At 40.5% G+C, this 288,358-nt stretch overlaps 2 protein-coding genes across 8 annotated transcripts; one reads left to right on the top strand and one right to left on the bottom strand.

Moving 5' to 3' along the window:
* Positions 1-112,575: 112,575 nt before the first annotated feature.
* Positions 112,576-243,371, bottom strand: ARHGAP12 (Rho GTPase activating protein 12). Of its 7 annotated transcripts, none has more exons than XM_032143953.2 (20): positions 243,166-243,314; positions 223,070-223,108; positions 220,762-221,516; positions 173,746-174,009; positions 166,479-166,619; positions 164,937-165,017; positions 155,846-155,971; positions 147,426-147,500; positions 147,094-147,108; positions 139,217-139,278; positions 133,487-133,568; positions 127,538-127,639; positions 124,908-125,006; positions 121,378-121,480; positions 119,826-119,942; positions 117,825-117,923; positions 116,416-116,493; positions 116,180-116,314; positions 115,835-115,937; positions 112,576-115,023 (listed from the first exon to the last, which is right to left on the bottom strand). In XM_032143953.2, the coding sequence occupies exons 3-20, from the start codon at positions 221,443-221,445 to the stop codon at positions 114,849-114,851; spliced, it is 2,541 nt and encodes an 846-aa protein (XP_031999844.1). In that variant the 5' UTR covers positions 221,446-221,516; positions 223,070-223,108; positions 243,166-243,314; the 3' UTR covers positions 112,576-114,848. The 7 variants fall into 7 exon arrangements, with proteins under 7 accessions (XP_031999844.1, XP_031999864.1, XP_031999880.1 ...); XM_032143964.2 differs by having other exon boundaries at positions 112,614-115,023; positions 243,161-243,288; XM_032143973.2 differs by lacking the exon at positions 147,094-147,108 and having other exon boundaries at positions 243,166-243,371.
* LOC116810415 (sodium/hydrogen exchanger 6) lies at positions 151,293-154,316 on the top strand. The gene has a single exon (XM_032754883.2). It carries the CDS (start codon positions 151,297-151,299, stop codon positions 153,397-153,399), a length of 2,103 nt encoding a protein of 700 aa, XP_032610774.1. The 5' UTR covers positions 151,293-151,296; the 3' UTR covers positions 153,400-154,316.
* Positions 243,372-288,358: the final 44,987 nt, after the last annotated feature.

Genomic DNA, 288,358 nt, shown 5'->3' with positions numbered 1-288,358 from the left:
TCTCCATATCAGCAATAAGGCTGTTTCTGTTTCTTATCACCTGTGTGTTCACTGGAGTAACAGTTTCAATTTCCTTCAAGAACTTTTCCTTTGCATCCATAATTTGGCTGTTTGGTGCAAGAAGCCTAGCTTTCAGACTGTCTCAGCTTTTGACATGCCTTCCTCAATAAGCTTAATTTTTTTTTTTTTTTTTTTTTTTGAGATGGAGTCTCACTCTGTCGCCCAGGCTGGAGTGCAGTGGCGCAAACTCGGCTCACTGCAAGCTTCGCCTCCTGGGTTCGCGCCATTCTCCTGCCTCAGCCTCTCTGAGTAGCTGGGACTACAGGTGCCCGCCACCACGCCCGGCTAATTTTTTGTATTTTTTTAGTAGAGACGGGGTTTCACCGTGGTCTCGATCTCCTGACCTCGTGATCCACCCGCCTCGGCCTCCCAAAGTGCTGGGATTACAAGCGTGAGCCACCACGCCCGGACACTAAACTTAATTATTTCTAGCTTTTGATTTAAAGCAAGAGATGTGTGGCCAAGGCCTTAGGAGCCCACCACTTGCATCAGCGTGGACTGGATGTGAGACACGGAGTCAAAGGAGATAATTGTGGAGCTTTAAGATTTAATGACTGCCTTGCTGAGTTTTGGCTTGCATGGAGCCTGTAGCCCCTTTTTTTTGGCCAATTTCTCTCTTTTGGAATGGGAGTATTTACCCAATGTCTATACTCCCATTGTATCTTGGAAGTAACTAACTTGTTTTGTTTTTATAGGCTCATAGGCAGAAGAGACTAGCCTTGTCTCAGATGAGACTTTGGGCTGTGGACTTTTGAGTTAACACTAGCTAAGACTTTGGGGGACTATTGGTAAAGTATGATTATATTTTGAAATGTGAGAAGGACATGAGATTTGGGAGGGGCCAGAGCAGAATGATATGGTTTGGGTCTGTGTCCCTGCCCAAATCTCACATCAAATTATAATCCCCAATGTTGACACTTAGGCTTAGTGGGAGGTGATTGGATCATGGGGTCAGTTTCTAATGGTTTAGTACCCTACCTCTAGTGCTGTCTGTGAGGTAGGAGATAGCATCTCCCTGCTGCTCCTGGTCCACCATGTGAAGATGTGCCTGCTTTCCCTTCACCTTCCACAGTGATCGTAAGTTTCCTGAGGCCTCCCTAGCCATGCTTCCTGTATAACCTGCAGAACTGTGAGTCAATTAAACCTTCTTTCTTTATAAATTACCTAGTCTCAGGTAGTTCTTTATAGCAATGTGAGAATGGATTAATACAATGTGTAGCTCTCCCTTTCACTTGAACACGTAGAGGCCATTGTAGGGTTATTAATTGGCCTAATTTCAATAATGTTGTGTCTCAGGGAATAGAGAGGCCTTAGGAGAAAGAGAGAGATGGGGGAACAGCTGGTAAGTGGAGCAGTCAGAACGCGTTATCAATTAAGTTCACCACCTTATACGGATGCCATTCATGAAACCACAAAACAATTATAGTAGTAACACTAAAGATCGCTGATCACAGATCACCATAACAAATATAATAGTAATTAGAAATTTTAAAGTATTCCCTAATTAGCATAATGTGACACAGAGATGCAAAGTGAGCACATGCTGTTGGAAAAATGGTACAGATAGACTTGTTCTACACAGGATTGCCACAAATCTTCAATTTGCAAAATAAATAAATAAATAAATAACATCTGCGAAACACAAGAAAGCAAAGTACAATCAAATGAAATACACCTATATTTACTTAAGAGAAAAGAAAGCCACTTCCATGCAAAGATGCGTACATTTATGTTCATTGCAGCTTTATTTGTAGCAGCCAAACGAGAAACAAGAAAAAGTCTTTTGGGGAAAGCATTGGCTTTCCCCAAATAAAACCATTGGAACACTTATTTTGATACTTATTTTGGCAAGATTTTGTTGCCAGGAAGAAAAAAAGTCTGATTTTTTTAATGCATTCTTCACTGAGCATGCTGGTGAAGGATTTGAGTGATCTTCTCGCTGAGTGCTAGCGGCTTTCTCCTCCACCAAGCTTCTCTTTGCTCCTCTGGAGGAATAAAGGAGTAAAAAAGTTAGAATGGGAAGGAGGGGAAATGGAGCTGGTCTTTCACTTCAAGCGTGATTGGTTTTCCCCTGAGGTATGTGAAACCAAACACAATCCACCACCGGAAGGAGTATTGCCTTTCTAAAAATCAACCCACTTAATCTGTACAAGAAAAGTGTGTTCTTTATATTAACATGAAGGAGCTGTTTTTTTGCAAAATAACCACACTGTCCTTGCCATTCCCGTGCTAAGGGCTGCTATGCTCCTTCCTGCTCCAGTGACTTCCAGAGCTTCCTCATTTTACACAACAGTGAATAGTGGCAGTCAATCTGGCTTCTCTCCACTGCACGGGGCTTTTCTCATGACCACATTGAGGATTAGGTTGAGGCAGATGGTAGGATTGGGGTGGGAGTGTGCAGAAAGAAGTTTCAGTTCACTCTGTCACAAATGTACTATTTCCTCACATAGACCGAATCCCAGCACACCACACATTAGCTGTGTGACCTCGGGCAAACTCCTTAACTACTCTGAGTCTCAGTTTCTCCATCAATAAAATAAATGTAATAATGTTGGCCCCAGTAAGGCCAACACTATTTATAACCCTTTGAACAGAGTTGTTGGAAGGGTTCTAAGTAATCTGTCGATCACTCCTTCTATGGGATCCGGAGCTTATTTAGTGATAGATACTATCATTATTGTTACTACTCTTACATTGATGCATGCACCATACAAATGCATATATTTACATTACAAATCAACCTGGTTAATGAATACAAAGCTGCAATCGTACTTTCTTTTTAATTAACTTGCTGTGCCAGAGAGGTAATAAAAGGAATGAAATCAGCATTTTTTTCTCAATGTGCCTATCATCAATTAAGCATCTCGGTAAGTGCCTCTTTCCAAGGCTACAAATATTCCTGTCCCAATGCTTGTGGGTGAGCAGGGCCAGATGGAGAGGATAGTGTGTCACTTCTCTGCTGTTCTGCCCTTATGCCCTTTGCAGAGAGAAGCCTGCTCAGGGCGTTTGCTTGTGAGTTGTGTGATTATGACTCCAACCTTGCAGAACCTTGACAGGGAGCAAAGAGTCCTGGGTTTTCATCAGGTGCTGCCAGTGGGTCTTTTCCATCTGACATATTAATTCCTGCCTCTTCCTGTAAAGATAATTCACGCTTCTTGGCGGCATTGTGCAGGGCACAATGCCGGGTGCCAGGAATCTCCTGCAAACTTCAGCAGGGCTGCATTGTAATGTGCCACTAGATTAATCCAGCCATCTAAAATGCATTTTTAAAAAGCCAAAGGTCCTTCCCATGAATAACCTGGTGAGTATTTGTGCTTCATTATAATTTCCCTCTAATGGAGTTTGGGGAAATGAAATGGGAGTTATTAGCCAGATTTATAAGGCTGTCTACTGAGAAAATAGGGATGAAGAGAGGCTGACTTAGCAGACAAGGTGCATTGGTTATCTACCTAGCCAAGGAGAAAGAGCTGGCCCACAGTTTGCAAAGATGGAAAATATCCTCACCCGGCAAACACTTTTCCTGTGCTTCCAACAGAAGGCTGGCTGTGCTTTCATAATCTGAGGAAGCATTGCACATACATCCTCCAGCAGCCCCCTTTCAATTCCTGAGTCTTGGATCCAACACCCCACTCTCAGAGCACGTCATGTCAGTGATTCAAATGGACTATGCATGAAAACTCTCCCACTGGTCTTTGGAGGGTGGAAAACCACTTCATTCAAGTGCAGACACACGTGTTGTATTGGAAATGACTAGCCAAGGTTCCTGAAGGAGGAGGAAGCACTTGCCCTCCAAATGAAGCCAAGAAAGGCCCTGTTGCCTGGAAGAGACAGACCTGGCAAGGAAAGAGCCTGGAGGCTCTGCGCAGCCAGAGGACATCCTGCAGCCACCAGGTACCCTGCAAAGGCAAGGGGGCTCTCCTTGAGGGGAGGCTGGTGGGCAGGAACTGCCCGGCCCGCAGTCGGGCTGTTTTCCACTTGTCTAGGGTATACCAGCTGCCTCTGCACTGCGCTTAGATGAGCAACTATGACACTGATGCTCTTGTTAAGGAACTGCATTGTTTTGCTAGGGCTTCCATAACAAAGTACCACAGACTGCGTGGCTTACCCAACGGAAGTCTGTTTTCCCACCGTTCTGGAAGCTGAAAGTCCAAGATCAACCTGTGGGCAGATTTGGTTTCTCCTGGGGCCTCTCTCCTTGGGTGGGAGGCAGCCGCCTTCTTGCTGTGTCCTCACATGGCCTTTCCCCTGTGCAAGCGCATCCCTGGTGTCTCTGCATCTTCTTCTTATGACAGAGTGGTATTGGGTTAGGGCCCACCCCAGTGACCTCGTTTTAACTTAATTACGATTGTAAGGATGCTGTCTCCAAAACAGTCACATTCTGAGGTGCTGAGGGTTGAACTTCAACAGATGTATTTGTAGGGACCAAATTCAGCTCATAGCAGGGACTTTTAAACGTTTTATTTATTTATTTTTCATTTTATTTTTATTTTTTGAGGTGCAGTTTCACTCTTATTGCCCAGGCTGGAGTGCAGTGGCACGATCTCAGCTCACTGCAACCTCTGCCTCCTGGGTTCAAGTGATTCTCCTACCTCAGCCTCCTGAGTAGCTGGGATTACAGGCACCAGCCACCATGCCTGGCTAAATTTTTGTATTTTTAGTAGACGAGATTTCATCATGTTGGCCAGCCTGGTCTCGAACTCCTGACCTCAGGTGATCCACCTGCCTTGGCCTCCCAAAGTTTTGGGATTACAGGTATGAGCCACTGTGCCGCCCAGACATTTTATGATCACAATGTTCATATAAAGCCATAATTGTCACTGAGTATTGGGTATTTACTGGACTTCACCCGCGTCTTCAAAACTTACACGTGAGGCAGGTAGCGTTATTGCTCACACTTTACAGATGAAGAAACTGAGGCACACTGCCATTAAGCACCTCATCTGGTTAGTGGCAGGATTGCACCCATACTACAGGTTGCCCAAGCCCGCGCTTCTGATCACCACATTATCCTGTCTCTTCTCCTGTGTTTGTGACAGAAAAATGTGCACACTCTAGAGGAGAAGAAAGAAAAGAAAAGCCGCCCACAACTTCACCCATCTGGGCTTTGTATGTAGATGTGGATTGTGTGACATACTCCGTTTTCCTGTCCTCGTTCCTCCTTCACACCGGCTAACGTCTTTGACAAAGCATTGTCGGTGGCAAGGCCAAAGGAGAGCTGTAGGGACTTAAAAACTATGCCTGCGGCCTGGCCCAGTGGCTCACACCGGTAATCCCAGAACTTTGGGAGGCTGAGGCAGGAGGATCACTTGAGGTCAGGAGCTCGAGACCAGCCTGGCCAACATGGTAAAACCCCATCTTCTACCAAAAATACAAAAATTAGCCGAGTGTGGTGGTGTGCACCTGTAATCCCAGCTACTTGGGAGCCTGAGGCAGGAGAACTGCTTAAACCTGGGGGGCGGAGGTTGCAGTGAGCAGAGATCAGGCCACTGCACTCTACCCTGGGCAACAGAGTGAGACTCTGTCAAAAAAACAAAAACAAAACAAAAAACAAAACAAAAAACTGTGTCTGCAAAAAATAAAAGAGCATGAGACAGTGTTAAGGATACAGGGTTGGGTGGAAGCAGCAGGTTCCTTAGCAATGTGTGCTGTGTGAGCCCAATTTAAAACAAAACAAAACAAAAATTATCACTGGAATTCTAGGTAGATCTCTGGCTACTGGGCCTATGGGTGATATTCATTTTCCTCCTATATCCTATATGTGTTTCCCATATTTTTCAAATATGCTATAATGAGCATGTAGACACAATGACCTCTGAAAGCAGAAATAAAAACAATAAATGTCGTAAGAGAAAAATTAAACCGTGCTGGCTCACAGCACCGCAGGTCCCATTCACGGATGTAGTCTTCATTCTGGAAGATTTCTCTGTTTGAGCCCAGAAGGGAAAACAAAGGCAGCAGACGGAGTCTGTGAGGAAATCTACTGGAAACAACATCCTGAGTGAGGAAAGCGACAAAAGAGCCACCTCCCTAAAAGCAGCCCAAAGTGGCCATTCAAATAGTAAAAATGACGCAGGGATTTGGAAACAAAGTCCCAGCTTGCAGTCAGAGCTTCCTGAGCCAGTGAAAACAGCAAGTGCGGAAGAGGAAGCCCAGGCTGCCCTGTGTCCCCAGGGCCCACGGCTGCCACCTTTGCCAGGACCCCTGGGGGCTCAGAGAGAGCTCCTTTCTTCTCCTCCCAGGTGGAGGGTCAGCCCCATGCCCCAGGTGCCCAGAAGTCTAGGGGGCATGCCAAGTTTTCCCTGTGGGGAGCAAGGCTGCCCTTGGGCAGGAACCCAGAAGTGGCCTGAGCCGGGCTGGGCATGTGTTTCACCTCAGGCCACCTGCTTCCTGCTGGGCTGCACAGCCGGGAGCCAGCGAGGCGGACACAATGGGCAAAACCCACGTCACTTTCTTAGGGAAAGAAAATTACTCTTTGTGGACCAAGAGATCAAGACAGGATATCTATAAGTGTTTAAAGAAAAGCCCAGTCTGCAGTCTCCTCCCTCCCCAAGCACTTCCGAAATGTCCCTCAACACACCCGGCTCTTTAAATATCCAAACCCAGAATAAATGTGCACACAGCATTTCGCCCAGCAACGGGGTCCACGCGGCTGCCAGCTGAGTCACAGATGTTAGAGCTGGGCCAGGCCTCTGAGATCACCAAGTTCAGGCTAAGAGCAGAATGACCGGCTCTTGGGTGCTTCTTCCCTGTGCAGACACTTGCTGGCTGTGTCACTGCTGGGCACCTCTCCTCTCTCAGTGGCTCCCTGGGCTGTGCTGGTGCCACTCAGGTCTCCCTGTGCCCTTAATAACCACTGAGCCACCCAGTCTAGGCTGCTAGGGCCACGCTTTTAAATGAGATGCCGAGTCTAGAGAGGAAAAAGGACTCGCTGCATTGCACAACTTGTTCCTGGCGTAACTGGAGCTAAAACCTGGCGTGACTCGCCTCCTCCAGCTCTTTCCTGGACTCTTATGGATGTCTTGGGTCTGATGATTGTTTTGTGGGGCCATCCTGTGATGGTGTGGGTGACTGCTATAGATTAGAAGCTGTTGAATGTACTTTCTTTAAGATCTCTCCAGATAGGTTTAGACAGGCATTTTCTTAAGTTTTGGATTTTTATCAACTTGGACTGTATCTATGGTTTGGTTTTGTTTTTCATAAAAATTCTTTTTGGCCTCTGGTAAAGATAACTTCCACCAGACCTCAAAATGTGAAACAGATACAAGCAGACCTGATCTGGTTGGAGCAGGAGCAAAATCCCACAGCTCCCTCTCCCGCAGCCTCCCTCTGAGACACACCTTCCCATGTCCTGGGACTCGGAGCTCTGAGCAATCTGTTGCAAAACACCGGGCCGTCAGTATCTGATGGGCTTGCTCATATCTGAGAATCTGTGATTCATGATTATGTGACTGTAGATAATGAAGGAAACGTCCCCAGGTTCCTGCCCTATCCTCCACCTAACTTGGCAGCATAGAGTAACAAATAAGGATGAGGAGAGACCTGACAGGTGTGCCAAATTTAAATGCACCCAGGGGTCATCAGTGAAATGTACATGCCCAAGCCCAAAATAAATCATTCATTCTTTCATTCCTCCAACAAAAATCAACTGCCAGGCACAGCAGATTATATGCAGGAAAGTAATTCTCAGCCTTTATTCTTAAGGAGGTTTGGGTTTCATGTAAGAAAATCTGACATCTAAATACAAAGAAAATTATAAGCACTTCCAATATAATGTTTTTCAGATTTTCATGATCAAGAGCCACCCTTTCCAGCAAGAATCACCATCAATGGCTTCATGGAAGAAGTGGCATTTTAAGAATAGTGTGATTTTGACAGGTGGAGCTGGGAAAGGAGGGCACTTCAGAATGAGGAAGCAGCATGTTCAAAGGCCCAGGGGCCATTTGGTCGTTAAGGGCTGAACCATATTCACCTCTAGGAAGCACATTCAGGTAATAGTGAAGGGAAGGGCAGCCATGGAATCAGCTACTTGGCAGCCCTGCTGGAAAGCACAGGTGTGTTCAGGAAATCCTGAGCTTGGGCACACCATGGGAGGGATCCGAATGGGGAAGCAGAGAGATCAAGCAGGGACCAGGGCACGGAGGGCCTGGAAAGCCAGGCAAAGGCACCGTGGCTCCACTCTGCACACAGTGGGAAGTTGCTAGGCATTTCTGAGCAGGTAAGTGACAACAGGGTCAAGCTTTCGGAAGCTGGGTCTAGCCATGGTATGAGGGTGAAATGGGAGGAGAGGGATGGAAGGCCAGGATGTGGTTGAAATTACCGCTGTAGTAAAGGGGACAGGGAAGGGGCCAACTGTCGGGGGGACAGGTGGTGTGGCTGGAAAAGAAGGGATAGGTGCAAGATAATTTTTTAAAGTCCTGGGAAAATCAGCCGGGCTTGACAAATAACTGACTTTGGAGGTCAGAGGAGTGAAACAGTCAGAGGGACCAGCTGGCCTGTTCTGGGAACCTGGGGAAGGAGTGGGGGTCTTTCGCACTTTTATGGGAGACCACAGGTCTTTCTGCAACTGGATAGGCAAACGAGAAGTTCGATTTTAGGCCTGGGATGTCTGAGATGTTGGAGAGAGAGCCAGTTCAAAGCACCAGCTCTACCCCAAGCAAGGCTTTCTTTATGTCACCACACACATGTGCACAAAATCTCCTCTTAGTGTTGATAGTAAAACAGCCTGACTTGGAAGGAGGGTTATCAATTCCAATAGGCCCCATACTGCATTTTCTCCATCTGATTTTCTCCCCTTCTTCTCTCCTTCCCAGGGAACGTGGGGCTCAACGTGAAAGAAAGTCAAAAATGCAGCTTCCTTATGGCAAATATGGGCAACAATTAGAAGAGCAAGGAAGGGGAATTCCCCCCGGCCCCATATTTTCCAGCTGAGCTGTGCTTGTCAGGGTAAACAGCGACAAAAATAATCACAGTTGCTTGCCACTTGGAATATTATTATCCGAACAGTTGGTGGATATGAACTGTTTTTAAAACAGGCTATCAAAACAAACCGGAGGAGAACATCTGTGGGGCCACAGGCCTGCGAGCCAGCTGAGGAAGGAAGCCATAACCCAGCAGCCTCTCCATCAAGTGTCCTTGCTGGGCAGGCGAGGGGGCGTCCCAAAGATCACGAGGGTGGGGTGGGGTGGCCCAGGGTGGGAGGAGGCAAAAACAGGAAAGCAAGGGTCCGGCATGCAAACCAGTTCTGAGCAACATACAGAAATGCAACTTCTAGAAACAATGAGGCGTAGCTAATGCGGGACCTCAAGCAGCGATGGGAGGACGGGGTGGCTGCAGGTTCCACTGAAATAGCTTTAGGGCCTGGGGAAATCTGCAGTGAAAACATCGCATGTTATTTATAGCCATAAGTTGAAATCCGTGTTACTTAGTATGATGTTTATAAAAAATAAATGGTAGGCAGCCTTTCCTTCTTAGCTTCTCTGGCTGTCGAAGAAAGATTTTTAGGTGCATAATTCTCTGCTTTGTTTATTATTTTGCTTTTTAAAAAATGTAACGAATGAGGGCAAGAATAACAACTGTTTATTATTTAAAAGCTCAAATGAGGCCCAGGCTGAGGCACCTGAACTTCCTGGAGAGAAAAGACAGGGAACCAGAGAGTGGGCGCCACAGTGGGAGAGCCGTGTCCCACAAAGTCCGGATCCCTTCTTTCCTTCTCTTTGACCTGGGGCAGGGAACAGCTTTCAAAACAAAATTCTGACAGGGGGTTTTGTTTGTGGTCTTTGTGTGTGGTGAGATTTTTTTTAAGTAGAGAAGGATTTTCACCGGCAGAATTGTTTCCTCCCCTCTATTCTGGTCCCCTAATCCCCTCAATAAACCTTATAAACATTCCCCGACTCTCTCTCATGGGTCTCCCCATTGTGTGGGGTGCTTGTGTAAAAACTAATTGTACCCTATGGTTGAAGAATAAGGGGGCGGGTTTGATGTTTTGGGGGACAAGTTCAATTAAAGGAGGGAATGGAGATTATTTGAATGCCCTCTGGGCTGCAGATCTAAGGCCAGTTTTATTAGTAATTCTCCACTCAGTTTTATTAGTCGTAAATGTGATATTTTGATCTTAAAAACAAAAGCAACTGATGGCCCATGGGTTCGTGTGCCAACTGCAGCCTGGAGGTATAACAAGGGGAACAGTGATTGGAGATATGGCAAGAAGCCTGTAATCTTTGATGCAGAGGCTCTAGAACTGTCTTCCTCTTCTGCCCTGCCTGTGTGGGGTCCGGCACAGAGAGCCCTGCCAGCCTCCCTGAGCCACGTTCTCTATCTCTCCTCCCAGCTGTGAGAAACCTTGGCTTTGGGGATCCCATGGCCCAAACAAGGATGGAGAGCTCTCTAGCCAGAGCTGAAGGGATGGTCTTGGAGAGCTGCGATGCCAGACAGCATCTCCCGGGGGCCTGGGAGGCAGGAGGGCCAGGAGGATTCCCTCTCTAAAGAGCTTGTCACTGTTCAGGGCTTTCCTTGCCCAGCATAAGGAAAACCTCATCTTTCAGCAATCACAGGCTCTCCAGATGAGTCCTTGAGAAGAGCAGAGTGGAAGCAGCTTTGGAACTGGGTAATGGGTAGATGCTGGAACTGTTTTGAAGTGACTGCTGGAAAAAGCCTGTAATGCTTTGAATGCATTAAGGATGATTCTGGCAAGGGCTCAAAACAAGAGAATAGGTGCAGAGAAAGACTAAAATTTCTTAGAGATTACCTATCTGGTTGTGAGGGACCTGGTGGGAGGTGATTAGATCATGGAGGCGGACTTCCCCCTTGCTGTTCTTGTGATAGTGAGTGAGTGTTCTCATGAGATCTGATTGTTTAAAAGTATGTAGCACTTCCCCTTTCACTCGTTCTCCCCCGCTCCACCATGTGAAGAAGGTGCTTGCTTCCTCTTCACCCTCTGCCACGATTGTAAGTTTCCCCAGGTCTCCCCAGCCATGCCTCCTGTACAGCCTGTGAAACTGGGTTGATTAAACCTCTTTTCTTTATAAATTATCCAGTCTCAGGTAGTTCTTTATAGCAGTGTGAGAATAGACTAATACAGAAAATTGATACCAGAGAAGTGGGGCATTGATATAAAGATACCTGAAAATGTGGAAGCGACTTTGGAACTGGGAAATAGGCAGAGGTTGGAACAGTTTGGAGGGCTCAGAAGAAGACAGGAAGATGAGAGAAAGTTTGGAACTTCCTAGAGACTTGTTGAATGGTTGTGACCAAGATGCTGAAAATGATATGAACAGTGAAATCCAGGCTGCGGTGGTCTCAGATAGAGGAACTTATTAGGAAGTGGAGTAAAGGTCACTCTTGCTATACTTTAGCAAAGAGACTGGCAGGCACTGTGCCCCTGCTCTAAAGATTTGTGGAACTTTGAACTTGAGAGAGATGATTTAGGGTATCTGGCAGAAGAAATTTCTAAGCAGCAAAGTATTCAGGATATGGCCTGGCTGCCTCTAAAAACCTACATTTATTTGCATAAACAAAGAAGTGACCTGAAACTAGAACTTATATTTAAAAGGGAAGCAGAGCATAAACATTTAAAAAATTTTTGGCCTAAACATGCAATAGTAAAGAAAAACCTATGTTCTGAGGAGGAATTCAAGGCTACAGAAATTTGCATAAGTACAGAAGAGCCAAATGTTAATAGCCAAGACAAAGGGAAAATGCCTCCAGGGCATTTCAGAGACCTTAGTGGCAGCCCCTCCCATCACAGGCCTGGAGGCCTAGGAGGGAAAAATGGTTTCATGGGCCAGGCCCAGGACCCTACTTCTCTGTGCAGCCTTGAGACATGGTGCCCTGCATTCCAGCCGCTCCAGCTCCAGCCATGGCTAAAAGGATCCAAGGTAAGCTTGGGCCACTGCTTCAGAGGGTAAAAGCCCCAAGTCTTGGTGGCTTTCATGTGGTGTTGGGCCTGTGGGTACACAGAGGCAAGAGTTGGGGTTTGGGAGCGTCTGCCTAGATTTCAGAGGATGTATAGAAATGCCTGGATGTGCAGGCAGAAGTCTGCTGCAGAAGCAGGGCCCTCATGGAGAACTTCTACTAAGGTAGTGCAGAGGGGAAATGTGGGGTTGTATCCCTCACATGGAGTCCCCATTGGGATACTGCCTAGTGGAGCTGTAAGAAAAGGGCCACTGCCCTCCAGATCCCAGAATGGTAGATCCACCAACAGCTTGCACCATGTGCCTGGAAAAGCCACAGACACTCAATGCCAGCCTGTGAAAGCAGCTGTGAAAACACATGGGGTCATGTAGACTGGGGCAGTGTGGAGTGCCCTACCCTGCAGAGCCACAGGGGTAAAGCTGCCTAAGACCTAGTGATCCCACCCCTTGCATCAGTGTGACCTGGATGTGAGACACAGAGTTAAAGGAGATTATTTTGGAGCTTTAAGATGTAATGACTACCCTGCTGGGTTTTGGACTTGCAAGGGGCCTGTAGTCCCTTTGTTTTGGCCAATTTCTTCCTTTTGGGTTGGGGGCATTTACCCAATGCCTGTTCCCCCATTGTATCTTGGAAGTAACTAACTTGTTTTTAATTTTATAGGCTCATAGGAAGAAAGGACTTGTCTCAGATGAGACTTTGAACGTCAACTTTTGAGTTAATGCTGGAACGAGTTAAGACTTTGGGGGACTATCGGAAAGGCTTTATTATGTTTTGAAATGTAAAAGGGACATGAGATTTGGGAGGGGCCGGGGTGGATTGATATGGTTTGGCTCTGTGTCCCTATGCAAATCTCATGTCAAATTAGAATTCCCAATGTTGGAGGAGGGACCTGGTGGGAGGTGGTTGGAATTATGGAGGCAGATTTCTCCCTTGTTGTTCTTCTGATAGTGATCAGAAGATCTGGTTGTTCTCTAGAAGAGATCAGTGCCTAGGGCGCAGCAGGAAAACAGGTGGCCAACCATAGAGCTGGAATGGGGAGCAGAGGGATGGGAGAGCCTGTGGTCTGCAGCAGTGAGAGGTGAGCACAGATCCAGCCTGGGGGGTGAATGGCACAGGACACTAGAGAGGCAGGACAGGCCTCACGACTATTGCCACACATCCCTTCTGCTTCTTGGCTTGGGTTTGGAGAGACAAACCCAAGCCAAGATCTCACAAGATCTGGTTGTTTAAAAGTGTGTAGCACTTCCCCCTTTACTCTCTCTCCCGCTCTGCCATGTGAAGAAGGTGCTTGCTTCCCCTTCACCTTCTGCCATGATTTTAAGTTTCCTGAGGCCTCCCCAGCCATGCTTCCTGTACAGCCTGAAGAACTGTGAGCCATTTCAACCTATTTTCTTTGTAAATTACCCAGTCTCAGGTATTTTTTATAGCAGTGTGAGAACAGACTAATACAAAGGCAGAACTTAAAGGCAAAGAACTAGAATATCTAGTGGAAGAAATATCTAAGCAGCAAAGCATTCACGGTGCTGTGTGGCTTCTTTGAATTGCATATAGTAAAAGTCAAGAGAAGATAAATGATGTAAAGATGAAATTTATTATTAAAAGGGAAGCAGAAACGAAATATTTGGAAAACTCTCAGACTGGTCATATAAAGAATAAAAAGTGTGTTTGTGAGAGAATACTAAGAGTGTGACCAAGCCACTGTTTTCTCCTCTTTTTATAAAAGTGAGAGTGAGAGAAGATGAGAGGTGAGTTGGGAAGGCTGAGGAGGAAGGCAGTAAAAATGAGACCAAGATGACAGAAAGGTGTGAGGTAAAGGGAAGGAAATGGGGCTGAAAAAAATAAGGAAGAAAGGAAATGCACATTTATTCCACTTTTCCTGAGTGCCAGAAGAATACTAGGCATCTGCTGGGGCAGAGGGCCCCACACAAAGGTAATTTCATGAATGAGGGAGGCTCCATTCATTCATTTGTTCATCAGATATGTTTCGAGGTATTTCCTATGCATCAGACACTGTTGTAACCATTGGTCACGTGACAGAATGATACCAAGGACAATGCCTGCCCTCACGGGGTCATGTGGACTGGGGCAGTGTGGAGTGCCATGGATGTTAGCTCACTCACTCACAGCAACTCCAAGAGGCTTGGAGAAGGTTATTGAGTTGCTCAAGGTCCTGTGGCCAGTAAGTGGTCAAGAGGGCCTTTCAATGAGGATTTCCTTGGCTTTAAGTCAAAACCCACTGAAAAAAGGAAAGCCCTGCGCTTTGAGAGGGTCACAGCAGGAAGTACCCAACATTCTTATGGGAATGGTACCAAGAAAATGCAGGCATCTCTGACGAAGCTGCCCTAGAACGGCCTCAGCAGGTACCTGGACATACTGGCATTGAGAACATTAATTCCTCCTGAATTCACGAGCTGAAGCTCAGGCATAGGCTGTGCAGCTGGCCTTGGGGTTTGAGTTTGGGTGAGGATGTCAGGGAATCCATGTCTCTCTCCTCATCCCAGTCTGGTCCCCAAGCCTCTGCCTTCCACACCGCCAACCTCCACCAGCTCTTGAGTCTTGTCTCTCCAAATCCAAGCCAAGAGGCAGAAGGAATGTGTGGCAATAGTCGTGAGGCCTGTCCTGCCTCTCTAGTGTCCTGTGCCATTCACCCCCCAGGCTGACTCTGTGCCCACCTCTCACTGCTGCAGACCCCAGGCTCCCCTGTCCCTCTGCTCCCAATTCTTGCTCTCTGGTTGGCCACCTGTTTTCCTGCTGGGCCCTAGGCACTGATCTCTTCCATCTCCGCTTCCTTCCTGGCCTTCCTCTAGTTCATGCAGGACGTTTCCCTGTCTCGGGGGTTCTATGTGCCTATCTGTGGCTTTGCAAAGCCTGACAGCCCTGCAGGATGGGCTTGGTCCTGCTGTCCCTCTGGAAGCCCAAATTCGCAACAACGAACTCACTTTCTTTCCCTGGATGAGCTGCTCCCAAGCTCAGCACCTCAGTAAGTGCTCCAATATAGTTCCTGCCACTCCAGCAGGGGCCTCCTCCCCTTCCCCACGCCACCCGCAAGCACGAAGGGGGTGTCCCCATCTCCACTACTCCTACTTAGTCCTTAGCCTCCTGCCCACTGCCCCCTCCCAACCCCTTCCCCAGATGTTATCCAGGATGAGCACTTGAAGATACAAGCCTGATTATCTCATTCTAACCAACCAACTCTCGTAGATCTTGAGATGTTTAAAGCTTCTCTTTGGGCTTCCCTTTGCTAACAGACTTTTCTCAGTCTGATTCTAGCATGTCTTTTCAAGCCTCTGGTCCTATACCCCTTCACAGGCCTCCTGCTACATGCATACACACACATGTACACACACACACACACGCACATACATACACACCATACTCTGACCACACCCATCTAGTTATTCACACATGCAGTCTCTGACAGAGTGCCGACGTTTGCACTTGAGACATGAGAATGATGCTTGTTACATTTATTAAACATACCACATGTATATGTCTTCCATGCTTTTCCTCCTATTATTCCCCATGTTAGGAATGCCGTCCTCCCTTTCAGCCTAACATATTCCTATCCCTTCTCTTCAGGACCTGGCCCAACAGCACCTCCTCCATGAAACATGCTTCCCTGATGTGTCTGTTACATTCCCACCATCCAAACACTGACAGCTCTTGCAGGAGGGAGCCATGACGCGCTCATCTTCTACATCTGCAGCTGGTGCTGGGGACCGGTACGTTTGCTGCATGAGTGAATGAACCAACGTCCCAGCAATTCCTGAGCATTCTTAAGGCTGGTCTGTCTCCCCCAGGAAGCCTGGGCCCCCAGCGTCACCGAGCTGTGCACACAGAGAGATAATCATCTTGGTGTCCCTCTGGACCCGGAAGCTGGATGGTGTCGCTAAGAAAGCCAGAGCTGCTTTGCCTCCTATATTGCTACTGAAATTTGCAACTCAAGTGTTGCATAACCAAGGGAATCTGGCTTCCCTCTGAACATCCCTCCCACTTAGTATGAGAAATAGAGAAAGAGCCAAAGTTAGGTCAAGACTCACCTGAGGAGGCCCCTGGCCCACCATCGAGGTCATGCCTGTCACTCCCCAGGCTGCCCCTCCCGGGGAACAGGGTCATGCGGGGTTAGGGGGTAGCTCACTCCTAGTGGGTAACTGGATTTCCCTGCGGAGGGGGACAAAGAATCAGAGCGTAGGCCATTCTCACTTCAGACCAGGGAGATTGCACACTCTCCCTCCTTCCCTGTTGGAGGGAACATCTGCAATTCAGGGACTTCTGCAAAAATTTCACACTCAGGGCTAAGAGCAATTCTATTTCTTAGAGGATTCTAACTTGGCTTAGAGGAGGTTTTTACCCTCCTCCAGTTAAATGGACCAAGTATTTGGAAAATTACCTCACAGAGTCATGCCACCAACACCAAATGAGAGCCATCTGTACAGATGAAACAGTTAGGAGCTTTTGTGTCACTGCGGGCCGAAATGTGTAGCCCATTCATTGTGAGAGGAGGCACTTTATTCCTGAGTTTCTTTTTTTTTTTTCTAACACAGAAGATGCCTCAGTCAGCGCGTAGGAAACAGGAAGGAACCCGTTGTTTTAAATAGCAGACAGCAGAGAATTGACTCATTATGGTCTGCTTGCTCCGAGAGTGTCAGCCAGAAGGCAGCCAGCCCAGCCCCCACAGCCCCAAGACAAGGGTCAGGGGGCATGGCTGGGATTTTCTCACAGAGAGTCTGAGAGAATCCAGTTCAAACCCTTTCCAGAGGGAACTGGTGAAGCCCTAGGTTTCTATCTTACTAGAGACTTCACCACACAGGGCTGTCTTAAAAAAATATAAGAATAAGAAAGGACAAAAACAAAAGCCCCCATAAAAACCTACAAGAATACCTGGAAGTCAGACATCCTGCATTTCCCTTTCCTACCCCGAATGACTCGGAGTAGGACAAACACAGTTGCAAGCCTCCTTTCTTATCTTGGCAATTGCTTCTTTTCACTCTTCTGGGGTTTACAACAGTTGGCCCAGAGGTGTGAGGGAACAGATGGTAGCAGCATCTGCTGGGACAGAGGGCCCTACACAAAGGTAATTTCATGCAGGGAAAATGCGCCCCCCTCCCCCCCAATCCCGGGCTGCTGGGCCCAGGAGCCCAAGGGTTAATCTGTCTCAAATCCATCACTGTGACAGCCAAGCACACAAATTAGTCCTGCCCAAGCTGTCCCGACCTCTGAATTTAATTTTTTAAAAGTGCTTTGTATTGTTTCTGATGTTCAGATTGGAGTCCAGGTGTCGTGATGGACCCCGGGGGAGATGAGAGGGTAAGACCCTCGAGTACTGCATCTCACATCACCCTCCAATGTCCTGTGTCTTCTTTGTCAAGGCAGACTAAGGGTGACTTAATTTCCAACACGCAGGCCCAGGAACCTTGAAACTGACCAGCTCGAGCCTCCTTGCAAGCCTCTCCAGCTGTGAAAATCCCCTGGCTCATAGTCCTATGTTGTCCACACGATGCTTTTCCTGCATTTTGCAGACAACTGCTGATCCCAAGGGCGGGCCATGCGTGGCTGTATCTCCCATCCAGCGAACATCTACAAAGCTCACGCAGCCATGGGGGCTCATAGTTTGACCTGAAACTGATGGTGACTCCTGTCACCAACAGGAGTGGTCAAAACATCCTTTCTGGAGTATTAAGTGTTTGTAGAACCCTGGACATTTATGGCGGCAGAGTGTGTAGCAGCCTCAAGGAGAAATCATCCCCCGCCATTGCCCCTTTCTAGAATCACACCAAGTAATTGGGGTTCTCAGTAGAGTCTGGAGGCAATCCTGGAGACTGACGAAGGGGAGAGCCTTCCACTTTTCCATTTCTCCCAAGCCATTTTGCATGCCTACAGGTGTCAGTATAAACCAAAGAATGTGCCTTGTCTCAGATGAAAAGTTAGAGTAACCATATAATTTACTGTCTAAACCTGGACACGGATGAGAGTGAAAAGGAGAGCTATTAATAATGATGTCAGAACGACAGGTGTAGATGGTGACTGTCCCAGGCAAACTGGGACATATGGTCATGCTATGACTGCGAGCTCTAAATTGGTGCAGGCTCCAGTGCTGGCCGTCTATTAGGTTTATTTATAATATAATACCCAAGTGACCCTAGGTCCACAGGGTAGAGGGGGTTGAGGAGGGTAAGGAAGGTCAGCAACCATGCCTGTCTGAAGGCCATGTGGAGGTAGGGAATGGGGAGAAAGGGGATCAATTTAATCCAGAAAAAGCTGACTCCGCTACAGACTTGAGGAAATCCAGGTCCTTTTTCTTGTCTGAGCTGTTACTTGCTCTCAGCAAAGAAACTGAGTTCTGCCAACTCCCACTCCAGCTGCAAAATGCAGCAGAGTCCTGAGGTTGGAATTCCAGGCCCACTATCCCCACTAGCTTCTGTAAGTCCATCAGAAGATAGGACCTCAGGTCTGCAACATTTACCTTGGATTTCTGTCAAAAAGTCCAAGCAGATGGTATTCTCCTTTATCCCTTCTTACAGACAGTGACAGATCCACTGCTCAAAATCCTTTCCCCACCCTAAGCAAGGCTATAGCAGAAACCGTCTTCTTCTAGGCCTTGCCTGTTTAACCTAGCCAGCCAGAGGTTTATAAAAGACAACTTCCTCTATTTCCAGAGGCGAAAAAAATCTAAAGTAGTCTATTTAAAATTTTCTCTCCTCAGACCCCAAAGAATAAAAAAAGTTTTTAACTATTGGATGGAAATTCTTTTTTGTTCACTTAAAACAGATGATCCCCTTCTAGAGTAGAAATAGTTAATTGGTCTACAAAATAGTATTCTATAACATGTCTTATCCTTATCCTCAATTTGTAAGCAAAAATTATATTGAACTCCAATTGAAATGATCCAAAGTGGCTACAAAGATAAAATTATTCTTCCAGAAACATGGTACTGTGGATAGAGAATTCAAGAAAACTCCCTTCGATATCATATATACCACAACATATCACTTGAAAAAGAAAAAAAATCCTTTATGTAACCATAAAAAATAAGAAATTCATATTTTGCATTCTTATATAAATTCAATTGAATAATAGATTAGAACTTAAAATCAGTTTTTGTCAGTCAGTTCTCTCATTATCACGCTTTCCTTTTCCCTGAATAAAGCTATTATTAGTGGACTCATAATTTACTAGACTATCTCTCAAAAGACAAAGACTTTTACTTTGTTCGTGTTTTTGCTTTAAGAAAAGTATACAATAAATATTTGATATGTAAATAAAAAGTCATACTAAGCATCAAATTATAGCAATAAATATAAATGGCCTATATTTCTCCAAAGCCTCAGATTGAACTGAAAAAGCAAACTTCAATTTTCTGCTTACAAGAGTTATATCTAAAACAAGCCAAGTGTGGTAGCTCACACCTGTATTCCCACCACTTTGGGAGGCTGAGGTGGGCAGATCACTTGAGGTCAGGAGTTCAAGACCAGCCTGGCCAACATGGAGAAATCCCGTCACTACTAAAAATACAAAAATAGCTGGGCATGGTGACATGTGTCTGTAATCCCAGCTATTTGGGAGACTGAGGCAGGAGAATCAGAATCCCTTGAACCTGGGGGGTGGAGGTTGCAGGGAGCCAAGATCATGCCACTGCTCTCCAGCCTGGGCAACAGAGTGAGACTCCGTCTAAAAAAAAATAATAATAAAAAAATAAAAAAAAAACAAAAAGAGTTATATCTAACACAAAATGGCCCAAACATACTAAATATAAAAGGATTGCAGTAGCCAAAAATAAGAAGAAACATAAGCAAAGAGAAAAGAAAATTGGCAATATTAATATAGCAGAAGTAGAATTTAAAGCAAATCAGTACATCAAAAAATCAAAACAACATTTTTACATTCACAAAGGTCAAATTAACTGGGTTTGCATGTAATTATTTATTTTTGTATGTTTTTGTTTGTTTGTTTAGGGGTATGCCAAAAAGCCATTTGGGGATTTATGTATTCAATCTATTGTTTTGTGAGCAAAATAATCTGAAATATTCACCAGATATAATAACAATATACATAAAGTAAAAAACTAGAAATACATAAATTATTGACAAAAAAAAATGCCATGAGATGCTTTAATGGATCTGTGATGTACCATGGCAGATACAGTAAATTAAAAGATATAAGATTTGGGTGGTGATGATAATGAATTATTTTATGTTGAGTTTTGCTTCTTGTTAGGATATAAAAAATTCCAAGAAATCCTCACTGTCATCCTGACAGCCAAAACAACCTGGATAAACTAAACAATAGTTTTTCTGAACCCCAAAGAGACCTGAGGATGCAAAGTAACCTAAATGAATTCAACTCCCAAAAATGACAAACTATTTGTAGGAGACAAGATTCCTACAGCTGCTCTTCCCCTGCACTGCTAAAGTGTGAGGAGGAGGAAGAATCTTTGATAATTGAGGACAAGGAGAAACCAGATGAATCTCCAAAAACTTTTAACAACTATGTATGGACTGGCATTCTATAGATTGGTGTCCCAAGCACAGAATTAGGCTGTTCCCCTCCAGTAATGCCTTCCACAGATTTCAACAGGTTCTCAGGAGCAGTGTGCCAAAGGCTGGGAGACAAAGCAGGAGAAGTGAGAGAGATACTGCCTGAGATGTGTGAGTTCTCCACCAAGTTCAAGGCAGCTAAGCTATGAAGGTAGGGGAGTGGAGTAGGAAAGTCAAGAAAAATCAGCATGAGGCACTGTGGACTTTTGGCTGCCAAGAGAAGAAGGCAGGGAAAGACAGCTGAGAGAAATTGCTCCAGAAATTTCAGGCATATAGAGATCTTCCCAGGTACAAAAAGCCTGGGGAAAGACCAGAAAGCAAAGAGAATGCGTACAACTCAAAATGCTGGTAATAAGGTGGTCAAACTGTAAAGCTCAGAAAGCTGGAAGCACAGCTATAAAGAACTAAGAATTATCCAGAACTTTACCAGTACTCACACTGCCAAGGCCCAGAGAAGGGAAAGTCTCGATTACGCTCTTAAAATATTTGCATCTATTCGTGAACCAAATCAAAATAAAGCTGCAATAAAATCCATACCCAACCACACAAATTTTAACCCAGTCCTCCACTCTAGTAACCCTTCCTGGAGGTAACTATTATTTACTTCACTCTTTATTGTTCTTTTATGCAAAATAGCTGGCATCAATCAAAAATTACGAGACACATGAAGAGTGATGAAAATGTAAATTAAGATCAAGAGTAGAAATAGTCAATAGAAGTAGACAGATTGTCTCTGATTCAGATTTTGGAATTGCCAAAGATTTTTAAACAGCTATGGTAGGAATGCTAAAGAATCTAGTAGGAACACGGAAAACATACATGAAGAGACAGGAAATTTATAGAGACATAGAAGCTATAAAAGAATCAAATGGAAATGTAGAAATTTTTTAATGCAATATTAGAAATGAACTCAACCGATAAACTTAGTGGGACACTGGACTTGCAAAGGAAGTAATCGGTAAACCCTCAGACAGGTCAATAGAATTTTTTTCAATTTGAAATAAAGAGAAAAAACAAATGAAAACAACAGAACAAAGAACTCAAGATCTGTGAGACAATATCAAATATTAAGCAGTTCCACATATGTGTGACTGGAGTCCCAGGAGAGGGCAGAAAGAAGAGGAAAGAAAAATACTTGAAGAGATGATGGCCAATATTTCCTCCAAATCAATTCAAGGAACTCAGAAAATCCTAAGCAAGATGAATGAGAAGAAAATCACACCAAGGCACATCATGACCAACTACTGAAAATCAATATAAAGAGCAAATCTTCAGAGCAACCACCTGGAATCCCAGCCCTCTGGGGGGCCAAGGCAAGTGAATCACTTGAGCCCAGGAGTTGAGGACCAGCCTGGCAACATGAAAAAACCCCATCTCTACAAAAAATACAAAAATTAGCTAGGCATGGTGGCACACACTTGTAGTCCCAGCTACTAGCGGGGGTAAGGTGGGAAGACCACCTGAGCCCAGGAGGTTGAGGCTGTAGTGAGCCATAACTGCACCACTGCATTCCAGCCTGGGCAATGGAGTGAGATACTGTCTCAAGAAAAAAAAAAAAAAAGAGCAACCAGAGAAAAAGTACAGAGGCAAAGGACAATGGAATGATACTCTTTTTTTTTAACTATTTGATTTTTAATTTTAATTACTGTGGGTACATAGTAGTTGTATATACTTATGGGGTACATGAGTTTTTTTTAATACAGGCATGCAATGTGTAATAATCACATCATGTAAAATGGAGTACCCATCAGCTGAAGCATTTATTCTTTGTGTTACCAACAATCCAATATATTATTTTAGTTATTTTTAAATGTACAGTTAAATTGTTATTGGCAATAGTCACCCTGTTGTGCTGTCAAATACTAGGTCTTATTCATTGTTTCTTTTTTTTATTATTATACCTTAATTTTTGGGTACATGTGCATAACGTGCAGGTTTGTTACATATGTATACATGTGCCTTGTTGGTGTGCTGCACCCATTAACTCATCATTTACATTAGGTATATCTCCTAATGCTATCCCTCCCCCCTCCCCCCTACCCCATGACAGGCCCCGGTGTGTGATGTTCCCGTTCCTGTGTCCAAGTGCTCTCATTGTTCAATTCCCACCTATGAGTGAGAACATGTGGTGTTAAGTTTTTTGTTCTTGTGATAGTTTGCTGAGAATGATGGTATCCAGCTTCATCCATGTCCCTACAAAGGACATGAACTCATCCTTTTTTATGGCTGCATAGTATTCCATGGTGTATATGTGCCACATTTTCTTAATCCAGTCAATCATTATGGACATTTGGGTTGGTTCCAAGTCTTTGCTATTGTGAATAGTGCCGCAATAAACATATGTGTGCATGTGTCTTTATAGCAGCATGATTTATAATCCTTTGGGTATATACCCAGTAATGGGACAGCTGGGTCAAATGGTATTTCTAGTTCTAGATCCCTGAGGAATCGCCACACTGACTTCCACAATGGTTGAACTAGTTTACAGTCCCACCAACAGTGTAAAAGTGTTCCTATTTCTCCACATCCTCTCCAGCACCTGTTGTTTCCTGACTTTCTAATGATCACCATTCTAACTGGTGTGAGATGGTATCTCATTGTGGTTTTGATTTGCATTTCTCTGATGGCCAGTGATGATGAGCATTTTTGCATGTGTCTGTTGGCTGCATAAATGTCTTGATAAGTGTCTGTTCCTATCCTCCACCCACTTTTTGATGGGGTTGTTTGTTTTTTTCTTGTAAATTTGTTTGAGTTCTTTGTAGATTCTGGATATTAGCCCTTTGTCAGGTGAGTATGTTACGAAAATTCTTTCCCATTCTGTAGGTTGCCTGTTCACTCTAATCGTAGTTTCTTTTGCTGTGCAGAAGCTCCTTAGTTTAATTAGATCCCATTTGTCAATTTTGGCTTTTGTTGTCATTGCTTTTGGTGTTTTAGTCATGAAGTCCTTGCCCATGCCTATGTCCTGAATAGTATTGCCTAGGTTTTCTTCTAGGTTTTTTATGGGTTTAGGTCTGATATTTAAGTCTTTAATCCATCTTGAATTAATTTTTGTATAAGGTGTAAGGAAGGGATCCAGTTGCAGCTTTCTACATATGGCTAGCCAGTTTTCCCAGCACCATTTATTAAATAGGGAATCCTTTCCCCATTTCTTGTTTTTGTCAGGTTTTTCAAAGATCAGATGGTTGCAGATGTGTGGTATTATTTCTGAGGGCTCTGTTCTGTTCCATTGGTCTATATATCTATTTTGGTACCAGTACCATGCTGTTTTGGTTATGGTAGCTTTGTAGTATAGTTTGAAGTCAGGTAGCATGATGCCTCCAGCTTTGTTCTTTTGGCTTACGATTGACTTGGCAATGCGGGCTTTTTTTTGGTTCCATATGAACTTTAAAGTAGTTTTCTCCAATTCTGTGAAGAAAGTCATTGGTAGCTTGATGGGGATGGCATTGAATCTATAAATTACCTGGAGCAGTATGGCCATTTTCACAATATTGATTCTTCCTATCCGTGAGCATGGAATGTTCTTCCATTTGTTTGTATCCTCTTTTATTTCGTTGAGCAGTGGTCTGTAGTTCTCCTTGAAGAGGTCCTTCACATCCCTTGTAAGTTGGATTCCTAGGTATTTTATTCTCTTTGAAGCAATTGTGAATGAGAGTTCAATCATGATTTGACTCTCCGTTTGTCTGTTATTGGTGTATAGGAATGCTTGTGATTTTTGCACATTGATTTTGTATCCTGAGGCTTTGCTGAAGTTGCTTATCAGCTTAAGGAGATTTGGGGCTGAGACAATGGGGTTTTCTAGATATACAATCATGTCATCTGCAAACAGGGACAATTTGACTTCCTCTTTTTCTAATTGAATACCCTTTATTTCCTTCTCCTGCCTGATTGCCCTGGCCAGAACTTCCAAAACTATGTTGAATAGGAGTGGTGAGAGAGGGCATCCCTGTCTTGTGCCAGTTTTCAAAGGGAACGCTTCCAGTTTTTGCCCATTCAATATGATATTGGCTGTGGTTTTGTCACAAATAGCTCTTATTATTTTGAGATACATCCCATCAATACCTAATTTATTGAGAGTTTTTAGCATGAAGGGCTGTTGAATTTTGTCAAAGGCCTTTTCTGCATCTATTGAGATAATCATGTGGGTTTTGTCATTGGTTCTGTTTATATGCTGGATTACATTTATTGATTTGCTTATGTTGAACCAGCCTTGCATCCCAGGGATGAAGCCCACTTGATCATGGTGGATAAGACTTTTGATGTGCTGCTGGATTCGGTTTGCCAGTATTTTATTGAGGATTTTTGCATCGATGTGCATCAGGGATATTGGTCTAAAATTCTCTTTTATTGTTGTGTCTCTGCCAGGCTTTGGTATCAGGATGATGGTGGCCCCATAAAATGAGTTAGGGAGGATTCCCTCTTTTTCTATTGATTGGAATAGTTGCAGAAGGAAAGGTACCAACTCCTCCTCGCACCTCTGGTAGAATTCGGCTGTGAATCCATCTGGTCCTGGACTTTTTTTGGTTGGTAAGCTATTAATTATTGCCTGAATTTCAGAGCCTGTTATTGGTCTATTCAGAGATTCAATTTCTTCCTGGTTTAGTCTTGGGAGGATGTATGTGTCGAGGAATTTATCCATTTCTTCTAGATTTTCTAGTTTATTTGCATAGAGGTGTTTATAGTATTCTGCGATGGTAGTTTGTATTTCTGTGGGATCAGTGGTGATATTCCCTTTATCATTTTTTATTGCATCTATTTCATTCTTCTTTCTTTTCTTCTTTATTAGTCTTGCTAGTGGTCTACCAATTTTGTTGATCTTTTCAAAAAACCAGCTCCTGGATTCATTGATTTTTTGAAGGGTTTTTTGTGTTTCTATCTCCTTCAGTTCTGCTCTGATCTTAGTTATTTCTTGCCTTCTGCTAGCTTTTGAATGTATTTGCTCTTGCTTCTCTAGTTCTTTTAATTGTGATGTTAGGGTGTCAATTTTACATCTTTCCTGCTTTCTCTTGTTGGCATTTAGTGCTATAAATTTCCCTATACACACTGCTTTAAATGTGTCCCAGAGATTCTGGTATGTTGTGTCTTTGTTCTCGTTGGTTTCAAAGAACATCTTTATTTCTGCCTTCATTTCGTTATGTACCCAGCAGTCATTCTGGAGCAGGTTGTTCAGTTTCCATGTAGTTGGGTGGTTTTGAGTGAGTTTCTTAATCCTGAGTTCTAGTTTGATTGCACTGTGGTCTGAGAGACAGTTTGTTATAATTTCTGTTCTTTTACATTTGCTGAGGAGTATTTTACTTCCAACTATGTGGTCAATTTTGGAATAAGTGTGATGTGGTGCTGAGAAGAATGTGTATTCTGTTGATTTGGGGTGGAGAGTTCTGTAGATGTCTATTAGGTCTGCTTGGTGCAGAGCTGAGTTCAATTCCTGGATATCCTTGTTAACTTTCTGTCTTGTGGATCCATCTAATGTTGACAGTGAGGTGTTAAAGTCTCCCATTATTATTGTGTGGGAGTTTAAGTCTCTTTGTGGGTCTCTAAGGACTTGCTTTATGAATCTGGGTGCTCCTGTATTGGGTGCATATATATTTAGGATAGTTAACTCTTCTTGTTGAATTGATACCTTTACCATTATGTAATGGCCTTCTTTGTCTCTTTTGATCTTTGTTGGTTTAAAGTCTATTTTATCAGAGACTAGGATTGCAACCCCTGCCTTTTTTTGTTTTCCATTTGCTTGGTAGATCATCCTCCATCCCTTTATTTTGAGCCTATGTGTGTCTCTGCACATGAGTTGGGTCTCCTGAGTACAGCACACTGATGGGTCTTGACTCTTTATCCAATTTACCAGTCTGTGTCTTTTAATTGGAGCATTTAGCCCATTTACATTTAACGTTAATATTGTTATGTGTGAATTTGATCCTGTCATTATGATGTTAGCTGGTTATTTTGCTCGTTAGTTGATGCAGTTTCTTCCTAGCCTCGATGGTCTTTACAATTTGGCATGTTTTTGCAGTGGCTGGTACCGGTTGTTCCTTTCCATGTTTAGTGCTTCCTTCAGGAGCTCCTTCAGGCCTGGTGGTGACAAAATCTCTCAGCATTTGCTTGTCTGTAAAGGATTTTATTTCTCCTTCACTTATGAAGCTTAGTTTGGCTGGATATGAGATTCTGGGTTGAAAATTGTTTTCTTTAAGAATGTTGAATATTGGCCCCCACTCTCTTCTGGCTTGTAGAGTTTGTGCCAAGAGATCAGCTGTTAATCTGATGGGCTTTCCTTTGTGGGTAACCCGACCTTTCTCTCTGGCTGTACTTAACATTTTTTCCTTCATTTCAACTTTGGTGAATCTGACAATTATGTGTCTTGGAGTTGCTCTTCTCGAGGAGTATCTTTGTGGCATTCTCTGTATTTCCTGAGTTTGAATGTTGGCCTGCCTTGCTAGATTAGGGAAGTTCTCCTGGATAATATCCTGCAGAATGTTTTCCAACTTGGTTCCATTCTCCCCATCACTTTCAGGTACACCAATCAGACGTAGATTTGGTCTTTTCACATAGTCCCATATTTCTTGGAGGCTTTGTTCATTTCTTTTTATTCTTTTTTCTCTAAACTTCTCTTCTCGCTTCATTTCATTCATTTGATCTTCCATCACTGATACTCTTTCTTCCAGTTGATTGAATCGGCTACTGAAGCTTGTGCATTCATCATATAGTTCTCGTGCCGTGGTTTTCAGCTCCATCAGGTCCTTTAAGGACTTCTCTGCATTGGTTATTCTAGTTAGCCCTTCGTTTAATCTTTTTTCAAGGTTTTTAACTTCTTTGCCATGGGTTCGAACTTCCTCCTTTAGCTCGAAGAAGTTTGATCGTCTGAAGCCTTCTTCTCTCAGCTCATCAAAGTCATTCTCCATCCAGCTTTGTTCCACTGCTGGTGAGGAGCTGTGTTCCTTTGGAGGGGGGGAGGTGCTCTGATTTTTAGAATTTTCATTTTTTCAGCTCTGTTTTTTCCCCATCTTTGTGGTTTTATCTACCTTTGGTCTTTGATGATGGTGACATACAGATGGGGTTTTGGTGTGGATGTCCTTTCTGTTTATTAGTTTTCCTTCTAACAGTCAGGACCCTCAGCTGCAGGTCTGTTGGAGTTTACTGGAGATCCACTCCAGACCCTGTTTTCCTGGGTATCAGCAGCAGAGGCTGCAGAACAGCAAATATTGGTGAACAGCAAATGTGGCTTCCTGATCGTTCCTCTGGAAACTTCATCTCAGCGGGGTATCCAGCCATGTGAGGTGTCAGTCTGCCCCTACTGGGGTGTGCCTCCCAGTTAGGCTACTCAGGGGTCAGCAACCCACTGAAGGAGGCAGTCTGTCCATTCTCCGATCTCAAGCTCCGTGCTGGGAGAACCACTATTGTCTTCCAATCTATCAGACAGGGACATTTAAGTCTGCAGAGGTTTCTGCTGCTGCCTTTTGTTTGGCTATGTCCTGCCCCCAGAGGTGGAGTCTACAGAGGCAGGGAGGCCTCCTTGAGCTGCGGTGGGCTCCACCCAGTTTGAGCTTCCCGGCCACTTTGTTTACCTGCTCAAGCCTCAGCAATGGTGGGTACCCCTCCCCAAGCCTCGTTGCTGCCTGGCAGTTTGATCTCAGACTGCTGTGCTAGCAGTGAGCAAGGCTCCATGGGCATAGGATCCTCTGAGCCAGGCGCAGGATATAATCTCCTGGTGTGCCATTTGCTAAGACCATCAGAAAAGTGCAGTATTAGGGTGAGAGTGACCCAATTTTCCAGGTGCCATCTGTCACCCCTTTCCTTGGCTAGGAAAGGGAATTCCCTGACCCCTTGAGCTTCCCAGGTGAGGCAATGCCTCGCTCTGCTTTGGCTCAGGCTCGGTGCACCTCACTCACTGTCCTGCACCCACTGTCTGACAATCCCCAGTGAGATGAACCCAGTACCTCAGTTGGAAATGCAGAAATTAATCATCTTCTGCATCACACACGCTGGGAGCTGTAGACCGGAGCTATTCCTATTCGGCCATCTTGGAGGATCAGAATGATACCTTTTTTTAAAGTACTGAAAGAAAAAATGTTAATATGGAATTCTATATCCAACACAAATTTGCTTGGAAAATGAAGGCAAAATGAAGATCTTTCCAACACAAAAACTTAAGTAATTTATTTCTAGAATACATAAGAAATGCCAAAAGATTTTTCAGGCTGAAAGAGTTGTATCTTTCTTGGGGGAAATAGCATACCAGATAGACTAGATAGGCCCCAAGATCTGCAGGAAAGAATGAAGAACAGGGAAGCTAAACATAAGGGCAATAGTTATTATGAAAGACCTCATCTTTGTAGTAGTAATGTGTGTGTCTGTGTGTGTGTGTGTGTGTGTGTGTGTGTGTGTGTGTGTCTGTGTTCCTATGCACAATTTTATAAAAGATTATTGACAGTTTAAAGTAATATCTTAAGCCAGTTGCAGTGGCTCACACCTGTAATCCCAGCATTTTGGGAAACTGAGGTGGGTAGAACACTTGAGGCCAGAAGTTCAAGACCAACCTGGCCAACATGGTGAAACCCATCTCTACTAAAAATACAATAATTAGCAGGGTGCAGTGGTGCACGCCTGTAATCCCAGTTACTCGGGAGACTGAGACATGAGAATCACTTGAACCCAGGAGGTGGAGATTGCAGTAAGCCAAGATTGCACTGCTGCACTCCAGCCTGGGCGACAAAGTGAGACTCCATCTCAAAATAAATAAATAAATAATAAAGTAATAAGTAATATTTTAAAAACAGTTTTTAAAAATATTATTGACAATTTAAACCAAAAATAATGACAATATGTTGTGGGCTTTATAGCATAAGACAACAAGATTTCAAAACATGGGAGGGAATAAATGGAATGCTTATATAGTGTGCAATTTCTAGATGTCATTTAAAAAAAGAGACAGTCCGCTTCTTCCTCTTTTGTCCTTCCTGTTGACTGGAATGCAGACACAATGGCTGAAGCTGAAGCAGCCATCCTGTACCATGAAGTTAACGTGGGAAATAGAGCCTAACACAGTGGAGCAATAAGAGCAAGAAGCTCAAGGAGCTGACTAAACTTAAGCACAGCTCTTCCAAAGACTGTGCAAATCTGAGGCACCCAAGAGGAGAAGAGGCTGGAAAGTGAAGACCTAGCACCACCACTGGCCTCCTCAGAGGGGGGGAGAGCTTAGCAGCCCAGAGGTATTCGGGCTTCTCTTTGCTAAGGTTTCTCCCAGCAAAGGCTGGGATGAGACACTGACTCCTCTAAGGTAGCAACGTCCACTGTCATCTGCTCTGCATCACCAAATGCCATTCTGCTTTGTGTCATCTGGAGCTCCCACCCACTTTCAACTATGTAGAAAGATGCCAGAGTAATTAGGTTGGTGTTAAGCCAGGTAGAATTAACACTCGTTCTTGCCTTTATCCTGGATTAGTTTAATAACTGTCTGTATCGGTCTTATTCAGAGCTTCTCACAGTTGCTAGCAAATGATTCCTTTGGCCCTACATGCAAGAAAATAAATACAGTTAATCCCAGGGGTCCCTGTGGGAATTGCCAGTATAGTCCAGATGTGCCATAAAATTCCATTCAGACAAGGAACCCTGTACATAAAATCGCCAGTGTAGGGACCCCCATCTGACATGCTCAGGAGTGCATCCTCCCAGCCTTAAAGCCCTAACTCCTGGCCTCCACCCTCTCTCTCCAGGATCCCTCTAAGCAGAACCTCCTACTGTCCTTTACAGGGCTGGGAAAGGAGAACAGGACTGCACACCTTGTCCTCACACTGTGGCTGGCTGGTTTGGGGAAGACTCTGCAGCTGCACAGACCTCACCTTAACCTTGATGGGTTCCTGGAAGCAGAAGCAAGAAGAGTCCAGGGCAAGTGAAGAGATTGGAAGGAGCCAGGCCAATTTTACCATATACCTTGGAGACCCTCAGAGTCTTCTCTGGGAATTCCCCTGACCCTGTATTTCCTATTAATGTTAAGTAGACAGCATAGTGTAGTTATAACCTCCATGTCAGCTAAATATTCTGGACACTCAAAATCTAGGTAAGGTTGGCCCAGACTTCTTTTCCATGACCTTTGTACATCCGAAGCATTCCTGGAGATCATCCATTTTCATTTGAGGGGTTAAGGTGTTGTGGGCATCCCTGCCTCTACCCATGATATCTTGGATTCCTATTATGCTGATTGAGACATGAAAGTCACACCATCCTTGATCTGCACACGCCCAGGGTCATATTAGAAATGCTCACCTATCCTTGGCCAGGTGCAGTGGCTCACGCCTGTAATCCCAACAATTTGGGAGACCGAGGCAGATGGATCACTTGAAGTCAAGAGCTCAAGACTAGCCTATCCAACATGGTAAAACCCATCTCTACCAAAAATACAAAAAAAATAAATAAATTAGCTGGACATGGTGGCATGCACCTGTAATCCCAGCTACTTGGGGTGCTGAGGTGAAAGGATCATTTAGACTCTGGAGGCAGAGGTTGCAGTGAACCAAGATCACACCACTGCACTCCAGCTTGGGCAACAGAGTGAGACTCCGTCTCAACAAAAAAAAAAAAAAAAAAGAGAGAAAGAAAAAAAGAAAAAGAAATGCTCACCTATCCTGGTACAAGCACTGATGATCAGAACAGATACACAATGGGAGTGAGCCTGCCCCAGGGCACCAGATTGATAGGAGCTCTGCACACTAACCCACACAGACACATGTACACACTGTCAGTGAGGATGGTCCACTAGACAAATTGCTGAAGGCCAAGAGGAGAGGTCATTTGTGTGCGATACATATTATTATACTGTCATTGGACATTCTCACTCTGAAAGTTATTTTGGCTGTGCTGCCATCAAAGGCTCCTCCTCACTTGGTCCTCACTCATGCCGGACACCATGAGTACCTAAGAGCCAACTCCTGTTTTTTCCTTGCTATTGAAGTCTCATTTTTATCCAAACACAGGGTCTGTGCTTTCCAAAGATGAGCTTTCCCACAGAGATCAGGGGGTGAGCCATGAGGGACCCAAGCAACTCAGACAATTCCATTGCCCTTTTGCCAGGGAGGGGATAAGAGGTAGGCACAGACATTAGAGAAATCAGATCCAGCCAGTGGTCTGAAGGAAAGTCTCCTAGATGCTTCTGGAAAATATTTTCCTTCTTGGTAAAAATTAAAAGATACAAAGGAAAAGCCTCTCTCAGCCAGACACGGTGGCTCATGCCTGTAATCCCAATACTTTGTGAGGCCAAGGTGGGAGGACCACTTGAGGCCAGGATTTCAAGACCAGCCTAGGCAACATAAGACCTCGTTTCTACCAAAATTTTTTTTCTTTAATTAGCCAGGTGTAGTGGTGCATGCTTGTGGTCCCAGCTACTTGGGAGGCTGAGATGGAAGGATTGTTTGAGCCCAGGAGTTCAAGGCTGCAGTGAGTCATGATCATGCCACTGAACTCCAGCCTGGGCAAGAGTGAAATCTTGTCTCTAAAAAAGGAAAGAAAAACCTCTCTCCTCCTCTGCTTTCAGCCCTAGCTTTGGTGCAGGTGAATGAGGACATGTCATCCAGAGTTGCACAGACTTTGCTCAACCAGGAGAGGAGACTAAACAAGCTGAGGACAGCAGGCAGAAATGTAGAAGGAGCCTGGGTGCCCACTTGGGGACTTCTCCTTATAAATGAGAAACTTTGATTTCCTATTGGTTCTGCCACTTTTAGAGAGATATTCCGCTTCTTGTAGTCAAAAACTTGATGACACACAGGCTCCCCTCTCTTCTCTCTCTGTTCCTCTCAAGCTGAGATAAAATCCTCCTCAAATTCTCATGCAGGGCAGTTTCAACAGCTCTTTCTATTTGCTTGCCTTTCTGCCAAAACCATGCCTTTCATAGTCTCATCTTGTATCCCAAAGAGGTTTTTCAAGATATTTTCCCAAACAACAAGAAAAAAAATCCCTTCCCTAAGAAGAATTGTGGTGCTGACCGTAAGCACATTTTAGGTTAAAAAAAAAAAAAAAAACAGATTCAGGGCAGATTCTATTCAGGGATCTCCAAGAGATAACAATGTCTGTAAATCGTGGGATGCCCTGTCTGTCCTCTGTTGATTTCACTGTAGGCTTCTCATCTTAATCATCATAGAACTCCAGAGAAACATCCCTGATGGTTTAATCTCAGGAACCAACACCCCCCGCGCCCCCTCCCCCACTGCCACCTCTGCCTCCACCCCTAGGATGGCCTCTTCTGAACCTTGGTTCCTGGAAGACTTTGGCCTTGAATTGGAGGCTTCTCCACTCTGATCCCAGCCTTTCTTTCCAGTTGGGGCCTCCCACAGACATACTCTCTAATCCAAGAAAACCACCAAACTTACATCCCCCCTACTCCCACGACACTTATCTTTCTCACTCTGTCAATAATGCCCTCTCTCCTTTTCTCTTGCTCGTTTTTCTCTAATTCCTTAATATCCAACATAGACCTGTCTTTGTCCATCCCCATCCCAATAACCTGTCTGACATGCAGTGAACACTACTGTGTGCCAGCTGCTGGACCAGGCTGGAGATTCTAGGGAGACTGGGTGTTTAAGCTCATGAAGCTAATATTCTGGCAGGGAAAACAAACGTGTAGCAGATGATTACACGAATAACAGCTCAACTGAGACAAGTGCATTTCCGTGTTCATATTGTGGGGGGGGTGCGGAAAATGGCCCTCCTCTTCCCAACCCTTTGTCATGGAGAAGTGGGTGCAGTGTGATACAGGAAGGAACACATGCACAGAAGGAACTTGGCTTCAAACTGGCTCTGGATCTTTCATTTGTGGAGCCAAGAGCAAGTCATGAAATCTCTCAAAGCTTCAGTTTCTTCATCTGTAAATTGGGGATAATAACACTTAGCTTCGCAGAATGGCTGTGGAGACTAAGATACCTCAAACACCTAGCATAGCACATTGTTAGGACTATTATCATAACACAATGTTAAATTGGAAGTTTCACCATGCTACAATAAATGTCATATTATATAAAGGAGACCTTAGATCTTTTGCAGAATTTCAAAGCAGATAGCTGAAAATTACACAACCTTGAATCCCTCATTCACATCAAGGAAATAAGAGTTGAGAGAGAGTAAAGATAAAGAGAGAATTTTGTAAGGCCAGGTGCAGTGGCTCACACCTGTAATTCCAGCACTTTGGGAGGCCAAGGCAGGTGGATCACCTGAGGGTGGGAGTTCAAGACCAGCCTGACCAACATGGAGAAACCCCATCTCTACTAAAAATACAAAATTAGCCGGGGTGGTGGCACATGCCTGTAATCCCAACTACTCGGGAGGCTGAGGCAGGAGAATTGCTTGAACACGGAAGGCGGAGGTTGTGGTGAGCCGAGATCATGCCATTGCACTCCAGCCTGGGCAACCGGAGCAAAATTCCGTCTTGAAAAAAAAAAAAAGAATTTTGTAAGGAGGATTTTTGAGAGTTATCAGGAGCTGTGCATCCCACCTTCATCCCAAGGGTAGTTGTGTTGGGGAGGGAAGATCTATGCCTTTCGTCTTGGGCCTAGTGGGAGGGGCTTTGGCAGAACCTTTCAGAAAGCTTGGTGTGTGTTCCTTACAGTTAGGGGCCCAAGACTGGTGCCCAAATCCTGACTGAGCAAGCCCAAGCAGCCTGTGTCACTGGGTTGGAGGGCGCCATTGACGTAATAACTTGAAATGCCCATGAAATTCATCTTGGAAGTTCCCACCCAGGGAAGGAAGGGGAAACATTCATCCACCGGCTCCTCATGGCCTGCAGGTCACAGTTGCTCTGCAGGCGTTAACACTCCCACACTTTCAGATTGGGAGTAGCTTCTTGCAGCTGGCTCATGGCAGGGCTTCAGAAAAGCCGCACGGCAGGAATCTAGCTGCCGAGGGGAACCTGGAGGCCAAGGAGCACCTGCACTTAGCTGGTCAAAGCAATGACTGGAAGAAGAAGTAGGGCCAAGGGGACCGAAGAGGTGCCAGAGATGCAATGCAGAAGCACCGAGCCTACCTCCAGAATCATCCTTCAAAGCATCCAACTATGGCATGGTATGTGTGCTTAACTATACCTAAGAAAGAGACAGAAAGGAAGAGATGGGGCGGGAAAAGGGAGGGAATGGGAAGGAAAGAAAAATGTCTTTGTTTACTCTATTAATCTTTCTTAGCCAAGTACATTTTCTTCACTGCCCCAAGGAAAGAGGTCACGGGTAAATGCAAAGAGAAAATACAAGTAGTTAATTCTCAGCATTTGAGCTTCCAGTGGCCTTGATGGATTGACTGCTTAATGGAACTGCTTTAGGTATTTCTTTTTCAAAATTAATTTTAGGCCAGACATGGTAGTCCATGTCTTTAATCCCAACAGTTTGGGAGGCCGAGGCAGGAGGATCACTTGAGGACAGGGGTTCAAGACTAGCCCGGGCAACATAGCGAGATGCCGACTCTACAAAAAATAAAAAATTTAGCCAAGTGTGGTGACATGCATGTGTAGCCCTAGCTACTGCAGAGGCTGAGGCAGGAGGATTGCATGAGCCTAGGCTATGAGCATGCCACTGCACTCTAGCCTGGGTGATAGAACAAGACCCTGTCTCAAGAAAAAAATTATTTTAACTATATTCAATTTTTGCTTTATACTTTGATTTTAAAGCCCAGCCCCAGTATAAGATGCAATTCCACCTCACAAAGATTTATGTACCAAGATATTAATTGAAACAGCATACTTAATGGTAAAAAAAAAAAAAAAAAATTAGAAAAAAGTCTACCATAGTTGTCCAAAAATGAATGTCTTGATTAAGTAAATGGTGGAACATTCTTACAAGGGGTCATTACACAGCCATAAAAAATGATGTTTACAAAGAGTTTTTAATGACTTGGAAAAATGCTCACAATATAATGTTGAAAGAAAAAAGCAAGATACAAAATTACATATACGGTGCAATCTAAATCATGTAAAAATATGTAAGAAAAAAAGCTGAAGCGAAACATGTTAAAATCTGCCTGAAGTATAGGAATTTCCTCCCTCATAATGGTCTATATTTTCAGTTTCCAAAAATGAGTAAATAATCAGGGAAAGAAAAGCACTGGAGGTGTTGTTGGGGGGCAGTGGGAAACCTTCTTTAGATTCCAGTCTTGAGGATGGTGTAGACGCTACCCTCCTATGCATGTTTTGATCCAAAGGCTCTGCTGCACCTACGTGGTTGCTGGGACTGTCCTGACTGTCATTCCTTGAAGCTTTGGTTCTCTACCACTTTCTACAGTGCTTCAATGTGATAATCATAGGAAGCCAGGATGTACAGGCCATGGCATCTGCATGCTTTCCAACCATGGTGTGTAAGAACAGCATCACACCATTCAGGGTAAAAGCATTCGCAAGCCTCGTTCCTTTCTCTGTGTTAAATTAAGACCAGTGTCTCACTCAACATTTGTTCAATAATTTTTATGAAATTCAGACCAGCCCCTCTCTTGATAAATTAGACAGTGTAGAAGACTATAACTAGGGAGGAAGAAGACACTCCGAGGTTATCGGGCATTTCCCTGGGTCATTATCCTTGAGGGTGCAGCACTGGGGGTGGTGGGCTTTGGAATCAGATGGGCACTCATTGGTTTCATAACTGTGATAGGTGGTATAAAGGCCCCCAACTATGTTCATATCCTAATCCCAGAATCTGTGAATATGTTACCTTACATGGCAAAAGGGACTTTGCATGATTCAGTTAAGGATCTTGAGATGGGGAGGTAATCCTGGGTTATTTGGGTGAACCCAACTGTTCCTTTTTTGTTTGTTTTTTGAGACAGAGTCTAGCTCTGTCACCCAGGCTGGAGTACAGTGGCACAATCTTGGCTCACTGCAGCCTCTACCTCCCAGGTTCAAGTGATTCTCCTGCCTCAGCCTCTGGAACAGCTGGGATTACAGGTGCCCGCCACCATGCCCAGCTAATTTTTGTATTTTTAGTAAAGATGGAGTTTCACCATGTTGACCAGGCTGGTCTTGAACTCCTGACCTCAAGTGATCCTCCTGCCTGGCCTCCCAAAGTGCTGGGATCACAGACATCAGCCACCATGTCTGGCCCCAAGTGTTCTTCTAAAGGGAAGGCAGAAAGGCCATGGAACTGCCTTTGCAAAGATGATGACAGTGACAGAAGTCTAGCGTGGCTGACTTCATCTTGCTTCTAGCCTCACAGGCTGGCTGTCCTTGCTCATTCCTGGGCATAGGCCAACCTTAACATGGGAGGAGTTTGTAGTTTCTACCTTGAAGGAAAGATGAAAAGAGTCCCTCCCTAAAACTAAGCCCCTCTTTGCTCAGGGACTGAAGCAATCTTTGCAAAACTAACAAAAGGCCATGAGATTAGGATTACAGAAGGAGCCTAAATTCTGCTAAAATGTAAGTATAGTTTTTATAAGCCCTTATTGCTCATGCGTTATGTGGCCAGAAGTCACAAGATTTGTGACTTCCCAATTGCTCCTGTAGATAACATCCCTATTATAGAACTTAAGATTGGTCTTTTGAGACGTTTTTCAGACTTTTGGATTCTGGCAACTGACCAACCTCACCCAGACTCATGGCTCAACCAGTACTGTGGCCCTTACCCAGACAGACTGACTCAGGTCATGAGGACCATTTTCTACACCACTGTGATTTTATCCTCAATCAATCAGCATCACTCATTCCCTAGCCCCCTGCTCACTAAATTACCCATAAAAACCCCAGCCTCTAAGTCCTCGGGGAGGCTGATTTAAATAATAAACTCCTGTTCTTCCATTTGGCTAGCTCTGCATTAATTAAACCCTTTCTCTGCTGCAATACTGCAATCTCAGTGAACTGTTTTATCTGTGCAATGGGTAAAAAGAACCTGTTGGGCAATTACAGTCAGAATCAGGGGAGGTGATGCAACCACAGAAGCAAAAGTCAGAGAGAGAAAGAGATTTGAAGATGCTACACTGCTGGCTTTGAAGATGGACGAAGAAGTCCTAGCCAAAGATGCCAGGAGTCTCTAGAAGCTAGAAATATCAAGGAAATGGAGCCTCCAGAAGGAACACAGCCCTGTTGACACCTTTATTTTTTAAGCCCCATAATGTGATTATGGGGCTTGAGTCATGTGACAGACAGCTATAACCTAGACAGCTATAAGTTTTGTTTCTATGATTATAGACTAGCTTTCTTCCCTACCTACATTGTTTTGTAAAATGTTGCAAATGACTAAAGGGCACCAGGGAAGATCCCTTCCCCCTTCCCTGTTGATCTTAATTGCAAATTAACTTCCCTCTTAGCTTTCTCACACAAAGACCTCATAGCTATCACATTGTCTGAAGATGGAAGGTTAAATACACTCTTTTAAATTGGACAGAAAATGAAAACCAGCTGTAAAGAAAAGAAAACAAGTCATCAGAAAACAAATTGTAACTAATTAAATTGTTGTAACTCATAAGCCAGCCTCATATAGAAGGTGTTGTAATCCTGTGAAATGTCTCTGTTTTCTGCACGTATAAGCAAGAACTTAACTTTTAACTTTGGAGCACTGATTCCATTTCTCTGCAGTCTTTTTCTCCCAGATGGCCATTCCCAACTTTTTGCTTGAATACTCATTAAACTGGATTCTGATGCTTTCAATTATTTCGGAAGGACAGTGGTCATTTGTTATAGCAGTAATAGGAAACTACTGCAACAACCATGGACAAGTGCATTTCCCCATCTGTAGAGAAAGGGTACTCATGTATATCTCACAGCACCGTTGTAAGCATCAAACCCAATATTGTATACGCAATGCTCATTAGAGTATTCAATAATTGGTAGCTATTCTCTCTCATTGTTTAGCACATCACCTTATACCCGTGTAGCACTTTGCAGAGCACTTAGAAAACTGTAACTGTGGAGCAACATACTATATTGCTATAGTGGGCAACTGTAACTGGGCAACATAGCAAGACCCTGTCTCTACAAAAAATTTAAAAAACAAAAAACCAAGCTGGGAATAGTGGTGCATACCTTTAGCCCCAACTACTCAGGAGGCTGTGGCAGGAGGATCCCTTGAGTCCAGGCATTCAAGGCTGCAGGGAGCTACGATTGCACCACTGCACTGCAGCCTGGGCAACAGAAAGAGACCCTGTCTCTAATAAATAAATAAATAGAAACATGTAATGTGAAATTAAACCTACCACTGAGGTAGGGAAGTTGGCTTTATGAAATGTCATTCCTTTACATAAAACACCATGGAGGCTCTCAGAAGTTAAGTAAATTGTCCAAGGTCACACAGCTATTTAGTGGCAAACAGAATCAAATTGTTTCACTGTTGACCCTTAGCTGTGTGGATAGCTTACTACAACTATGATTCTCACCAAAAGAATCTGTTAAATATGTAGATGCCTGTACCTTACCCACAAGAAAATCTGCTGCGAGGGGGCCCTGGTGGTGCTCAGGAATCTGCATCCTGTTGAGCTTCCTAGTAATTTTGACATGGGCTGGTCTAGCGATCCCACTTGGAGAAGAGCACACCACCTAACAGGTGCTGAGCTGTTGGATGTTCCCATCAGCTTCTACTTCTTTAAGGAAATGAGAAACTACAGCTCCCTTATCATGTTTTTAACTGTTTATTCCAAAAAATTTCAAACAGACAGGAAAAGACTACATCAATAATCATCCATATACTTAGTGCTTAGATTTTAAAACTGCTAGCTTTTTGTCTAGTATTTGTTGTGTCTGTCTATCTCTGTATATTTTCCTTCTTAGCTGACCATTTTAAAGTGTATTACAGACACCATGACATTTTAAAAACCGTATCTATAAAATAAGGACATTTTCCTACCGTCCACAATAAATTATCAGACTTCACAAAACCAACAACAATTTTTGGACATCATGTATGTTCATATTCAAATTTCCCTCATTTCCCACCTAAATGTCTTTCATAGGTGGTTAAAAAAAAACCCAGGAACTGTGCTCTATCAATTTTGATGTAACTTCTTGAGACAGATCTTGAGGATTTCCAGGGTGATGTGTGGTGGGAGTCCCCTAGGTTTTTGATACCCTGATGAGCACACGGATCACAGGTTGGTTTTCCCCTGGAGCCCAGGCCAGATGACCCTGCAACCTCTCCCTGGTCAGAAAGTCCCTCTTGCTGTCAGTGGTGAGGATCAGCGGGACCATGGCCTCATGGTCACCTGTCACTATGTCACCTGTCACTATGATGCCCTGGAACGCTGAGAACTCAGTAACCAGTAGGCGCTAGGGTTTGGCAGAACAAACATTCAAACTATAGCAACAGGTATTTATTTCAGGGAGTCATGTCATCTACCAAATGCTCAAGCTGCAAACTTTGGAACCATCCTCGGCTGCCCATTCCTTTTTCCTCACATCCGAGTGATTATTTAGACCTGCCCATTTTACTCCTTGAATAATTCTATGTTCCACCCTGTTTTCTCCACTCCCAGTGCCACTGCCCTAGTTTAGACCATGCTCATCCTCAACCATGCTCAGGCTATAATCAAGGCATCAGTCTCCCAGCTGGTCCTCCTGCCTCTAGTACTGATTCCTTCCATCCAATCTCCACACAGCAAATCATAGAGGTCTTTCCAAACTGCAAATTTGACCATGTCTTTTCCTGTATTCCCACACACATATGCCTCTTAAGTTGCTTCAGCATGCTCCCAGCTGCTCTCAGAATAATATCCACAACCTTAACATGGTTGCTCCCACCTGTCTCTCCAGGCTCACGGCTCTCACCTCCCCCTTTCCATCCCTAGGCCCTCTTCCTCTATCTCCCCTCTCTTTCTCAGTTCTTAGAAGAAGCCCTGGAACACTCTTCAGTTCTCAACTTGCTGCTCCAGGTCATTTTTTTCACCGTAGGAAACAATGTACCCCACACACTCCCTAGGCACTGACAGAACCACACATATCAAGGAGCAACTTCAGATAGGGACCAACTCTCCCAGGCATTCCAGAGCATAAAGAAATTGTTGTTAGCCCAAAGAAGAAAAATGTAAAAATCAACCCAAAACTTGAAGATAGTTATCTCTAAACATTTTCCATCAATACCAAAATGTAGCAGGAGCTCTGGGAGAGCTTGGGGCATCTTTTCACATGGCACAAATCGGTAGTGTCCTCTTTGCTGGCAACATGATATGACACTACTCATCACTTCTCGGCCTTTTGGCTAAGATCAAGTGTGATATGACACTACTCATTCTGCATGGTCAGCACTGAAAATCACAGGCTCCCTAGCTAATGGTCCAAGTGCCCAGAAATCAAAGTATGGGATATTGATTTATTTTTATGCACCTATTTGGAGTAGGATAATGTATACTGTAAATGGAAAATAAATCTCAGGACCCCAAAATCACTAAGCCACAGGGAAAAATCAAGCTGGGAACTGTGTCAGGCAAACTTTCCTCCTATTTTATTCCTAAATAAGATAACAACAAAGATAAAAAATAAAAATAAAAAATAAAACAAAGCTACGTACCTCCCTCAAAATTTGCCCACAAAGAAATTCCTTGTGGACCTCAAGATCTTTACCCTAAAACAGTTCTGTTGAATTTCACCTTGGTGATGTAAATTGATAGCTTACCTTCACAGGTGCAGGACAAAGGACAGAACTCAAAGTCATCCTTCTGGTCACAAATGCATATCTGATTGCTTCCTCTGCCCTACTGTTTATGTAAAAATGCAGCTTCACTGAGCGAGACTAAGGCATACATGACTATTCCTCTACCTCCCCTCACATGTTAATTGTGTATTCCGGGAAAGGCTAATCAAAGACTCAAAAGAATGCAATCGTTTGTCTCTTATCCACCTATGACTGGAAGACCCTGCTTTGAGTTGTCCCACCTTTCCATGCTGAACCAATGTACATCTTACACATATTGATTGATGTCTCATGTCTCTCTAAAATGTATAAAACCAAGCTGTGCCCTGACCACCTTGGGCACATATCATCAGGACCTCCTGAGGCTATGTGACGGGTGTGTCCTTAGCTTTGGCAAAATAGACTTTCTAAATTGATTGAGACTAGTCTCAGTTACTTCTGGGTTCACAAAATACATCTGTATTTTGTCTATTTCTTAAGCACTGCCACACTGGGGGATGCCAAAGAGCTATACAATCATTACTTACATTCTTACTGGCCTTGACTTCAGACACTGATTTTTTTTTTCAGAGTTTTCCCAGAAAGATCGAGAGTCATATGGTTCAACTCTATTATCATTTTCTGAAAACAATCCATGTCCTATTCTTGGAGAAAACCATTTCATTGGTCCCTTTTACAACTCTCCTTCCACTCTTCAGATAATAGTGCACCCTCAAGTTCAAAATTCTTGGGTTTTAATTTGTGGAGCATATGGGAAACAAAGAAGAGAAGTTAGTGGCATTTGGCTCTATCTGGCCTCCATCATCTTCTGGTAAACTTCAGAACAAAGATCATGAAGGAGTGGGATAACTGGTGTCTCTGTTCTCAAATGCTACCTCCAGTACAGGACTGCTACTTTTAAATCTTGGCTATCTCAAAGCATCCCATAGGACGCTGACTGTGGACAAACCTTGGTGGCAAGGATTTATCATCTCACTAACCCCCCATAGGCCCTCAGGAAAGTTTAGTCTAATAATTACACAGCCATCTGTAACATGAAACTGAACTGATGTTCTCTCTTGCCCTGGTATTGATGAGTACGACCCAAGCTTAAAACAGAGATATTAAGTACTCAGTCTTCTAAAGGGAGCTATGAGCTTTATACCTGCCCCACAGAGGACCTCTTTGCCAATCTGAGCAATGGGAGATGTTGTGGACATCATCAGACTTGAGTACAGGATCACTTACAGAGTCACTATCCTCTACCACTGAGCTCTAGTCACTTCTGTCTTTGTTGCTCCCTCCTGTCTGTTCCCTGCCAGTTTTAGTAGAAGGACCAAGCTAATGGCTTGGAATGAATCTGTTCTGGTGGGAGCCAGGCTTGAGTCACATTCAGGGTCCTTTGATATCTCTTAATCTTCTCTTAGTGAGCTTCAACTTCTAGGATTATCTTCCTCATCAGAATTTCTCTGCATGCACTGCAATCCACCATGATAGCAGATTAAAATGAATGTCTTATTTGTCAGAGAAATTAGTTGCTGTATTAGTCTGTTTTCATGCTGCTGATAAAGATGTACCCAAGACTGGGCAATTTGCAAAAGAAAGAGGTTTAATCAACTTACAGTTACACGTGGCTAAGGAGGCCTCACAATCATGGTGGAAGGTGAAAGGCATATCTCACATGGTGGCAGACAAGAGAAGAGAGCTTGTGCAGATAAACTCCCCTTTTCAAAACCATCAGATCTCATGAGACTTATTCACTATCATGAGAACAGCACAGGAAAGACTTGCCCCCATGATTCCATTACCTCTCACTGGGTCCCTCCCACAACCGTGAGAATTCAAGATGAGATTTGGGTGGGGAGATAGCCAAACCATATCATTCCACCCCTGGTCCCTCCCAAATCTCATGTCCTCGCATTTCAAAACCAATCATACCTTTCCAACAATCCCCCAGAGTCTTATTTTAGCATTAACTCAAAAGTCCACAGACCAAAGTCTCATCCAAGACAAGGCAAGTCCCTTCCACCTATGAACCTGTAAAATCAAAAGCAAGTTAGTTACTTCGTAGATACAATGGGGGTATAGGCATCGGGTAGATACAGCCATTCCAAACCTGAGAAATTGGCCAAAACAAAGAGGCTACAGGCCCCATGCAAGTCCGAAATCCAGCGGGACAGCCAAATCTTAAAGCTCCAAAATCACCTCCTTTGACTCCATGTCTCACATCCAGGTCATGCTGATGTAAGAGGTGGGTTCATGGTCTGGGCAGCTCTGCCCCTGTGGTTTTGCAGGGTACAGCCTCCCTCCTGGCTGCTTTCACAGGCTGGTATTGAGTGTCTGCACCTTTTCCAGGTGCATGGTGCATGCTCTCAGTGAATCTACCATTCTGGTGTCTGGAGGATGGCGGCCCTCTTCTCACAGCTCCACTAGGCAATGCCCCAGTAGGGACTCTGTGTGGGGGCTCTAACCCCACATTTCCCTCCTGCACTGCCCTAGCAGAGGTTCTCCATGAGAGCCCTACCCCTGCAGCAAACTTTTGCCTGGACATCCAAGCATTTCTATACATCCTCTGAAATCAAGGTGGAGGCTCCAAACCTCAATTCTTGACTTCTGTGCACTCTCTGGCTCAACACCACATGGAAGCTGCCAAGGCTAGAGGCTTGCACCCTCTGAAGCCATAGCCAGAGCTCCACACTGGCCCCTTTTAGCCACAGCTGGAGTGGCTGGGACACAGGGCACTAAGTCACTAGGCTGCACACAGTATGGGGACCCTGGGCCTGGCCCATGAAACCACTTTTTCCTCCTAGGCCTCTGGACCTGTGATGGGAGAGACTGCCTTGAAGACCTCTGACATGCCCTGGAGACATTTTCCCCATTGCCTTGGGTATTAATATTCAGTTCCTCATTACTTATGCAAATTTCTGCAGCTGGCTTGAATTTCTCCTCAGAAATTGGGATTTTCTTTTCTGTTGCACTGTCAGGCTGCAAATTTTCTAAACTTTTATGCTTTGCTTCCCTTATAAAACTGAATGCCTTTAACAGCACCCAAGTCACCTCTTGAGTGCTTTGCTGATTAGAAGCTTGGTCTGCCAGATATCCTAAATCATCTCTCTCAAGTTCAAAGTTCCACAGATCTCTAGGGCAGGCGCAAAATGCCACCAATCTCTTTGCTAAAACATAATAAGAGTCACCTTTGCTCCAGTTCCCAACAAGCTCCTCATTCCCATCTGAGACCACCTGAGCCTGGACTTTATTGTCCATATCGCTATGAGCATTTTGGGCAAAGTCATTTAACAAGTCTCTAGGCAGTTTTAAACTTTCCCACATTTTACTGTCTTCTTCTGAGCCCTCCAAACTGTTCCAACCTGTTAGTTTTCATGCTGCTGATAAAGACATACCTGAGATGGGGCAATTTACAAAGGAAGGAGGTTTAATTGATTTACAGTTCCACATGGCTGGGGAGGCTTCACAATAATGGTGGAAAGTGAAAGGCACCTCCCACATAGTGGCAGACAAGAGAAGAGAATTTGTGCAGAGAAACTCCTCTTTTGAAAACCATCAAATCTTGTGAGACTTATTCACTATCATGAGAACAGCACAGGAAAGACTTGCTCCCATGATTCCATTACCTCCCAGGGGGTCCCTCCCACAACACATGAGAATTCAAGATGAGATTTGGGTGGGGACACAGTAAAAGCATATCAATTCCCTTACCTCAGCAGCAGTTTTCAGGGAGCCTAAAGAGGACCCCGCTCCCCAATAGCCTTACAACAACAGGATTTTTAATTATTGGGATATTTTTTCATCTATACGAGCCCTCAAGACCTTGGCTGAAACCACTGCAATAACTGTTTCTGAGCAATGTTTCTCTTTCTCAGGGAGGTGAAAGACTGTTGCCTTTTCCTATCCTAACTTAAGTAACTTTGGTACCTAGAGAAAGTTGAAAGATTGGGTGTTGTGCTGAATATTCCCCATCAGTTCCTCAAGATCCATTCTGGATGATACAGGAGACTGACTCTTTCAGACTGTATCAACAGTCCCTTGTCCTGTTGCTTCTGGTTAAATTCAACCACTGGGACTCACTGACAGGCAACTGAAAGGTAGAAAAAGGGTGAGGCTAGGGGTATTCATTTGCCCTAAAGAGCTGAGGATTTGCCCTGTAGAGCTGAAGATTGGCAGTAACAGCATTCCCCTTCCCAAGGACAGAGATTCCCTTCTCTGGCCCTCTTCCTACAGCTATAGCTCTCTCTTCAGGCTCTGGTAACCACTCAGACCTACATAAGAAAGCAACCCAGCTCTTTCCAGCCCAAGGGTGCTGTGCCATACCCTACTGATTTCCCTTAAGTCTGCTCACAACTAGGAAATATCTGTTAAACCCTCTTTAATTATGCTAATTCAATGTGCCATCCCATTCCCACTGGAACCATGACTGACAAAGTAATTGGGACCAGGAATAGCCCCAGAAGAAAATAACCCTCAAATGAAATTCTAGGATGGGATTGCTTACATACCAGAGGGACATAGAATGCAGATAATTTATAAAATATAGTTGCACCATAGTTACTCAAATTATCACCAGTAGTGGCATTGGAAAAATGTAGATGGATAGCAAGATGTTGGCAGAACAAGTGGCTTGGCCATGCTGGTAATGGATAATACTGACCTACGGTGTGGAATGGCTTTTCTGACAGCCCTAGAGACCATATGCAAACACACTGAAGGTCCTGCATGCCTAACTCAGAACATGGGTGGAGAGCTCAATGGTAGATTTACAGAAATTTCTTATCTCCTGTAGGACAGATATGACTAAGGTTCAAGCCCAGGGACTGATTATAAAGGTGACAGACATGCAGCACCAATTAAATTTTCAACACCACCAGATTTCTTATGCTTTCCTCTGGTGGAGAATGGTAAGTTGATGAAAAGAGTCAAACTCTGTAAAATATTTTAAGACATTTATTCTGAGCCAAGTATGAGTGACCAATTCCTATGACAGAGCCCTCAGAAGATCCTGAGAACATGTGCCCAACCAAGATGGTAGAGCTACAGCTTTGTTTTATACATTTTAGGAAGACATAAGACATCAATCAACACATGTAAGATGTACATTGGTTCAGTCTGAAAAAGCAGGATAACTCAAAGCGGGAGCTTCCAGGTCATAGGTAGATTCAAAGAATTTCTGACTGGCAATTGGTTGAAAGATTTAGGCTATTGTTTAAAGACCTAGAATCAATAGAAGAGAATTTTTTTTTTAAATCAGACTTTAAGTCTATTCTGTCTGTCTTAAGGTATCTGTTTTAATATTAATGCTGGTCAGCTGTGCCTGAATTCCAAAGGGCGGAGGGTATAATCAGACATGCCCTACCCCCACTTTGTATCATGGCCTGAATTAGTTTTTCAAGTTAACTTTGGAATGCCCTTGGTCTAGACGAGGGGTCCATTGAGATGGTCAGGCAGTCTGAAATTTTATTTTTGGTTTACATGTAGGATGCTGATTCCCAGATCAAGACATTTAAGCAGACACAGATGTGACTCCCAAGTAACCACAGGACCCACTTCCACACCCCTCATTGCCTCCAGGCCCATAATGAGAGCTACATCCCAGAATATCCTAAATGGAGAAGGACAAAGCTGGGTCTGTACATCAGAAGAGTTGCAGGAAAATTGGCAGAAGTGTGCAGAGCATGTATGGAAGGGGGTCCGAAGGGTATTACATGGAGAAAGGATGAAATGCAAAACTTGATCAAGGAGAATGTAATGATATGGGTGGATTCACTCAAGACTCAGGATTTACTGTGCTGGCTTGAGCACCTGGAAGTGGCCTTCATAGCTATGTTGCCTAGCAGAAGTCTCATTCAACAATGGCTGGCAGTTAATGAGGACTTTTCTAGCATTCTGAAGAAAAGGAAACTGAAGGCTTAGGAAGTCGGGAATGTTGGAGAGGATCTATTCTGTGCAGCATTCCTAACCGCGCCTTAACCACACTCCCCAGGAGGGCCAGAGGACACTCCCTTCTTCAAAGGCCATAAGAATTCCATTAGTGAAATGTTCACAGGCATCCTGGAAAAGCACTTCTTGGCTGTTTTCTGTAAGCAGGAAATGACACTGGGAGAGGCTGCAATGGAATTAGGCTTCTTGATCATAATGGGAAAAAAAAATGGAATCCCAGAGTAGTAGAGGCCAGATGTCTCAAAGGCACATGGGACACAATTACCCTAATGAGCTGCAGGACTGATGTGGTAATTGGAGCATTTTATCCTATAGGGATCTTGGGCACTGGCTAACTAATCATAGGGTCCCTAGGATTGCAATAGATATGTAGACCATTAAGGTGCTGCTTGACGTATGTTAGCAGAAAAATTCTGAGTCCGGTGGGCAGAATCAGAGTGGGAATTTACCCAGTGTTCAGACTCTAAAACCCAGAGACCCAGAATCCCTTGACTTTGGGAGAGAGAGGAACAGTGTCTTTGGACAAGTGCCCTGCAATGTGGCCATAGGTATATACTGTGAATCTTTCTCCAGTCTTCCAGAGAGACTGGAGGTCATTTAGCAGAGTGAGAAGGGAAAATATCTAGACCTTCCAGGAACTATTATATGCTATTTCTGAACTCATGCTAACCACCAGAGTCTCAAATTGCCACTGTAGTCCACAAGTCACAGTGAGCTCATGGAGACCAGGTGATAAATGGAATAGTGGCCAAGTCTGTCTTACAATGGGTCCGATAGGACTGATGATGTATACTGCAGCTACGTTTCTATGCCCATTTGATGATAGTAATAGATATATTAAGCAGAATTTTATCTGGAATCCTAGGAGAGGCCAAGTAGGGGCTGCTCACTTCCAAGTGGAACTGTCCCCTCCCACACTGCGAAGACAGTAAATCCAAAGAAATACCATAATCATAGTGGAATTACAGAGATTTGTGCAGTCATCAAATGCTTAAAAGATGCAGGAGTGGTGATTCTTACCACATTAATATTTAACTCATATGTTTGGCTGGCACAAAAGCCAGACGGATCATAGAGAATTACTGTAGATTATAGAAAATTTAGTCACATTGGTGATGCCAATTTTAATTGCAGTTTCAAATGAGTATTTTTACTAGAGCAAATCAAAAATGCCCCTGGCACCTGGTAAACAGCTGTAGTCCTAGAAAATGCTTTTTTTCCAATTCCACCAGTGAAGCTGGTTGTCTTCACATGGCAAGGACAAGAGTACACATTCACCCTAGTCTTTATATCAGGGCTGTATCAATGATCTGCTCTCTGTTGTGATATAGTCCACAAGAACTTGACATCTTGATCTCTTACAGAACATCACTATTTCACTGGTGACGTTGCGTTAATTGGACCTGATGAACAAGAAGTAGCAAGTATTTTAGATGGCCTAGTAATATACATACATGCAGGAGATGGGAGATAAACCCCATGAAAGTGGAGGGGTTTCCATATTGTGAAGTTTCTAGGGATTCTGGAGCCTGGCAGATGTTAAGAGTGAGTGACGAATTGTTACATCTTATTCTTCCTACCACAAAAAAGAGATACAACCTTTGGTAGACCTGTAGGTTTTAGAGATAATATATGCCATTCTTGGGTATGCTGCTCTGAGCATTTAAGCTGCCAGTTATGAGGGACGTGATACCAAAATATTCTCTGGTTATGGTGCAAGCTTCTCTGCCTCTTGATGTCTATGAATAAGCAGACCCAGTGGCAGAGGAAGCATTTTTATGTAGCCTATTGATATGATTTGGCTCTGTGTCCCCACCTAAATCTCATGTCAATTTATAATTCTCAGTTGTGAGAGGGACCTGCTAGGAGGTGATTAGATCATGGGGATGGATTTTTCCCTTGCTGTTCTCATGATAGTGAGTGAGCTTTCATGATATCTGGTTGATTAAAAGTATGTGGCACTTTTCCCTGGGCTCTTTCTCTTGCCTGCCACCATGTGAAGAAGGCGCTTGCTTCCCCTTCACCCTTCTGCCAGGATTGTAAGTTTCCTGAGGCTTCCCCAACCATGCCTCTTGTACAGCCTGTAGAACTGTGAGTCAATTAAACCTCTTTTCCTCACAAATTACCCAGTCTCAGATATGTCTCTACAGCAGTGTAAGAACTGACTAATACACCTATATAAAATGTAATCAATATCCCCTGGAGGACTCTAGCAAAATTACATGCAGGTCCCAAGGCTTTGGGTGTAAGGCCTCTTTTGCTGATATTTGCAAAGCAGCTTCTTGCTTGCCAGTAGGCTCTGGCAGACAGTGAATTCCTCCCTGGTCACAGGACAGCAAGCGACTATGTGACCAGGGCCACCCATCATGACCTGAACATTATCTCACCTACAAAATCAGCCCCAAGTAAATTGCATAAGCAGTATGCTGACTAATTTTATATGTCAACTTGACTGGGCCACAGTGCCTAGATATTTAGTCAAATATTATTCCAGATGTTTATGTGAGGGTGTTTTTGGATCAGAATTAAGTTTGAATCCACGGATTTAGTAAAGTAGATTGCCCTCTATAATGTGGGTGGGCCTCATCCATCAGTTGAAGGCCTGAATAGAACAAAAGGCTGACCTTTCCCAAGCAAGTGGAGATTCACCAGCAGACTGTCTTTGGACTCAAACTGCAACCTTTTCCTGAGTCCGCTGACCTACCACCATCATGTTTTGGACTCACCAAGCCTTCACAATTGAGTGAGCAAGTTCCTTACAATAGATCCTTCTATATATATGCATATCCTGTTGGTTTCATTTCTTGGAAAACCTAATTCAAGCAGATAGCTCAGACTCTTGGAACCTGCCCTTATTGCTTACTTGCCTCTCCCACAACTTACATTTTCGGCTTTGTAGGAATCCCCTATGACTAATTAATGAAGAGAAACCCCAGGCCTGGTTTAAAGACACACATCATCAGCCAGGAGCAGATGGCCAGTGTCATTGTATCCCTATTCAGCAGTGGCTGTGAAAGTGAGTAGTGAAGGAAAATCATCCCAGTAGGCAGCATTTTGGGAAGGATATCAGATTATTCACTTCAAATGGAATGAGAAATGGTCTGGAGTACAGATTTACACAGATTCATGAGCAGACGCTAATGGGATGGCCAACAGGTCAAGGACTGAAGAACAAGACTGGAATAGTGGTGACAAGAAGGTCTGGGGAAGGGTATGTGGGTAGACTTCACTATCTAGACGCAGATTGTGAAGACATTTGTGTCCTACATGAGTGCCTACCAGAGGGCATCCCTGGACTTAATCATTGAGACCATGTACGAGGTGGCTTGTTCCACCTCTTCTCTGGGATGAAGGCTGTGTTTGTCTTAACAATGTGCAGCCAATAACAGAAGTCAGTGCTGAGTTCCCCATATGGCATCAATGCTCCTAGACATACGACCTGGTTGTGTCCCCATAAGCCCATTGCAAGTTGAAAGTATCGTAAGTTGAAAATGTATTTAATACACCCAACCTACCAAATATCATAGTATAGCCTAGCCCACCTTGACCATGCTCAGAACACTTACATTGGCTTGTCATTGGGCAAAGCCATCTGGCCATACAGTGCACTGTAGAGTGTTGGTTGTTGACCCTTGTGATCACCTGGCTGACCAGGAGCTGCTGCTGCTGCCTCTGCCCAACATCACAAGAGGGTATTGTACCACATATTGCTAGCCCAGGAAAAGATCAAAATTCAAAAATTGAAGTACAGATCCTACTGAATGCGTGTCACTTTTGCACCATTGTAAAAGTCGGTAAATTGAACCATCCTAAGTCAGGGTTGGTCTGTATTATTCACTGAGCTGAAGTCACCATCAGTCTGGTGGCAGATTGCTAATAGTAAATCCCTTCCAACATGGTATGGCAGTGATGGGTCCTTATATGAATAGATCTATATTCTACATGTTTTTGGTTTCCCTGTTCATAACACTCTACCAACACTATCCCTATAGAATGCCTTATTCATCACTATAGATCACATTGCCTATGATCAGGAAACTCATCTTAAGATTAAAAAAAAAGGTGCAGCACAGGGTTTATTTTTATTTTTTATTTTTTGAGACAGGGTCTCACTCTGTCACCCAGACTGGAATGCAGTGGTGCAGTGGCACGATCACAGCTCATTGCAGTCTCAACTTCCCAGGCTCAGGTGATCCTCCCACCTCAGCCTCCCAGGTACCTGGGACTACAGGCACACACCACCATGCCCAACTAATTTTCTGTATGTTTTGTAGAGATGGGGGATCTCGCCACATTGCCCTGGCTGGTCTCAAACTCCTGGCATCAAGTGATCCTCCTGCCTCAGCCTCCCAAAATGCTGGGATTACAGGCATAAGCCACCATGCCAAACCTGTTGCATCCTCTTAGGAGGTGTTTGCTTCTGATTCTTGCAAACTTGAGCTCAGTGGGTTTGCAGGTCTTTGTGCCCAAGGGAAGAACAAGGGAACACAACCAACGTTCTGTTAAATGGGAAGCTGAGACTGCCTTCTAACCATTTCAGGCTCTCTTTCTACCGAACCAACAGGCAGAAATGGGGCTCACACTGCTGACCAAGGTATCTGATAGGATTACAAAGGAGGAATTTGCTTGCCACTCACTATACAATGAGGGCAGGGAAGACTTTATGCAGAATCCAGGGATTTACAGGCCAGTGCTTAGCATTCTCTTAATTCACTGTTCAGTGGAAAATCGAGGCAACCTAATAACAACAGGACCACCAAGGATGCTGATCGTGAAGGAATAAAGATAACATACCCTGATCAGTTGAGGCACTGTCAGAGAATAGGGAAATAGGTAATAGGCAGCAAGGGGAGGAAGCCACTATTATTAACTTGGGCCTCAGAAGCAGGTATAGCATGTAGCAGCTTCTATGTTAATTACTTGATGTTCTTTCTTCACTTTCACCCCAAAACCTCACATGAAGAGCATCATGGCTAACACTTTAGATTTGAGATGACAGCATGATATAAGCGACCTGCCATCATTCTGTAGATGGTGAAGTGCAGGGTGGTCTCTTTTTTCCACTCTCTACTCTATGTCCCACAGGCAGGCCTTTGCGGACTGCACCAATGGGTGCCATGGTCTTCAGCAGCTACGTGGGTTTAGCCAGAGGAAGGCACTGGCAGGAGACTGGAAGCAGGAGGAGAGCGAGTTGTAGCATTTTTTCCACCTGCTCCTTCCCACTGGATTGGAGGTTGCCAGTGGCCTCAACACTGTACCAAAGATTACAGCTCCCACCTCACAGAGTTTCTTTCCCCAGGTTCTGATACCTGCTCCCTCCCCTCGCTCCTTCTCTTCAAGCCTAGAGGGAATAATGGCTCCCTCCTCCTGTGGTGTTTCCTTAACTATTTTTGACTTTTCTTAACTCTGTAAACTCTTGTCAATAATTTCTTTATTAAACTCTGCTGGGCCTGGCATGGTGGCTCATGCCTGTAATCCCAGCACTTTGGGAGGCTGAGCTAGGTGGATCACTTGAGGTAAGGAGTTCAAGACCAGCCTGGGCAATGCAGCGAGACCCCTTCTCCACCAAAAAACTTAAAAATTAGCTGGGCATGGTCATACACACCTGGAGTCCCAGCTACTTGGGAGGCTGAGGCAGGAGGATCGCTTGAGTCCAGGAGTTTGAGGGTAAAATGAGCTATGATCACACCACTGCACTCCAGCCTGAGCAACAGAGCAAGACCCTGTCTCTAAAAAACAGAATTAAATGTTTTAAAAACTCTTCTCAGTTGCTCCATTTGAATTGCCTATGACAAACCTCTCTGATACAGCCTGACGTGGTCCAGCTGAATTTAGAATGAAACTCTTCTCTCAGACTACTGCCAATCCTCATGGGTTCTCAGCAGGCCTGATTCATATTTCCTGGATCTCTGAGTCACCTTTCTGCATCCTGTGTAAATGTCTTCAGCCCCAAACACATGCAGACACCTTTTCACCAGCCTTCTGACTATATAATCAGGAAGTCATCCAACAAAGCTCTCCTAGTCTCAACTGGCTCACACATGAGCTTGCTTCATGGAAGGTTCTAGAGCATTTGGTCTCAGTCACTAAAGCATCTTAGGAGCAAAGTTTTGAATGGTGAGCAAACTAGAAAGCTGCAAATGAGTTGCAGGCATGCCATGCAAGATGATCCCCTCATCCTTCAGGGCAGCTGAGCAGGGCCTGGAGCAGCTGGGGGAGCCTCACTTAATGCTCCTGGGAGGGCAGCCAGGGAGCATGGGGTCTGCAGGCATGGTCCAGGGTCCTGCAGGCGGCATGCACAATGTGCAGTCGCCCCCACCTGTTGCTCTGCCTCCGCCACCTGGCCATGGGCTTCAGCAGCCAGCCACAAAGTCTGCAGCTGCTGTACATGGACAAGAAGCCCACAAGCAGCTAGAGGACCTTGTGTTCCACGTGTCCAGGGAGCATGGCCCACAGCCCAAAGACCAGTCAGGAGCAGGCAGGGGCTCCTGGCAGGCCCAGCTCTACCTCTGTCTTCACACAGATGGGAGATTTCTGTTGTGATTTTGAGTGATGTGCCCTTTGGTGACATCCAAGATAGTTGATGAAGCACCGCTCTAACAATGTGTGTGTATTCTGAAAATGAGAACTTCTTTATTCTGAAATAATTGATGCAAAATAAATTAGTTTGGATTTGAAATTCTATTCACGTAGGCATGCACACAAAAGTCCAACATTGCATATGACACAAAGAAAAGAAAAAGCTTGTATTCCTTAAATACAAGTATCTATTAACTATATTCACAAATATATTTAAATATACGTCTATTATGTTATATATAATATCTATCTATATGTGAATACATAAATATAAAGATTTGAGTAGTTATAGAACGTTGTCTTATGTGTTATCAGCATCTTATGTGTTATCAGCTACTACTACAAAAATATCTCTTCTACTTATGCCAGTTTGCCATATAAATATGATCATGTTTTACAGTGGCACTTATGGAAAAGGTCAGGAAACACTGCTCTGAGGCATTGCACACACATAATTCCCCTGCATCTGAGACCTGCCACTCCTATAACGTATTGGCACCAACCACAACTAGGGATTAAATGCTGAATTGAACACCTGAAATAAAGACTTCCCTAACATAACCACAACAATCAACAATCATTTCCCTCATAATAGCAGAAATAATTTCCCATGGGGCTAAAGCAGTCTCTCTCTCTCTCTCTCACACACACACACACACACACACACACACACACACACAAACACACATGCTCTTCTAAGGTTACCCTGATATGAGAATATGAATTGACCTGGGATGGAGATAGTTGATTTCAAAGGGTGAAAGGAACAACATAACCAGTAAATGGTTCAGGTAAAATTCTAATTCGGAGATCTGGCATGTCACAGGGACGGTGCTACTTAGCCATAGCCAAAACAGATGGGTCTGGAGTTGAAACACCTTGGTTCTCAGGCCCCTAGATCCTTCTAGGCCTGCTTATGAAAAGGCTTAATATAAGAAAAGAAAGTAGAAATGAATGGCAATGTGAATGAACCAGACACTAAATAATACACACTATGTGACTGAATTATTATAAAGAAGAAAAACATGCAAAATTAATCTATGGTGTTAGCAATCGGGATAGTGGTTAACCTCGGCAGGGTGGGGCAAGGATGGTAAAGGGGGACAGCAGAGGGGCTTCTGGGCTATTGATAATATCAAGTTGCTTAATCTGAATGGTGGTTACACAGACATTTTCTGCTTGTGAAGATGTATCAAGTTGTATACTGATGTGTTATCTTATATACATGTTTATTATGCTTCAATTACAAAGTTCTAAATGAAATGGCAGGGAGCCCATACTAATATCAAGATACTTGATAGTCAGGCACTGGCATAGAAAACAGAAAACAAAAACAAAAATTCAGGGGCCCTGGCTGACCACAACCTCAATATGAAATAGCAAGTTAGTGTTGTTAGAAGCAAAGAAACAAAGTGAGCTGATAACTGGACTGTAACAAAGTATACTTGTATACTTGTGTGACTTACAGAGATTGGAAAGTAATTCTTCTCTGATACAATGTAGCAACTCAAACCCTGATTAGAATAATGGGTCGTTTTGCTTAACGTCTTTTTTTTTTTTTTTGAGACGGAGTTTCCCTTTTGTTGCCCAGGCTGGCGCAATCCCGGCTCACTGCAACCTCTGCATCCCAGGTTCAAGTGATTCTCCTGCCTCAGCCTCCCAACTAGCTGGGACTACAGGCATGCACCACCATGCCCGGCTAATTTTGTATTTTTAGTAGAGACGGGATTTCTCCATGTTGGTTAGGCTGGTCTCAAACTCCTGATCTCAGGTCATCCACCTGCCTTGGCCTCCCAAAGTGCTGGGATTACAGGCATGACCCACTGTGCCCAGCCACGTCCTTTTTAAAAACATTGAAAACTGGAAGGGATTCAGAGATGGGCAATAGAGATGATTAAAGAGATTAAAAAATAGCTCTCAAAAAATAAAAACCATTAAAAGTAACACATTTTTTAAAAAACTAGGTGCTGGTCCTCTCATCTTGATAAATGGTCATATGACTTTCGTACCCTTTCCTCAAATTCTTTGCTCCTTTTCCCTTTTCTTTATTGGTAAGTGGACTTCTAAGAGCAGAGTAAGTTGGTTGAAGTTAATGTATTGAGCAGATATACCAAGGTCGTTAAAATACAAAATAAAAAGATGTTTGGTCATTAAAAAGCACTAGCTAGGCCGGGCATGGTGGCTCACGCCTGTAATCCCAGCACTTTGGGAGGCCAAGACAGGCAGATCACCTGAGGTCAGGAGTTTGAGACCAGCCTGGCCAATATGGTAAAACCCCATCTCTACTAAAAATACAAAAATTAGCCGGGCATGGTGGTGTGCACCTGTAATTCCAGCTACTTGGGAGGCTGAGACAGGAGAATCGCTTGAACCCGAGAAGAGGAGGTGCAGTGAGCGGAGATCACACCACTGCACTCCAGCCTGGGCAACAAAGAGCAAAACTCTGTCTCAGAAGAAAAAAAAAAAAAAGCACTAGCTAAAGTAATTGAAGTTTCTGTAGCTTAAAGAAGAGAAGGCTTAATTCGCCTTAAAATAGCTGAAGATTTTTGAGGAGCAAGGTTATTGGTCATCCTGCACCTCAGAGAAATGGAAGTAAATAATCTTAAAACAGATTTCAGCAAGATATCAGAAAGACTGGATAAAGGTGTGAATCACAAGGTCTGGGGACATTCAAGTGGAGAATTAGGATATTTTGACTAGGTTAGGTTTTTTCTAACATCATAATTTTTATTATCTCATGAGTAATGAGTTCGATTTTATTTATAATGACAATAGTTTAAGTCTGTAATGCCTTAGAGCTCTCCTGGAGGGGCACTTTGACAGCATTTGCCTCCGCTTGGAGCCCTGCTTTTGAACTGGTACTGCCAGGGGGAGATCGATGCTCACAGGATGCCCCGAGGCAGCCGGTGGGCAGGCTGTGACCTGCAGCCCCTCTGCTCCCCGGGGCCCTGCCAGGCCAGGCCTGAGGATGCCGGCTGTCACCAGTCACCATGGTGACCTCATAGCCAGCAGCTGCTGTCCCCACTGCTGTGAAGGTGTCTGAATGGCTTCTGACGCAGGTCCGTGGGTGGTGGGCAGTCCCAGATGAGGCCTGAAGCGGGGGAAGGTCCTGGCCACTTATTCAGCTGAACCCATCACCTCTCCTGGGGCTCCCGGCAGAAGTCGGGGCTCGCTTCAGATGAGGTTTTGCCAGAATAGTCTGAGAAATGTCTCCTGGCATTTATGCTCCTCTGCTGACGTCCCCTTGCCCTGGGAAAGTCTGTGATGCCTGGAAAAGAGACGGCAGTGGGAGACCATTTTTCCAAGGGAAAACTGAATTATGTGAATCCCTGGTTCAGGGCAAGACTCTATCCCATCAGCCTGATGTTTTGTTCATTTTTGATCTGCCAATAGGAAACCTGGACCCTCCAGACCTGAATCTAGAAGCGGCTTCTGCTCTTTGTCCCAAAAACCTGCAGCCCCTTGAGCAGCCCCTTTTCCCTAACACCCCTGGCACCCAGCCCTGCACATCCAGCCCCTCCACCACAAGCTCCAGGGTCGGCACCCCCTGCCTGGTACCTGGCACCTGGCACACACACAGCAGGGCCGGGCCAGTGCCCGCGGGAGCCTAACAGCTGGCAGGCCACCTCTCAGCCCGTCTGGGCTTCAGGGGAGAGGGGAGGCCTGTCTGGGGAGGGGAGTCTCAATGGAGACTCCAGCAAGACATCTGCTGCCCTGGCCACGAGATCTGAAGGGCGGATGCAAGAAGAGACAGAGCGGGGGTGGCAGGACAGCCCCTGCCCTGCAGCTTTGCCAAGCACAGGCTCCCACTCTCAGAGGTGGCCACAGCCTGTCCCTTTCAAAGCCTGTCTCCTCTCCCCTCCCCCTGTCAGCTGGCGTCTCAGGAAAGAAGTATCACAAGCAAACTGCCACGGAAAAACAAAGCTGTCTGCTGGCCGCCAGCCAGGCTTGCACTGCCGCCCCTGCAGCAGGTCCAGGCTCCCCTGCTGAACCCCACTCTGGGCCTAGAGGCCCTTTCCTGACATGTTGATCCCCGGCCCTGGGCAGCTGCTGGGCCCTGGCCAGCTCAGGGGAGAACACCTCCCTGCTTCTCCAGCCTCCTCTGACGCCCCCATCCAATGCTGGGAGGATGGAAGGGTTGAAGCTCTGTAGGCCCAGTGCCCACCTCGGGGAGGGAAGTACTGATGAGCGAGGGGACTTGCCTTCTCACTGAATCAGGAGCCTGGAGCCTCCCAGGCGGCTCCTGTAGAAGCAGCCCTTCAGCCCCATCTGCTTTTCTCTTCTCTGGGCCTTTGCTCCTTTCAATCCTGTGAGCTAAGGAAATTGGTGTTAGGGTGATGGGCTGTCTCAAGGATCCAACACTATTTCTGGGAGCCTGGTTAGAATAAAGAAAGAAAGAAAGAAACTGTAAGGCCAGGTGCAGGTGCAGGTTCAGTGGCTCATGCCTGTAATCCCAGCACTTTGGGAGGCTAAGGTGGGAGGACTTGAGGCCAGGAGCTAGGGACAAGCCTGGACAACGTAGGGGGACTCTATCTCTATTAAAAAAAAAATTAGCCAGATGTGGTGGTGCACACCTGTAGTCCCAGCTCAGGAGGCTGAGGTGGCAGGATCCCTTGAGCCCAAGAGTTCCAAGATGCAGTGAGCAGTGATTGCACCACTGCACTCCAGCCTGGATGGCAGAGCAACACCTTGTCTCTAGAATGAAAAGAAAAAAAGAAACTGTCATCACCCTATGATTAGCATAAGGATTTAAAAATAAACTAGCAGTTCTGGCTCTTGGCCTTGCAGAAGAACAGTTTATAAGCTGACTGAGGGGGTCCAAACATTGATGTCACTCACAACTCTCAGGCAGTCTGGGATTTTCTTTTCTCCAGGAACGCTGCTGATTGTGTCCAGGATATGAAAGCAGTGATCTTAGGGAAGCTGGGCAGAGAGACAGGCAGCACCAAAAGTGGCCTCTAGGCCCAGTAATGGAGGGGACTTTATCCCTGATGACTAGAGGACCCGCGTCACATCTATAAGAACGTACTGTCCTGCTGGCCTAAGCAGTCCAAGGGTGCTCCTTTGGGAAGTCCCCAAGTCAGAGTACAATCACAGGGTGACAAGAGGGTCATTGGCCCTGACTTACATCCTTCCCACTGTCAGCAGCACGGGCTGTCTTCCTGCGGTTTGTACTCACTGCCTGCCCACTTGCTTCCCGTTTCTGGTTTTTTTGCAGACTAGGCTTTAACCTTCCTTCCCACTCTTCCTGAGATCTAGAGACTCACCGGGAGAACTCCTAGGCAGTTGAGCTTGTCTCATAGGTGGTCACCGAACAGCCTTCCCTCAGGGCGGCAGCCTCTCTCCCTCGCATCTTCTCCCACTGGTCATCAACCACTTGCAGCATGCAGGCCCCTGAGAACTGCCAGTCCTGGCTGCAAATTCTGTGAATCTCACAGAGCTTCCACCTGCATGGCTCGGGCTCCAAGGAACACAGAGAATGCAGACCGGGACAGGTGCTGTGCGTCACAAGAGCTAGTGCGTGCTTGTGCATGCTCATGTGTGCTCATGCATGTTTGTGCATGCACACACACACACAGGTGTGACCTAGCTAGGTGCGACCATTACTCTCCAGCTCCACTCTTTCCTTAGACCTCGACTCCCTCCTCTCCTCCCTGTCTCCTGGCCCCTTTATAGGGCCGTTATTGAGGACCTCAATGTACATCTCTCCATTTCTTGCCTTTCTACACCATCATGTCATCACCCATTTATTTGACTGTCTCCCTCTCAGGTTCCAGGAAGTGGCAGCAGAGCTGCATCTTGTTTGCGGGCTAGGACAGTGAGCACTTGTTAAGTGTGTGTGGAGTGCGTGGGATCCTCCAGATCTTCTGCTAATTATCAGCTCAGCCATCAGCCTCTGGGGCTCCAGGGGCACAGCCTGACATGACTAGCCTGGTCTCCTTGGCTCTCCCATCTTCTCACCCTCTGCATCAAAGCAAATGGAACATGTATTTTTAATGACTTAGGCAAGCCCCATGCTTTTAATAGGGAGAAAAAGGAGAAACACTTAGCTAAATACACAAAATGGGCTTTATTCTCCCAGGAGTTCCATTTCAGGATAGAATGTGAGAGATCATTTTTTTAAAAAGCAATGGAATCTCTTTGTAACACCCCTTGTCACCCCCTCGGCAGCTCTCACTTGGACCTCTTAGCCCTCCTGGGATACTGCACCCCCAGTCGCTGGAAGCCAAGGAAAAGCACATCTTATGTGTAGCAGGTGCTCAGTGTAGCCATGGAAAGAACACTGTTCTGGGGTCATGAAACCTGGTGCCACCCATGGTGTTCTCAGATGTGCTGCTCACTTCTTTACACTCTTGTTTTTCCACAAAATAACACTAGATCCCTGCCCTGCACTGCTGGCCTGCCTTATATGATGGTTGTAAAGAATAAGTAAAGTAAGAACTGGGAAAGGGCTTTGGAAAATCGCATTCCATCTTCCAAGTGCGGTGGTGGCGGTGAGCCCTCAGAGGCTGGTGCAGAGCAGAGGCCAGGCCGGCCTGGGAAAGGTCTGGAGCAGAAGGAGCAGGTGTGACATTGTCCCACCTCTCCCTTCAGCCTCACATCCCTTCCCCTTCTCCACTCTGCCCTGTGTGCCCCTGCTAGGGGCTGCATTGGGTCCCCTCAAAATTCATGTGTTGAAGTCCTAACCTCTAGGACCTCAGGATGTGACTGTGTTGGGAAACAGAGCCATTAAAGAGGTAAGGAAGGTTAAATGAGGTCACCAGGGTGGCCCTAATGCAACAGGACTGGTATCCTTAGAAGAACAGATTAAGGGACAGACACACACAGATGGAAGACCACATGAAAACATCAGAGGAAGACAGCCATCTATGAGCCACGGAGAGAGGCCTCGGGAGAAACTAACCCTGCCTGCCTTGATCTTGGACTTCCAGCCTCTAGAACTGTGAGGACACACATTTCTGTCTGTGGGGCTTTGCTATGCAGCCCTAGCCGATCAACACAGGCCCTTCCATTCTTTCTACTCCTCCTTTGGCCCAATCGGGTGTTGCAGGCCTTCAAGGTGCCACTTCCCTAGCCCCTGAGAAGCAAATTCCCAGTGCCTGATTCACAGCACTCTCTTGCCTGACAGGGCAGAGCATGGCAGCTGGGGTCGCTTTCACTCAAAGATATCCCCTTCGAGGGGCAATTTATACCACGCTACTAAGACACTCAGGAGAGCAGAGTGTCCTCCCTGTCCATGTGGAATGTGCGCTATTGGAGAGTCCCAAAAGCGCGTCCTTACAGCTGATGGTATCACCTGGGAGAATGATAACAATGCTGACTCCTAGCCAGGTGCAGTGGATCTCGCCTGCAGTCCCAGCGCTTTGGGAGGCCCAGGCAGGAGGATCGGTTGAGGCCAGTTTCAGACCAGCCTGAGAAACAGTGAGATTTCATCTCTACAAAAACTAAAAATACATTAGCTTGGCATGGTAGCCAGTGTCCGTAGTCCTAGCTGCTTGGAAGGCGGAGGCAGGAAGATCACTTCAGTCCAGAAGTTGAAGGCTGCAGTGAGCCATGATTATGCCACTGCACTCCAGCCCGGGTGACAGAGAAAGACACTGTCTCTAAAACGACAACAAAAGTACTGACTCCTGAGCACACGCTCAGAGATTCTAAACCAATAGGCATGAGGTGGTCTGAGAATCTGTGCTTGGAGCCCCTGGGGACATGGGGCACAGCTGGGTTTCAGAATCACTGACCAGCTTGCCACTGTGTGAGGACATCCCTACTTAACTCACAAGCACCCACCAAGTCTATGCAGAAAACCTCTGAGAATCTCCTTTGTGAAGTCTGATAGGCCCTTGTCCTCCTGGTTCCTGTTTTTTTTTTTTTTTTTTTTTTTTGAGACAGAATCTTGCTCTATTGCCCAGGCTGGAATGCAGTGGTGCAATCTTAGCTCATTGCAAACTCTGCCTCCTGGGTTCAAGCGATTCTTCTGCTTTAGCCTCCCAAATAGCTGGGATTACAGATGTCCACCGCCACACCCAGCTAATTTTCATATTTTTAGTAGAGACGGGGTTTCACCACGTTGGCCAGGCTGGTCTGGGATTACAGGCTTGAGCCGGCCCTGATTCCTCCATTTAACGGAGCCCAGTAAAAAAAAGATGTTTGCTCAGAGTCACGAATCACAGAATATTGGAGCCAGAAGGCACTTTAGGGGTCATGGAATTCAAGCCCCTTTGTTTACCTGTACAGAGACCGCAGGGTTGAGACATGGGATAACCTTGCCCAGACCCTTAATCAGCCAGCACTGGAGCCTGGGCCCAGGTTTCCAGATTTCCTGTTTCATTCTTGCTTTCTCAAGAGCCCTATTAAACCCCATTCCTGTTCCCGAATATGACCCCGACAGCAAAGAAAATAAGAGTGTGTCAGGGCTGCCTGTGCACCTGCACGCCAAGCCTCACTGTGCATTATCTCACTGAATCCTCACAGTCACCCGGTCACATTTGACTGCATGTTTCACGTTTTATAGGAGAGAGACCTGGTCGAAATCACACAGACAGTAAAGGCGGTGTCTGGACTCCCCCCAGGTCTGTCTCACTCAAGGTCCCAGCAGCCCCTAAGCTGAAAATGAGAAGCCTGGGCTTTTCAAACTGCTGTGGAGAGCTGAAAGAGCACCAGGGACTCTCCCGCTGGGCTGGCATCCCGGGAATTTGTGCCGTTTGCTTTGTGGCCTGGTCAGGAGTCCTTCCTGCCCCACCCCATGGGCTTCTGGCTTTGCCATCTCTCTGAGCCGGGCCAGCAGGAGAGGGTCTGGCTCTGCCAATGGCCCCTTGGGTCTCTCCTGGCAGCTCTCAGATGACACTCCTGCTGGGTGCCAGGGACTGGGGCAGACTTAGCAGAGGAGGGGACAGCTCCTGCCCTGGTTCCGTGACTTTCTCTCGGCCTCTTGTTACTTAAGACTGGGCCATTTCATCCCAGCTGTCCGTTTTAAAGGCTGCGGTCTCTGGCATCTCGTTGTGTTCCTGGACCTACATGAAGGCATCCTGTGAGCGTCTCCAGCGTGTGATGGAGGAGTGGAGATGAGAGATGCTGGGGGCGGTCTTCCATTCCCACAGCTTCCAGGATGTCCACTTTTAGCTCCTGGGTAGCTGCCCTCATCACCAGCGCAGCCTCCTTAATCTCACCTTCCACAACCCTCCTGCTCCCCGCCTCCTGTCCTGTCAGAAGATTCTAGCTCCTTCCCGTGACATGAACTAAATTGTGGGGCTTCCTGCATTCATTCATTTGTTCAACGAATATTTATTAAGTTCATGATGTTTCCCAGGCACTATTCTAGGTACTGGGATGGAAGAAACCAACCAAACCACACAGACAAAAACCCCTGCTCTCATGGGGCTCGCATTCTAGCTGGGGAAATAGAAGGTGAATGAGATAAGTAATTAAGTGTAAATTAGGGGTCACACCAGGGGGAAAAAGAAAACAGAAGGGAGATAGGAGGTGTCGGGGTGGTTGAAATTTCCAAACAAGAGGCCAGGGAGTGCCTTACTGAAGTTATTTTTTGTTTTTAAATTTTAAAGCCAGTCTAATTAGCAGCAGGGGAGTGTATACCAACTTTAGTGACAGTAATGTTAATAAGTTCTGATAACCCACTGCCATGGGCCCAGCTTGTGCCTGAGTGAAGACAAGAAGCGTTGAGGGCAGAAAGATCAGCAAGTGCAAGGGCCCTGGGGCAAGAGCAGAGTGAAGCAGAGTCAGGGAGTGAGGTCAGGCAGGTGTGGAAGGGAGCAGGAGGCAGTTCATGCAGTGGGGCGGGGTCGGGGGTAGCGGGGAATCCTGGAGGGTTTGGCAGAGGAATGCAAAGGTCTGACAGCCCAGAAGGAAAGAGGGCAAGGGTGGAAGTGGGCAGAGCCACCAGGAGACTGCAGTCACCCTAGGTAGGTTTGGTGGTCGCTGGCTACATCCATGGAGGTGATAAAAGGTGGCCGAAGACATATATCGAGGGTAGTGTCAACATCAACTGTGGACTGACTGGAAGAATGCAACTTGTTTGTGCCACTGCCAGCCCATCCCATCTCTCCCACTCACTCATAAACACACATTGGCCCCCAGCTGCCCACACTTCCTACCCTCCTGGCAGACCCTAATTATCCAAAATTTTTCGACTCCTTCCCAATTCCCAAACCTTCCCTGTCCTGTCCCAGGAAGTCAAATCCGACTCAGACACTTAATAGCAGATGACCTTGGGGGAATTATTTTACCCCTTCTGACCCTGTTGGAGGCTTGGGTTTCCTCCTGCCTGTGTTCAGGCTTCTCTGGCCTCTCAAGGGGTTGAACCAAGAACTGCTGGGTTGCAGCTTAGAATCACCTGGTTTGAATCCCACGCTACCACTCAAGAGCCTTGGGAAAGTTACTTAACCTCTCTGAGCCTCCAGTTCCTCTTCTGTGAACTGGAGTGATATTAATACCCACTGTGAGGAGCTGCTATGAGATAAAATAAAACCGCACATGCAATGCACTTAGCCTCTAGCCCACTCCCTGGTAATGCTCTGATGGTGAATTATCAAATGTGGCGTATCTTTAAAATAAACGGAATGCAGGTTAGCATGCCTTTCCACTCCTACTCTGTAAACAAAATTGGGATGAGAATGAAAAACACCCCATCCTCTTTTTTGCCAAAAAAAAAAAAAAAAGCATGTTTGTGTCCTCTGACTTTGCTCAGGGTTCTCAGCCTTCTTGCAGAGAACACTGACTTTGTAGGTAATTAGTGTGTTCTCACAAAAAGGGGGGTGTCCCAGGGACACCATTTTGTAACCCCCTAGGATTTGGCTTAAGGATTTGCCTCTGGGGATCTGCAACAAACTGTGCAAATGTATGTAGCCTCTGAGGGGAGCAGATCTTCCTCCTCCCTGCTAAGGAGCTCTTGTCTCCGGCCTCGCGAGGCCTGGCTTTCCCTTCACCACAGGCAGCTCACACCTTCTAGAAGCAGGTGAGGATGGGTACTGCTCCCTCTTGGCCTGCCTGGGTATTCACAAGTCTGTGAGCCAAGAGGCGGTCTCAGGGCTGTCTGGGCGGGTGCCAGGGGATGAGAGAGACAATAAAACACAAGTGCCGGGGCCGTTTTCTTTTCTGAAAAGATCTTTATTTCCACGCTAATTGCAATTTCTGTTCGGCCTCAGTTCAGACTCAGCCTTGCGCGCCTGGAAGTCATTCCTGGCAGGCTTCCTCCACCTTCTTTTTCTTGGCCAGACGTGGCCAGTCATAAACTGACAGGGAAAAACAGCTCTCCAAATGATTTTGGTGTCTTGTCTAGGGTTATTATTGAGCTTGGGACTAATCCCAAACCAGCCTCTGCTGCTGCAGATGCCGATCTGAACTAGCTCCTCTCCACTTTAACTTCACCTTCATTCTGGTTTGCTGATTACAGATGAATTCATTTTTCCTTGGACCCTCCAGGCTGCCCCACAAACCAAGATCTACATGAAGGCCAGAGCCAGGCTGTGTTTGCCGGGCAGTCAGGCCCTGTGGGAACTGGAGGCCTCTTCTCCAGGACTGGACTCACCCTCCCATCTGAAAGGCCCTTTATTCTAGGACTTAATGAGGCAAAAGCAGTTAAGTGCATGACTATGGAACCCACCAGATGTGAATAGAGAACAGGGAATTTGCAGAGTGGAGAAGAGTTCAAGGGATGAAAGGAAGGAATTCTGGACAGGCTAAGCATGGATGTGGGAACAACACGCCACGTCACGTCGATTGACAGACGGGTTTCCCTCAAGCTGCACTCCATGCTTCCGGTGGCAGAGGCAGGGAGTTTGTGTTTTTAGAACTTTAGCGTGAAACTGAGAATCATCTTGTGTTTTGAGCATAGAGATAATGATGAAAGAACACCAAAGAAATGATAAATGCTTGAGGTGATGGATACCCCATTTACCCTAATGTGATTATTACACATTGTGTGCCTGTATCAAAATATCTCGTGTACCCCATAAATAGATACACCTACTATGGACCCATAAAAATTAATTTTTAAAAAGAAATACTGATGAAAGCACAGATTTTTTCAAGGATGGGAATGGGAGGAGTTTCAGTGTATGTCAAGGCTCACAAACCTCATCTGAAAGAGACCGCCGAGGCATGTGTGTTCCTGTCCTTCCCTACCCCTTCCTATCCCTGAGCCACACCTCTGGCCTTCCATGAAATTCAAGACTGCAAAATCATTGAATTTCTAATTCCAAACGGGTCCATTTTCTGCTGGGTGCAACTGGTAGTTAGTCTGTGTGATGACAGCTAAAGGAAAAAATGCAATTATTCAAAATTATGAGGTAATCCAGGCACTGTGGCTCACGCCTGTAATCCCAGCTACTCTGGAGGCTGAGGCAGGAGAATTGCTTGAGGCCAGAAGTTCGAGACCAGCCTGGCCAACATAGGAGACCCTGTCTCTAAATAAAAATAAATTTAAAAATAAAAAATAAAATAATGAAGGAAAAAATGGTTGGAAAACAAAGGATGCAGACCAACTCACTTCATGCCATGTTCCTTCTTAAGGTGAGAGACAGGTCCTAGGTGAGAAGAATTTTATTCACATAAGACTGACCCCTGCACTATAATAAGAGTTCATTTTTATGTTCAGTTTTTTATTCTCTCAGTTGCCAGAGATGGGGGGAAATCACATTAAGTGCTGGCAGCCAGGTTTTGTCATGAGAACAAGGCATCGAAGGGCGAAGTCCGTGAATGATCTTGGGAAATGTGCGTCATCCTGACCTTTAGAGACGACTGCATCCTGATTGGCTGCCTATGCCGCCCTCTCCCCGGGAGTCGGGAGGGTTGTAAATACAGAAGAAATGGAAAGGCAGGTAATCAAACAAGGCCGCCGCAGTACGCGGCGCTGGGAAGGGGAAGGGGGGCGCTTCGGGCTTGAATCGGGTCCTCCGGGTGGGCTGGACCGTAATCCCCAGTGGAGTGCGCAGGCTTGCGGAAGCACAGGAAGGAGTGCGGAGAGCACAGGAGGGCCCACGTGTGTCCCGTGGGCGTCGTCCGAGCCCCCCCCGCCCCACACACCGCAGGACAGGTAGGGGTGGGGGTGGGTGTGCTGGGGGGTGTGGTTGGCGTGCTAGGGGGTGGGTGTGTTGGGGGAAAGGGGTGTGCTTGGGGGGGTGGGCATGCTAGGGGATGATTGTGCTGAGTTGAGTGTGCTGGGTGGGGGTAGGTGTGCCGGAGGGGTGGGCGTGATGGGGGGCTGGGCATGCTGGGGGGAAAGGGGGCTGGGCATCCCAGAGGCGGGGGCTCTAGGCGAGGCCCCCAAGGAAGGAAGCCCCTCCCCCGCACCCCTGCTGAGTGCGCATCCAGGTGGATTTGGGGAGCAGGTGGCGCGGGTGTCTCCGCCGCCGTCCAGGTGGGCGACGAAGAGTCCTCACCCAGGAAACGGCGTTTCTGCTCCACCGGAGACCAGCCCGAGCGCCGCCTCGGGTCCGGACAGGCCCCGCAGGGCTCGTCCCCCTAGGCCTCTGTAGTGTGACCAGGAGAACGGATTCTCCTCGGGCGATCTCCATCCAGGTTCTGGGGCCAGCAGCCGCGGCCGGGGAACCTCCTGCGCTAGGGAGGAAGCACAGTTTCCAGAGGAGCCGTAAAATGGCAAATCATGCCAAGCTCCGGGGTGGAGCTGGGGGGGCCCTGACTCCGCCTCGCAGCCCGGGCTTCGGGGTGGGGCACCTAATTAGTGCTTGCGGATTGGCGGCCGGCCGGCTCGGTAAACCAGGGCGACCGCGCGGCCCCGCCCAGCCCCGGCCCAATATCCCCGACCCCCGCGCTCCCCATTGGCCGCTGGCGCTTCCCAGCCTACCAATCACCGGCCGCATCTCCTTACAAAGGGTGGAAAGACGCCGCCTGGCAGAAGCCACGCCTCGCACCGGGAAGCCCGGCTGACGGCTTAATTGAGATTAACATAAACTCTAATAAGAGAGGAAAACGCGGACATGATTACCTAATCGTATATGCTTAAGGGAGTACCACGAGAGCGCGAGCAGCCTCTAATAACAGGCCCTCGGCAGGTTCTTCATCCTGGGTATCTATCGAGACTCTAGTTCAGGCTCCATCATTACCTAATTCTATGCCACTTCCCTTCTAGGGGTATCTGTTTTCTCAATTTAAAGAGAGGGCTCGTCTGTCAGGACCCTACCAACTCCAGATTTCTATGAGCTACAGGGTCTGAGAGACGCCTGCAAGCCAACACTTCATTCAGGCCTGAACCGCTAAGCACTGAATGGGAAGTTGATTTGACTTTGCTTTTTTCTTTGCCTCTGTCTGCAGAGGGAGAAATAGCTGCCTCATTCCCTCTTGCTGGAGAAAAAAAAAATCAGTAGGTGTTTAATCTGCAAGGGAGATGAATTTCCCATCTAACCCAAGGAGATGTGGGATAGCTCCGGGGTAAAGATTGATAGAACTGTCTGATGTCAGAGCAGGCACAGGCCATAAATAATCCTGTCCAGCCCCCTGGCTATACAGATGAATCAGGCCTAGAGGCGCCAGGCGACTTGAGCAAGGCCACTCAGCTGTCAAGAGCCCGGGTAGAAATCAGTGCCCTTTCTGCTACACCATTCTGAATGGCTCCAGCCACCTGCTTGCCTCAAGGATCCCAGTTTGCTCTGTCTTCCCTTTCTCTTCTTCCTCTTCCTCTTACAATGTTCAATAATAATTGGCAATGTACAAATCAGACTCTCAGGACCTCAGAGGCAAGGACCAGGCTGAATTTTTCTGATCCTAGCAAGGGTGGATTCCTTGAAGAAAGCTGCCTTTCAATCTAAAGTTCTGAAGGATTCCAGTGATTTTGCAACCTGCAGGCTTTGGCTCGGAAGGACTTAACAGCCGATTTCACAAACTTTCAAAGCCTTAAGGAGCAGCGATGAAGCATTGGTCAGCAGTTTCGTGAATGAGGCTACATTCTCTTATTTTCCAAATGGCCTATCCCCACAGCACAGAATCTACTGGATTTGGTATCTGTAAAGACTTACCAGGCAGGCACAGTGCCTCATTCCTGTAATCCTAGCACTTTGGGAGGCCAAGGAGGGAGGATCACTGGAGGCCAGGAGTTCAAGAGCAGCCTGGGCAACATAGTGAGACCCTATCTCTACAAAAAAAATTAAAAATTATCCAAGTGTAGTGGTGCATGCCTGTAGCCCCAGCTACTTCAGAGGCTGAGGCAAGAAGATTACTTGAACCCAGGAGTTTGAGGCTGCAGTGAGCTATAATCACACCACTGCACTGCAGCCTGGGCCACAGAGTCGAGACCCTGTCTATCTTAAAAAAAAAAAAAAAAGAAGAAGAAGAAGAAAGAAAGAGAAAGAAAGAAAGAAAGAAAGAAAGAAAGAAAGAAAGAAAGAAAGAAAAGAAAACTTACTTCCATCCAAGGATAGATTTCCTCATTTTACCAAGCCCACCTCATTCCCTTTACCTCTTTCTTGGGCACCGTCCTCTACCCTAGCATCAAGCATTTATCAGATTCCTATAATTTCATCAAATGCAGGCACTTATCAGGTTTACAAAAAATAGTGTATCTTGGAGAGCTTCCAATATGATGTTGAGGCAGAGCAACTGTGTTTAAGGGCAACTCAAGACTAGCCCACTTGAAAGGTTCCCACACCCAAACTAACCTGCAGGTACAAATGAAGTCACATCAGTATGAACACCCACGTTTTGATGACTCACAGCCCCCACCAACAAAACTGCAGGACCTTGAGTGCCTCCCACCCTGCAGTGGGCTCAGGGGCTCCCTCCCTTGTGCTAATAGAGTCTTTCTCTGCACCTACCTGTGGTCCAGGGCCTGAAAAGCCACTTAAAGTCATCACTTCCCCATTGCCTGTAATCCCAGCACTTTGGGAGGCCATGGAGAGAGGATCCTGAGCAGCTGGGGCAATAGGCATGCACTACCACACTTGGATAATTTTTAATGATTTCGTAAAGAGGGGGTCTCACTATGTTGCCCAGACTATGAACACTGTCCTATTGCTTCATTGCACTGCTCCTTGAAGAAAGTTTGTGAAATCAGATCTAAGTCCTTCTGAGTCAAAGCCTGCAGGTTGCAAAATCACTGGAATCCTTCAGAACTTTAGATTGTGGCCACATGAAAGGCAGCTTTCTTCAAGGAGAGGTGGGGTAGAGGAGTAGTCACTTATGCCTTGGTCTGGCTCGGTGAATCTGCATTTTTACACAAACAATAGGGCAGACGAAGCAATCAGATATGCATTTGTCTCAGATGAGCTGAGGGATGACTTTGAGTTCTGTCCTTTGTCCTGCACCTGCGAAGATAAGCTATCAATTTACATTGCCAGAGTGAAATTCAACAGAACTGTTTTAGCAAGATCTTGAGGCCCACAAGGGACTTCCTAGTAGGCAAATTGTGAGGGAGATATGAAGGTTTTTAAAAATCTTTGTGGCTGTCTTATTTAGGAATAGAATGAGAGGCAGGTGTGCCTGATGCAGTTCCCAGCTTGATTTTTCCCTTTGGCTTAGTGATTTGAGGGTCCTGAGATTTATTTTCCTTTCTCATTGGCATGGGGAGAAAAAAATCTATTGAATTGTTTTGAGTAGGCATCCCTCTTCTGGACTTTAATTTGTGCAGGAGGGGACACTGGTATTTGTTATCCCACCCAGCCAAGCTTGGGGTATAATTGATTTTTGGTCTTTGGGTTTCTAAATCAGTCTTATGACCTCATTAAAAAATGAATGAAGGCCAGGTGTGGTGGCTCATGCCTGTAATCCTAGCACTTTGGGAGGCCGAGGTGGATGGACCACTTGAGGTCAGGAGTTCGAGACCAGCCTGGCCAACATGGCAAAACCCTGTCTCTACTGAAAAATATAAAAATTAGCTGGGCATCATGGCACATGCCTGTAATCCCAGCTACTCAGGAGGCTGAGGCAGGAGAATCGCTTGAACCCAAGAGGTAGAGGCTACAGTGAGCCGAGATTACGCCACTGCACTCCAGCCTGGGTGACAGAGCAAGACCTTGCCTCAAAAAGAAAAAACAAAAAACAAAACAAACAAACTGAATGAGTCCCCCAGAACCTCTGGGCAGGTGAAAAAAAAAATTAGTTTTTAGACCTACAAACTTATGAATCAGATTCTGACCAAATTCCTGCCTATGAGGTCCTACAAGCAGTAGGTCAGAGTCTTCCCAAACCCCTCTGAGCCACAGCCAGCCATATGCATCAAATGGTTGTCGTGTTTGTTGAATGAACAAATGGATGAATGAATGAGCAAATGAAAAAACAGATTACTGGCTGGTTGACTAGTTGGATGGATGAACAGAAGGATGAAAAGAACCATTTGATGTAATACTTGTCCCCTGAAAATCTCAAGCTGAAATGTGATCCCCAATGTTGGCGGTGGGGCCTGGTGGGAGGTGTTTGGGTCATGGGGACAGACTCCTCATGAATAGCTTGGTGCCCTCCCTGTGGTAATGAGTGAGTTCTTGCTCTATTTGTTCACACAAGAGCTGATTGTTTAAAAATGCCTGGCCAAATACTGTTGGTGGGAGTATAAATTAGTTCAACCATTGTGGAAGACAGTGTGGTGATTCCTCAAGGATCTAGAACTAGAAATACTATTTGATCCAACAATCCAATTACTGGATATATACCCAAAGGATTATAAATCATTCTGCTATAAAGAAACATGCACACATATGTTTATTGCAGCACTATTTACAATAGCAAAGACTTGGAACCAACCCAAATACCCATCAATAATAGATTGGATAAAGAAAATGTAGCACATATACACCATGGAATACTATGCAGCCATAAAAAGAATGAGTTCATGTCCTTTGCAGGGACATGGATGAAGCTGGAAGCCATCATTCTCAGCAAACTAACACAGGAACAGAAAACCAAACACTGCATATTCTCACTCATAAGTGGGAGTTGAACAATGAGAACACATGGACACAGGGAGGGGAGTTGTGGCCTGTTGTGGGGTGGGGGGCAAGGGGAGGGAGAGCATTAGGACAAATACTTAATGCATGCAGGGCTTAAAACCTAGATGATGGGTTGATAGGTGCAGCAAACCACCATGGCACATGTATACCTACATAACAAACCTGCATGTTCTGCACATGTATCCCAGAACTTAAAGTAAATTAAAAAAAAAAAAAATGCCTGGCCGTGTCTCTTGCTCCCTCTCACACCATGTGGCACACCTGCTCCCATTCCCCTTCTGCCATGAGTAAAAGCTTCCGGAAGCCTCACTAGAGGCCAAGCAGATGCTGGAGCCATGCTTGTACAGTCTGCAGAACTGTGAGCCAAATAAACCTCTTTTCGTTATGAATCACCCAGTCTCGGACATTCCTTTATAGCAACACAAAACGGACTAAAACAACATTATATATATTGAGAGAGAGAGGAGACAGATATCCCAGGGGAGAGGAAGAGAGAGAGGGAGAAGGTGGCTCAAGGGCACCAGTGAAGGAGTTGATCTTGCTTCCTAATCTCCCCCTACATCTCCTAGGAGACTTTTTCCATCAGCCGTCCAGGCTCTTTCACTGCCTGAACACCTACATAAACGGCCTGAGGCCGGGGATCACCGTCTCCCCAAGTCCTTTGCTCCTTCAGGGCAGATCCAATCACCCCGTCTTCAGACCCCACAGTCACATTCATCCCTCTCTGGGCCTGCAGGCTTTATACCAAGTTCTCCTCCAGCCTTGGGTAGGGTTAGGAGGACCCAGGCAGGAGGAAGCGGGCTGTGGAACTGCTGAGACCCCCAGTGAGGGTTCCCTGTGGGGCCAGAGACAAAGGTGGAAGCGAAACACCTGCTGCTCTCACCTCTGACTCCCGAGACCCCACCCTGCACAAAGGTGGGGCTGTTGGGTGCCAGGGTGTTGGGGTGGCAGCCCCAGAAGGCCCATGTGACCAAGTCATTTTCCCGTCCCCATCTGCTCCTGGAGAGAGGAATCCCAGGGCAACCTGCGAATGCCATCTGTGAAGTTGGCACCTTCAACCACAAGCCCCTCTCAGTGTCTCCGCCTGAACTCCTGGGTCAGATCAGCCGAGTACCTGGCAGGACTCTGAGGGACTGGGCCTCCACACAGAGAAAAGGCCTGGGTAGGCAGCAATGTGCTGCTCAGAGGGACTGAGAAAATGAGAACAAAGTGCCACCATTTTGCTGCGAGTCCCTGCTGCTTGGAAACTTTGGCTTTTCTGCTGATTCTGGTGGGAAGCCCCACTCTGCTGTCTTAGCAAAAGGCTGGGAGAGCCAGGAACAGAGCTGGCCGCAGGGCCTGCAAGCATTCCACAAGGGCTGGCTTTTGTTCTCACGCAAGGTTTCCAGCCGAAGACAAATGCTTTCCACATGGGCTAAGAGAAGAAGACCTCCTTCCGCTCGCTTTTGATCTCAGACACTGCCGCGTGACAACAGTCAGCATCCCACAGGCAGCCTTCCCGAAACAGAGCACCTCAGGGACCTGCCCACCCCCACCTCAGAATGGGATGACCACCTTTCCCCACTGTGCTCTACCTGACCCCTCAACAACTCAGGGTCATGCCCTGAGTCCCCAGGGAGCTCATCCTTACCACCAGGAAGGGTCTGATGCACAGACGACTGCCCTGATGCATAGACTGCTGTTGGTGGACATCCACAGTCTGTGGTCATCCCAGATCCCTGCCCAAAACTACCTTCCCCAGAGCCCTGGGGTCCCTCACTGCTCCCAGATAGACCAGAGTCCTCCCCCTGTAACTAGCAGCTGAAATTACATGAAAACAAACCCAACGGCTAGGGGAAAACACTGTCATCGCTGCTGGTGGCCGTGTCTATTATTATAGTCTCTCTGCAGGAAATTTGTAAACTAACTAAATAAATAAAAGTAAAATATTCCCTTACAATGAGCATACTCTTGGATTAAGTATTCTCACTTCTAGGAAGCTATCCCCAGAAAATCAGCAGAAATGCAGCAAATAACTTCTACATAAGATGCTCCCTACATCATTTGAAAAAGTTAAAAAATTGGGAACAACCTCAGTGCCTACTAATTGGGGATCAAGTGGTCTCTTGTATTTTGAGTCCATAGTCACATACCCCCAACAAAAATAATGTTTGCTTACACCCTAATAAATAGTCATTTACTTTTAATAAATTATATGTAGGTACTTTCAATCTAAAAGTGTTATATGCATTACAAAACATATGATATGGAAATTTTAAGCAATATTTTAAATTTGCTCTATTTTAGTCATTAATACTTTAGAAATATTTTGGTTTAAAAAGAGCCATGTGATTTTGGATTTAATCAATCATTTCTTAAAGTCTTAGTTTAACATTATAACACAACTGAAAGTTCAATGTATTTCCATTCTTAGTTATAATAGTTGTTATAATTCAAAACAATCTTTTATAAAGACACAGATACAAATAGAGGAAAGGCATAATTGGGCACACTTAATAAATCAAGAAATTAATTTCTCATTCTCATATACTAAGTATACAGAAATTTTTATTGAAATTAAGCTAAGTAAATTTTCTACTTCTATGATGTCAACCAAGTGGTCTTACATTTTTTATATTTAATGCATACAAAATACTAAAATTTTCATTAGAAGATCTTTAAACTAGTCAGAAAATTCTGTTTCCACATTTTATTATATCTTTTTCCTTTTTAAAAATTTAACTTTTATTTTAAGTTCAGGGGCACATGAGCAGTTTTGTTACACAGGTAAACTTGTGTCATGAGGGTTTGTTGTGCGGATTATTTCACTACCCAGGTATTAAGCCTAGTGTCCATTAGTTATTTTTCCTGATCCTCTTCCTCTTCCCACCCTCCACCCTCCAATAGGCCCCAGGGTGTGTTGTTCTCCTCTGTGTGTCCACGTGTTCTCATCATTTAGCTCCCACTTATAAGTAAGAACATGCAATATTTGGTTTTCTGTTCCTGCGTTAGTTTGCTAAAGATAATAGCCTCCAGCTCCATCCATGTCCCTGCAAAGGACATAATCTTGTTTGTTTTGTTGGTGTTTTGTTTTGTTTTGTTTTTGAGATGGAGTGTCACTCTGTTGCCCAGGCTGGATCGTGATGGCACAATCTCGGCTCACTGCAACCTCCGCCTCCCGGGTTCAAGTGATCCTCTTGCCTCAGCCCCTCGAGTAGCTAGAATTACAGGCACCCGCCACCATGGCTGGCTAATTTTTTGTATTTTCAGTAGAGAAGGGTTTCACCATATTGGCCAGGCTGATCTTGAACCCCTGACCTCAGGTGATCCGCCGGCCTCCATCTCCAAAGTGCTGGAATTACAGATGTGAGCCACTGCACCTGGCCCATAGCAGAAAATTTGAAGATGGCAGTGCATAGTTCTATACTATCAGTGAGGTGGTTCAGTTTAGAAAACAAAAGTTTTAATATATGGCAGAATATTTATAATATTTTTAAGGACATAAGGAATAAGCAAAAAAGTCATTTATCTACACAAAGTTTGGGTGTGTAATTTAACATGTAATTCAACATGGTGAAACCTGGTCTCTACTAAAAATAAAAAAATTAGCTGAGCATGGTGGCACGAGCCTATAATCCCAGCTACTCAGGAGGCTGAGGCTGGAGAATCGCTTGAACCCAGGAGGCAGAGGTTGCAGTGAGCGGAGATTGTGCCATTGCACTCCAGCCTGGGCAACAAGTTCGAAACTTCATCTCAAACAAACAAACAATCAAATTTTCTGCTACAGTAGTTTGCCTGTGAATAAATTTCAAGTGTGGTTTACATTATTAGCTAATATTTGTTGAGCACTTACTGTGTGCCAGGCAGAGTTTAAGTGCTTTATATATATTGATTCATTTAATTTTCACAACTACCTCTCATATGGGTACAATTATTATCCCATTTCACAGACAAGGAAACTGAGGAGCAGGGAAGGTGGTGAATTGCCCAAGGTCACACAGCTAGCAAGCAGCAGCACTGGAACTTGAACCAGGACAGCCCGGATCTGGTGACAGTGACTTTGTCCACGGTGCTACATAGTCCGCTCTGCCACAATGTTCAAGAACCTTCTTACCGCAGTCAAAGTTGCCTCTTAGCTGCACTTATACTTACATCTTTGAAAAAAAATTGTGAAGACATCATTCACTATTGAGAATATATGTCCTTCAATTATCCCTCCTGTAGTGACTTATGAAAACGTAAATAGTATATTTCATTTTTGAGACAGATTTCAGCAAATGTCATAACTGAATCATGCTCGAAATACATGTACTTCCATCCAACTACATGATGAAACTCCCAGACTATATTATGTATTCTAATATTTATTTCTTCAGATATTCAGCAACTGCTTTCCACATATCTTCATAGTATTTTATCTCATTTCTTTTATTATCATTATTATTATTATTATTATTATTATTGAGATGGAGTTTCACTCTTGTTGCCCAGGCTGGAGTGCAGTGGCGCAATCTTGCCTAACTGCAACCTCCACCTCCTCAGTTTAAGAGATTCTCCTGCCTCAGCCTCCCAAGTAGCTGGGATTACAGGCATCTGCCACCAGGCCCAGCTAATTTTTTGTATTTTTAGTAGAGAAGGAGTTTCACCATGTTGGCCAGGCTGATCTCAAACTCCTGACCGCAGGCGATCCACCCGCCTTGGCTTCCCAAAGTGTTGGGATTACATGCATGAGCCATGGCGCCCAGCCTCATTTCATTTTTGAGACAGGGTTTCACTCTGTTGCCCAGGCTGGAATGCAGTGGTACAGTCACAGCTCACTGCAGCCTTGGCCTCCCAGGCTCAAGGGATCCTCCCACCTCAGCCTTCTGAGTAGGTGGGACCACAGGCATGCACCCCCACACAAAGCTAATTTTTTATTTTTTGTAGAGACAACGTCTTACTATGTTGCCCTGGCTGGCGTCAAACTCCTGGGCTCAAGCGATCCTCCTGCCACAGCCTTCTAAAGTGCTGGGATTACAGGTGGAAGCCATTTCGCCTGGCCTTTAATAGTATTTTCCAATGAAATGCTGTATTTAAATCCTTCCCCATATTTGTTTCATGTGTTATTTTGGCCAATTTTACCATGTTATGTGACCTTTAAGCTTCTAAACATTTATTATCAGTAGTTTAGTAAAAATGTTTAAGGGCTGAAAGATTGCATGACTTTCAACATCAGTGAAAGGATGTTGAGATTTGTCTTTATATTTTCATTGTTAATTGTTTAACTGCCTTGCCTATGGCGATACTCTCATTAGCTTATACCTCAAGGTACAATATGCACTTAGGGTAAGGCCATCGTGAATGAAATGACTGTATACCAATGATTCACATAATCTTCTCAAGTGTTAATATATTTCTAGCTGACTCCTTTTCAAATCTGATTATACTGTTGTTTTCTCATCTAACAAGAATGATGATGAGTTCACAATGGAATCTGAAAAAGAATCCACTCAGCCATTTTCTTTTTCTCTTTTTGTGCTCTGCAGTTTTTTATTTTTATATATTTAGGCAATACAAGTGCAGATTTCTTTTTCTTTTTTTGGAGACAGAGTCTCACTCTATCACTCAGGTTGGAATGCAGTGGCGCAATCTCAGCTCACTGAAACCTCTGCCTCCCAGATTAAAGTGATCCTCCTGCCTCAGGCTCCTGAGTAGCTGGGATTACAGGTGTGTGCCACCACACCTGGCTGATTTTTGTATTTTTAGTATGGACGGGGTTTCGCTATGTTGACCAGGCTGGTCTGGAACTCCTGACCTCAAGTGAGCCACCTGCCTCAACCTCCCAAAATGAAAATGTAGACTTCTTACATGCACATATTGCGTAGTGGTGGAGTCTGGGCTTTCAGTGAACCCATCACCTGAATAGTGAACATTGTACCCAATAGGTAATTTTTCAACCCTCACCGCACTCCCAACCTCTCACCTTTTGCAGCCTACAGTCTGCATTTTCTTAGCTAGAAATTAAGCCACCTGTCTATTTTGTGAAGGTTATTAGTTAATATAATCTCTTTAACCAAACACTTAGAAGCTGCAGTAAATTGCAATTTGCAGAAAGCAAACAGAAATGTGCAGGTGCCACTGTCAACCTTCTGCCCCCTGCAGGACCTCACAGGCACCACATGTACAGGCCGACCAGAACGGAGGCCAGGAATTAGAAAGTAATAAAGCTTCATTTCTGTCTTGTTTTTAGATAAAAATAAAGATGAAAGGAAGTTGTAATATTTCCTTCCCTCACTCAGTGGATTGTCTGGCATGTGCCTCACTTTGAGGGTCACAAGGCAATACTTTAGAGTCATTTAAAATTGTGTTATGGAAGACTATAAGCACATGGGAAAACATTTACAATATATTAAATGGAAAAAGTCAGGTTCGAAACCAGGATATATAGGAAACGCTATTTTATCTAAAAAGTGTAGGGCGCACACACGTGTACATGCACGTGACATTTATTCATATAAATGACAGGAGGCAAATCAAAATGTTTGTCTAACAATACTCCATGCCTGTCATCACCTGTGCTAATTTAGCACCCGTTTGGGTTAAGTGGGTGTAGGGTTGCTAAGGTTGTGATGTTTGTCCCGTCCAAACCTCATGTTGAAATGCAATCCCCAGTGATGGAGGTGGGGACTGGTGGAAGGTGTTGGGGCCATGGGGGTGGATCATCAAATAGATGAGCGCACTCCCTTGGGGGTGAGTGAGTTCTCACCCTAGCTCCTGGGGAGTGGATTGTTAAAAGAGCCTGGCCTCCTTGGTTTCTCCCGCTATGCAATCTCTGCATGCAACAGCTCCCCTTCACTTTCTGCCATGAGTGGAGCAGCCTGAGGCCCTCACCAGATGCCCAGTCTTGAGCTTTTCCAGATATCTACACTGTGAGCCAATTATGCCTTTTTCCTTCATAACCTACCCAGTCTCAGGGATTCCTTTATAACAACATGAAATGGACTAAGTCAGGGTACATACAACATCCCGGAAGAGTGAGAGAACACATCTGGCCCTCTGCATGAATGCGCCGGCAGAGATGACTGTGTCCAGATAGGGGAACAATGAACAAGAGGCTGAGTCAGGCCTCAGCTCCCTGAGAGCAGCCCAGGTGGGCTGTAGGCTATCTGGAAACTGGCTGGGCACCAGCAGCCAGGGAGGGGAAAAGAAAGTCCAAGCCAGAAGGCACATTTCCCAGCCTCCAACTTTGTCCCAGAGCAGACTTTCTGACAGCCTGGGCTCAAGCAATGACCTCCAAGAGAACCTCACAAGACTTTGTGTCCTGTCCTCCTCACATACCAGAGGGCGGGGTTTGGGTTCTCATGTCAGGAGGGGAGAATCACATGCTAAATAGAAATAGACTCATCTAGCATCTGGGCAATGTGAAGCCATTGGCCAGAGGCCATTAGCCAGGCATAGTGGCATGCACTTGTAGTCCCAGCTACTCGGGAGACTGAGGCAAGAGGATTGCTTGAGGCCAGGAGTTTGAGGCTGCAGTGAGCTATGATTCCACCACTGCACTCCAGCCTGGGTGACAGAGCAAGACCCCAGTCTTCATATTCTCTCTGGTGCTGCTCAGCCTGCAGGTCCTGAGACCCTCCACTCCACACCTCCATTGAATGCAGAGCTTTCTTTGGTTTCTTGCCAATGCTGTTTAGCCCACGTGGCCTCTCTCTTGACTTCTATGTCAACAAGTCTTACGCGGCCTGACAGGAGCCTAGGGTCTATCCCTGGGGTGGCCAGTACTGACTGCCTGACCTTGACTATGGCCATTCAGAATCCCATGTTCCTCTCCTCCTCCTGCCTCTCAGATTGAGACACACCAGTGCCAAGGGAGAGCAGGAGGAGACCCGAGAAGAGTTAGGGAACCAACCAGGATCCCTGAGCTGTCTGTCATCTGCCACACCCTGGGGTTCCCTTCCCATTAGACACACATCTCATAGGTGAGATTTTTACTGGCCCTACTGCTAAGACCAGCACTGAGTTTGTTTTTGTTTTTTTGTTGTTGTTGTTTGTTTGTTTTTTGAGACAGAGTCTCGCTCTGTTACCCAGACTGGAGTGCAGTAGCACGATCTCGGTTCACTTGGTTCAACCTCCACCTCCCATGTCAGTCGATTCTCCTGCCTCAGCCTCCCAAGTAGCTGGGATTACAGGCATGCACCACCACGCCCAGCTAATTTTTGTATTTTTAGTAGAGATGGGGTTTCACCATGTTGGCCAGGCTGGTCTCAGACTCCTGACCTCAGGTGATCCACCTGCCTCAGCCTCCCAAAGTGCTGGGATTATAGGCGTGAGCCACCACATGACTAATTTTTGTATTTTTAGTAGAGACGGGGTTTTGCTTTGTTGGCCAGGCTGGTCTCAAACTGCTGACCTCAGGTGATCCAGCTGCCTCAGCCTCCCAAGGTGCTGGGATTATAGGCATGAGCCACCTTGCCCGGCCGTGGGTTCTTTCAGCATACATGGCCCCTGAGTGTCTTCTTTTTCTCAGATCAAAGTCTTGGGCCAGGCCAGGTGCAGTGGCCCCCACCTATAATCCCAACACTTTGGGTGACAGGCAAGAGGATTGCTTGAGGCCAGGAGTTCGAGACCAGTCTGGGCAACAGAGTTAGGCCTCAACTCTACAAAAAGTAATTTTTAAAAAAAATTAGCCAGGCATGGTGGCACACACCTATAGTCCCAGCTACTCAAGAGGCTGAGGTGGGAGGATCACTTGAGACCAGGAGTTCGAGACCTCAGTGAGCTATAATTGCACCACTGCACTCCCGCCTGGGTGACAGAGAGAGACCTTTTCTCTAATTTTAAACAAAAAAGAAATATTGAGCCAAGGAGATAAGAAAATTATAACATTATTTCAGCTGCCATGTCTTCATTCTCACATAAGACAATTGCACACATTCTCTCTTTTAGTCCTATCAACAGCCCCCATGGGGTACATTCTTTCCTCTTCATTTTCATAGATGAGGAAGCTGAGGCTCAGTGAGGTTAAATAAGCGACTTGCCTGAGATCTCACAGCCAGGAAGTCGAAAAGCAGAGACCCAGTGAACGCAGGTGTGTCTGGCTGCCAATCCTGTGCGCCTCCACCTAGGCTGCACTGCTAAAGCTTTGGCCGGTCAGCAAGCCATTGCAGGGCCATGTCATGGACTCTTGTCCCAAGGCCCAGCCCTTGCCCCCACCAAGACAGGTCTGGCCGTACTCGGCCAACACTTTGTGTTGACCTGGAGCTGGTGACAGCAGGGGCTCAGGGAAGCATCTGGGGGCCCCCACCCACCTACTTTTGGTATTTCATCCCACAGCCCGGGGAGGGCCTCAAACCTAAATGTCCCCAGACCAGGTCTGAGCAAATGAGATCCGATCTTCTCCAAGATTTGGTAGGAGATGAGGTCGATGGCATTGAGATTTGGAAGTAGAGGGGGAGCCATGATGGAGGGAAATGGGGAGCCAGGGGCCTGGGGAGAAACATTTCTGAACGCCCAGTTGTGCCCGCTGCACCTGCTTCCTCAGTCCCCAGGCTCCGCCCACGGTGGTTGTGGGGCCTCAGATGCCTGCGAGTATGCATATTTGAGTGTGCACGTGTGAGAGTGTGTGTACTCGCGTGAGTGCATATGTGAGTGTGTGAGTGTGCATGCATGTGTGAATGAGTGTGTGTGTGTGTGCACGTGCATGTATGTTTTAAGGCAGCACAGATTCTCATCAGTCTGAGCTGGGGATTGTGCATTCGTTTGAGCCACAAAGGCCAAACATGTGCTCTGTCCTCCTGCCAGCTCTGGGGCCTCTGGCTAAAGTAGCCTATTTTATGGATGAGAAGAAAAGCCCCAGGCACATTTAAGAGGCCACCTGGAGAGCTGATTATGATTTTTAAAAGCTAATGCTGCCACCCACGACTCACTGTTTATGAACGGCCTTTGGTCGCCATCACTTTCATAAACTGTGTGTGAGACCCTGTATATTCGTGGGCCACCCAAAGCACTTGGTGGGCAGGGGACAGTCAGCACTAATCACAGTGCCGGGAGGAGAGAGGGCCCCTTGGCTGTGCTGGATAAGATGAGAACTGAGACCAAACAAAGGCAGCGAAGGCAGCTGCTCTCGCACGCAGCTGCGCAGCGGCCTATTGAAGGTGACAGATCCCGTTAAGTTATGCAGCCAGGCGCGCACAGAGAAGCCAGGCCCCTGTAAATCAACAACAGGCCCACATCTTTGGGAAGGCTTCTCCAAGCCTGAGGGCCCGAGCAGGCCCACAGTCTGGGTATAAAGGAAGAAAAAGGAGGAAGAAACGGGTGTGTGGTTATCCTGCAAGTCAACACTGACAGCAAAGGTCTGAGCATCAGTGGTGGGGCAGGAATCTCAGGAACCCTTCATCTCTTCCTCCAGAGCCCCTGGAAAAATCCAGAAGCTCTGAACCCTTAGGGCTGCCTGACTTGAGCCCAGTGCTGCCCAGCCTGGAGCAGGCAGCCCCAGCCACAGAGCAGATCAGCCCCCACCGTCCCTGCAGCCTGGAGGGAGATGGGTGCAGTGGCTCCCTGGAGGGCGTTAGACTCGATTGTAAAATAGGGGTGCAGGGCAAGCCCCCTCCAATCCTTCCAGCTGTGATTCCACAACTGTTCAGTGTCAAGGTGAGATTCCTCCCTGAATCCCTCCCTGAATGATAGAAGGAAGACGCCCCCCAGCCCCCACTCTGGAGCAAGGAGAGAGCTCTGCAGGCGTTGAGTTGAGACATTGCCAGTGAGGAGACCAAGTTTCAGAGAAGCCACCGGTGTGTCACGCCTAATGACGAAGCTGAAATCAGAACCCAAGTCACTTGGTGGCCAGCCCAGTGCCCAGTGCCACAAGGTGACCAGGTCAGGTGGCTGCTTGGTGGCTGCCAAGTTTCTGAAATGTTGCTCTCTGAAACGATGACACAAAAATAGAACCTAACAGGTTCATAGCTGAAAACAGGGGTTGGTGAAAAAAAAATCAAGCCTTCAGCTGCAGCTCTTAGTTTTTTCTTTGGCCTCCCTGCTGCCACCCCCATCACCTAGTGCAGACAAAAGCAGGAATTAATCACTATTATTCACAGAGCTGCCTCAGTGAGGAGGTGAACAGTCTCCCGTAGTACTGACTTCCAACACTATGGAAACGAGGGGAGAACGGGGAGAGGAAGGAGCACCTAACTCCACAGTGGGAGAAGGGCTCCGAATTTGTGGCTCACACCCTCTCTTCAGCAGCACAGAGAAGGCCTCGCCCTGTTTATCTACCCTGAACCCTTAGGTTCAGGTTGTAACGAGGTGCAAACTCACGAAACTCATCCATGCGGAGCAAGTCTGCTTCCTTTAGGTAAAAATCATTTTCGTATTTAGAAAGGCAATTTCTCTTTTGGCCGTAAAGACCTTCTCAAAACTCATGGAAAAGTTGCACAGCAATGTGAATGTACTAATGCCAGTGAACTATACACTTTAAAAATGGTCAGTTTGAGATCATGTATATTTTACTATAATTTTATTTATTTATTTTATTATTTATTAATTATTTTTGAGACAGAGTCTCACTCTGTTTCCCAGACTGGAATGCAGTGGTGCAACTGTAGCTCACTGTAGCCTCAAACTCCTGAGCTAAAGCAGTATGCTCACCTCAACCTCCTGAGTAGCTGGAACTACAGGTGTGTGCCACCACACCCAGATACTTTCTTTAATATTTTTTGTAGAGATGAGGTCTCACTATGTTGCCCAGGCTGCTCTTAAACTCCTAGCCTCAGGTGATTCTCCCACCTCAGCCTCCCAAAATGCTGTGATAAAAGGGATGGCATACCATGCCTGGTGATATGATTTGGCTGTGTCCCCACCCAAATCTCACCTTGAATTCCCATATGTTGTGGGAAGGACCCAGTGGGAGATAATTGAGTCATGGGGGCGGGCCTTTCCCTTGCTGTTCTTGTGATAGTGAAAAAGTCTCACTAGATCTGATGGCTTTATAGGGAGGAATTTCCATGCACAAGCTCTCTTTTTGCCTGCTGCCATCCATGTAAGACATGACTTGCTTCCACCATGATTGTGAGGCTTCCCCAGCCACGTAGAATTATAAGTCCATTAAACCTCTTTCTTTTGTAAATTGCCCAGTCTAGGGTATGTCTTTATCAGCAGCCACAATTTTTTCAAGTGAAAAAATAAATAAATAACTAAAGGGAATAAAGAGGCAAGTGTTCAGTTATTTCCAAAGGTTGCCTCTGGAAAGACTGCACAAGCTCCTGAAGCCCACAGGAGTGTGGGAAAGTGCTCAGCCCAGAGAGTTCAGCCCTGCCAACAAATAGAGCCTACCACAGGCTCACCTCGGTCCTGGTATGCTGTGCTCCATCCTCTGCCCTCACCCTTGGACCCCAGAGCAGCTCCTCAGCAGAGGCCTCCGCAGGGCCAGAATCAGGACCTAGCTGAGCTCCAAGCACTCAGTCCACAGTGTTCTGTACCAAGTCCATTGAAGGAGACACTGATTCTCAGAAGCCACGTTTCATGGCCACAACCTCCATAAGAGCAGAGTATAAAACAGCCCTCAGGCTGGGCGCAGTGGCTCATGCCTGTAATCCCAACAATTTGGGAGGCTGAGGCGGGTGGATCGCCTGAGGTCAGGAGTTCAAGACCAGCCTGGCCAACATGGTGAAACCCGTCTCTACTAAAAAAAATACAAAATTTAGCCAGGCATGGTGGCAGGCACCTATAATCCCAGATACTGAGGTAGGAGACTCGCTTGAACATGGGAGGCTCTCTCTGCTCACTGCAACCTCTGCCTCCCCAGCTCAAGCAATCCTCCCACCTCAGCCTCCTGAGTAGCTGGGACTACAGGCATCCACCACCATGCCCGGATAATCTTGTATTTTTCATAGAGAAGGAGTCTCATTATGTTGCCCAGGCTGGTCTTGAACTTCTGAGCTCAAGTGATCTGCCCTCCTCAGCCTCCCAAAGTGCTGGGATTACAAGCATGAGCCACCAGACCTGGACTGCGTGGAGTTTCTGTTTAGGGTGATGGAAATGTTCTGTAGATGTTCTGATGGCTGCACAGCATTGCAAATGCACCTAATGCCACTGTATACTTAATGTCCACTTAAAAGTGGCTAAAATAGTAAATTCTATGTTATGTATATTTTATTGCAATAAAACAATTCTTCAGTTACTTAAGTCCTCAGGGGGGAAGATACATATATTTCTGTCTATTTCCTCACTGCTACGTTAATAAGGATGCCACAGACTGAGAGAAAAGCCAGCAATGCAGTCTGGTGGACTTCTGATTTATTATTTATTTATTTATTTATTTATTTATTTATTTATTTATTTCTCTCTCTCTTTCTTTCTTTTTTTTTTTTTTTTTTGAGACAGAGTCACTCTGTTGCCCAGCCTGGATGGAGTGCAGTGACGCAATCTCGGCTCACTGCAACCTCCACCTCCCAGGTTCAAGCAATTCTCCTGCCTCAGCAGGGCATGGTGGTGCATGCCTGTAATTCCAGCTAAGGCAGGATAATTGCCTCCCGAGTAGCTGGAATTATACGCGTGTGCCACCACGCCCTGTTATTTTTTCTTTTTTTAATTTTTAGTAGAGACGGAGTTTTGCCATGTTGGTCAGGCTGGTCTTGAACTCTTGACCTCAGGTGATCCACCTGCCTCAGCCTCCCAAAGTGCTGGGATTACAGGGGTGAGCCACCGTGCCCAGCCTGGACTTCTTATTTCTGTGGTAGCATGCCAGATTTCCAGACTTAGCTGCCCTCTGAAAAGAAATAAAATATGGGATAAAATAGAAATAAACTCTTTAAAAGCATCAATAAGCTGACTGGAAAGTAACTACTAGGCTAGAACCTAAGGGGACGTCGGAACCCAGAGAAGTAGCAGAAGCTCAAAGCATCAGGGCTGCTTTTTCCCTGCACACTGCGGCTATGGTGGGCAAGCTTGGGCGTTAGGCTTTACCAGCCTCTTCAACAAGGGAACAGAAGGCAGAACTGGGGCCCAGCCAAGATACAGAGAACTGATCAAAAACCCTCCCCACCTTGAGGCCTGCACTCTCAGGGTTAGGATGACTCGTAGTAAACCCACGCTCCTCATGCATGCACTCACACCCAGGAGGCACGGGTCCTCTCCGCAGCTAGAAAGGCAGGGAGAAAAGGAAAGGGAACACCTCATGCCTAGACCCTGGCCCTAGAATGAATTGGCAACCTAGATTCACTGGGAAACTCAAGCTAAGAATTTGGTATAGGGTGGCCCCAGATGGGCCCAACCCATTTGGCAAGAACAAGATCAATAAATATTAGCAGCTGCCACCACCGTCACTGTCATTACCCCCTCCACCATCACCCCCACCCCACCCCGAACTCTGCTCTCTCCTCCATCCTCCCTGTTTCCTCCCAGTTCCTGGAGGCCACCAGGTCTCCTGCCCTGGGCCTCTCCCATGGGCTCCACTTTCTCTCTGTGCCCAGCTAACTCCTCCTCACCCCCCTGACCTCAGCTCCAGGAGCATTTTCCCAGGGAAGCTTCCTCTGACTCAAGTCTAAACCAAGTCCTTTTGTCAACAGACCTTTATAAACCTGTGTTCCTTGCTTTTCGAGTGCTTAAATCACTTCTGAATTATATATTTATAAGTAGGATTATTTGATTAACATCTCTGTCCCTCACTCAGGAGACTATAAATTCCCTAAAAGCAAGAAATGTACTTGGTAATATTCATCATAAATTCCCTAAAAGCAAGAAATGTACTTGGTAATATTCATCATAAATTCTAGTGCAGAATGCATAGAAAGTACTCAAAATCATTTTTGAATGGATGAACTGCAAAGGCTCAGGAGACATGGGGTTTCTTCTAACTTTGCCACTTACCTTTTGCCCCTTGCCAGGCACTGAGCTTTTTGCATTTTAGTTATCCCTCTTGTGTAAAGGAATAGTGAGACCTACCCCAAGTACCTAGCAGGGTTCTTATAAGAACCAACTGAAACCTGGCTGGGTGCATTGGCTCATGCCTGTAATCTCAGCACTTTGGGAGGTTGAGGCGGGCAGAACTCTTGAGGCCAGGAGTTTGAGACCAGCCTGGCCAACACAGCCAAACCCCTTCTCTACTAAAAATGCAAAAATTAGCCAGGTGAGGTGGTGCATGCCTGTAATCCCAGTTACTATTTGGGAGGCTGAGGCACAAGAATTGCTTGAATCTGGGAGGCAAAGGTTGTAGTGAGCTGAAATCACAGCACTGCACTCCAGCCTAGGTGACAGAGCAAGACTTTGTCTAAAAAAAAAAAAAAAAAACCAACTGAAACCCAATATATTAAAAATGTAAGGAATTTTATGATAGGTTGGTAGCTGAAGTGATATCAAATTGTGCCATATGGCAAACCCTTATTGCGTACTTACTATAAGCCAGGCACTTTGCAAAGTGCTTCAAATGCGTTATCTCATTTAATCCTTATTTTAAAAACTGTGAAGATGTTTTTGTCTGCATTCTACACAGGAAGAAACTGAAGCCCTAAAAGCTCAGGAAACCTGCTTTGACTCCAGTGAAGAAATTTGGGGCCAGGCATCATGGCTCTCACCTGGAATCCCAGCACTTTGGGAGACCAAGGCAGGAGGATCACTTGAAGCTAGGAGTTCAAGACCAGCCTGGGCAACATAGTGAGACCTCATCTCTACAAAACAATTAAAAATTAGCTAGGCATGGGGGCATGGACCTGTAGTCCTGGCTACTCGGGGGGCTGAGGTGGGAGGCTTGCTTGGGCCCAGGAGGTCAAGGTTGCAATAAGCCACGATGGCACCACTGCACTCCAACCTGGGTGACAGAGATAGACCTTGTCTCAATAAAAAATAATTAATAAATAAATAATGATCTTTTGGCCAGGCACAGGCACAGTGGCTTACGTCTGTGATCCCAGCACTTTGGGAGGTCAAGGCAGAAGGAGCACTTGAGCCCAGGAGTTTGAGACCAGCCTGTGCAACATAGCAAGGCTCTGTCTCTATTTTTATAATAAAAGATAAATAAATAAATAACACTCTTTTAACTTTAAAATTTTTGCCACTGCCTCCAGATCCAAATGTATTGTTTCCGAAGTTTTTGTATAGAGCTACACTTTGACTACACTTCTAGTTTTGAATAGAACTATTTCAGTCTACTATGGACTCAGTTTACAATTACCATTTTGCTCTTGGAAGGTCTTCATATGTTCAGAGCAAAGCAGTTTTCAATTTCAATCACCCATGGAGCAGGAAAGCCCTCTGTGTTCAGTGCCTAGCCTAGTGATGTGTTGTGCAGGCATGCCCTCAACATTCCTTTGGATGGTAGAGAAGAGTGACAATTACAAGGGTTTTCACTACTGTTTCTATAACCCTAAGATTCATCATTGTAAGCAAGAAAAATCAAAACAGAAGGAGCATGATGATTATTTTTGCAACATCTGGCTAGGTTATGAGTGGGTAGCTATTTTATTTTGAATATGCACATACTAAGTTTACTTTCTGCCAAGAAGCATTTTTAACTCCTATCTGAAGTTCAAGGAAATCAAAATTCACACACACACACACACACACAACCATCTCAGCATACTTTCACCAAAGATAATGAACAGAGCAGACAAATCAATCTGACAGGTAATTTACCACTGCGGTTTGATTTCATCCGTCTAGCCACAATGCATTATGAACCAGGAAAATTAGACGACTCAAGAGGATGATAGTATCAGTGTTTAATGTTTATTTTCCGTTACCTGGCAGCACAATTATTCTCAAGAAAATATGTCCATTCTCTCAGAGAAAGCTTTAAGCAGTGGAGCTAATAAAAATAGTACTATTAAAGTTTAAAGCAGACTCAGCAACTTGGAGAAAGAGACCGTGTGTCTTTTATTGATGATTGGTATGACAACCGGAACTCTCGGCAGATTTATCACGGCATTCAGGTGAATTGAAGGGAAACAGGGCATTCTCTGGACAAACAACTTCTATATTCACTAAATGAAAGATGTTTTTCTCCTTCCCTTGAGAATGTCATGCAAAATGTAGTCATTTTAAACTGAGTTGACAGTTCTGTATTGGTGATTCCAACCCAAAACAACGTAGGACAAAGTCACTAAAAATCTCATGTCAATATGGGATGTGTCAATCAATGTTACACATAAGCTGATGCCCGAAACCCAGGTATATGTTCATCCAAAGGTGACTGGGACAAGAGTTTTAATAGATCCCATTGCCTGTTGAACTTTTCAGAAATGGAGTTTTTGAACATAGGCAAGTTGTTTGAGATAGGTCTCAAATACAAATATTTATTTCATATGGGGAAAATTTCTTCTCAATGATCTGTTCTAGAAGAATAGGGCGATACAACCCTGAAAAAAAAATGTTAGATTTCTTATTCCTCAAATGTGATTTAAATGTTTCTACTTTTACCACTATCTCCCCTGTAACCAGCTACCAAAGAAATCAGCTTCATGGTTTTGAGGGATGGGGAGTGAAGGTTTCTTAGTCTGTTTGTTTGTTTGTTTTGTTTTGTTTTTGAGACAGCGTCTTGCTCTGTCGCCCAGGCTGGAATGTAGTGGCGCAATCTCGGCTCACTGCAGCCTTGAACTCCTGGGCTCCCGAATAGCTGGGACTCTAGGTGCGTGACACCACATCTAGTTGATTTTTTATTTTTTATAGAGACAGGGTCATGTTGTGTCACCCAGGATGGCCTTGAACTCCTGGGCTCAAGCGATCTTCATGCATCTGCTTCCTGAAGTGCTGGGATTACAGCTGTGAACCACTGAGTCCAGTTGCTTCAGTTTTAAGATGGTGTCTCCTTAGAAGCGAAAAGATAATACTTAAAACAACATCAATGCCAGAAGTGGCTAAAATGAATTTTCTAAGGCCTTATAAGTTTAATCCCAGCTCATTCCACCACAGAGAAAAATCAATAATAATAATAGAAGTATCAGTAATAATAAAGCTGTAGTGAGGGATATAGTCTACAGAAAACAAAGCACTTGCTGAATTTTTCTATGTTTTCATTCTGTACTATTGTCAATAACACTCACTAAACAACATTTCATTTCTCATCACACTCAGAGTCACGGAAACAATTTAGCTGAACCTAACGCCTAACTATTCCAAGTTCTCAAAAAATATAACTATGCATTTATATATCATATTCATCCCCAGGGCATCTCAGAGACAAAGTATCTCTCAGATCTGAGAGCAGCTGTCTGATGGTCAGACCATCAGTCAAGTCAGAGAACATGGAACCATGTCAAGAAGTAGCTTCCCTGGGAACTAGAAGAGGAGGGCGGGAAGAAGGAGGAGCGAAAAGGTGGTAAAACTATCAGGTACCATGCTCACTACCTGAGTGATGGGATCATCCATACCCCAAACCTGAGCATTACACAATATACCCAGGTAACAAACCTGCACGTGTACACCCTGAATCTAAAATAAAAGTTGAAATTGATAAGTAGTTCCATTGCTGTGAATTCAGGCTTGTGGAATTTTTACATTTAGTTGCACTGAGTTCAGGTAATAATCAATGCTGTATTCCACTCATTTGACCCTGTGCTGCCGAATATAAACAAATCAAACACAAGCAGAATGTTCACTACCTTGCTTCTCATAGCACTTGGGCAGGAGCCAACAGGGCATGTCCCCGTATATGCCACAGCTTCCTGTAGCCCTGAGTATAAATAACAAGCCTTATTTATTGGTTGTATTGCCAGCAGCAAAGCCTGGGCTAAGGCACCAATGACCCTGGATGAGAACAAAACCTGTAGGAGACACTGATCTGTAGGTGATCCAAAATTCACATGAAAAAATGAACAAATAAATCAAGAAAGTTATTAAAAGGATAAGTAATGGGGGAGGGAGAAGGACAAGTTCTACAAGCTAGTAAAATATTCCATGAAGTCTCAATAAATGGTATAACATGAACATACGAATTATAGACCAATGGTCTAAACAGGAGTTCTAAGATGAACCAACATATGGAAATTCAATATGTGATAAAGGTGTCATCACAAGCCGGTGGGGCAAAGATGACTTTTAAGTTGGGATAACTGGGTAGGACAGATATTTTACATATTTAGAAACATAGAAAGTGAAAAATGAAATCATAAGAAAACACAGGTAAATTCCTTTTATCTGTGGAGTGAGGGAAGATCTAACCACAGGTCAAGATTGAGACACTTTTTTTAAAGAAAAGAATAATAAATTCAACTATATGAAAATAAAAAATGTCTGTATGACAAAAAGAAAAAATCGAGAGACAAATGACAAACTGGCAAAAAAAATCAACAACTTACATCATGGACCAATAGTACTCAAACTTTTTGGTCTCAGGAACACTTTGCACTCTTAAAAATTATTAAGGGTTTCAAAAGTTGTGTTTATGCAGATTTTATCTATTGCTATTTACCATATTAGAAATTAAAATGGAAAGACTTTAAAAATATGTATTAATTGAAAATAAGCCTATTTCACATAATATAAACATTTTATCAAAACTAGCTTTTTTAAAACAAAATATAGGTATTATTTTATACACTTTGTAAAGTTCTTTAATATCTGCATTAATAGAAGACAGCAAGATTCTCGTAGCTGTTTCCACATTCAAGCTGTTGCTTTGATTGAAGAATACGGGGGAAAATCCAGCTTCACACATATATGTAACTGGAAAAGGAAGGAGTATTTTAATAATCTTTTTAGATAATTATAGACATTTTTCATAACAATAAAATGTGACAAGTGGAATCTGAAGCCATATCAATGAACTTCTCATGCTTTATTAAATTATAACCCACTATTCTATCTTGCAATTTGAATGGCTTTTTTATCCATCATGTTTTTATAATATCACACACGCGTTGCTCTCCTTTAATACAAACTGGTTCCCCACATTGTGTTGAGCTTCCAAAGGTTGACCTATCTCATTACACAACATTTTAAAAATCAGATTAGTTAATATTTCCACTAATCTCATCCCAACCAGCCTTGAATACTGAGAAGCTGTTCAGCTCATTGTGGTGAATACAAGTTTTTTAAATTCTAGTTTTCTCTTGAAAGCCTGAATTTTGCCATTAACAACAAATAATCCTGGTCCTTTCCCTCAAGGTGAGAGGATCACTTCATTTGTTTTTGAGAAAGCATCTGCCAGATATCAGAGTCTGAGTAACCAGAGATTGTCAGTAATTCTTTCAAATAAAAAAATGATCCTCCATGAAAAACTAGCTAGTTCAGTTTGTGACTCAAAAAGTGACTTCTGGCCGGGTGTGGTGGCCCACACCTGTAATCCCAGCACTTTGGGAGGCCGAGGTGGGAGGATGGCTTGAGCTTAGGAGTTCGACACCTGTCTGGGCAACATGGCCAACCCCCGTCTCTACAAAAAATACAAAAATTAGCTGAGCATGGTGGCACACTCCTGTAGTCCCAGCTATTCAGGAGGCTGAGGCAGGAGGATCATGTGAGCCAGGGAGACAGAGGCTGCAGTGAGCTGAGATCACGTCACTGCAGTCCAGCCTGGGTGACAAAGCAAGACTCCCTCTCAAACAAAAAGTAACTTCCTAGAGATAATCATCATACTATGGTAAAAATGTTTCATGTGGCCAGGCATGGTGGCTCATGCCTGTAATCCCAGTACTTTGGGAGGCTGAGGTGGGTGGATCACGAGGTCAGGAGTTCGAGACCAGCCTGACCAATATCGTGAAACCCTGTGTCTACTAAAAATACAAAAACACAGGCATGGTGGCACGTGCCTGTAATCCCAGCTACTCGGGAGGCTGAGGCAGGAAAATTGCTTCAACCCCAGAAGCAAAGGTTATGGTGAGCTGAGATAATGCCACTGCACTCCATCCAGCCTGGGCAACAGAGCAAGACTGTCTCAAAAAAAAAAAAAAAAAAAGGAAGAAAAGAAAAGAAATGTTTTATGTGCACTTCATATTTCAACACACAAGTAAAAATTTGAGAAAACTAAAAATGTGTTGCTTCATTATTGACATTTTTTAATGAAATTGACTTTTTTTCTTCAAGTACATGAAGAATACAATGGTATTAGTTTGATGCCACTTCCTTGATTCATGAGGTTAACCTCACTAAGGAAAAATCTCACATCATATGCCTTCTGACATGCTAGGCTGAGAAGATACGACCTGCATTTCACCTGAATCTTATCAGAGAGGCCTAACTTGGGTTGCGGGATATTCTGCAAAAGAAATGACCTGAGCTCTTCAAGAAAGTCAAGTCACAAAAGACCAAAAAGTGGGAAGAAAAAAGTCTAAAGAAACTGCACATATTCAAAGAGACTGAAAAGACATGAAAATGCAATGCATGATCCTGAATTGGAGCCTTAAAAAAATTAAATTAGTAAAAGGGAAATTTTGGAAACATTTGGTTTGAATTAAGACTCTACATAGTAGTATTGTAGTGTATCAAGTTAAATTTTCTGATTTTGATCATTGTCTGCAGATATGCGACTAATGTTTTTGAAAGAAATACATTCCGAAACATAAAACATATAGCACATATAAGAGAGAAATGAGAGAATGACAAAGTGGTCACCTGGAACAGGGTGAAAGATATATGGGAGTTCTTTGCACTATTCTTGAAATTTTTCTATAAGTTTGAAATCATTTCAAAATAAAATTTTTTAAAGAAAAGAGGGGAATAAAATACCAGTTTGCTTATATCTGTATAAATACTGAAGTGACAACAAGAATAAAATGGTGACCTGGAGTGGGACATGGAGTGAATGAGGACAGGGTGGGAGTGAAATTTCTCATGTATTATATATCTTTTAATATCATTTTGACTTTTAAACCTAGTATAACTTATTTAAATTTCTTTTTCTTTCTTTTTTTTTTTTTTTGAGGCAGGGTCTCACTGTGTCACCCAGGCTGGAGTGTGGTGGTGCAATCACTGCAGCTGTGAGTTCCTGGGCTCAAACCATCCTTCAACCTCAACCTCAGCCTCTTGTGTAGCTGGGACCACAGGCACGGGCCACTGCGATAGGGGTGTTAATGTGTTGCCCAGGCTGGTCTTCAACTCTTGGTCTCAAGTGATTCTTCCGCCTCGGCCACCCAAAGAGCTAGGAATACAGGCATGAGCCACCACGTCCCGTCTAAACTAAATCTTAAAAGCTCGTTATTATTATTTTTTAGAGACAGGGTCTCGCTCTGTCACCCAGGCTGGAGCCCCACGGTGTGATCATAGCTCACTGCAGCCTTGAACTCCTGGGCTCAAGCGATCCTCCCACCTCAGACTCTGAAATAGCTGGGATTACAGGCATGCACCACCACACCTGGCTAATTTTTGTATTTTCTGTAGAGATGGGGTCTCACTGTGTTGCCCAGGCTTGTCTCAACCTCCTGTCCTCAAGCAATCCTCCTGCCTCAACCTCCCAAAGTGCTGGGATTACAGGCAATAAGCCACCCTAAAAGTTAAAAGTTTAATTTTTGAATGTGTGTTTTAAAAGTTTAATTTTTGAATATGTGTTTTTGCCCACTGGAATTGGCTCTGAATGTGTATGTACTTTTCCAGAAACCATTAAAACAATGTGCCATCTAGCTACACAACTTTGGTTAATTTTGCTAGAGATAAGAAAATGAACATTAAATAACCCCAAAAGGCAACTTTTCAAGCCTGCTTATATAATTCCATCACAGATTTTGTTAAATAATAATAAGGAAGCACTAAAATATTTACATTTTGCATTGACCCAGACAAGTTAGCTAACAGTTTATCACTTCTATTTCATTAATTTTTTCCTTCAAAGAGCCAGTTCTTCAGTCAACTTATTAGTTAGACTATTTTTCTGTGTTCTAATTAATTAAGTTCAAATTTATGTTTACAAATTATTGTATTTTACTTACCTTGGGTTTATTTTTAATGTTCTTTTAGTATATTCTGAAGTTAGGTCATGTATTTATTAATAAATAAGGCTATACCTTTTCTTCTGAGCACCCGTAAGTTCTGATAGAGTTTTCTTATCATTTGTTTTTTATATATTCAGTAATATCAGCCAAGTTTTTCTTTTTTTTCTTTTCTTTCTTTTTTTTTTTTTTTTTTGAGAGAGGCTCTTGCTATGTCATCCAGGCTGCCCTGCAATGGTGTGATCATAGCTCACTGCAGCCTCAAATTCCTGGGCTCAAGTAATCCTCCCGCTTCAGCCTCTGGAGTAGCTGGGACTACTCTAGTGAGTGCCACCACTTCTCGCTAATTTTTAAATTTCTTGCAGAGATGAGGTCTCACCATGTTGCCCGGGCCAGTCTTGAAATCCTGGGTTCTAGTGGTCCTCTCTCCTCACCTCCCAAAGTGATAGGATGACAGGTGTGAGCCACCGTGCCTGGCCAAATTTTCCTTTTTGACTCAAGAGTTGAGTTGAGAGGTTTTTAACATCAAAGCAGTAGAATTTTTGTTCCTGATTTGGTTTTTGCTTTGTATTTTAGTGTACTGTGATCAGAGAATGTCTATATTCACTACCATTGAGAATTCACTGAAATCTTTGAGGCCTTATGGAAAAGTTTTATGAATGTCGTTGCCACTTAAAAAAGAATGAGTTGTTATGTTCAGACATACACACACATATTTCTACCTTACCAATTGTGATATTTAAGTATTTTTTAGTCTTACTTAATTTTGGTCCTCTTGTTGTTTAATGAACTAAAACACATGAATTAAATAATTAAGATGCCGTGTTTTCTATATTTTTTCTTGTTTCCCCTATAGCTCTTCTCTGTGAATGCTGATGCTCTGTTATCTAGTGCACAGTTATTCATAACTTTTTTTTTTTTTTTGAGACAGACTCTCGCTGGAGGCACCCAGGCTGGAGTGCAGTGGCACAATCTCGGCTCACTGCAACCTCCACCTCCCAGGTTCAAGTGATTCTCATACCTCAGCCTCTCTATATATAGATAGTTATGTATCTATTCTATTATCAAGGTTTACAACTCCAACATTCAATTTTCAAATCATAATCCCTATATTAGTCTTGGCCTCCTATAGGTAATTAGATTCAATGCTTACTGCCATTTTTGATTGTTTGTTTTTCTCATTAATCTCCTGGTTATCTGAGTTTATCTTCTAGCAGTATTCAGAAGTAATCACTATGCTAACTTTTGACACTGGTCTTGATTGCTGTTTTTGAAATTTTGAAATGGAATGTATAACCTCTGTCTTGAGTCTTTCATTCAATATTGTTTGTGAGATTCATATAGGTAATACATGTCAGTAGTTAATTGATTTTCATTACCGAAAATCAGTAATATGTTTAAATAATTAGTAATATGTTTAGATGTTTTTCTAGTCTTTATTCTGTTCAATTGTTCTGTCTATATCTTTATATTAATATTAAATTACTATAGCTGTAGAGCAGGGTGTCCAATCTTTTGGCTTCCCTGGGCTACATTGGAAGAACAATTGGCTTGGACCACACATAAAATACACTAACACTAACAATAGCTGATGAACTAAAAAATAATAATAATAATAATAATCACAACAAAAAACCTCATAATGTTTTAAGAAAGTTTGCAAATCTCTGTCGGCCGCATTCAAAGCCGTTCTGAGCTGCATGGAGCTGGTGGACTGTGGGATGGACAAGCACTCTTTAGAGTAAGTTTTGATATCTGGTAATAGAAGTTTTCAAACTTTGCTCTCCTTCAACATACTTTTGACTATTCTAAGTTCTTCTTGATGCCATATACATTTTAAGATCAGCCTTGACCATTTCCAGAAACGAATCTGCCAGGTTTCTTTTTTTTAGACGGAGTCTCACCCTGTCACCCAGGCAGTGAAGTGGCGCTATCTCAGCTCACCGCAAGCTCCGCCTCCCGGGTTCACGCCATTCTCCTGCCTCAGCCTCCCGAGTAGCTGGGACTACAGGTGCCTGCCACCTCGCCCAGCTAATTTTTTGTATTTTTAATAGAGATGGGGTTTCACCACGTTAGCCAGGATGGTCTCGATCTCCTGACCTTGTGATACGCCCGCCTCGGCCTCCCAAAGTCCTGGGATTACAGGCGTGAGCCAAGGCGCGTGGCCTCTGCCAGGGCTTTAATTGGGATTGCATTGAATTTATAAATTAATGTTATGGAGAACGGAGACTTCTAATATATGAGCAAGGTATGCCTTTCCATTTCTTTAGGTTTTCTTTAACTTCTCCCTAGAATGTTTTGTAGGTTGCTGTGTAAGGCCTTGCACATCTTCGTTATATTTAATTCCACATATGTGATGTTTTTTGATGCTATGGTAATAGATAACTTTTAAGTTTTATCTTCTAACAGTTTATTGCTGACATAAAAATTACAATTTTTTTTTATATTTTTATATTTTGTACTCACTTGACCTTACTAAATTTATTAATTCTATTATTATATGTTGTTTTTTTGTAAAAAAAAAAATGACAGTTTCATATCTTGGTTTTGGATCATTACACCTTTAATTTTATTCTTGCGTGTTGCACTGTCTAGGACTTCCAGTAAAGTGTTGAGTTGTCATGGTGACTGACATCCTTGTCTCATTCTCAATCTTAGGAACAGCTTTCAAAATTTAAACATTAAGTATGATGTTTGCTGTAAATTTTTAAAATATTCTATATCAGATTAGGAAGTTCCATTCTGTTAGGCTGCTAAGAGTTTTTATTATGTATGGTGTTTAATTATATTAACTGTTATTTTTGTATCCACTAAGATGATCTTATGATTTTTCTCTTTAGTTATGTTAATATGGTAAGTTATATTGACTGGTTTTCAACTATTAAACCAAAACATATTTCTGAAATAAATCTAGCTTGGTCATGGTGCACTATGCTTCTTATAAATAATAAGATTTGATTTGCTAATATTTTGTTTAGAATTGCACCAATGTTTATGAGAGAGATGAGACTATAATTTTCCTTTCCTGTTGTGTTCTTGTTAGGTATGAGGTTTCGCTGGCCTCAAAAAATGAGCAAGTACTGTCCCCACTTTTTTAATTCTCTGCAAAAATGTGTATATAATTGTTATTTCTTCCTTAAATGTTTGGAAGAATTCACCAGTGAAGCCACCTGGGTCTGGACTTTTCTTTGCAGAAAGTTGTTTAATTATGAAGCTGATTTTTGTGATAGATATCATTCAGATTTTCTATTTCCTTTGTCAATCTTAGTATTTCTTTCCTGGAATTTTTTCATTTTATTTAAATTTTCATATTTATTGACATAACTATTTCCATAAAGTCCTCTTAGTACCTTTTAGATGTCTCTAGAGTTTGTAATGATGTTCACTCCTGTTTTTTATTCTTAATATTTGTTATTTGTTATCTCTGTCTCCATCTCTCTCTGGCCATGGATTTATCAATTTTATTATTTTTTTCAAATAATTATCTTTTGTCTTTAGCCATCCTTTATATTTTAAATCTATTTTCTATTCAGTTGTTTTTCTTTCTTTTAACTTCATTATTTTCCTCCTACTTCTTTCTGTTTAATTTGCTGTTCTTCGCTTATTTTCATGAGGTAAACTGTCATATATTCAAAATAAATCAGTTAAAGTATTTTCTAATTGCCATCACTATTTATTCTTAAACCCATGGGTTATTTAAAAGTATGTTGCCTAATTTCCAAGCCCATGTGACTTGTTTAGTTATCTTTTTGATACCGATTTCTTGCTTAATTTCACCATAGTCAGACAGCATACCGCATTCACGGAAATGTGTTGAAACTTCATTATCCAACATACAATCAGTTTGGGTAAGTGTCTCATATGCACTTTAAGTGAAGGTGCATTCTAATATTGTTGCATGCAGTGTTCTACACATCAATTAGGGCATAGTAATTACTGGTGTTTCAAATTTTTTATATCTTTGCTGATTTTTTTTTGTCAGTGTGTTCTATCATTTATCGAGAATGACGTGTTAAAATTTCCTACCGTGATTGTGGATTTGTCCTTTTTTTTTTTTTTTTTTTTTTAGTTTTGTCAGTTTTAGCTTTCCATATTTTGAGGCTATGTAACTAGGTGCATACAAGTTAGAACTTTTATATCCTCCTGGAAGACCGGCCCTTTTATCAATATAAAATGTCTCTCTTTATCTCTAGGAATGCTTTTTGCCTTGAAGCAATAGATTCCTTTTGTTAAAGTTTACATGACAGGCCGGGTGAGGTGGCTGATGCCTGTAATCCCAGCACTTTGGGAGGCCGAGGTGATGGATCACCTGAGGTTAGGAGTTCGAGACCAGCCTGGTCAACATGATGAAACCTCCTCTCTACTAAAAATACAAAAATTAGCCAGGTGTGTTGGCACATGCCTGTAGTCTCAGCTACTTGGGAGGATGAGGCAGGGGAATCACTTGAACCTGGGAGGTGGAGTTTACAGTGAGCTGAGATTGTGTCACTGCACTCCAGCCTGGGTGACACAGCGAGACTCCATCTAAAAACAAAAACAAAAACAAAAGTTTCCGTGATAGTTCTTTTGCATTAAACCTTTCTGTATTTTAATATTTAGGGCATGACTCTTATAAGCAGTATATATGTAAGTTTTGTGTTCTGGCCAGTATCATAAACTTTTAAGTAAAGCATTTAGCTGATTTAAATTTCATGTACATATTTTTATGTTTGAACTTAACATCTTACTATTTATTTTCCATTTTTCCCGCCTCTCCTACATTATTCTTTCTCTCCCCCCTATTTATTTCACCTTCTTTCAAACTAGTGGCTTTTCAATGTTTCACTTTCCTTTACTATAGTTTCTTGGCTTTTATAATTACCCTAGAAATTACATGACTCTTGACTTAATAAATCTAATATAAACTAGTATTTTCCTTTTTTTCTTTTTTAAACTTTTAGGTTCAGGGGTACCTGTGCAGGTTTGTTACACAGGTAAACTCCTGTCATGGGGGTTTGTTGTACAGATTATTTTGTTACCCAGGTACTAAGCCTAGCCCAGTAGTTATTTTTTCTGATCCTCTACCTCTTCCCACCCTCTACCCTCAGGCCCCAGTGGGTGTTTTTCCCCTCTTTTTGTCCATGAGTTCTCATCATTTAGCTCCCACTTGTAAGTAAGAACATGAGGTATTTGGTTTTCTGTTCCTGTGTTAGTTTGCTAAGGATAATGGCCCCCAGCTCCATCCATGTTCCTGCAAAAGAAATGATCTCATTTTTTATGGCTGCATAGTATTCCATGGTGTATATATACCACATTTTCTTTAGCCAATCTGTCATTGATGGGTATTTAGGTTAATTCCATATAAACATGACTTACTAAACAATGCCACTACCTCAGAACAATTTGACTCTATTTACTTGTCTCTCATTACTTGTATTATTGTAATGTATCATAGTCATGTGAGAGTACACACACACACACACACACACACAAATGCCCCACAATTCATATATTGACCCTTTCATACTTTTCGTTTTTTTCCCTTAATCTCCATGCTTCCACCTTGGATCATGTTTCTTTTGCCTGGGGAGCTACATTTACTCTTTCATTTATCAAGAAACTTCTAACTGGCATTTAAATTGTATGCCCGGGAAAAAATTGCTAGTGGCAAATTCTCTCCATTTTTATTCTTCTAAAAATTATCTTTCTTTTTCTTCCTCTGTGAAGGATATTACTGTTGAGTATAGATTCTAGATTGGCAGTTTAATTTCAGCATTCTACAGTTTTTGTTTAAAAGTCAGCTGTCAATCTTATTGTTGCTCATTTAAAAGTAATATGTCCTTTTTTCTTTTGGCTATATTTTCGGGGAGTTTCCCTATGATGTGCTTAAGATGTGGTTTTGTCTTTATCCTGCTTTGGTTTGTAGAACTTCCTCAATCTATGCTTAATAATTTTTAAATCTATTTTGAAAAATTCTCAGCCATTATCTCTTCAAATAGTGGTTTTGTCATATTCTCTCCCACCTTTCCTGGAACTACCATTGTATGTATGTTAAGTTTTTTTTTTTTTTGTCATGTCGCATATACCCTTACGGTCATTTCTTTCGTTTTTTTTTTTTTTTTCTTAATCCTTTTTTCTCTTTGAGTTTCAGTCTGGCTATTTCTTTGACATATCTTCTGGTTTGCCTCTTTAGTTTTGTCTAGTCTATCTGCAAACTCATCTATTAAATTCTTAATTTCAGTTACTCTATTTTTCAGTCTCAGAATTTCCATTTAAATCGTATTGTAATTTTTCATTTCCTGCTGAAATTCTTAATATTTTCATATAATTTCTTGAACATATTAATCGTAGGCTTTGGATTAAGTCCAATATTTGGATCTCATGTATAACTGTTTCTATTGTCTGCTTTTCCTCTTGATTTTGGTCAATTATTGCTTTATTATATGCCTGCTCTTATTATTGAATGCCAAACACTGCATGTGAAACATTGTCAGTTAGTTTAGGTATTCTGGATGATGTTATAGTCTTCCAGAGAAGGTAACTTTTTAAAATTTTCAATATATTTTCTCTTGTTTTAATTGTGGCCTAATTTTCATGCAGATAAATGCACAGATCTGAAAGTGTATAATTTGATGAGCTTCAACAAATGCATATCCCATATCCCTATCAAAATATGACACATCTTACCATTCTTGTGCCTCATTCCCAGTAAGTTTTCTCCCCTGGCAACATAAATACCAACAGATGAATGTATACATAAATTGCAGTGTAGGCACACAATGTAATGCTACCAGCAGTAAAAAGGAAAAGACTGTGATACACACGAATACCTGGATGAATCACAAAATGTTATCCTGAGTCAAAGAAGCTGAACAGAAGCAGTGTAAGCTGGCCTGGGAGCAGTGGCTCACGCCTGTAACCCCAACACTTTGGGAGGCTGAGCTGGGCGGATCACTTGAGGCAAGGAGTTCGAGACCAGCCTGGGCAACATGGGGAAAACCCATCTCTACTAAAAATACAAAAATTAGCTGGGTGTGGTGGTGTGTGCCTGTAATCCCAGCTACTTGGGAGGCTGAGGCAGGAGAATCGCTTGAACCCAGGAGGTGGAGGCTGCAGTGAGCCAAGATCATGCCATTGCACTCCAGCCTGGGTGACAGAGCAAGACTCTGTCTCTAAATAAATTAAAAATAAATAAATAAATAAATAAATAAAATCTTATCAGCTTTTCTAGTTTTCAGTTGGAGGAATCACCTGATATCAGCTAATCCACCACTGCAAGAGCATAAGTCTATTAATATAATTTTGCATATTGATTGTGAGCCATATTGCTTAATCGTCCCAGTTCTGTCATCTGCAGACTTTTATGCTTTAAGTCATTAATAAAGTTTTAATACCATGGTATTAAGACAAAGTCTTGGGCCACTCAATTATTCTTGTAGTATACCACCAAGCCACTTATCAACACTCTCAATTGTTATTCGACAGATGTGTATTTCTTTAAAAGTACCAGAAGCTGAAGTTTTTATCTCCTTATCCGTAGGATATTATGTGCAATTTTGCCACAGGCTTTGCTGAGTCTAAGATTGTATATGTAGCATACTTTCCATTGAGCAAACCTTTTTTCTACACTGGAAAAAAAGTATTCACTTTGATGCTTCTGAATATTTCCTCTATTATTTACCAAACATCATTGACACATGCTCTGGGATTCCATGTGCAAGTTCTTCAAGAAGCAGAAACATACTAAAATGTAGTTGGCCTAGCCCTGGAGATAGATTCATTGAAAACTTTTCATTTCTTTCCATAGCTGTTCTTAGCTTTTTTATCCCATCTCTACATTATTTGTTTCATCCTTCCCTGTTTTAAGACAATTCTGGCTGGGGAGAGTGGCTCATGCCTGTAATCCTAGCATTTTGGGAGGCTGAGGTGGGTGGATAATTTGAGGCCAGGAGTTCGAGAACAGACTGGGCAACATGGTGAAACCTCGTCTCTAAAAATAGAAAAATTAGCCGGGTATGATGGCTGGCTCCTATAATCCCAGCTACTTGGGAGGCTGAGGCAGGAGAATCACTCGAACCTGGGAGGCAGAGGTTGCAGTGAGCAGATATCATGCCACTGCATTCCAGCCTGGGCAACAGAGTGAGACTCTGTCTTAAAAAATAAAATAAAATAATAATAAAATAAAATAAAATTCTGCTCATTGGAGATGTAGCATTTCTCATACTTCTGGATCTGAATATAATTTAATGGCATTCTTTGTTGACCAGCATTTTCTGAAAGTTCACTAGGAATTTTAACCTTCCTAATATTTTTATAAACTTGTACTCTTTTATGATGTTTATGTGTTCCACATAGTCAACTTTAGTTCATCCTTCGGAATCTGTGTTCACCAGAGGTCTTGCTATGCAAGCATACCAGTTATTTTAGTTTCTGTCTCTTCCCACTTGGCCTTTCATTATTTGTATACAGTTGTCCCTCAATATTTGTTGGAGATTGGTTCCAGGACCCAATCTGCAGATGCCCAAGTCCCTTATATAACATAATGTATCTGCATATAACCTAGTCACATCCTCTGTACATCTGTATATGTTAAATCATCTCTAGATCACTTATAATACTTAATACAAGTAAATGTTATATAAATAGTTGTTATAGCATATTCTTATTAGTGTCATTTTTATGGTTGTATGGTTATTTTTGTTATTTAAAAAATATTTTCCATCCTTGGTTGGTTGAAACTGCCGACGTGTAATCTAAGGAGGGTTGTCTGTACTTGAAATCTCACTTTTTCCAAAGAATTCATTTTAACCTCTTGAGCCATAAGAAATTTCACCGAGTTTGCTGAAATCAGACTCCATGCATGGTTGACTAAATCCAGTATTTCATTTCCTTGCCGTTATGAACTGCAGGATACAGGAATCACTGTCTCCCAGGCATCCTGTCATTCCCGGACCACCAACTAGTTATTTATTAAAATAATGCACACAGCTATTCCCCCTCTGAAAACATAAACAAGGTGTGACTCAATTCCAGGACTCAACTTTTAGCAGATGTCAGGATGGTCGAAGGCCCTTAACCCTACAGGTCATTTCCATGTATGTTGTTGTTATAATACAACCCATACTAAGCAAACATCACCCAAATCTTTCCAAATAGGTGAGTGGAAACATATTTCCTTTTAGCAACACTTAAATGCTCATCATTCTCCCAATCCATAGATTTATGGATTTCTTTATAGATGAATGTCTTATTTAGGTATCACGCAACTTGTCTTTCCTATTCAATCTACTTAATTTGGACCTAATGGATCGATGGCCATTTTATGGTTATAAATTCTGCATGTTCATTTTGTAATCTCTGCTGTGTCTATGGGATATTTAGCTTCTGACAAGACATGATGTTCATTCTGTTTTTTCAATGCTCTGCCTTTCATAGATATCTGGAAGCAAAATATCGGGCCCAAACAGCCTTTATTGTAAAGATGACTTCTGTGTATTGCATAGTGCTTCTGTTACATAAGTTCTTTCAATTCAGTGATGGCCTTTCTTGGCATATATAATTTAACTCATCTTAAAATTTAAGTCATCTTGATCAGTTTACTTTCCTGGCAAACATTTGGTCTTTAGGAACATCATCCCTTTGCAGGGACCATTAGTATGTTATTGCCATACTAATAATAAAAACAACCAACAGTTATTACACACCATGTTTCCAGGGGTGAGCTGGTAAATGTTTAACAACTGGCACAAAATCCACACACATACATAAGTGTATAATAAATTTAACTAATATAAATAAAATAGATAATACTCCTTATTGCTAATTCCACATAACCAATTTATTCACAAAGAATCTTTTTATTTTTCCCAAATTCTTCTATCTCTAGCCATCCTGTGATTGCAATTGATTCACAAGTGTAATCTGGCATGAATGTTGGTTGATATTTTTATTTACATTAACAAGTAAGACAAAAGAGAACAATCAACACATGTCAGAACTTCACTCATTTGTCCATGATATATCTGGCTTCTTTGCTGAATCAGATCAGTTTTTGAACATTGGAAGAATATTTCCTCAATTTCTTGTGTTCTTCACCATGTAACAGCTACAGACACATTTTAAATTTTAATCTGCATTAACATTTTCCCCATCACCTTTTTAAGTCTAGACAAATTGACCAAACAGTAAACCATCCCTGATTTGGTCTAAATACTGCCACCATCAAACTGCCAATTTCAAACCACCTTGACGTTACTAACGTAGAACTGGGAAAATGTGTAAGGTACACCATTGTATAGTATTTCCACCACACGGGTACCTTAATATCTGTGAAATAACCTTAAAAGCAGAGATAATAGTAAAATGTGATAAAATAGTAAAGAATTAAGTTTTGACTATTTCATTGGTTTTAAATGATGCCCAAGTCTCAGCTGAAATAAAATAATAGGCAAGTTTATAGAGCTCCTCTCCAATCCTTTCTTTTCCTTACAGTGTTATTTGTTGAGAAAGCCAGACCCTTTGACAAGTTGTTTCTCAGTCTGAGTCTTGATTTCATAGGCAGGATGTAGCTCTCCATCCTATATATTTTCTGGAAGCTAGAGTCAAAGCCTGATTCAGATTTAAGGTTCAATTCCTTTGACAAGACTATAAGAGGTCTTGTTTTCTTCCATCAGGAAGCATGTAATATCTAGTTATTTCTCTTTTGATGATGCTAGCAGCCGTTGATGCTTAATACACAGATTTATTAAATCAATGGGGAGTATAAAGTGGATGATAATCATTTCAATTATTAGTTAGAAACTTTTTTTTTTGAGACAGAGTCTCGCTCTGTCGCCCAGACTGGAGTGCAGTGGCGCCATCTCGGCTCACTGCAAGCTCCGCCTCCAGGGTTCACACCATTCTCCTGCCTCAGCCTCCTGAATAGCTGGGACTACAGGCGCCCACCACCAGGCCCAGCTAATTTTTTGTATTTTTAGTACAGACAGGGTTTCATTGTGTTAGCCACGATGATCTCGATCTCCTGACCTCGTGATCCGACCGCCTCGGCCTCCCGAAGTGCTGGGATTACAGGCGTGAGCCACCACGCCCAGCCAAAAACTTTTATATAGAGGTACTTTCCCTCATCTGCCATCTGGATACTTAGTGGTCAAGTGCATACAGGATAGGCCAAATAAATGTTCGATTCTCTTTATCATCAGTTTTCAAGAAGATATGAATTTATTCCCTCTCATCCTCCTAAAGTGAATTCTCTTTTGATATTATTAATTCATGGGTTTAAACATATCAGTGAGTTTCAATTCATTGCCAACTTTATTATTGAAGCTCCAACTATTCCATTTTTGGCCAGTGGGATCTTCAAGTTGCCTCCAGAATTCTTTTGACAAGATCCTGCTAACATTTGACCACTTCCTTGCTATGACAAGTTCTTTCAGGCATCTTGCACATTTCCCGTTCCACACCTGGAATCAGCCATATCTCCAAAATGCCTTGGTTTCTTTTAATGAGAAATTCTATTTCAACGTCAAAATCCAGGTGCTAAGGATGCTCCCCCCAGTTGGTCATTCTTGTTACACCTTTTCAGTGATCAGTTACATACATGAACGCATAGACACATAGATTAAACATCTCATGACATCATATTGATACTCCCAATTCAAAGACTACAAAGTTTTTACTTTAACTTACCACCTTGTTCCATTCTTAGACACCTGATTGCCAAGGACTCAAGAGACAATAGAATTAAAATATCCAATATGTACTCATTTGTTTAATCATATGCTACATACACACCAGGCAGAATACCACCAATATGACTGTTGAAAACATTAAATGTTTGCCTATGTTTTCCTCATTATTCCATTGTAAATGGTACTAAATCTTCATTTGTCAGGGTTTATAGTCATTAAGGACTCTATTTTCTCCTTGCTGGCCCTCACTTCATCTTATTTCTGTAAGCAATTAAATATTTAATGCACAACATCAAGTCTCATGTTGCTACCTCTAAGACATTTTGGTAGTCTGAAGCTCATTCTGCAGTAGATTCTTAAAGAAGGGCTCTCTTCCCAACCTCTTATTCAGTGGGAGGTATTTCAGTACTGCCCATTATTTAAAACAGCAGTGTCACATTGTGTGATACTGCTTTCATGGAACCTAATGCCAACTGAATATGCTACAGGCATTGGCAAGAGTGGTAAGATCGACAGGGAGGTCCAGTCACTGTTACTGGCAATGTTCAGGCAATCAATCTGACTAATACTAACAGGTCAGGAGACAAGGGCATGACCAGAGAGGGCAGTCATTACATGTAGCTAGATGTCAGAAATGTCACATCAGATCTGGTTCCCTAACAAACAGGTTGAATTCAGGGTACCCCTGCAGTCAGAACTATGTTATCCAAGGATATTGGGGTTTCCCTTATGACAGAAAAGGTTGAGTTTCCTTTTCAACACAGTGGTGCTGTCTTCCCTAGAAGCCTTTGATTCCTCTTTAAGTCCATCTTCTCCAAGGAAACTGAACACTCTGGACACAGGGGCCTCAATAAGGCCTAGCACAGCTTCTGTGAGTAGCCACTCAACTGATTGTCTAAGACACAGTTGCTGAGATGGTGGCTGAAAGGAAAGAAGAAAGGATACATAGAGAAGCATTTTCTGTTTCAACGTGCTTAATGAGAAGATGGGAGGAGTGTTTGGTGAGTCAGGTTTACTAGAGGGCAAAACTTCTACACCCTACGATTTGCCTAAGTCTGAACTAAGTCATTCTGTCAATGGGTTGGATCAGTATGGGTAACTAACAACTTATTATACTCCCTACCTAGAAATTTTAAGGTGCTTATTAATAGAAGGCCTTTTATAACAGGATTGAAAACATATCAGTAGCAGCTTCTTCAACCAGAGCATCGTTCAACTAGAGCCAACTATGCATGAGTACCAGCTCTGGAAGAATTTGGCCTGGGACCCTTGAAATAAATCTGATAGTTATTTAAATAAAAATAAAAAATGCTGATTATCATCTACTCTATGAGATCTACATACCAAGGCATCTTCCATACTTTAGAATGCATCTGGTGAAATCACATGCAGACCTACTGAGTTGCTTTGAGACTATCAATAATTTCCTTGTATCCATGGTTAGATATCAGCTTCCATTTAAAAAGTTGTGTTATGTATGTTTTTCAAGTTTTTCACTACTTCATACAGGGTATTATTAAAAATCAGAAGTAAATATAATGTGAAGTAGCTTGGATCCCAAGGGAAAGTTCCAATTAGAACCATTTCTTTTGTTGTTTAGTTTCTAAAATAAAATTTTAGAAAATCTTTCCCACCAATGTAAAGATTTCTAAAATTTAAATGTAAGGCTATTGTGACACAAACTTCTGAAACGTTAATTATCTCACAGTACAGCATTCCTAGATTTTCCAAAGAGAACAATGTCAAATGAGGCTTCTATTAAGCTATGGTCGCAGACCGCTTTTGCCCAAATTGCAAGCATTTTGATGGTGTTGTATTGGAAGTTAAATCACATTTACCTCCCTTCCAGCCCCAATATGAGAGCATATAATGGGACAAATATTCAAGTTTAGCACACCTATAATAAAAATATATTTCTCTGGTTAATTTTAAACTTTCCTAGTGTCATGGACTTGACACAAGCATGAGGGAGATGGATAAAATATTACATATTTTAATTTTTTAAATAGTTTTACAGAATGTGCATTTTGCAACTGCTTATTCCCCACATCCCAACCTTCTAGAATAGCACCATCCAGTAGAAATTTCTTTTGAGGATGAAATTGTTCTGTATTTGCACTGTTCAGGATGGCGGCCATTAACTCCAAGTCCCCACTGACCATTTGAAATGTAGCTATTGTGACAGAGTAACTAAATTTTTTTTTTTTTTTTTTTTTTGAGACAGGAGTCTCGCTCTATAGCCCAGGCTGGAGTGCAGTGGCGCCATCTCAGCTCACTGCAAGCTCCACCTCCAGGGTTCACGCCATTCTCCTGCCTCAGCCTCCCGAGTAGCTGGGACTACAGGCATCTGCCACCACGCCCAGCTAATTTTTTTTTTTGTATTTTTTTTAGTAGAGACAGGGTTTCACCATGTTAGCCAGGATGGTCTCAATCTCCTGACCGTGTGATCCACCCACCTCAGCCTCCCAAAGAGTAACTAAATTTTAAAGTACTATGTAATTTTAAGTAAATTTAAACTCTTTTGGATGTGTACCCAGAAGTGGAATGGCTGCATCGTGTGGTAACTCTATTTTTAATTTTTTGAGGAACTGTCATACTGTTTTCCACAGTGGCTGTACCATTTTACATTCCCATCCATCAACAGATGAAAAGGATTCCAATTTCTCAACATCCTTGCCAACACTTGTTTTCTGGTTTCTTGATAGCAGCCATCCTGCTGGGTGTAAGGTGATATCTCAGTTCTGATATGCATTTCTCTAACAATTAGTGATGCTGGGCATCTTTTCATGTCCTTATTGGCCATTTGTATATCTTCTTTGAAGAAATGTCTATTCAAGTCCTTTGCCCATTTTTGAATCAGGTTTCTCATTGTTGTTGAGTTTTAGGAGTTCTCTCTGTATCAAGGATATCAATCCTTTATCATAGATACAATTTGCAATATTTTCTCCTATTCTGCTGCTTGCCTGTTTATTATCAATAGGATAATGTTATTGTCAATAGGATGTCTTTAGATGCACCAATTTTTAAAATTTTTATAAAGTCCAGTTTGTCTTTTTCTTTTGTTGCCTTGCCTTTAGTGTCATATCCAAAAAATTACTGCCAAATCCAGTGAGTCTCTAAGATATCTATACATCCATGTTCATAGCAGGATTATTCACAGTAGCTCAAACATGGAAGCAACACTGTCCATTGACAAATGAATGGATAAGCAAAATGTGGTGCATACACACAGTGGAATATTATTAAGCCTTGAAAATGAAATCCTGCAGTATGCTACTACATAAATGAACCTTGACAACATTATGCTAAGTGCAGTAAGCCAGTCACAAAAAGGCAAATAGTGCATGATTCCACTTACATGAGGTAGTTAAAATCACAGACAGAGTAGAATGGTGGTTTTCTCAGGGGCTGTGGGAATGGGGATTGTTTAGTGGATATAGAGTTTCAGTTTTGCAAGATGAAAAACGTTCTAGAGATGGATGGTGATGATGGTCGCATAACAATATAAATGCACTTCATATAACTGAACTGTACACTTAAAAATGGTTTCTATGGTAAATTTTATGTTATGCATATTTTGCCACAATTTTTAAAAATGCCACATATGGCTGGTGGCTACGGTAATTGGATAGCACCATTCTGGAACATAAGTGAAAATAGAAATCCATATTAAAGAGATTAATACACACAATGGCCTATCCAGGAATATCAGTGGGTAGAAATAGAATCCTTGAATTCTGATTATTTGCCAGGGGACAGAGAGGGATGCTAGTTTACTTCCTATGCAACCAGAACCAGAAGAGACAAGTAAAAGCAGTACCTACCCCCTGCCACTTCTATATTCATAACAGATGTACATAATAGAAGGAAAATATGTTTCAATATGGCACATAAATAACAACTAGCTTAGCGTGAAACAGCAAGTTGTTTGTTCAAATATTATTGAACATGCCAGAATATGCTTTAAATAGATCACAAACTTTAAATAGAAATAACATAGCTAATCAAAATATTACTTCTCTTCAGCCTTAAGCTTATCATACTGTCACTAAGCATACGACTTTAGGCATTCACATCAATCTGGGCCTCAGTTATTTCATCTATAAAACAATAAAGAGTGAATGTGAGGGTCCCTACAGGTCCGTTCCTGCTTTATCAATCACTGAGAGTATTACTTTGGCATCCAAGATTCCCATTTTTCTTGCCTAAATACAGTCATGTACTGCATAATGATGTTCTAGTCAATGACAGACTGCTTTATACAATGGTCATCCCGTAAGATTATAGTACTGTATTTTTACTGTAACTTTTCTGTTTAGATATGTTTAGATACACAAATACTTACCAATGTGTTCCAATCACCTACAGTACTCAGTAGTCACCTGCTGTACAGGTTTGCAGCCTAGGGGCAATAGTCTATACCACATAGCCTAAGTGTAGCATCTGGTATACATCTAGGTTTGTGTAAGTATAATCTATGATGTTTGCATATACCAATACATTTCTCAGAACATACCCTCATCACTAACAGTCACGTGACTGTATAAACAATTTCTCAAAATGCCGAGGAGAAAAAGGTGGCCTTGAAGTCTGTGCTGAATTTTCACCGGTTACTCCATCATGACTTGACAGTGGTTTTGATTTCTACCTCGGCAAATGTTCTGTTTATAAAGACCTCTACAGCATCATCTGTCACTCTCGTGTCACTATGGATGTCATCAATATAAAATTTATGACAGTATTACAAGTTTCTAAGCTACTTGCAGTATGAGCCACAACTATCAGAACTACTTGAAAGATCTGGCTACCAGCATTAATAATTAAAAATCTTTACCGAAGACCGCTTTTCTGAAAACCTTAAAAGAAAGGAAATAAAATAAAGGGAGAAGTGGGTCGATGAGAAAAAAACATGTATTGTAAATACGTATTGTAGTAATTTGTTAAACAGTTACCTTGTTGTACAAGTGCTCTGTTTATGAGAGCACTATAAAAGTGCTTTCTTTCTTTCGTTTCCCCCCCTCCCCCCCGTGGGAGAAGGGAAGCAATGAAGGAAATGAAAGAGTTCATTTAAGTGCTATATTCACATAAGGCTAATTTGTAAAAGCTCAATCCAGCTGAATATACTTGCAGCCACCACTGGACCACAAAACTTCAGTTGAGCAGACTAATTGAGATTCTTCAGGAGAACTCCCTTGTCTTTGGTAGTTACAGATGTCTCATTAGGCATTCTGTACTTCCCCCTTCTCTAGAATACGAAGTCTGACTCTGCCCGGCCTGAGGACACAGCCTGTGAATTCCCAACAGATTCTAATACACCATCATTGTAAGACAGTCGATTTTGTTTTGCACCCATTTGATTTTTGTTTTTGTTTGTCTCAATCTAAAGTTGCAATTAATAGTACTATGTTAGCTGCACTGGAATACTGTTTAAAAAAATAACAACAGAAACTATGCTCCGCCTCCAAGACTGTAACACGCAGGCTAAAGGGCCTATTAAACACTTTCTGTAGTCTTACACCAGAGAAGTGCTTTCTATAAAAGAAGATCATTAAAGCTCATGGCTGGAGTTCAGGGAGAATCGTAAACTCCATAAAATCTTATTTTCTACCCATTTTCAATTCTCTATAGAGATGCAATATTTGAACATTTGACTTTTATTAGACTAGTGAGAGCGTGGTGCCCACTTGACTATTTTTATTTTCTTCTTTACTAAAAAGATGTGTTGTGGACTCCTCTGTGTATTTCTTTAAAAATGCCTAAAGATCTTTGAGGAATTCGAGTCATGGGAAACTACATGTTTAAGTATTTAATTAGAAGCCTCTCCCATGAGCTGGAAAAAATCTCTTGGCACAGTTATGGAATAACTATTTTCCCTTCACTGCTTTTTTTTTTTTTTTTTTTTTTGAGACGGAGTCTCACAGTTGCCCAGGCTGCAGTGCAGTGGTGCGATCTCGGCTGACTGCAACCTCTGCCTCCTGGGTTCAAGTGATTCTCCTGCCTCAGCCTCCCAGTAGCTGGGATTATAGGCGCCTGCCACCATGCCCAGCTAATTTTTTTTAATTTTTAGCAGAGACAGGGTTTCACCATGTTGGCCAGGCTGGTCTTGAACCCCTGACCTCAAATGATTCGCCTGCCTTGGCCTCCCAAAGTGCTGGGATTACAGGCGTGAGCCACTGCGCCCGGCCCACTGCTATCTTAATGTTCATTATTGTGGGCTTGCAAAGAAGCGTGGAATGAAACTGAAATAGTAAAAAGGTCTCCATGTATCTGCATTATTGGTGAGTTTTCACTTGTATATAAGCAATGGCGTGCACACACATGTAGCACACACACAGTTTGTGTGTATATGTTATAAACACACATACAACCCATCTACCACTAAGTCCAAAGTTTCACCAAATTATTTCATTTGTGCTTTTCACATAAGGAAAAAAACAATTTATAGATTTGTCTCTATCTAAAATATAAACATCATTTTTTGGAGATATTTAATAATTAACTTACTTTCTCCAGAGTAAAGGGTAAAATTTCTTACTTCTATAAAATTTAAATGTGTTTTTCTTCTAATTGGAATGTGACCATGTATTTAAATATACTTTCTTTTCTAAATCTGCAACTACCTTTTTCAATGACATTATGAAGGAGGACTTACTAACAAATAAAATTCCACTGATAATTTATTTCAGCTTTTAATATATTTTCTACTATAAAACCAAGCTGTCAAGACAGGAAAATATTACTAGCTTTGTTATTACAAAAACAAGTGAGAATTTTTAATTCACAAAGGATGAAAACACAAGACATTAATCTCACTGTACATACATTACAATAAACTGATTAGCTGTAGACTAATAAAACATTTAAGACTTCACACACACACACACACACACACACACACACACACACACACACACGTACCTTGAAACAAGAAACACAGGACAATTTTAATCTTTGATATATGTTCATGAACAACAAGAGCAAGAACATCACTGATTTGAGTCTAATTGTTTTCCTGGTATACAATCACTATATAAGCAAGATCTAAAGCATATTGTGTTACTAAGGACATCTTTAGGCAAATATAAACATTCTGATTTAGGGCTTTTTCTCCCCACCCAAAACAATCTGCTTTAGCTATCAAGTAGTTTGGTTTGTTATCAATTTAACACACTCACAGCAACAAATACAGAATTTCTACCACAAAATTCAGGTGAGAGGTTTTTAGACAGATCATACCAAAAAATACTTGTTCCCAAGGAAGGCAATCTGTAAATTATAAATGCAACCCTAAGAAAAAAAAATCCTGGTCACAAATCACTCGCTTTCAAATATTGATGGAGAAATAAAAAGTGTACGTTTGGGGTGGAGAAATGTTGGCATGGAAGAGAGGAGAAAAGGTATGAAATGAGGAAAGTGTTATTTGCCACAGGAAATATTGGATTCAGTTGATTTTTAAAAATGAGGTATAAGAGTATGCCAGTAAATGCAAAAACAAAAAAATTAGAAACCAAAATGCACATTTCCAATGGAAAAATCTCTAAACCTCTTATAGTTTTATTAGACATTTCGTGTACAGAAGTTAATCTAGAAAAATACATTTTAAAAATCTTCAACAGACCATGCTCCGTGTAACAAAACCTTCCAAACCCTGTGTGTTTTATTATACAAAGCAATCTACATTAGTAGGTAAAAAGAAATTCTCGAATTTAGCAATGTCATTTTCCATCCAACATCCATCTAATTTACAGATGGGTTTCCACTATTCATACTGGAATTAGAATTCTGTAATAAATTTTTTCTAATGTTTTCTGTACATATTAAATAACCTAAAAGGTTTCTCTTGTAGTGCATGTGCCATTTAGCAAGTCTATTCAGTATTTTTCCAGTACCACTCTCATTACAGTGATTTGCCTGTAAATGTAGTTAATATCTAAAAGTGCACACAGTTAACTTTCCCAAATAATGGACTATTTCTGGAGGAAACCTAATATTCACAGAAAAGATTACCAATAACATGATTAGAAATGTAGGGTTAGAATGTACTCTGAGACTATACAACACAATTATATACACAAGCTAAAGGACATTAAGTCTTTAGCCTATATTTACATAAAATAATGTGTGTTTCCACAGGGTCATACCAATAACTCAGTATGGTACTAGATATAATTAGGATTGTTAGCTACAATTCAGTATAGCAAGACAGCCCTAAAATGCCCTGAACTGACTTAAGCTAACTAAAACTCCAGTATATCACAGTGTTTTAAGTAATATTAGTGTGCTGCCCAAACAAGCAACTAAGGTATCCAGTAAGGATGCTGTGTAACACAGTAAAAGACAGCAAGCCTTCATCAAGGGGTTATTTTGGGGTTATAATGAATTTTGGCACTTAAGACTGCCACTGCATGCAGAAACCCCGAAAAAGAAATACACAGGTTTCAAAATGGATATACTTCATTTTGTTTAAAATGCCCAAGAGCCTTTTCAACATAACTGATAGTAAGTATTGTTCTATCACGTCATGAATCTTGAGAAGAAAGTACATTATCCAATTTCAAGGGAAAAAAATACAGTTTTCTTACCAAATTATCCAGTGTATATGACTGGTTAGAATTTTAAGTTTTGATTTTTACTGAAATTCAGAGTATGAAACGCAAACATTCAGGATAAAATGAATTCATAATTACACGCAGTTATATCAACTTGCAACAAAGCAGCAAATATGAGGGCCTAACACACATCTTGACTCTCCCCTTCCCTTCTGATCCCTCAAAAAAAAAAAGTGCAAAATCAAAGAGTCACTGCTTGGTCCAAAAAATAAAATACATTGTGTATAAACATTTGAAATCTGATGGAATCCAGCTTCTATTCCACAGGTTGTCTTCAGTTAGAATCAACGTCCGAAGATGGAACTCAGTTCCAGAAGAATTAATTCTACAATCTGATTCTGGTACACAGTATGAACTGCTATATTACCAGTCTCTTTTTCTGGTTTTAATAGAGTGGGACCAAAAACAATTGCTATACTCTGATAGGTCATTCGATTTTTCTCTCCATTTTCTATAACTCTGAAGGGAAAAAAAGAAATTGTTAAAAGAGAAAATAAGTGAGGGGGAAAATTCTTCAAATGGTATTATAAATCTAACAGTTTGCATTTTAAAAAGAGAAGTAATACTTATTTTCCTAAGGTGATGCATAACTATTTAACCAAGTAGAATTCTGTCTAAATGCCATGTGAAGCTTTCTTTTTGATAAACACAGCCGAAAGGTACAATTAAGCATACTCTAACAAACTTAAAATGTGTGGTATTTTAGCTTAGTTTTTAAAATAGAACATTTAAGTATGAGTTACATTCAGGTAACAATGGCTGCTCCATTAAGTTGATGGGAAAAAAATCTCATTAGGGTGTGGAGATTAAACTTTCCATTTTACTCATTTTATGTTATTTCTTTTAAAAAAAAAAACGCTCTCTAGCTGGGATTTTTTGTTTTAGTATTCTAGTGTACTTTCTATCAGATGAAAGAACTCGGTTATTAAAGTGGCTATGTAGTAACCTAGAACCATGATGGTAACTTAATACACCTCAATTAATATCCAATCTCATCTTCATATTAACTTTAGCAACAATTTCTGAACACCTATGTGCTAAGCATTACATAAATACTTCACATATAATACCTACTTTATTGTATTCTTCATAGCAAATTATTTACCCATGACAGACTGATACTAAAAGGAGTTGAGTAACTTTTTCAAGTTACAAAGACAGCAAGTAGCATAGATGGGATCCAAACCTGGGTCTGAGTGACCCTGGCCCCACAGGCCTTCCCGCTTCCCCTTGTGCTATACCACATCCCGTGACTGGGCAGTCCTCCTACCTTCTGAGATGTCGGAAAAGAATCTGCATTGTATCCTGGTTTGGCTTTGGCAACTGTCTAATTAGGTCCTTAACAGCAGCGACTCGCTGTCTTGGTTCTTGCTCTGAAAAAAGATAATAACCAGATATTTTACAGCAAATTCTTATGAAACTGAAAGCAATGTCACAGTTTGGAAGCTGATATTTGGTAATACACAGTGACATCTGGTGGTCACATTTAAAGTGTTTGGAGTAAAACAATCTGTTGAAAATACTTGCTTAAAGTAAGATAAAAAAAATTGGGTGGCTTAATCTGTGCAAAGAATTTTCAGTATCTAGAAAAAACTGAGTAGAATTACATACTTACTAATTGCATTAACAAAATCATTAAAACGATTAAATGTAAAAAGAGGTTCTGGTAATTCTCGAAAAAACATTTTGAGGGCTCCAGTAATGACATGAATATCTTCCCATTTACTGTCATTCAAGTCCAATTTCTCATCTGAAAAACAGCAGGAATTGGACATTTTAAAAAATTATTTTAAGCCAGTTCAAAAAGTTATAAGTGATGCATCTGAATAACAACAGTAAATATAATCTTACCATGATTGACTGCAAACCTTAGTTTCTGGATCACTGCGAGGTTGCCACTTACTCTGTATATCCCATCAACATCCAAACCTAAGAGACAATAATAATTTGTGTGTGTGTGTTTAAAGTACTTGTTTGCCTCTTCTGAACATGTTTGCATGTGTCAGAATTCTCACTCACTAGCATTAGCCTAAAATCAAATGGGCAAATATTCTTTCTCTAAATGGCTTCTGGTAGATGCTTGGCAGGGGAGAGAGATGGAGATTCACTCTGAATTCTGTTTAATAAACAGCAGTAATTCTACTCTGCTCATCATATAGACTGTGAATCAGCTCAAGGAAATGGTTTCATTCATCTTAAAACACTAACAATTTCAAATTTCTGAAAACATCTGGGGATAATTCAAAATTAAAGGAAGTTAGCAGGTAAAATCAGCCCATGCATATTTTGCACACCATTTTATAATGTAAATGCACATATTGTAAAAACTTTATTGAAAGCATCTGTCATATTGTTTGTAATAAGTAAACTTAATATAACCACTAAACTAATGGTTCTATAAAAACAATACATAATTTGCTATACTTTATTATTTTCTTTTATATGTGAAACAGAATCATCTGAAATTCATATAATTCAGCCCCGAAATTTCAGGTATTCATTAAATGATAATAGTGTACAAATTTACTAAAGCACATTATCGAATGTACCATTCATTTAGCTTCAAATTAAGACAACAGTGTGGTATCCCTATTGCCATGTTGACAAGAAGAGTCAATGGGACAAGAGATCTGTAACTGGCAGAAATTACAAATTGAATTATGTGTTTTAATTGTACAAAATTTTTTTCATGATATACAGAGATAAGTTAATGTGATTACAATATACTACTAATGTATATAAAACTAGTATAAATATTGTAGCTATGTTTAAATTAACCACAATAGAAATTAGTTTGTCCTATTTTACAGAAAATGACATAAAAATTTTTATCTCATGAGATATTTGTGGTTGACTTAACCGTTTAAAATGTCATCTGATTTTTAGAACGGAAGAAACTTAGTAAACACAATCTCCTCAGATCTTATACATTGTCAAATTATTTCTTAAAAACAAGCTCAATTTCACAATTACTACCTTCTTCATTTTAAGCAAATGCTTAAATGAAATGGCTTCAACGAATAGCATACACTTAATTAACTGTGAGTACCAAACATTCAGTAGATGCCTGGAGAGGTCTTAATTTGAAACAGGTGTAAACATGTAAGTGTTTTGTAAACAAAATTATTTTCTTAACATCTTAGGACTATAAGGAACTTTTGGTTGCACCACTCAAAATCATAAAAATTCTAGGAATTTTGATGGCAAAACAAGAAGCTGGTTTGCTTAATGTTAAAAAAAAATCAAAATCCTTCTCTTACCATGTTCTTCAACATGTTCAATACATAACTTCACAAACTTTGGTACTGTGCCATTCTCTCTCTGACACAGATTAGCGAGATTGGATCCAAATACCTGATCTGAAAAAGATTTATTTTTAAAAAGTCAATCACCTTGCTGAAATTCAGTTCATGAAATGGCTAACCATTCAGAGTACAACAGAAACATCTGGTGTAACCAAATTATTGTTTAACATGGCCCTATGCCTTATGCAATATGCATCTTGCCTACTTCTTCATTTTCACTTCAAACAATTTGTTTCCAAACTCATACACACCCTCACTCACTCTTGCCTGAAAATTCTTTGTACTTTCTACTGCTTTTGCAGAAAGCAATTTTCCACCCAATTTGGCACCTTCTTATCACTCCTGGTCTCAGCTAAAATGTCACCTACTTTAATAACCCCTCTGACCATCTTTACCTAAGAGAACCCAGTTCTAGACACATTCTATTTTATTACTGTGTTAGATTCACAGCATTTGTTACTATTTCACATTATCTTGTTTACTTTCCACTTGAGTATAAGTTTCATGAGGGCAAGGACCAAGGACCATGTAGTTCCTGAACACCAAAGGTACTCATAGCACCTAGGCTTGTGCCTAGCACTTAGTAAATACTCGATTATTTTTAAAACTATTAAAATAAGCATATGCCCGCCCATCACATACCAACATTTGATTTCACAAAATACATTTCAAATACTCTTCTATTAATCTTTCAACCCAACAGTTTTGAAATTCCATATTAGTGGTAAACGTTCAGGAAAACAAACAATTTGAAGTGATGAATAAGGACATAAAGTGACAACGGTTTATATTTCTCAGGGAAAAGGCCTGGTGAACAAATTAGCAACAGTTTCTATTCACTTATTTGCCAGGCTTTTTATTTTTTTTTTAAGTTTTTAAAGACTCTAAACTCATCATACAAATTCATATGCTTTATTGGAGAGTACCTGTTATCCACAACTCTTAAAGTTGACAATTTGAATTACTTAATTAGCTAGTCTCTTCCTAGAAGTCTTAAATACCTTTCTAATTCCTGTGTTCAAGCGATCCTCCCACTCAGCTTCCTAAGTAGCTAGGACTACAGGTGTGTGCCACCATACCCAACTAATTTTTTGTAGAGAGAGGGTCTCTCTATGTTACCCAATCTGGTCTTGAGTTCCTGGACTCAAGGAATCCTCCTGCCTCCCAAAGTGGGGGGTTTATAGATGTGAGCCACTGCACCTGGCCTTAAATACCTTCTTAATAAAATTTGCTTGCGTGTTTTAATGCAGATGCTTCACAAACAGACGGTCTTTGTTAGAAACTTCATAATAATCAGAGACAGAGATATAACATTATACACTATATTATCTTTACTTTTATTTTTATTTACGAATAAATGCCACTGTTTTAAGTCAGGTATTAGAAAATTTTACCTTTGGAATTAAACACGCTCGTAAGAACTACATACACAAGTAATGTGATTTTTTTAAAGAATATTTTCCTATAAAAAAAGATTCTGTTAGTCCATTATAATGTTTATAAATGAAATAACAAGCAAATAAATTAGTTAGAAAAAAACACCTTATGCTAATTTTTCAATTACCTTAAATGACAGCCAAAGGTAAAAATTATTTGTTCATTTTTCTTTCTTTCTATTGTTAGTGATATTCAAAATTTCTTATTTCTTGTGATCTTTGCATCTCAAAACTAAACTTTTCATTGTCACAATTTCTAAAAGTCTGCCACCCATCACATCCATGTAGTTCCTCTGAAACAGGCTTTCTAGAAGTTTAGTTTTTTATGTCTGTCCACTGCTTTAGTTAAAATAAACTTTTAAAAAAACTATTTTAATTAATGTCTTTTAATCACTGTACTTGAATACTTGAATAAAGAAGAATATTCTTACTGTTTGAAAATGTTTGTTTTTAATTGGAAACATTTTATTTATGATGTAGGCCAACATTCATTATTATCAACAATACTTCTCCTACCAACCTTTAATATAACCTTTTTCACGAACAGCTTGCAAAGTGGGGCGTCGTGTAAGAAACTTCTTTAAGTTTTTCTTGGTTTTTTTCTGTTCTGAAGAATCTATGCTAGATACTTTAAAGGCTTAAGACAAAAAGACAGGTAATAAGCATTTGTAAAAATAAAGTTTTTTTGATACAAGTTTTTCCAGCTAGCATGCAAAACATATTAACCTCATATGTCAAGATCATAGTACAATTCAGTTATTTTAACTTTAATGTGGTTTAAGGACAAGATGTGAAGAATTACATTAACACAGACCCCATTTCAAAGTTATAAACCAAATAAAACATTTCATTTTTATCACTAAAAACAGATGACAACCGTACCTTCTATGGTATATCTGCCAAGACATCCCTAATTTACTCTAACATATTCATTATTTCATAAATGATTAATTACTTATCTTTATTGATTCTCCATCAGTTTTAGAAGGTAAAATGACGACCAAAAAGTAAAAATACATAAAATATACAACAAACAAAACAATCTCTATCTTCACTGAACAAGAAAACTGGAGATACACACAGATATATAGAGATATAAATATAGACATATAACCATCATAACTATTATACTTGTATTTTAAGCTAACTTCTATCATAATTATTTGTACTCTTGAGCTACAAATGGGACTACACGGAAAATGTCCTCCATTGCCTTTAGTCTTGATTTTTCTGTTATAGTAACAAAAATTCAAAAGGTATATTTCTTGAAAATAATTCTATTTGGGGAAAGTTGAGAGCACGAAGAATCTATAATATAGAATAAAAAATAATCACATTTTTATGTCAAACTGCTACCTGTTGACAATGTCAGTAACAGGCCTAAAGTTCATTCGAAATACAGAAAAGTAGTACTGATTTTCTAATCATTCAGTTAATATGAAGGCCAAAAAGTTCTCAGTTAAACATGTGGATTTGTTAAAATAGACTGAACAAAGTACCAAGTCACAAAGCTAATGGCCTATTTAAGCAATGTAATTCACAAAGGGCCAACATTAGAAAATGCTTTTCTTAAAGCTGCTGGCTTTTGCTATGCTCCTTTCTGTAGTAAGATCTGGAGATGGGAATGCATGCATCTGTTTACGTGCACAGACACATCCTCGTCCAGAGACGGATGCCTGTGTCCAGTAGGAAATTATGTATATCCCATGACTTTTGACTTCTTAAAGTATAAGATTCTATGTAGAATCTTAAACAGTAAGTATATATTTTTAAATCAATGAAGTTCAGCTTCCTAGAGGCCTCAACAGAAATGCACTATACTTCTCTGAAAGTAGCACAATACCTTAAAATTAATGTGATGCCATAGGATGCATACTATGGAGGCTGAAAAACGACAATAACGAGTTCACAAGAAGAAAGAGTGCTGACACACTGAGACTGCACTTGGTTAACTGCATAGCCTTTTTGTAACATTAGACATTCCATTCAGCTTTTATATATGTATTTAAAACCTTCAAAAAGCTAAGAGAACAAGCACAAATCCTTAGCAAAATAGGGAAAGGACAACTTACAACGAAGCTTTTTGGGATCCTTTTGTTCCTTTTCTTTATCATGCTTTTCTATTCCTGGTGAATCCGGTATCTCCTCTTCAATTCCTTCATCAGTTTCTACTGCCTATTGGTTAGATATTTCCCAAACACATATTACACTTCTAGTATTACTATAGTTGGAATGGCATAATTCTCACAATGACTATGGTAAATGACTCTTCCAAACAATTTTAGGAAACCAATTAGTGTAAAGTATGTATGACTTAGATATTTGATACTTTTTTTCTCCCTAGATGACATCAATTTTGATTTTTTTAAAAAAGAAATTATTGCTGAAAATTCACAGGATAATGGTAAGTTTACACTGATGATGAGGCTATCTTGCCTCATTTTAATCAACTGCACATTAGTGACACTAACAGTTAAAAGGTTAAGGCTATAATCTATGGTGAAAAACACAGTAGAGCTACATTCTCTGACAGCAGTATAAGACTTCTACACATGGACCTGACAAGAGTATTACCCTGTAACAACAGGACAAGACTCATACTTCAGATTCATGGTTGTCAACTGAAAGAAATTCTAGAGCAGCCAGGCGTGGTGGCTCACACCTGTAATCCCAGCAAAGACTCTGGGAGGCCGAGGCAGGCGAATCACCTGAGGTTATGAGATTGAGACCAGCCTGGCCAACATCATGAAACCCCCTGCCTCTACTAAAAATACAAAAATTAGCCGGGCATGGTGGCACACGCCTGTAGTCCCAGCGACTTGGGAGGCTGAGGCAGGAGAACTGCGTGAACCTGGGAGGCAAAGGTTGCAGTGAGCCAAGATCACGCCATTGTAGTCTAGCCTGGGTGAGAGAGTAAGACTCCGTCTCAAAAAAAAAAAAAAAAAAGAAAGAAAAAAAAGAAAAATCCTAGAGCTCATCTATAACTAAGGTCGCTTGTACAGATTAAAGAATGACTGGGTTCTCAAAGCTAAAAACCTTTGCTCTGCCTTCACATGGAGATCTTTACTCCACCTGGAATTTATTTTTGTGGATGGTTTAAGGAAGGGTTCCAGTTTTTTTCTTGGATTCCCAGCTGCACCAGCACTATCTGCTTCCTCTACAGTGCTCTCTCTGACATAAAGTGTCCACAGGTATGTGAGTCTGTTTCTAGGTTCTTTATTCTGTTTCACAGGTATGTATGCCTATCCCTGCACAGATACCGCACTTTATTAATGAATATGGCTTTTTAAAGACTTGACATATGATAGTGCAAGTCCTTTTACTTTCTTCTTCAAGAGTGTCTTAGGTATTCTCAGCTTTTTGCATTTCTATATAAATTTTAGAATAAGCTTGTCAAGTTCTACCAGAAAAACTACTGGGATTTTAAATGAGATTCAAAAATCTCAAATCTATAAATCATTTGGAAGAAAATTATATCTTTACATTATTGAATCTTTAAACGCATGAACAGAATATACTTCTCATTTAATTAGGTTTTCTTCAGTGTCTCTCAATAAAGAGTTGTAATTTTCCCTGCAAAGTTCTTGCACCTCTTGCTACATTTAGTCCTTGGTATCTTCTGACACTTTGGAAACAGTATATATTTTTAAATTTCTTAATCAAAAATATAGGCCAGGTGCAGTGGCTCCACGCCTGTAATTCCAGCACTTTGGGAGGCCAAGGCTGGCAGATTACTTGAGGTCAGGAATTGGAGACCAGCCGGGACAACATGGTGAAACCTCATCTCTACTAAAAATACAAAAACTTAGGCAGGTGTGGTGGTGGGTGTCTGTTATCCCAGCTACTTGGGAGGCTGAGACAGGAGAATCACTTGAACCCGGGAGACAGAGGTTGCCGTGAGCTGAGATCACACCATTGTAATCTAGCCTGGGTGACAGAGCAAGACTGTCTCAAAGAAAGAAACGTGTGTGTGTGTGTGTGTGTGTGTGTGTGTGTGTGTGTGTGTGTGTGTTTGTGTGTGTGTATAAAATCATCTCTCTTCACTTGGCTTATTCCCTGAGCCTGTAGGTCTCAATTGAAAAACAAAACAAAACAGAAATCCACTTTCTCTGCAAGGCCTTCCCTAACTAATACAGTAGGTTTGCCCCTACTTAATCGGTGTTTTTATAGAATGCTGTACATCCCTACCATCATAACACTCATCACATTTCATTTTATTAACTGTTATCTGTCTTGAATAATCATCTGTCTGTGGCTATAATCTCAGCCTAGTAAAGTGCAGTATCTGACTGTGTGCTGCTATGTCCCCAGTGCGTAAGGCATTCACATATTTGCTAAATGAATGCACGCATACTTGCTTTCAAGAGACAGTGAACAGACTACTGTGACTAGAGCTGAAAGTCCATATTGGGTAAAATAAAAGGTGCATTTTGAAAATATAGATTGGGCCTACACCGTTGAATTTTAATGAATCACAGAAAGTTTCTGAGCAGTAGGGGATTAGAAAATTGACATTAGGAAGTTTCATATGGCAATGGCATTAAGGATGAATCAGCGATAGTTGAGATTAAATAAGGAAAAAACTGTTTAGGAGGTTACTCTTATTTTGGTATTAAGATATAAAGGCCTGCCCTCATGGTTTCAGGAATAAACGGAAAAGAAAGGACAAGATTCAGAAATATGCAATATTACAAACTACAAAGGAAGAATTTATATATAGCTTCATAACTAATTTGCTAGAAGAGGTAAAGTTCTCTTTTACTTCCCATCAGTAGTATCTTTCATTTCTGTCATTAATATAATATGATCCTCAATGAAGAGCCATGTCCCCATATGGTGAAAGGTGAAAAGGAGAATACAGAGTATAAAAAAGTGCAAGCCAGGCACGGTGATGCACACTTGTAGTCCCAGCTACTTGGGAGGCTGAATGGGAGGATCGCTGGAGCCCAGGAGTTCAAGGCTGCAGTGAGCTATGACTGTGCCACTGCTCCAGCCTGGGTGATGGCGAGACCCTGTTTCAAAAAAAAAAAGTACAGCTCCCAGCTGCTTACTAACGTTCTTACTAACATACCTGCAGAATATAAACCCAGGATTCTTTTTGGTTGTTGTATATAAAGAAGAAGAAATATACTAGGAACACACAGGTACTGAACAGCTTGGAGGGGAGGGGCGGAAAAACTAGAGAACTGTCACTAGAAAAGAAAAAGTGCTAATGAAGAGACTGCAGCTTCTTTCATTTCCTAAGCTCACCTCAGACTTCTTCCACCAAATAGTATTATTTCCAACTCATTCAGTTATTGAATAAATACTATGTACTAAGCACCATTTACCCCTTCTTTTTGAACTATTTCTTTTCAGCCAATGCCTGATGTGAACATTATTTCAAATCCACTGGTAGCAAACATCACATAAGTGAGAATGTTAAATCATTCACCAGCCCTGGGGGGCTGCTAAATTGACCATTGTTTTTTCCATCTCTGTCAAACATATATAAAGTGTCTTTTCACATATAGATTGCAATCCGGATATCCAATAAGCAATTAAAAAAAGAAAAAAGAAAAACAGCTCTGAAGTAAAAATTTTACCTAAGTCAAAGACATACCTGATTATTGATTGTACTACTAAGAACTTTAAACCAATCATTAATAACAGTGTCATTGTCAGACTGAATTAGCAGTTCTGTTCCTTGACGAGTTTTCAGCTTTAGAGAAAAGCAGGGAGAAAAAAGAGTATGGTTGGTTTGTGCTTTCAGCAAAAGAATACCTTTAATTCAAAGTTAACAAAACCACCAAGAGTAGCTGCCATATATTATGTAACAATGATGCAAGGTTAAAGTACTACACAGCTATGGAATACCTTTTTGGTTTACAATAATATCAGTTGAATAAAAAAACATAAAGTTGTTTCTCATAATAAATTCTCATAAAAATCTAATAATTTAGGATCCCAAACACCATCACACAAATGCCATAAAACCTGCTGAAACTAGTACATTTATCACTTAAAAATCCGTTCAAGTATCAAAGTGGTGCATTCTAAATTAGAATAAAGAAATAAAATCTATGACATTTTTACACAACCTGAGAAATTTTTTTCTGTCTCTCTGGCTAAAAAATACAGAAGAAAGAATACATAAAGACTTTCAATATTTCCTACTTTGTAGGTAAATATAATGGCTTAGTACAAAGAGCAGCCATAAACGTCATGCCCCCTTTTGGGCGGAAGTATTACTAAATTAAGTGTCAGATCATGAGCTGAAGTAAGAATACTATGTATTATTCTATATGAAGGCAATAACTAATTTATGTACAATCTCTGTTTTGCAAAATTTCTTACACTTAAGTGAGGAAGAATTTTGACACATTTGTGGAAAGCAGTCCTCCCATTTTCCGATTAAAAACTGATTTTTTTTCCCTAGAGGAAGATATGGCAATGCTTCCCAAACAACATTCTGAAAGACATATTCCTCAAACATAGTTTCACAAATAATGTTTTAAAAAGGTCCCCTCAAAAAATAAATTTTTGAAAAAGGTATATAATATTAACTTGGAAAATACTGGATTGAAGAAAATCTAACTAGATTCTGTCCTTCAAGATGTCGCAGGCTTTTGATATTCTAGGGTGCACTGTGATTTTCTAAGACAGGAATAAAATATACACTGCTTCCCAAATTTATTTGACCATGAAACCATTTTTATTCTTGATTTACCTTTTGAAACTACAAGGCTAATTCAGGAAATAGTGACTTCTTTCATGTACTTTTCTAGTGTTGGTCAAGCCAGTTTACCAATATTGAATGCTTACTGCACATAAGATACTCTGTTCTGTTATAGGTTCTTATTTAAAGGAAAAACATAGTATGTCTACTTAAGGGAAAAAGAAAAAAAATTGTAATTATCTAATGAGAGAAATAATTGACAAATGATAACCCAAGCATACTAAAATAAATATTATTTTTAAATATTTATTTTTAAATAAATATTTATTGTTATAAATAAAGAAGTAGCCTCATTGTTATGGTGATGCTCGTCATGAGTCTTGGAAGAAAGGGAGCATTTGGCACGGAGAGATTGGCACGGGTTGGTGCTCGAGGCAGAACAATAAAGAGTAAAAATCAGACAGACTGGAAAACCTGGGGTCCACTTGGAAAACAGCAATTAAACCAATCTGTCTACACAACAAAACAGGAAAGGCCTGAGACATGAGACTACAAAAAGAGGCTGGGATCTGGAAGGCTGTCCACAAAATCAGTCTTGGATCTCTGTAACCACACCCTTCTGGAATGGGACAGATATTGTTGCTCTTCTGTCAATAGGCTGCCTCTCTTCCCACAGCTCTGAATACTTGGCTAGCCTCCTGAACAGTCTTAACCAATGAATACTCTGAAAGTAATGTGTGACTTCCAAATCTAGGCCCTGAGAAGCCCTGCAGGTTCCACCCTCACCCTCTTGGAACCCTGAGGCCGTCATTTGATGCAGCCTGGGGTAGCTCCCTTGAGAATGAGAGATCTTGTGGACAAGGAGGCCTAGCCAACAGCTGGCACCAATACTAGCCATGAGGTCACTTTAGATCATCCAGTTCCAATCAAGCCACTAGATGACTGAAGCCTCATGAATAGTCCTAAGTGAGATTAGAAGAAAAATCACCCCGCTCAGACCAGGCCAGGCTAAATAAACAAAATGGTTCTTTTGTTAAACCACTAAGTTTTGAGGTGGTCTCTTATGCAGCAATAAGTAACTAATACAGATCATATATTACTGGGGAGGGTTTTAAAAGATAAAATGGAAAGGTTTTTTTTTTAAAAAAAAAAAAAAAAAAGACTTTATTTTTTAGACCACTTTTTGGTTCCAGCAAAATTGAGAAGAAGATATAGAGATATCCCATACACCCCCTGCCCACCCCCACACACAGCCTCCCCATTATCAACATTCCCCTTAATTTACTTTTTAATATTAGATTTGCTAAGTAAAGGGAACCACATCCTTTTTATTATTGCTGGGAAAAGATAGGATTTGTGAAACAAAGGCTTATAATATACAGTCTGAGTTCAAACAACTTATGTAAATAAAGCCAGTTTTTACACTAGCTTTTTCTTAAATTACAATACCATCTAACATAATCACCAACTTTGCCTTAACTAGTCACAATGACTATTTCCCAAAATAGCTCAAAAAACAGAACATCCAATTACTACAGTTTAGAATGTGTTATACTCAGAAAAAAATGTATTACCTCAAATACATTCTTTTTGCTGGATTTATCCTTTGAAGCCATCTCAATTGTTGCCCCCTTGAGGTCCACTGTGAACTCTGGTTTGGACTGATTACTGCCGAACTTCATTTTTGGAAAAGAGAAAAAAAACCTTCATGTGATATTCACATACATTTGTATTCAAAAATAATTAAGAACAATTTCATATTAACAATAAATCAAATAGATTTTCTCAAATTCTTCTTTTTCTCTATTATAACAATTTCTACTTTAAAATTGAAAAATATCTAGAATATATGAAAACACAATTCATAGAGAACAAACTAAAATGACTCAACTTCCATCATAATATAAAAAATATACATATACATATATATATGTATATAAATATATATATATATAAAAAGCCAAACTGAAATTTTTTTTACCCATCAGAGTGGGAAAAAATTTTTTCAAAACTATGTTGGTGAGGCTATAGACTAAAAAGGCCTCATATGCAAGTGGGATATAAATTGGAACTACTCCTAGAAAAGAAAAATTGGTAATGCTATATTTGCAAATTTACAAATGCATGTATACTTTGGCTTGGCAGTTCTGTATCTTGGAATTTATCCTAGACTATACACAACTATGTAAAATGCTATGTACACAAAGGCAATACTCTTATATATGTAATAAACAGTATCAAGTAAATAACAAGCGCATTTTCCACCTAAAAAACATTCTCTAAACCTGATTTTGTGCTTTCAGAAGTATTTCCTGATTGAGTAGCTACGCTGTTAACAACAACTTGTGGAAACAGAAAACACTAAGTCTCATGTTCTTTTATCTGTCAGAAACTGTAACTAGAGACAGATGTAAAAGCTTCAGCAATTTAATGAGGAACTATGAAAAGAATGGGAAGACAGTTGTTACGGGTGGGTTCAGAAGTACTTAGCTAGCTATTATATTTTGTTAACTAGATAAGGAAAAGATTAGCAAAAGTAGTAGAAAATTTATGTTAAATATATACTTACTCTGTACCTTGACATCTTTAAATTTGTTTAGTCTGTTAACTAAGAATAAAAAGTAACATTCCTATGGTATTAAAAAGTTTAAAGGTTTTAAAACCTCTAAAGGCTACTGAATTATAATCTAAAGATCATAAAAATCTGTTATAAATATTTCCTACAGAGAATTTCATTTGCTAAAATATTTTTGAATCAAATTAACTTGTCATTAGAAAATATCTTACCCAACTTTGTGATAACTTATTCACTATTTGTAATCTCAGTAACTCTATTCAGGAGCTTCCACATTTAAAATATAGTTTGCCTCAACCTGTTCCCTTTTACATCTTTTTAGCTATCAGTGTGAACTTGAACAAAATTTAGGATTACATAAAATTTATTAGTGGAGTCAATGAAAATTTTGAGATATTACATGGAATTTATTTGTGGAATCATAATAAAAATCATAATAGCAATTGTAACTGTATTCTACAAAGTCTTTGCATGAAGTACCATTGTCAATCAAAAGACAAATTAAACATAAAGCTATATGTTGGGCCTAACTTTCTGAGCAGAAATGATGTATTGTAAATGTTATCAAACTTGAACATACATTTAACAAAATGACAAAAATCAATTATTTAATTTATTGTCATTATACACGCTGTAGATGGTTAGCTCTAGCTAAGATACAAATAAGCAACCAAATAAGATATAGCAATTAAATATAAATATAATGACATGACATGGAATGCTAAAAAAAAAAATGCAATCAGTATAGCTGGCAACATTTTGTTAGTTATTATTTTCCAAAATCTAGTCCCACTTTTCTCTACTGTAATCAACCTCCCCACCAATGTATTAATGGCAAAGAAAACAGAACTATTGCGGCAAACGGCATGCAACAGGAACACATACAGTGACAGCTGAAACAGGATCAGACTTTACATATGCAACAGCAGGCCGACGACGGACAGAGTTTTTCCAAGAAGAAAGCAGCGAAAGCAAGAGCTCAGAGACTGAGCCTTGTTGGCAGAAGGACTTGATGGAAAAGGGAAGAAAATGATGATGTCATAATAATGCACAAGCAAAATGACACACAAGAGAAAAGCATAATGGAACCAGACAAGACAAAGATACAATTCTATATGCAGACGTACAACATAAGCAAAGCTCAACTTCCAAATATCTTTGCAAAGGTCCTAGAATTTATCCTGATGATTATTATATAAATTTATGTTTTATTTTTAAGATGAATGCTTTATAGAACTTATCTTAAACAGACTTGTGCTAGCCATTGGGAGGAATCATGTCAGGCCCTTCACGATCTTGATTAGACCCTGCCCAATATCCCCTAGCTTCCTCCTCGTGACCTGCTGAGGAGTATCTTCTGGTGTTCCTTTCCAAGTCATCTGTTGGGAGTAGCCCCGTCATCTAGCCTACCTTTCCCTTCCTCTAGGACATTGATACTTCCTCTAGGAGACAGGGAATTTTGTGCTCTGGGGCACGTCTGGTAACGTTTGGAGATATTTTTAGTTGTCACAACTAGAGGCGGGGTGCCAGTCATCTGCTAAACACCCTACCATGCACAGGGCAGCCCCCCCGACAACAAATAATTATCTGGCCCAAGAGTGACTATTTTTAGAAATTTGAAAGCATGTACAAATGAATGTTTGAATAACTACCAATATTTATGAGTTGACTTTTTAAATGCTCAAGGAATATGATGAATAATAACTGAAAAGAAGCACAACATATGTCATGTCACACTGAACCTGTTCACTTGTCAGTCTTCCCCACTACTACGTAAGCTTTGAAGCCAGGGACCATGTTATTTCTTTCTAAACCCAAAGCTTAACAATGCCCAGAACACAGTAGGCTTTTAGGTCTGTTGAACAAACAAACAAACATACACACATACATTTCTGAGGTGAAATGAGGTGAGAAAAAAACAAATACAAGTTTATGTTACTGATATAGCAATCCAGTGGATAACTGTTTTCCAGAAAACCATTGGAAGTTATCCGTCCTAGAGAAGAAAAGGCTCACTAGGTTTTTGGATGAGACAGCACCAATGTAAAATATTTCTTATAAAGTGGAATTGCATGCAGCCTACGTGCATTTAATTTACTCAATTTTAACCATTCTCTCTCTGCCAAAAATAAAAAAAAATCAATACGAACCATGAATAATTTTTTAAAAATAGAACTTTGAATAGCGTGGGTGACTGTGCTCAGTGTGTCCATCAATGAGGACATGCCCTGGAGTGAGTACAAGATTTGAACCTGCTATTTCCTCAAGTGGATCTCAAGTTTTTACACTAAGTGTGAATCTAATTTTTAAAGAACTATATAGATTTCTCCTATAATGTGGCCCCTTAACATAAGCCATTCAAACTCAACTGAAGGAAAAGCTATTCCTTCTAACACCAAAGGAAATATGGGCTCTGCTAGAGATCAGCTTCTGTATAGCATCTTCCTAACGAATATTCAAGAGCAGTTTTCACTTGAGGTGACTGTTGGTTTTTTGGCTTACATTTTAGCCTTAGAATCTTATCCTCAGGTAAGATGTGATTCTGCTGTATAAAAAGAATATATTTTACCTATAACAGATCTAGTTGGTGACTGAGCAGATCAACAAAGCTAGAATTCTTTAACATTCCTTTCAATAATCCCAATTCCAGAGTTAAAGAGCATCTTGTATGTTTCTCTAAATTTTGATATTTATGAATATTGTTGGGTCATAATATATTATACACACTTATATGATTTTTAAATAATCTTACTTCCTTTTACTTAGGCCATTCAAATTAGTTCTCGTTCCCTTAAATATGTAGCAATGGGGAAAACAAAACAGTCTGAGGTTTTAAAATTAGCCATAAAATACAAATTAAGAATTGACTGTACAACCAAGCATTTTACCACATCTTTAATCTTGTTTAGTCTTTACTGAGACTATAAAATGGTGTGGTTATGTTTTTTAAAATTATACCTATCTGAAATGATTATATTAATACTATATCAATAGTAATAAGATGTCATTTGAAAGGTAAAAATTAAAATAGTGATTCCCTGTAATTAAGAATTCATTGAGCATTCTAAAATTTCAAAATTGGCTAGCTCAGTAAATTTTAAACTATGTTTCGGCTATTGCCACATGGTAACAAAGTAATACAACGTTGCCTGATAAACAGAAATACCTCACCTCTGTCAGTATTAGTTTTAATCATGAGTTCTGAATCATGTGTAAGATCTTCTAGAGTGAAAACTTTAAACAAAAAAAAAGTAACCATCCTGTACTAATGATTATGTACTGGAAGGTACTCATTTAACATCTTTAAATTCAAAATAAGTTTTCGTTTCATTTAAATCACATACAAACCTGCCTACCTACAGGATGCTCTGTCTACTGGCTTCATCTGTACCTGCTATAACCTTCAATTTTTAAGTATCAGTAATTATCAAATAAGTGACCACTACCCAGCTTTCTTCAGATACTTTTAAAAATGACTTATTAATCTCTTATTGCTTCCCCATTCCTTTTCTTTCATTCATTTTCTTCACTCGATTTGAAATAAAATTTGAGTCGTAAATAGGAAGAAAGAAACAATTACACAGTCCTCTAGAAATGCATTAACGCAAAAGAGCCCCACATGTTTCACCTCGAGGAAAAGGAGAAAGACATAATTAATCCATTTACTTTAAGATATATCAAACCAAAATTTCAACACTTTCACAGGTCATTTCCACTGGAATGGCTGAACAGGGAGCAAATTAAAAGATTAGTAAAACAAAACGGAAGAAATGATCTAGAATGTTCACATCTGTGATCAATTCATGTGGATTTTTAGGTTTCCTCATCAGAGAAGCTGAGGACTAATGTGTTATGTGGCATTTGGGGTTCAGAACCACGTTGCATGGCTGCATTATAAATGTGGATGACTAAAATTTGCTTAAATTTTATAAATGGATTTTTCTTTCATCAAACGTAAGAGCCATAGGTTTTGTATTAATTTTAAAGAAATTCATTAATTGTAATAAAATATTGGTTACGGTAAAATATGAGGTAGAACAAATACATTTAGAATAATTTCATTTTAAATTTTACTTGAGCATTAGCACTTTAAACTCAATTAACAAAAACTTTTAGAAATAGCCAGAGCATGGATTCTAGAGCCAAAAAGCCAAAGTTCTAAACCCAGATCTGCCACTTGGTAGCTGTAAGACCTTGAGCAAATTATTATACTTAACTGTGTTATACCTCATTTTCTCATCTATGAAGGGGGAAGGGCGAAATCAGAGCAATAGCTATCCCAGCGTTAAGGAGACAATATATACACAATCCTCTGCACTGAGAACATATGTGGGATACATAATGAGCATTCAAAAAATGTAGCTATTATATGTCACAAATTATAATTTTTAATGTTTGCATTACAAATAACTGAAGAGTAGAGTAATGATAGTAAGCACTCAAATATATAAAAAGCTTCAAAATCCCACAAGTAATGGTGACATTTCTTTTTCTTTTGAAAGCTGGCTGACAATCCAGACACCGACACCTGAATCACTGATTTGTAACCAATGGTCAGATCACAATTCAAGATACAGCTTGCGATATTACTGCTTATTTTCTGACTAAATATCTGAAATAGCAGAGTCACAAACACAGCAAAACTTTAACATCCTGAAAATGAATCAAGAAATGTATTTGCTCTATAATGCTCAAGTAATAAGCCCACTTTTCAGTTGAATGGATAAAACAGAATCTGTTGATTTTAATAATACCACTAATTAGACTGTTCTACTTAGTCCTCTTTTTCTCTCATAAGTTAAAACAAATCTTTAAGAAGATTTTATTTATTTTTATTTGCACATTAGCTGTAACTAAAAGGACCCTGGAAATTACCTCCTGAAATTCAGGTACAATACTATTCACATAATTTAAATGTATAAAATCTCCAAAGAGAAGAAATACTTACCCAACTTGTGCTACTTCCTTGAGTTTTGGTAAAAAGTAAAGATGAACCCTGCAACACCGCCCAAGAAGACAACCAGTTCTTTCTGTAATTATAAAGATGACCAATTAAAGCTCCAATCTCGAGTTCTTTCAGCCAAATTCAAAAAATTAAGACCCACTTAGCTCTTATCAATGTTACCTACGATTTACAGCCCTTGTTGACATTTAATTGTTTTTATTGGGGATAGATAGATACTAATGAAATTTACAGTCATTTTATGGTTCAAACCTGATCATGAAGGCCCCAAAACAAATGAAGTTAATCAGAGAAGTTATCAGAAATAACTATGAATGAATGATGCATGTAACTATGTTCACGTGAAATTAATACAGCACTTTGTGATCAAAGACACTATTTTAAAGTCACACAAATGGAATATTGTATTTGTCAAGAATTCTTATTCACAAGTAAAAATTAGACAAACACGCCTCCCTCACTCACCTAATTCTTTTTACAGACTGTGTTACATTTCTTGGTGATCTGCCTTCCCCTAATTGGGCTGGAGTACTCAGGTAGTAGGTACTAGGTGCATTACAGGCATAAAATGAACTGTACACTGATAGACCACATGACATTTAAAAACAAAATGTTTCCTATATTACAAAAGCAACACATATACGGTACGCAAAAACTGAATACAAAAATGTGTAAGGGAAAGGGAATCCCCATTTCTTCTTCAATCCATACTCTAGAGGTAACCAATGTTAAGACTTTGGTATAATATGGGGCTTTTAAAGAAACTGTACACTTATCTACTATCCTATCTCCAGATACAGAGGTACGCTTCACATAGCATATGTATTATCAGTTCACCCATTTAGAACTTTAAAGCTTTTGAATATTACATCCCAGCCAGATTCCCCTCAACTTCTCCCTTATCACATTAGAGATTTTTATGTAAATGTTTCTCTCTCATAGGAATTGTAAATTATTTGAAAAAAGAAGACAGTTTTAATTTTTTTTAATCTACCTCAGGCCTAGCACAGTATTTTTCAAACAGCAGGTATGAATCAGTGTTTACAAGTAGGAAAATAAATTAAAATTACCCTATATAAGGACATAGTTGCTAGGAAGCTAAAATGAATGTCAAATCTGTCTATAGAAGGGATTTATTAAAGCTACCCTTATAGCCAAACATATGGCCAATTTTATAAAAACCTCTAGGCCGGGCACAGTGGCTCACGCCTGTAATCCCAGCACTTTGGGAGGCCGAGGCGGGTGGATCATGAGGTCAAGAGATCGAGACCATCCTGGCTAACGTGGTGAAACCCCGTCTCTACGAAAAATACAAAAAATCAGCCAAGCGTGGTGGCGGGCACCTGCAGTCCTAGCTGCTTGGGAGGCTGAGGCAGGAGAATGGCGTGAACCCAGGAGGCAGAGCTTGCAGTGAGCCAAGATCGCACCACTGCACTCCAGCCTGGGCGACAGAGTGAGACTCCGTCTCCCAAAAAAACAAAAAACCTCTAAAGGAGGTTTATTTTCTGTTTTCAGAATGTAGAATTTAATATCTATCGATAAGACTTACTTTTTTTTAATTATTATTATTATTATTTTTTTTTTTTTTTGAGACGGAGTCTCGCTCTGTCACCCAGCCTGGAGTGCAGTGGCGTGATCTCGGCTCACTGCAAGCTCCGCCTCCCAGGTTCACGCCATTCTCCTGCCTCAGCCTCCCGAGTAGCTGGGACTACAGGCACCCGCCACTACGCCCGGCTATGATTTTTTTGTGTGTTTTTAGTAGAGACAGGGTTTCACCATGTTAGCCAGGACGGTGTCGATCTCCTGACCTCGTGATCCGTCCGCCTCGGCCTCTCAAAGTGCTGGGATTACAGGCGTGAGCCACCGCGCCCGGCCTTTTAATTACTTTTTATGTCTACTTGAATTTTATGGATTAAGAGAAGTGAAATAAATTACTACTAGTGAAATAAAGTTAATTACTACTAAGTTTCTATGTTTCCATTTATTTCCTGTATTTTGCTTATGTTTGTTAATGCTACTTTATTTGGTAAACGGTGATTCCTAATAATTACATCTTCACTGTAAGACTTCTCCACATGCTTTACCATTTTAAATACTACCTTCGTAATGCTTTATGCTCTCCCCCTAGGATGAACTTTGCTATTGATATCCCTAGTCTTGCTTTACTTTCTATACCTTTGACACACCTTATTGCTTTTTTTTTTTTTTTTTCAATTTTTCTGAATCATCTTTAGGTGTTTCTTTTACACAAAATTTAGTTAAGTTTTGCTTTTTTATGCTTCAGTCTGAGCACCTTTTTCTTTCAATAGATGAGTAGTCCATTTACATTTACTGATATTGATATTATAGATGGTGCTTTTTCTGTCATCATTATTTCATTTTCTGGATCTGAAGATATTTTGGAAGTATTTTAATTTTTTGTAAATTCATTTTATATTCTCAGTCTTCTATTTCTTTAGATATCATCTACTGACTCCCTACTATGAAAAATACTTAAATTAGCCTATTTCCACTTTAAGTAAGCTTTTTTAGTTCAATTTTCAAAATGAGAAAAACTGTAGAACTAGTAAATATATATCTGAGAACAAATATTGAATATATAAATAGTGAAATAATGATTATTGCTTCAAGGACTAAGCACTTGCGTGACTTAGTTGCAAGGTGAATTAGTCACATTTTTTTTTCCTGGAACCCCATTTTTTCTCCTGAAAAAACAACCGATGTACATACTATAGTTATTCAGACTTTGATATGTGGCAGGCAAACATTATATTAAAAATAAATGAAGTTTTCAAAGAAAACAAATAATATTACTTATAGACAACAAAAAATTAAAACTTTCAACATGAGGCTGGGCACAGTAGCTCACGCCTGCAATCCTAGCACTTTGGGAGGCCGAGACAGGCGGATCACCTGAGGTCAGGAGTTCAAGACCAGCCTGGTCAAATGGTGAAACCCCGTCTCTACTAAAAATACAAAAATTAGCCGGCAGTAGCGGCACATGCCTGTAATCCCAGCTACTTGGGAGGCTGAGGCAGCAGAATTGCTTGAACCTGAGAGGCGGAGGTTGCAGTGACCCAAGATCGCACCACTGCACTCCAGCCTGGGCGACAGAGCAAGACTCTGTCTCAAAAACAACAACGACAACAACAACAAAATTTTCAACATGAATGAAGCTCAAGGACATTATGCCAAGCAAAATAAACCAGTCACAAAAATCATACATATAACGTATCATTCCACTAATACAAAATATCTAAGGTAGTCAAAATCACAGAAACAGCAGAAAGGTTACCAAGGGCTGGGGGATGGAGGAAGAGGGAATTAGTAGTATAGAGTTTCAGCGCTATGAGATGAAAAAGTTTTAGAGATCTGTTGCACAACCATGTGAATATACTTAACACCACTGAGATGTACACTTAAAAATGGTTAAGACAGCAAACTTATGTATTTTTTTACTACCATAAAAAAAACTGAAGCTTTCAAACAGAAAGTAGAATTTTGGAACACCTGGCATCTGCTACAATGGATTTGACAACTTCCCAATACTTTTCTGACAGTACTAATGTGTGATTCTTTGATATTATAAAATAAAATGTGTAAACATTTGAGAAATGAGCAAAGTTAGTGAACTAGTATTTTACAAATGACCTACAAGATATTATAAAATTAAACATGGGCAAAGATTCACTCAGGTGCAACAAAGACCAACGGCTTTTAATGTAACTGAGTATGAACCGTTCACTGGCAGTTTTTCAGAGTCTTCACTACAACTAACCCTCAACAAACTACCATTTGTAGAGTTTCGGAGCAGCAGGAAAATGCACAATTATCTGAACATATCTTAAAACATTCCTCCATTTTCCACCTTTAGCTGTGAAAAGGATTTTTTTCACATACTTCAAACAAAATAATACGTCACAACAGACTGCAAGCAGAGATGAAAATTCATCTGTTTTCCATTAAGCCAAATACTAAAGATTTACAAAAAATGTAAAACAATGCCTCTCTTCTCATGGAAATTTTTTGTCTTAGAAAACATAGTTTTTCTTCAAAAAAATATTTGTGTCAACTTGTAATAGGTATTTTTTTAAAAATTATCCTTAAAATTTGTTTTAATTTCTCACAGTATCTGTAGATACAACCTATAAGGTTATAGATATAGATCAAGGCTCTTTAGAATATTCAGTAACTTTTAAGCATTTAAAGGAGTCTTCAGACCAAAAAGTTTAAGAACCACTAATACATAGGAAATTAAAGATTTTGCTCAACTCCATGTAAATAAATTTGAAGATGACGGAATAGATGATTTCCCTAGGCAAATATAAATTGAAAAAAGTATTCCAAAAGAAGCAGAAAATCTAAAAGGCTACTATCATAGGAAAAACAACAAAAGCAAAGAAAGCAGCCCAAGAGCTATCTGCACTACATATTCCCAAAATGGAGAAAGAAAAATAAAGACTCAATTCACAACTGAATTCTACCAAAGAACAGTTTAAGGGATACATAATTGTAGTATTTATAAAGCTATTTCAGAGCACTTTAAAAAAAAATCTAACTACCAAAGTCTGACAAAAAATAGTTCCATGAAAGCAAACCCAAAAAACTCAATTACATGTAAATTTAAAACTCTTTAAATGCAACTTATATTTCACAGAGTTAATTTCCTTAAATCACTAGGAGGTACTACACACTAACCAAAAAATCCAACAATCCAACAGAAAAACAGACAAAGGGTACAAAGAGACAATTCAACAAAAAGGAAATACCAACAGTTTATGTTACTGTAACCTATTAAAAAGGAATGCAAATAAAAATATCATTTTCTCTCTTCTCGCTCCTGGCAAAAATCAAAGAATTTAACAACATACTAAACTGGCGAAAGGTGTGCAGGAATGCACGGCTACTGGAGGCAGAAACGGATTCAATATCTTACAGTGCAATTTGGAACACTGTCGAAATGACTTTGCAAGTGGCCCAGCAATTCCACTTTTTATAAAATGTATTTTATGGGCAGATTTGCATACTTGCAAAATGAGTCATGCAAGATGCTAAATGTAATATTACATGTACTAGCAAAAATGATAAACAACTGACATGTCTACCAATAGACAAGTGTAGTTTAAAACTTGCAAATAAATAATGGGTAAATAAACTATATAGTACAGCCAAACAATATACAACTATGCAGTAGTTTAAAAACAATGTGGCAGCTCTACAAGCAAGAAGTGAAACCATCTCCAAGATAAACTGTGAAAAGATTATGTTTAGAAAATTAATCTCTATACATACAAACATACACGTATATATCCTATCGCTGGAGGAAAGCACTAGAATTCAGAAGACTTAACACTGGTTGCCTCTGGGGAGGGGAAGTAATGCTGGCTGGGGGTTTGACTTTTCACTCAATACTTAGTCTACCTTTGTTTTTTACCATGTGCATTTATTGCTTACTGAAAAAAAATATTAAAGCAAATGCATCCTCAGAACCCTCTGCCTCATTATCTCTTAACTTAATATTACTTAGGAAATATGTCAAGACAAAGGAAAATTTTCATAAATCTCATGACAATCTTACATATATGATTACACAGAAAACAAATGGTGAGAGATTCTTCAGAACCTATTGTTTATACTAAAATAATTATATTGAGAATTTTTAATTTATTTCAATCAGATGAATCATGTAAGAACATTGATGACTTGTGTACTTACCGAACCTTTTTCCCATTTTCAGCAATTTTTGTTACATTTAATAATCCATATTTCTCTTGATCCTATGGAACAGAGTAATACTGTTTATACATCACTTACATAGACAATGAGGTCCAAGTTCTTACATATGACTGAACCAACGTGGTCTCATTCTCTAAAAATTAGCTTAAAAGAAAAGATTAGTCAATGTGTAACATGCATAGTTCTAGAATATATTAAGAATATAACTTTCCTAATACTTTTGTAGTTTTTTTCTTAATTTTATAATTAAACACTTCCTTTTCTCCTTAAGTCACAGCAGCTATTAGATACTTTGCTATCAAATTAGATTTCCATATGAACAAAGCAGCACTGAAAAATAATTTATGTCTTTCTATTCAAAGAAAGGAATACCATGCTATAAGGATAAATTCTACAAAAAAGGAATGATTTACTTTGCTGTTATTTTACAACTATATAATCTGAAAATTATTCAATATACTAACTCACTTTGTCAAAATGTAAAAATAGGGAGACCAAATACAGTGTCTGTATTTGATAAATTACTCAAAAGTTAACTGGTATCATGTACAGAACTTGCCTTAATGTAGCATAAAAAATTCAGCATGTGCTTCATTAAGCATATTATCAGATTATGAGTTCCTCTCTAGACAAACTAGATTTATTAGCCAGCTGATGTCAAAAACAGTGACACAAGCTTTATCATCAAACCCTATGAAGGCAAAAGCCATTGTACTAAAGTTAATGCTATCTTAAAATTCTTCCAGATGGAAATCAAGAAGCACTTTCTCACTGCTTTAGTTTCCTGGAAGCAAATGAATTTAATTAAAATGAGCTGAGTCCATAGTAATCATTCAACATTACTAAGCATTATCTGTAGATGAGACAACAGTCAATTTTAATTCAACTAAAGCACTCATACACACGCACTCTCTCTCTCTCACAAGGAAGAAATATCCCCAATTCTATTTAACTGATTACTCTGCTATATTTTCTCAATGTACTTTAATCAGAAAATATACATTTTTCTGCATGAGAGATAAACATAATATTGAGTATTTTTTTTACCAATGTCGGAAAGTTTCGTCTGGTCTGATAAAAACTGACATCTGTAGACAAAGCTGACAAACTGTTATGTCAATTTACATTTTTGGTATACTGGGGACTTGGGAAATAGCCCATATGAAGTTTTATTGTAATTTTTTCATAAAGCATAGCTTAAATCTCCTTAGATATGCAAGTTTGATATTGTTCGTAAGAACTATGTTGCTCCTCAACAAAAACATTAATAACACAATTTTAAGTATGTGTGAGATTGTTTTTTTTTCTTTTTCTCATAAACCCTTACATTGAGGGCTGACTTTCAACAGACCACAGCAAGGCAACTGCATAAGACGTTAAATAAGAACATTTTTAATTTGCTGCCTGCACCCCTCAAAAGCAGGGAGAAAACAAATCTTTCAATCATATGGGAACTAAGTAACAACATTAATCTGAGTGGATGGGCACTGATTACTTAAGCTAGGGAACTCAGCAGTTGGAAAGGCAGAGAGGTGGGAATTAAGCCCATTTAAAAAATGCCACAGCTGAATTTGTGTTATTAAAAAAAAAAAAAAAAAAAAAGCAGAGGTAGGAAGGAAACACAGGCATCGAAACAGGAAGAAAAATGGATGGCATAGCAGTAGTGATAGACAGCCTAAGCCTAAGGATGAGAGGGAGAGTCTAGATCAGGGATTCTCACCCATATCAATGGATGGACTGAAACCGGCACATAACTGAGCATGTATATATTATGTATCACTCAAAGAAAAGGTCCAGAACTTTCACCAAATGGTCACAGGGATCAAGACCCAAGTACTAATGCTCTAAGTATTAATCACTCTAACTTGAACATAAAGAACAAAATTTGCTACACCCAAAACGTACAAAGAACAATTCCCATACAATGTGATACGTGCTATGAGAAAGCTATGCCTAACTCAACCTGGGAGAGAAAGAAATCAGACAGCCTCCTGGGGAACTTGATACTTGAACTAAGGAACAGGAGTCAGCTAGACTGAAACAGCAGGAGGTAAAAACAACCAACAGTGAAAGGCACAGGGGCTAAAGACAGCCTTTCATATTTGAAGGGCTTTAAATTCCCCCAAAGTATTGGGCGAGGTGGAGAAGTGGCAAGAAATGAGGTAGCAGAAAGAATGCACTAAGAAAGGGTAGCATGACCAGGAACCAACTAGAATACTATTTTAATCATTACTATAAGAGACGATAAAGACCTGAATGTGGTGGCAGTGACAGAGAAGAGGGGCCCAATTTGACAGAATCAGAAGACAAAATTGACAGGGACTTTTGTGAGGGTGAGAGCAAAGACTTGGGGAAACTGTCAAGCTTGAGCAACGGGGTAGCTGGTAATATCTCCGCTTCAATGATACTTTAGGGCTTTTCCTGACCACTTTTAAGTAAATTTCTCACTATTTATGACTGCCTCAGTTTGTTTGCCTCATTGTACTTACTACAGACTAAATGTTTGTGTCCCCCAAAATTTGTATGTTGAAATCTAATCTCAAATGTAATGATACCTGGAGGTGGGGCCTTTAGGAGATGATCAGGTCATGAAGGCGAAGCCCACATGAATGTAATTAGTGCCCTTATAAAAGAGAACCCTTGTTATTTCTGCCATGTGAGGACACAGCAAAACGGAACCATCTATGAACCAGGAAGGTGCCCTCACCAGACAGTGAATTTATCAGTGCCTTGATCTTGGACTCCTCAGCCACCAGAACAGTGAGAAATAAATTTCTGTTGTTTATAAGCCACTCAGTTTATATTTTTGATATACCAGCCCCAATGGACTAAGATACCCTTAATGCAAAGTACAATTGTGTATTTGTTATTACTTTTATTACTTCATTATCCACTCCATTAGGCCATAAGTTGGAACCACATCTGTTATGTTCATCAATAACCAGTGCCTAGTACTGTATCAAGCATGTAGTTGGTATTCAATACATATATGATGAAGTAATTTACCAATAAATTAACAGTACTATAACAAGAAAGAAATATGAGGGTCAATAACAGAGAAAATAAAGCTTTAACTTTTAAATATCTAAGTTTTTGAATTTGACATAAAAATAAATAGGCAGATGGGTAATACAGGTTTGTACACAGGTAAGAGTTAGGAAAAACATTTAAGGCAGGGCACGGTGGCTCACGCCTGTAATCTCAGCACTTTGAGAGGCCAACGCAGGTGGATCACGAGGTCAGGAGTTCAAGACTAGTCTGGCTAAGATGGTAAAACCCCATCTCTACTAAAAATACAAAAATTAGCTGGGCATAGTGGCAGATGCCTCTAATTCCAGCTACTTAGGAGGCTGAGACACAGAATTGCTTGAACGTGGGAGGCAGAGGTTGCAGTGAGCCGAGATCGCGCCACTGCACTCCAGCCTGGGTGACAGAGCGAGACTCTGTCTCCAAAAAAAAAAAAAAGAAAGAAAAAAAATTTAAACAGATTTTTATTTCATACTATTTAGTATACTTTCTCTACATAATATGTGTCAAAACCAATGTTTGTGTGTTGCTTACTAAGAAAGCTTCATAAAAAAATATCTTAAGTCCCATAAAATATATACAAACTTATACATGAATATTTGTTGGTGTAAGTATTTGATACTCTAAAAGAAACTTTATATTAAAAATAAGCAGGAATGCTTTAGTAAGGACTAGCAAATTATGGTTAAATTGAGTAACAATATTATTCTATCCTAATAGGCAAGAAAACAATAAACTTCAAATTCTACTAGGTAATCTGGGAAAATTTCACCGGTTCATAATTACTTTGCGGGCTCCAGAATTTCTAATCGATGTTGCATTCTTTTAGTAAAGTAGGTACTTCTCAATTTAGGCTAACAAGTGTGATATACCAAAATCAATACACCTGATCAAAATCCTGATCGTCAGTTAATTGTGTAATAATGAGATTTTTAAAATATAGAATAAGTAAACTTGCACAATTGTACCTACAGCGTTGAAAAAACACCACTGTAATGAAACATCCAGAATGGGTAAAATCCATACATAGAAACAGAATGCAGGCTAATGGTTATCAAGGGCAGGGGACTGGGAAGGGTGAAATGCGGAGTGACTTTTAATGGGTATGGGTTTTATTTTGGGGTGATGAAATGTCCTATAACAGAGGTGATAGCTACACACATTGTAAATATATTAAATGCCACTGAATTGTACCCTTTAAAATGGTTACTGGTTAATTTTATATTACATAAGTTTTATCTCAATAAAAATAAATTTTTTAAAGAGCCAATGGTTATAAAAAGAATTAAACATTCATGTTTTTTAAAAAGGCCTTAGAATAGTAATATTCAATGAAAAAAATAAGCATCTTGTCCATTAATACTTCAAATCATTAAATTTTAAAATGTCTTTTTCTCTAAATTGATTAATGCGTATTAATACCATAAGTGGACATACAACATCAAAGCTCAAGTTTCTGAAATGCATATTCTAAAACTTTACTCAGTATTCAGTAGTTGGGAATTTTAAAATGCATATTCTCATAGGTACATTGGGACATATAAAGAATAGCTTCTTAGATCAGCCCACAAAAACCTATTTAATCCATATTATAGTCAAATTGTAGAAAAATATATTATTGACTTTTAAAAAATGTATATACTGCCTATTTCAAGCAGATTTAAAGGGACTACAAAAAGTAACAATCATTTAAAAATTAGAAGAGAAGAAAAAGTTAACATGTTTAAAATTTATATTAAGGGACAAAATTTTAAATCTGGTTTGATTAAAGGAGATAGATGAGCAATCTGCAGGGATTTTTAAGGTGACATTAGGGAACTAAGAATGATGATGGTATCATTTCCGCTTCTAAATTTGTAGCTTCCTTCTTTCTTATCACTAAGCCTTTATACCAATCAGATTTTAACTCGCAAAGAAAGAGGGAAATATCTCCCTGCAGTAACTGGGTAAGAGTGAGAGAGGCAAGACTATCAGAAGCCATGCAAGCGCAGAGGAGGAACCAGAGGGCAGAGGGAGGGAAGAGACGTCACAGAGGGCAGAAACCTCCATGGGAGGGCACGACAGCATGGACAGAGCATTCAGGAAAAAAGGAATGCCATCTGGTGATGGAAAAACAGAACCACCTCTGGTAGAATTAACACGACGGTTTGTTTTTTTCACCTAAAGGTAAAAAAAGATTGAAACAGAAGAAACATTGGTGAGGCAGTTGCCTGTGATGGCCATCAGAGGGTACTGTGAGTCCGGCATGGTCTAGCGGCTGTCAAACTTCAGAAAATGGATAAATGGGTGATGAAATAATTTGAAAACAGTCCTTGAAACTGCATGTGGAACATTTAAAAATTTTTGTTTCTAGGATTACTTAGGAATTCTCTTTTAACAAAATGAAAATAATGTATAAAAGATCTTTGTGGGAACTGTGCATTACCTACATTTAAAATAGTTTTAAAGGGTTTCCTACTTTTCTAGATGGTCAGATTAAGAGTACTGTAGTAACAGTGCCTTAGATTCCTATGGCAATTCTTGCCAAAACCACCAAAATCATGTTCACTTTTATCGTTATGTAATGTTTATGTACCCAGTACTGTGCAAATAATGCAAAAGATAAGTAGATGCATGTAGTCTCTATCTGTCCTCTATTTAAACTTATTTTAGGAATTTAAAACCTGGTAGGGGCCGGGCGCGGTGGCTCAGGCTTGTAATCCCAGCACTTTGGGAGGCCGAGGCGGGCGGATCACAAGGTCAGGAGATCGAGACCACGGTGAAACCCTGTCTCTACTAAAAATACAAAAAATTAGCCGGGCGTGGTGGCGGGCGCCTATAGTCCCAGCTACTCGGAGAGGCTGAGGCAGGAGAATGGCATGAACCCGGGAGGCGGAGCTTGCAGTGAGCCGAGACTGCGCTACTGTACTCCAGCCTGGGCGATAGAGCGAGACTCCATCTCAAAAAAAAAAAAAAAAACCTGGTAGGGAGACTACAGGTACATATAATAACTTGCACTTATTCAATGCAATTAGTGACTTGAGAGTTCAGATAAAGAAGAGAACATTATTCTGCTACATTAGTCTGAAAAGCTTTCTAGAAGGGTCCATCTTGATGGAGGTATAGGATTTAACCATGTATAGAAAAAGCAAGGCCCACTCTAGGCAGGGGTACTGCCTAAGCCAACATCAGAAGGAAATGTGTACAACCCCTGATTAGTGCCAAAAAGACCAGATTGCACTAGGGAATGGAGAAAGAGTTAGAAAAATGAAACCGTATCTGTGAAAATCTTTACCTCTAAGAAATCTGAAGTATCCTAATAAATAACAGTGTATCATAATTTCATAAACTAGAGAAGCCATAATAAAATTTTGTCTTTTAAAAAGCTTTAAGGTTTCATTTATTTATTCAACAAATATTTACTGAGCAGCTATTATATGGCACTGTGGGAGGTACTGGGGTAATTCTGTTCCTGCTCTAATAAAGCTTTACTCTGTCTGGTGGGGAAGACAGACATTAATAGAGAGTTGGAGGTTCCTATAAGAAATAATGATAAGTTATTTTATGTAATCGAATAATATATAATCAAATATAGGAAGAGTATTATAGGAAAACTTTGCCTAACCTAGAGAATTAGAATAAAATTCTCTGAGGAAATAAAGTTCAAACTAAGCCCTGATGAATAAATAGAAGCTAAGTAGGCAAAGATGTCGGGGGGAATGTTTCAGCATGCAGAGGAAATGACACACGCAAGGACCCTGAGCTGAAAGACAGGCTCCTTTGAGGAACTGAGAGAAGGATGGTGTGGTAGGACAACAAGCAAGAAGGGAAAAGGAAATATGAGATGAGGTGGTGGAGGCACTCAGGAGCCAGAGCATGCACAGCCTTGTCACGCTCATAAGAATTTCAGGGCTTCATTCCACAAGAAAACAGGCTGGGTGTGGTAGCTCACGTCTGTAATCCCAGCACTTTGGGAGGCCAAGGCAGGCATATCACTTGAGGCCAGGAGTTCCAGACCAGCCTGGGCAACAAAGCAAGACCCCTTATCTCCATAAAAATTTTTTAAAAATTAGCTGAGTGGGGCAGGCACAGTGGCTCATGCCTGTAATCCCAGCACTTTGGGAGGCCGAGGTGGGTGGATCACTTGAGGGCAGGAGTTCAAGACCAGCCTGGTCAACACAGTAAAACCCCGTCTCTACTAAAAATACAAAAAATTAGCCAGGTGTTGTGGCACATGCCTGTGATCCCAGCTACTCGGCAGGCTGAGACAGAAGAATCACTTGAACCCGGGAGGTGGAGGCTGCAGTGAGCCGAGATCATGCCATTGCACTCCAGCCTGGGCAACAGAGTTAGGCTCTGTCTCAAAAAAAAAAAAAAAAAAAAAAAAAATTTTAGCAGAGTGTGCTGGTGCATGCCTGTGGTCCCAGCTACTATGGAGGCTGAGAAGGGAGAATCACCTAAGCCTGGTGGGGGAGGGGCAGGTGGTTGAGGCTGCAGTGAGCTATGACGGTTCTACTACACTCCGGCCTGGACAACAGAGCGCAACCATGTCTCTATTTAAAAAGCAATGACAACAAAAAAAAACCCAGAAGCCACTGAAGGGGAATAGCATGATCAACAACAGATAGAAAAGACTGGGAGTGAGTATAAATACAGAAATTAAGTAAAATTTCATCAGAGTTAAGACAGGTATCTTAACAGAAGTCACATGGAGGTTTTCCGGTTTAGGAGAAGTTACAGTTAAGCTATATTATTTCCAATATTCATCTGGCACAGACTTGGCAATATACTTTACAGCATAGAAAATGAAGGTGTCTATGCCTATTAAGAAGGAGAGGATTGCTTCTTACCTTTGGACTGCTGGCCTGAGGAAAAAAAGAGTAAAGTATAATGTCATAGTATTGTCTGGGAATTTTATATTTATTTTTAAAAACAAATATAAGTTCATCACTTAAAAATATGGTATATAATTTAATCATGTAAGATACCATATTTTAAACAAAAGGGGGACTTTTAAATCAGTAAAATCTGATTGTTAAACTTATTTTGATTGTGATTTTTTAGAAAAACCAATGAAATTTAATAGAAGCCCATTTAAACATTACATTAAGAGTAAATTAACTTGCTAAAATTGATTGAAATAACTGGACTACATTATAAGATATACTTCTATCATACTAACTGTATCTTGGTGCTTTGGTGAGGAGGGAGAAGACTCATTTTCAGGAAAGCAGGGTTTTGAGGCAGTTGGAGATTCCTACAAGAAATAAGTAATGAAAAAAGTTACTCTATTTTATATAATTATATTTCTGCCTCCACTCACAGCAGGAGAGCTTAGTAAGAGAGAATGACAAATTTTTTCCTCGTTATTTTCGTTCTATAATTCGGCTCCAAGCTAATAAGGTAATGATTTTAAAACTACAAACGTTATTAAAAGTTTATAAAATATGGCGCTTTTTATAGCAATTATAGTTAAATTTAAATAATGCATATGGAATTACTCAAAAGAAATGATACATGCTGCCTTAAAATCATGATGTTATATCAGTTTGAATTAACCATATTTAAAATAAGTAAAACCTAAACACTTCTGGATAAATATGTTATAATCATGATACTAACTTGCTCTTGGTATGGTAAGTATAAATACCCAGGATTAGGCAAGGTCACAGAAATAACTTGGCAAATGCCAGAATGAGAATTTTAGTCAAAAGCTATATAAGAAATTAAATTGCTATTAGTATTTAAGGTAATTTATAGAAAGCTTTCCAAAAATTAGAAATAAGATATTTTAAATTCAATAAAGAAACTTAAGATTTAAATATTAATAACTCCCCAGAAAAAAAAAAGTTTTAATGTCTAAGCCTACAAGAGCATCATAAGAGCAAACCAATAACGTGTTTTTTTTTAAGCAGTCTGCTTTGTCAATATTAAAACACAGAATATGATTTCTATTACAGATGTTGATACGACTATTCATGGGGGGTAAGACTGAAAAACTTATTTTTGGTAGCAATAGCCCACCTCTACTTAAATTTTCTCCATTTCCTTAGATGTTTTGAATAATTTCAGAAAAAGAGAATTTTTTAAATCATACACCATTACCTATTATTAATTTTTTCTATCAAACCAAAAAGTTCCTTTGAACATTCATCTCCATGTAGGTATCATTCTAGTTTTCTATGTTTATAAAGCTGGAGAAGGTGCTGTCAACCAACCTGGAAATTTGTTTTAAGTAACACTTGCAAAAAACCATTAACTCAACATTTATTCATTTGGAAAAAATGTCTTCGGGTTTACATCCTACACAATTTGTAAATACAGAAACTAGTAGCAGTGAAAGTTTACATGGAAGCCCTTGAAGGGACAAGTTTATAAATCAAACAAACAAGGCACTACTAATGGAGAAAATATTAAAATCACATTGAATAAAAAACTTCAAAAAAACTTAAGATCCAAATCTCACTTAAGTATTTTTTTCTGACAACTTCAGATCAATTTTTGATTCCTAAGACTGTCTGATAGTAAAACAGTGTGAGAAAGATGGAAGATCTGATGATCCATAAAGTAGAAAATAAGTAACTGAATAAAATGATAATTATATTTTTCATAGCACATTCAGTCCCACAGAAATAAAAACCAGAGTAATAATGTATGTACAATTATAACTATTATAAACAAGAAATAATTTTACATGTATACATTTTATCTATATTTAGATATATGCATATAAACATACATCTTACACATCTATGAATAGTTTTAGTAAAAACAGAAAAAAAAGGCAGAAACAGATGCATTCACACATACACACACACAGACATACATACACCTACCCTTCCAAGGTTATCTGTAAACTGAATTAGGACCTATGTGATCACAACAACATTTGCTATACAATAATAGATGGTCCTTGACTTATGATTGTTCAACTTTAAGGTGATGGGAAAGTGATAGGCATTCACTAGAAAACATACTTGAAATTTTGATCTTTTCCTGGGCTAACAATATTCAATATGACACTCTCTCATGATGCTGCACAGAGCCATCTAGCCCCAGCTTCCAGTCAGCCACCTGATTACCAGGGTAAACAGATTACAAAGGTAAATAATTGATATTCTACAGTGTACCATGTTACTGAATGATTTTGCCCAACTGTAGGTTAATGTAAATGTTCAGAGCACATTTAAGGTAGACTAGGCTAAGCCATGATGTACAGTGGGTTAGGTGTATTACATGCATTTCACCTTGTGGTATTTTCAATTAATGGTATTTTCAACTTATGTGGGTTTACTGGGATATAACCTCAACCTAAGTTGCAGAGCATCTGTATTAGGTTGCTGTGATTACAATTCAGGTTATACACACTTCATCCCTTATCACATATTAGCTAGTTTGTTCTGGTAGTCAGTCCCTTTTTCAAAACCTAAAAAACTGCCTTATTTTAAGAGACTTATGCATCTGTTTGCAAAGGGTAAGGTGGGGGGTAAAAAAGACATTTCTACCAAAAATAAGTAAATCTCTAATCGCAAAAAAATCATATTCTTGCTACTCTGGGACAATGAGATGAAAGCATGCAAGTTATTTAAAGCAACAGATTGAAAATTAATTTTAAAAAATGAATTGAGAAATTAAAAAGGAGTAAGATTGTTTGACATTTTATGATGTCAAAAATAAAGAAAAAGGAGCAAGAAATTTTAAGCATAAATTATCAAAATAGTCATCCTATTTGTTCCTGTATGAAGAGGCGGTAGAGTTGGTTCAACAATGGTTTGCCTTAGAACAGTATATATGGTATTTGGGAGATTCCTATTTATCCTGAATTGTAATCTGGTTCTTGGTTGAGTGAATTTTTCCTATTAGAAATCTCTAGGTATTTTTCTTACCTAGATTAATCTCAACACTAATATATTTTTCAAGCATATCTTCAATAGCACAGACTCCAGAATGTCATTCCTTTAATGTGGTCTCTATATTCAACACAAGATCCTTACAAAATAGAAACTAGAAACTGGTCTGTTACTTTCATTGTTTTCTATTAGTCCATCTTATACACATGTATGAAGGCTGTTTCTAACACTGCACCTTTAAATTCAACAAAGACCAATTTTATAGTAACTTGTAGTACCAAAATATTATGCTTGTTTTGACCGACCAATTGAGATTATTTATAAAGGAATTTAGGACTGAAAGTATCCAAACATAATGAAATATGCCATAGGGATAGTTAATTCTGTTTTCACGAACACACCTAAAAATTACAGAAAAACTGTTAATCATGCTACAAGAAGCCTGATGATTTAAAAAAACCTTTACATTTCAAAATCAATATACCTAATATTCTGCAAATTCATACTAACAAATCAATATACCTAATATTCTGCAAATTTATACTAACTTCCCAACTTATCCCCAAAATGAAGCCACACTGTGAATAAGTAACCTCTAAAGTGTTTAAAACATCCATTCTAATGTTTGCATTAAAATTCACCCTTTTTTGAAACAGAGAACATTACTTCTCAGATTGATAAAAGAAGTGCTTTCTGCAGAGAGCATTTAGAGAAACAAAGGGAATAGAATTCCAATACTACCTGGGATGAGGAAAATTAATTAAATGTCTTCCCTATGAAACCTTCTAGAGACTGAAGACAAAGGATAACAGAATGTGACTTTAAAATAAGATAAGCAAGAAAAATCTGTCACCTACTAGGATCAAATGTATCAAGGTACACACATCAGTAAGCCACAGATAAGTCAGTCTGTTGTGCAAAAACCAAAACCCTCAAAACCAAAACCTACTTCATGACAAACTGATGCTAAATACATAAAAATGTAGTCACTAAAGTATGCAATTTGGTAAAAGAAAAAATAATGTAGTAACATTTCAACATACATGCAGATCAAAAGCTTAAATTAGTTCAAAAGAAATCAAATGTTTTAGCAAAGAATATTTACTAAATACATAAAATATTAGTACGAATAGTTACAATTCACGGTACAATATAATGCAAAGAACTTGGCCGGTGAGGTAGGGGCGGGAGGCGGGGGGAGACATGGCTCGGCGCGGCTGGCGGCGGGCACCCCTCCGCCGTGGCGTCAGCAGCAGTCCCCGAGCCCGCAGGCTCATGCGGCCCCTTTGGTTGCTCCTCGCAGTGGGCGTCTTTGACTGGGCAGGGGCTTCGGACGGCGGCGGAGAGGCTAGAGCCATGGACGAGGAGATCATGTCCGAGAAGCAAGCCGAGGAGAGCCACCGGCAGGACAGCGCCAACCTCCTCATCTTCATCCTGCTGCTCACCCTGACTATCCTCACGATCTGGCTCTTCAAGCACCACCGGGCCCGCTTCCTGCACGAAACCGGCCTGGCTATGATTTATGGTCTTTTGGTGGGCCTTGTGCTTCGGTATGGCATTCACGTTCTGAGTGATGTAAATAATGTGACCCTGAGCTGTGAAGTGCAGTCAAGTCCAACTACCTTACTGGTAAATGTTAGTGGAAAATTTTATGAGTATACGCTGAAAGGAGAGATTAGTTCACATGAACTCAATAATGTTCAAGATAATGAAATGCTTAGAAAGGTTACTTTTGATCCAGAAGTATTTTTCAACATATTACTTCCTCCTATCATATTTTATGCAGGTTATAGCCTGAAAAGGAGACATTTTTTTCGAAATCTTGGGTCTATCCTAGCATACGCTTTTCTTGGAACAGCAATTTCTTGTTTCGTTATTGGGTCAATAATGTATGGCTGTGTAACGCTGATGAAGGTGACGGGACAACTTGCAGGAGATTTTTACTTTACAGATTGCCTACTGTTTGGTGCCATTGTATCAGCAACTGATCCAGTGACTGTTCTTGCTATATTCCACGAGCTTCAAGTTGATGTTGAACTCTATGCACTTCTTTTTGGTGAAAGTGTCCTCAATGATGCTGTTGCCATAGTGCTGTCCTCCTCAATAGTGGCATACCAGCCAGCTGGAGACAACAGTCACACCTTTGATGTCACAGCGATGTTCAAGTCTATTGGGATCTTCCTTGGAATCTTCAGTGGATCTTTTGCGATGGGTGCTGCTACTGGAGTGGTGACAGCTTTAGTGACAAAGTTCACCAAATTACGGGAGTTCCAGTTGTTGGAGACAGGCCTATTCTTCTTGATGTCCTGGAGTACCTTCCTCTTGGCTGAAGCATGGGGCTTCACAGGTGTGGTTGCAGTATTGTTTTGTGGCATCACACAAGCACATTATACATATAATAATTTGTCCACGGAGTCTCAGCATAGAACTAAACAGTTGTTTGAGCTTCTCAATTTCTTGGCAGAGAATTTCATCTTCTCCTACATGGGGCTGACACTGTTCACCTTCCAGAACCATGTCTTTAACCCAACATTTGTAGTAGGAGCATTTGTTGCTATTTTCTTGGGAAGAGCTGCCAATATTTACCCCTTGTCCCTCTTACTTAATTTGGGTAGAAGAAGTAAGATTGGATCAAATTTTCAACATATGATGATGTTTGCTGGCCTTCGTGGTGCAATGGCATTTGCCTTGGCCATTCGAGATACTGCCACTTATGCACGGCAAATGATGTTCAGCACCATGCTTCTGATTGTGTTTTTTACCGTGTGGGTATTTGGTGGTGGCACCACTGCAATGCTGTCATGCTTGCATATCAGGGTTGGTGTTGATTCAGACCAAGAACACTTGGGTGTTCCTGAAAATGAAAGGAGAACTACCAAAGCAGAGAGTGCTTGGCTTTTCCGGATGTGGTACAACTTTGATCATAACTATCTGAAGCCTCTGCTGACTCACAGCAGGCCTCCGCTGACAACAACACTCCCTGCCTGCTGTGGACCCATCGCCAGGTGCCTCACCAGCCCCCAGGCTTACGAAAACCAGGAACAGTTGAAAGATGATGATTCTGATCTTATTCTCAATGATGGTGATATCAGTTTGACATATGGAGATTCTACTGTGAACACTGAATCAGCCACATCCAGCGCCCCAAGGAGATTTATGGGAAACAGTTCTGAAGATGCCTTGGATCGGGAGCTTGCATTTGGGGACCATGAACTGCTCATTCGAGGAACACGCCTGGTTCTTCCAATGGATGATTCTGAACCCCCGCTAAATTTGTTAGATAATACGAGACACGGTCCAGCCTAAGCTTACTAATACTCACTTAGTGATTTGTAAAATTTGCACATGTGATTGTGAAGAAATTTGTACTACCTAAAAGTCCCAGTGCATGTCTCTGAATGTTTAAGCTATATAAATGCTATTTATATGGCGTAGAAAGAATATAAATATCCTGTACATGGCAGATTGTGAACAAACTATATTCCTTTAAGTTTTCCTGGTTGCACTCTGTAGACTGGATCTGTTTTAGGAAGTTACTTTTACAGTGATGTTGTGTGTTCTGTTAGTTTACGTCTCAGTTAAAGTAAAAAAAGTGACGGATTTTCTCTTTCTTAAACTTACCTGACACTTAACCAGAGTACCAAGTTCTCGTGCTGTGAATTAATTTTTTTGTGTGCTAGGGGAGGGAGAGTGAGGAGGGAGTGTTATTTCCTTGGGAACCTAGGGAGGAGAGGTTCCTTTGTTGGGAAACTTTTGTTGATAGCTGCTGCCTTTGTCCTGACCGTTTTCTTTCCCTTTTCTCTGGTGGCCTGTTGTGGTGCAACGAGCTGATGGCATTTGATCTTGCCCCATTCAGGTTGGGGAGTGAAGTGTGAGGACCCTTTTCCCCTGCTTGCTGTGAAAGCACAGATTCATTGACTACAGTACACTGTTGTTCAGAAAAGAAGGCTGCAAATGATTTCTGAGATGTTATGTCTTTTCTTCCAGACCAAGACCATAGATGGAGTCGCATCTAGCCGGCTTAACCAAAGTACAGGTGTATATAGTTCAGGGCACTTGATTTAGATTTGGAGGGGCTGGGATGGGCAGAGAGCAAGAGGTGAGTAAAGAGAATGGTGGTTTCAGAGATCTCTCTTCCCAAATGTGTAAATATTCTATACCAGATAAGTTTAAGAGATTTAATTGCTGCTTAATTTTTGATTATGTACTTTATCTGTATAGCAAGCTTTTTGTCGTCAGAAGTTTTTATATCGATTTAAATTGCTGCTCTTTAGCAGCCAAACAGGAGCAAAATGTAAAATTTTTGAACTTACTGTGTCTAATCATCATTTGTTAGTCTGTAGTTAATGTCAACAGTTAATTTATGAACCCACGATCGTTTCACACTGCACCAGTCAGTCATAAGAGAAATCGAATATTCTGGAGCATTGATTGCAGCAAGGTGGCTCCTTTGTGTGCAGCAGGTGTAGTAGTCTTCATTTTCATGGTACTTTTTAATATTAATTACCTAAGCTGCCATGCATTTTTTTTTTAGTTTTCAAGGAAGAGCACAGAACAATTTCTCATTTCATATTTGGAGTATGAAAGTAGATTCTATTTTGTAATGCTGATAATACCTAAAGGTGCATTGAATGCTTGGAAGAATGCTTTCTGATGTTGATTTTGACCTGTTCACGATTCAGAAGAAAAACAAACTTTTTTGGATTTTTTTTCCCTCAGGTCTGAGTAGCATTGCCTTAAATCTTACCCAGTTAGAACATTGATTTATTTACATGATGTTCAGATTTTCCAGTGAAAAATACCCTTCCGAACAAAACATGTACTTACTCTCCAAAAGGCATCTGTGCTATTGCAAACACTCCTTGAGATTTTAAGGGAATTCTAATGTTGTACCCTTTCGTGGCAGCTTTGACTGTTGGCATAGCCATTTGTTACGTAGTGGTAGCGACTTTCCTGCTATGCAGGAATCCCTCCCATGAAGTGTATGTTTTACATGATGTGTGCCTCTTCACGCAGTAAATAGTTTCTTGTTAATGTATGTTTGAGGAGTTTGAAAGTCAGTGTCATTTACCCACAAAGTTATTAAAGTTGTAAAAGGTTATACAATAATTTAACAACTACCCTTTTTATTCTGTCGGGTTACTGACCTCACTTTATGTAAATACTTCGCATGACAAATTCAGTAACTCGTCTATTTCAGCATGCGTAAGACTTTTCACTAGGGAAACTGATAAAGCTTGAGTCAACTAAATCTGCCTTCATACTTTATCAAGGGGAACCAAGCCTGCTGTGCTTACATCAGCATCTGAAAGACTTTCCTCTCCTCTAATCTGTGTACACATCTCCAAGCAAGGAAGAAAAAACAAACTCTGCTCAGACGTCTATGAAACACCTGAATGAACTTTGATGAAGTACAGTCTGAGTTACCATCATGCACAAGTAGAACTGCTCTTGGACTTGTTTTCCTGTTGTTTGTGGAACCTACGCGTTTGAATGACTTGAACGTTGCATCTTTTAAAGTTTTTTTTAAGGTTTCTTGGTATTTATCCTAGTTGTCCGTGTTTGGCAATGTGCTGTTAAAGTAATAGACTTTTAATCTTTATGTATTTTTTGTTTTCTCTGGAGTACTTGGACAGATGTTATAGTGGTTTCTTTTAGGAAAATCTGTCATTAAAAAAGTTATAGCCTTGCAAATAAAAAAAAAAAAAAAAAAAAAAAAAAAAGAACTTGCCAAAAATCTCAACAGTCCTACCTTGTCATTAGTGTCCAATACAATGGTGCTGTGTCTCCACTTTGTTAATACTATTGGTTCTTGCAGCCGCCTGTCCAGGCTCCTACTTTTAATTATTTCTCTTTGCTGCTGGGATGAAGCATTATACTAAAACAAAGCAAAGCAAAAAACACAAAAAACACTTCATAAACAATAGAAACAAAGTGGAATCTAAACATCTTGGCTCCAAGTAACAAAGACTGTTAGGCAAAGTTCATTACATGACATTTCCATAAATTTTCTAGCCTCAGTTTTCTCATCTTTAACCAGAACTGTGGCACAATTGAGAAGATCACAGACTCTGGTGTTACAGAGACCAAGGTAGTGTTATCTTTGGTAAAATATTTAATCTCCCTCAGTCTAAGTTTTGTCAACTGTAAAATAGATACAACAGAAATACCTCATTCATGGAGTTGCTATAAAGATCAAAGTATTAAAGAAGAAAGTATTAAAAGAGTAGTACATTATCAATAAATATTAACTACCATAATTTATAAAATAAAATCAAATTAATTTTTCTACTTCTATCTCTTCTACTAAAATCTAAAATAAGCATTATTTTAAAAACCTAAACCAAAAATTAAATTCAAAATGAACTAGTAAGTTCTTTACATATTCTGGATTCTAAACCTTTCTAGGCTATGTGAGTTGAAGATGTCTTTTCCTAGTCTGTAGCCCATCTTCTCCCTTTGATTACATCTTCTACAAAGAGAAGGTGTTTTGTTTAATTTTAATGTAGTCATATCTGTCAATCTTTCCTTTTATAATAGGCTTCTGAGTCTTGTTCAAGAAATCTTTCCTACTCTGCAGACAAAGATATTCTTTGATATATCTTTCCACAGTCTTTAAAGTTTTACTTGTTATATTTATATCTTTAATCTAACTGAAATTAATCATTAAGCATGAAGTGAGGTCAAGATCTACATTTATTTTCATTTTTATCATGTGAAAACCAATAATCTTAGTAACATTCTTACTTAGTCCATGCTTACCCCATTGATTTGTTTTCTTTTTAGTTGTTGTTGCAGCATCTCAGATGACACAAACCAATGTTTGTTTGTTTGTTTGTTGAGACAGGGTCCCTCTCTGTCACCCAGGCTGGAGCACAGTGGCATGATCAGAGCTCACTGCAACCTTGAACTCCTGGGCTCAAGAGATGTTCCTGCCCCAGCCATTTGAGTAGCTGGGACTACAAGCACTGGCATGCCAGCACACTTGGCTTTTTTTTTTTTTGTAGAGCCAAAGTCTCCCTAACCCCACTGATTTGTAATGCCACGTCTGAGCTTTCTACATGTGCCCTTACTATCCCAACTTAATTACCATAGCAGGAACTCTACCTCTCCTGTCCCCTACCCACCAACTACTCCCTGTTCAGGAATATTTTGACTCTTTATGGATATCTGTTTGCAAATATAAATTTTAGGTTCCATTCCCAAAAAAAGTGAGGGAAGGGATATTAAATGGAAATGCATTGGACTTGTAGATTAATTTGGACATTGTTATAAAATTCAGCCTCCCAATCCAAGATCATCACGGTATGCTACACCATTTATTTGGGTCTTCCTTTATTCTGCTCTGAAATTTTCTTTATTAAAATCTTACAGACCTTTAATAAACCTGTTCTTAGTTACAACTCTTGTTGCTACTGCTGCTAATGTAAATAGTATCTTCACTGCAATCACATTTTCAAACTCACTTTTTACTAGACAAATGGGTAGTTTCATGTTAATCTCGTATCTAGCAACTTTGCTGAACTCTCATCAGTTTTAAGTTTATAGGTTCTCTTGGGATTTTCTAATAATAATAATAATTTTTAAAAAACCAATTGCATCTCTTCCTTTTTAATTCCATTATTTCTTTCCTTTTCTTAATTGCTGAATAGAAGCGTTGATAGAAATGTTCTAGTCTAGTCCCTAACTCTAATGGGAAAGCTTCTGTAATCTCACCATGAAGTATGAGATTTACTGCAGATTATTTAATAGACAACCTTTAGCAAATGTGTCATTGTTAAGAAAGTGATTTTCATCTGGGCTCTGTGGCTCATGCCTGTAATCCCAACACTTTGGGAGGCTCAGATGGGTGGATCACCTGAGGTCAGGAATTTGAGACCAGCCTGGCCAACATGGTAAAAGCCTGTCTCTACTAAAAATACAAAAATTAGCCACGTTTGGTGGCGCATGCCTATAGGCCTAGCTACTCAAGAGGCAGAGGCACAAGAATAGCTTGAATTTGGGAGGCGGAAGCTGCAGCGAACCGAGATTTTGCCACTGCACTCCAGCTTGGGTGACAGAATGATAGTCTGTCTCAAAAAAATAAAGAAAGAAAGAATAGTGATTTCCTTATAGAAGCATATTCTTGGATCACAGTGGTTTTATATCCATTTTGCAAATCTTTTAACAGGTGTGTTTGAGCATTTACATTTAATGTGATTATTTATAATGTTAGGATTTAAGTCTGGCATTTTATCATTAATTGTCTGTTTCTCCTTTCCTACCTTCCTGTGGACTACTTGACCAATTTTTACTATTATATTTTAATATAGCTACAGTTTCTTGAGCCTCTCGTTACACTTTTTTAGTGCTTGCTCTAGGGATTACAATATATGTAATTTATCAGTCTACTAGTATCAACATTTTACTACTTCAAGTGGAATACAGAAACCCTACCAAAAATTACATCCCTTTACTCACTCACTCTTTATGAAACAGTTGTCTTAAATATCACTACTGTATATCAGGACTACTTCAGAAATGTTATAATTTTTGTTTCAAATGTCAAAGACAATTTTAAACACCCAGGACAAAAGTCTCCTCAGATATTCACCCTTTCTGTTGTTCTTTATTCATTCCTGATATTCCAAGTTTTCTAATCACTTCCCTTCTGTTTGAAAGACTTCCTACAGCAACTCTTTGAAAGCAAGACTGCTGGAGATAAATCTCTTAGTTTAGTTTTATTCTGAAAATGTGCTTATATTACTTCCATTCCTGAAGGATATTTTTGCTGAGTGCAGAAGGGTTCACGGTTCTTTTCTTCTAGCATTTGAAAAATGTTATGCCACTTCTTTCTGGCTTCCATGGCTTCTGATAAGGCACTCACTTCATTCAAATTATTATCCTAAAGGTAATGTGTTGTTTCACTGAAGGGCTTTCAAGACTTTGAGGGGGAGGGAGGGTCTTTAGTTTTCAGAAATTTTGATTACAATGAGCCTGGATATGGATTTCTTTGAGTTTATCTTATCTGGTGTTTATTCAGCTTCTTGAATCTGTTGGTTTGTCTTTTGCCAAATTGGGGGCATTTTCAAACACTACTTCTTCAAAGTATCTTTCTGCCTCACACTCTTTCCTTTCTCCTTCTGGAACTTCAATGAAAGGAAGGTTAGCTCTTTTGTATTTTCCCACAGGTCTCTGAGGGCACTGTTCTTTTTTTTTGGAAATCTATTGTCTCTCCATTGTTCAGATTAAATAATTTCTATAACCTATCTTCGAGATCATGGATTCTCTTCTCTTTTACCTCCATTCCATTATTGAGCCATCCAGTACTTGATTTTTGGCTCTAGGATTTCCCTTTGGTTTTTCTGTATATCTTCTATTTCTTTGCTGAGACTTCCAACCTCTTCACTTATCTCAAGTGTGTTTATAATCGCTTGCTGTAGCACTTTTATGACAGCTGACTTAAAATCCTATGGGATAATTCATTCATCCCTGTCATCTTGGTGTGTCACCAACCTACTGATTGTCTTTTCTCATCCAAGTTTAGATTTTCCTGGTTCTTACTATGACAAGTAATTCTAGGTTGTATTTGGATGTTTTGAGTACTATAAGACTTTGGTTTCTATTTAAACATATTTTAGCAGATTGTGAACTCCGGCCTGCTTTTATGGCCCGTAGTTCAAATGTCAATTTCATTTTAAAAATCTTTTCATTGCTGTTCTGATCTGCCCTGTTTGTGTGCTACGCAGAGGCCAGTCTGAAACCTGGGCAGTACTCCACACCATGTTTCAGTTCTCAAAGCTTTTGCTATGTTAATTCTGGTTGTTTTCATGCGTACGCCACTGCGACTAGTGTCTAGGAACTTATACACAGTTTAGAAATCCCTTTCTCTGGTCCCTTCCTCTCCATAATCCTCTTCCCACACTCTGCTTGGGATAGGGTGGGGTGCTGCCTTGTTGCTGTTGTCTATTTAGTGCATAGGGAGGATGAATCACAGGGTTCCTTGCATGCACTGTGGGTCTAGTCAACAGGGCTCCACCCCACAGTCTCCACAGTGCCCAGGCAGGGAGGGGGGAGAGTGCTCTTTCAATAGTGCTGGTTAGGGATGGCTGACTGGGCTTCATAACATGTTCTGCACAGCACATCATGCAGAAGGATAGGCTTTTGTGGTGTTCACTTGGAACAGAGTAGGTATAATAAACAGAGACAGTATGTTTTACTTGGCTTAAAATGTTGATCATGTATTACCACAGATTTCTGGGTTGGCTAAAAACTGTCTGATCTAGAAGGGCTCATCTGCACAAGTCTGTCTCTCATCCCCCTCCTGAGACTGGGAGGCTAGCGTGGGCACATTCTTCTCGTGGCAATGGCAGAGGCGCAAGAGCAAGCCCTGACTACAAGCCCATTTCAATACTCTCCTTGTGTCATATTTGTTCACATCCCAGTGAAAGCAAGTCACACAGCTGAACTCAGTTAATGACAGGACAATTTGGGAGGCCACCACAAAGGTACACAACAAAGAACCTAATACTAGAGTAAGAATGGATCCAGTGGTGCCATCTACTGCAGTAGGTGATCTGTCCTTTCCCCCTGGGACGGCTTTTAAGATTGTCTCCTGGGTTCTGCAGACCCAGCAAAATTTGTTGACATGTTGATTTATTTTTATTTATCCTTGACAGTATTCAAAGCATATTTTCTAAAGACTCATGTCTTCCTTCAATTTTAGGAAATTCCTAGAAAGTATATTTTCAAATATTGTTTCAAAACCATTCCTCCATTCTCTTCTTTTGGAATTCCTAATATATGAATATAGAAAACTTTCGACTCATCCTCCATTTTTCTTAACTATGCTTTCATACTTGTTAGCTTTCTGTCCCTGTCTAAAGTTTATGCTACTGACTGCATTTTTTATTTGAATAACTATGTTTTTCATCTTGAAGATTTCTAATTTATTCATCGTATTTACCTATTCATGTATGTTTTTATTTTTCCTAATTTCTTGTTCTTTTTAAATGAAAGCCTTCATTTAATTCTGATCATCCACAGCATAATTTTAAGCCTTTATTAAATTATTAAGAACATTACTTTCGGCTGGGCGCAGTGGCTCACACCTTTAATCCCAGCACTCTGGGAGGCCGAGGTGGGCAGATCACAAGGTCAGGAGTTCGAGACTAGTCTGACCAACATGGTGAAACCCCATCTCTACTAAAAATACAAAAATTAGCCAGGTGTGGTGGTGCACACTTGTAGTCCCAGTTACTCTGGAAGCTGAGGCAGGAGAATCGCTTGAACCTGGGAGGCAGAGGTTGCAGTGAGCTGAGATCGCGCCACTGTACTCCAGCCTGGGTGACAGAGCAAGACTCCGTCTTTAAAAAAAAAAAAAAAAAAGACATTACTTTCATCTGGAGTGAATACCATGTTCTGATTCTTCTTATGTCTATGATAATAGCATTGGATTTCTTCACACATTTTATTTGAAATATTGAACAGCAGACTCCATTTTGAGTGGGGAATGTTTTGTTTTCTCTCTCTTCATTTACTCTCCTTTATTTCTTTCTCTCAATCCTCCTTCCTGTCTAATAGTTTTGTGGTTCCCTTCCCCTACACCTAACCCAGAGTGTTTGTATTTATGTATACATTCTTTTTTACTCAGCTGTCATATGAACATGTTTCTTCTTTCCAAACTTACAACAAAAATTTTTAGGGTAAAGACCATATCCTATGTATTTGCATTTATCACAACATACTACATAATGCTGAACACCAAAGATGTGTTCAGAAAATAGTAATTAAACTAAATTTTAATATCTGCATGGGGGTTACAAGCTTGACAGATATATCTGAGACTTACTAGTAAGTATTAAGTTGCTTACAGTGCAGAATGTAACCTGAAGTTGTCTTTATCATGCAGTAACAATCTATGAAATAGTGACTCTACAGCATTTTTCCTTATTTCCTCATTTCCACTGTATTTAATTCAAACTTCTTCTCCATATCTAATTTAATTGAGAGTTAAAGAAACTGTGAAGACCTTCTGACACTTTATGCTAAGCAGCAAACGGCAGCAGAAAATGAAATAGTATCCCAAAACTGAGGATTCAATGCTGGTCACAATCAGTACCCATTTCCACTGCTGTAAAATACCCTTTGAGGTCTTGATATTATTCAGTCTCTTGCCTCTCCTCTTTTTTTCATTAAAGGCATCTCTGAAAGTAAATAGGTTTCCTAATGCAGCCTATAGTTCTTCTGACCAAGGAAATTATAGAATTGAGTTATAAAGAAACCCAACAGGAATATTTAGCTACCAGTTAAGGCTCCAAATTGTTCCTGATATTAGGCCGCCCTGGGACTCTCTCCCTTCAAAGGACCCTGACCTGGGACAAATCACTCAAAAGCAGCCTTGTGACTGATGTCATTACTCCAGGGAATCAGAAACCACTATGAAGAAACATACAGCAGATGATTCCTCCAAAAACTCAACTGGTATTTGAGGTACTGTTAAGAGCTACAATTCAAATCTGTCAAGCGGAACAAAAAATTTAATATGTTTATTTAATTATTATATTAATAAAATATTAGTCTTCTATAACCTAAATCGTTTTCAGTGAACTAAACTTTGAGCAGATTTTTCTTCTGGTTCCTTCAAGTGGAAATCAGAGCTCGTATTTTATAAGCATAACCCTTATTAGAACAGCCTAACAGAACCAATCCCTGTTATATATAGTTTTCAATACTGAGTAATTACATCCCTCAAAACAATACTCTTTCCCCAACATATAAGTTATTACATATTTTGGCCATCATGATCCATAAAATTCTTCTTTCTAAATTAATCACTAAATTTTTTTTTTATAAATGGTACCAATTTTGAAGAGTAGTATCTGAGGTATTCTATTACTTCTTCCCAGCACATTAATAAAATAAATTGCTTATCTTATTATGTTTATCTCCTTTCCCCTAAAAGTTGGTAACAGTCGTACTAAGCTTGAGGAATCATTTTCCCACTTAAAAGTTTTATTGGAAGACAATGAAATATTTGGAAAATAAAATGGTGGGTTATTTAACTTTTATAAAACTTAACTTTAAAAAACTGTTGCTAGAGTATCACAACTGCTAAGCTATGGTTCTTCAGAGTTCTGAGTGCTTGGCACAACTTCAAAGTTTCAAGGATAAATAAGGTTTTATCTTCAGAATCACAGTCTAAAAGTATAAATTAATAATAATGAAAAATATCCACAAATGTTTTATTGAATTGTGTTTCATAATTTTAAAGAGTAATGAGATAAAACATTCAACCCTGAAATATGTGATTTGTGGCACTTTTCGATAGACTTTTTATTTGGATCTTTTTCATTCATGGTATTTTATGATTGATGAAGTAAAAACACAATGTGATAATAGTAGTATCTTCTTAACTCTTTTTATACAGGAGCTCTTATAATTAAAATATAAAAATTATCTTCACTAACACTAATATGTTAAGCTGAAAAATAGTATTTTTTAAAACAATCCTATTGTATAAATGTAAATTTTAATATGACTCCTAATTTAGAAAGTGTAATTAATTTAAACAATAAAGTAGTTTAAAATATGGAATAGTTTTTCCCGTTGAGCTGAGCAAACAAAGTAAGTACCTATGTACGTAAAACGTGAGATAAAGGATCAAAAAATGCTTATCTGAAGATGTGACAAGTTTTTTAAACTACAAGAAAATTCTGAGGCTATGCTTCATCAACAAATTAATCAAAGGTACCAGTATTTCCTTTATCTATCTCCTCATCCCCCACACCCATGAACTTTTCCATTATGGCCACCTACACATTGTTCCATGAGATTACAAAATTGTAAAAGCTGTCAGTTACAGTGGAGCTCTCTTCTGCTACTTGGTCAACTCAGACTCAAAAAGGTATTCTTAAAAATCAATTACAGGATATGTATTTCATTTTCATCCTACCCATATCAAGCCTTAGAATTTCATAAGATAATTAAAGGCCAGATAGCATTCACATAAAGAAGAAAGCACTATTAACATTAGTTTACTAGATTAGCGTTTCCCAACTTGTAGTCAATGTAGTAACATCTAGTGATTTTTTCTATATCCATGTTTCATTTATACTATTAATGTTCTTCTTTAAATTGACTTACTTTGGGGAAAAGACAAATTTGAAAAACTAAAGTATATGTAACAACTGACACCACATATTTGTCTGCTAATTACAGCTGTTTTCTAGAACATTAAAATAATGCACCAATTAAAATTCAAATGTTTGCTCACATATCACTTAAAATTATCTCAAGCACCAATAGCGATGTGCATACGGCCACTTTGAAACCTACCACCTTAGATAAACTCAGCCCTGGTACACTTGTCTGGAAACGAGATGTACAGCTAAATCCTAGGACATCTTATCACATGTTGCCTATATCTCAGCCAATGAGTGGCTCAATCATACACACCATTTACATAAGAGGATAAACTTGAATACTGAGTTACTTTTCTTTCTCTCAAAAAATGATTAAATATAACACCAACTTTATGTAGAAAAATCAATATACTCAACACAACTAGATATAAGATGGCATTATTGGTATTGAAGAGAATTCTTATTTCCAAGAATAAGGAAAGGCCAATTTCAAGTTAACCCAAAAGATATTCTGAATAGCAACAATCAGTATCACATAGTGACGATACCTGTACATCTTAGAAAACTTACACTACTCACAGTATTCACAGTGAATTCTGAAAAAATTATTCTACTTTGTAAAAGTAGAATAAAGATCTTAAAATAAATCTGCTGAAACCATCTCCAGATATTACTTCATCTACTATTTTTAAATAGAAATTCAGTGTCAAGGTTTATTACCTTTGGCAATTCCCATTCTGACCGAGATCCGTCTGCACTGTAGTAATATTGTCTACCTTGATCATCAACATGCTTGAGCCACTATAAAAACAGAACAGGTGTTTTTTATTAAATTTAAATAAAAGTGAGTTTAAGCTACTACTATCAGAGATACTAGATTTAATTCTTATGAATTTTATTCTACTTGATCAAGAACATTGCAACAAAAAATTCTTTTTTTTTTTTTTTTTGAGAGCCCAGGCTGGAGTGCAATGGCGCCATCTTGGCTCACCACAACCTCCACCTCCCAGGTTCAAGCAGTTCAAGCAATTCTCCCGCACCAGCCTCCCGAGAAGTTGGGATTACAGGCATGTGCCACCACGCCTGGCTAATTTTGTGTTTTTAGTAGAGATGGGGTTTCTCCATGTTGGTCAGGCTGGTATCGAAATCCTGACCTCAGGTGATCTGCCTGCCTCGGCCTCCCAAAGTGCTGGGATTATAGGCATGAGCCACCGCGCCCAGCCTGCAACAAAAATTTCTAACTAATTCTACTGAAAGCCTTGCATTTTAAGTTTGGTAAGAATAAATATACTCATTATTAAATATGGCTTTATTTGCTCTCTCTATCCTCCAATGTCTGGCTAGCTGCTCAACCACCACTTAACAAGCAACATATAACATAAAGATAGTTGTACATATTCACTGGAACACAGGTACACTCACATTCTCAAAACAGGTTTGAGAAATTGACAAAAGAGAAATGTTTTTCAATTAAATGTACAACTAAACTATTTAAAGCCTCATTTCATGCAGACCTTTAGGAATTAACTTCCTATGGCCAAACACAATAAAATTTAAATAACAGCAACAACAGAACATCATGCAATAAAACACAGGGAATATGAGGGAAAAAAAGACTACATATTGCTAATACAAACACACGATCTTGAGTATGAAATAAATGAAAAAACTGCTTCCGTACGTTCTAATGTCAAATAATTGAGGCAGGAAAGAGGGATAAAAGCCTAGCCCCATTTATTCCCAAGCATATCTTCTCTGAACATGTACAACCCACCAGTTGCTTTCTCAAATGATACCAGATGCAATACACACACAAAATGTCAATATTCATTTCCAAACAAATCATAAAATACTAGATTGATGGTTTTTGTTTTACATAAATTTGATTGTAATAGAAAAAGGAGAATAGGCAGTGAGGCGATGTATGATAATGGCACAGACAGAAAACCATTCCAAAAAACTATTCCCTCAGAAAAATATAAAGAAATATGCCTGTTGAAGAAATCTAAACAAATGATATTCAACAGGTGTACTCTTAAAAGTCTTCCATGAGTATCAAGAGCATAAAAATTACTATCATCCTTAGCAGTTTAAAACAATCAGTAGTTACACTGAGTTTTCATATTGTGAATTGGCATGATTATAAAGTTACAATGAAGAACATTTCCATGAGTTTTTTTTTTAAATACTAAAACTGCAGTACACAACTATTTTATGAGAGAATTCTGCCAAAAAACACTAGATGAGAAAAAAAGAATGTACCTTTTCATTAGTATAGTCACTGGTATATAAGGTATGCCCACGTTCATCCAACTCTTCTGACCAACCCCTTGGAGGAGAACCACACTGACTATCTGACTGGCTGTAAGAAGTGCTGTAGTAGTTTTCTTCGGATGAAAGAAGCTACAAATAGTCAGAAACACAAGGATTTTTCTTTTTTCAATATAAATATGAATTGGTTGAAAATCTAATAAATCGATTTTACTTGACTATAAGTGTGAAGATATCTTAAACATATCTGAATATTTGATTTTGAAAATAAATTTATAAGTCTTTAAATGGTACATTGTAAGAGGTGAGGTAAAATTAATAGTGGTTATTATATCACATTAGTGCAGCCCTAGAAAAATTCACCACAATAAAACTGAAAACAATGTTTTCAGACTAAGGAGACCTCAAATGTTACTTAATGCTGCTTTCGTGCTGAAATCAAGTTTAAAAATGAGAGGAGTAGGTGTGTGTACACATATCTGTGTGTAAACAATGGAGGAGATGAGGGAACTTCATTAGACTGAGCTCCTTCTCATGTACCACAAGCATATAGCCACATGCAAGGCAAACAACCCTGCTCAATAAATATATCTCGGACTATTTTTCTATAATTTGTGTTATAATTTATTGATAAATTTTCCTAACTCATTCAATCAAATGCTTGTTAAAGACTACTGGAAACTAAACTTCAAAACAAGAAAAAATAACATTGAGCAAATTCAAACACAATACAGAGAGACATAAAAAATTCTGTATGAAAATAATATAGGGTCCAGGAACGGTGGCTCACATCTGTAATCCCAGCACTTTGGGAGGCCAAGGCCAGAGGATCATTTGAGTACAGGAGTTCAAAACCAGCTTGGGCAACATAGTGAGACCTCATCTCCATTTTTTATTCAAAAGAAGGAAGAGGAGGAGGAGGAGGAGGATGGGGAGGGGGAGGGGGAGGGGATAGGGGAAGGAAAGGGGAAGGGGGAGTAAGGGAGGGGGAGGAAATGGGGGGGCGAAAAGGAGAGGAGGGGAGGGGGAGGAAGGGAGGGGGAGAAGGGGAGGGGAAGGAGAGGGGGAGGAGAAAATAAGATAATACGAGTACACGTGATATGATAAACTGCAGACACATGAGAGAAGCGAATTAGAAGACTGGGAAAATTTAGAAACTTTTGATGCCTACTGACAAGAGGCACCATAATATGACTAAATGGCAATTTGCTTTCTGCACTTAAAAGTCATTCATTTAAAAATCATTTATTAGGTTAGCACTCATGTGCAAATGACCCTTCCTATCACCTCTAGGTAAAATAGTTTCGGCAAGTAAAACTTACTTATTCAGACTATATTTTCTATCATCATAATTTGGTCTGAAACACTGAGATAGGTAGATTCTCAAGATTGTAGTTAAAGACACTAAGAGCCTAATATTAGTATGTTCACAAAAACATAGCTTTACAGAAGCACTGCATAAAGTGAATTATATATGTTATACAACAGAAACATTTTTTAAACATTGAAAACCCAATTCAAAAATCAGGAGTTTATTTTTATTTAACTGAGGCAACTTAAAATGCAAGCTCAGATGAGAACAGTGCAGTAAAACTTTTAGAAACAGAAAAAGGGCAATTGAATTAGTAAAATTAAGAAACAAAATCACAGAATCAATTTTTCAAAGATATGACTTTCCAGCTAACAAGATTCTCATAATTTTCCAAATTTTGCACAGTAAATATGATGTTCTCTTCTACCATGAAAAGAAACCTCCAATATCTTCATGTGTTTTATATTATACTACAGAACCAGGCTTTAAGATCTGAATATCTTCCACTGGAAAATAGTTGTTTAATGGCAGTTAAGTAAAAGTTAAGATTATTTTTGGCAAGCATTCTATAGATGTTAACTATTCTATACCTAGTAACTCCATTCAAAGCTGTAACCAATTCAGTAACTTTGGGATGTATTCTGCAGCAAATGTATCCTAGCACAAATATGAGGGGGCTATGGTAGATGTTCCATTTATAGAAGAATGGCAGGTAAGTATCCCAATTGATCATCTGAACAGGAACAGTTGAAAATGTTACATAAAATGTTTTTTTTTAAATAATCTATGAACAAAAGGTTAATTAAGAAATACTTAGAGGTCAAAAGCTAAGTGGAAACAAGAATCAAGAGAGTCAAGCAGAAGAAAAAAGACCAGCTTTCTTCTTGAAGGCATTTGCCAGACCCCAAACTAAAATGCTAGATTTCAAGACCACGCAGGAGTGTTAGAGAACTGAACTCAGGATTACCAAAAGCAGGAAGTCTAAAAGGCTATTCTACAATACAGAGCTGGGAACGCCAAAGAATTATACCCACAAATTATAGGTGAACCATTAACAAATTTTGCTCCTTTATTCCACACTAGGAAAATCACAGAAATTTATCCGAATAATTGGGGAAAATAAGGGGAACCTCTAGCCACAAGAGTCTTCATGAAATCCAAATTACTATTAATACTACCTGGGTGGCTTGTAAAAACTAAAGCTAAAGATGTACTTTGAAATAATCATAGTTTCTCTAGGCATCCATCAGAAGAGACTCACCTCTGAAGGAACCCACCTTCAATCCCAGCATTAAAGACTTCCTGCTTATGAATTTCCAAGAACTATAACCTCACATTAAAACAGATACACTCTCAAAACACCCTGAGTAAGAGTCAGCAGAAAAACAGTATAATCAGACTCTCTAAAACTTTATATATAGAAATTAACAAAAAATAGAAAACAAGACTAGAGATACAACAAATAAATGCAACATATAATCTTCACTGGATCCTTCATTGCAGGAAAAAAAACTATAAGGAATATTACTTGACAACTGAGAAACAATGAATATTAGCCATGTATGAAATAACATCCTAATATTATATGATAAATGTATTGTGGTTTTGCTGGAACATGTCCTTATACTCAGGAAATAAAACATATTATCTGCTTCAAATCATTCATATGCACACGTGTGTATGTGTTTGGGCAGGTAAAGGGAGAGAAAGAAATAAAGCAAACGTGGCAAAATTTTAACCATTGCTAAATCTAGATGAATGGTACATGGCATATAATGTTCACTGTACTGTTCTTTTAAATTTTTGAAGGTTTAAAACTTTTCAAAGTAGTGATATCGGGAAACTCCCCTAAACAAATAAAAAAATACTTTTTTACAATTCAAGGATTGACTTAACATCAAATGAAGGTATAGACAAAGAGAAAAATACCAAATAGAAGCTGGATCTTGAAATACTGAAAATGAGGCACAGAGAGACATGGATGAACAGCGTAAGATTAAACATTCATCTAATCAAGGTTCTAGAATAAGAAGAAAGAGAATATGGGGGCGAGCCAATATTCAGATACAGCTAAGAATTTTCCAGAATTGATCAAAGACAGGACTCCTCAAATTCGGAAATCCCAACAAAGCCCTTGCAGAAAATAAAAATACCTTTACCCAGCTACATCACAGTAAAAATATAGACACATGATCTTTAAAGCTGCCAACAAAAAGAGACAAACTACGCTTAAAGAAAAGACAGTCAGATTGACATCTGAATTTTCAGCATCGATAATGGAAGCCGGAAAATATGAGAATAAAATCTTCAATGAACAAGGAAAAAAACAAACAAGTAAACAGTCAGCTTAGAATTATATACCCATGTTCTTCAAAAGTAAAAGTAAAATAAATTTTCAGACAAAAACTAAGATTCTACTACTAACAGACCCTCATGAAGGAATTTAAAAGCATGTACTTATGGCTGGGCACAGTGGCTCATGCCTGTAATCCCAGCACTTCAGGAGGCCAAGGTGGGAGGATCATTTCAGCCCAGGAGTTCAAGACCAGCCTGGTCAACACAGTGACACCCCATAGCTACAAAAAAATTAAAAAATTAGCCAGGCATGGTGGTTCACGCTTGTAGTCCCAGCTACCTGGGAGTCTGAGGCAGGAGGATGGCTGAGTGCAGGAGTTTGAGACTGCAGTGAGCTATGACCACAGCACTGCACTCCAGCCTAGGCAACAGAGCAAAACCCTGTCTCCTGCCAAAAAAGGCTAGTATTTATGACAGAAGAAGAAAATGTGAGAAAAGAAGGTGGTAAAAATCAGGATTAATTTTAAGAGTCATGTACAACAATAACAAAGGGGCTAAAAAATTGAAATACAACATATGACAGCAACAGCACAACAGCACACATAGATCCTATATGGCTTCAAGGAACAAGAAGATAGTGATTAACTTTAGACTATGCATAGACTGACTACGCATGCTAAAGCTGGGCATGGTGGCCCATACTTGTAGTCCCAGCTACTGGGGAAGCTGAAGGCAAAAGGGCTGCTTGAGCCCAGGAGTTTGAGCATTGAGTCTATCCTGGGCAACATAACAAGATCCTGTTTCGGCAGCATCTCTGGCCTCTACCCACTAGAGGTCAGTAGCACGTTCCACACTGTGACAACCAAAACAAGTCTTCGGACTTTACCAAATGTCCCTGAAAGGTGAAATCAGCCCTACTACGAATGATTGTTCTGGGGTAACCACTAAAATAATAAGCTTCTGTGTTAAGACAGAAGAGCCAACAGTTGCTCCCTCTCAAACCCCACTAAAATCAGAACAGTGAAATATGCTTAAAATGATGTAAACCCACAACAACAGGGAGAACAACAGTCAAGCAGATGAACAAAAAACCTGAATTACCTACAAAGAAGAAAGTAGAATCTAAACCAGTATGGTGCAGACAAAGGAGAGTAGGGGAAAATAAACCCAACAAGCTTACAGAACAGAATCTGCAACCGGCTCAGCAACTGACGGTATCAGGTATCTGTGAAACTGGGGAGTGAAAGCAGTGGTACTAAAATAAGGATTAAAAATGCCAGAATCTCCTTCTACATACCTGGCTGCTAGGTGTGCAGCCCGTCCCTACCCCAGCAGACGTATGGAGAGTTATTCCCTCTGAGAAGGGAAAAATACTAAGATTCTGAGTTGGGGGACAATAGACACAATAGGGACATGGGTACCAAGAGAAAGGAGACTGAGGCACCACGTGCAAAATGAATGCCAATACCAAGACACAGACAGCCCTTAACCGTGTACAGGCAGGAGACCTAAAGACGTCTGTGGACATTCTGATTGGTCCAAAAGGAAAGACCTAATGGGTCTAACACTGGAGATTCCCCAATGACGGGCTGACCCAGATACCCATTAAAGTTCAAAATGCCTCACAACTGTGAGAGAAAATAATTTCCATCCTAGAATTCTATACCCAGGAATACTATCAGTTAAATACGAGAGGAGAAGACAGACATTTTCATACACACATAGTTTCCATTTTACCTCCCATACACAACTTTTCTCAAGAAGTCACTGGAAGATGTGCTCCAGCCACTTTGGAAATATTAATCTTCATATAATTTGTATAGAGACCAGTAATGTAAATTGAGACCCTGTATACAAGTCACTCCTATCTATTTACTAAAATAGCTAAGAAACATGTTAAAAGTTCCTATGTATACTTAAATTCTTTTAGTCTATAATTTAGTCTTTTTCCTAATTCTCCAAAATTGTAAAATTTTACTTTATTATTGATACACTGGATAGCTTATTTTCAAATCTTTCTAATGTACAATTCAAACAAAATTTTCCTTTTTTTTTTTTTTTTTTGAGATGGAGTCTCAATCTGTTGCGCAGACTGGAGTGCAGTGGCGCAATCTCGGCTCACTGCAGTCTCCGCCTCCCGGGTTCAAGCGATTCTCCTGCCTCAGCCTTCCAAGTAGCTGGGATTACAGGTGCCCGCCAACACACCCAGCTAATTTAAAGATAGGGTTTCACCATGTTGTCCAGGCTGGTTTCAAACTCCTGACCTCAACTGATCCACCTCCCAAAGTGCTAGAATTACAGGCATGAGCCACCACACCCAGCCAAATTTTCCTTTCTTACGATAGTTAAACACGAACAATTTTTCTATTTTTGCTCTCACTTGAACACTAAAAACACAAATTATTACCAAACTAAAGCTATAAATAAACGAGCTGAAAAATGGGAAAAGAAGGGAGTTATTAACTACAAAAAGCTTTTGGGAGTCTGCCAAATACAAGATGTGTTCCCTGATTTTTCTAGCTCCTATCTACTTGAAGCTTGCTTTTATTTGTATGAGCTAGCTGCTTTCTATAAGAGCAGGATATCCTATGCAGGTGGAGGAGCTCCAATCTACCAAATGGCAGGATTTCATTCTATTCTATCAATCCTACCAAGTTACTCCTGTACGTTTAAGTAATCCCAAGGCCTCTTGCCAGACTACTAAGATAAGTGTTTCTAAAACACAGCTGGCCAATTTACTGCACCATCCTGCAAGAGGTATAGAGGAAGGTGAAACCAGAAGGAGAAAAAGAGTACAGACACTTGTTAGAGAAAATAATGATTTTAAAGTGAATTGTTAGACTTAACAGAATGATTCAATTGTAGCAAAGCAATTACAATTATTTCCCTCATATATAAGTAAAACAATGGTCTTGTACCGCTGACTGACAAAGAGAAAAAATGGGAAGTAGTCTGGTAGCCATACTAAGCCAACAGAGAAGTATATTATTTCTATTTATTTTGCTGGGTCACATCACATATTTTCTATTTTTTTCTAAAAAATGTCACTGGACAGCCAGGTGCAGTGGCTCATGCCGGTAATCCTAGCACTTTGGGAGGCTGAGACAGGGGACTGCTTGAAGTCAGGCAGCAAGACCCTATCTCTACAAAAAAAATTTTTTTAAATTAGCCAGTGGCATGTGCCTGTAGTCCCAGCTACTAGTGAGGCTAAGGTGGGAAGATCGCTTAAGCCCAAGAGTTTGAGGCTACAGTGAGATATCATTGCACCAGTGCTCTCCAGCCTGGGCAATAGAGCTAGACTCCATCTCTTAAAAAATTGAATTAAATTTAACTTAAAATATCATCGGCTTGTGCAGTAACAACTGAAATAGCATCTTCTAAGACATAAGGGAGTGCACTGGCACTAGACAACTTAAACCCAGTTATGGAACTAGTACGCACACCGTCAGGTTAGCAGCTGTCCATTAGTCAGAGATTAGGAAGTAGCTAGCATTAATATTAGTAAAGCTTGGAAAGAATTTTTAATGATCTTAGAGATTCAAGTGTTTTAACATGCTGACAGTAAGAAACAAAACTATTTACTTCTTTGGTTTCTGAATAATGAAAAGAGAAAATCTGGTAACTTGCAGTTGATTCCTTAATTACTCATACCTCTTGATCCCCTGGATTTTGGAAATCTCCTTTGCTGATGCTTGCATCCCGAGTCCAGCGAGGAGGTTTCCAAGTTCTTTCCTGTGTTCCTCTGTTATAGTAATAGCAACGCCCTGAGCTGTCTTTATGAGTTTCCCATTCTCCATTAATCTGAATTGCCGGGCTCCCAGGAAGTGGGGGAAGAGCAGACTGGGATATTTTCAGTTCTTGAAGATTAGCATAGACAGGAGAATCTGGCCTTCCTTGATTTGGAGGTGTGGTTGCCTGTGAAATAAACATTTTTAAATTTCATGTTTAAACCGGTATAACATTTAAGTCAAAATTAAATGAAACAGGAGATTTATAAACATAATACTAACTCATTTTAAAACATATATACAGGTGAATATATTCTAAGGAAATAATAATTTAACAGTTTTAATATTCATAGTTTCATTAAAAAATAAATAAAAGCTTCAAACCGAATCCAAAGTATGCATAATACTTTCCTTTACCTGAAACAATGTGATGAACAGTCAAGAGCTGTGGGTTCTAATTCAAGATCTGGCACTAACAAGTTGTATGATATTGGGTAAGATCACTTTACTTCTCTGAAAGTGAAATTTTTTATCTCAAGAAATGAAGGAATTAGACTAAACCACCAAGGTCTTCTTTGGCTCTGAAATTCTACGATTTTAGGCAATATTTTAAAATATAAAAAGTTTTACATATGAGTAGCACAGCTTTTATTATGAAAATTATCAAAAGAAAGACTTCATATTCTAAGCTCTAACATTAAATCAGGAACATAAGTGAAACCTAAAAGAGGAATAATACTTAAGCTAAGAATTTACTGCATTCTATTCCTTCTCAGGTATAATTTCTCAGAGGCTATAAACAAATCATTTAATCTTTTCCTAGCTTCCTTGTTTGTGAATTTCCTAACAGTAGAAAAGTAAGAATTAGTAGTAACTGATTTACATGTTTAATGTTTAGCTACAGCTTTTTTATTTTTAAATATCTCACTAGATGTCAGTCAAGAGCAAGATACTTCATACCCTTTGTATAAGAGCACTGTAAATTGTATTACGTTACACAGAACTTCAGTTGCTGAAGAAAAAAAACACACGTCTGAGAACACCTGCTTATATTATGTATTTGTATTTCTGTATATATTTTCCTTTTACAGCAGAATTTCTTCACCCTAGCACCACTGACATTTTGAGACACAAAGTTATTTGTTGTGAGGGCTATCCTCTGCACTGTGGGATGTTTATCAGCTTCCCTGACCTCTACCCACCAGATAACAGTGGCGCATGCACACACACAACACACACACACACACACACACACACGCCTCCAATGTGACAACTGAAAGGCCTCCAGACACTGATGAATGTCCCTTGGGGGCAAAACTGGCCCTAGTTGAGGAACCACTGCTTTTCCCTACAAATCCTAGAATTATATTCAGATGTTCAATTACTTCTGAAATGCAACTAGAGTTTCATGAATGCTTTAACATACTGAATTTGAAAAGAAGAATGTGAATGGAAAGACTAAATCAGTTTTATTGAAATTAAAGAACTTTAACTTCTAAAAATATTTGTCTATAATGTTTATGAGTTTAAATCACAGAATAAGCTCTAACTGTGAAAACAGTAAAAATAACCCAAACACAAACACATGTTTGTGAAATGGTCACTTTTGGTCTTCTTACACATGGTAGTTATACATGTACAATATTCACTGATGCAAATTCAACTATTTTCCTTAAAATGTTAGCTTCAAATTTATCACTAAACAACATCTTTCTATGAAGAAAATCTATCCGTGGAGACAGATATCATTTCTCCTTCAGATTAATTCCATATCCTAGTGAATGTGTTTTCTCTGATGAAAATAAATTCTGTTAATATAAAAATTCTATACGGTAAATCATGTCTCAGAACCTAAAATATCTAGAGAATACTTATTCAACCAATATTAAAGAAGTTCTTACTTTGCTCCTGATACTTGACTAGAACTTGGGGAAATAAAGATGCTAAGAAACAGCCATTTTCTAAATGATGTTGATGAACAAACTCTACTAAATCTTCAAGAAACAATTAATTCCTGTTGTTTAAACAGTTTAAATTTTTAAAGTTTTTCCAGCTAGAAAAACCTGAAGTGGCCTTCAGCACAATCTATAAGGCTAGCATAATTCTGAAACAAGAGCAGAGAAGAATTAAATAAAAGAACACTGTAACATATCTCACTTATAAATACGGAAGAAAATATCCTAAATAAAACATTAGAAATCTAGCACTACATTAAATGAAACAAGCACAGATATTAAGAAAGTCTGTCCTTAGGAAATCTCATATTGTAATTCTTTAGATTCATAGATACACACGATCATCTCTACAGACACCAAGAAAGCATCTGATAAAATTCACAGATTCAGGATATAACTCTTAGCAAGATAGGAACAGGTGACACTTCCTTAATGTGACTTTTAAAAATTATTAGTATTTAAAGTAAACATCACAATCAACAAGGCAGATAAGTTCTTTCATTAAAGTCAAGATTAAAATTGAAGTATATTATGGTCTATAAGGTTAACATAATTTTGAAACAAGAGCAGGGAAGAATTAAATAGAAGAACACTGTAAACATATCTCACTTATAACTAAGTGCCAAGTATAATTGCTCTACTCAACACTGTACTGGATTTGTGCTAAGATACAAAAAATGAATTAAACTCATAAAATACGTAAAAGAAAAAAGAAACTGTCATTTGTCATTGAAATACCCAATAGTTAAAAACCCAAATCCACAAAAACTACTAAAAGAGTTTCGTGAATTGGCCAGATTGTTGATCATCTAGTCAGTTTCCCATACATAAGCAATGACAAATTAGAAAATATAACAACAAAAAAATCTCATTCATAATAGGAAAAAAACTAACACAAATAAGCCTTAAAAGAAATGTACAAAATCAAGTAAGAATATTTGTAAAACCTTCCTCAGGTACCTAAAATTAAGCTTCAATAGATAAACCCTTGTCCCTAAATGGAAAATAAAACCAACTTCATAAACATGCTAATTCTCCAAAAATTAACCGATAGATTCCATAAATACGATGCAATATTTGGCATGCAATATTCAGTACACTGCCCAGTACACAGGAGCACTTAATGTAATTTGTTAAATGAATAAACAAACTAATGACAAACACGAACAAAAGTATGAAAAAACATTATCTCCTCCAAAAAAAGGAAAATTAGGGACTTGGAACCAGTTAGATGTGATAAAGAGAGGAAACTAAGAAAACATCCACACTTCTAGTTTTGAAAAAATGATGGACAGCTGTGTCCCTTTTTAAGCTAGAAACTATTGACAAATGAATTGAGCATCATGTACTCAAGCTAGGTGATTAGGCTACAAATTATGAATTTAAAATTTCCTTGCCTTCTAGAACCTCGTAACATGGTAAAGGAAAGTGAAACATGATAATAATAGACACAATGCTAGAGCTACTCATGGGACACTGTGGAGGCAAAAAGGAAGAGACCTGGAAACAAGTGACTAATCCTTAGAAATAAATAAACAGGAGTTAGCCCAATAAAAGTTGGGGAAACAGCAGGAAGCAAGAACAAAAGCTAGGAAAAACAGCATGGTACTTTCAGGGAATGATGCTGACATACATACAGGGTATGTAAAAGGAGCAGCAAGTGAAAGGCCTAAGGAAAAGCAAGTGACAGCACAGAGAGTTTGAAGGTCACGTTGCAAAGCAAATATCCAGAAGCATTTAGGAAACTACTGAAGATTAAGCCAGGAAGTGCATTCTGATTTAAATTTTTAAAATATTACGGATTTTAGAGAGACGCAACTAGGAGGTTGGTATAGTAGTACAGACAAGATGAAGAGAGCTGCAATAGGACAAGACAGTGGGAACGCAGAAGCAGGGACAGATTCAAGAAACAATCAGAAGGTTAAATTAATATACAGGTTGTATGTTTGCTTATGTGAAGTACAGTTTGTTTTACCGTGTGTGTAGTTTTACTACAGTTAATGTCAAGATGAAGAAAAGAATGGAAAGAGAAGAGCAAACAGGAGTTACATTTAGATTGCATTAGGTTGATAAGTCTTTTGAAAACCCAAGTGGAAATGGTAATAGATTGTTGGTTATATTAATTGGGAACTCAGTTCCCAATTTACAATAATCAGGGCTGGCTGGGCACGGCGGCTCACGCCTGTAATCCCAGCACTTTGGGAGGCCGAGGCCGGTGGATCACGAGGTCAGGAGATCGAGATCATCCTGTCTAACATGGCAAAACGCCATCTCTACTAAAAATACAAAAAAAAAATTAGCCAGGCATGGTGGCGGGCACCTGTAGTCCCAGTTACTCGGGAGGCTGAGGCAGGAGAATGGCATGAACCCAGGAGGCCAAGTTTGCAGTGAGCCAAGATCGCGACGCTGCACTCCAGCCTGGGCAACTGAGCAAGACTCTGTCTCAAAAAAAAAATCAGGGCTAAAAATATAAAGGTCATTAATATACAGGTGGGGTCAATAACATACGAAAGCATACAGAGTAAGTGCAGGATGAAAAGAGAACCCTGGAAAATACTAAGCTGTTGCTTTATGAATTAAAATGAGAACATAAGTTTAAAGTCAGCACATGATCTCGTACAGTGATTTCTATTGTTATTATAATAATTATTATTGCAATTAACATAACTAAAGAACCAGACTAAGTGAAGGAGGCAGAAAAAGAAAGTTAGAAGTAGAAGGTCTACCAGAAAAGAGTAGCATTTGAAAGTCAAGAAGGAAAATTTCAAAAGAAGGGAAACTTGACAGTATCAAATTCAAAGACTTCAATACCGGGACTCTGAAAGAATCACTCAATTCAGCAATTAAGAAGTTTTTAAAGACTTCAGCTACCAGCCATGAGGATCTGAAACTACTTTCCTGCCATAAACTAGAAAAGCGAGTAAAATACAGAAAACAAGTACTGTGAGGCATTGTACAACAAGCAGCTGCAGACTGTAATCTTTGAGAGAAACAAGGTGAATCCTACCATTCCCAAGCTTTGTGCCCGGAAGTGGTTTGCAGGAATCAGCCCAGCAAGGGGAAATCCAGAGTCTAGCAATCTCGGTGAGTGAACAGGACAAACACTGGGAATAATACAAGAAATGGAAATAATTATAAACATAATACAATGAGAAGAGAAAAAGTTGAAGGAAATGCTCCCTAATTTTTTTTTTTTTTGAGATGGAGTTTCGCTCTTGTTGCCCAGGCTGGAGTGCAATGGCACAATCTCAGATCACCACAACCTCTGCCTCCCTGGTTCAAGCGATTCTCCTGCCTCAGCCTCCTGAGTAGCTGGGATTATAGGCATGAGCCACCATGCCCGGCTAGTTTTATATTTTTTTTAGTAGAGACAGGATTTCTCCATGTTGGTCACGCTAGTCTCAAACTCCTGACCTCAGGTGATCCACCCGCCTCAGCCTCCCAAAATGCTGGGATTACAGGTGTGAGCCACCGTGCCCAGCCCCTAATTTTTAAAAATCAGGGAATCTAAATTTGGATGGCATTCTTCAAAACTGATAAACCAAGAAACAGGTGGAATTATGTTTGAAATCTAGAGACTTAACAGTAATTCTAAGTAGAAGCACAGATAATTAGGTTTATTGACAATGAAAGGTAAAAAGTTAGTTTCTAGTAGAAATAAGAACCTTGTTTTTTTTTCCTCCCGAATATTTTTTTTTGAGACGGAGTCTCACCCTGTCACCCAGGTTGGAGAGCAATGGTGTGATCTCAGCTCACTGCAGCCTCCACCTCCCGAAGAACCTTGTTTTCTTAATGAATGAGTTCCATACTTAAAATCAGCTTAAATCTTCAATTTTCAAAGTGTATGAGAAAAGATTAGACGAGGACTCCGTATTTGTGAAACACTCCGATCTCTGGCAAAAAGAAAGTGCACGTTTATTATTGCCTAAACCACTGAAAAATTCAAGGGAATTAACACTGATTGATTACCAACAATTTTCCTCAAGCTTGAAAATATAGGTTCTTGGCATAAAAAATACTTAGCGTAAAATATCAAACTAATCTTTACATATGCACAAAATATATATTTAACTACAACAAAGGATGGTTAAGTAATAATGCACTGTCTTTTCTAGCGAACTAAAAATATGTTTTTTTAAGAAATACACTCAATGCTGGTGAAGGTGGGATGTAACAACTCTAGTTTACTGCTGGTAACTTTAATCAGCAGAACCTTTCTGGAAAAGTTTGGCAGTACGTTTCATGAGTTTTAAAAAAATATTTTTAGACCCTTGAACAAAGGGAAGAAAATTCCTAAAGACAGAAAAAATGCCTTCCTAACAAAGATGTTCATTCCAGTGTTATTTGTAAGAAATAAATCAGAAACAACCTAAACATTTAACAACAGAAAAATGGTTAAGTAAATCATGACTCAACAGATGAGGCAATACTAATACTAGCAGTGAAAATGCTATGAATGATTTCTGATTAAAAAAAAAAAAAATCTGGCCAGGCATAGTGGCTCACACCTGTAATCCCAGCACTTTGGGAGGCCAAGGAGGGCAGATCATCTGAGGTCAGGAGTTCAAGACCAGCCTGGCCAACATGGCGAAACCCCGTCTCTACTAAAAATACAAAAATTAGCTGCGCGTGGTGGTGCGCACGTAATCCCAGCTACTTGGGAGGCTGAGACAGGAGAATCACTTGAACCCTGGAGGCAGAGGTTGCAGTAAGCCAAGATGGCACCAGTGCACTCCAGCCTGGGTGACAGAGCAAGACTCCATCTTAAAAAAAAAAAAAAAAAAATCTGCATGATCTGCCATCAGCAGGTCCAGGAAAAAAAAATGTATAAGGGCAACTAAGAAAAGCAGAAGATAAAACAATACAATGAAATTCCAATTAAATTTTAAAGCATAAAGAAAAATTAAAATATTATCAGTTTTCTCTGGATATTAGTATTATATATGTTTTTTTCTATGTGATTTATTTCCCGATTTTATTATAATGAGAATGATCACCTTTAGAGTTTGAGGGGACAAGGATGTGGGGCAGGATGGGCCCTTGCCTAGTCCACCAGACTTACAAAAGTGACAACAATAGTATTGACCCTATAGAAACTAGTGTTTCTTCACAGGAAGTCAGTGGGTCATCAGAATCATCTGAGGTTGCTTATTAAAATTCTTGGGCCACATTCCAGAGTTACTGGGGGTGGCAAGTGGTGATAGTGGCTGGGGGTTAGTCAAGAATTTATATTTTGGGGCCAGGTGTGGTGACTTACACCTCTAATCCCAGCACCTTGGGAGGTTGAAGCGGGAAGATCACTTGAGCCCAATAGTTCAAGACCAGCCTGGGCAACACAGAGACCCTGTCTCTACAAAAAATAAAAAATAATTAGCCAGGCAGGGTAGCACATGCCTGTGGTCCCTGCTACTTGGAAGGCTGAGGTGAGAGGAAGACTTGAGCCCAGGAGGTCAAGGCTGCAGTGAGCCACTGCACTCCAGCCTGGGTTTCAGAATAAGACCCTGTCTCAAAAAATACATATTTTTAAATACTCTATGTGATATTTATGTTCATTATTATTCAAAAGTCAATGTTCCTGAGTGGGCTTAGGGCAAACTCACCTCTTCAGCCCAATACATTTGTATTATAAAAACATAAATACTGAAAGACAATTCTTAAGTCCATACCACCATTTGCTGTTACTCTGCAGATAAATCAGAGTTAAAATGAATAAGCAGTAAGATATAAGTACTTCCAATATATGAGTCAAATAAAAATTAGCTTTCTAACATTTATAAGAACTCTGTTCATGAATTGTCACCAACAAAAATAAATGGAATTTTCATACTTTAAAAAAAAAAAAACAGGCCAGGCACCATGGCTCATGCCTGTAATGCCAACACTTCAGGAGGCTGAGGCAGGCGGATCACCTGAGGTCAGAAATTCAAGACTAGCCTGGCCAACATGGTGAAACCCTGTCTCTACTAAAAATACAAATATTAGCCAGGCGTGGTGGTGAGCGCCTGTAATCCCAGTTACTTGGGAGGCTGAGGCAGGAGAATTGCATGAACCTGGGAGGTGGAGGTTGCACTGAGCCAAAACTACACCACTGCACTCCAGCCTGGATGACAGAGCAAGACTCTGTCTCAAAAACAAACAAACAAAAAAACACCACCCCCCCCCCCCCCAAAAAAAAACAAAGTTAATTTTATGGGTTATATCTGTCATTAATTAACAACTGAATTGGGACCAGTACCTCTGCACATGACCTAATTTCATATTTAAAAAAAGACTTGGCCTGTTCTACTTTATCTATAGATAGACTAAAATAATCCTCCCATTATCCACTGAAAAGGAAAATTGGGGAACCATATATATAAGAAGGTAACTTTAAACTTAGATTCCTTCTGCATCGTTACTTTTTTTAATACCAAAAAATACTGAGATTTGTCCTCTTTTTACTTTTGACATTAGTTCAGAATTGCTTCTATAATAAACTTCCGAGAATGGCAGAATCCATACTAAGGAGCTACACCTCTTGCTTCTTAATCAGCACATGCTACTCAGTATTAATACCTAGGTATCTACCTTACTACAAGTACAGAATTATATTTATATTACTGAATAGTATAAATCCCTACAGCCTATAATCATACCTTTAATTTAGACTTATGGAAAAAAACATTTACCATAAATGTTTGGTAGCCTGATCGTATCAGGCTCTAAAGCTGAACTTATTTTTTTAATCCTATTTTAAATCATATACAGAAAAAGACATTTATGTATTTTTGTACTTTAGCTGCTTAAAGTCTCCTTTACCATAATTTCTTTCTTTCTTTTTTTTTTTTTGAGATGGAATATCACTCTCATTGCCCAGGCTGGAGTGCAATGGTGCCATCTCAGCTCACTGCAACCTCCGCCTCCTGTGTTCAAGCGAATTCTCCTGCCTCAGCCTCCTGAATAGCTGGGATTACAGGCATGCACCACTCCACCCAGCTAATTTTGTATTTTTAGTAGAGACTGGGTTTCTCCATGTTGGCTGGTCTCGAACTCCCAACCTCAGATGATCCACCCGCCTCAGCCTCCCAAAGTGCTGGGATTCCAGGCTGAGCCACCGTACCCAGCCATAATTTTTATATAATAATAAATTGTGTAGTTATATAAATTATAACATTGGGCCAGTTAACAGAGTACAAAAAGCAAAAATTTGTCAATGGGACAATGCTCAGCTAAAACAGGACTAAAATTGGTTTTAGTTCACAAACAAATTTTGTTTAGTTTGACAACTAAAAATTACATGATCAATATTACCTGAAAAATATAACTTTCTAAATGAAAGTCATTTAAAGCCAAATTTTAGGGGAAAAAACATATACCACCCTTGTTTAATAATTTTGAAAACAAAAACTTACAAATTCTAATGTTCCTGTCTAAAGTGTGACTGCATTGAGATTTCAAGCCCTATAGAGTACACTGGTATTTTCATGGTTTACTTAACATTTAAGTACTAATTATGAGCTGGGCAGTAGATGAAAATAGGACAGTCCCTGTCCTTGAGGAGCCAATAGCCTAATAAAGAGGACAAAACTACTCTAATGACACAGCTAACTGCTGCAGAGAGAAGTGTACAGGATGCTCTAGAAGCACAGAAAAACCTAGCACTAAACAGGGATAGGAGGTGAGACACAGCATGCAGAAAAAGGTTCACAACAGATGTTTAACATGATCTTTAAAGGAAAACAGGAGAAAGTCAAGAGAGTGGTGAAGGGCACTTCAAGCACAAGCAACACTTTATTGTTCTTCGGATATAACACACAAATACGGAAAACGACCTTTGAATAAGGAAACACAACTGGTAACGAAGTGAATTCGTTATCATGGTATCTTTAATAGACATCAGTTTTCATGGTAAACACATGATTTTCCTTACTGATTTTTTTTCAGGTGATTTTCTAGTTATTGCAACTCAAGGGTGCTCTATTACTACAGGGTTGGTTACCTTACCTTATATTCATATGCTAAGACTTAGCTGTCACCTTACAGCTTGCTTCTGTCCTCCCCCTCTCCTTTTATCACCTTGGCCAACAGCCTGAACAGTCTCTTCACCCTGTCACAGATCTGTCACCATCTCTCCCGCCTCCCCTGACAAAGACAATAATAAAGCAGGTATCAGGTAGAAAAGCTATGATGTCTGACAAATACTTGTTTCTAAAAAGCCATACACAAACATACTGATGAAATCATCTCTCTGCTACCAACCCTCAATAACAGCTGCAAGCAGTTTATTGCAGCAATCGTGCGATGCTATAAACTACAACCACTGGTAAAGACTATCTATCTGTACCTAGAGGGTTGACAGAGAAGAGGTGACAGACACCACAGTGAAAAAGAATGAGGGAACTAATAGGAACCAGCACATAGAGAGTCATGGGAGTGCACAATTAGGAAGTTTATTATAGACAAAAGATTTGCCAAAAAGGGAACAAATGACAAATTTCCCCTTCAAGATCGAGCCCACATCTCTCCAGCCTCCTTTCCTTTCATGCCCTCACACTCATCCTTTCCTCAGCCTTACTTCTCTACAGCTCATCACAAGTACTTACGACACTAAACTCTAATCCCAGATTTACTTGTTTGCCTTTCCTTCTAGAACTTCATTCTCTTTAAGGCAGAAACATTTGTCTTGTTTGTCTCTTCATCTTCAGAGCCTAGTATAGCACTTGCACAAATTGGCACTCAATAAGTTCCTGAGTGAAAATTATTTTTATATAACTAAATAATCATGAAATCCACACACTAAAATTAACTCCCTACTTGTTTTTACAGTCTCCTGGGAAATCTATTACCTAAATTCTACTGCTTCAATAAAACCAAAATCTCTCCCTCAAACATCCTCCTCTCCTGGAGCTACCGACATGTATTCTGAAAGCCTACCAGCAGGGATATTCCACATGTACCTCAAACTCACTACATCCTCTGCCTCAACCTTCTTCCATAATATACTACCCTACAGGAGTCACTAAATCAAATAATACTATCATAAACTCCTCAAGCAGCTATCTCAAAGTCATCTGTATCTCCTCTCTTTACCCTAACAAAGTACTACTAATTCTCTATCCTAATATATTTTGAATTTCTTCCTCTCTTATCCCAAGATAAACTGCCTTAGTCCATCTTTTGCTGAATAACTAAAATCACATATGGGGTCTACTGCCCCCATTTCTTTGCCTCATCCAGTTGATCCTCCATGGTACCACTAGTTTCTCTAAAAGCAGATATCTGATATTGTTACTCATCTGCTTAAAAACATCAATGAAAATTTCATTAACTATAAAATAAGTCCAAAGACCTTGAAAGAGAACTGTGGCTCTTAAGTACTCCAGTCCCATCTTTTCTGCCTCATTTATTGCCATTCTCTCTATATTCTTTGTTCCAAAATTCCCATGCTACTCATAATTCTGTTATTAATGCATACCATTTTCCTCCCAGACCTTCGAACCTTTACTTTATCCTTCTGAGATAACCCATTCCCAATCACCAAACCACACTTAAAACCATAAAGAACTGGTTCAAAGTCTTTGAAATGTTCCCCTATTCCCCAAAGGCAGAATTCATAGGCTTCCTATGCATCTAGAGCATCACTATCTAATAGAAATATAACATGAGCCAGGTATGTAATTTTTTCTACTAGCTACATTAAAAGGGTTAAAAAAAAAGAGATAAAATGAATTACAATAATATATTTAACACAATGTATCCAAAATATTATCACTTCATCATATAATCAGCACACAAATTACTGAGATATTTTATATTTTTGGACTGCCTTCAAAATCCAGTGTGTATTTTACAGTACATCTCAATTCAGGTCCTAAATTTTCATCAGAAATACTTTATCTATATTTCGATTTCTTAAAATGTACAGTTGAAAAAGTAGATTTATATATCCAAATTATTCCAAACATTCTCCAAAGTTTCCCAATAAATGAATCCAGCATCAGTTTTCATATTTAACTTATAATAAATAATTAAAATTAAAACTTGAGTTATTCAGTCTCACTAGCCACATTCAAGTGCTCAATAACCACCCGTGGCCAGTGGCTACTATTGGCCAGCACCAATCTGCAGCATTAATTTGTCATTTTTCTGTCTCTCCTACTAAGTTGTAACCCCTTTAGGAGTTAAGAACATGACCATGTCTTATCATTACACATTCTCAAAACCTAGAAACAAATGAATAAACCAAAGACCCCTTTCTCAAGCCCTAAAACAGACTCTGATGATTCTCCTGTTCTCAGTAACTGCTTTCCCAATCCATAGAATATTTCAAGAAATAGAAAGGTAAATGTGATAGCTGCTAGAAACTTATTGATGAAATCTCACTATTAATTTGTGTTAAAAGTATTCATCCAGATATGTTCGTCCTTGTTGGTCAGTAAAGCAAAGAAAATTCAATGGGACATTACGCTGAGATAGTAAGACTTAGTTACTATTTTATGCTGATAAGGCAACATGCAATGACCTGGTACACTGCCATTATTATAAATCTCCCTCCCTGGGGACTTGAATGGTAACTCTATCATCAGCATTCAGAGAATGACTAAAGAATACTCTGTCACTGAAATTTCTAGAGATTAAAAAGTTAATGGTACAACTGCAAATGAAAAAACTGTGTCTGTGATCACTTGTTGAAAGCATACATTACATGAATAAATCTAAACTTAGAAGGTGAGGCTTCTGGTGGCAGCAAAACAAATTACGAATTTCAAAAAGATAAAAAACTGATCCATAGTTTTAAGGTATACATTTAAATGCCCAACATACCATCTTTTCTGTCTCTCATCTTCTGATAATTGAATATTCTTTTTTTGTTTAATTTCAGAAGACAAAAAATTTTGCAAAACACTACCCAAGGAAAAGGTAGTGGAAAAGGTTGTGTTCACTTCAAATGAACACAACTATATAAATGGGTTTCTAACTTACTATCTGTACCAATTCATTAACAAGTATGCATGAGAAAGTCACAGCACAGCTGCTTGGGTAATCTATTTTATTAAGTCGAAACTGAGTGTGTAATTACAAGTTTTAAGGTATTATTTCCTTAAAGCTGTCTTGAAAACAGAAAGAAAATTAAAAGTAGATGATTTTCCATCATTTTAATGGTCATTTTATACCAAGGCAAGAAATACATAAGCCCTGAATTTGTTAAACAAGAGATATTTAAAATAGGTAGTTAGACACAAGTATAAAAAAATACATTCAGTCCAGGTGCAGTGGCTCACGCCTGTAATCCTAGCACTTTGGGCGGCCAAGGCGCGTGGATTACCTGAGGTCGAAAGTTCGAGACCAGCCTGGCCAACATGGTGAACCCTCATCTCTACTAAAAATACAGAAATTAGCCAGGCATGGTGGCCGGCACCTGTAATCTCAGCTACTCGGGAGGCTGAGGTAAGAGAATCTCTTGAACCCAGGAGGCAGAGGTTGCAGTGAGCCAAGACGGCACCATTGCACTCCAGACTGGGTGACAACGAAAGACTCTGTCTCAATCAAAAAAAAAAAAAAAAAAAAAATTCACACACATACTCATGTATCTGCCAGAAAAATTACAGAAGACCATATGTAAGTTTCTGTCACTTATTTCTGAGTCATGGAATTACTGCTGGGTTTGTCTGCTTATCTGTACTTTCTAATTTATTCTAGAAGGAGTTCATCTATTTTTGAAATGAGATTAAAAAGGAAAAAAACGCTTATGGGAGAAAAAGGGCCATTAATTTTAAAGTCATGTAACAATTCTGGAATGATCTTTAAGAAATTCTCTAGCTAAGCTCTAAAAGCACAGAACACTTATGATACCCATGGAGGTCAATACTCAAAACTTAAAGTTTACCCAGAAAAAAATAGAAGAGGTAAGGAGGAAGGGTTCATTCAAGATCACAGATATTTTGGGTTCAGTCTAAGCAGAAATGTAGTCACTAAACTTAGAATTATAATCCTCATAAAAAGTCACAACAAGAATACAGTTCCCACAAGCAAGTTCTCCAAATTGCTAATGAAAAAGACAAAGGATTGGGTAGGGTAGGGAAGGATGGGTAAGGTAGAATAGGATTGTTCTATAAAGACAGTGATCAAAAGTTCACCACCTCTTTAAATAAGCAATTCATCCTAAAGTTCCACAAAACTGAGGCCTGCCTAGACACTATTCATTCCCAGCACTTTTCTCTTTTCATTAAGTAACCGTGATAAAATATACATAACATAAAATGTACCACTTTAACCATTCTCATGTGTACAGGTCGGTCACACTAAGTACTTTCGCACTACAGTGCAACCATCACCACCATCCATCTCCAGAACTTCTTTCATCTTGCAAAACTGAAACTCCATATTCACTAAACATTAACTCCCCATCCTCCCTCTCCCCAATCCCTGGCAACCACCATTCTACTTTCTGTCTCTATGAATTCAAGCACCTCATATAAGTGGAATTATATAGTATTTGTCCTTTTGTGACTTATTTCACTTAGCATGTGTCAGAATTTCCTTTCTTTTCAAGGCTGAATAATATTCCATTGTGTGTGTCTGTGTATTTATTATTAATGTATTCATCCGTCAATAGACACAGTTGCTTCCACCTTTTGGCTACAGTGAATAATTCTGCTATGAACATGGTGTACAAACACCTTTTTGAGTCCCTGGCTTACAGTTCTTTGGGGTAGGTACCCAGAGCCCTTCTTTTTTGAAACTCCTCAAATAAAACTTACCTATTGCTCTAAAGGTCATCATTAAAAAAATAACACCAGGCCGGGCACGGTGGCTCATGCCTGTAATCCCAGCACTCCGAGAGGCCAAAGCAGGTGAATCACCTGAGGTCAGGAGGTAGAGACCAGCCTGGCCAACATGGCAAAACCCCATCTCTACTAAAATATACAAAAATTAGCTGGGTGTGCTGGCACGCACCTGTAATCCCAGCTATTCAGTGGGCTGAGGCTGAAGAATTGCTTGAACCGGGAGGCAGAGGCGCCAGTGAGCCAAAACGGCGCCACTGCACTCCAGCCTGACAACGGAGCAAGACTCCATCTCAAAAAAAACAAAAACAAAAAACCACCACAAAAAAAAACCCCACTAATACTTTACACGTTTTCCACTCCACAACATCTTATATATGCACTGAAGACCATTAATCCAAAAGCGGAGGAAAAAAATCAGTCAGCAGCTAAATTTAAAGCAATTTAGTTGACCTTCCTTAAGTTCACATAACCCCATCCCCAGGAAGAGAAATATAAAACATTCTTCTCATATTTCAAAGTGCAGGAAACAAAAATTCACCTAGTAGGTATATTCCAGTGCTACAAAGAGTTAGTGCTAGTTAAAACTGCAGTTTGTTTTCCAAGGTCTTGAGTATCCTTTAAGGGCAGTTACAACCCCTACTCCCAAACTAGCTCTCAGTTCAGAATTTTTAGAAAAGGTTCTAAAATACAAAAGACAAGTTTTTCCAGTTTCTCCATAAGTCAAATTAACTCCTGATCCTCATCTAAAGACTCAATATCCTGTTCCAAGATCACTTGAGACATGTGTCAGCTCCTTTTGGTCCCAAATGCTTGTTCTTTTTCATCAGGCATCTCAACATCCCAGGGAGAAATCAAACAGGCAAATGAGAAAAATCTGTGGCAGATCTAAAGCCAGTTAAAGATTTACTAACTTCTTGCTCAGCATTTCCTTTTGGGACGCTGTTGCGCGTTAGAACGAGATATACTGAAAGTAGCATAAAGACGCCTGGTTCCTTTTAATAGAACAAAGTGCTACCAGAGGAAGAAACAAGTCTGGTTATCCCAGCTTTCAGTCTTCATATTCTGTTTTAGCAAATACACTAACATAAAAACTACCTATGTATCAATAAAAATATATCAGAATAACTATACTATTATGAAGTATCCATACCATTTTTCTAATTACCTATAGTTTCTAGAGGAAGACTGACATTTATCAATTCCCATTTTAAGTCATTAAATCTGAAGCTGGAAAGCCAAAAAGATCACACTCCTCACTTGATTGTGTATAAAGAACAGCTGGCTAGTAAGCTACTGTACCTGATAAACAGATTATTTTTCTCCACAAAACACATTTAAATTACATTAACAAAACTGCCAATGAAGAAAAAATTACTTTAAAAAGTGAAACAGTTTTCTACAAAACAAGTTTTGATCGCATTGTGTGCGTTACAATTACTTGAGTGTTTTAGTAATACCATCCACATGACATGGGTGCTTAATGAGGCTTTTCAAAATAAGCATAAAATGAAAGAAGCCGGGCGCAGTGGCTCACGCTTGTAATCCCAGCACTTTGGGAGGCCGAGGCGGGCGGATCACGAGGTCAGGAGATCGAGACCACAGTGAAACCCCGTCTCTACTAAAAATACAAAAAATTAGCCGGGCGTGGTAGCGGGCGCCTGTAGTCCCAGCTACTCGGAGAGGCTGAGGCAGGAGAATGGCGTGAACCCGGGAGGCGGAGCTTGCAGTGAGCCGAGACTGCGCCACTGCACTCCAGCCTGGGCGACAAAGCGAGACTCCGTCTCAAAAAAATAAAAAATAAAAAAATAAATAATAATAATGAAAGAAAATCTGACACACTTAAGGAAGATATTTAGCAGATAATTAATGAAATTTTAAAACCAGTTAGGTGAGATGGCGCATGCCTATAATCCCAGTACTTTGGGAAGTCAAGGCGGGCACATAGCTTGAGCCCAGCAGTTTGAGACCAGCCTGGGCAACGTGGAGAAACTCTGTCTCTACAAAAAATTAACTGGGTGTGGTGATACATGCCTGTATTTCCAACTACTTGGGAGGCTGAGGTGGGCGGATCACCTGAGCCTGGGAAGTGGAGGCTGCAGTAAGCTCCAGCCTGGGTGACAGAGGAGACCCTGTCTCACAAAAATAAAAAATAAAACATTTTCCTGACTAGAAAAGTGATGACTCAGCTGCACAAAATGTTATACATAATCTTCTTTAAATTATGAAACACAAATACAGAAGGTAAAAGTACCTTCTTTTAAAAAGAAATTGGAAAACAGAGAATAAGTTAAAAAAGAAAGCAGAAATCCACCACCCAATTTTAACTTTTGTTGATATCCTGAATGAGGTTGTAATCATAATACAATCATAACAGGGACAGGCCGTGACCCTTTACACAGATTTTCAACTTCCAAACATCTTGGACTTCCATAATTTCATACTAAAACTCCTAAACCTACTTCAGTAAATAAAATCAGAACTTCCTTACACTAACTAATCAGCTTTTTGAGAAATCACATAATAGACACTACCGTTTCAGAAGCCTCAGGTATTATCTGTATAGCAGTGCTTGTGCAATTTTGTATTTGAATGTCTTATTGTATTTTACATTTATTAAAATGAGGCAAAAAGTGTAAAAAATTTAAAAAATGCAGCAGTTCCCTATATTCCTTTATAGTATAGGGATAAGCAAACTATGGTCTAAATCCAGCCTGCTGCCTTCTTTTGTAAATAAAGTTTTGTTGAAACAAAGCCATGCTCCTTTGTTTCCATATTGGCTATGCACTTAGGCTCTCATGCTACAATGGCAGAGTTGAACACTTGCAACAGAGACCACATGGCTCACAAAACCTAAAATGTTTGTTACTGGGCTCTTTACAGAAAATGTTTGCCAAGCCCTGTGAAAATACCCTCCCAATTTTTAAGCTAGGTTTTGTTAATACCACGTACACAAAAATCAGATGAATATGTATTGTTCTTCATTCTTCCAAAGTAATTCCTTCAAATCATTACAAATTTCCATCCCTTTAACATTGAGTCCCCTTCTATAATATCAGAAAGAACAGAAAATGAAATCTTCTTCAACTATTTCAGCTATGCAAAAATAGAACATAGGTCAAAGTGTCACTTTATCATTAACAGTGTATTTCAACAGTGTTAATTTACATGTAAGTTTTAATATCGATTTAAAAAGACAAGAATAAGGCCAAGTGCAGTGGCTCATACCTGTAATCCCAGCAGTTTGGGAGGCCTAGGCAGGCAGATTGCTTGAGCTCAGGAGTTCAAGACCAGCCTGGGCAACATGATGAAACCCCATCTTAACAAAAAAATACAAAAACTAGCCAGGAGTGGTGGCACACCCCTGTGTTCCCAGCTACTTGGGAAGCTGAGGCGGAGGATCGCTTGTGCCTGGAAGGCAGAGGTCTCCAGCCTGGGCAACAGTGAGACCCTCTCTCAAAACAATAACAATAATAACAAAAAGTTAAGAATATTTCTCTTGCTTAACTATGGATATAGTTATCACAAAGAACTCGAGTGGTCTTCTTAAAAATGAAAAAATTTATTTTGAAAATATAATTTTATTAGTAGTTGGCTCAAGTCAAAGAGACAAAATACAGAATTTCTACCTTTCAAAATTGTTTAACTTATTTAACTTAATCTTCCCCACATATTTCTCCTCTGACCTCGAATCTTATCCTATTCATTGCCTCATCCTACTAATTACCTGCATTACCTACAAATCATCTAATATGGCTCACACTTGGCTCTAGTATTTAAAAAAAAGACAATACTATATAGTCTATCAGGCTGACCCTAAGCTGGCAATTTTTAAATCAGATAAATTCCATAACTAATACCATCAGTGCTACACTAGTAGAATCCTATTGGGATATCCCATGCATTCCAAGTTCTTAATGGTTATAGTGATGGTGCCTACATGCTTCTACAAGGTTTCTGGCCATTCTCTGCGGGTACCTTTAACAATGCCCAGAGGTCAGGGAACATCCAGTTAAATTAAATTTTTTTCTTATGGGAAATAATAGGGAAGCAACAGAAATAATATACTATTCTACCTAGGTGTCAGGTATTTATTCATAAGCATGGTTCTGTTAAAAGATATACTCTCTGCTCATCATCATATTCTTCGAACTGTGCACAATACAAGGTACATAGCTGGTGCTCAATAAATATTAAATGAGTACATGAATAATTCATTATTCAAGTAAATTAAATGTCACGGTTTTTGCTTTCTTTATTTTGTTCTTTTCCATCAGTGGTTTCTCTTCCTTTGCAAATAAAAAAAATGATTAAAATGTTTAACAAAACATGAATGAAAAATGTAATGGTGCTCTTAAAGTCCCTAGTTCAAGTTGGGTATTCAAAAATCTTTCATTTTGCCCAGGTGCAATGTCTCAAGCCTGTAATCCCAACACTTTCGGAGGCCAGGGCAGGAGGACTGCTTGAGCCCAGGAGTTTGAGACCAGGCTAGATAACACAGTGAAACCCCATCTCTACAGAAAAACAAACAAACAACAACAACAACAACAACAACAACAAAAACCCCACTTTTGTTTAATGGGTTCAAATATTTCTGAAACAAAAAGAATACAGATTCTACTTTTGAATGCCCTGTCTTGTTATGGTCTCAGAAAAATGTTTACCTAGAAAACACAGCCTAATAATATCAATTCATGTAATATAACTAAATGTACATAAGTTATCTGTATCAAACTATCCCCAGCAATTATTAATAAGTTCCACCTTTAATACTTCAATCAGGTTGACAATTTCTATAAATTTTATATTCATATATTCACTTAAGTAAATTATACTTCTTAAATATTAAAACAAGTTCTGGCCGGGAGTGGTGGCTCATGCCTGTAGTCCCAGCACTTTGGGAGGCTGAGACAGGCCAATCGCTTGAGCTCTGGGAGTTCAAGGCCAGCCTGGGCAACGTGGCAAAGCTTTGACTCTACAGAAAAAAAAAAAAAAATTAGCCAGGTGTGGTGGCACACACCCGTGGTCCCAGCTACTCAGGAGGCTGAGGTGGAAGGATCACTTGAGCTCAAGAGGTCAAGGCTGCAGTGATCTCAATTCCCTCCACCTTCCCCTCCTCCATCTCTATCCCCCCTCAGGCTCAGGTGATTCTCCTACCTCAGCCTCCTGAGTGTCTGAGACTACAACAAGGATGTGCCCATGCTGTTTGAGTTCCTTAAAAAAAAAAAAAGAAAAGAAAAAAAACTGTACCACATCAGTTTTCCATCAGAATATTAAAAGTGACAAAGGACTAACCATTAAATATAATATACTTGTAATGGGCACTATCATGTTAAAAAAAAATTGAAACTTGCCTAAAGCAGTAACATTATACCCATAGGCTGAAAAACAGGAATAAACGTCCTGGGCCCACAGACACATAAGAGGCCAACACAGAACACACACAAAAAAACATAAAATATATTTTATTGTATGCAAAGTATACATTTATTTTAAGACTTTTTGCTTGCTGCCTTAAAAGTCTGAAAATCTCTTTTGAGGGGTCTCAAATAGAAGTCCACAAAGTTTTGAACATTTTATTGCAATGAAATTTCCTTTAGCAACAACAGAAACAATAAACAGTTAAGATTTATTAAGCATTTACTCTGAGCACTTGACTGACTTATCTTGCCAATCATCTCAATATCCTAGAGTTTAACTATTCCTCTCCATGAGGAAGTTGTTAACTAAGATTCAAAAGCAGGAAGGTCTATTTGATTCCAAAGTCCAGGCTATTACTCACTATCCATATTGTCCCTACCAAATACTAAAAGTATTAGTAATCATTTCTTAGAGCTGTGTTTAAAAAATACTTTTGTTACCACAGTGTAAAATATATTCATAACTAGCATATTAAGAATACCATAAGTGTTCACAGGAGAAATAAGTGTTTCAAATTTAAAAAAAACAGGAAAAACAAAATTTTTGTTTAGATGTTTTTAAATCAGATGAAAATAAACGAATAATAAACATCTATGTTTAAAATATTTTAGTAGCCAGAGCCTACCTAACCAAATTGCTACCTGGGATTTTCCAATATTTCCATTTTAGTGGAGTTTGGCAACTGATATCTGATGGTGTAATTACTTTTTTTTTCCAAAAGTAATGTTTATGACCTGGAGACATTCCACACTAACAAATATAATAAGGACAACTAAGTAAAAAATCATGACTGAAAAAGTCAAATTTTTCAAAGAAAGGGCCAATAAACTTTTATGTTACTTTGCTAATGCTAGAGAGTGGAACAAAATGCACAAAATTATGAGCTCTTTAAGAGTAGAAACTAGGCTGGGCGCAGTGGCTCACACCTGTAATCCCAGCACTTTGGGAGGCTGAGGCAGGCAAATCATGAGGTCAGGAGTTCAAGATGAGCCTAGCCAACATGGTGAAACCCTGTCTCTACTAAAAATACAAAAATTATGTGGGCGTGGTGACACGTGCCTGTAATCCCAGCTACTTGGGAGGCTGCGGCAGGAGAATTGTGTGAACTTGGGAAGTGGAAGCTACAGTGAGCTGAGATCGCACCACTGTACTCCAGCCTGGGCAACAGAGCGAGACTCTGTCTCTTAAAAAGAAAAAAAACAGAAACTAGGCAAGACTTTGCATTTTATCTAGCACACTGAAAGCTTCTAGTAAGTGGCAAATGAAAAACAGATACTGGATATCCGTCTTACTAAGGAAAATTCAATGGGGCAAAAAATGCTGTCCCCCAAGAAAACTGATAAAGGTTTCTCTGCGTTAAGAAATATCTACTCTTGGGCCGGGCATGGTGGCTCGCGCCTGTAATCCCAGCACTTTGTGAGGCCGAGGCAGGTGGATTATCTGAGGTCGGGAGTTTGAGACCAGCCTGATCAACATGGAGAAACCCCGTCTCTACTAAAAATACAAAATTAGCCAGGTGTGGTGGCACATGCCTGTAATCCCAGCTACTCTGGAGGCTGAGGCAGGAGAATCACTTGAACCTGGGAGGCGGAGGTTGCGGTGAGTTGAGATTGCACCATTGCACTCCAGCCTGGGCAACAAGAGCAAAACTCCATTTCAAAAAAAAAAAAAAGAAATATCTACTCTTTTAAGACTTATATTAATTATCCCCTTGCCTAAATTTGCTTCAAATTTTAGTTCAACTAACTAAATAGATAAAAGGTGAGAAATGGTGTCAATTCATCTTAAAGTATTGAAAACAGTTCTCTCTAGGGTATCTCTCACACTGCATAACACGCTTGAAGAAGAACCAACATAGTAGAGATATTTTTAAGCTTTCCATTTTCCAACTTCAGCACAAAAATATTTAAAACAGTCTGACCAGAAACTACAGAAAATCTTTCCTTCCTCTTTCCATCCTTACTGGAGACATAAGTCTCACTTCTTGTCATTCCTATTTTTGCACATTCAAGGTTTTCACATCTTGAAACTGAGTATTTTCATACTGTGCTTTCCTTTCAGGAATGTGACCTTATGTAAAATAGTTTTTTTTTTTTCTTTTGAGACAACGTATTGCTCTGTCACCCAGGCTGGAAGTTCAGTGGCATGATCTCAGCTCACTGCAACCTCTGCCTCCTGGGCTCAAGTGATCCTCCCTGCTCAGCTTCCCAGGTAGCTGGAACTACAGGCACAAGCCCCAGCGCCCAGCTAATTTTTTTTGTATTTTTTGTAGAGAAAGGGTTTTGCCATGTTGCCCACGTTGGTGTTGAACTCCTGAGCTCAAGTAATCCACCCACGTCAGCTTCCCAAAGTGCCGGGGCTACAGGCATGAGCCACTACGCCTGGCCTAAACTTTTTGTAAGCCAAAAAAAGTTCCCATACGTGAATATTAGTATAGTTTATAACATGGCATATATGTTTACACCTAAAAAAAAAAAACAAAAAGAATTTAATTCTATGTATGGTTAAAAGACCACTTCTTTCCAAACTAACTGACACAAATTTTCACAAAGAATTCATCTGTGTGAGTTCATATCTACTGATATTTAGTATTGGAAATCAAAACTAAAAAATTTTTAAATTATGTATTAGTTCATTTAAAAATAAGCCTGTTACATATTAACATACGTTTTTATGAAAAAGTGATTAATCTCCCCTCCAAAAAAAAAAAAAAAAAAACCAGTAAAAAAAAAAAAAAAAGGCATAGTTTTACATTTTTACAAATCTCTTTATTGCCTGGATTCTCACATCTGCTTCTACATTCAATATTTTGCAATATGTTTTTTTGGTTGAAGTACATAAACGATGGCCTTATAGAGATGTCGGACAAGGAAGAAATACTTTAACAGCTTTTTCACACTATTGTGAACATTCTTCTCAGACACTCCACCAAAACTTGACAAGTGGCAGTTTCTTAAAGATGAGTTGCAATGTGGAATCCAAAAATCATAACAATTAACTCTCTGTACTTTCTCACATTAAAACCCACTTGTCTATCTTGCACTGTGAATGGCTCTCTTACCCATTGTACGCTGGTTACTTGAGGAACATTCATTCACTGAGTTACGCTTATCTTCCAAATGTTGAAACATTTCATTACGCAACATTAAGAACAAACAACAAAACAGAAACTTTAATATCACCACTGCTTTCACATCAAGAGTCTTGAGATTGAGAAGTTGTAAGCTCATGACAACAAATCTAAGTTTTCAAAATTCTAATCTCCAGCTGAGCTCAAAAAATTCACCATGTCATTTCTTGATAAATTTTTTAAAAGCTTGAATTTTATCATATGCAATAAAAATAAATTATTTTATTTTTTTTTAATTTTGGGGGTACATGGTAGGTGTGTATATTTATAGAGTACATGAGATGTTTTGATACAGGTGTGCAATGTAAAATAAGCACATCCTGGAGAGCAGAGTGTCCATTCCCTCAAGCAAAAATTGATAATTTTCTTTAAAGTGATAGGCTTACTTTGTTCATTTTTGAGAAAATGTCTAATGTCCTAGTATGAAATCAGTTTGTCATTCTTTCAAGTAAAATTTACCAAACAAGAGCAACAAAATTTTAATGTAATCATTTTTAGTAGTTTTTAAAAAGTATAACTACTTCCTTGACTTCTTAACCTGGGAACAGGAAACTATTTCTTCAATGTAAAAATAAAGTATCTCTTTACCTTAGAAAGCAGCTGTGAAGCAATCACACATGTTAAGTATCTATCCAGTGCTTGACACACTGAAGATACCCTCCTCCCTCCATCAGTCAGAATAGCCTCTGGCTTTTTGTTTTTCTATCACCTCATTAAATACCAAGAGTTCCTTCCTGCTTTGCCTACTTTCCAACAACTTTTAAGTTACCGAATTCCACTGTTATGCTATATAAAAACAGACAAATGGCGTGGTGGCTCACACCTGTAATTCCAGCACTTTGGGAGGCTGAGGCAGGTGGATCACTTGAGGCCAGGAGTTCGAGACCAGCCTGGCCAACATGGCAAAACCCGTCTCTACTAAAAACACAGAAATCAGCTGGGCATGGTGGTGCACACCTATAAGCCCAGCTACTCAGGAGGCTGAGGCATGAGAATCCCTTGAACCTGAGAGGCGGAGGTTGCAGTGAGCCAAGATCCCGCTACTGCACTCCAACCTGGGTGACAGAGCAACACACCATCTCAAAAAAAAAAAAAAAAGTTTAATTAAAAAAAAAAACAAGAGACAAATAAGCAGTTATTCAACCATAGCTTACAAAAAGAGGGCCTCAAAAGTCAAGAATCTTTTGTAGATTCTGTGACACCAATTTTTCTGATTTAGGAGCCTATTCCTATACCTCTTTAATGTACACCAAACTACATTCATGGTTTTCTAAAATTCTGATCTTGACCATTATAACAGACTTCAAACTAATTGTTGTGATAAAATTATTTGAGTAGTCATTCTGAGTTTAAACCATCTGCTTGGCATTTACTGAAGCAACTGCTAAAGATATTCTATGCATAGAGATGAGATTTTTCTCAACAAAAATGCAAAAAATTTTCCACATCTGTTGTTTTTGTTGATATGTCACCTAGATTAGCAAATTCTTCTCTAGAAAGAAAACACGGTGAAAACACAGAACATTTTTAATGTACACATTTTTTAATGACTCCATCAGGATTATGCCAGCTTCTCAACCATATTTTCCACAGCTACTCTCCTACAATTATACTACAATTATCTATGTGTTTGTGTGTATATATACATATGTACACAGAGAAAGCAATTTCTGATACCCAAGCCAAATGACACTGTGACTTTGGCCTTTAAATATAACATCTAAGTTTTTTTTTAATCATAGATTTAAGCACATGAATATTCCAGTATCAGAATCCATGTACAGATGTGATCGAAATCTATATGCAACTGACTTTATACAGTAGCCAAGAATTCTGAAATATAAAAAGTATACTGACATCATATTCCAAAAGATAGATATACTTCAATGTACAGTAAATAACTATGCTATATGAACATTTATTGGTTTCGACAGCCCTTTTTTGGGGTACTAACACCACCACCATTACCTTCTTTGGTTATCTGCTCTCCCCCTCAAATTATGTGATTCTGATGAAACTGTCAATCATACTACCCTGCACACCTCACAAAAGGACTGACACAAAATGCAGTTCTGATAAATCAAGAGTGCTTAACCTAGCTACCAGAATAACTGGCCCAGACACAAACACAAGAACTAAGCTAGGCTGAGAAGTTTTTGCAAAGAATTTTACATATGATCTTCAGGCCTTTCTCTTGGAGTATCTAATTGTGATAATAAAAATGCAGAGCAGTTAGTAGCTATACCCTGTGTATTAGTCAACAGTTCTCCAGTGAAACAGATCCAGCAGGATCCACAGGATGTGTGTGTATACATACAGGGAGACAGAGGCAGAAAGATATTTATTTTAAGATGTATTTATTTTAAGGCATTACCTCATTTACTTGTGGAGGCTTGGCAAATCTAAAATCTGCAGGGTAGAGGGGCAGGATGAAGATCCAGGGAAGTGTTGCACTTTCAGTCCAAAGGTGGTCTGCTGGCTGAATTTCTTCTTGCTCAGGGAAGGTCTGTCTCTGTTCTATCAAGGTATTCACCAAACTGGATGAGGCCCACCCACATTACAGAGGGTAATCTGCTTTACTCAAAGCCCACTAAATTACAAGTTAATCTCGTATAAAAAGCACCTTCATAAAAACACCCAGAATAATGTTTGGCCAAATATCTGGGCATTGTGGCTCAGCCAAGTTGACACATAAAAAGAACCATCACAAGTTCACCCCTTGCCAAACTGTAGACATATGAAATCGGTATTCCCTTCACTATACAATCGGTTATTTACGACATTATCTGTTGTCAAAGGGTTGTTTGGCAAAGAACAATAGGATACAATCTTTGGCATTAAGGACTTTACAGTCCGGAGAGACAAAGACATGCACAAACTCTCATTCAAAGGGAGTTATCATTTTGCTCTTCCTATTTTCTTTTTTTTTTTTTTTGAGATGGAGTCTCACTTTGTCGCCCAGGCTGGAATGCAGTGGTGTGATCTCAGCTCATTGCAAGCTCCACCTCCCGGGTTCACGCCATTCTCCTGCCTCAGCCTCCCAAGTAGCTGGGACTACAGGTGCCTACTACCACGCCTGGCTAATTTTTTGTATTTTTAGTAGAGACAAGGTTTCACCATGTTAGCCAGGATGGTCTCGATCTTCTGACCTCATGATCCGCCCGCCTCGGCCTCCCAAAGTACCAGGATTACAGGTGAGTCACCGCGCCCGGCCTGCCCTTCCTATTTTATAGTACATAGAATTCCTCTCTACTCACAAAGTCTGGATCTTCAAAACTTCCAGTGGTGAACTATAATAAGTTTGGGTGCTCTATTCCTTGCCAGCTCCCTCCCTGGTCTTCACAGCAGCTGATGTCAACGACTGGCCTGGTACAGAATACACATAACGTGGGAAGACCTAGAGACCCACAATCAGAAAAAGAGGATATGACAGACAACTGCTATTTTGTCTGGCTGGCACCTCTCCCTTATTCTGGGAACAACATGTCTCCCTTATTTGGGGACAAACTACTACTTCTCTGGGGGAACTGCTTCTCCTCAAATTCTACCTAGGCAGTTTGGGTGGGGTCCAATCATGCTCCTGGCCATAAGTCTAAACATGTCCTAAGGCAAGCCAAGCCAGACTCTCTCTCTGAGATTTTCTCAATTAGAACTAAGGAAAGAAAAAATAGATACTCTAATTTTAAAAACTAAGAATGTGATCCTGGCAGGTGCCAGAACTTGTCTACAGCCATGTGGATGAAATATCTTTGGAAGAATAAGAATCATGGAGAGAAAATCAGAGATGAGAGATTGAAGAGGTAAAAAGAATCCTGACAGTGAACAAGGGCCTAGAGTTCCAATCATTCCTAATGCCCAAATGAATAATCCCCTCCTGGACTTTGGTCTCATGGGCCTAAACATTCCCCTTTGTCTAAGCTAGTCACAGCTGGGTTTCCAGCACTTACAATTAAGAGTTCTAATACACAAGGATGAAAACAGAAAAAAAAAAAGGGTAAATATAAAATATAAGACAAACTGCATCTAGGAATCATGAGGTAGAAGCATACAGAGTTTAGGAAAAAAAGGTTAAGAAAAAGAGAGATTAATTTGCTTTAGAAAAGAAAACGGTCAAAACAGAAATTCTGGGGCTGATTTGGAGAAAAGATGGATGGGAGGTGAACATAAGAGGACTTTTTTTTTTTTTGGAGATAGAGTCTCGCTCTGTTGCCCAGGCTGGAGTACAATGGTGCAATCTTGGCTCACTGCAACCTCTGCCTCCCAGGTTCAAATGATTCTCTTGCCTCAGCCGCCCTAGTAGCTGGGATTACAGATGCCCACCATGCCTGGCTAATTTTTTTGTATCTTTAGTAGAGACGGGGTTTCGCCATTTTGGCCAGGCTGGTCTCGAACTCCTGACCTCAAGTGATCCGCCCACCTTGGCGTCCCAAAGTGCAGGGATTACAGACGTGAGCCACCACACCCGGCTTAAGAATCAAGAACTATTAACACTAGGTTATACATTCTAGGCAAACGGATTTAGAAAACCCAGAACCTGGCAGTATTAGCTAGCTAGCCTTCTAAGGCAAAGCCACTGAATATTATCTGTTAATTGCTTTGATTAAGTAATGCTCTGCCAGTCACATAATCATCTAAGTGACCTTACTTCAGTTTCTGTGTAAAAAAGTACAACACAAAACAAATTTTACTAATAATTGCTATAAAGAATAATACAAAGTTCACCTTTGCCCTCAAATAAATGAAGGTATTACTTTCTACTTTCTAAAAATGTTTTTAATAATTTTGAAAGTGTAAAAATACAGTAACCACTTAAAAATTTTATCTTCTGTGATTAATGAATCTAAGGATTTTGATTTCTTTTCTTAATTTTTGGTTTTTTTTTTTTCTTTTGAGACAGGATCTCGCTCTGTCACCCATGCTGGAGTACAGTGGCATGATCTCAACTCATTGCAACCTCTGCCTCCTGGGTTCAAGCGATTCTCCCACCTCAGCCTCACGAGTAGCTGGGACTACACGCATGCCCTTCACCACATTGACCAGGCTGGTCTTGAACTCCTGGCCTCAAGTGATCTGCCCACCTCAGCCTCCCAAAGTGGGGGGATTACAGGCATGAGCCACCATGCCTGGCCAAATTTTCGTATACTTTAATATATATAAACTAAAACAAGCAGAAAAAACCATGGGATCTTGAAGGGCCATGAAATTCTCATACATACTTGTGCTTAGTCATTCTAATCTCCAACACTGCCTGTATATACATTACTGTGCAGTGAATAGAACTAATATTGTACCAAGTACCTCTTCTTGTGTCTGGGTACATAAGTCATTTCAAAACAGAATTTCATTTAAACCTAATGACAATTCTGAGCTCCATTTCTAGAGGGAAGAAAACTGAGGCTCAGAGATTAAATGGTTCACCCAAAGATCAGCAAAGCAGAGGCAGATCCAAAATCTGAAAAGCTAAATCAGTTTCAACCCAAGTTCAGTCCCCACATCGTCCTAAATTTTAAAAAAGTAAAATAAGCAACAATTATACTAGTGCTCAAAGAGACAATTCCAACCTACAAATAGGTTGCTTTATAAGATGACTGGAACTTCAAGCATATTTTACCAAAAAAAATTATGTTATAAATAATGAGGATTAGGTTTTCTAATTCACCAAAACTTATTTAAGCCATTATATAGCAGAAATCATAGGTACTAAAAGAAGACTGAGCCCCTAAATCGCCTAAGATTCCTGACTTTAGACATGCTCTAAGCAATAATTAAGTAGGAAGTCTATGGTAAGACTGGCCTGGTGACAAAGCAGCATTTCAGAAAATTTTAAGAAAGCTAAATAATGACTCCATGGTTCCAGAAGTGTGGCAAGAGAGGACTTATCAAAAAGATTTACCAGCAGCAAGCTAGGATTTGGATGAAAGGGGACACTATTAACTGGCTATTCAAAGCCAGTTTTCACTTGTTTTTAGATTCAGTACCATCTATGTAGAAATAGATTTAGGAAAATCTCTAACAAACATTAAAACAAAAAGGACTTTATACTTAATCCTGAATTAACCAGAAAATCCAATTAGCCTAAAAAAAAAAAATCCCATTCCTCAAGCACTCTTCTTAAGTGAAATTCCATTTGTATAATACTTTTTAAAATATTCCCTATAGTGAAACTGCACATACAGCATGATTCCTACTTTGTAAATATATGTATATATATTTAACACTTGTATTTTTTAAATACAATAAACACCTCTATCAGCAGCTGACACAATTTAGAAAAAAAGACTAAAAGGAAATACTTAAATGGTTTTCAATTAGAACTAAAGCTGAAATCTATAACAAATTCAGGAACTGGTTTTCTGAACTCATTAAACTATCATAATAGCACCTTGAAATGTTGGTTGATGTGTTGTTCCATATATAAAATTTCCCAAATTAATGTAAGATTAGGCTTCAAATGCCAGAAATGTTAGTTTATCATCGTCAATGAATAAACTCTTTCTATGAACGTATATGCCAACATAAAAAGCTAGTATATCTCTCAGCATTTGTTTGTTTGTAAAGGATTTTATTTCTCCTTCACTTATGAAGCTTAGTTTAGCTGGATATGAAATTCTGGGTTGAAAATTCTTTTCTTTAAGAATGTTGAATATTGGCCCCCACTCTCTTCTGGCTGGTAGAGTTTCTGCCCAGAGATCCACTGTTAGTCTGATGGGCTTCCCTTTGTGGGTAACCCGACCTTTCTCTCTGGCTGTACTTAACATTTTTGCCTTCATTTCAACTTTGGTGAATCTGACAATTATGTGTCTTGGAGGTGCTCTTCTCAAGGAGTATCTTTGTGGCATTCTCTGTATTTCCTGAATTTGAATGTTGGCCTGCCTTGCTAGATTGGGGAAGTTCTCCTGGATAATATTCTGCAGTGTTTTCCAACTTGGTTCCATTCTCCCCGTCACTTTCACGTACACCCATCAGACGTAGATTTGGTCTTTTCACATAGTCCCATATTTCTCGGAGGCTTTGTTCGTTTCTTTTTATTCTTTTTTCTCTAAACTTCTCTTCTCACTTCATTTCATTCATTTGATCTTCAATCACTGATACCCTTTCTTCCAGCTGATCGAATTGGCTACTGAAGCTTGTGCATTCATCACATAGTTCTTGTGCCATGGTTTTCAGCTCCATTAGGTCATTTAAGGCCTTCTCCACATTGGTTATTCTAGTTAGCCATTCATCTAATCTTTTTTCAAGGTTTTTAATTTCTTTGCAATGGGTTCGAACTTCCTCCTTTAACTTGGAGAATTTTGATCATCTGAGAGATTTTGTCATCACCAGCCCTGCCCTAAAAGAGCTCCTGAAGGAAGCACTAAACATAGAAAGGAAAAACCGGTACCAGCCACTGCAAAAACATGCCAAATTGTAAAGACCATCGAGGCTAGGAAGAAACTGCATCAACTAACGAGCAAAATAACCAGCTAACATCATAATGACAGGATCAAATTCACACATAACAATATTAACCTTAAATGTAAATGGGCTAAATGCTCCAATTAAAAGACATAGACTGGCAAACTGGATAAAGAGTTAAGACCCATCAGTATGCTGTATTCAAGAGACCCATCTCATGTGCAGACACACACATAGGCTCAAAATAAAGGGATGGAGGAAGATCTACCAAGCAAATGGAAAACAAAAAAAGGCAGGGGTTGCAATCCTAGTCTCTGATAAAACAGACTTTAAACCAACAAAGATCAAAAGAGACAAAGAAGGCCATTACATAATGGGAAAGGGATCAATTCAACAAGAAGAGCTAACTCTCCTAAATATATATGCATCCCATACAGGAGCACCCAGATTCATAAAGCAAGTCCTTAAAGACCTACAAAGAGACTTAGACTCCCACACAATAACAATGGGAGACTTTAACACCCCACTGTCAATATTAGACAGATCCATGAGACAGAAACTTAACAAGCATATCCAGGAATTGAACTCAGCTCTGCACCAAGCGGATCTAATAGACATCTAGAGAACTCTCCATCCCAAATCAACAGAATATACATTCCTCTCGCACCACGTCGCACTTATTCCAAAATTGACCGCATAGTTGGAAGCAAAGCACTCCTCAGCAAATGTAAAAGAACAGAAATTATAACAAACTGTCTCTCAGACCACAGTGCAATCAAACTAGAACTCAGGATTAAGAATCTCACTCAAAACTGCTCAACTACGTGGAAACTGAACAACCTGTTCCTGAATGACTACTGGATACATAACGAAATGAGGGCAGAAATAAAGATGTTCTTTGAAACCAACAAGAACAAAGACACAACATACCAGAATCTCTGGGACACATTTAAAGCAGTGTCTAGAGGAAAATTTATAGCACTAAATGCCCACAAGAGAAAGCAGGAAAGACCTAAACTAAACACCCTAACATCACAATTAAAAGAACTAGAGAAGCAGAAGCAAACACATTGAAAAACTAGCAGAAGGCAAGAAATAAGATCAGAGCAGAACTGAAGGAAATAGAGACACAAAAAACCCTTCAAAAAAATCAATGAATCCAGGAACTGGTTCTTTGAAAAAATCAACAAAATTGATAGACCGCTAGCAAGACTAATAAAGAAGAAAAGAGAGAAGAATCAAATAGACATAATAAAAAATGATAATGGGGATATCACCACCGATCCCACAGAAATACAAACTACCATCACAGAATACTATAAACACCTCTATGCAAATAAACGAAAATCTAGAAGAAATGGATAAATTCCTCAACACATACACCCTCCCAAGACTAAACCAGGAAGAAGTTGAATCTCTGAATAGACCAATAACAGGCTCTGAAATTCAGGCAATAATTAATAGCTTACAAACCAAAAAAAGTCCAGGACCAGATGGATTCACAGCCGAATTCTACCAGAGGTACAAGGAGGAACTGGTACCATTCCTTCTGAAACTATTCCAATCAATAGAAAAAGAGGGAATCCTCCCTAACTCATTTTATGAGGCCAACATCATCCTGATACCAAAGCCTGGTAGAGACACAGCAAAAAAAGAGAATTTTAGACCAATATCCCTGATGAACATCGATGGAAAAATCCTCAATAAAATACTGGCAAACCGAATCCAGCAACACATCAAAAAGCTTATCCACCACGATCAAGTGGGCTTCATCCCTGGGATGCAAGGCTGGTTCAACATACGCAAATCAGTAAACGTAATCCAGCATATAAACAGAACCAAAGATAAAAACCACATGATTATCTCAACAGATGCAGAAAAGGCCTTTGACAAAATTCAACAGTCCTTCATGCTAAAAACTCTCAATAAATTAGGTATTGATGGGACATATCTCAAAATAATAAGAGCTATCTATGACAAACCCACAGCCAATATCATACTGAATGGGCAAAAACTGGAAGCATTCCCTTTGAAAACTGGCACAAGACAGGGATGCCCTCTCTCATCACTCCTATTCAACATAGTGCTGGAAGTTCTAGCCAGGGCAATCAGGCAGGAGAAAGAAATAAAGGGTATTCAATTAGGAAAAGAGGAAGTCAAATTGTCCCTGTTTGCAGATGACATGACTGTAAATCTAGAAAATCCCATTGTCTCAGCCCAAAATCTCCTTAAACTGATAAGCAACTTCAGCAAAGTCTCAGGATACAAAATCAATGTGCAAAAATCACAAGCATTCCTTTTTTTTTTTTTTTTGAGACAGAGTCTCGCTCTGTCGCCCAGGCTGGAGTGCACTGGCGCAATCTCGGCTCACTGCAAGCTCCGCCTCCCGGGTTCACGCCATTCTCCTGCCTCAGCCTCTCCGAGTAGCTGGGACTACAGGCGCCCGCCACCACGCCCGGCTAATTTTTTTTTGTATTTTTAGTAGAGACGGGGTTTCACCGTGGTCTCGATCTCCTGACCTCGTGATCCGCCCGCCTCGGCCTCCCAAAGTGCTGGGATTACAAGCGTGAGCCACCGCGCCCGGCCACAAGCATTCTTATACACCAATAACAGACAAACAGAGAGCCAAATCATGAGTGAACTCCCATTCACAATTGCTTCAAAGAGAATAAAATACCTAGGAATCCAACTTACAAGGGATGTGAAGGACCTCTTCAAGGAGAACTATAAACCACCGCTCAATGAAATAAAAGAGGATACAAACAAATGGAAGAACATTCCATGTTCATGGATAGGAAGAATCAATATTGTGAAAATGGCCATACTGCCCAAGGTAATTTATAGATTCAATGCCATCCCCATCAAGCTACCAATGACTTCACGGAATTGGAAAAAACTACTTTAAAGTTCATATGGAACCAAAAAAGAGCCCACATTGCCACGTCAATCCTAAGCCAAAAAAATAAAGCTGGAGGCATCATGCTACCTGACTTCAAACTATACTACAAGGCTACAGTAACCAAAACAGCATGGTACTGGTACCAAAACAGAGATATAGACCAATTGAACAGAATAGAGCCCTCAGAAATAATACCACACATCTACAACTATCTGATCTTTGACAAACCTGACAAAAACAAGAAAAGGGGAAAGGATTCCCTATTTAATAAATGGTGCTGGGAAAACTGGCTTGTCATATGTAGAAAGCTGAAACTGGATCCCTTCCTTACACCTTACACAAAAATTAATTCAAGATGGATTGAAGACTTCAATGTTAGACCTAAAACCATAAAAACTCTAGAAGAAAACCTAGGCAATACCATTCAGGACATAGGCATGGGCAAGGACTTCATGTCTAAAATACCAAAAGCAATGGCAACAAAAGCCAAAACTGACAAATGGGATCTAATTAAACTAAAGAGCTTCTGCACAGCAAAAGAAACTACCATCAGAGTGAACAGGCAACCTACAGAATGGGAGAAAATTTTTGCAACCTACTCATCTGACGAAGGGCTAATATCCAGAATCTACAAAGAACTTAAACAAATTTACAAGAAAAAAACAACCCCATCAACAAGTTGGCGAAGGATATGAACAGACACTTCTCAAAAGAAGACATTTATGCAGCCAACAGACACATGAAAAAATGCTCATCATCACTGGCCATCAGAGAAATGCAGATCAAAACCACAATGAGATACCATCTCATACCAGTTAGAACGGCCATCATTAAAAAGTCAGGAAACAACAGGTGCTGGAGAGGATGTGGAGAAATAGGAACACTTTTACATTGGTGGGACTGTAAACTAGTTCAACCATTGTGGAAGGCAGTGTGGCAATTCCTCAAGGATCTAGAACTAGAAATACCATTTGACCCAGCCATCCCATTACTAGGTATATACCCCAAGAATTATAAATCATGCTGCTATAAAGACACATGCACACGTATGTTTATTGCAGCATTATTCACAATAGCAAAGACTTGGAACCAACCCAAATGTCCAACAATGATAGACTGGATTAAGAAAATGTGGCACATATACACCATGGAATACTATGCAGCCACAAAAAAGGATGAGTTCATGTCCTTTGTAGGGACATGGATGAAGCTGGAAACCATCATTCTCAGCAAACTATTGCAAGAACAAAAAACCAAACACCGCATGTTCTCACTCATAGGTGGGAGCTGAACAATGAGAACACTTGGACACAGGAAGGGGAACATCATACACCGGGGCCTGTCGTGGGGTGGGGGGAGCGGGGAGGGATAGCATTAGGAGATATACCTAATGTAAATGACGAGTTAATGGGTGCAGCACACCAACATGGCCCATGTATACATATGTAACAAACCTGCACGTTGTGCACATGTACCCAAGAACTTAAAGTATAATAAAAATATATATATAAATAAAATAAAATAATGGATGTGATCCAGGACATCATTAAACTTTTTTTACTTTGAAAAAAAAAAAAGCTAGTATATAACAAATGTAAACATTTCTAGATTTATGGTCATCATCATAAAAACTCATTATTGCATTTTTAAAATAATATGATTCTAAGGTTTATAGATTTCTGGCCTTCTTCCTAAATGTCAGGTTGTCAGTTATCACTTTTCCTTCTGGCATCGTGTCAGCCTCATAGAGAAAAGTCTTATCATTTCTACTCCCCAGTTTCAGATCATACTTTCTAATGATAGGGACCTGGGAAACTTGATACTCAAGGTTGGTAAGACACACATATTAAAGGAACATCAATGTAATTATGAGGGGGAAAAATGGACTTCAGCAAAGTATATGATTCTTAATAAACGATATAAAAACAGCTCATAAAATCAGTGACTGAGTTAGGCAAGGTGGCAAGATACAAGATAAACATGAAAATCAAGTGTAGAACTTCCTATTTTAGCTCAGACATGTAACAAGCTTGGAAGTCATCATTCTCATCCTAACATCAAGATAAAAGCTGAACAAACTGAAAATAATTATTTCTTGGACCCATTACAGAACCAAAGTCACACGTCAAACCACTACCCCAAAATTTGGAGAGCAAGGCAAATTCAGAGTCACACAGATCTATTTCCCTGGAACAGAAACCCTGGAGCTATAAACTGGAAGGAACATTTAAATGGTCATTTCAATGAATTGCTGGAGGCTAAGTGTGGACTAGGATGAGAATGAGTAACTTCTAGGAGTGGCAGTCTTGAAAGAAAGACCTTATACTTTTGTGGGGTTTACTTCCAAAAACACCACCAGCTTCCTACAGTAAAGAGCCAAGAAGATACTCCCATAGCTCTGACAAGGGGAGGGAAAAAATAACTAGTATGAAATAAGCCCAAGTCATTCATCATAACAAAGACTTACTTCCTAGACTTACAAAGACTTAAAAGGGTTTACCAGAGCCTTATCTGACCTGAGCAAAGGGCACTTCCCAGACACATCCCTGGTCTTGCCTAAGGGAAAGGGTAAACTAAGAGACACTTGTGAAATTCACAGCTCATGACACATACACACTAAAAGGCTAAGATTTAATCCTAACAGAACACTATCCCCTTCCCCACACTTTACCACCACTCCAACAGGCCTCCAGTACATTAACAGTGAACTGAGGGGCACAGGGTGGGAGTTGGGTGGGTGGGGGGCGCCTACCTTAAGTAGATACTAAGGAAAAGCTCTTAGAGACTAAAACACTGATGTCTGAAAAATTTAAAGCCTCTGGTACCTACAACTACAGCGAACATTAAAGGCAATCCAGTTTCTACCCAGATTAACCCAATACCCCACTTCAGTTCCTATCACCTGATATAGGATGTCTGGCTCTCAACCAAAAATTGCAAGGCATGCCAAAAGGCAAGAAAAAAACAGTATGAAGAAACAAAGCAAGCATCAGAATCAAACTCAGCTGTGGCACAGACGGAACTATTGGACGGCAAACTGAAAATATCTACTATTAGGCTGGGTGCAGTGGCTCACTTCTGTAATCCCAGCACTCTGGGAGGCCAAGGCAGGCAGATCGCTTGCGCCCAGGAGTTTGAGGCCAGCGTGGGCAACAAGGTAAAATCCCATCTCTACAAAAAAAATACAAAAACTAGCCAGGCTTGAGGGCATGAGCCTGCTGTCCCAGCTACTTGAGAGGCTGAGGTGGGAAAATCGTTTGAACCCAGGAGGTCAAGGCTGCAGTGAGCCATGATCGCACCACTGCACTCCTGGGCAAGAGACCAAACCTTGTCTCAACAACTACAGAATGGGAGATGGGAGAAAATATTTGCAAATCATACAGTTGGTAAGTGACCTCTACCTAAACTATATAACGAATTCTTACAACTCAGTAATAAGGCAACACAACTTAAAAATGTGCCAAGAATTTGAATAAACATGTCTCCAAGGAAAATATATAAATAGCAAATGAACATATGAAAAGATGCTCAACGTTATTAATCATGAGGCAAATGCAAATTAAAACCACAATCAGACACTTCCTACTCACTAGAATAACCATAAGCAAAAAGCCAGATAATAAAAAGTATTGACAAGGATGTGGAAAAATTGGAACCCTAATGCATTGCTGGTGGGATGGTCCTGACCTCCTGACCTCGTGATCTGCCCACCTTGGCCTCCCAAAGTTCTGGGACTACAGGCATGAGCACCGCACCTGGCCCAGTTGCATTTTTAAATGCAGTCATATGCTGAATAACAACGTTTCAGTAATGGTGGACCACATATACAAACGTGGTCCCATAAGATTATAATACTGTATTTTTGCTGTACCTTTTCTATGTTTAGATACACAAATACTTAGCACTGTGTTATAATTGCCTACAGTATTCAGGACAGTCACATGCTGTACAGGTTTGTAGCCTGGGAGCAATGGGCTACACCACCTAGCCTGGGTGTGCAGGAGGATAGACCATCTAGGTTTGTGTAAGTACACTCTGTGATGTTCCCACAACAATAAAATTGTGTAACAACAACAAACAAAAAAAACACGTCCACAGGCGTTTATAGCAGAATTATTCATACTAGCCAAAAAAGGTGGCAACAATCAAAATGCTCCAAAAGTGGCAGATGGATAAACAATAGAATATTATTCCACCACGAAAAGGAATGCAGTACTGATACATGCTACATACAACATGGCTGAACACTGAAAACATTTAGTCAAGTGCAAGAAAGCAGTCACAAAAGGCCACATAAATATGATTCCACTAAAATAAAAGGTCTAGAATTAGAAAATCTATGGAGATAGAGAATAGATTAATGGTTGCTTGGTGCTGAGGACCATAGACGACAGTAGGGTGATAGCTAAAGGGTACAGAATACTACAAAACTCTAATGAACGTTATCGAAAACAGTCTAAATAAAAGAAGACATAGTCCTTGTCCATGGATTACAAGACTACAGTGTTAAGATGTCAATTCTTTCCAGTTTGATCTGTAGATTCAATCCAATTCCAATCAAAATCCCAACAAACTATTTTGTAGATATGGACAAAGTGAAATTTAAACCTTACATGGAAAAGCAAAAGACTTAGAATAGCCAACACAATACTGAAGTACAACCAAGTAGGAAGACACATATTAGTTACTTTCAACACTTACTATAAAGCTACATTAATCCAGACAGCATGGTATTAGCAAAAGAATGACACAGAGATCAATGGAACAGAATAAAAAGTTCAGAAACATACCCACAAAAATATAGTCACTTGATCTTTGACAAAAGAACGAAGTCAATTCCATGGAGAAAGAAAAGTCTTTTTCAACAAATGGTGGTGAAACAATTAGATGGATATATGCGAAGAAAATGAACCTAAAGACCTTACACCTTTCACAAAAAATTAACTAAAAATGGATCACAGGCCTATATTTAAGGCGAGAAACTAAAAATTCTAGAAGTGAAACATAAAATCTAGGTGACTTTTGGTTTGGCAATGAGTTTTTAGATACAACAGTAAAAATATGATCCATGAGAGAAATAACTGTTTAGTTTTATACTTTATTAAAATTGAAAACTTTTGCTCTACAAAAGTTACTGTTAAGAGAATGAAAAGACCAGCTGCAGACTGGAAGTATTTGTAAAACATATATCTGATTAAGGAATTTACATTCAAAATATACAAGGAACTCTTAAAACTCATCAATAAGAAAACAACCCAATTAAAAACTGACAAAAGACCTGAATAGGCACTTCACCAAAGAAGATATAAAGATGGCAAATAATAAGCATATGAAAAGATGCTCAACATTATTTGTAATTAGGAAATACAAACTAAAACAATGAGATATTTTACATGTATTAGAATGGGTGAAATCCAAAAAACTAGTAATACCAAATGCTGGTGAACATGTGGTACAACTCTCATCCATTGCTGATGGGAATACAAAATAGAAAAACCACTTAGACAGTTTGACAGTTCCTTAAGCTAAACAGTCATATCATACTAAACAGAGTTAAACATACCATATATCATGTTCTTAAGGATTTACCCATCTGATTTGAATCTGCTCATGAATATTCATTGCAGTTTTATTAATAACCAACAAAAACTGGAAGCGACCAAGACATCACTCAATAGATAAATAGATAAACTGTGATAGAGCCATACAATTAGATTATACAGCAATAAAAAGAAATGAGCTGTCAGGCCATGAGAAGGCATGGATGAATCTTAAATACACACTCCTAAGTGAAAGAAGCCAACCTGAAAAGGCTACCTACTGTGTAATTCCAATTAAAAGACATTCTAGAATAGACAAAACTACAATGAGGGTCAATAGATGAGTGGTTGCCAGAAGTGTGAGGGAGGGAAGGTGAAACACAGAGGATGTTAAGGTAGTAATTACATCCTGTATGGTGCTGTAATTGTGGATACCCAATATTGTGCATTTGTTAAAACCCATTTAAGTTTACCACACAAAGAATGAACCCCAATGTATGCAAGTTTTTTTTTTTTAAATGTAGGCATTTGAGGTGGGTTGGGAATTCCAGGACAGAATGCAGACTATGACAAAACAACCTACCTTTATTAAAAATGTATGAAACTGGGCCGGGATCAGCAGCTCAAGCTTGTAATCCCAGCACTTTGAGAGGCTGAGGTGGGCTGATCACTTGAGGTCAGGAGATTGACACTGGCCTTGGCCAACATGGCAAAACCCCGTCTCTACTAAACATACAAAAAATTAGCTGGGCATGGTGGTGTGCCTGTAATCCCAGCTACTGAGGAGGCTAAGGCGGGAGAATTGCTTGAACCTGGGAGGCAGAGACTACAGTGAGCCAAGATTGCGCCACTGCACTCCAGCCTGGGTGACAGCAAGAATCCGTCTCAAAAAAAAAAGAAAAAGAAACTGGTTGGACTCAGTGGTTCATGCCTGGAATCCCAGCACTTCAGGAGACAGAGGCGGGAGGATCACTTGAGGTCAGGAATTTGAGACCAGCCTGGCCAACATGGTGAAACCCCATCTCTACTAAAAATACAAAAAAATTAGCTGGGAATGGTGGTGGATGCCTGGTCCTAGCTACTCGGGAGGCTGAGGCAGGAGGATCACCTGAGCCTGGGAGGTGGAAGGTTGCAGTGAGGCGAGATCACATCACTGTACTCCAGGCTTGGGTGACAGAGCAAAAACCTGGTCTCAAAAAAAAAAAAAAAAAAAAAAAAGTTTGAAACTACCTCCTTAAACCAGGATGAAGAAAAAGGTGCTAATCTCAAAACCTTTGAAAATGTGTAGAATCTGTAAAACTAAAGTTACTATATTCTAGTACTATAAATACTTTATTCTAGTTGATAAAGTCATAGTCCACAGAGGTACAAGCTAACAATTCTGATGCTCTTGTATGTGCATACCAGAGGCTCTAGGGAAGAATTCCCTCTTTCCTTCTTCCAGCTTCTGGTGGCTGCTGGCATTCCTTGGCTTGTGGTCACATCACTCCTATCTTGAAGGCCAGCATCTTCAAATCTGTTTCTTCTTCACATAGCCTTCTCTGTGTGCAGTGCCCTCTACCTCTCTCTTATAAAGACATTTGTGATTACATGGAGGGTTTAGGATAATCTCGTCAAGATCCTTAACTTAATCACAACTGCAAAAACCTCTTTCCCAAATAAGGTAACATTCACAGGTTCCAGGGATTAGGATCTATTATTATCTTTGGTAAGTATTATTCAGCCTACCACAATAGCTAAAACAATTCTGAAAAAGAAGAATAAAGTGAGAGGAATCAGTTTATCTGATTTCGAGACTTATTGTATAGCTGTGGTAAATAAGACTGCATGGTATTAAAGAAAGGACATATATGAATGAAACAGAATAGAGGATCCAGAAATAGACCCACACAAAGGAGCCCAAATTATTTTTAACCAAGGTAGAAGACAATTTACTGGAGGAAAGACAGCCTTTTCAACAAATGGTACTATAACAGTTAGATATCCATAGGCAAAAAAAAAAAAAAAAAAAATCTTGATCTAAGGCTCACACCTTATATAAAATAATATTAAACTCATGGCCAGGCACAGTGACTCATGCCTATAATCCCAACACACTGGGAGGCTGAGGCAAGAGTATCACTTGAGGCCAGGCGTTCAACACTAGCCTGGGCAACACAGTGAAACTCCATCTCTACAAAAAAATTATAAACTAGCTGGGCATGGTGGCACATGCCTGTAGTCGCAACTACTCATGAGGCTGAGAAGATCACTTGAGCTCAGTGGTTCAAGGTTATAATGAGCTACAATCGTGCCACTGTACTCCAGCCTAGGTGACAGACTAAGACCCCATCTCAAAAAAAAAAAATTTAAACTCAAAATGGATCACAAATTCAAACATAAAATGTGAAACTATAAACTTAAAAAAATAAATAAAGCATTCAGGATCTAAGGCTTCTGTGATGGTTAACTGTATGTGTCAAATGGGCTGGGCCACAGTACCCAGATATTTCCATTATTCTGAAAGTTTCTGTGACGGTGTTTTTTGGATGAAATTAACACTTTTAAATGTGGACTGAGAGTAAAGCAGACTGCCCCCCAGAATGTGAGTGGGCCTCATCCAATCAAATGAAGGCCTGAATAGAACAACAAACTGACCTACCTCAAGCAAAAAGAAAGTCGGCCACCAGACAGCCTATCAATTTGAAGTGCAACATCAGCTCTTCCCTGAGTCTCTAGCCTGCCAGTCCACCCTGCAAATTCTGGACTTCATGCATCACTTAACGACAGGGATATTTTCTGAGAAATGTAACAGTCAATTTCATCTTTGACTTTCACAGAGTGTTCTTACACAAAACGAGATGGTATAGCCTACTACACACCTAAGTTAGATCATATAGCCTATTGTTCCTAGGCTACAAACTTGTACAACGTATTATTGTACTGAATACTGTAGGCAACTGGAACAAAATGGTAAGTATTTGTGTATCTAAACATAGAAATGAACAGTAAGAATACAGTATTATTATCTTCTGGTACCATCGTCATACATGCAGTCCATCATTGACTGAAATGTCATTATGCGGTGCATGACTGTATACACATACACATATACAACCTTGTCAGTTCTATTCCTCTGGAGAAGCCTAATATAGCTAGAGTTGTTATACTTGATATAAAAGCATGATCTATAAAAGGGAAAACAGATAAACTGGAGTTCAACAAAGTTAAAACTAGTTCTTGGACTTAACACAAAACCATGATTCCACACAAGCAAAAACCAGTAAACAAGACTTCATCAAAGTTAAAAACTTGTGCTCTGCAAAGACACTATCAAGAGGATGAAAAGGCAAGCTACATGGTGGGAGAAAATATCTGCAAACCATATATCTGGCAAATGGCTAGTATCTATACTATGTAAAAAAAAAACTCTCAAAATTCAACAGTAAAAAAACCAAACAATCCAATTTGAAAATGGGCAAAAGACATGCAGAAACATTTCAATGAAGAGGATATATCAATGGCAAATAAACACATGAAAACATATTCAACATCAGTAACCATTAGAGAAATGTACATCAACATCAAAATGAGATATCATTGCCCACCTATCAGAATGACTAAAATAAAAAAATAGTGACAACACCAAATGCTGGTGAGCACGCAGAGGAACCAGATTACTCATACACTGCTGGTGGGAATTTAAAATGATACAGTCACTCTGTAAAAACATTTGGGACTATTTTCTAAAAACTAACCATGCAACTACTTTATGAACAGCAATTATACTTGTAGGTATTTATCCCAAAGAAATGAAAAGTTATATTCACATAAAAACCTGTACAGAAATGATTATAGCAGCTTTGTTTGCAACAGCCAAAAACTGGAAACAACCTAGATATTCTTTTATGGATAAATGGTTAGATAAACTATGGTACATCTATACCATAGGATACTACTCAGCACAAAAAGAACAAACTATTGATAACACACAGCAGCCTGGGTCAATCTACAGAGTTATACTGAATGAAAGGCCAATCCCCAAAGGTATGACTCCATTTATATAAAATTCTTCAAATGACAAAAGTGTAGCAATGGAAAACAGATGAGTGGTGATCGGGGTTAAGGAGGGTTAAGGTGGGAGGGAATTGGTTATGGCTGTAAAGGGCAACATACAGGATTCCTGTGGTGATGGAAATGCTCAGCATATTAACTGTACCAATATGAAACCCCTGATGGTGAAATTACAGTATAGTTTTGCAAGATGCTACCACTAAAGGTAACTGGGTAGAGGGTACAAGAGACCTGTCCAAATTATTATTATTATTTTGAGACAGGGTCTCACTCTGTTTCCCAAGCTGGACGTGCAATCTCGGGTCACTGCAACCTCTGCCTCCTGGGCTCAAATGATCCTCCCACCTCGGCCTCCCAAGTAGCTGGGACTATAGGCACATGCCAATACACCCAACTAATTTTTGTATTTTTTGTGGAGACCGGGTTTCGCCATGTTTCTCAATTTAGTCTTGAACTCCTGGGCCCAGGTGATCCTCCCACCTCGGCCTCTCAAAAGTGCTGGGATTACAAGCATGTGCCACCACACCCGGCCTCCAAATTATTTCTTACAACTGCTTATGAATCTACAATTCTCTCAAAATGAAAAGTTTAATTAAAGAAGACTGATCAGTAGTGACATAAGTCAGGAAAATGAAAACCTCCTAAGAAAGACATAGGAGCTGAGGGTGTGATACTGACAAGGAAGGGGCTCGAGACTGGTTACAGAGTGTATACATAAGTAAAAATTCATCAAGCCATACACTGAAAATTAGTAATGTTTATACTCTTGCTATGTTTGAATAAAAAATTATTTAAATTTGGCATCTGATTATTAAACTTGTTGGCTGTGATAACTGTATAAATTATATATAAAATTTTGTGGGGTTTTTTGGTTCTTGTTTTTTAGAGACGAGATCTCACTATGTCACTCAGGCTGGTCTCAAACTCCTGGTCTCAAGTGATCCTCCCACCACAGCTTCCTGCATAGCTGGGACTACAGGCGCACGCTAAAATTCTTTTAATTGCCTTGTAAATGTATCAACAATGAAACCATGAGTATCTCTAGCAAAACAGTTTGGGTGGTGTGGTGGAGCCAGAAACCACACCGGAGAGGTTATCAAGTGAGTGGGAAATGAGGAAGTGCAGAAAAGCAAATACATATCAGTCTTTCCAGGGGTCACCAATAAAGGTAAAGGAAGATAAAAGATGCTCAGAGGGGAAGGCAGAGTTGAAGAAGAGCTTTACTAAGATGAGAAAAACATGAGCAAATGTAAATGCTGAAAACACTTGACAAACAACAAGTCTAAAGCCATATGAGCACAATAGCATAATCTTTGGCATAAGGTATGTGAAATGTGGGAAGAGTGAATATGAGGAGAATGCTCTTTGATTGCACAGGAAACACTTGCATTGTACTGGGGGAAAAGAGGACTGTTGATACGGGTGTATTTATAGATCTGATGGTGGAAATCATAACAGAAATAACAACAATAATAATAATGGCAGCTGTATTTTATGGCATACTTATTGTTATAGCCAGTCCCCAAGGAGGCTCCTCAATGATCCTCAAATCCCGATATGCACACCCCTGTGTAGTCTCCTCCCACACAGAACAAGGCTGAACTGCACAATCAATAGGATATGACAGTGGGCAATTTCAAAGATGAGGACTAAAGGACAATGCAGTGTCTACCACGTTCTCTCTGCTCCATCTGAAGAAGACTAGAAACAACACACAAGCAGCCATGAAGAGGCCCAACTAGCCCCACATGAGTGAACCATCTTCAGAAGCAGCCCCTCCAGCCCCAGCCTTCATTAGGACTGCAACCTCAGGAGACACCCCTAGCCTTCAGAATCACCTAACTAAGCTACTTCTGATTCAGTGACTCACAGGAACCAAGTGGTAATGTTTACTATTTTAAGCCACTCGAATTGGGGGTAGTTTATTAAACATCAATAGATACACAATGCATTTATTATGTGCCTCAAGAACCCTGTGACCCCCATTTTTAAATGAAGAAACTAAAACACACAGAGGTTCAGCAATTTTTCTCAATTATCACACAGATGGCAAGTGATATAGAACCAGATTCCAATCTAAAGCCAGTACTATTAACCATGTGCTCCCCAAAACTGAAGTCGTTTCCATCCCATGGCTTTCATATTTGCTGTAAAGTGGAAGGCAAGGTTATCTTCTCATGAGAGCAGGGGAAAATAAGTGAATCAGAGAACTAAGGAAAATGGAGAAGGTCTGAAACAGCTGCCATGGAGAGTTAGGAAGAGGGCTGGCTGGAGAAATCTAATAGGATTTCCAGACAGTGTTAAGGCCCCAGGAGAAGTTAGGAGCCATGGAACTCCAGGGCAGTGAACTTAAGATGACTGTAATGAAAAAAACATAGGATTGCATGCGTACATAAATATAAAATGTAATTTGAAGTGTGAAATTGTGGTGATGGCTGGAGGGAATCCTGTGTCTTTCCTAAGGCCCATTAGTTCCCTGAGGAGCTAAATATAGAAAAATTCCAGGAAAGACTATATATTCTATGTCAGAGTATCACATAAAGACTGAACAAAAACTCACTAAGACACACGATGATAAACTGACAGAGCTACTTCACATAGCTTCCTTGATCTCAGACACTAAAAGTTTTTCTAAAGTCTTCCCTTTTTCTTATTTCCATTCCAAAATGTCACAAGAAAAATTACAACCTACAGAAAGAATATATTTCCATGACAATCAGACCACACCTAAGGGCACACCTCACAATTATTCACAGACTTGATGAATAATCTTACAACAGAGCTTCAGGCCAAAAACTCATTAATTTTTAAATTCACTTAAAGTTAGACTTAATACAATCAAGTTTCAATTTCATGTATGTACTTTTAAAATGTCTTCACTTCACTTGAGAAATAAAATGGCATAGATCTAATCTCAAAAGAAAGGTTTAAAACGGAAAAAAAAAAAAAAAGCCAGGTACAGTGGCACACACCTGTAATCCCAGCTCTCTGGGAGGCCAAGGCAGAAGGATCACTTGAGCCCAGGAAGTGACCAGTCTGGGCAACACAGTGAGACCCTGTCTCTAAAAAAAAAAAAAAATTTTTTTTAATTAGCTGGGTGTGGTGGCACACACCTGTAGTACCAGCTACTGGGGAAGTTGAGGTGAGAAGATCACTTGAGCCCAGGAGGTGAAGGCTGCAGTGAGCCATGACTGTTCCACTGTATTACAGCCTGGGTGACAGAGCAAGATCTTGTCTTAAAAAAAAAAAAAAAAAAAAAAAAACAGGAACACAGAAAAATTTTTTCAGGCTAATACTCAGTGAAATCAAGTGTGGATACTTAGACACTTAAGACAAAAGTTAGCAGTTAATATTCCAATGACATCTTTCCTCAAATAACCATTATTACCTGAAGACCTCTTGGAAACAAGTCAAAATGGGTACAGGTAAAAAAGAGTAAAAATTTTTTCTATTAGAAGAAATATCATCACTGAGGAAATTAAGTAAATCTCCTCTGCCTTATACATAATCAATAGAGAAAAGGGAAAAAAAAGTTTCCTCACCTAAAGTAGATCTAGTTCTGTCATGGTATAAGAATAATTATGAAAACCAAAAGGTGACCTTTTATGAACTCCACAAGTTATTTCACATATTTTCTAGATCTCTAAATCAGGATAGAACCCATGTACTCTGAAAATACAAAGCAAAACAAGTCTTAACTCTTACAAATATTTCAATTAAAACTATAACTAATATTTTCACTAGGGTGGTACAGTGTTTCCTCATTCTATTTTTAATCTTACCCTTATCTGTTCAGTGGAGCTGCTGCTAAGTTCATCACCAGATTCAGAATCTTGATGTATTCTTTCAGAGCCTTCTCCTGCGGAATCACAAGATTGTTCCTGGGAGAAGCTAGTTTTCTCTACGTCCAAGAACTCTGGACCGGGAAAATGAGCAAATGAGCGTGTCCTATTCTGGCTGGAAACTTTAGGAGAATGTGAGTCATTGTTAAACTTTCCATTATTATGGGTCAGGTCCAGGCTTAGGTTGACAGTCTGACCTGGATTATAACTGGGTCCAAAATTCTGATTGGCATCACGAATAAGACCTGTTCCCTGAACAGATGACGATGGCTTTCCGAAACTTGAAAGCTCAGGCAATTTGTTCACATTTTCTGTTGATCTCTGAAGATGCAAACTCTGCATTATTTTCGTGGAGTTATTTGGCAGACCAGCTACCTGCTTAACAGGTGGCATTAGAGCTTTGCGCGTGACCTCCTTCACATACTGGGCCGGCACATAAAACGCTTTGGAGCTTTCATCTGGCTTGACTTGCCACCAGTCATCATTGGTCTTTTTCACCAAGATGTACCGCTCCCCTTGTTTTATCACAATCTTTCTGTCCTTTGCTTCATATTCATAATCATATTCCACCTCAATATACACTTGTCCTGGAATAGTCTTCCCACTTCTGTCAGCCATTTTCATTCAGTAATATTCACCTCTCAAAAAGGATGCTATACCACATTATGGCTTTATGGCTTGTTGGATGAATATAGCTGTTTTATTTAAATGGAGAAAGAGAATGAAGAAAAAAGTTAATGCAATCTGGATTTGGTATTTACTCACAAGCATCACACAGTATAGGCCATTTAAAGAACGTTACTTCAAATCTCAAACTCCGAAAAGCAAACGTGTCTATTATCATATGCACTGCCACATTAAAAACACTTTCATTCTAATTGTAATCTACATTTTTCAGTCACTTATGACCAAAACAAAAGCCAATAACTAGAACAGTAAATATACACTAACCAGGTAGACACAAGAGTTGAGAAGAACTTTCCTTCCTTTCATTACTCCCTCAAACCTCCTTCACCTTCTTAGAAAGGCTCACTAATAACTAATATGCATTTACTTTCATTTCTATACCAATTCCAAAATATTTTAGTACCTCCTAGAACATGGCATTACGGGTTTAAATGATCACCGCATCCTCATATCACTACAGCATGCGCCAGTTCCCACCTGTTTGGGGATGAATTGTGTTCCCCCCAAAAGATAGTTCAAGTCCTAACCCCAGGATCTGTGAACGTGACTTTATTTATAACAAAGGTCTTTGCAGATGTAATCAAGTTAAGACAAGGTCATATTTGATTAGGGTGGGCCCCAAAATCCAATGACTGGTGCCTTTATAAGGAGAGGGAGATTAAGGGCACAGTGGCTTACACCTATAATCCCAACACTTTGGGAGGCTGAGGCAGGTGGATTGCTTGAGCTCAGGAATTTGAGAGCAGCCTGACCAACATGGCAAAATCCTGCCTCTACAAGAATTACAAAAATTAGCTGGGTGTGGTGGCATGCACCTGTAGTCCCAGCTACTTGGGAAGCTGAGGTGGAAGGATCTCTTGAGCCCAGGAGTCTGAAGTTGTGGTGGACCAAGATCACGCCACTGCACTCCAACCTGGGTGACAGAGTGAGACTTTGTCTCAAAAGAAAAAAAGGAGAAGGAGATTTACAGAGAGGAAAGCTACAGAGGGAGAAGACCATCTGAAGAGACAGGCAGAAACTGGAGTGGAGTGAAGCAGCTAAAAGCCAAGGAACACCAAGGACTGCTGGCAACCACCAGAAGCCAGGCAGGAGTGAGGAAAGAAGGATTCTCCCCTGGAGCCTTCCGAGGGAGCACGGCCCTGCCAAAACTGATTTTGGACTTCTAGCCTCCAGACCAGTGAGAGAATAAAAGTAACTGTCTGCTATTTAAGCACCCCAGTTTGTAGTATTTGTTACAGCAGCCCTAGGAAACTAATACATTCAACCCAATGCTCAACGATCCTAAGGCAAACTGAAATTTACCAAAAATGTGTAAACCCAAGGTTCCATAACAATCTACTAATTTTCTATAGCAAACAAGTACTGAGCATATTATTATACACTACAGGTGTAGAAACCATCATTCTCCTGAGGATAACAATCTTCTCTATGACAGGTAACACCTATAAGGCCAGGTGGTAAGTCAATTAGTCACTGATACAATTTTAGTAACTGAAATTTACTTTCTACACAAAATACTTGACTAACAAATTTAATACATTTTCAAAAAGTAAAAAATTACCTTAAAACAAGGAGATCTACACCAGTATCACATTTAAACCTGTAAAAAAATAAATAAGTTCATTAACTCAAACCAAGATCACTGAAGACTAAGAATATAACATTGCTTACATTTTTAAAAGCAAAACTTTTTTTGTAACAGCTATAAGGAATCAGGAAAGTTTTATACATCAAGATTGTGGTCAGCACTGCCCTCCAAACACATGCAAACACAACCACCAACAGCCACTGAGGCTGGCTTTACCACTGCCCTCTCCCACTGCACCTCCACACTATCTCAACTTCATTTTGTCCCTTATTTTTAATTATGACAAGCATCTTTCTAAACTTCTGATTATACAAGAAACAACTCCTCTATTATAAAACTGTTAGGACGAAATAACTGTTTTTCAAGTTTATGTATTGAATGGGTAAAGAGAATAAAAACATATGTTAAAAGTTATTAGGTGTCCTAACACATTTGTCCCCTGATTACTTCCTAATTATTTTATTTATTTTTTTATCTTATTTATTTTTTGAGACAGAGTCTCTGTTGCCCAGGCTGGAGTACAGTGGCACGATCTTGGCTCACTGCAGGCTCCACCTCCCAGGTTGAAGCAATTCTCCTGCCTCAGCCTCCCAAGCAGCTGGGATTACAGGCGTGAGCCACCATGCCCAGCTAATTTTTGCATTTTTATTAGAGATGGGGTTTCGCCATGTTGGCCAGGCTGGTCTCAAACTCCCGACCTCAGATGATCCGCCTGCCTCAGCCTCCCAAAGTGGGAGGATTATAGGCATGAGCCACCGCACCTGGCTATTTATTTTTGAGACACAGTCTCACTCTGTCACGGAGGCTGGAGTGCAGCTGTACAGTTTGGGTCACTGCAACCTCCAGTTGCTCAAGCAATTTTCCCACCTCAGACTCCTGAGTAGCAGGAACTGCAGTTGCACACCACCACACCCTGCTAATTTTTGTATTTTTTTAGAGATGAGGTTCCACCATGTTGCCCAGGTTGGTCTTAAACTCCTGGGCTCATGTGATCCACCCACCTCTGCCTCTCAAAGTGCTGGGATTGCAGGCGCGACCACACCCAGCCTACTTACTAATCGTAAAAAGGATAAAATACCTTAACAATGGAGAGATGTGGTGGCATAAGCTTAACCAAATGATCAAACTTAAGAGCACTAATGAGACCTGACAAGATATGCCTCCTATGTGATGCAATAAAACATACACAATGTCACCTACGTTATATTCTTGTCAAAAGCATGTTTCACCTTAAGCAATTATTAGAAAACAATCAAACAAATCCAGAATGTGAGACATTCTATTAGACAACAGACCTGAACTCTTCAAAAAAGTACTGCCAAGGGAGGGGCATTCTTCTAGATTAAAAAAGACTATTGATACATAATAACCAAATCTACTTGGTGGTCCAATAAATACCTCAAAGTTATCATACCCAAAATGTATTCCCATCTCTACCGTACCCGAGCTCTGCCAAATATGCTCACCCCATGGTCTCTCCCATCACAGTAAACAGGAATTCTGACCTTTCAGACACTCAGTCGTTACTTTCATGCATTACCAGAACACTAGTCACTATGTGCTTTGATCATTTACCTACACAAATTTTTCACAACTTTTCAAAATTTTACCCTGAAATGCTTATCCTTAGGTGATTTTTTTTCCAGGAAAGTAATAAAATAACTTAAGAAATTCTTTGAAGATACAGAGATGAGCGAGTGAATATGCAGCTACTTTTCAAAAGGTTACAGCAGCTCAGACATACTATAGTTAGACATTTATCCCTAAGAATGGAGAAAAGAAGGATGAAGAATAACAAGTGAGCTGTATGGTTTCACACTAGTGAGAGAGGAATTGTGGGGCTGGGGACAACAATGAGTTAAAGGCCAGTCCACGTTCAATCTCTTTCACTGCCAGGCTTTATGACTACACCTTCCCCAGTGACTACAAAGATAAGTATGAAGGAGGAGTTAGGGAGAAAGATAAGGAAGTCGGTTTCACTATGTTCAACATGAGACATCCAATCTAGAGTTTTAGTTAAAGGCAACCAGAAGTAGGAGGGCAAAGGAGATGGATAAGTGGTTAAAAGGTATCTCTATAGAAAAGGTGGTTAGATACCAAGGCAGGTAAAATGAGCAAGAGTGGACACAATGGGATAAAATGTAAGAGCTGAGATAGATTTCCAGTCAATACCAGGGTGAAGGGTGGGGAAACAGGTTGGGAAGCTCCAAGAGAAACTGTTAAAATTATAAACATGCAGAAAGCCATATAGCAGGAACTACATGTTACAACCCAAGGTCTAGGAAGAGCCACATAAAAATGAAAGAAAAAAACTTATTATAAATTATTGATTCAGAAACAATGAAAATATTAACCCCTTGTTAGACGTATAGTTTACAAATATTTTCTCCCATTATATAGGTCGTCTCTTCATTCTGTTGACTCTTTCCCTTGCCACGCAGAAGCGTCTCAGTTTGATATAATCCCATGTGTCGGCAGTACACTGAGCTCCACAGAAACAATGCCAGGGCAAGTGTGAGCCAGAAAGGCACTGAGCAACTCTATGCCTTGCTGAGGAAAAATAACTGAACATGGGCAAAGATCCGAAGAAGAGGCAAAATGTCATCATACACATTATTTGTGCAAACTTGCCAGGAGGAGCACAAGAAGCAGCACCCAGATGCTTCAGTCAGCTTCTAAGGGTCTTTCGAAGAAGCGCTCAAAGAGGTGGAAAACCACGTTTGCTAAAGAGAAGGGAAAATGTGAAGACAGGCAAAGGCAAACCTGGCCCATTATGAAAGAGAAATGAAAACCTACATCCCTCCTAAAGGGAAAACAAAATAGAAGTTCAAGGATCCCAATACACCCAAGGGGCCTCCTTTGGCCTTTTTCTTGTTCTGTTCTGAGTATGGGCCAAAAATCAAAGGTAAACATCCTGGCCTATCCACTGGATATACTGCAAAGAAACTGGGAGAGCTGCAGATGACAAGCAACCTTATGGAAAGATGGCTGTGAAGCTGAAGGAAAAATACAAAAAGGATATTGCTGCATACCAAGCTAAAGGAAAGCCTGATGCTGCAAAAAAAAAAACAGGAGTCACCAAGGCTGAAAAACAAAAGGAACAAAAAGAAAGATGAGGAAAATGAACAGAATGAGGAAGAGGAGGAAAATAAAGATAAACATGAAGATGATGACAAATCAGTTGGTTCTAGCAGGGGTTTTTTTTTTTTTTTTTTGAAGAAAGAAATGAAATTTAAGGCTGTATAAGATTTGTTTTTGAACTGTACAGTGTCTTTTTTTGTACAGTTAATACACTACCAAACATGTCTTTAGATAGCCCTGTCCTGGTGGTATTTTCAATAGCCACTAACTTTCTTGGTATAGTATGGAGGTTGTAAAATGGCATGGAAATTTAAAGGTACTTGGTGCACAGCACAAATCAGTTACTTATGGAGATGGTAGTTTCTTCATCTTCAGTTGTCTCTATGCAGTTTACATGAAATAATTGTTCTGTTAACTAAACTAAATACCACTCTGTAATTGCAAAAACAAAAGCTGCAGTTGTTTGTTAAAATTCTGAATGCTTCTAATACAATTTTTTATTAAGAAAATAATAATAATGCCATTTGCTATTTTTGCTTTCGTTGCCTATGCTTTAGAGGTCATATCCAAAAGTCCTTGCCCAGACTAATGTCATGAAGCATTTCCCTTATGTTTTCTTTCTATAGTAGGTTCATAGTTTCAGGTTTTATATTTAATTCTCTAATTAAATATAAAATGACTGCTTTATATGGTGAGAGATAATCTAGCTTCATTCCTCTGCATGTCGCTATACGTCTGACAAGGGGCTAACATCAAAAAGGAAAAGGAATCAAATAACTCAATAGCAAAAAAAATAATAATAATCCAATTTAACAATGGGCAAAAGCCCCAAATAAATGTTCTTCAAAAGAAGACACACAAACAGCCAATAGGTGTAAGAAAAAAATGCTCAACATCACTATCAGGGAAATGCAAATCAAACCCACAATGAGAAAGCACCTCACCCCAGTGAGAATGGCTATTATCAAAAAGGCAAAATATAAGCTGGTGAGAATGTGGAGAAAGGAGAACCTTTATATACTGCTGGTGTTAATGAAAATTAGTACAGCCATAATGGAAAACAATATGGAAGTTCCTCAAAACATTAAAAATGGAACTACTATATGATCCACCAATTCCACTACTGGGCATATATTCTAAGGAAATGAAATCAGTATGTGAAGAGATATCTGCACTCCCATGTTTACTGCAGCAGTATTCGAAATAGGCAAGATATAGAATTAATCTAACTGTCCATTAAAGGATAAACATATATATACATACACACAAACACACAGGATACTACTCAGGCATAAAAAAGAAGGCAGTCTTGCCATTTGCAACAACATGAATGAACCCAGTGGACGTTATGTTAAATGAAATAAGCTAGGCACAGAAAGACAAACACCACATGGTCTCACTCATATGTGGAATCTAAAAAAATTGATCTCATAGAAGCTGAGGCTGGGTGCAGTGGCTCATGCCTGTAATCCCAGCACTTTGGGAGACCGGGGCGGGTGGATCACCTGAGGTTGGGAGTTCGAGACCAGCCTGACCAACATGGAGAAACTCCGTCTCTAGTAAAAATACAAAATTAGCCAGGCGTGGTGGTGCATGCCTGTAATCTCAGCTACTTGAGAGGCTGAGGCAGGAGAATTGCTTGAACCTGGAAGGCGGAGGTTGTGGTGGGCCAAGATAGCATCATTGCACTCCAGCCTGGGCAACAAAAGTGAAACTCCGTCTCAAAAAAAAAAAGAAGTAGTTGAGAGTAAAATGGTGGTAACCAGAGGCTAAGGGCCTAGGGGAGAAATGCTGAGATGTTGGTCAAAGGACATATAATTATAGTCAAATAGGAGGAATAAATTTCAAGAGATCTATTGTACAGCAAGGTGACTACAGTAAACGACAATATACTATATTCTTGAAAACTGTAAAGAGAGTGGATGTGTGCTCTCACCACAAAAATGATAACTATGTGAGGTAATGCATTTGTAAATTAGCTAAATTTAGCCATTCCACTATGCATATATACTTCAAAACATTATATTGTACATAATAAAAAACATACAGTGTTATCAATTTTTTAAAAATGTGCTGAGAATGTGGAAATGGAATCATGAAATAATTTACGTTTAAAAAAATGAAACAAGCTTCACAGAAAGGACAAAAATCAGGTAAATTCTCTGAAAAAAATAATAAAAATGATTATGGGGTAGCACTAAAAATTTAGATCTAGGTAAAATATCTACAAATGTGTGAATAATTTATGCTATTTTTACTTAAAAACATAAGCTGTATTAAAACAAAGGTTTACAGTTTTAATTTTGGGTTGTTTCTTCCTCTGTTCCCCAGACCTGTAGATTCTGTTTTTTAGAGAAAGTTGAACGCTGTTTATCCTGTTACTATAAAGTATTTTGGTTAAAAGTTTGCTCAATCAAATACAACGCTGTCCAAACACAACGCTCCTGGAACTGAAATGTATTCTATACTATACCCATCACCACACACCTCCATCCATATTCATCCCACACACTTACAACTACTAAGTACCCAACTCCCAGTATATACAAGGTCTGCATATCTACTGCGTGCTACACCCCGATGCTGCTCTTAGCAATCTCAAAAATGCCCATACAAGCTTTTCATGCCTCTTACCAGTCTTCTTCCTCCTCCCTTTTTCCACGTTTCAACAACCACCCCCCCACACACACACAACACACAAGCCTGCTTATATATTTTACTTCTCTGCCCCCAAGTCAGATTCAAATTTCCTATCACGCTATTTTATAATCTAAAAGCCTCCTCCTTTCTATCTGCCAATTTTTTTAATTTTCTTCTCATTTAAACTACCAAGAAGCCTACCAAAACTTAAACAGTTCAGCAAATGTTGTCTTCCTCCCCCAGGACATCTGTATTAACCAACCAATCTGTTTAAGAGGTATATCAAAAAAAGTAAACAGGCAAACAAAACATTAAAGAAACACGTTTTTTTTTTTTGGAGATGGAGTCTCCCTCTGTCGCCCAGGCTGGAGTGCAGTGGCACCATCTCGGCTCACTGCAATCTCCACCTCCCAGGTTCAAGCGATTCTCCTGCCTCAGCCTCCCAAGCAGCTGGGACTACAGGTGCCCGCCACCACACCTGGCTAATTTTTGTAGTTTTAGTAGAGATGGGGTTTCACCATGTTGGCCAGGCTGGTCTGGAATTCCTGACCTTGTGATCCGTCTGCCTCGGCCTCCCAAAGTGCTGGGATTACTGGTGTGAGCCACCACGCCCAGCCGAAACATAATGTATCTTAATTAATGAGCTTACAATTTAAGTCCAATCCAGATATGTATAACCTAGTTAGCAATGCTAATATTGTGAACTATAAAATGTTAATATAGCTTCAAACATACAAAATATTAAGAAACTTTACCAGTTTAAGCACTGAACTTGGCATCAAATCCTCCAAGTATTTTTTAAAGTACTTGTTTAAAATTAATAATCCCAGGCCGGGAGCGGTGGCTCACACCTGTAATCCCAGCACTTTGGGAGGCTGAGGCTGGCAGATCATGAGGTCAGTGGATCGAGACCATGCTGGCTAACACGGTGAAACCCCATCTCTACTAAAAATACAAAAAATTAGCCAGGCGTGGTGTCGGGAGCCTGTAGTCCCAGCTACTCGGGAGGCTGAGGCAGGAGAATGGCGTGAACCCGGGAGATGAAGCTTGCAGTGAGCCGAGATCGCGCCACTGCACTCCAGCCTGGGCGACAGAGCAAGACTCTGTCTCAAAAAAAAAAAAAATTAATAATCCCTAATCAGGCCCCTACTACAGAAATCAATTAATCTTAATGAGCACAACAAAAAAGTAAAGAATAATTCCAGTATTAAGTTCCAGCAGAAGAAACCATTCCATCAAATACTTCTGTTAGTTGTACGCTTAACAAAAATCATAGGCCATTATTAGGCACTTCAGGTTTTTTTCTTAATAAAAATGATCCCTGCTTTATTAAAAAAAAAAAAAAAAAAACAACAGACTGGGCACGCAGGCTCACGCCTTTGGGAGGCTAATGTGGGAGGATCATTTGAGGCCAGGAGTTTGAGACCAGCCTGGGCAACATAGTAAGACCATGTCTCTACAAAAAATGTTTAAAATAAGAAAAAACAGATGCAGAATATAAGACATTTCTCATCTGAATTTAGGTAGGCTATCAAAGAAGAGAAGTATAATGATTTACATTATAAACCATTCTGGCCATAAAGAAATAGCAAAAACAGAAACAGCAAAAAGGATATAGGAAATAATCGGGCTGGGCGTGGTGGCTCACACCTGTAATCTCAACACTTTGGGAGGTCGAGGCCGGTGGATCACTTGAGGCCAGGAGTCCAAGACCAGCCTGGCCAACATAGTGAAACCCTGTCTCTACTAAAAATGGTGAGGATGAGAATCCTTGAACCTGGAGGTGAGTTGCAATGAGCCATGATCCAGCCTAGGCAACAGACGATAGAGAAAGATGCCTCAAAATCGGATAACTGGAAAGAAGGCAGAAATACAATCAAGTGTAAACTAGTAAAGTAAATTCAAAACCAAAATTTAAATCTGAAACAAAAATTAGGAAACAACACCGGAAGCATCTGAGGAAGCAAGCAAGTTTTAACTAAAATGACATCTGCATTGGGTATTTTTAAAAGATTTGTGCCATGAAGCCTTAGAAATAGGGTGGACTTAATGACTTTTTCTTGATTGTCATAGAAATGTAGAGAATGTTATAAGAATGTAGAGAATGTTATAAAAATTATAAAATGATTGTTTTAAGAATTTAGAAAATATTCCATTACAGGCCAGGCATGGTGGCTCACACCTATAATCCCAGCACTTTGGGAGGCCAAAGCAAGAGGACTGCTTGAGGACAGGAGTTTAAGACTAGCCTGGGAAACATAGGAACACACTTCCTCTACTTAAAATTAAAAAAAAAAGAAAAAACAAAACAAAACAAAAAACTCCCGTATCATTACCCAAAATCTACTCAATATGAAAAAATAATTTTTTTAAATATAAAAAAAGAAAGAAAATATTCCAATTCAAAAAGGAAGAAATATGACCTTTGGTTTGGAATGAGTTTTTCGATACTCCGAATTCACGATCCTTCAAAGAAAAAATTAAAGTTAACAACTTGTGCTCTGTGAAAGACACTGTTAAAAGAATGAAAACACAAAGAGAAATTATTTGCAAAATACAAGTCTGATTACAGACTTGTATGCAAACTATACAAATAATTCTAAAAATTCAATAAGAACAACTATGTTTTTAAAATGAGCTAAAGATCTGAACAGATACCTCACCAAAAAAAAAATTATATATATATATACACACACACACACACACACACACACAGATGGCAAACAAGCACTTTAAAAAACTGCTCAACATCATATCGTTAAGGAACTGCAAATTAAAACTACAATGAGATACCACTGCACACCTATTAGAATGGCTAAAATCCAAAAACTAACAATACCAAATACTGGCAAGGATGTAAAACAGGAATTCTCCTTCTTTGCTGGTGGTAATGCAAAATGATACAGCCACCATGGAAGACAGTTTAGCAGTTTGTTACAAAGTTAAACATGCCCTTACCATAGGATCTAGCTATCACATTCCTAGGTATTTACCCAAATGAGAGGAAATCTTATGTCCACAAAAAGTCCCGCATGTAAATGTGTATAGTAGCTTTATTCATAATTGCCCCAAACAGGAAACAACCAAGATGTCCTTCAACAGGAGAAAGGATAAACGAACCATGAGACATCCATGCAATGGACTATTATTCAGTGATAAAAGAAAACGAGGGCTGGGTGCAGTGGCTCATGCCTGTAATTCTAGCACTTGGGGGCCCGAGGCAGGTGGCTCACTTGAGTCCAGGAGTTCAAGACCTGCTTGGACAAAAAAGAAAGACCCTAGCTCTACAAAAAAAAGTAGAAAAAATATTAGCCAGGAACCTACAGCCCAGCTACTTGGGAGGCTGAGGTGGGAGGATAACTTGATCCCCAGAGGTCGAGGCTGCAGTGAGTCATAATCATATCACCACACTCTAGCCTGGACAACAGAGCAAGACCCTGTATTTAAAAAAAAAGAAAAAGAAAAGAAAACAAAAAAAAATTAGTTATCAAACCATGAAAACATATATTTTAAATATATGTTGCTAATGAAAGGAAGCCAGTATGAAAAAGCCACATACAGAATGATTTCAATTTATGGCATTCTGGAAGTCAAAACCATAGACAGTGATTGCCTGGAGTAGGAGAAGGGGACACAGAATTCCACAGGTGAAGCACAGATGATGCTTTTAAGTCAAACCTATTTTGTATACAGTAATACTATAATGGTAGATATATGACATTATGCGTTTGTCAAAACCCATTGGTCTTTGCAATGAAAAGCGTGAACTTTAAAGTATGCAAATTTAAAAATATCATTGGGCAGGGGCAAGATCCCAGGATGGAAAGCAGATGTGACAAGAATCTAACAGTATTACAAATACATGAAATGACCTCACTGAACACAGTGGGGGGAAAATGCTGACATAAGTTACTTTGGAAATCATGGAAGTCTCTAAGAATACGAGCAGAAGGGGCTGGGGGTGGTTATACCCATAATCCCAGCACTTTGGGAGGCCAAGGCAGGAGGATCACTTAAGACCAGGAGTTTGAGACCAGCCTGGGCAACACAGTAAGGCTGTGTCTCTACCAAAAATTTAAAGATAAATAATTTTTTTTATTTGCAAAAGGAAAAACAGGCAAAAGGAACAGCACAAAAGTTGATAAAGTTCTTTCCCTAGGGGTTCAAGTTAAATATCTTGATACTGCTATACATTTATACTGGAATAAAACAATTAAGTAACTGACGGTGGATAGCAGGTATCAGGTTTCTCAATGTTGGAGTGAAAATTTACAGATAAGCAAGAGAAGGAGACTAGAATGATCCAATGGATTAGACTTGGAAACATTAGTAGGAACTCATTTTTAGTTTACCACAGATAGATAAGTGGTCATATATAGAAATATTACAGATGTGTATATACACTGCTTGATATTATACACACACACATTCCCTGGCTGTCAATAAAAATGACAAGCTAGCAGCAACAAACACACCTAGCACTCAGCTGTGGCTTCTTGCATCATTCTCCCAATAAAAGGACCAGAGGTCTTCGGAGAAATGGCTGATTCCAGGAAAGGGGCAAGAAATATGCAAGATGGGCAGGTACAAGGCATCTTGCAGTGCCACAATGACTTTCCCACAAACTAGATTTTAAGTACTTGATTTAAATGCTTATTACTAGGCAATTGTGTTCTGAACCTAAAACTCAAGTTAAAATTAATGCCATGCATATCTAGCTCATATTTATAACAACATCTTACATTATGCCATCCCATGTTTAAATAATTTAAACTTACAAATATATTTCTTTTGTTCTTTACCTTTGAACACTGTTTACAGCAAATCACAATGCCTGTTTTTCTCATCAAAACATAAATTACAATTATTTTAAAAGTATTAGGGTTCTCCATTATTGAATGGTTTTACATCTTCAAATATTCAAGCTTTTTTTTTTTTTTTTTTTTTTTGGAGAGGCAGGATCCCGCTCTGTCAATAAGGCCGAAGTGCAGTGGTGCCATCACAGCTCACTGTAGCCTCAATCTCCTTGCCTCAGGCAATCCTCCAGCTCAGTCTCCTGAGTAGCTAGGACCACAGGTGCATGCCACCACGCCCAGTTAAATTTCTAATTTTTTTGGAGAGACAGGGTGTCAGTATTTTGCCAAGGCTGGTCTGGAACTCCTGGCCTCAAGCAATGCTCCCACCTCAGCCACCCAAAGTGCTGGAATTAAAGGCATGAGCCACTGTGCCCAGCCTCAAACTTATTTTTAAATTATCTCTTATACATGGAGATGTAAACGCTGACTCAGATATACAGCAAAGCAGAAAGTGAGGAACCTGTTGTATTTTTTTTTTTAATTCACCAGCATGGGCAACATAGTGAGACCCTATCTTTACAAAAAAATTTAATAAAAAATTAGCTGGACATGGTGGTGCATGCTTGTAGTCCTTAGCAGACTGAGGTGAGAGGATCACTCAAGCCCAGGAGTTCGATAGAGGCTGCAGTGAGCTGTTCATGCATTCCAGCCCAGATGACATAATAAGACCCTGTCTCAAAAAAAAAAAAAAAAAAAATTTCACAAACTCAACACTTTATATTAAACAGCCCTGAACAAGCCCTTTCTGATCAAAAAACACCAAAGATTAAGCTGTGTTTTCATCCCTTCACATCTACTTGCACACACTAAGAGAGTGTTAATATAACAATGAAAGATACCAAGAAGACAGCCTATACAATAAAAAACCCATAATTAGTTTAAAAAAAATCTAAGGAACAAAAAAAACATTTTTCTTGAGCCAACAGGTTAACAGCCTTTTCCCTTCAGATTCTATTATTTCATCAAAAGCACCCTATGTCCAAAATAGTTCCACATTATAAGCCTTTAAAACTATCCTTCTAGCCAGGCATGGTGGCTCATACCTGTAATCACAGCACTTTGGGAGGGTGAGGCGGGTGGATCACCTGAGGTCACGAGTTCGAGACCAGCCTGGCCAACACGGTGAAACCCCATCTCAACTAAAAATACAAATATTAGCCGGGCGTGGTGGTACATGCCTGTAATCCTAGCTACTTGGGAAGCTGAGGCAGGAGGATCACTTGAACCCGGGAGATGGAGGTTGCAGAGAGCCAAGATCGTGCCACTGCAGCCTGGGCAACAAGAACGAAACTCCATCTCAAAAAAAAAAAAAAAAAAACTATCCTTCTATGACAATCATTCTGTGTCTACATTTTTAAGCTTTCTCTTTACTCCCTTCTAACTGCACTCCAATCAATGCCTTCTTCCTTCTGCACCCCTCAACGCCACAAAGTCCTATATTTTAATTTCTTAATAAGAATTTTCTACAATAATCCATTTTTAAAAGAAGAAGAAATAAATTAACCTTCTTTTTTTTTTTTTTTTTTTGAGACGGAGTCTTGCTCTGTCCCCCAGGCTAGAGCGCAATGGCACAATCTCGGCTCACTGCAGCCTCCGCCTCCTGAGTTCAATCTCCTGCCTCAGCCTCCTGAGTACCTGGGATTACAGGCGTCCGCCACGGTGCCAGGCTAATTTTTGTATTTTTAGTAGAGACGGGGTTTCACCATGTTGGCCAGGCTGGTCTCGAACTCCTGACCTTGTGATCCACCCACCTTGGCCTCTGAAAGTGCTAGGACCACAGGCATGAGCCACTGCGCCCGGCCAAAAATTAACATTTTTATAGTTCGCATAATTTTTATCTTGCCTCTGGGACATCTCGTCTACTTGATCATGTAGTAACATCACCTCGATATTCCTTGGGGGAGGCATGCACACCCATAGTCTTAGTCCATGTAGTTACATAAGTTACATAATAATAAGAAATCAGGCAGAGTGCAGTGGCTCATGCCTGTAATCCCAGCACTTTGGGAGGCTAAGAATGGTGGATCACCTGAGGTGAGCTACTAAGGGAGGCTGAGGTAAGAGGATTACAGGAGCCCAGAAGTCAAGGCTGCAGCTTCTGAGGCTGCACTCCAGCCTTGGTGAGAGTGAAACAATGTCTCAAAAAAGAAAAAAGAAACCAAACAGGAAATCTGTACTGAATGAAAATGAAAACATGTAATTTCAAAATTTGTGGGATACAGCTCAGAGAAAATTTACAGCACTAAATGTCAGAAAAAACACAAAAAGTCTCACATCAATGACATAAGCTTCCACTCTAAGAAGGTAAAGAGCAAATTAAATCCAAAGTTTATAGAGGTCGGGCGCGGTAGCTCATGCCTGTAATCCCAGCACTTTGGGAGGCAGAGGCGGGTAGATCACTTGAGGACAGGAGTTCGATACCAGCCTGACCAACATGGTGCAACCTTGTCTCTACTAAAAATACAAAAATGAGCTGGGCATGGTGGTACACACCTGTAATCCCAGCTACTGGGGAGGCTGAGGCTGGAGAATGGCTTGAACCCCGGGGACAGAGGTTGCAGTGAGCCGAGATTGTGCCACTGCATTCCAGCCTAGGTGACGGAGCAAGGCTCCATCTCAAAAATAAAAAATAAAAAAAAAAGTTTGTAGAAGAAAAGATATGAAAAACATGACAGCAGAAAGCAATAAAAAGAAAATAGAAAAATGTTAGAGAAATATCAATGAAACCAGAGGCTGGTTCTTTAAGAGCAGTAAAACTGTCCAGGTGCAATGGCTCACACCTATAATCCCAGCACTTTGGGAGGCCAAGGCAGGCGGATCATCTGAGCTTAGAAGTTCAAGGCCACCCTGGGCAACGTGGTGAAACCTCGTATCTACCAAAAATACAAAAAATTAGCCGGCTGTGGTTGGCATGTGCCTGTGGTCCCAGCTACTCAGGAGGCTGAGCCTTGTGTCCAGGAGGCAAAGGCTGCAGTGAGCTGAGATCACGCCACTGCACTCCAGCCTGGGAGACAGAGCAAAACCCTGTCTCAAAAAAAAAAAAAAAAAAAGCACAGATCACTAAAACTGACAATCCTCTAGCCAAACTAACGGGAACAAAAGAGAAAAGAAACAAATTATCAAAAAGGTAACCGGAGACATAACTACAGATCCTGAAGGCATCAAAAGGAAAATAGAAAATATTAAGAAAAATGTTATGCCAACGAATTCAACAATCCACATGAAGTAGACAAATGTCTTTTTTTTTTTTTTAAGAGACAGGGTCTTGCTCTGTTGCCCACGCTGGAGTGCAGCAGCATAATCATAGCTCACTGCAGCCTCTAATTCCTAGGCTTAAGCAATCCTCCTAGCCTCAGCCTCCTGAATAGCTGCGACTACAGGTGCATGCTACCACGCCCTTCTAACAAATTTCTGGAAAAATACAAATAACCAAAGCTTGCTAAAGAATAAACAGATAACCTGAATACTCCTATATCTATTAAATAAACAGAATTTGTCTTTAAAAGATTCCCACAAAGAAAACTGGCCCAGGCAGCTTCACTGGTGAATTTTACCAAAAATGTAAAGAAGTTACTACCAATTCTACATAAATCTCTCAAAAAAAAATTGAAGCAAAGAGAAAACATGCCAACTCCATTCCACCAAAACCAAAGACATTATAAAAAAGAAAAAAATCGTAAGTTAGGCAAGGTAGCTCACACCTATAATTCCAGTGTTTTAGGAAGTCGAGACAAGAGGATCACTTGAGGTCAGGAGTTCAAAACCAACCTGGACAACATAGCATGAACCCGTCTCTACAAAAAAAGTTTACAAAATTAGTTGGGCATGGTGCCGCACACCTGTAGTCACAGCTACTTGGGAGGCTAAAGTGGGAAGCCTGTTTGAGCCTGGGAGTTCGAGACTGCAGTGAACTGTGAACATGCCACTGTACTGCAGCCTGGGGTAACAGAGCAAGACCCTAACAGGAAAAAAAAAAAAAATCAGGCAAAATATTTAAACAGACTTATCCAAAGATCTACAGATGGTAATCAGGCTCATGAAAATATGCCCAACATCTTTAGCCATCAGGAAAATACAAATTAAAACCAAAAAGAAAGAAGTGTCACCACGCATCTCACAGAATGGCTAAGTCAGGTCATACCAGTGTTTTTGAGAATGCAGAGCCACTGGAACTCACACACAAAGCTGGTGAGGATGTAAAACTGAACCAGCATTTGAAATAAGTTTGGCAGATGCTTAAAATGTTAAATATGCATCTACCACACGATTCAGGGATTTTACTCTTAGGTATTTACCAACAAAAATTAAAGCATATGTCCACACAAAGACAGTAGTTTCATCTATAACAAAGAGAAACTCACAAGTCAATCAACAATTGAATAAACTAATTGTGGTATATCCACACAATGGAATATCACTCAGCAATAAAAAGGGACAAACTATTGATACACGCAGCAAACTGGGTGAATCTCAAAATAATTTTATTGAGTGAAAAAAAATCCAGACCAGAATCCATAGTACATGAGTCCATCCGCATAAAATTCTAGAAAATTGATTTCCTAGAATCAAACTAATTGATAGTGACAGAAAACAGAGCAGTAGTTGCCAAGTGACATGGGGAATGAATCACATAGGAGCTCAGGGAAATTTTTGATGGGTGAAAGATATGTTCATTATCTTGAAAATGGTAGTGGTTTCACAGGTATATACATATGCCAAAACTCTTCAAATTGTACACTTAAAAAATATGTGCAGCTTGTTATAGAGCAATTATACTTCAAAACTGTATTAAAAAAAACTGTTAAAACCCTAATGATGCAAATTAAAACAACCAGATATCACTACCCACCTACCGGATGGCTTTCAAAAACACAGAATGTTTTGTATGGTAAAGATACCAGCAACTGGGATTCTCTTCATTGCTGGTGGAAATGCAAAATGGTACAATCACTTTGGAAAATAATTTGGTAATTTCTAATAAAGTTAAACATACGCTTACCATATGACCCAGCAATCCCTATTCTAGGTATTTACCCAAGAGAAATGAAAACTTAAGTCCGCACAAAGGCCTTACATGAACATTCATAATGGCCAGAAATTGAAAACTCAAAGGCCTATGAACTTGTGAATACAAATTGTGGTACAATCCATCTCTAAAATAGGAAACAGTACAAACCTCAAAAGATCCTTGTAAGAACGGAAAGAGAAAACGTGAAAAAAAGCACTTAGATACAAAGCATGATAGATGGTATCACATTAATCACTGCTTACTCAAGGAAGCAAAAGCTGTGATAACAGAAAAATACAAATCATATAGTATGTAGCCTTCTGTGTCTGACATGTTTCACTTAGATTAATGCTTTTGAGATTCATTCATGTTGTCTCCATAGATCATCCTTTATTGTTGTTAGTGTATTTTATGTATATATATTATACCTTAATAAAACTGTAATTTAAAAATATACATTATGTAGCAAAATACAGGAAATTTTCAGCCAACTTTAAAAGACGTCACTCTAACCTCATAACATATTCTGAATTCTGCTGTGGTGAAGGAAAAGAGCACAGAACTTGGAGTCAGAGGTCTAAATTTTAAATCTAGGCTTTGCCATTTATCAGCTCTCAGGACCCTAGGCACCTTAACTTGCCGGTAAAACAAAGCAAACAATACAAACCTCGAAAGATGTTTGTGAGAAGAAAGAAAAAGAACTTTGTAACTTTCAGACGTCACAGAGTATCTATATTAATCAGTGCTTACTCAAGGAAGCAAAAGTTGTGAGAGTAGAAAAATAGTCACAAATGCACTGATAATTTATAAAATATCCTGTCTCTGTCTCTCGCTGTGTGACTCTGGACAAGTCATTTAACCTCTCTGGGCTTCAGTTTTTTCCATCTGCAAAGTGGAGCTTATTAATAGTACATACTGCATATTGGGAGAATTAAGTAAATGTGTGTAAGGCACTTGTAACAGTGCATGGCGCATGGCAAGTGCTTTAGAAGTTTTAGGTCTTATTACAAAAAAACTATTATTATCATCCTACCAGACCCAATACTGGCCACCATCCTGCCCAACACAGCTGCAGCAGTACAAGTGATTAATGATCTAGATCACTGGATTCTCAAACTTTTAGTGAGCAATGGAATAATCTGAAGAACTTTTTAAAAAATAAACTTCTTATTTTAAAAGAGTTTCAGATTTACATAACTACTGCAAAGATAGTCCAGAGAGTTCCCATGTACTCTGGACCCAGTTATCCCTATTAACAACTTATGTTAGTATGGTACATTTGTCATATTCAATCAACCAAAACTGACACATAACAATTTCCACACTTTATTCAGACTTCCTTAGTATTCTCCTAATGTCCTTTTTCTGTTCCAGGGTCCCATCCAGAATACCACATATGCATTTTGTAGCCATATCCCAGAGAGTTTTCAAACCACAGATTACAGGCCCTAGCCCTAGATATTCCAACGACAACCGGTATGAGGTGGGGCCCTAAAATTTACATTCTCAAGGATTGCTGATGGGGCCAATCTGAAAAATACACTAAGAGTAACTGGTCTACACTTTTAGACTCCAAAACTGTTGTTTGATACAGTAGTCACTAGTCAAATGTGCCTAATGCAAATTGAGAAATGCTCTAAGTGTAAAACACACTTGATATTTCAAAAAACCTGGTCCAATGTAAAGAACATAAAATATCTGATTAATAATTTTCATATTGATTACATGTTAAAATGATATTGTGAATATACTGAGTAAAATATATTCATTTATTTCACTTTTTTTCCACATGCTTATTTTTTATAATGTGAATACTAGAAACTTTAAGCACAAGTAATTTATATAGGCATTACATTTCTATTGGACAGCAGTGGTCTGTGGTCTGGCAGAACAGCATCCACATGACCAAGTGGATATTAGAAGTGCAGGTGATTTCTATGCACATTAAAGTTTGAGAAGCACTAGATTATCAACAGGGGAAGGAGGCTTAGAGACTACACCATTTGGCAGTTCAGTTCAATTAAAAAGCTAATTAATTACAAAACGAAACTGCAGAATATTCACGAAGTCAATGAAAGTAATAGCGAAATGGCTGAATCACAGCAAAGCCATATACCAATGAGCCGGGGCCAGCTAACTGAAGAAAAAAAAAACCACAAGGATAGTGGCCCAATAGGTTCCTCAAAAGAGTTTATCTGAAAAGCCCGATTTGAAGTACAGTGATGCTATGTCGTACTACGACACTTTTCACATCTGATTCATACTACAAAATAGTGCATATTTGCAATTCTAGCCAAAATTGTTAAATACAAAAGTTTAATTTCACTTTTCTCTCCCATGATTTATTGTAAAACTGTAATGCCCATTTTCTCAGGTAAGCAAAATATTAGCAGTACTGTTTAATGGTTAAACAGATCACCACTATTTAGTTTTTACTCCATTTAAAAATTTTAATTACCCTTATTATTTTCAGTAATGTCACTTACATAGAGTACTTAAAAATTTGTAAAGCTCACTTTCTATCAGCCTACTAAAAAAACCACTGAGCAGATACTTTCTAATTAAAGAAAAGTCAAATGATTAACTACAAGTAACATGCTGTTTTTCTACAGCACTTCATCTATTTTCATTTGCACCTCGAAACTGGTATTAGTAAATATAAAACCGAAAGAAATGCGATGTATTGATAATTATATATGAACAACTAATATATATATATAACTATACAGACAGCATTATCTTAACAATCAATGAACCATCAATCTTCTCCAGCTTAATGAAGTACGAACAGAAATCGATCAACAAATACTGGGGCATAAATATACATACACACATTATATTACACTTTTGGAGGTTCTTTTTCCCCCACAGAGAAACACTTTTAGAACAGTGGAGCCACATGCAACCAGGGGTCGCACATATGTGCCCAGACAGTCTGGCTCGTCAGGTGGCATGGGTCGGGGTGACGCTTTCACTGCCTGCTTTGGGCTCTCAAAACCCAGTTCTGAAACGTTTCCAAGGCAATTTTAAAACAAAGAAAAAAAATACTATGCCAGGAGCCAAACTGCCTATTCAGACCAGAGGAGACAGAGGAAGATGACCGATTCTGTAAAACATCCTCCTATAGATAAGGTAAAGAAAAGGCGATATGGGCAAATACACACACATCTAGGCCATCGTTCTCGACTTTTAAGTACGAAAGAGGTGTGGCTAGGGGCTAGATACTTATTTTTAACACTTTCATTGAAACAGCCGGAGTCTTCCAAGGTCTAACCTATAGAAGTCGGGTGGCAGAACATGAACCAGAACCAGAGTGAGCCTTGCCTCCTCCACGACCTCCCTTTAGGAACGCATGCCTAAATAGTCGATAAAATCTACTTCTCTATGTCATGATTAACCCAAAAGCCAGCCACAACCAATCGTGTTACTAGAGTGCTAAAAGCCTCTATCCACAACAAACACTCCACTTGGGATGACATTAGAACTTTCGATAAAGGTGTACTTTCAACGTCGTGCTTTAGCCTTTGAAAATACATTTACAAAACTGCAGCTGCAGTCAAAAAGAAAACATCACACGCCTCGAAAGCTGAAGGGCGTGCCTTTTTCTCTAACGAAGACCGTGTGGCCATTTCTTCTCAAAGGGTCTGCAGTCACTTAAGGTAGTAACGCGTAAAGGACAGCCGTTCTGAGAAGACAACCAGCTCCCCTGAGATGGGAGGCGGGCTGCACACTGGTAAAGAGGATTTTTCAGTTCAAGGACTTTGAAGAGATTCCGCCCAAAGAAGCTGGAGGGGAGCGAATGCACGTCCATCCAGCAGGGGCAGGGCATCGGGAAAGAACGCAAAGAAAGTGTCCGGTTTAAGGTCACTAGTCCTCGAGGGACGCCCCAGGTGGGCTCCCTGGGTGGATGGAGGCCTGCGAGCCCCACCGCGGTTAGGGAATGGGCCCACGGCGCGGTAGGGGCCAGGCCGGCCTTTTGCACACACACACACACACACCCGCCTTTTGCAGACACACGCGCGCGCACACGCCCGCCTTTTGCACATAGACACGCACACACCCGCCTTGTGCACACACGCGCGCACTGTCCTGCACTCACACACACACCCGCGCACCCTCACACTCTCCTCCCTGGGGGCGGGGCGGGCGGGCGCTGCCTTCACACAGGAAGTCAGGAAACCCAGGGGGCAGAGGAGCCACAACTTCGGGCCATTTAAACCCTCTCGCCCACGTCAGCCAATAGGCTGCGCCGGCCCCCTCCCCCCCGGCGCCTACCCCCGCGCCGAGCCCCTCGCTGCGCGCCCGACCTCCCTTCGCGCGCACCTCGGCGGCGCCGCCGCCGCCGCCGCTGCCGCCGCGCCTCCCGCACACGCCTCCCCCCGACTCCACCGTCCTCGGCGGGCACATCCCGGCCCCGGCGCGCCTTTGTGCAGCGCCTCGCCAACCTGCCCTCCGTCCGCCAGGACCCGCGCCCTGCACCTCACCGGGAGCCCGGCGGCCTCGCAGCGGGCGGCTCCCTCCTTAGTCCGCCCCGCGGCTGCGGGTTGGCGACGCGAGCCCGAAGAGCGTTCACACGGCGACGGCCGCGGCCGGCCAGTCCCCGCAGGCTGGCCTCTGAGGGAGGGTAAGTTACAGGGCACGTCGGAGCGCGCCGGCGCGGGGGCGGGGCGCAGGGCGGGGCTCACGTGACGCGCGGGGGCGGGGCGGGTGGCTCACGTGACAGCCCGGGCGCGCAGGGCAGGCGCGGGTCTCGGACTGTCGGGGGTGGCGCGGGGTGCGGCGCCCGGCGGGGATCCGGATAGGGGGCAGCCAGGGTACGGTGTGGGAACTCAGGCCGGCGCGGGAGCCTGCCGTCAAGGGGGCTCAGCACTTTGTAAACAAGGAGTGGGAAGCGTTAAAAAAAACGCTCGTAGGGAAAAGCAGAGAAGGCGGACGTAGCGCCAGGGTGGGAGGAATGGAGCCCGGGCAAAGACGGCCCTGCCGTGGGCCCTACAGTTCCCTTCCTCGGCCCCTGGAGCTGCGGCCGGGCGTGGGTCAGTCGTTCACGGGCCCGGAAATTCCACTGGGACACCCGAAAAAGTGCTGCACGTCGCCTGAGACGGAAAGGGACCCGGGGCACTGAGTCAATTCCCGGCGTCGCCAGGGTGCAAGGCAGGACCCGCTGTGCACACTCGGGACTGAGGAGACCCCAGGGACGCGGAGAGCCGCTCCAGGGCAGAACCAGTCCGTCAGCATTTAGCCTTCCACGGGCCTGAGGGTGCGAGCCCTGCGGGGCCACAGGGTCATTGTCCAAAGTCATCTCCGTTTGCACTGTGGCAGCACCGAACCCGGAAGTCACAGCTTTGGAAGGTCTTTGATGGTGATCTAGTGGCAGGAGGAGCTCAGCTGGAATGGGAATCAGGAAAGAGACCTGGCTTCTGCCATTTATTGGCACTTCACCCTTCTGAACCTCAGCTCTCAAATGAGAGCTGGCTTCTAGGTCTAGAATTCAATGAGTGTGAGAAAAATAACTGAGAGGCGTTGGGACTTCAGTAACTACTCATTCCTTAACCAGTTGTTGATTGTGCCTGTTGTGCCAGGATGAAATATTTATTACTACTAGAGACCAGAAAGGGGAGGGAGGAAAAACCAAGCATATGTATGATTCAAGCGCTCAAGAGCTACTCTCCGGAGTTGGCTCTTTTCTGTGCTTCACTTCGTACTTGAAGATGCCACAATGCCTGGCTTCCTTATCAACCAGCTGAACTCCGAATTGTTCCTTACAAGATGCGAAGAATCCGGTAGGGCAGTGGCAAGACTTTAACAGCTGTGGTTTACAACCTTCTTATTAAATTAAGTCTAATGCGAGCTAAAGTGTTAAGATATTCTCCATTTAGAAAGGAAAGAGGCTTACAATGAGAATTTTTGAAAAATAAGCCTGAGACTGTGCTGTCTCTATCGTTACATTTGCTTTTCACAGTCCTTGGCACCCACTGCCTTTTTTGTCTCGCTCAGTTTCTAACCCGTTCTGTTTTCATGCATTTGTTCAGTATAAAGAGTATTTCCTGTATGCTTCGGCAACTATTTTCCATAGACTCTGCTTGTGTTCTCCTTATAAAACCAAAACAAGAGCAGTGCAAAAAAGAAAACGACCCTGATAGGAATGCGCTGATAACCTTACTTTCCCTATTCTCAAAACCTGAATTGGGCACTCTTGGTTTTAGCAAGAGATAGAACTCAACAGTTTGCATACACTTGCGGATCTGCCTGTAACTCCACTTCCTATTTCACAACCTAATCTCGGATGATACCACAATGCCCGCAGTATGCTGATCACCACCAACAGCAGATGGAGTCGGATAAAAAGAGCTTTCTCGCTAGTGTGTTGTTTTAAAAGAACCTGATGGAGAGCTATGATCATATGCAACATTGCCTCTAGTTAGTTTTTAAATAACACTTGTAGCATATGTCTGGCGCCTGTGCTCAGGATTTCAACAGATCATTTTCAGGATTTTGACATTTAACTGGCTTCTTATGAAGTAGCAGAGAGTTCCAAAATGTAGAATTGAAATATAAGCTCCACACACAGGCAGAGATTTGAGTCTGATTTGTTTGTGTGTATATCCCAAGTGCCTAAAAGCACTTGGCATACGGTAGATGCACAATAGATTCCTGTTAAATGTATTTTTGGGTGAAAATGTAGTCTGTACTTTGCATAAACTTGTCCTACTTTCTTCCTAGTTCTTTAATAAGTAACCTACTTTTCATTATATATTTTTAAATGAAAAAATTATATCTGGCATCACTACTTTGGCTGGGCTATAAAGAAACAGGAATTTGGCAGTATGTATTAAAATTACAAATGCATATATACTCGGAGCCTTGAATTTCATTTCTAGGGATTTATGCCACAGATGTTTCCACACATAAGAAATAAGGTGTTTCTTATTGTTGAGAATAGCAAAAGATTGGAAACAAGCTAAGTATCCATCAACAGGATACTAGTTAAATTATGATAGAGCCATATGTTTGAACATTGTGCAGCTGTTAATCAAAAAAATCAGAAAGTTCTTTGTTTTAACTTTAAGATCTCCAAGATTTTTTTGTTAAGTGAAAAACACGGAAATATGGTACAGAATATTGTATTAAATTGTATATGCGTTAAACTAGGACAAAGTAACTTGAGGCATGAGAACACAGTAGATGGATAGCATAAGAAATAGACTTCATTATATTCATATTTAAACTTTTTGATATTCAAAATTTCAGAATGTTTTATCTATTCAAATAGTGAAAATGTTTAAAATTTTTCTGGCATCTTGTTGTTGTTATTGTTGTTAAAACATTCGGGCTTCATCTGTTTTATAAAAGTTTACCTGAGTAAAATAAACATATCAAGGAGGCTAGGTGCAGTGGCTCATGCCTGTAATCCCAACACTTTGGGAGGCTGAGGCAGGCAGATTGCTTGAGCTCAGGAATTCAAGACCAACCTGGGCAACATGGCAAGACCCTGTCTCTACTGAAAATACAAAAAACAATAATAATAACTGGGCGTGGTGGTGTGCGCCAATGGTCTCAGCTACTCCAGAGGCTGAAGTGGGAGGATCACTTGAACCCAGGAGGTGGAGGTTGCAGTTAGCCAAGATTGTGACACTGCACTCCAGCCTGAGTAACAGAGTGCGACCATGTCTCAAGTAAATAAATAAATAAATAAAATCAGGTAAACTAGTACTCATAGGCAAACTTTTGAAAACCTCAGAGTTTTTGTTCAGATTGAATAATGTCTGTTTCTTACCATAATAATTTAAAATCCAGGTACATTTATTTTGAGGCTTAGTATACATTTTATCAAATGTATATAAATTTTCAGAAGTACTCTATTTTTCTTCAAGTTTAGTAGAGCCTTCCTTGAACAAGTTTTAACAAACTGGATCCTCCATTTTAAACAATAAAATTAGAATTTCATGGATCATTTGCTAATTAAGGTCAACAAAATATATTTTGGGAAAAACGCTAAAGGCATATGTTTCTCTGTGTATCTGTTCACTCACCCACTTTGTAATATCAACTGCTTCTTGTTTCCATGGGTTACACAGATGCCCTGTAAATGATTTTGTCTGATATGTTTCAGTATTTGATTATATTTATTTGTGGGCTTAATTTCCAGAAATCTCAAAGAGAATTATGAGTACAATGGCAGTCAGATTTGCATAACATATCTTTAAGGGTTTTAGGAGATTTATTAATATTTTCTTGTGAAATCTCACTGCTTTCACTATATAAATTCATATGATCAGTTTTTAACTATTATTAAAGACAAATATTAGTGCTTGTGGTCCGGCCTGGTGACTCACACCTGCAATCCCAGCACTTTGGGAGGCTTAGGCAGGTGGGTCACCTGAGGTCAGGAGTTCAAGACCAGTCTGGCCAACATGGTGAAACCCCGTGTCTACTAAAAATACAAAAAATTAGCTGGACATAGTGGTGCACGCCTGTAGTCCCAGCTACTTGGGAGGCTGAGGCAGGAGGATTGCTTGAACCGGAGAGGCAGAGGTTGCAGTGAGCCAAGATGGTGCCATTGCACTCCAGCCTGGGTGACAGAGTGAGACCCTGTTTCAAAAAATAATAATAATTAGTACTTGTAATAGTTGATTATACAAATTAGGACATTCTTGTCATACCCAACTACCTCAGAGTGCAGGAGTGGGGGAAAAAAATCACTCAGGACACATGGCATCAGCTCCTAAAATTAAATTTTCTGCAAGCCCAGCTGCTAAAACAGCCTGCTGTAACCATAAGAATAGTTTTACCTAGTAGCTGCTGAAATGACCTACTGTGACTCATAGACTGGTGTTATCTACTGCTGTCTTCAACAATCAGTTTGCCAGCTCCCCAAAGCTTCTCCAGTGGCAGTGAGCTTTCTTTTAAAACAATACATAACATTTCTCCTTCTACTAAACTACCAACCTTCTTTTTGTTCTTTGAGCATACCAAAGACAACCTGTATGTGCATGTATATCTATCTATATATACCCCAAATTCCAATTCTGTGATTCCCAAATAAAATGTTTAGAGATTCATCTCTATATTTTATTTTTATTTCTACATACTTGATGTTAGAAGTGGGATCCAAAGCAGGCTCACCTTGGAGAATTAGCCCCTGGAATGTGGCGTGAAGTACCCACATTCAGGCCTCTTGAGCCCCCAAACTTCTACAAGCCACCTCTTTTCCCCATGGTGAGTCTCTGTTGGCTTGAACTCATATTTTTTCTTTTGGTTAAGTTCAGTTTTATTTGGGAATGGGTTGGGAGGCATCCTTCCCCGCTGCCAGTTATGAAATCTTCTGTTTAGGGTAATTTTCTCCCTCCTTGCTATAGACTTGGTTAAGATGAATACGTTTTTCTTCCTGGTTATGAGGACTCCTGTTTAAAAGGGATTTTTTTCCTCTTTTGTTAAAGAAGGCTTATTATCCCTCTTGGGGAGTACATACTTTATTTTCTGATTCATTTGCACACTTGGATTTTAAACTGGTTTTTGTGGCTAGGTGCCATGGCTCACGCCCGTAATCCCAGCACTTTAGGAGGCTGAGGCAGGCCGATCATTTGAGCCCAGGAGTTCAAGACCAGCCTGGGCAGCATAGTGAGACCCCATCTCTATATTTATATGTTTGTGTGTATTTGGCATTAAACCAAGTCAGCTAAATTTATTTACAAATGGGCTCTCAAAGTTCAAAGGCATGCCAAAATAATTCCCCCTTGTGAGGCTCCAGCTGACGTGTTTAAACATTATGGGGATCATTTAAAAAGTCCGTTTTTTTTTTTTAAACTAAAGTAAAGGGCCACATCTATGAAATCATACAGTCCAAATAGGACAGATTTCTCAATTGGTATCTTGAGGCTCAAAGACTCACATTCAAGACTCAAAGATTGCCTCACTGCAAAGTACTGTCACAAAGCTACCTGGGACTCATTCTTCCCCAAAACCTTTCCATCCCCTTCCTACTCCTCCTCCCCTTTATCCTTCTCTACGCTAAACTCTCTTTTTCCAAAACTCCTCAACTATTCTGGCACACTGATTAATAAGAATCTATTCTTGTCCGGGCACAGTGGCTCACGCCTGTAATCCCAGCACTTTGGGAGGCCAAGGCAGGCAGATCACGAAATCAGGAGTTCGAGAACAGCCTAGCCAACATAGTGAAACCCCGTCTCTACTAAAAATACAAAAAATTAGACAGGTGTGGTGATGGGCGCCTGTAATCCTAGCTATTTGGGAGGCTGAGGCAGGAGAATCACTTGAACTCGGGAGACAGAGGTTGCAGCGAGCCGAGATCACGCCACTGCACACCAGCCAGGGCAACAGTGTGAGACTCCATCTCAAAAAAATTAAAACAAAAGGAATCTATTCTTAATAGTTACTATTAAAACTATAGGGTTTTTTTGAGACGGAGGAGTCTCTCTCCATCATGTAAGCTGAAATGCAGTGGTGCAATTTGGCTCACTGCAACCTCCACCTCCCAGATTCAAGCAATTCTCGTGTCTTAGCCTCTCAAACAGTTGGGATTACAGGCATGCACCACCACACCTAGCTAATTTTTGTATTTTTAGTAGACACAGGGTTTCTCTGTGTTGGCCAGGCTGGTCTTGAACTTATGGCCTCAGATGATCCACCTGCCTCAAACTCAAAAGTGCTGAGATTACAGGCATGAGCCACTGCACCCAGCCAAAACTTTAGTTTTCATGGTATTTCTATAGTTATTCTGGCCTTAATGCTGTTTCTTGAAGGCAAAAGATGAAATTTCCATGTAAAAGACACCTTCCCTGTGCTAGAAGGAAAGGCAGCACTCTTAGTCTCAAGAATGAGTAACAGAAACCAAGAAAATATTGTATAAAGTTTGTTAGAATAGCTGTTGCAGGGTGTGGTGACTCACACCTGTAATCCCAGCACTTTGGGAGTCTGAGGCGGGAAGATCGCTGGAGCTCAGGAGTTTGAAACCAGCCTGGACAACATAATGAGACTTTATCTCTACTACTTAAAAAACAAAACAAAACAAAAAATCCCAGCTACTTGGGAGGCTGAGGCAAGAGAATCGCTTGAACCCGGGAGGTGGAGGTTGCAGTGAGCTGAGATCACACCACTGCACTCCAATCTGGGCAACAGAGCTAGACTCCGTCTCAAAAAAAAAAAAAAAAAAAGAAAAGAAAAGCTGGGCATGGTAGCACGGGCCTGTAGTCCTGGCTACTCGAGAGGCTGAGTTGCTGAGGTAGGAGGATCGCTTGAGCCCAGAAGGTCGAGGCTGCTGTGAGCAGTGATCACACCATTGCTCTCCAGCCCTGGCAACAGATTTTTTTCTGTTGCAAGACCCTGTCTCAAAAATAAATAAATATAAAAATAATAACTGTTATCTTTTGGGGCTCCTCACATAATTGTCATATTTTTCATAGTTAGCCATTTTTTGTCCAATCCAGTATATTGGTAATGACTCAAACTGCTTTACCCAAAATTTGTTTCCCAGCCTTTTTAAGATTACTTATTAAAGAAACAAAGGCCAGGCACAGTGGCTCATGCCTGTAATCCTAGCACTTTGGGAAGCCGAGGCAGGTGGATTGCTTGAGATCAGAAGTTCAAGAGCAGGCTGGGGCAACATGGCCCTGTCTCTACAAAAAAAAAAAAAAAATTAGCCAAGCTTGGTGGCACGTACCTATAGTCCCAGCTACCTAGGGGCCTGAGGTGGGAGGATAGCTTGAGCCCAGCAGGCAGAGGTTGCAGTGAGCTGGGATCGTGCTACTACACTCCAGCCTGGGCAACAGAGTGAGATTCTGTCTCAAAAAAAAAAAAAAAAGACAAAGTTTAGCCTTATGTTGTCAGAAATATGGTTTGAATCCAATTGTCTTCTTATAAACCAGCAAATTTAGGTTACTATGCTTTACTTAAGAATAAACTTTTAATAAAAACTATGTGCCAGCCTGGGCAACACAGTGAGATCTCGTCTCTACAAAAAAAAAAAAAAAGATAGCTGGGTGTGGTGATCCCAGCTACGTGGGAGTCTAAGGCAAGAGGAATATTTGAGCCCAGAATGTAAAGGCTAGAGTGAATTGTGTTTGTACCACTGCACTGCAGCCTGGGCAACAGAGCAAGACCCAGTCTCAAAAAGAAAACAAACCCAAACAAAAAACTATATGGTCTTTGTTTTTGTTTGTATGTTTTTATGGGTTTTTTATTTCTATATGCATATGATTATTTTCTACCAAAATATATAAAAGAGCTCTAATTATTTGACTTAAGATTATTTTCTACCAAAATATATTAAAGAACCCTAATTATTTGACTTAAAAGGAAAAATTAAGTGCTGAAATCTAATATTTTATAAAAAAAAATAACTAAAAAAATTTTTTTAGTTCACAGGACTTAAGTAAATCTTTGATAATAAGCTAATTTTAAATTTGTTAATAAAATAAAAATGAAAATGTCTTCAAAATTGTTAGCACACATTTGGGGGTACGGAGTGGCTTGATTTGCTGGCCAGATAAGATTATATTTGTCCTTGCTAGCTGCTTTAAAATCATAAAAGTATGAGTTTCACCTAAAAATAAATGTACAGATGAGAGTACAATGCAATGTCCATTGTTCCCTGTATACCAAGCACAACAATTTAACTTTTAAGGGTTTTCTTTAACAGAAAAAGTAAAATAATGACCAGCTCTGTGTAATATCTCAGTGGCTTTCTTTCTCAACCTTTTTGCCAATTTCCGTAGCTTTTTTTTTTTTTCTCAATTCTGACTGTGCTGTTGTGTCTTGATACATGTTTGTCTTAAAGGCCTGAGAGAACAATGCTTCCTCTGGTATAACTTGATTCTGTACTCTTGGCTTTTCTTGGTGTGTCAAAGTTGTTCTGTGTAACCAGGCAAATTTACAGCCATACATCCTCCTGCTCAAGGTACAGGTTTCTTGTTTACATTACTCTTCTATAACGTGGTGTATGTTCATAACCTTAGTCACATACTCTTCTAGTGTTTAATTAAATGCTAGTACCTTTTCATGAAGTTTGACTTCCAGGTAATTCAAACAGGCATCCTACAAAGAGAAACAGTCATACTACAAGAGGTTTTTCTTTTTTTTTTATTTTTTATTTTTTTTGAGACAGAGTGTTTTGTTTTGTTTTGTTCTGTTTTTGAAACAGTGTCGCTTTCTGTTGCCCAGGTTGGAGTGAACTGGTGCGATTTTGGCTCACTGCAGCCTCCGCCTTCTGGGTTCAAACGATTCTTGTGCTTCAGGCTCCCAAGAAGCTGGGATTATAGGCACTAGCCACCACACCCGGCTAGTAGAGACGGGGTTTCACTATGTTGGCCAGGCTGGTCTCAAACTCCTGGCCTCAAGTGACCTGCCTGCCTTGGCCTCTCAAAGTGCTAGGATTTCAGGCCAGAGTCACCACACCCAGCCACAAGAAGTTTCTCTTTACCTTTTAAATAATCAGCCTAAAAAAACAGATAAGTTATATTTTAAGGTAGTTTCTTGTGTTTTTCCTGTTTTTATTAGGTTTTAGACTGCTTGGAAAAAGTTATCTCAATACAGAGCCAAGTTGGTTTTTTTTTTTCTCTCTGTGTCAGCGGAGTTTTGATTTTGGATTTGTTTGGCTGGTTTTTTTTTTAATTATTTATTTATTTATTTTTTTGAGACGGACTCTCGCTCTGTCACCCAGGCTGGAGTGCATGGCACAATCTTGGCTCACTGCAAGCTCCGCCTTCCGGGTTCTTGCCATTCTCCTGCCTCAGCCTCCCAAGTAGCTGGGACTACAGGCACCTGCCACCACGCCCGGCTGATTTTTTGTATTTTCAGTAGAGACGGGGTTTCACCATGTTAGCCAGGATGGTCTCGATCTCCTGACCTCGTGATCCGCCCACCTCGGCCTCCCAAAGTGCTGTGTTTACAGGTGTGAGCCACCATGCCCGGCCAATTTTTTTATTTTTTTGAGACAGAGTCTTGCTCTGTCGCGCAGGCTGGAGTTTAGTGGCATGATCTTGGCTCACTGCAGCTTCCACTTCCTGGGTTCAAGCTATTCTCAGCCTCAGCTATTCTCCTGCCTCAGCCTCTCAAGTAGCAGAGATTACAGGCACGCGCCACCCAGCTAATTTTTGTATTTTTAGTAGAGACAGGGTTTCACCATGTTGGCCAGGCTGGTCTCAAACTCCTGACTTCAGGTGATCCACCCACCTCAGCCTCCCAAAGTGCTGGGATTACAGGCGTGAGTCACCACACCTGGCCAGTTTTATTTATTTTTGAGGCAGGGTCTTCTTCTGTTGCCCAGGCTAAAAAGTGCAGCAGAGTGATCTCGGTTCACAGTGGCCTCAACTTCCCAGGCTCAAGCAGTCCTCCACCTCAGCCTCCCTAGTAGCTGGGAACTACAGGTACATGCCACCACACTCAGCTGAGTTTTCTATTTTTTGTAGAGATGAGGTTTCACCATGTTGCAAAGGCTGCTCTCAAACTCCTGAGCTCAAGCGATCCACCTACCTTGGCCTCCCAAAGTGCTGGGATTACAGGCATGACCCACCATGCCTGGCCTATGTTACTTCTTATATTTGCTTTTGAAGTCTTTCATTTATCACTCTGATTAAATAAATGGCTATTATTTCTCAATGGCGTGCAATTCTACTTTAATTAAATATTTTAAGCCTTTAACATCTTTGCCACTTTCCCGAAACCAAATTCTAATGTAAAAGTTTTTTTAACCTAAAATTGACTTTAGGATTGTCCTTTGGGCCTCTGGAAAACCTCTGTGATCTGTGTTTATGCTCTGAATTACAATTCTGTGATTCCCAAATAAAATGCCTAGAGACTCATCTCTATTTTCTTTTGACTTCAACATAGTAAAGGGCTAAGAGACAGATTGCCACCTAGAGCTTTTTTCCAAAACTATGTAGCCCTGGCTGCCTAATAGAAGAAAATTTAGTAATTGGCCTTCAAATTTAAAATGTATAATCACCCAATCAATAATTCAGATATATTTTAATTGATAATTTGTTCTGCTGTTATCCTCTAAATTAAATATACACTCATTTTAGTTTCACTCAGATATAGGCACTAAGGAAATGATGCTAAAATTAATAAAAATCAGCAATAAATAATTTATTATTTGAGATCATTTAGACTACATGAAAAACATTTACTATTTGTCACAATAGGGCACACAATGTTTCTGTATGAAACACAGCTGGCCGGGCGTGGTGGCTCAAGCCTGTAATCCCAGCACTTTGGGAGGCCGAGGCGGGTGGATCATGAGGTCAGGAGATCGAGACCATCCTGGCTAACACGGTGAAACCCCGTCTCTACTAAAAAATACAAAAAATTAGCCGGGCGTGTTGGCAGGCACCTGTAGTCCCAGCTACTCAAGAGGCTGAGGCAGGAGAATGGCGTGAACCGGGGAGGCGGAGCTTGCAGTGAGCCAAGATCGCGCCACTGCACTCCAGCCTGGGGGACAGAGCAAGATTCCATCTCAAAAAAAAAAAGAAAAAAAAGAAACACAGCTAAGATATAAATAATATTTCTTGATTCAACAATAAAAGTGCTTCCCTAATATTGGGAACAAGGCAAAAATTCCTGCTTTTGTCACTCCTAGTCAACATTGCACTGGAAATTCTAGCAAGTATCAAACAGTAAGTACATTGGTGGAGAAAACTTTATGTAAATTTATATAATCTGGTACAGTAGATAAAAACATCCAAACAAATTATAGTATTAAAATCCATAGGATTGGTATATTGAGGTTGGTGGGAGGATAAAAGGAGATAATATATATCAGCACATTCCTATCAAGGCACAGTTTCCCTTTTGCGATACGCCCTTGTTCTCGTTTTAGAAAGAGATCATAAGGGGATTTCATGGAAAATAGTTTCAGGAGCAAAACCTGGCATATGGCATATCATAACAATAAACGATAAAGATGGTTCCTGCTCCCTCCAGGCTCTGTAATGCTCCCCGATTCACTGTCTCTTACAAGTTCCCTTAACCCACCCTCACCTTTGTGAATAGCCTATCTTTAAGTCCGTTTCCACTAAATTCATTTGAGCGGACTTCTCTCTGACAAGACCCTGACTAATTTACACTTGATTAACTGCTTTCCTAAACAGGAACAGTTTGGGAACACAACAGGTCTTTGATAAATGTTTGTGCAACTAAAATTAGAGGGATTCCAGGAACATCTCAGCAAAAAAGTAATAGCCAACATCCTAAGAGAAAGTGAAATGAAAAGAGGAGAACACTGTATCAGAAAGCAGCAAGGAAGGCTCAAGAGTTGCCCAGTTTCAAAACATTCAGTGAAGACATTTCAATAAGCATCAAGGTCATTGAATATTTTGTAGTGTTCGTTATGACATCTCCAAGTGACCTTCAGTACTTGACGCTCTAAGGTAGAGCTCCTAAAAGATATTACAATCTCCCAACAGTGAGATTTTTTAAAATAAAAATACAGGTTTGCGAGGAACTTCTTCCCTTGCCTCTACTCACTGATGTCTCAAATCATTAGAATGGAAGAGGGAGAGGGACAGAACATCCTCTTACCTAGGCAGGTTCTCACATATGATAATTTGCATAATCACTGGCACATGTAAAACCAGCCCCCTCTATCACAGGATGCCAGCTAATGCTTAAAAAATTCAGATTTGTGTCCTCAAATACAAGCTTCCATAACTTTAAAAAATTGTGAGAACTTTCCATTTTTATTCCAACTTTGATATTATTCATTCTACCTTCTAAAAATACAACAAACAACATCATATGTCAATTACCATTCACTCAAAAGAATATATCTTATGGAAAGAGATGAGTTGTATCTTAATATGGCAACCTAATTAAGAAAAAAAGGATTTTTACTAATTCCTTAGATTTGCATAGTTATTGAAGAACTTTGATTATGAAAATTATTGAGGTTTTGGAGGGGAAAGTAAGTCAGCATTCAGGGAACATTGATACTATAGCTGTTGATATTATCATGACAGCATTTAGGGAGCTGTCATGGCAACCATAATTTAATCCTCCATGAGTGTCTTGGAACACCCAGGCACCCCAGGAAATGAGGAGGGTGATTCAGTGGGCGGCACACTCCTGTCCTTATGAGTCAGGAAAATACCAGTGCTCTCACTCACATTGCTGGAGGCACCATTCTATGAGATATAAAATGCAGCCACTATGTGATCTGTGACAGTTGCACAAGAGCGAAATGTTGGCTTCATTCAATATTCCTGCCAAGTCTATTTTGACTGATTTTGAGACAAATTTTCACTTCATGACTAATGCAGAGCCTTGATCTCTCATCTTTTTATCTTTTAGGCAAATAACAGCATAGTCTTCACTTTGATCTTTGGGGTGTAAGGTCAGTGGGAAGGTTTAAAGCTTTGAACGTTTTTTTCACCACCTTACTGGTTTTGTTTGAAGGTTAGTGAGAGAAAAGATTAAAATTAATGGCTAAAATGAGATAGTTTTAGCTTTCATTTCCTGGTGTAACATCACAGATTCTAGAATTGTCAGGACTACCAAGTTTAAATCTAGAGGTGCGGTAAAGCCTCTGTGCTTTGCATATTCTGTAAAATCTATGAAATCAAAGTGAACTGTTCTCTGACTCTGAAACATCTATTCACTCTCCACGGTGTGCTAAGTCCAAAAGATTTATTTTAACAAAAGGAAGAGAAACTGGCAAATAACATGGCTACTTAGAAAAAGCACTAGAGCCAGGCTCACGCCTGTAATCCGTGCACTTTGGGAGGCCGAGGTGGGCAGATCACCTGAGGTTGCGAGTTTGAGACCAGCCTGACCAATATGGAAAAACCCCACCTCTACTAAAAATACAAAATTAGCCGGGCATGGTAGCACATGCCTGTAATCCCAGCACTCGAGAGGCTGAGGCAGGAGAATCGCTTGAACCTGGGAGGTGAAGGTTGAGGTGAGCCGAGATCGTGCCATTGCATTCCAGCCTGGACAACAAGAGCGAAACTCTGTCTCAAAAAAAAAAGAAGAAGAAAAGAAAAAAAAAAGAAAAAGCACTAGAATAGCCGGGCACAGTGGCTAATGCCTGTAATCCTAGCACTTTGGGAGGCCAAGGCAGGTGAATCATTTGAGGGCAGGAGTTCGAGACCAGCCTAGCCAACATGGTGAAACTCCATCTCTACTAAGAAAAAAATTGCCAGGTGTGTTGGCACCTGCCTGTAATCCCAGCTACTAGGGAGGCTGAGGGACGAGAATCACTTGAACCCAGGAGACAGAGGTTGCAGTGAGCCAACATTGTGCCACTGCACTCTGGCCTAGGCAAAAGAGGAAGATCCTGTCTCAAAAAACAAACAAACAAACAAAAAACCAGAAAAGTCCTTGCCATGTAGAACTTCCTGAGCATTTTTTTCTGTTTGATTAACTTTCTATTTTGTGTGCATGTGTGTGTGTAGAATAAGAGAGAATTTAACTAAATATATATGAAATCCTACTTCATATGGGGGAAAATATATGAAAGAAAGCAAAAGTTGTATAATAGTTAAAGAAATTGGGGGGAAAAAGGTAAAACAAAAACCATCTCCCTTGGGTTTGACAGACAAATTGTGTTGGCTCTCCATCCGAGCATGTGGCTTCTCTAGCACTACTTTTAATTATGTTTTTCAGCTCTTAACCAGTGGAAAGTATCTGCTAATACAGTTTCCAGCCAGGCACAATAGCTCATGCCTGTAATCCCAGCATTTTGGGAAGCCAAGGCAATGAGGGATCTCTTGAGGCCAGGAGTTCAAGATCAGCCTGGGCAACATAGTGAGACCCCATCTCTACACAAATAAAAATAAAAAATAGTTTCCCATAGCTTCACACAAATAAACCAAGTTACTGCCTGCTTTCCCAGTCTTGTATGAATAAGATTCTTCAAAGTGTTGATATTGAATTTCCTTGTTGCAAATCCACATTATTTCTGTAAAGTTTCCCATGCCTTCACTTCAATGGTTAACTGAAAACAGGAGTAGATTCCCCTTTGTGATGTGCTTCTCTTAAATCACAAAGCTTCCGGAACCCCCCTTCTTAGTGGCTAACAAATTTATTTATTCTCATATTAATCAGTCTGTTGAAACAAGATTGCATATTCTCTGTCAAACTGGTTCCACTTCATCTCGCTGACCTTCGTTCTCCTGTATGTTTGCAGTACCCCACTGGCTGATACAGAATGGGACTGCATTGCAAGTATGACTCAAAACAGGCTTCAGTTTGATTAAAATCTGCTCTTTGATATTTGTTTTTTAAACTTTTAGACATATGATGTTTTTAGTTTACACAAATTCACATTCTGTTGTCAGAAAACTTTATTTTACCCTATTTAAAATGGTAGTTATTTTCACGATAGGTATAAAATAAAAGAGGAGTTCCGAAAACTTTTTTTTTTTTTTTTTTGAGATGAAGTTTGGCTCTTGTTGCCCAGGCTGGAGTGTAGTGGCATGATCTTGGCTCACTGCAACCTCCGCCTCCCAGGTTCAAGTGATTCTTCTGCCTCAGTCTCCCGAGTAGCTGGGATTACAGGCATCTGCCACTATGCCTGGCGAATTTTTTGTATTTTTGTAGTAGAGACAAAGGTTTCACCATGTTGGCCAGGCTGGTCTCAAACTCCTGACCTCAAGTGATCCACTCGCCTCGGCCTCCCAAAGTGCTGGGATTACAGACGTTAGCCAAAAGCAGTTTCTGCTAAAGATGATAAGGAAACAATATGGAATTCCTTACTTGATTGCACTTAGTAATAACATTCTACCCACTGAATGGGGAGAAGAAGCAGTAGAAAGATTTCTTGAGGGGATTTCTTTATGGAACTCCCCAGTTAGCATTCTAGCTCTGTCATTAGTTAGCAGCGCCATCTTGGACAAGTCTTATCTTGGATATTACCTCCTATGACCTCAGTTTCTCTTCTGTCAAAAGAGAGGATTGGCTTGGCTGATTCTCAGATCCTATTCAGTCGTAATAGGCCTTGATTCTTTTTATGGCCTTAAGATATTTGACAAAATAAGTCATTTTTTGTTCTTATATTTTAAAATAACATTCATTATAATATAGTAATACTTAACACCCTTGTTTTCATCCTCAAAATATTTTTCTCTTATAATGTTTAAAATGTATCTTGGATAGGAAGAAGAACTATTACTATCCCCACTTTTCAGATAAGGAAATTTAGGAAGGTTCCATAATTGACCAAGTGGAATAAAGGCAGCCTTAGACTAATTTATTGGTCTTTTTTTTTTTTAACTGTCACTGCATTGGCCAGGCTGGTCTCACACTCTCGGTCTCAAGTGTCCTCTCACCTCAGCCTCTCCAAGTGCTGGGATTACAGGCATGAGCCACCGCTCCTGGCCTTATTTACTGGCTTGAAGCCCTGCCATTGCCAATGGCAGGCATGTCACTGAAGCCTGGGACGGGACACTGCAGTATAGAGTGTGAGAACAGTTCAGCTGAACTACCTTCACTTCAAAGCCAGGAGCCTGTGTTTATTTATTTGTTACTTTTTTCAATAGATACAGGGTCTCACTCAGTTACCCAGGCTGGCCTCGAACTTCTGACCTCAAGGGATCCTCCTGCCTCAGCCTCCCAAAGTGCTGGGATTACAGGTGTGAGCCACTGCACCCAGTCAGGAGTTTGTATTTATATCCCCTCCTTGTACTTGCTCTAATTGTATTCAGAAGAAAAGCTGTACATGGAAGTGCCAACCTTTCACGAAGTGGCTACAGAATGAAGTATGACACTCCATCAAGTTAAATTAAATTAAAATCACATCTGATTAAATCATTTTAAAAGATGAGCCTGGCATGGCAACACTTTGTGTAACTTACCATCATAGTTTTGCAGTGAGTCATGGTGAGATGTACTCCTGGTGTTATATAATATACAATGAATTCTTTGAAAAGTGATCAAAATTTCCAATACACGGTATTAAAATGCGTACTGGATCAGGTAAAGGAACAGAGTCATTTTACCACAGTAAGATGAACCTTTTTTCATTTGAATAGCACAGAAAAATATATTGCTGATCTTTTTGCTCTTCCTGGCTTCCCCTTCACATTGCTGTTTGAATGCTTAGTCTGGAATAACTTAGAAGAGGAAGAATTCCATGGTGTCGCATACAGAAGGCCTTTCTCTGGGCAGTGCTTGTCAGTTCTTTATGTAAATAAGGATAACAAAGACCCCAAGAGATTAACAGACAAAGGACATAGTAGACAATTCACAAAAGAGGAAATTCAGTTGTTTAACAAACAGTGGCAAAAGGTTCCATCTCACTAGTAATCAAAGATATGCAAATTAAAACACTACTGAGAGACCCAAAGTGTTTGGTTGGTTGTTTTTTTATGACAATACAGTAATGGCATCAGTGTGAAAGCTGCTTTCTTGCACATTGCTAGAAGCAGTGTAAATGGACTCAGCTCTGTTAAAAAAAAAAAAATTGGCAATGATACAAGTAAAAGTCAAAGCATTAAAAATGTTTATGCTTTTTGAACTACTGATTTCACTTTTAGGGATCCATCCTAAATAAGCCTAAATATGGAAAATATTTTGTATACACTAGAGCATGCATCACAGTGCTACTATTTGTAATAGCAAAAGGAAAAACTAAATGAATGTGTGATATGTTAAAGTATGGCTCACTATACTGAAACATATGAAGCAATTAAAATTGTTTTATGAAGTGTTTCTAATCACCTAGGAAAAGACTTATGTTATCATGTAATATGAGAAATGAGGTCATGAACACTATGAAACACCCATGAAAATAAACAGGTTTTTTTAAAGATGAAGAAAACAATTATTTTTTTAAAAAGTAACTATGAAAGAAAATACACTAAAAATGTTAATTTTTTTTTTTTTTTTTTTTTTTTTTGAGACGGAGTCTTTCTCTTTCGCCCAGGCTGGAGTGCAATGGCGCAATCTCGGCTCACCACAACCTTCGCCTCCCGGGTTCAAGTGATTCTCCTGCCTCAGCCTCCTGAATAGCTGGGATTACTGACATGTGCCACCATGGCCCGCTACTTTTTTTGTATTTTTAGTAGAGACGGGGTTTTTCCATGTTTGTCAGGCTGGTCTCAAACTCCCGACCTCAAGTGATCCACCCGCCTCAGCCTCCCAAAGTGTTGGGATTACAGGCGTGACCCACTGCACCCAGCCAAAAATGTTAATATTAGTTGTCTTTAGACTGATGTCTTTTTACTTTTCCATATTTTCAAGAGTTTTATATTGATTCCTTAGGACATTTACAGTGAACATAAAAATGTTAGAGAGAGAGAGAAGAGCTTAACATTTTTCATTAGAGCACCCTTAAAAAAATATTTTCTAAGGAAACCTGAATTGCCTAGATCTCATCTGTTTTTTTGTTTGTTTTATGTACATCTTCGCCTATATTAGATAGAGCATTGATGTACTTACCAAAAGAAAAGGAAATGATCCTGTTTCCTATGAAATTGTGTAAGCATGTGCCGTAATAACCATCTTTGTTTTAGATTCTTTCCAGTCTATTTAAAATTCTGGTCTTTATCTGACAAACTGCAACTTCTTTTTTTTTTTTTTTTTTTGTGTGACAGAGTTTTGCTCGTTGTCCAGGTTGGAGTGCAATGGCGCGATCTCAGCGCACCGCAACCTCTACCATCCAGGTTCAAGCAATTCTCCTGCCTCAGCCTCCTGAGTAGGTGGGATTACAGGTATGCGCCACCACGCCTGGCTAATTATGTATTTTTAGTAGAGATGGGGTTTCTCCATGTTATTTTTATTTTTTCCTTTCCTTTTTTTTTTTTTTTTTTTTTTTGAGACAAGGTCCAGGGTCTCACCCTGTTGCCCAGGCTGGAGTGAAATGGCAGGATCTTGGCTCACTGCAAACCCTGCCCCCTGGGCTCAAGCGATCCTCTTGCCTCAGCCTCCAAGTAGCTGGGACTACAGGCATGTGCCACCATGCCTGGATAATTTTGTAATTTTTTTAGAGCCAGGGTTTCACCATGTTGCCCAAGCTGGTCTTGAACTCCTGAGCTCAGGTGATCCGTCCCCTTCAGCCTCCCAAAGTGCTGGGACTATAAGCATGAGCCACCACACCAGGCCCATATTGTTATTTTTCAAAAAGAAAGAAAGGAAAATGGTAAAAATAATGATAAATATTGGTATTATTTAGTCTCCAAAAGGAATAGCATGGCCTTTATCAGAGGTATGTCTAGTTCTCAGAAAAAGAACCCAGAGCAAGAGAAAATGACAGATATTTAATAGGGGGCAAAAGTCTTTTTACATAAAACCTGTCAAAAAATAAAATCGTGTCGTAATTTGGGACTGTAGCCCACTGTCAGTTATTTACAGGAGTTTGAATAGCATTGGGTTGGGTTGTATTATGCCACCTAAAATCCAAACCAAATAGGTATACCCAGTTAAACGACTTGGGAAGAGAAGTGTGAAGTGTCAGCAGGATTCTTGAAGTCATGGTGGAGGGGAAGAGAAGTGGCCTGCAGATTTCATCAGCAGTTCTTCCAGTTCCCTCCTTTTTCCTAAAATAATCTCTCTGAATTTATCACTTCTGTTAGGAACATACAATATGTTTTTGGTACAGATTCTACTTAAATATCAACAATTTTTCCACTCTGTCAGCTGTTCTATAATATGTGATTCTGAAAACAAACCAAAAAAAATAACAAATACTGGAACGCTTTTTGCTTTTAAAGTTTGCTCTTAAATGATGTGATCCCTTTTATGATGGATGTTGTTAGCTCCAAGGGTGCCAGATTTAGCAATCCATTATTTATCCTCTTCTCCTGGGACTCATCATTTTTCCTACATTACCACATTTCACATTCACAGCCCTTTTAATGCTCACACCCTGCACTGTTTTGTGTACATTCCATTCATCCTGCTCAGCCATTATGGGTTATTGCCATCTGGTGGAAAAACAGGGTTGACTACCAGATGGTAGTTTTGAAATTCCGGAAGTGAAATGAAGTTGTTTTCATCAGGGAAAAACACATTTATGTCTCTCATGCATATTCTGGTGTTCTAAAACAACAAGCGTTTTTCTGTTCCATTTCACATGGGGAAGTATACAACGATTTCAGCTGCTGAACACATTAAAAAATTGACTTTCTATATACACTACACAAAAATCGTGCTTGTAAAAAAGTTAGGCCCCCTTTTTATTTCTTTTTTCTTTTCACTCTGTCAACCCAGGCTGGAGTGCAGTGGCAAGATCACAGCTCACTGCAGCCTCAACCTCCCAGGCTTGAGTGATCATCCTGCCTCAGCCTCCTGAGTAGCTGAGACTGCAGGCTCACGCCACCATAACTGGCTAATTTTTCAAAAATTTTTGTAGAGACAGGGTCTCACTACATTGTCCAGGCTGGTCTCAAACTCCTGGGTTCAAGTGATCCTCCCTCCTTGTCCTCCCAAAATGCTGGGATTATAGATGTGAGCCACCATGCCCAGCTGTCCACCTTTTTAAGTAATCCTGTGATCATAAAACAAAAATGACAAAACAAAATAGAGCTAAAATGTCTCAGCTGCTTATCCCTTCACTAGGAAAAAAATGCAGTATTAGACGTTTTCTACTTTTAAGTTCTATTATATAATAGCACACTTGAGTCATTAAGCAATTTTAGGGTATTAGTTTTTAAAATGAGATTTATTCATATTCAAAATTTAGCATAGTCTTCAAAGTGACAGGATGAATATTAGTCCAAAATGATTTAGGAGTTTCTCTTTCTCAAATTGTCATAAAATTTACTAACACTGTCACAATCCTTTAACATCTAAATTAGACCAGGTACAATGGCTCCTGCCTGTAATGCCAACACTTTTAGAGGCCAAGGCGAGGGGATTGCTTGAGCCCAGGAGTTCAAGACCAGCCTGAGCAACATAGCAAGATCCTGTCTCTACAAAACAATTTTTTTTTTAATTTTTAAAGAAAAATAAAAATCTAAATAAAATGAGATAGTAGGCCTGAGCTCCTCAAAACTATCAATAATATAAAAGACAAAAAAGGCAGGAGGAGAGTGGTCAGGGACGGTGGCTCACGCCTGTAATCCCAGCACTTTGGGAGGCCAAGGTGGGCAGATCACTTGAGGTCAGGAGTTCAAGACCAGGCTGGCCAACATGGTGAAACCCTGTCTCTACTAAAAATACAAAAATTAGCCGTGTGTGGTGGTGCGTGCCTGTAATCCCAGCTACTCGGGAGGCTGAGGGAGGAGAATGGCTTGAACCAGGGAGGCAGAGGTTGCAGTGAGCTAAGATCGCGCCACTGCATTCCAGCATGGGTGACAGAGCAAGTAAGACTCTGTCTCAAAAAAAAAAAAAAAAATGAAAAGGCAAGGGGATTTTCACAGTCTGTTCAGGCTTTTATAACAAAATACCATAAACTAGGTGGCTTACTGACAGGAGAAATTTATTTATCACAGTTCTGGAGTCTGAGAAGTCAAAGATCAAGTTCCCAGCAGATAGCAGGGAATGGTGGCCCATGCTTATAGTCCTAGCTACTTAGGAGGCTGAGGCGGAAAGATTGCTTAAGCCCAGGAGTTTGAGGCTGCAGTGACCTATGAGCACATTACTTCACTCCAGCCTGGGTGACAAAGCAAGACAAAGCAATACCCCATCTCTAAAAATGAAAATGAAATTACAAATGTTTTAAAGAAGGTGCCAGCAGATTCAGTGTCTGTTAAGGACCCACTTTCTGATTAATAGATGGCGCCTTCAGTTGGGTCCTCATATGGTGGAAAGGGCCAATGAGCTCCCGTTGGCATATATTATAAGGTCTCTAATTTGATATATGAGGGTTCACCTTGGGGTTTAGGATTTCAACATATGAATTTTGAGGGATGATAAACATTTCGACCATCACAAGGATTGTTGTGGTTAAAAAGATATTAATGAGACACAATTACCAACCATATTCTTTACTGGATTGTGAATCTAGAAAAAGAAAAGCTTTAAGGTAATTGGAGAAATTTGAATATGGGCTATATATTACTATTATTATGTCAATTATATTTCTTAGGTAGAACAATGCTGTTGTGGTTATATAAGAGAATTCCCTGTTCTTAGGAGATGCAGGATGAATATTTAGGTGTGGAACTTACTTTCTTTTTTTTTTTTTTTGAGACAGAGTTTTGCTCTTGTTGCCCAGGCTGGAGTGCAATGGCACGATCTCGGCTCACCGCAACCTCCGCTTCCCAGGTTCAAGTGATTCTTCTGCCTCAGCCTTCCGAGTAGCTGAGATTACAGGCATGTGCCACCATGCCCAGCTAATTTTTTGTATTGTTACTAGAGACGAGGTTTCGCCATGTTGGTTCAGGCTGGTCTCCAACTCCCGACATCAGGTGATCAGCCCACCTTGGCCTCCCAAAGTGCTGGGATTATAGGTGTGAGCCACCGCACTCAGCCAGAACTTACTTTCAATTGGTTGAAAAATATAAAAAGAGAAATAAAGCATCCATGGCAAAATATTAACAATTGATTGATCTAGATGAAAGGCTTATGTATGTTCATTGTTCAGTTTTCTCAAATTTTAGTTAAGCTTCAAAATTTTTAAAATAAAAACTTGGGAGAAAAACACAATTGAAGAGAATGGTCCATTAAAAACCTTCAAGAGAGAAGAAATCCTTTGTCAGCACATAAAACAAGATGCCACTGACACACAATGGCTAATCCACTGAGTGCATTACTTTAATTATAGGCCGGTTTACCTTATTACTAGACATCAGACTATATGGAAGGTCATTCAGTAGGATCAAAAAACATAAGTAGTTTCTACTTCTGGCCACAATGGAACAACAAGAATTGGATTTACCTTCCTACCTTAACCAGGAAACTGGATAAAAATACATGAATCACCGGTTTCCAGACATTGGACAACAGGAAGCTCAGGACAGTATTTCCTAGGAGAAGGAAAACAAATAAGATGAACCCTATCTTTGTCCCAGCTTACTGTCTAGAGAGGGTCTAGGCTGTAGCTCATGGAGGGGAAAATGCAAACAGTAAAATACATAGAAGAAAAGTCTGTCAATAGAAATAAACCTTGAAATGGCACATATGATAAAGTTAATAAACAAAGACATTAAAACAGTTAAAGAACCATGACAAAGAGATACACAGAAGAAAGGTTGGAAATTAAAATGAACAGAGTTTAATGGCTATAGGGCAACATAAAGTGGTATAATATACTTGTAAATAGAGTCCCAGAAGGAGAGAAATATGAAGTGGGAGGGTGGAAGCAGAAGGACTATTTAAAAATAATGACCAAAAATTTTTATATTTGATGAAAATTATGTACCCACAAGAGCCAAATACTTCAGTGAGCCGGAAGAACATAAAGCATGATTAAATTTACCAAGACATTAACCAAATTGCTTAAAACTAGTGATAAAAAAAGAAAAATCTTAAAAGCAGGCAGGAGAAAAAGACACATTAAGTATATAGACTTTTTATTGCAAATAATGCAAATCAGAAAAGAGTAAATCAATATCTTTAAAGTAATGAAAGTAAAACACAGCCAACATAGAAATCTATATCTAGGGAGAATGTCTTTCACAAAGGAAGGTCAAATAAAAACCTTTTGAGACATGTAAAAGTAGAAAGAATAAACAGCAGCAATACCCAGGTAGTATTGTTACCAGTGGCAATCCATATGGGTCTGCAGCAACCTCAATTCTCCTCAGAAGAAAGAATTCAGCTGAGGTGCTGAAGGCAGGAGACACTGAGGTAAGTTTTAGAGCAGGAGTGAAAGTTTATTAAGAAGCTTTAGAGCAGGAACAAAAGGAAGGAAAGTATACTTGGAAGAGGGCCCAGCAGACGACTTGAAAGATAAGTATGCAGTTTGACCTTTTGACTTGGGGTTTTATATGTTGGCAGACTTCTGGGATCTTGTGTTCCTCTTCCCCTGATTATTCCCTTAGGGTGGGCTGTTCACATGTGCAGTGTATTTACTGGAGTTGCACACATGCTCACTTGAGGCATTCTTCCCTTGCCAGTGGGATGTCCCTGGAAGGTCATGTACCAGTTAAACTCCACCATTTTGCCTCTTAATGTGCATGCTTGAGCCCACTCACTCAACTCCTGAGATCTTATAGGGAGGCTGCTGATCACCAGTTTCAGGTGTTTCTGTCTATTTGGAGACTGCCTTTTTCTGGCACCAGCTACAACCAATTATTAATTTAGAGAGACAGTGTGACAACTGCCCGACCATCACCTGATAGTTGCCTGAAATTCCTGTTGTCGGGGGAGCCCTTTCCTCCTCTGCTCAAGCCTGACTAGCTAACTGCTGTACTATTTCCCCCCTCAGGAGTCCAAGACCCCAATTCTTTGGGGGAAATGGATGAAGGGCAGTCTTCTGTAACTACTTCCTGCTGACAGAAGGGTGGTGGTGGTTCTGTGGGTCTTAGCCTCTTGCTAGTTGTCACAGCAGGGTGGCTCTGTGGGTTGGTGAAAGTGGTATCCAGCCAGGTCCCAAGGGAAATGGGGCAGAATTTCACCTCTGTCATGTCTCACTGATGGGCAGTCTAGGGGTCCCCCGTAGAAGGGTGACTCTTGAATATTGAGAGGAGGGTATCCCTCACTGAAGATCATCTGTAGCTTGATGGCCTGAAGGCAAGGAGACAAATCAAGTTATTAGATTTAAAAGAATGTTAACATGAAATAAAGGAGTGAGGATGTGTCCCAAAATTCTCGAAGCTGTCGAAATGCTCAAGTAGCTGGTGGCTATAGTCATGCCTACTCTAAGACTTGGATGCATGTGGTTGCCACGCAATTCTAACATGTGCCCAAAATTAGAATATTGATCCAGATTTTTGTATAACTCATCTTCCTTGCTTCTTCTGAGCTGCAGCCAGATGAATGCCTAGGTCACAGGAATAAGCAGGGTTAGTCTAAATTGCAGACAAAAACAGCTGATGAAACTAGAATCTAATAGTAGCTATACCATAGTTCTTGAAACAATTTTTGTCTCTCTAGTCCTCAATTTTATTAAAAACAAATCATGATAGGACTGACTCATTTGCAAAATATGCTTTAGTCTTATTATACTTAACCTATTTGTATAAGGCACAGCAAGAGTAATTATTTGCCATATAGGCTCCTTTTAAAATTAGCTTTGATGGAACTTTATTCCATAGGGAATCTCAGATAACACTCTTTTTAAAGCCTTAAGCCAAGCCGTTCGTTGGTGCCATCAAATACCTGTATGAGCTGGGTATATTTTTCTTCTCTTGAGATCCCAAGATAAATTGGTTTCCTGGGCCTGTTAGAAAGTGACATTCTTTACTTACCACAGGTCAGGAACCTTGAACAGGGACTGTGTAGACAAGGTATGAGGCCCGTTTTTCCCAAGGGGCTTTTATGGGCTCTATAAATCAAGTTTGATTTCTTAAAGGAAAGCATGCCATTCTAGTCAAAGCCTTGGTAAAATAACCAGTTTCTGCAATTGTGTCCTGTTGAAAAAGAAGAGATTCTTACTGCACTTATGCAAATGACTATATTCCCATAAGTTAAGAATACTCACAAATAGTTTCCAGATTCCGAAGAAATCAGATGCAGAGAAACAACTATGTTCCAAATATTGTTTACAGGTTGATATGATTTGGCTCTGTGTTCCCACCCAAATCTCATTTTGAATTGTAATTCCTATGTGTTGTGGGAGGAGCCTGGTAGGAGGTGATAGAATCACGGAGGTGGACTTCCTCTTGTTTTTCTTGTGATAGTGAATTCTCATGAGATCTGGTTGTTTATAAGTGTGTGGCATTTCTCCCTTCATGCTCTCTCTCTCCTGCCACCATGTGAAGAAGCTCCTTCCTTCCCCTTTGCCTTCTGCCATGGTTTCCCAAGGCTCCCAGTCTTACTTCCTGTTAAGCTTGTGGAACTGTGAGTCAATTAAACCTCTTTTTTTCATAAATTACCCAGTCTCAGGTAGTTCTTTATAGCAGTGTGAAAACGGATACAGAAAATTGGTAGCAGGAGTGCTGTATTGCTATAAAGATACCTGAAAATGTGGAAGTCACCTTGGAACTAGGTAACAGGCAGAAGTTGGAGGGGTTCGGAGGGCTCAGAAGAAGACAGGAAGATGAGGGAAAGTTTGGAACTCCCTAGAGACTTGTTGAATGGTTGTGATCAGAATGCTGATGGTGATGTGGACAGTGAAGTCTAGGTTGAGGCGGTCTCAGATGGCAATGAGGAACTTACTGGGAACTGGAGCAAAGGTCACTCTTCTTATACTTTAGCAAAGAGACTGGTGGCATTGTGGTCCTGCGCTAGGAATCTGTGGAACTTTGAACTTGAGAGAGATGGTTTAGGGTATCTGGTGGAAGAAATTTCTAAACAGTAAAGGATTCAAGATTGACCTGGCTGCTCCTAACAGCATCGAGTCATATGCATTCACAAAGAGATGGTTTGAAATTGGAACTTATGTTTAAAAAGGAAGCAGAGGATAAAAGTTTGGAAAATTTGCAGCCTGACCATGTGGTAGAAAAGAAAAAAACATTTTCTGGGGAGAAATTCAAGCTGCCTGCAAAAATTTGCATAAGTAAAGAGGAGCCAAATATTAATAGCCAAGACAATGGGGAAAATATCTCAAGGGCATTTCAGAGACCTTTGCAGCAGCCCCTCCCATCACAGGCCTGGAGACCTAGGAGGGGAAAAAGGTTTTGTTGGCCAGGCCCAGGGCCCTGCTTCTCTGTGCAGTCTCAGGAGATGGCACTCTGCATCCTAGCTGCTCCAGCTCCAGCTGTGGCTAAAAGGGGCCAAGGTACAGCTCAGGCCATTGCTTCAGAGAGTGTAGGCCCCAAGCTTTGGCAGCTTTTACGTGGTGTTGGACCTGCAGGTGCACAGAAGGCAAGAGTTGAGGTTTGGGAACCTCCACCTAGATTTCAGAGGATATGTGGAAATGCCTGGATGTGCAGGCAGAACTCTACTGCAGGAGTAGAGCCCTCATGCAGAACCTCTGCTAGGGCAGTTGGAGAAGAAATGGGTTGGGGCCCCCACACAGAGTCCCCATGGGCCACTTGCCTTGTGGAGCTGTGAGAAGAGGGCCACCCTCTTCCAGACCCCAGAATGATAGATCCACTGACAGCTTGCACCATGTACCTGGAAAAGCTGCAGGCACTCAATGCCAACCTTTGAAAGCAGCCACTGGGACTATACCCTGCAGAGCCTCAGGGGTGGAGCTGCCCAAGACCTTGGCAGCCTACCCCTTCCATCAGCATGCCCTGGATGTGAAACATGGAATCAAAGGAGATTATATTGGAGCTTTAAGATTTAATAACTGTCCTGCTGGGTTTGGGACTTGCAAGGGGCCTGTAGCCCTTTTATTTTGACCAATTTCTTTCTCTCCTTTTGGAAGGGGGGCATTTACCCAATGTCTCTACCTCCTTTGTATCTTGAAAGTAACTAACTTGTTTTTTATTTTTTATTTTACAGGCTCATAGGTGGAAGGGACTTGCCTTGTCTCAGATGAGACTTTGGACTTGGACTTTTGAGTTAATGCTGGAATGAGTTAAGACTTTGGGGGACTGTTGGGAAGGCACGATTGTTTGTTTTTGGTATTTTTTAGACAGAGTCTCGGTCTGTCACCCAGCTGGAGTGCAGTGGTGCAATCTTGGCTCACTGCAACCCCTGCCTCTTGGGTTCAAGCAATTCTCCTGTCTCATCCACTCAGATAGCTAGGATTACAGGTACCCAACATCATGCCTGGCTAATTTTTGTATTTTTAATAGAGACGGGGTTTCACCATGTTGGCCACATGATTGGTTTTGAAATGTAAGAAGGACATGAGATTTAACAGGGGCCAGGGGTAAAATGATATGGTATGGCTCTGTGTCCCCACTCAAATCTCTCATCTGGAATTGTAATTGCCAGTGTTGGGGGAGGGGTCTGGTAGGAGGTGATTGAATCATGAGGGTGGACTTCACCTTGCTCTTTTCATGTTAGTGAGTTCTCATGAGATCTGGTTGTTTGAAAGTGTGTGGCATTTCCCCCTTCACTCTCTCTCTTCTGCCACCATGTGAAGGAGGTCTTTGCTTCCCCTTCACCTTCCACCATGATTTTAAGTTTCCTGAGGCCTCCCAGTCATGTTTCCTGTTGAGCCCATGGAACTATGAGTCATTTAAATCTCTTTTTTTTTTTTTTTTTCATAAATTACCCAGTCTCAGGTAGTTCTTTATAGCAGAAGGAAAGCAAACTAATACACAGGTATATGCCTTACTCAGTTGTTAAAAGCTGTACATAGCTCAGAGAAAAGTTTTCTTGACTTTGACAAAGGATTAGCAATGTGTTAAGCCAAAAGTCATGAGGATTATTTCAGTCTTCTACTAGTTTAGTCCATGCAATTAACTCATTCTGCCTGATATTCATGAACATTTTAGCTCTCCAGGAGAGTCCTGAAAGTTTTTTCCTTTATTCTAATGTCACAATCTCCAAAGTTATCAGAAACCTGCATTTAAGAGCACTTGTTAGAGTCCTAGATCTGATTATAAAATCACCTTTTAAAGAGGTTTAAAACAAAACAACAATTGTCTGTGGATGACAAAAAGTTTTAGGGCAGCCACAGACAAAGACAAAATTGACAAGGAAATTTGTTACCTCTGTGGCACACAAGAATTTAACCTAACAATAATTATTACAGATAATGTATACTAAATTATTTTTATTTATTTATTTTGACACGGAATTTTGCCCTTGTTGCCCAGGCTGGAGTGCAATGGTGCAATCTCAGCTCACTGCAACCTCTGCCTCCTGGGTTCAAGTGATTCTCCTGTCTCAGCCTCCTGAGTAGCTGGGATTACAGGCACGTGCCACCATGCCCGGCAGATTTTTATATTTTTAGTAGAGATGGAGTTTCATCATATTGGTTAGGCTGGTCTTGAACTCCTGACCTCAGGTGATCCACCTGCCATCCCAAAGCACTGGGATTACAGGCGTGAGACCACACGCCCAGCCTAATGTATACTATGTTATATTAGAATTATAAGAGTTTTGCATAATTTTGGAACATATACCAATAACACATTTACACAAATACAGTCCAAAGACAGCCAGATGTTACCTTAGCATTAGTGCACTATTGATGTCAAACCCAACTCTTAACCTTACAGACAAATCTAGCCAATTTTTTTTTCTTTTTGAGATGGAGTCTCTCTCTGTTCCCCAGGCTGGAGTGCAGTGCGGCGATCTTGGCTTACTGCAACCTCTGCCTCCCGGGTTCAAGCGATTCTTCTGCCTCATCCTCCCAAGTAGCTGGGACTACAGGCACATGCCACCATGCCTGGCTAATTTTTGTATTTTTAGTAGAGATGGGGGTGTCACCACATTGGTTAGGCTGGTCTCGAACTCCTGACCTCGTGATCCGCTGGTCTTGGCCTCCCAAAGTGCTGGGATTACAGATGTGAGCCACCACACTCAGCCTTTTTTTTCTGTTTTTGTTTTTTTCTTTTTTGAGATCGAGTCTTGCTCTGTCACCCAGGCTGGCGTGATCTCGGCTCACCACAACCTCCGCCTCCTGGGTTCAAGTGGGAATAGATAGGATAAAGCTAAAAGTACGAGCAAGTTGTGCTCAACCTTCACCTCCTGGGTTCAAGTGATTCTCCTGCTTCAGCCTCCTGAGTAGCTGGGATTACAGGCACATGCCACCACACCCAGCTAATTTTTTGTATTTTTAATAGAGACGGGGTTAGTCAGGATGGTCTCAATCTCTTGACCTTGTGATCCACACACCTCAGCCTCCCAATCTATTCAGTCTTAATCAGTTTAACCATAAGGTAAAATTTTTGTTGTTGTTGTTTGTTTGTTTTGTTTTTGAGACAGAGTCTCACTCTATGGCCCAGGCTGCAGTGCAGTGGTGTGATCTTGGCTCACTGCAACTTCTGCCTCCCGGGTTCAAACAATTCTCCCGCCTCAGCTTCCTGAGTAGTTGGGACTATAGGCACTCGTCACCACACCTAGCTAATTTTTGTATTTTTGGTAGAGATGGGATTTCGCCATGTTGGACAGGCTGGTCTCAAACTCCCAACCTCAGGTGATCCACCTGCTTCGGCCTCCCAAAGTGTTGGGGTTACAGGCATGAGCCACTGTGCCAAACCAAGGTAAAAATTTTTATAAACTTTTTATAACCCTTTAGAATGTTCTGTTAAAGAGCAGAATAATACTCTAAGAAAACTGTGTTGTGTCTTTATTCCAATGTTCAATTTATGAATAAATTGAATAATGCCCCTTTAATTTTAGCTAATGTATTCACACACAGATCTTCTTTTACAAGATTAATCTTTCACAAACCTTCCACAACTTGCTCAAACCTTTAGCTTTATCCTATCTAACTTAAAACAATTTTTTGTATTTTTAGTAGAGACGGGGTTTCACCATGTTGGCCAGGCTGGTCTCGAACTCCTGCTTCAGGTGATCCATCCGCTTCAGCCTCTCAAAGTGCTGACATTACCAGTGTGAGCTACCATACCTGGCCAACATCCTTCTTTTTAAACAACCAGTTATTTTACTTTAGGATAAGAATTTACCACATGAGATCCTTTCTCAGATAAAATCTCTTCTTTTTAACATTCCTTACCAGAAATGCCTTTTTACTTTTATAACTTTTGTATTAGACAAGTAATTTTCCATCTTTTAGGAAATTATGATTTGTACTGCATGTTGCTATGAGTCCTGTGAAGGGAGAGCAAATAAAGAGGTTGTCTACATACTGTAGAAGTTATTCTTTCTCAAGAGATTCCTCAGTTAGATTTCTTCCTAGGGCGTGTCCAAAGAAGTGTGGGCTATTTCTAAACCCCTGAGGTAGGACTGTCCAGGTTGAAGTTATTGGTTAAAGCTTTAGTTAGCTTTACCAGAAGAAATAGAGCTATTAGAGAAAGATGAATTCAGAGGTCAGGTAAATATTAAGCAAGCACCATCTTGGAAAGTATATTTTTGCCCCAGTGAGGTGTGGGGTAGGAAACATTAGACATTACCAGGGACTGGTGGGAGAATGGTAATTGGTTAAGTGATGTGAAGGGTATGAATCTTTTCTTTTGGAGGGAGGAGGTGCAATTTGTCCCCATTACCCAACAGGATTTGGAGGAGAGTTGCTCAGAGAAGGAGATTAGCACAGAGTAGGCAGCTCTTGAACTCAAAAGGGAAATTTATAACTGTACTTGCCATCTCCAGAGTTGCCCTTGGCTTTGTTCTGTTGATGACTATGTCTGATTTGGAAGCCAGCCAGAGGAAAGAGTCCCTTCAGCTCAAGGCCATCAAGGTTTGGGATCCTGTCCCAAGGCCCTTTGGCCCTCAGGGCAGTCTCATTACACTGGTTGAGCATGTGGCAAAGGGGGCATGCCATGTGCAGCTTTTTCCCATTTGTCCCATAGAGTAGTTTGCCTTCCAGTGGCCTGGCTTCCTGCGATGATGGTAGCAATCTGGAGGGAGCTGGAAGAGCTTGTAAAGCAACCAATAGTTGAGCCTGCCTCTGATCCCTGCATTTCTCCTTTGCCTTAGCCCTCTTCTCCTTATTCTACTCTCAGTTATAAAAGACTGAGAAGGCTAATCTGAGGACCTTCTGCACAAGGTCACTAGTTCCAAGGATAACTTTTGTAATTTCCTCCCAGTTCATTTTTAGACCCTCCTGCACAGGGTCACTGGTTCCAAGGCTGACTTTTGTAATTTCCTCCCATTTCTTTTTTAGGCCAAACAGTATTACAAAGGAAAACTAGTTTTTTGTGTCAAGGTTGGTGGGAATCAAACTTTTCCCAGTTTGGGGGATGCATCCAAGGGGTGTGTCTTGTAGTATGGAGACGCAATTACCCATTTGTGAAGAGAGAACAGAGGAGGGAAAAAGGAAAAAGAAGGCTTTTCCTCTACTTTCCTATTATCCTGAATGAGGCATCCCCCACGGTCCTTAGGGTTCCAGAATGAACCGGTCCTACCAAGTAGCCTTGGTTCCATCTTGTCACAATTACCTACTTGAGAAGAGAGGAGATACTAGAGTGAACCGTGGGCCCCCTGTTCATCCTTGGGGTTCTGGAATAACCGATCTTGCCATGTAACCCTAACCTTGCTTTCATCTCTATTAACAGTAATCTGTTAGCCTGGGACCAACCTTCATCTCTGTCCTATGGGGCTCTTGCCCCTGCAGGCTTTGGCTCGCCTATGTCCTTGTCTCCGTGACCTTATAGTGACTCGCATTTGGAGCATTCTGGCAAAAAATGTGATTATCTCTTTTCTCAGATTCCCATTTCCCATGTTCTTCCCTCCGGACTCCCTTTTAAATATGACCTTGAAGCACGTTGAGAAGGGTGTAGAAGTAATTAGAGAAATGGAAGCTACAGGAGGAAGTGAGAGGAATACTCATGGAAAGGCTTCATATGCTTGCAAAAATAGCAGCCCTAACATTTATTTGCCCTCTTGTTTTGTTTTATGTTTTGTTTTGTTTTGAGACAGAGTCTTGCTCTGTCACCCAGACTGGAGTGCAGTGGTGCGATCTTGGCTCACTGCAACCTCCGCCTCCCAGGTTCAAGCAGTTCTTCTACCTCAGCCTTCCAAGTAGCTGGAATTACAGGTGTGCGCCACTACACATGGCTAATTTTTGTATTTTTAGTAGAGACAGGGTTTCACCATGTTGGCCAGGCTGGTCCCGAACTCCTGACCTCGTGATCTGCCCGCCTCAGCCTCCCAAAGTGCTGGGATTACAGATGTGAGCCACCGCACCTGAGCCCATTTATTTGCCCTCTTGATGTAAAGTAGTAACCTCCGGAGGACTTGGGGCTTGGGGTAAGAACTTGCAAATGGCAAAGGAAGAATATCCCTTCCTCTCAGTGGAGTGCTAACTCAAAACAGCCAATAGGTGGGATCCTTAAAGCGTCAGAGTGAGGCCCTATGCAGGTGGACAAACTACCTCAAAACCCACCGGAAAACTTGGCCCTGGGACATAACCGGAACAAAAAGCATGTCGTGAGTCAAGGAGCTGGCAAAGCTGGAGTTCCAATTAGTGTCTGTCCTGGCCATGTGCCAGCAGGCAGGGGAAGGGTTAGAGTCGTGGAAGCTGGTAGGGTAAGAACAAGTATAAATCTCAGGGGATATCTGCAAGGGAGCTCGTATCTTTGCTGCCATGCAAACGCAGTAAAAGCCACGGACACACAAATAACACGGAGTGTGTGTTTAAGAAGTCGTGTGGCACGCGAAATGAAAGCAAAGAGGCATACTTGCCCCCAAGGCAGATGGTCCAGCAAGTGCACAAGGCCATTTCAAAATAGGCAGTGTGGGTTCTTTTTTTAGCTGAAAAAGAAGAAGAAACCCGACATTGCACTGTTTTAGGCTTTAGCCCCATCACTCTTGTGAGCCCCCCATCCAGGAAAGCCATTAGTGCCTCAGCGTGAACCTCAAGGTACTTCCCACCCCTGCGAGCCACCAATCAGGGTGAGCTGAGCCATCAGCCCCGGGGAATAGAGTCACATATGGCCAAGAGGAATTGTTCTGGGGTTTGGTTAGTAAGCAGGAGAGAAAAAGGAAGAAGAAAATTGTGTATGGAGGTTGAATGCCTCCAGGCAGAGAAGGCAGGGCATAGAGATGTCTTACCACAAGGGAACGTATCTGAGTCATGCAGCACCAAAGTATGTGAGCAGTGGAAGTTATCAGAATCAATTGGCACCAAAATATGTTAGTAGCAGAATGTATCCCAGTCATGGCACCAAATTGTGTTACTGGTGGCAAATCCTTATGGGTCTGCAGCAGCCTCAGTTCTTGCCTCCTCAGAAGAAAGAATTATAATTTTTTTTTTTTTTTTTGAGATAGAGTTTTGCTCTGTCACCCAGGCTGTAGTGCAGTGGCATGATCTTGGCTCCCTGCAACCTCTGCCTCCCGGGTTCAAGCGATTCTCCTGCCTCAGCCTCCCAAGTAGCTGGGATTACAGGCACCCATCATCATGCCTAACTAATTTTTGTATTTTTAATAGAGAGCTTTCACCATGTTGGCCAGGCTGGTCTCGAACTCCTGACCTCAGGTGATCCACCTGCCTTGGCCTCCCAAAGTGCTGGGATTACAGGCGTGAGCCACCACATTCGGCCAAAAGAAAGAATTTGACTGAGGGGCAGAAGGCAGAAGGAGAGACTGGGGCAAGTTTTAGAGCAGGAGTGAAAGTTTATGTAAAGGCTTTAGAGCAGGAACAAAAGGAAGGAAATACACTTGAAAGAGGGCCAAGCAGGCAACTTGAAAGACAGGTGCACAGTTTGACCTTTTGACTTGGGGTTTTATACATTGGCATACTTTTGGGGTCTTACGTCCCTTTTCCCCTTATTCTTCCCTTGGGGTGGGCTGTCCACATGTGCAGTGGCCTGCAAGCACTTGGGAAATGAGCATGTGTCATGTGTAGTGGAGTTGTACGCATGCTCACTTGAGACATTCTTCCCTTACTAGTGGAATGTCCCTGGAAAGTCATATACCAGTTCATCTCTGATATTTTGCCTCTTAATATGCATGCTTGAGCCCACCCACCGAACTCCTGAGATCTTATTGGGAAGCTGCTGATCACCAGTTTCAAGTGTTTCTATCTATTGAGAGACTGCGTTTCCCTGGCGTTCGCTGTGACCAATTACTGTTTTAGAGAGACAGTGTGACAACTGCCTCCCAACACTTGATAGTCACCTGACATTCCTATCAGAGGAGTGCCCTCTCCTGCTCTGCTCATGCCTCACTAGCTATATACTGTAACAGTATGTCAGGGGCCTTTGGTGGGACTCTGAGACTTGCTAGCTTCAGGTGAAGCTCAGCGCATTCCTAGCTGTGATGGCTATGAGGTGAGACTCCTTCTGCTTTAGAGAAGCAGACGGGAAAGTAAAGAGGACTTCGTCTTGCACCTTAGGTACCAGGTTGGCCACGGGGGATAGAGCAACAAGCAGGCTCTTGGAGTCTGTGATTCCAGAACTTGCCTCTTGGACAGCATTTCTGGACCTGCCTGGGGCCAGACAGGAGCTCACTGGTCTGAAGGGTGAGTCCCCGGCCAGGCAGCATTCACCATATGCTGATTGAAGAGCCCTTGGACCATAAGGTAACATCAGCAGTAGTCTGGCAGTACTCCTTGTGGGCCTGTGGTGGCACTGGCCGTGGGGTGAGGCTCCTCTCCTATTGGAAAGGGGAGGGAAGAGTGGGAAGGACTGCATCTTGTGGTTAGAGTGTCAGTTCAGTTGCAATACAGTAGCACACCAGGTAGACTTCTGAGGTTTTTGACTCTAGTTCTTAGCTCCTGGATGGCATCTGGACCTGCCTGGATACTGGGGGAACTCGCCACTGAACGGAAGGACACAGGCCTGGCTGGCTTTCCCACATGCTGATTGTAGAGCCCCAGGCCATGAGTGAACATAGGCCATAGCCACGGAATGGTTACAGCAGGCCTTAGGAAAGACTCAGTGCTGTGCTGGCTTCAGCTGTGACCCAGCACAGTCATACCTGATGGCCACAGAGGTGCTTATATTACTCCACCCCAAGCTTCAGATGGCTCAGAATAGAGAGACACTCTGCTTGTTTGGGAGAAAGTAAAGGGAGAGAACAAGAGTCTCTGCCTGGTAAATCTTATCCAAGAACATCAGGTAGTAACTCTACGAGTCTGCAAGAATCATAGTGTTACTGAACTTATATCGTCCCTAAAGCAGATACAGCTTAGATCCTAGCACCCAAGTTCTTGCAATTATCTGGAAAGCCTTCCCAAGAAGCATGGGTACAAACAAGCTCAGACAGTAGTAAATACCTAATTCTGCAATGCCCAGACACAAACAGACATCTAAAAGTATTAAGACAATCCAGGAAAATAGGACCTCACCAAGTGAATGAAATAAGACACCAGGGGCCAATTCTGGAGAAACAGATATATGACCTTCCAGACAAAGAATTCAAAATAGCTGTTTTGAGGAAACTCAAAGAAATTCAAGATAACCCAGAGAAGGGATTCAGAATTCTATCGGATTAATTTAACAAAGAGATTGAGATAATTTAAAAGAATCAAGCAGAAATTCTGGAGCTGGGCCACGTGTGGTGGCTCATCCCTATAATCCCAGCACTTTGGGAGGCCAAGGCGGGCAGATCGCTTTAGCCCAGGAGTTTGAGACCAGTCTGGGCAACAGGGTGAAACCCCGTCTCTACTAAAAATACAAAAATTAGCCAGGTATGGTGGCGGGTGCCTGTAATCCTGGATACTCAGAAGGCTGAGGCGGGAAATTGCTTAAACCTGGTAGGCGGAGGTTGCAATGAGCCGAGATTGCGCCACTGCACCCCAGCCTAGGCGACAGAGTAAATCCAGGATTTACTCTCCAAGCAGAGAGTAAATGTCATCTATGTAAGTACTTATTATTCCTGTTGTTGACTTGATTTACATAGAAAAAAAATCGTTCCTGAAAAATACATTTAAGATGAATTTGTAACTTGAGGAATAATATTGAGAATTTATTAAAGCTTTTAGCCCAATGTCTGTGTTTTTGATCTAGCTATTGTTTTACAATCATATAATCTTATGCACATAGACTCTGGAGCCAGACTATGGCTCTTACCTAAATTTTACCACTTATTAGCTGAATGTCCTTGAGCAAGTTATGCAAACTCTCTGGCCACAGCTCCTCATCTTTAAAATAGAAATAATAAAATTACCTATCTTATAGGATTGTTTGAGGTTTAAATAATTTGCTTTGAACGGTGCCTGGCAAAGAGTAAATGCTATCTATGTAAGTAATCGTTATTCCTGTTGACTTGATCTCATAGAAAAAAATTTGTACCTGAAAAATAAATTTAAAATTGATTTTTAACTTGAAAAATATTGAGAATTTATTAAAGTCACTGTTTTTCTTTTCTCAAGAATTCTTGGGCTGGGCATGATGGTACACACCTATAATCCCAACACTTTGGGAGGCCAAGACAGGAGGATCGCTTGAGACTAGGAGTTCAAGATCCCCCTGGGCAACATAGTGAGACCCCATCTCTGCAAAAAACATTTTTTTTAATTAGCTGTGCATGATAGCATGTGCTTGTAGTCCTAGCTACTCAGGAGGCTGAGGTAGGAGGGTCACTTGGGCCCAGGAGTTTGAGGCTGCAGTGAGCTAGGATTGCACCACTGGGTGACAGAGTGAGACCTTGTCTCTAAAAATTAAAATTAAAAATTAAAAACATTTTAAAAAGAATTCCTGGCCGGGCGTAGTGGCTCACGCCTGTAATCCCAGCACTTTGGGAGGCCGAGGTGGGCGGGTCACGAGGTCAGGAGATCAAGACCATCTTGGCTAACACAATGAAACCCCATCTCTACTAAAAATACAAAAATTAGCCAGGCGTGGTGGTGGGTGCCTGTAGTCCCAGCTACTCGGGAGGCTGAGGCAGGAGAATGGCGTGAACCAGGGAGTCAGAGCTTGCAGTGAGCAGAGATCATGCCACTGCACTCCAGCATGGGCGACAGAGCGAGACTCCATCTCAAAAAAAAAAATAAAATTCTTTATTTTTCTATTCATAGTTATAGAGAAGAATATTAGCATTAATAAAATAGTGAGACAGCTGTGTCTTCTCAATTATATTTTATATAAGCTTATCTTGAAATTTGCTTACTTTGCTTAGTATAATTCAGTGGAATTAATTAGCCAAAAATTATGTATGGCAAGGAAGAAGAGGAATGGATTACCTGATGTGAAAAACTGGTTGCAAATTGGTAAATGTGAATAACAACTGTCAGCCGGGTGTGGTGGTGCAACCCTGTAGTCCCACCACTCGGGAGGTTGAGGATCACTTGAGCTCAGGGGTTCAAGTCCAGCCTGAGCAACATAGTGAGACCCCTGTCTCTAAATAAATAACTATCGTTAGCATTCATTGGGTGTTTTCTGAGTGTGAGTTGCTGTTCTAAGCACTTTACTTGTGGTAATTCTTTCTAATCTGACAACACATCTAGGAGTACATATTCATATTATCTCCATTTTGCAGATGAAGAAATGGAGGCCCTAACAGATAAACCACTTGCCCAAGATCATAAAACTTGTCATCAGCAGAGCCAGAAGAATCCCTATGCTGATTATTGAGAATTAATGCTGCATGGTTAAGAAAATAAGAATTAATTTTTAAGGAATCTTAATTTGAAGGAATTTAAATGTAATCTATTTTAATCACAAGGAAGGATATTAGTGCCAGTTTGATTTCAGATGATGCTTTTCTTAAATTGAAGTAGATAAATAACAGGCTGAATAAAATGAATGGAAGACCATTTCAAAGGGGGTGTTTTTTACATAGTATTAGTGGTTCTTTTTTTCCAGAAATCAGTTAATATCAAGATAACCAGCCATTTTTCTGCAAATTGCATTTTCTGCACATTCCTACTTTTTTTTTTTTTTTTTTTTTTTTTACAGTCTTGCTTTGTCACCCATGCTAGAGTGCAGCAGTCCAATCATAGCTCACTGCAGCCTCATGTTCATGGGCTTAAGCAATCCTTTTGCCTCAGCCTCCCGAGTAGCTGAGACTACCAGCATGCACTGCCACACCTGGATAATTTTTATATTTTTTGTAAAGACAGAGTTTCACCATGTTGCCCAGACCGGTCTCAAACTCCTGCGCTCAAGTGATCCACCCATCTCAGCCTCTCAAAGTGCTAGGATTACAGGCGTGAGCCACCATGCCCAGCCGGTATTCCTTCTTCTTAAACCAATCTCTCCTTTGAATTGATGTGTTACTAGTAATCTATCATTTGAATGACAGGTCTTTTTAAAGAATTGTTATAATTGTTTCTTAAGAGTTTTGACTTCGTGTGTGTGTGTGTGTGTGTGTGTGTGTGTGTGTGTGTGTGTGTATTTCTCAACTAGGAGCAATCCTCTTCCCCCCACTTCCACCCAGGGGATATTTGGCAATGTCTGCAAACTTTTATTTTGAGACAAGCTCTCACTCCATCACCCAGGCTGGAGTGCAGTGGCACAATCATGGCTTACTGCAGCCGCAGTCTCCTGGGCTCAGGTGATCCCCCCGACCTCAGCCTCCCGAGTAGCTGGGATTACAGGCACACACCATCATGCCCAGCTAATTTTTGTATTTTTTGGTAGAGACAGGGTTTCACCATGTCACCTAGGATGATTTTGAACTCCTGGGATCCAGTGATCCTCCTGCCTTGGCCTCCCAAAATGCTGGGATTACACACGTCAGCCACTGTACCTGGCCTGGAAATCTTTTTGATCATTACAATTTGGAGAAGAGAGGTGCTAGTGGAGTTGTCCCACACAACAGAGGATGTTACTAGTGGTAAGGTTGAGAAACCCTGGTGTGTGTGTTGGCGGGGGTGCATATGCATGTTTGTATATCAATGTCATTTCTAAAACATAAAGGTAAAAAAGAAATTAATGTTTAGATGATACTTTGTTTTTGAATACAAATATTATTACTCAATTATAGTTAATCGCTTCCAAACGTATTGTCACTTGATAAAGTCTATAAATATGTATTGTGCGGCTATTCTTTTTGCAAGGTACTGTGCTAGACACTAGAGGTAGGCATCGTTCCTGCCACCATGGAACTTACTATATCGTTCTAAAGAGATCTGAACATTAATATTTTGCCAGCCTCAGCCGGGCATGGTGGCTCATGCCTGCCTGTAATCCCAGCACTTTGAGAGGCCAAGGTGGGTGGATCACTTGAGGTCAGGAGTTCGAGACCAGCCTGATCAACATGGTGAAACCCCGTCTACCAAAAAATACAAAAATTAGCCGGGCATGGTGGCATGCACCTGTAGTCCCAGCTACTCAGGAGGCTGAGATGAGAGGATCATTTGGGCCCAGGAGGCGGAGGTTGCAGTGAGCCGAGATTGTGCCACTGCACTCCAGTCTAGGCAACAGAGTGAGACACTGTCTCAAATATATTTAGATAGATAGATAGATAGATAGATAGATAGATAGATAGATAGATAGATAAATAATATGTTTTATATATATATTTTTTTGCCAGCCTAGATTGTACTATTTCAAAGTATGATATTTTCAGTTAACAAGGGGACAGAAATTGGTTGCCAACTGTCTTAACACAAGATGAAAATATAAAATGAAATTAGATAAATTGATCTTCAGTAGGTTGTTGGAATATATTCAAGGTATCAAATCATGGGTTTTTTCTCATTTTGGGAGTAAAGCTTCCCAGGTCTCATTGCTGTCACTAAAAATAGCTGTCTTTTAGGATATATTGAAACATTACATTTGGAATTTTTAAATGGTCTACTCTAGTCCCACTTTTCCTGTTTAGTGATATTGTTATTGTTATTCACAATATGGCAGAGCTAAACTTATGTATGAATGATACGAATATAGCACTTAGAAGCACTTAAAATATGCATCTCACTATACCTAAAATTCCAGCACTTGACAGTAATTCATTTTTCTTAGGCATTATGTCTTCAATAGTTCTTTATAAAAAGCTGATACTCTAGAATGAAAGAGAGAGAGAGGGAATGTAATAAAAAGTAATGTTTGTGAACGATTTCATTTTACATGTTACTGCTTTGGGAAATTAGAAAAGATATTAGTTGACTCAGAAAGATATGATGAGGGAAAGCAGATTACAAAAAGTAGCAGGTACAATATGGTATAGAATATGAATTCATGAATCATTATATTCATGAATCAATTCGTGAGTTCATATTCTATACCATTTTGTACCTGCTACATACATATGTGTGTGTGTATGTGTGTATATGTAGCAGGAAAGATACACACCGAAAGGCTATAATGACACTCTGAGTGGTTTAATTGCAAGTGATATTTATTCATTTATTCATGTGCACACACACACACACACACACACACACACACAGTGTTTTTTCTATAATTAACGTGCTGTATTTACCTATTTATGTCAGTTTTTTATACAGGTTAAAAAAAAAGAAAGCATTGAGGCCTCAAGTAGGTTTAAGTACAAAAAAAAAAAAAAACCATGAAGTCACACTGAAATCTGTAGCACCACATCATATCACAAGTAGGTTTAATAACCTGCTCAGGAAAAACAGATGTCAAACTTTTAGGCTGGGTGTGGTGGCTCACACCTGTAATCCCAGCACTTTGGGAGGCTGAGGCGGGACACAAAGTGTCCCAGTGATGTGGTGAGAAGAGAGACATTTTAGCATAAGAGCATGTATAGTCCACAAAGGACCCGTGATGGAGTCTCACAGGTCTCATTCCTAGCAAATTTAATGTAAAAGTTGATTTTACTTTATTTTTTGAAGCAGGGTTGTCACCAGTGAGCAGCAACTATCTGAGCTGGTGGTGTGGGTGTTAAGAAAAATGTATTTACCATGACAGTTGTAGGTAAAGAAAGGCAAATTTATTAAAGAAAGTATGAAAATACACGGCAAGAGAGCAACAGGCAGGCCAGCCCAAAGGAGCCGACGACTTCCAAGAGACAAAGGCATGCTGGGGATAGTATAGAATAGTGCGTATGCCGTATGCTGAGGAAGGCTTTGTGCAGTAGTGATAACACCAAGGTTGCGGTGAGCTAACTTGCAGGTTTCTGATAGTTGGGTGCAGGGAGATTGTGAGTTATTTGCACAGGAGGGCTACATGTCCTGGACCATGAAGAAAGGCAGACTGATAGCTTATCTGCTTCTTCTTTTTGCTTTCCCCTGGTCCTGCCAGCTTGATTCCTTTTCCCTAATTAGGACTCCACAGAGGTCTTGCTTTGTCACCCAGCTAGAGTTCAGTGGTGTGATCATGGCTCACCGCAGCCTCTCAAACTACTGGGCTTAAGCAATCCTCCTGCCTTAGACTCCTGAGCAGCAGGGACTACAGGCATGTACCTCCATGCCTGGCTTATTTTTGTATTTTGTTTTAGAGATGGGGTCTTCACTGTGTTGCCCAGGCTGGTCTGGAACTCCTGGCTTCAAGAAATCCTCCTGCCTTGGACTCTCAAATTGCTGGGATTACAGGTGTGAGCCACCATGCCCAGCCTCAAAGTTTGACATCTGTTTCCCCTGAACAGCTTATTAAACCTACATGTGATATAATGCCATGCTAGAGATTACAGTGTGACTTTGTATTTTTTTTTTTTCGTGAGACAGAGTCTCACTGTGTCACCCAAGCTGGAGTGCACTGGTGCAATCTCAAACCACTGCAACCTCCACCTCCTGGGTTCAAGTGATTCTTGTGCCTCAGCCTCCTGAGTAGCTGGGATTACAGACGTGTGCCACCATACCTGGCTATTGAGTCAAGGAAGGGTTTCACTACATGAGGTTGTTTGCTTGGCACTTTACAGTTGCATTCTGCACAGCATGAGTTGTAAATATTTGAAAAGATTTCATGCTTCTCATAAGTAACCAAACCAAACTGCATAGAAATATGCCCCAACAATCCAGAACCCTTCTAAAGGGAAGGCTACAAACATACATACTTCTAACACAACCACTTTGTTGAGAATCACCTCAGAAAATTTTGCTAAATGACATACTTGATTCAAAGAAATGCAATATCAGAACTTGAGAATACAGAAGTGTTTAAGCTCCAGCCCATTTTTGCAGGTAATGGTTTATAAAATACTCTGGAATAAACAGTGAAGATTATTCTCTGTTTCAGGGTAATTATGTAGTGTTTCACTTGATTTTGTTTTGTTTTGTTTCAGACTGGGTCTCGCTCTGTTGCCCAGGCTGGAGTGCGGTGGCACAATCACAGCTCACTGCAGCCTCAAACTCCTGGGCTCAAGTGATTCTCCTGCCTTGGCCTCCCAAAGCACTGGGATTACAGGTGTGAGCTACAGTGCCCAACCCAATGTTTCACTTTAAATAGTCCACTGAAATATAAGAAACAATTCATTTCAACAAGGATATGATGGGTAGCTACTGTTTCAGTTGCTGTGCTAGGTTCAGAAATCAAAGATGAATAAACCTCAAAAGCTAAAAGGAGGATGTCAAATGTTCCCAGTATAAAAAAATGATAGGGACCAGGCGTGGTGGCTCACACCTGTAATCCCAGCACTTTGGGAGGCCAAGGCAGGTGGATCACCTGAGGTCAGGAGTTCGAGACCAGCATGGCCAACATGGTGAAACCCCGTCTCTACTCAAAATACAAAAAATTAGCTGGGGCCAGGCGCGGTGGCTCACGCTTGTAATCCCAGCACTTTGGGAGGCCGAGGCGGGTGGATCACGAGGTCAGGAGATCGAGACCACGGTGAAACCCCATCTCTACTAAAAATACAAAATTAGCCAGGCGTGGTGGCGGGCACCTGTAGTTCCAGCTACTCGGAGAGGCTGAGGCAGGAGAATGGCGTGAACCCGGGAGGCAGAGCTTGCAGTGAGCCAAGATTGCGCCACTGCACTCCAGCCTGGGCGACGGAGTGAGACTCCGTCTCAAAAAAAAAAAAAGAAAGAAATTAGCTGGACGTGGTGGCAGGTGCCTGTAATCCCAGCTACTCGGGAGGCTGAGGCAGGAGAATTGCTTGAACCTGGGAGGCAGAGGTTGCAGTGAGCTGGATCGCGCCACTGCACTGAAGCCTGGGGGACAAGGGCAAAACTCTGTCTAAAAAAAGATAGGCTAGGCACGTTGGCTCACACCTGTAATCCCACTTTGGGAGGCCAGTGAGGGAGGATGGCTTGAGCCCAGAAGTTTGAGACCAGCCTAGGCAATATAGGGAGACCCTGTCTCTACACACACACACACACACACACACACATTAGCCAGCATGGTGGCACATACCTGTAGTCCCAGCTACTCTGGGGGCTAAGGTGGGAGGATCACTTGAGCCCAGGAGGTCAAGGCTGCAATGAGTCATGATCACATCACTGTAGTCCAGCCCGGGCGACAGAGCAAGACTCTGTCTGAAAAAAACAAACCAAACAAAACCACCGAAGAAATGCTAAATGTTTGAGATGATGGATATGCTAATTACCCTTATCTGGTTGCCATACATTATATGTATGAAACGTCACTATGTATCCCATAAAAATGTATATCATTATTTTTCAATTTTAAAAATGATAAATAAGCTATGATCTTTGCACACAGACCTTAGAGTTCAGTGAGGGGAACCAAGCTCCATACTGTGGGTGTGATGCCAGGGAGCATGGAGCGGGGATGCTGACGTGGAATGGGTGCTGGACAGGTTTCGGAGGAGGTAATGCTTGAACTGAGTCTTGCCAGGCAGACAGTATGGTGGAAGGGAAAAACATGTCAAACTGACATAAAAGTACAGAGACATGAAAAGCCCAGAGTTTAAATAACTGTAAATAGTTCCTAAAGACAATTGGACTTCCATTTCTGGCCAAGGTGGAGTGACGGACTGGATTCAGCCTCCCGTCTGAAAGAACGGAAAAAAACAGACAAAATACATAAAACAACAAATTTCAGACACTGCACACCAGGCAGCAGAGAACAATGATTCTTGAGAGAGGGAAAACAAGTGAGGTGAGGCCTGTGATTACTCGAGCTCATTGCATGGAGAGAGCTTCCAGAGAGCAACTTGGAGAGGGGAAACCTAGGCGGAGCCTGGGGGCCCAGACAGGCGACGGCATCTTGAGTTCACAGGGCAGAGTTCCAGAGGGGAGATTGCAGCACAGAGAGAGAGCTCCAGAGATAGGGGCCCTCAGGTTTTCAGCTGAGTACTAATCCACACATGAGTGTGCAGAAAGTACTCAAGACTCGAGAAAGAACCATGAGATCGGAGCAGAGGGAATAATCCTTGAATGAAAAACCTTGTAATTCACAGGGCATCAGGTAGAGTACTCTAAAGAGCATTTCCTCTGTAGTCTAGAATAAAGGCTGCTTTCATCTTGCCCAGCAAAGCTTGGGAGAAGCTTCAAAAAGACTAAACTGTTTCCAAACAATTTAACTGCTTCCCAGAATAAAGCTCAAGAAAATGTTTACAGGAATAGAAGACTAACACTTAAGGATGTGAAATTCACAATGTCTAGCATCCAATAAAATATTTCTAGGCATACAAATGAGGAAAATACAATCAATAATGAGAAAAATCAATGTATAGAAACAACCCAGAAATGACACGCACATTAAATTAGTCAGAATTAATAGACAAAGTCATTAAAAACAGTTATTATAACTATATTCCATATGTTTAAAGTCTACAGAAAAGATTGAGCAAATTGAACATCTAGATATGAAAAATGCAATATCTACAGTGAAAAATATACTGGGACCAGGCATCATAACTGTAATCCCAGCAAATTGGGAGGCCAAGGCTGGAGAATCACTTGAGGCCAGGAGTTCAAGGCCAACCTGGGCAACATAACGAGATGCTGTTTTCACAAAAAATACGAGGAACTAGCCAGGTGTGGTGTCACCCACCTGTAGTCCCAGCTACTCAGAAGGCTGAAGCAGGAGGATTGCTTGAGCTCAGAAGTTTGAGGCTGCAGTAAGCTATGAAAGTACCACTGCACTCTAGCCTGGGCCACAGAGTGAGACCTTGTCTCTAAAAAAAGAAAAAAAAAAGAGAAAAATACACTGGATGGGATTGAGACTGACAGGAGTTTGGACAATGCAGAAGAAATGGGTAGTATAGTTGAATATGTAGCAATAAAAACTATCTAAAATGAAACAGTGAAAAAAGGTTGAAGGCAAAATGAATAGTGCATCAGTGAGCTATGAAGCAACTTCAAGTTGCACACACTGTATCCGAGGCCAAAGTTGATTGATCCATGGGTGGACACCTTGTCCATGGCTGGACACTGTGAACATGGCTGGGCCAGTGAGTTTTAGGACCCAGAGAGAATCAAACTAGTCTTGCTCTGGGTGACTGAAGCAGAAA

Source organism: Hylobates moloch, unplaced genomic scaffold (assembly GCF_009828535.3).
Source record: "Hylobates moloch isolate HMO894 unplaced genomic scaffold, HMol_V3 SCAFFOLD_3, whole genome shotgun sequence".
In the NCBI taxonomy this organism is placed as follows: Eukaryota; Metazoa; Chordata; class Mammalia; order Primates; family Hylobatidae; genus Hylobates; species Hylobates moloch.
Note: the sequence above shows the minus strand (reverse complement) of the source record. Positions and strands in the feature narration are given on the sequence as shown.

Bases quoted from the DNA above. Each gene is read 5' to 3' on its own strand.
- LOC116810415 (XM_032754883.2), top strand. From the start codon at position 151,297: ATGGCTCGGCGCGGCTGGCGGCGGGCACCCCTCCGCCGTGGCGTCAGC.
- ARHGAP12 (XM_032143953.2), bottom strand. From the start codon at position 221,445: ATGAAAATGGCTGACAGAAGTGGGAAGACTATTCCAGGACAAGTGTAT. The intron at 133,569-139,216 runs GTAAGTACACAA...TTATAATTACAG, and splicing joins GAAAATGGGAAAAAGGTTCG to AAAGAACTGGTTGTCTTCTT. The intron at 119,943-121,377 runs GTAAGTTGTCCT...TTTTGTCTTAAG, and splicing joins GGATCCCAAAAAGCTTCGTT to CCTTTAAAGTATCTAGCATA.